The 283,284-nt window shown below is 31.1% G+C and overlaps 34 protein-coding genes, 2 long non-coding RNA genes, 1 other non-coding gene and 1 pseudogene across 82 annotated transcripts in view; 19 read left to right on the top strand and 19 right to left on the bottom strand.

Annotated features, from left to right (window-relative positions):
• The window catches only part of LOC137834676 (histone-lysine N-methyltransferase, H3 lysine-9 specific SUVH1), a 3,675-nt gene extending 1,862 nt beyond the window's left edge, over positions 1–1,813 (top strand). For both annotated transcript variants that reach the window (XM_068642801.2, XM_068642800.2), the window contains exons 2-3: positions 1–738; positions 1,590–1,813. The exon at positions 1–738 is cut by the window's left edge. In XM_068642801.2, the coding sequence (XP_068498902.2) occupies positions 1–718 (718 nt within the window). In that variant the 3' untranslated portion in view covers positions 719–738; positions 1,590–1,813. The remainder of the gene's footprint in view (positions 739–1,589) is intronic.
• A 3,980-nt stretch (positions 1,814–5,793) lies between these two features.
• On the top strand, positions 5,794–9,023 carry LOC137834675 (uncharacterized). The gene is made up of 2 exons (XM_068642799.2): positions 5,794–6,398; positions 7,000–9,023. The coding sequence occupies exons 1-2, from the start codon at positions 5,909–5,911 to the stop codon at positions 8,892–8,894; spliced, it is 2,385 nt and encodes a 794-aa protein (XP_068498900.2). The 5' UTR covers positions 5,794–5,908; the 3' UTR covers positions 8,895–9,023.
• A 1,236-nt stretch (positions 9,024–10,259) lies between these two features.
• LOC137834674 (protein ZINC INDUCED FACILITATOR-LIKE 1) lies at positions 10,260–15,542 on the bottom strand. 3 transcript variants are annotated; one of them, XM_068642797.2, is made up of 17 exons: positions 15,250–15,542; positions 14,799–14,839; positions 14,288–14,348; positions 14,102–14,204; positions 13,897–13,999; positions 13,761–13,814; positions 13,610–13,672; positions 13,458–13,507; positions 13,044–13,119; positions 12,588–12,776; positions 12,421–12,508; positions 12,119–12,204; positions 11,920–12,027; positions 11,637–11,681; positions 11,447–11,535; positions 10,791–10,834; positions 10,260–10,496 (listed from the first exon to the last, which is right to left on the bottom strand). In XM_068642797.2, exons 1-17 carry the CDS (start codon positions 15,398–15,400, stop codon positions 10,408–10,410), a joined length of 1,440 nt encoding a protein of 479 aa, XP_068498898.2. In that variant the 5' UTR covers positions 15,401–15,542; the 3' UTR covers positions 10,260–10,407. The 3 variants fall into 3 exon arrangements, 2 of the variants coding, with proteins under 2 accessions (XP_068498898.2, XP_068498899.2); XM_068642798.2 differs by lacking the exon at positions 11,920–12,027 and having other exon boundaries at positions 15,250–15,523; XR_016521135.1 differs by lacking the exons at positions 11,920–12,027; positions 12,119–12,204 and having other exon boundaries at positions 15,250–15,524.
• A 2,327-nt stretch (positions 15,543–17,869) lies between these two features.
• On the top strand, positions 17,870–18,096 carry LOC150027408 (RNase MRP). The gene has a single exon (XR_016521289.1).
• A 1,047-nt stretch (positions 18,097–19,143) lies between these two features.
• On the top strand, positions 19,144–21,141 carry LOC137834673 (transmembrane protein, putative (DUF1191)). Its single transcript, XM_068642796.2, has one exon. It carries the CDS (start codon positions 19,891–19,893, stop codon positions 20,821–20,823), a length of 933 nt encoding a protein of 310 aa, XP_068498897.2. The 5' UTR covers positions 19,144–19,890; the 3' UTR covers positions 20,824–21,141.
• Positions 21,142–24,405: 3,264 nt separating this feature from the next.
• Positions 24,406–27,577, bottom strand: LOC137836117 (ETHYLENE INSENSITIVE 3-like 1 protein). The gene is made up of 2 exons (XM_068644976.2): positions 27,407–27,577; positions 24,406–25,747 (listed from the first exon to the last, which is right to left on the bottom strand). Exons 1-2 carry the CDS (start codon positions 27,559–27,561, stop codon positions 24,406–24,408), a joined length of 1,497 nt encoding a protein of 498 aa, XP_068501077.2. The 5' UTR covers positions 27,562–27,577.
• Positions 27,578–34,158: 6,581 nt separating this feature from the next.
• On the top strand, positions 34,159–36,724 carry RPL3P (ribosomal protein L3 plastid). 2 transcript variants are annotated; one of them, XM_068642795.2, is made up of 6 exons: positions 34,159–34,305; positions 34,378–34,678; positions 35,197–35,406; positions 35,642–35,740; positions 35,978–36,091; positions 36,331–36,724. In XM_068642795.2, exons 2-6 carry the CDS (start codon positions 34,385–34,387, stop codon positions 36,502–36,504), a joined length of 891 nt encoding a protein of 296 aa, XP_068498896.1. In that variant the 5' UTR covers positions 34,159–34,305; positions 34,378–34,384; the 3' UTR covers positions 36,505–36,724. The 2 variants fall into 2 exon arrangements, with proteins under 2 accessions (XP_068498896.1, XP_090158240.1); XM_090302114.1 differs by having other exon boundaries at positions 34,190–34,305; positions 35,193–35,406.
• A 1,599-nt stretch (positions 36,725–38,323) lies between these two features.
• Positions 38,324–40,999, top strand: LOC137834671 (putative pectinesterase/pectinesterase inhibitor 46). The gene is made up of 3 exons (XM_068642794.2): positions 38,324–38,982; positions 39,166–39,666; positions 40,052–40,999. The coding sequence occupies exons 1-3, from the start codon at positions 38,448–38,450 to the stop codon at positions 40,726–40,728; spliced, it is 1,713 nt and encodes a 570-aa protein (XP_068498895.2). The 5' UTR covers positions 38,324–38,447; the 3' UTR covers positions 40,729–40,999.
• A 146-nt stretch (positions 41,000–41,145) lies between these two features.
• On the bottom strand, positions 41,146–45,619 carry LOC137834670 (putative pectinesterase/pectinesterase inhibitor 47). Its single transcript, XM_068642793.2, has 3 exons — positions 44,896–45,619; positions 42,603–42,957; positions 41,146–42,062 (listed from the first exon to the last, which is right to left on the bottom strand). The coding sequence occupies exons 1-3, from the start codon at positions 45,616–45,618 to the stop codon at positions 41,368–41,370; spliced, it is 1,773 nt and encodes a 590-aa protein (XP_068498894.2). The 5' UTR covers position 45,619; the 3' UTR covers positions 41,146–41,367.
• Positions 45,620–58,937: 13,318 nt separating this feature from the next.
• On the top strand, positions 58,938–67,070 carry LOC137834669 (protein FAR-RED ELONGATED HYPOCOTYL 3). Its single transcript, XM_068642791.2, has 9 exons — positions 58,938–59,169; positions 63,355–65,557; positions 65,666–65,722; positions 65,957–66,028; positions 66,119–66,181; positions 66,267–66,335; positions 66,423–66,467; positions 66,547–66,629; positions 66,733–67,070. The coding sequence occupies exons 2-8, from the start codon at positions 63,389–63,391 to the stop codon at positions 66,601–66,603; spliced, it is 2,532 nt and encodes an 843-aa protein (XP_068498892.2). The 5' UTR covers positions 58,938–59,169; positions 63,355–63,388; the 3' UTR covers positions 66,604–66,629; positions 66,733–67,070.
• Positions 67,071–71,160: 4,090 nt separating this feature from the next.
• Positions 71,161–74,512, bottom strand: LOC137836190 (ABSCISIC ACID-INSENSITIVE 5-like protein 3). The gene is made up of 4 exons (XM_068645042.2): positions 74,438–74,512; positions 72,259–73,099; positions 72,107–72,178; positions 71,161–71,398 (listed from the first exon to the last, which is right to left on the bottom strand). The coding sequence occupies exons 2-4, from the start codon at positions 72,973–72,975 to the stop codon at positions 71,318–71,320; spliced, it is 870 nt and encodes a 289-aa protein (XP_068501143.2). The 5' UTR covers positions 72,976–73,099; positions 74,438–74,512; the 3' UTR covers positions 71,161–71,317.
• A 4,169-nt stretch (positions 74,513–78,681) lies between these two features.
• LOC137834668 (histone acetyltransferase of the MYST family 1) lies at positions 78,682–84,887 on the top strand. Its single transcript, XM_068642790.2, has 9 exons — positions 78,682–78,983; positions 80,037–80,125; positions 80,625–80,687; positions 81,692–81,901; positions 82,510–82,578; positions 83,092–83,253; positions 83,919–84,012; positions 84,122–84,264; positions 84,342–84,887. Exons 1-9 carry the CDS (start codon positions 78,725–78,727, stop codon positions 84,543–84,545), a joined length of 1,293 nt encoding a protein of 430 aa, XP_068498891.1. The 5' UTR covers positions 78,682–78,724; the 3' UTR covers positions 84,546–84,887.
• A 1,537-nt stretch (positions 84,888–86,424) lies between these two features.
• LOC137834667 (large ribosomal subunit protein uL5) lies at positions 86,425–88,287 on the top strand. The gene is made up of 5 exons (XM_068642788.2): positions 86,425–86,559; positions 86,660–86,767; positions 86,860–86,902; positions 86,985–87,180; positions 87,944–88,287. The coding sequence occupies exons 1-5, from the start codon at positions 86,557–86,559 to the stop codon at positions 88,137–88,139; spliced, it is 546 nt and encodes a 181-aa protein (XP_068498889.1). The 5' UTR covers positions 86,425–86,556; the 3' UTR covers positions 88,140–88,287.
• Positions 88,288–89,566: 1,279 nt separating this feature from the next.
• LOC137834666 (uncharacterized) lies at positions 89,567–91,747 on the top strand. The gene is made up of 2 exons (XM_068642787.2): positions 89,567–89,799; positions 90,615–91,747. The coding sequence occupies exons 1-2, from the start codon at positions 89,664–89,666 to the stop codon at positions 91,613–91,615; spliced, it is 1,137 nt and encodes a 378-aa protein (XP_068498888.2). The 5' UTR covers positions 89,567–89,663; the 3' UTR covers positions 91,616–91,747.
• Positions 91,748–92,660: 913 nt separating this feature from the next.
• Positions 92,661–96,548, bottom strand: LOC137834665 (G-type lectin S-receptor-like serine/threonine-protein kinase At4g27290). 2 transcript variants are annotated; one of them, XM_068642785.2, is made up of 7 exons: positions 95,101–96,548; positions 94,899–95,027; positions 94,198–94,364; positions 93,876–94,086; positions 93,533–93,770; positions 93,144–93,294; positions 92,661–93,070 (listed from the first exon to the last, which is right to left on the bottom strand). In XM_068642785.2, the coding sequence occupies exons 1-7, from the start codon at positions 96,494–96,496 to the stop codon at positions 92,762–92,764; spliced, it is 2,601 nt and encodes an 866-aa protein (XP_068498886.2). In that variant the 5' UTR covers positions 96,497–96,548; the 3' UTR covers positions 92,661–92,761. The 2 variants fall into 2 exon arrangements, with proteins under 2 accessions (XP_068498886.2, XP_068498887.2); XM_068642786.2 differs by having other exon boundaries at positions 94,899–95,021.
• A 3,448-nt stretch (positions 96,549–99,996) lies between these two features.
• Positions 99,997–106,126, bottom strand: LOC137834664 (phospholipid-transporting ATPase 1). The gene is made up of 7 exons (XM_068642784.2): positions 104,162–106,126; positions 103,739–104,045; positions 102,616–103,318; positions 102,409–102,532; positions 102,056–102,275; positions 101,284–101,742; positions 99,997–100,465 (listed from the first exon to the last, which is right to left on the bottom strand). The coding sequence occupies exons 1-7, from the start codon at positions 105,774–105,776 to the stop codon at positions 100,243–100,245; spliced, it is 3,651 nt and encodes a 1,216-aa protein (XP_068498885.2). The 5' UTR covers positions 105,777–106,126; the 3' UTR covers positions 99,997–100,242.
• Positions 106,127–110,187: 4,061 nt separating this feature from the next.
• Positions 110,188–115,903, top strand: LOC137834663 (putative pentatricopeptide repeat-containing protein At3g23330). 10 transcript variants are annotated; one of them, XM_068642777.2, is made up of 6 exons: positions 110,188–110,284; positions 111,589–111,800; positions 112,217–113,837; positions 114,135–114,267; positions 115,470–115,564; positions 115,679–115,903. In XM_068642777.2, coding segments are annotated over exons 2-3 (1,488 nt in total). In that variant the 5' UTR covers positions 110,188–110,284; positions 111,589–111,798; the 3' UTR covers positions 113,703–113,837; positions 114,135–114,267; positions 115,470–115,564; positions 115,679–115,903. The 10 variants fall into 10 exon arrangements, with proteins under 10 accessions (XP_068498878.2, XP_068498877.2, XP_068498873.2 ...); XM_068642776.2 differs by having other exon boundaries at positions 115,674–115,903; XM_068642778.2 differs by having other exon boundaries at positions 110,190–110,284; positions 112,217–113,758.
• LOC150027407 (U2 spliceosomal RNA) lies at positions 111,512–111,613 on the top strand (annotated as a pseudogene).
• A 1,629-nt stretch (positions 115,904–117,532) lies between the features above and the next one.
• LOC137834660 (serrate RNA effector molecule) lies at positions 117,533–126,777 on the top strand. Its single transcript, XM_068642770.2, has 12 exons — positions 117,533–118,022; positions 119,796–119,920; positions 121,076–121,127; positions 124,267–124,341; positions 124,428–124,502; positions 124,616–124,663; positions 124,796–124,864; positions 124,950–125,750; positions 125,849–125,894; positions 125,976–126,205; positions 126,293–126,481; positions 126,569–126,777. The coding sequence occupies exons 1-12, from the start codon at positions 117,691–117,693 to the stop codon at positions 126,627–126,629; spliced, it is 2,103 nt and encodes a 700-aa protein (XP_068498871.2). The 5' UTR covers positions 117,533–117,690; the 3' UTR covers positions 126,630–126,777.
• Positions 126,778–127,039: 262 nt separating this feature from the next.
• On the bottom strand, positions 127,040–132,718 carry LOC137834662 (histone acetyltransferase of the MYST family 1). Its single transcript, XM_068642771.2, has 9 exons — positions 132,432–132,718; positions 131,658–131,746; positions 131,105–131,167; positions 129,891–130,100; positions 129,214–129,282; positions 128,539–128,700; positions 127,780–127,873; positions 127,528–127,670; positions 127,040–127,450 (listed from the first exon to the last, which is right to left on the bottom strand). The coding sequence occupies exons 1-9, from the start codon at positions 132,661–132,663 to the stop codon at positions 127,247–127,249; spliced, it is 1,266 nt and encodes a 421-aa protein (XP_068498872.2). The 5' UTR covers positions 132,664–132,718; the 3' UTR covers positions 127,040–127,246.
• A 9,830-nt stretch (positions 132,719–142,548) lies between these two features.
• Positions 142,549–148,226, bottom strand: GEX3 (gamete-expressed 3). Its single transcript, XM_068645041.2, has 9 exons — positions 147,924–148,226; positions 146,964–147,293; positions 145,907–146,153; positions 144,773–145,057; positions 144,581–144,667; positions 144,183–144,218; positions 143,848–143,907; positions 143,625–143,767; positions 142,549–143,083 (listed from the first exon to the last, which is right to left on the bottom strand). Exons 1-9 carry the CDS (start codon positions 148,158–148,160, stop codon positions 142,688–142,690), a joined length of 1,821 nt encoding a protein of 606 aa, XP_068501142.2. The 5' UTR covers positions 148,161–148,226; the 3' UTR covers positions 142,549–142,687.
• Positions 148,227–150,694: 2,468 nt separating this feature from the next.
• On the bottom strand, positions 150,695–156,247 carry BIOF (biotin F). 7 transcript variants are annotated; one of them, XR_016521129.1, is made up of 11 exons: positions 155,843–156,247; positions 154,907–155,049; positions 154,665–154,772; positions 154,204–154,442; positions 154,066–154,107; positions 153,178–153,265; positions 152,756–152,889; positions 152,516–152,641; positions 151,647–151,797; positions 151,370–151,438; positions 150,695–151,058 (listed from the first exon to the last, which is right to left on the bottom strand). XR_016521129.1 is itself a non-coding variant. In XM_068642768.2 (11 exons), exons 1-11 carry the CDS (start codon positions 156,084–156,086, stop codon positions 150,932–150,934), a joined length of 1,434 nt encoding a protein of 477 aa, XP_068498869.2. In that variant the 5' UTR covers positions 156,087–156,247; the 3' UTR covers positions 150,695–150,931. The 7 variants fall into 7 exon arrangements, 4 of the variants coding, with proteins under 4 accessions (XP_068498869.2, XP_090158790.1, XP_090158789.1 ...); XM_068642768.2 differs by having other exon boundaries at positions 152,553–152,641; XM_090302664.1 differs by having other exon boundaries at positions 152,553–152,641; positions 154,204–154,420; positions 154,665–154,768.
• Positions 156,248–159,309: 3,062 nt separating this feature from the next.
• On the top strand, positions 159,310–167,668 carry LOC137834658 (putative cellulose synthase A catalytic subunit 3 [UDP-forming]). The gene is made up of 13 exons (XM_068642766.2): positions 159,310–159,482; positions 160,668–160,863; positions 160,927–161,039; positions 161,751–162,010; positions 162,765–163,031; positions 163,243–163,588; positions 163,742–163,879; positions 164,090–164,215; positions 164,341–164,544; positions 164,632–164,881; positions 165,151–165,347; positions 165,890–166,240; positions 166,855–167,668. The coding sequence occupies exons 1-13, from the start codon at positions 159,408–159,410 to the stop codon at positions 167,437–167,439; spliced, it is 3,108 nt and encodes a 1,035-aa protein (XP_068498867.2). The 5' UTR covers positions 159,310–159,407; the 3' UTR covers positions 167,440–167,668.
• An 848-nt stretch (positions 167,669–168,516) lies between these two features.
• Positions 168,517–175,133, bottom strand: RIN2 (RPM1 interacting protein 2). Of its 7 annotated transcripts, none has more exons than XR_016521148.1 (13): positions 175,007–175,121; positions 173,966–174,411; positions 173,316–173,393; positions 172,681–172,767; positions 172,448–172,569; positions 171,926–172,022; positions 171,726–171,831; positions 171,325–171,482; positions 171,084–171,221; positions 170,925–170,992; positions 170,610–170,840; positions 169,292–169,662; positions 168,517–168,972 (listed from the first exon to the last, which is right to left on the bottom strand). XR_016521148.1 is itself a non-coding variant. In XM_090302719.1 (13 exons), exons 2-13 carry the CDS (start codon positions 174,203–174,205, stop codon positions 168,916–168,918), a joined length of 1,761 nt encoding a protein of 586 aa, XP_090158845.1. In that variant the 5' UTR covers positions 174,206–174,411; positions 174,957–175,133; the 3' UTR covers positions 168,517–168,915. The 7 variants fall into 7 exon arrangements, 4 of the variants coding, with proteins under 4 accessions (XP_090158845.1, XP_090158844.1, XP_090158843.1 ...); XR_016521147.1 differs by having other exon boundaries at positions 174,952–175,093; XR_016521149.1 differs by having other exon boundaries at positions 174,957–175,092.
• A 1,603-nt stretch (positions 175,134–176,736) lies between these two features.
• LOC137836188 (eugenol synthase 1) lies at positions 176,737–181,422 on the bottom strand. Its single transcript, XM_068645040.2, has 5 exons — positions 181,219–181,422; positions 180,408–180,539; positions 179,406–179,634; positions 178,332–178,535; positions 176,737–177,131 (listed from the first exon to the last, which is right to left on the bottom strand). The coding sequence occupies exons 1-5, from the start codon at positions 181,405–181,407 to the stop codon at positions 176,932–176,934; spliced, it is 954 nt and encodes a 317-aa protein (XP_068501141.2). The 5' UTR covers positions 181,408–181,422; the 3' UTR covers positions 176,737–176,931.
• A 5,162-nt stretch (positions 181,423–186,584) lies between these two features.
• MEE50 (ARM repeat superfamily protein) lies at positions 186,585–189,930 on the bottom strand. 6 transcript variants are annotated; one of them, XM_090302716.1, is made up of 5 exons: positions 189,825–189,896; positions 189,639–189,683; positions 188,756–188,775; positions 188,087–188,668; positions 186,585–187,732 (listed from the first exon to the last, which is right to left on the bottom strand). In XM_090302716.1, exons 4-5 carry the CDS (start codon positions 188,190–188,192, stop codon positions 186,855–186,857), a joined length of 984 nt encoding a protein of 327 aa, XP_090158842.1. In that variant the 5' UTR covers positions 188,193–188,668; positions 188,756–188,775; positions 189,639–189,683; positions 189,825–189,896; the 3' UTR covers positions 186,585–186,854. The 6 variants fall into 6 exon arrangements, with proteins under 6 accessions (XP_090158842.1, XP_090158840.1, XP_090158841.1 ...); XM_090302714.1 differs by lacking the exon at positions 189,639–189,683 and having other exon boundaries at positions 189,825–189,930; XM_090302715.1 differs by lacking the exon at positions 189,639–189,683 and having other exon boundaries at positions 189,694–189,835.
• A 2,717-nt stretch (positions 189,931–192,647) lies between these two features.
• On the bottom strand, positions 192,648–193,376 carry LOC137834085 (uncharacterized). Its single transcript, XR_011084882.2, has 2 exons — positions 193,262–193,376; positions 192,648–192,921 (listed from the first exon to the last, which is right to left on the bottom strand). It is a non-coding gene; the product is annotated as an uncharacterized LOC137834085 (long non-coding RNA).
• A 3,879-nt stretch (positions 193,377–197,255) lies between these two features.
• On the bottom strand, positions 197,256–197,942 carry LOC137836186 (uncharacterized). Its single transcript, XR_011085201.2, has 2 exons — positions 197,823–197,942; positions 197,256–197,531 (listed from the first exon to the last, which is right to left on the bottom strand). It is a non-coding gene; the product is annotated as an uncharacterized LOC137836186 (long non-coding RNA).
• Positions 197,943–203,252: 5,310 nt separating this feature from the next.
• On the top strand, positions 203,253–207,580 carry LOC137836185 (eugenol synthase 1). Its single transcript, XM_068645038.2, has 5 exons — positions 203,253–203,470; positions 204,061–204,192; positions 206,062–206,290; positions 206,411–206,614; positions 207,193–207,580. The coding sequence occupies exons 1-5, from the start codon at positions 203,285–203,287 to the stop codon at positions 207,390–207,392; spliced, it is 951 nt and encodes a 316-aa protein (XP_068501139.2). The 5' UTR covers positions 203,253–203,284; the 3' UTR covers positions 207,393–207,580.
• A 2,238-nt stretch (positions 207,581–209,818) lies between these two features.
• LOC137834653 (isoeugenol synthase 1) lies at positions 209,819–213,307 on the bottom strand. Of its 2 annotated transcripts, none has more exons than XM_068642752.2 (5): positions 213,025–213,307; positions 212,354–212,485; positions 211,562–211,790; positions 210,214–210,417; positions 209,819–210,130 (listed from the first exon to the last, which is right to left on the bottom strand). In XM_068642752.2, exons 1-5 carry the CDS (start codon positions 213,208–213,210, stop codon positions 209,928–209,930), a joined length of 954 nt encoding a protein of 317 aa, XP_068498853.1. In that variant the 5' UTR covers positions 213,211–213,307; the 3' UTR covers positions 209,819–209,927. The 2 variants fall into 2 exon arrangements, with proteins under 2 accessions (XP_068498853.1, XP_090158086.1); XM_090301960.1 differs by having other exon boundaries at positions 212,354–212,505; positions 213,025–213,234.
• A 3,784-nt stretch (positions 213,308–217,091) lies between these two features.
• LOC137836184 (eugenol synthase 1) lies at positions 217,092–220,964 on the bottom strand. Its single transcript, XM_090302443.1, has 5 exons — positions 220,487–220,964; positions 219,847–219,978; positions 219,148–219,376; positions 217,865–218,068; positions 217,092–217,666 (listed from the first exon to the last, which is right to left on the bottom strand). Exons 1-5 carry the CDS (start codon positions 220,670–220,672, stop codon positions 217,464–217,466), a joined length of 954 nt encoding a protein of 317 aa, XP_090158569.1. The 5' UTR covers positions 220,673–220,964; the 3' UTR covers positions 217,092–217,463.
• Positions 220,965–225,104: 4,140 nt separating this feature from the next.
• Positions 225,105–227,871, top strand: LOC137834652 (hexose carrier protein HEX6). Its single transcript, XM_068642751.2, has 3 exons — positions 225,105–225,268; positions 225,950–226,272; positions 226,743–227,871. The coding sequence occupies exons 1-3, from the start codon at positions 225,139–225,141 to the stop codon at positions 227,793–227,795; spliced, it is 1,506 nt and encodes a 501-aa protein (XP_068498852.2). The 5' UTR covers positions 225,105–225,138; the 3' UTR covers positions 227,796–227,871.
• Positions 227,872–229,443: 1,572 nt separating this feature from the next.
• LOC137834651 (hexose carrier protein HEX6) lies at positions 229,444–231,589 on the top strand. Its single transcript, XM_068642750.2, has 2 exons — positions 229,444–229,893; positions 230,181–231,589. Exons 1-2 carry the CDS (start codon positions 229,444–229,446, stop codon positions 231,243–231,245), a joined length of 1,515 nt encoding a protein of 504 aa, XP_068498851.2. The 3' UTR covers positions 231,246–231,589.
• A 2,029-nt stretch (positions 231,590–233,618) lies between these two features.
• LOC137834648 (hexose carrier protein HEX6) lies at positions 233,619–236,151 on the top strand. Its single transcript, XM_068642745.2, has 2 exons — positions 233,619–234,173; positions 234,955–236,151. Exons 1-2 carry the CDS (start codon positions 233,724–233,726, stop codon positions 236,053–236,055), a joined length of 1,551 nt encoding a protein of 516 aa, XP_068498846.2. The 5' UTR covers positions 233,619–233,723; the 3' UTR covers positions 236,056–236,151.
• Positions 236,073–239,353, bottom strand: LOC137834650 (N-terminal nucleophile aminohydrolases (Ntn hydrolases) superfamily protein). Of its 4 annotated transcripts, none has more exons than XM_068642748.2 (7): positions 239,148–239,353; positions 238,843–239,014; positions 238,043–238,107; positions 237,538–237,941; positions 237,406–237,464; positions 237,025–237,129; positions 236,073–236,565 (listed from the first exon to the last, which is right to left on the bottom strand). In XM_068642748.2, exons 4-7 carry the CDS (start codon positions 237,922–237,924, stop codon positions 236,340–236,342), a joined length of 777 nt encoding a protein of 258 aa, XP_068498849.1. In that variant the 5' UTR covers positions 237,925–237,941; positions 238,043–238,107; positions 238,843–239,014; positions 239,148–239,353; the 3' UTR covers positions 236,073–236,339. The 4 variants fall into 4 exon arrangements, with proteins under 4 accessions (XP_068498849.1, XP_068498847.1, XP_068498848.1 ...); XM_068642746.2 differs by having other exon boundaries at positions 237,538–237,930; XM_068642747.2 differs by having other exon boundaries at positions 237,538–237,930; positions 238,857–239,014; positions 239,148–239,343.
• A 15,279-nt stretch (positions 239,354–254,632) lies between these two features.
• LOC137834647 (prohibitin-3, mitochondrial) lies at positions 254,633–257,718 on the bottom strand. Its single transcript, XM_068642744.1, has 2 exons — positions 256,761–257,718; positions 254,633–254,820 (listed from the first exon to the last, which is right to left on the bottom strand). The coding sequence occupies exon 1, from the start codon at positions 257,606–257,608 to the stop codon at positions 256,772–256,774; it is 837 nt and encodes a 278-aa protein (XP_068498845.1). The 5' UTR covers positions 257,609–257,718; the 3' UTR covers positions 254,633–254,820; positions 256,761–256,771.
• Positions 257,719–260,599: 2,881 nt separating this feature from the next.
• Positions 260,600–273,212, top strand: ACD5 (Diacylglycerol kinase family protein). Of its 10 annotated transcripts, none has more exons than XM_068642739.2 (13): positions 260,600–261,054; positions 261,551–261,607; positions 263,816–263,974; positions 264,058–264,225; positions 264,324–264,416; positions 265,563–265,655; positions 267,636–267,861; positions 268,430–268,523; positions 269,930–270,079; positions 270,853–270,954; positions 271,595–271,975; positions 272,618–272,684; positions 272,760–273,212. In XM_068642739.2, exons 1-13 carry the CDS (start codon positions 260,881–260,883, stop codon positions 272,895–272,897), a joined length of 1,902 nt encoding a protein of 633 aa, XP_068498840.2. In that variant the 5' UTR covers positions 260,600–260,880; the 3' UTR covers positions 272,898–273,212. The 10 variants fall into 10 exon arrangements, with proteins under 10 accessions (XP_068498840.2, XP_090158346.1, XP_068498839.2 ...); XM_090302220.1 differs by having other exon boundaries at positions 260,679–261,054; positions 268,439–268,523; XM_068642738.2 differs by having other exon boundaries at positions 260,679–261,054; positions 261,551–261,652; positions 268,439–268,523.
• An 875-nt stretch (positions 273,213–274,087) lies between these two features.
• LOC137834645 (U-box domain-containing protein kinase family protein) lies at positions 274,088–282,653 on the bottom strand. 2 transcript variants are annotated; one of them, XM_090302276.1, is made up of 11 exons: positions 282,565–282,653; positions 282,160–282,401; positions 280,926–281,136; positions 279,978–280,057; positions 279,777–279,898; positions 279,359–279,549; positions 278,493–278,815; positions 277,994–278,095; positions 277,316–277,744; positions 275,299–276,051; positions 274,088–274,520 (listed from the first exon to the last, which is right to left on the bottom strand). In XM_090302276.1, exons 3-11 carry the CDS (start codon positions 281,125–281,127, stop codon positions 274,338–274,340), a joined length of 2,385 nt encoding a protein of 794 aa, XP_090158402.1. In that variant the 5' UTR covers positions 281,128–281,136; positions 282,160–282,401; positions 282,565–282,653; the 3' UTR covers positions 274,088–274,337. The 2 variants fall into 2 exon arrangements, with proteins under 2 accessions (XP_090158402.1, XP_068498835.2); XM_068642734.2 differs by having other exon boundaries at positions 279,978–280,099; positions 282,160–282,609.
• Between the last annotated feature and the right edge of the window lie 631 nt (positions 282,654–283,284).

The raw sequence follows: 283,284 nt of genomic DNA, 5'->3' as shown, positions 1-283,284 counted from the left end.
CACTTGTACTAAAGCTTGTGTCCCAGGTGATTTGAACTGTGCTTGCATTAGGAGAAATGAAGGTGATTTCCCATATACTGGAAATGGTGTTCTGGTGAACCGGATGCAATTGGTTCATGAATGTGGTCCCACATGTCAGTGTTTTCCTAACTGCAAAAATAGAGTATCCCAAACCGGTTTGAAGCACCAAATGGAAGTGTTCAAAACTAAGGATAGAGGGTGGGGTCTTCGGTCTCTGGATCCTATTCGTGCAGGCACTTTCATTTGTGAATATGCTGGAGAAGTTGTTGATAGAGCCAAGGTAAGTGAGCTTGTGAGGGAAGGAAATGAGTATGTTTTTGATACAACTCGGATTTATGGTCAATTCAAATGGAATTATGAGCCTAGGCTTTTGGAAGAAGTCAATCCAAATGAATCCAGTGAGGATTATGCCATGCCGTATCCTTTAGTTATAAGTGCCAAGAGTTTTGGGAATGTGGCTAGATTCATGAATCATAGTTGCTCCCCAAATGTTTTCTGGCAGCCTGTGGTATATGAAGAAAACAACCAATCGTACCTGCATGTTGCCTTTTTTGCACTCAGACACATTCCACCAATGACGGAGTTAACATATGATTATGGAGTTTCCCGATCTGATCATGCTGAGGGTATCAGTGCAGCCAAAGGGAGAAAGAAATGCTTATGCCAATCATTAAAATGCTGTGGTTTTTATGGTTAAAGTTGCTCAAGAACAGCGTGGTAACCTGCAATGCTTTCATGTTTCTAGATCTCTTTCATTTCAAATCACTTAGTCACTCTGATTCAACCTTGTGATAAACATTGTGTGCCTCTCTTTGTTGCCCTATATATATATATATATTTTTTTTTTTTAAAAACCACTTTGAAATTTACCCTTGTTTTGTTTCTTTCTCTTGCTATCCTAAATTTGGTGTAAGCAAGAATTTTATGGTTTCTCAACAGCTAATGTATGTTTTATAGATTAGATCTCTTAGCTTCCAATTTTGCCAATACACTTGAGTTCTAAAACAAAACATATATTGGAAGAAATGAAATGTGGTAATAAACAAATTCATGCATCATGGTTCATTGTCAATTTTTGTTCCTCCTATTTTCTCGAAATATTGCATAAGAACTGATTCCAAGGTACTATTACTTCAATTTTTTGTTCTGCTTCTCTGGGTTTGTTGGCATGCTATCATTTCCTGATTGACTTCAAATTCAATAGGCATGTAAGTTAATAATCCCTTGAATTCTCTTTAGGTGCTATGGGGTTTCTTTATATAATATATGCATGATAAATGTTGATTAAGAGTGTTATCATTGTTTCCCCTCGTCTATTTACATGTGCATGTGAATTTGTGCTTTAATTGAAGTTTTCTCATTTGTCTTCATCTCAAATTTTCAATTTTGGTTTAGCAAGATTTTCAAGGATTTTGCATGTGTTACTGAAAATATGCTGGCAACTTGCACTTGTTCTGATTTTTATCTATGGATCTTACATTTTTATAGAAAATGATAATACTTACATCATCTCACCAAGGAAAGCTAAATAGCTAATATATTTCCATCTTTCTTATTTTTTCAAACAGAGGATGATCTTATGTTGAGAGCCAGTTTAGGAGTTCAAGTTTAGTGGATGTTTGGTTCCAAATCAAGTGTAAGTGTGTTTGACTATAAATAGTATGACTCTCTGGACCTGACCATTTTGTGGATCCTATTATATCATAAATTATCGGTTATGTGTAATATTTAAGTTAGAAATGACCATGATGCACCAGAGAAGTATATAACTAGCTACGCATTCTCTTGTTTATACCTGCCTTTTTCTTCTCATGTGGATATGTTGTGCTGTTAGTTATGTAGCTAAGAAGGCTAGAATTTTCTTTTGCATTTTTTATTGCAAAAGTCATGGCATGGATCATATCCTATGCTAATTGCATTGGTCTGAATTCATCTTCCAGGGTCCTTTCACTTCAGCTGCAGCCACCATGGCTCATGATTGAGTGAACTTGGTTCTAGATGTGTTGTTTATTATACCTAGCATATTTGAATATCAATAGGCCAAAAATAATTATGAGCAGTTACATCTTAATCCATGATAAGTATGTCTAAATGTATCATCAATCACATTTGTTCATTGTCTCACTATTGCTTTTCGAATAAAGCCATTGGATTTGTAAATTGTTTCTCATTGCATTATGAAACTTCAAAACTTTGAATAAAAGAGTAAGCCATTATCTCCTCTAAAACAATTGAAACAGAACATGTTCTAGTCATACCTGTTTGGTTGGACTCATATCTAAAAAGTCCAAACTTGTCAAGCCTATTTTGTCTCACTTAACCCAATTGGAGGTGGGTCTTCTAGGTCAAGAGAGTGTTAATTTCTCAACATTTGGGAGAGAGAAGAGAGAAAGAGAGCACAAGAATTGGTTCGCATATTCACCAAGCACTTTCTGTAAAGTTGTGATTCCCACTTTTATTTGGATTAGGTGAAAATTGGACAACAGGTTTGCGTCATATTGTTCTTTGTTTCGACAGTTGGGATTGCGGATTGGACATATGTGATTGGAGGAATAAGTTTCACACAGTTCTTCTGGTTTCTTCTTCCTTCTTCAAATTTGAGAGTGGTAGTGCATTGATGCATTGGCTGGTTGTAAGCACTTGGTTGCCGTGAACCTACTGTCCAATTTTCAGCCTCATCCAACTTTGAACGAAATGAGAATCACAATTTGTTTGAAGCTGCTTGGTAAATATGCAAACTAGTTTTTCCACTGTCTTTCTTACTCCCCAAAGGCTATGAAATTAGCACTCTCTCTTTTGTGTTAAGGAAGATGAAATAGACTAGACAAGTTTAGGTTGGGACCCCTACCCAAGAATACCATCTTGTGAAAGAAGGGACCATAAACCCTAAAGGCTAAAGCTCTCTAATCTTGTGTCTTAATAATTGTCTAATTTAGAACTCATGAATATGATGTGTGTAGGACTATGTTAGAACACATCAATTGCTCTCACTCATGCTTTGAGTATTTTGTTTTGTCCTACCACAGGTTTTTCCAAGTTCACTATGTTTGAGACTGATCCCACTTGAATATGTGACTATAATTGACTTAACTTAGATAGTCTCCTTAACCTGGGAGTGCAGGGTGGCCAACAACCATGCTATCCCATCATGTCATACTTAGAGTATTTTGATTACTCCTCTATTGCCCCTTGCATGGTATTGGGTAGGTTGGTTGATGAAACTAATAAGGTTTTGTGTGTTTGAGTTAGATTGGGAAGATTCTGTTATGTTCCAATATGTCTAATAGTCTCACAGTTTATATACACCTTCCTCACCCACTGAGACATCGACATCTTTTAATGATAAAACTGTGACGGAATTCCAAGCTTTAAAACAGACAATACTTTGGATGCGGTGATTAACCTAGTAATGCTATCTCAACCGACATGAGGTTGGAACAAATTTTATTTACATCCAATTTATTTTTTTTATCTTTCCTTTCCTTCATTTGTGGATTTTTTTTTACACAAAATTATGCTTTCTTAAAACTAGTTTCTGCAATGTTATACTTTTTGGAAACTAGTTAGTTTGCAGTACATTTGCAAACAGCAAAAATATAGTGAAACTCCACAAGAACAGAAGAATATTGTGCTGGTGAAGAAGACTGGTATGCAAAAAGGAAAAAAAGATGACAAGTTTTATCATGTAGGTACATGATATTATAATATTCATTCCTTTTTAATTTAATTTTTCCTTTTATTATTAATGAATATTATATTTAATTATAATAATGAAAGCCATTATAACAAGTTTTTTTCTGATCAAATTCATCAATCAAGTAAAAATATAAGTTTCTGTTTACAAATTTCATGGATCATTTTGTATAATTAGGGATGGTATTGATTTGAACATTGGAATCTTTCTTTTCTAAACAAGAGTTTTATAAAAAAGATAATCTAGTGAACCAGCAAGTCCTGCAACAATTTCTTTCTGGTGCCTAAAATAATTGAAAAGTATGAAAATTACTAATCACAGTACTTTTTTAGTTTATTTTATCATTCAATTAATTTTGCTTTGTTTTTGCAGTTTTTTTTTTTCATTTTCTTTTTCTAACACTTGATTTCTTCCATGCAAAATGAGAAGGAAAGAAATGAAGAATCAAATGAGAGGAATATAAAGCTATTCATCTATTTGTTGGAAGAGGAAGTAGAAGACAAACTTTCTTTCACTGTTTGAGTTTTAGGAATTATGTTAATATCTTTGTTTTCATTGTCTCAACATGAGTTTTTGTTACATGTTTAGCAAGTGTACCAAAATGTGTAATAGGTTTTCTTTAATGTAATGTAAATTCTAGCTTATTCATTCTAATAGAATATTTTTTTTTTCAAATTTCTTCTTAATATTTTGGAATTTAACATTTAAGTTTGAAGTATTTGTTTTTTAATATTTTGAATTTAAAACTTTCTATTATGATATTTTAAGCATGTATAAGTGTAAGATAATATTATAATATTTTCTATTTTTTATCATTTTTAATTCTTGGCAACAAAGAATAAGTAATGAATAATATTCTAAGTCAGAATAAATTCTTAACATATTAATGAACATTCAAAAGACAAAATGACACAGGTATAGTACAAAATTTAATATAAATATAATAAAATTTAAGCAATACATTATTTTTAGCCAATAAAAAAAATTATCACTTGCTTTTTTTTATATTGAAATAGAAAGATATAGTAAAAAAACAATATTTTACACTCATCAATTTATCTTAATGTTGACAATGAAAAATTTTAAATTTTTATCATTTTTTTCATATAAGTAGAGATGGCATAAAATGAGTACAACAAACTTTAAAAAAATGATTTAAGTTGAAATAATTACTTTTTACTTTCACTTTTTAATTCTGTAAAAAGGTCTTTTAGTTTTTAATAAATAAAATAATTAAAAAAGGTATTACAGATTATCAAATTTTATTACCATTAAACATAAAAAAATGAAGCCTTAAAAATTGAAAATAAAATGTCTATATTTACATATTTCCTCTTTTAACTATTTTAAATTTGTTTCTATTTTATTTTTATATCAATATTTAATTTTATTATTATAATATAGATATTACATCATTTTCTATTTTTTCTAAAATATATTAAAAGAGTTATTTTTCTAAAATATATTAAAAGAGTTATTATAAACCGTTTTAGATGTATAGCAGTTTTTATTTATTTAATTTTTTGAAATATATTTATTTCTTCAATTTTCACAAATGTTTGCTGCTTTCTAATTTGAATTTTTGAACTTTTTGAAATTTTATCACACTTTTTACTTCCTTCATTATTTCTTACTTTATTTCTCTTCTTTAAATCTCTTAAAATTCAATTATACTGACTCTATGTGTTTCTCGTACATATCAATACACATAAATCTATATTTAATTTAAATAAATATAAATATACATATAATAATAGTAAAAATAAAAAATAAAAAAAATGTGTGTGTTTTGCTAGTATTTAAGAATGAAGGAGATATAATATGCGACTTTTTGTTACTTTCTAATAACTTTACAATGTTAAAGAAAGAGAAAAATCACAAATTTAGAAGACAAAAATAATAAATTTTTTTGACTAGTTTCATAATTTATTCAATGAATATCTTTATTTGTGGAAATTTTAGTTAATAAAAAATATTTTGGATAGTCCTACAAAATTTACACTCTGATTAATCAAAATTATTGAAAAAAGGGATAAATAATCAATTTTGGGAGTTGAAAAGACCTGTTTTTTATGGCGGGAAAATTCCGTAGTATTCAGAGGCATAACCTAAAAGCTGGTTTATCGCAGAGATAATGATCATTTGAAGCTTTTTGCATGATTCCTAAGGAAGAAGAAGAAGAAGAAGAAGAAGATGAAGAAGAAGAAAGGAGACATGGTGTGGGTCAGATTCCACCTCTTCCCTCACAAATGCCTTCCGGCACTCGTTCTCTCTTCCGACAACCTCGGCGTCAATGTCACCTTCTCCTTCACCCAAAACGACGCCGTTTCCCCCTCCTCCTACTTCCTCCACTCCCAGGTCCTCCCCTTCGAGCAAGCTTTCCCCTTTCTCGCTAAGCGCGACGAAGCTGACTTGCCGCAGCTCCATTCTGCGCTCCGCTTCTTCGGCCGGAGGATCGTTTCCGGGCTGCACTGTCGCTGTCCGACGGGCTTTAACGGGCCGGTATCTTCTTCCGGGTTCGACCCGGCTGGGGTTTTGGGCTTTGTTTTGGACGCCGCCGTTTCGCCGTGGGTCGAACTCCCCTCTTTCGCCCGTGCTGTTAGAGTCGTTGCTCAGGTTCACGCTTTTCGGAGCTGTTGTTCTATGAAGCACAAGAAACTTTACAAACAAACTAAAGTCTCAGGTAGTTCTATTTAGGTTAATAGCTTTTTTGTTTCAATTTCGTCTCAGCATTTTAACAGTTCTCAATTTGGTCTAATTATACTTTAAAGGGGTGCATGTAAAAAAAAAACGATTTTTATGATAAAGAAGAAAACCAAGACTTTAGTTAGTTTTCTCTTCTAATTTTGTAATTTTCAACACATTTTATTGATTGTGTTAAGGGTTTGTTTCAATATTGGTCTATTTTATTATTGAAAAATTTAGAGTTGTTGATTTCAGCTCCTATTTCTGTGTTATTCTGTTGTATTTTGGACTAAGCTTTGGATGCATGAGCCAGGTTTCTGGCTGTAAATTGACTGTTGTTGTGATTTGAGAAGAAAGTATTGTAATATGCATACGCCTTCTAATTTCATGGCAAAACTAAGCTGATGGTCCCATAGGGTGAGTAGCATCTTGGATTTAGAAACTTCTGTTGAGATAACTATGTTGGGTTTTCCTGTGTTGTTGTTATCTGGTTCTATGATACCATATTTCTGACTTTTGTATACATTTTCCTGAATATAAAGGCTGTGTATTGATTTTATCTCGTCATTTTATAATGTTTTTCAATGTGCTTTTCATAGGTGATAATGTGAAGCTGATTCCAAGTTCAGTTTTGGGTCAAAAGATGCATTTAGTTACTCAAGAATCTGTTGATTTGGAATCCCGGGATAAATGTCAGATCGTATCCAAACATCAACAGTCGAAGAAAGTTATTGGTGCTATAGAGAGATTGAACTCAACGGTTCCAGTTTGGGAGGGAAATTCTGCACACTTGTTTAAGAATGGATATCTGAATATTTCAGAGAGTTTTATGGACTGTCCTTCTTTAGATCCACTTTACATGGTGCTAGAAAGCCTAAAATCTTCAAGGCATAGCCTTCTGGGATTCAAGAAGATATCAGACCGGGGCGTAGTTGATATCTGCTTTGAAATTTTTTCCACTATGAGTAAAACTCACATCTTAGTTCCTTCCAATTTTATGATTCATTTGAGAAACTTCATTGATAAAATAGAAGACAATGTCCAGGAGCTTTGCTGGAGATTGCCTGACAAAGAAATCATTATATCCCTTAACAGGAAAAGAAGGCGACTGGATAAATCAGCTTCATGTCATGTTTTTCCTCAAATTAGTGGAGTTCAAGAAAGTGAAAGTGATGCATATATTCCAAAACATACCAGACCAAGGATCTCTGACATTAAGATGCTTGAACCAGAAGGAAGTATCCAGAAAGGCAACGAGGCCTCAACATACGTTTGTGAAGATGATATGAACCTCACCGGCAATGACAAGGTTCAGAAAGTGGATTCTAAAAGAAGTCAAAACTGTGAATTATTGTCTAACTTGGTGTTTGACTTCCATTCTGTTAAGTGTGAGGTTGATGCTAGTGAAAGTGATGCATATATTCCAAAACATACCAGACCAAGGATCTCTAACATTACGGTGCTTGAACCAGAAGGAAGTATCCAGAAAGGCAATGAGGCCTCAACATACGTTTGTGGAACTAATATGAACTTCACTGACAATGACAAGGTCCAGAAAGTGGATTCTAAAAGAAGTCAAAACTGTGAAGTATTGGCTAACTTGGTGTTTGACTTCCATTCTGTTAAGTGTGAGGTTGATGCTAGTGAAAGTGATGCATATATTTCAAAACATACCAGACCAAGGATCTCAGACATTAAGATGCCTGAACCAGAAGGAAGTATCCAGAAAGGCAATGAGGCCTCAACATATGTTTGTAAAGATACTAGGAACTTCACTGGCAATGACAAGGTTCAGAAAGTGGATTCTAAAAGAACTCAAAACTGTGAATTATTGTCTAACTTGGTGTTTGGCTTCCGTTCTGATAAGTGTGAGGTTGATGCTAGTGCAGCTAAAGGTAAAGGTATGCTAGGATCTGACTCATCTGTTTACCAAGAAAGTCAGCAAATGAGTTGCATTAGTGTTACAACAACTCCCAACTCAGAAAAGTTTGCAGGAACGGAATTATTTTCTGAGGGTTGTTTGGTAGAGGGTAAGGATCGCTTCCAAGGTGTTGCTTCTTGTTCAATATTCAATTCAAAAGTTGGAAAGTCATCAAAAACGCATGTCCCCTCTAAATCTCTTCACATGAAGTTCCCCAGGAATTTCAACCTTCCATCCAAGGAACAGTTAGTAAAAAAGTTTAGTGTATTTGGTTCAGTAGATTCCTCTAGAACAAGAGTCTTTTGCTACGGTGCCTCAGCTCAGGTGTGCTTTTTACAAGAAGCTGACACAGTTGTTGCATATAAATACGCCAAAAGGAAGTCCTTGTTTGGTACTGCTAAAGTCCGGTTTTGGCTTGACCCTTTTGAGCACAAAAGAAGAGGATTCGAATGTTCTCCATTAGCTAGTAAACAAACAGGACCACCACTGAAATCATGTCTGAAAAAAGCCAATACCTCGAGAAAGGAAAACAAAAAGAAAAAACGTAGAGTAAGATTCACCATAGAAACTTAGTTGACATGAATTTACTGAATGAAGAATGTCATACTAACTTCTGTTTAGCTCATCTTTGTTCCTACATGGCATTTCCTCATGCAAGTAATGAAAAAATCAAGTAAAGCCTATGTGATAGATGTTACATTTTATATTTTTCAGATTAGATGTAATATCTTAGCTTTTTTAACGTTTGCAGTTAGCTTTATGCATTAGTTGGTTAAAATAAATGTTTTATATTAATTCTAAAATAGAAATTATATAAGAAATCCAATTTTTTTGTTTGGATTCAACAATCATCACAGAAAGTCCAGTTCTTTATCAGATTTATATCAAATGAACTGTGTCAATAATAAGTGATGGTATGTGATTTACACTTTTCTTAAATAGTGTATTTGTGTCGGATAAATGTTTTGGACATCGATATTCATTTCTCGTATGATATGTATCGGTCAAGTGTTAAAAATATTTATTAGATTATGATAATTCTAATATAGTTTTAGCATAATTTAAAAAAAAATGCATTAATTTTCTAAAAATTTAAATTTATTGTATAATTTTTTATTATGATTATAAAAATAAGGAATAATTTTTTTTAAATTAACTATGAAAAATATTTTTTTCTAAAAGATAATTTTGAAAGACACTCCATATAAATTTTTAGTCAATTTATATAATTTATAATGATATAATATATAATTTTATTTTAGGGTTGTGATTCAGATAAATAAATTAGAACGGTTTGTCTATTTTTTCTTCTTCTAATATATAGAAACAATGAATATAATAATAAATAGCTTGCCGATAAAAAAAATAAAAATAAAAATAAATAAATAAATAACTTTTTTCATTTCCATACAAAATATTAATTATTTTACTTAAATTATATTTTTAAATATTAGGTAACATTCATGATAAGAAAACAATCGCGCACACCTTGTTAAGATAGTAAGAATTGAGATAACAAATATTTAAAGATCGGCTTTGAAATTTTTATGTAAAAACTGAAATTTTATGTTTTTTTAATAATTTCAATATTATTTTTCTTTGTATTTTTGAAATAAAATTGATCGATAATTCTTTTTACTTAAGATTCTTTAAAAATCATTTTCATTTGAAATAAGACTAAAATCATTTAATCTAAATTTTAACAATTTTAATAGAAATAAGAGTAAAATTATTTAATCCACCCCATTTCAATTGATTTTTAGTTTTGTTTTGAATCAATATTACACCAATCTTTTGTTATATAATCATTTAGTATTTTGTCCAATAAAAGAGCATATAAAAATATCTACAACACTCATAAATGTCCCTACTTTAATTAATTAATTTCAATACACATTAATCCATCCATACTAAAATCTCAATAATCATTGTCCAAACTTAGATGTTAACACACAATCATTCATAATCATTTCATCATCCATAGTGGCTATTATGATCTCAAAAATCAATCAATACAATTTATCCCCAAAATGTTTCACCCCTTATAGAAAGTTTATTAATATTAGGGTTACTCCTCTAATGGTATTTAATTCTTCACCCTCAAGAATGGTTTGAACATTAAGAGTACCCCAAGTCCTTCAACAACATTCAGGGCCAGGAACACTATATGGGTGCCTGTAGTTAAATGTAGAAAGTGAGTTTCTAGCAAAATACCAAGCAAAAGAAAACATTTTTCCATGCATTGCCAAAAAACACTAAACACAAATGAAAAGGTTAGAGTAGAGTTCAAATTCTCTTCTAAACTTGCATTTTCATTCTTGTAAGAAATACTCTATGTTGTAAGAGAAATGACATATTATATTATTATTTTTTGTTAAGGAAAAATAAGTGAAACAAAGATAACTAAGGATTTCATATTTAACATATGAAATAAATAAAAAAATTCAACAAATTAGTTAAGAAATGTACCTGGAAGTGAATAATCATTAATATGCTTTTGTGACCAAGATAATCTACATTGACCAAAATAAAAATTAGAAATCTAGATAAAATTTACAAAATTTAATCATAGTTATACGTTATATGAGATATTTGAGAGACTGATGTTTGATGATTTTTGTTTAACGATTTGTTCAGATTTATAAGACGTGGTGTGTTTTGTGTAGGTTTTTTTGGCTTCTATATCTTCATCGCAGAGTCAGTTTGATGGGTTCAGCGCTTGGGTGTTTGGTTTACTTCTGTTTGCTGACAAAGACTGAGTTTAGTTGTTGGACACAAAAGAATGTGTTCCTTTGGATGGTTGATGTAATTGTATATTGATGTGCTCTGGTATCTTATTATGGTATGTTAATGTAGCTGGTGTGTTGTAATGTCTGTTGGATCTCAACTGGTTAGGAGATAAGAAGCTTGTGTTGGAATTATTTGTATGAGGATTATTTATTTTATTTATTAATAAAAAAAAAATATTTAATCATAGTTAAAAAGTGGTGTTGATGAATGTTATATGACCTACTCTTGGCACAAAATATTTTAGGCTACATAGCACTTTTGGTTATTCTTTAATTCTAGAAATCATAGTGTAATGGATAAATCTCAAATGCTGAAGATATAAAATGGACACTCACAAGGCACCAGCACAAGCAGGACCAATTGCTTTGAATGCTGACATACCAGTCATGGCAATACTATTAGCTGTCCCTCTTTGATGTTGTTCCTGTTTTCAAATCACCATAGCATATATGTTTCACATCTCCATAAAGAATAATCTTAACTTTTGTTGGAAATAATTGAAAGCAAAGAGAACCAAAGATTTACCACTGCTTTATTTTGCAGAAGGAATAAACTAGTTGCAATTGTCTCCTAAATCCAGAAAAAACAATACAATCAGGAAAGTTTACAATGAAATAACCTTATTTTTTAACAGAAGTGATTTATTCACAACTTGCACCAGTCTACAACCCCATTTCTTTGCCTAAAATTTCAGTTTTTTCATGAAATGACGAAAGAAAAGTGATATATTGACAACTTGCCCCAGTGTGATTTTTGGGTTTGGTGAAACCAATGCAATTCACTTGCATCATGATTGAGTTGCACTTACAATCATTACATTATTGAGAATGGAGACAACATTGATCACTAGTTGTAGTGTGAAACCAGACAACATTGTCATGAAAGGATAACATTGCAAGAGAGGTATGGATAAAACCTACACATAATGCAAAATTACAAACATATTTAAAGCAATCAAACAATACAATGGTAAATCAAATTACTTGACACAGAAGTTGGAAACTAACCCCTGTTATCTGTACTAGAGTAACAGTTCCACAAGTTTTTTGCATCAATCTATAAAGGCTAAGCTGGTATATTGTAATAGCAACACCTAATCAAGTTAAAAGATGTTAGAAATTATCAAGAAGTGGACTTTAAGTCTAATTCAACTGTATAAAATTGATTTATAAGGTGAAGTTTGCACCCACTTATAAATTATGAAATGACCTGATCTTTAGTTGATGTGAGATTTTCAACATTTTGTATGTTAAGTGATGCACAAGCTAAATGATGTTAGTAACACACATTTATGAGAAAAACAATGTACCTGAAATAGCAAGAACATTACCAACATTATCACTTGTAAAGTTCAAACCACCTAATCTTGTAGGACTGAGAGCCCACAGTGAGAAAACCTAGAACAGTGATGAGTAGTAGGTTAGTGGCATCATGAGAGAAAGTCAAAATAGTGAAATGTTTTAGTGGGAATAGTACCTCTTGATAAGCAACATCATGCAGTGAAAAAACACAGTATACAATTATAGATGACATTAAGGGCCAATTTTGAAAGATGCTTTTATCTTTCTGCATCATCTTATCTTTGTCCTTCCCACAACTTTCTATTTCCAAAGCTTCAACATTGTTGCTGGACTCAATGCTATCACTGTGATTATGAAGGGTCTCCTGCAATGATGCAAACATTTCAAAATAAATAAGAAATTCTTACTTAATATAATACATATCCTCATACCATATGAAGAAACCTTATAAAAATGGTTTATAAAGTGAATTTTACGTCAATGTATATATTATGATGTTCTTATCTGTAGTCGATGTGAAATCAACATACTCACTCGAATAAATATATATTTATAAAAACACATTCATTTTATAAGAAATAAAATATTTAAGTGATTGATGAACTTATATGGCATTATTTGGAAAACTTACTGGCAGCCAAATGCAAGCAATTGCTGATGCAAACGCAAAAGCTGATATTACTAAGCACGGCAAGAAGTATGGAAACCTGCAAAAAAAAATCACGTTTTGACAAAAGAAACTCACCACAAAAGCAAAGTGATTCGACACCAATGAACTATGAATATTTTATATAAAAAAGTTACGACAAGATTTATTGGATTTGTTGTTAAAATATCGGTATTAAACACGAAACTTCCGACAGATAACCAGAAACCCAAACAAAAGAAAGAATCGGTTATATTTTTCATATGATCACATCATTACTTTTCACTTAATTTTAAAACAGTTAATAAGTGAATCTTCTTTCTTATATACTACTCTATTCCTACTCAATATATATGAAAAAATGGTAACAGAGTTACACAGCAACAAAAATGAACATACCTATCCCAAAATGAATCCTCTGGAAATATATGTGGGTATTTCAACACTGGCTGCAATAAAATATACACTTCATTTTAACTTTTCATACTTTCAATAATCATGTAACAATGTTTTACTCTTTGCATACCAAAGCATTCAAAAATAACAATTACCTGAGCCAAATAACCTCCCAATGCTGGACCAACGACTAACCCTACACCCCAAGCAGCAACCACCTGAAATCATATTACACTGAATAATTGCTCATTCAAAATCAATCATTTCTTCAAAAATATTCTAGAAAAATTGGTGAGACTTAATTACTGTTGAGAGTCCTAGAGCTTGTTCTTCTTCTCTGAAAATTTCAGTAGCATAAGCCTATACACAGAAAATGTTATATACATTAGTATAAGATATACTTTGATACAATGTACTACTTATTATATATAGAAAACAACACCTTTATTGGTCCAAGTAAGCCATTTAAACTTCCAAGAAGAAATCTCATGCTCATAGCCATCCAAAAACTGGTGCTGAGACCGAATAGAGTGTTGAAAATGACACTGAAATGAAGCAATGAATATCAGAATTGTTAGCAGAGAACATAATTGTATAATAACAGTACAATGAAAGAAAGCATCAACCTCAGTGAAATGCATACTTACACAGTGATGATCCCAATAACGATGACAGGTTTTCTACCATAGCGATCAGAAATCATACCCCACAATATGGATGTCAGAGCCCTACCTAACATCATTGATGATCCTACAATGTTTTCACCATCATGTATAGCCACCAAGAACATGTAAATAATTCATCAAATAATTGAACCACAAACAAAATCTTACCCACATAACCAGCATAGGTACTTATATCTTCTTCTGTTTCTGCAATATTAAAATCTTTCACCTGAAATTAAGATTTGCTGCTGTTTGAGGATGTATATCACACCAACAGGAATATGTTTTGATTCTTCTACTCAAACCATATAATGAAAAATTATTTTTCTGTGAATTGAGGGTAACATTTATTTTTGAAATGGGAAAAAGATCAACCTGAAGTTAGATATAGCAAATCAAAAAGTGATGCACAATGCATAAGCTTATTTGCTGCATTTTTAGTAAGTTCAAATAATCAAGAAGCTGAAATTGAACAGATTCAAACAAAAACATTACCCTGCATGTATAATCAGAGCAACTTCCATGAAATACCAATAGCACAAAAATCAGACTTTCATCCATCATATGGGAGGAGGTACCAATAATACTAATACCCTAGTCTTGGATTCAAATCACCACTTACAAAAACTAACATATTATAATAAATCAAGATTAACCAGTTGTAGAAATTTAAACTTACCATGAAATAAACATAGGGAAAGAGTGATGCAACTGGCAAAGCTGTACTTGATAAAAAAAGAGAGAGATCAGTGAGAAACTGAGGAATATAATCACTCATTTTTTAACTAAGCCACACAATTTCAGATTTTCAAGAGAATGATCAAAAACCATATCATAGAGTTCAACCAGTCACCACCACTAAGGAGGGTTTTCATCAAGAGAATGATTAACTTGGATTGCTTTGTCATCATGCAGCACAGAATACAACATGAAAAACAGTAACTCAAGTTTAAACTTCTGATGTTTTGGATTGAAAATCTCAGTTGTTGCAGAGTAGTTGAGTTTTGACAAACTTTGCAACCATTTTACAGCAAAGCTTAAAATGGTAGAAAAATATATGAAGCATGAGCAAGCACTCAAAAAGAAAACCACCCCAGATGAGAATTTTGGAAGAGAATTGAAGTGCTTACTGCCACTCAACACAGCCAACCATATAAAGGAAATATTTAGGAAGGAAACACCCTTTTTCATCTCCCTCCCTTGATCCACCTTACAACCAGGACAGTTCTCATAGTACTTTTTCTTCAACAACAATGGAGTTTCAACTGTCTCCTCTTCCATCTTTGTATTACAACCTCACTTCTTCTTACACACAGGTAACTCCTACCACCCCAAATGATGTATATATCATGCTAAGAACATGATGATCCTAAAGGCAATCATTTGCTCATTTGCTATCTGTATCAACCTGTCTTAACAACCTATCAAACTTTGACATATTCATAATTTTTTATTTCATCATCACTTTCTACTGTACTGAAAATAGACAAAAAAATAATGAATACATGAGAAAAGATTTTTGCTCCCTTTCGTCTATAATGAAGTTAAAAGCACGTCAACAAATCCCAATGATACTGCTGAAGTCATCAAGAAATTTTAACCTACTCATGTGACAACAAAAGAAAGCAAAATAAAAATATTGTACAATAATGTTTAGAATTTGACTTTCAGTATGTTTTAATCAATTAAAAATTATCGTCATTTTTAAAATACCAAACAGTTTATCATAAATGAAATTATATGATTAAGATAATATTGTAAAAAAAAAAATTACACTATAAATACATCTTAATTGTGTTCTGATTTTATTATTAAATGAATTATTATTCATATATATTTAATGTATTTACTTGTTGTCAGAAAATAAATGGATTTTAGAGATAAATGTAAAAATGGATCACTTTCAACTTTACCACAATCACGTTGTTTATTAAAAATTAAATATTGAGTTTGGGAAAATTACATGATGTATAGTTTATAAATATATCTGTCTTGATAATTTAAAACTTAATGTAACATAAATTCATGGAAAAACTTATTTTATACTATTTTTCTATAAATAGATTAGATTGGTAATTTTTTTTTAATAGAAATTTAAATCTGCAAATTTCACACAAGTGTCTTTTATTTGTAAAGTTAGGTTAACCTATTGAAAGAATAGAAAAAAAATAAACAATTTAAGAATCTAAACCTTAACATATAAATAAATATTGAACCATAATTAGTATTTAGGAACTTAATTAAAATTTCTCATGCTTATATTAATAAAATAATTTAATTAAAATATACAAATAACTTAATCAAGGAATTAAAAGATTAACTAAAAAGTCAAATATATGTATTTTTCTATAAAACTGAAAGGTTAAACAAATAAGTCAATAAAGAGTCACAATAGATAATCCAAGACTTGATGAGGTAACAATTTTCAAGTGAAAAATATTTTCAAGCATAAATGAAATAATAAGGTCAAATTAGTTAAAAAAAAGTTATTAGTTAACTTATCACTACTAGAAAATAAAAACACCAATTTTAGATGGTAAAAATAGTTTATTGTTATATTGACTAAATTAGATATTATTTTGAAGACTAAAAAAATTATTGATATTTAAGTTTTAGCTTTCTATTTTTAAATTTGTATCTAATAGCTACCAAAGTTTTAGATACCAATTTTAGAATCAAAACAATTAGTAGGTAAAACTAGATTTTTATTTAAAAAAGTTTAAAATATTTGAAAAATATCTTATAATTAATATTTTTATTTTTATTATATTAAAACTAGATTTATAATTATAATATATATTATAGTAAATTTAAAATGTTATAGATCCATCTCGGGATTAGTAGTGCAACAACGGGACAACTTCAAGAACATCATACAATTAATTCAATTCCATATAGATCTTGCAATCACAATATAGATTTTGCGTTCTTTCTTATTTATGAGTTTTCATTAGTTTCGGTACTTATTTTTGTTTTTTTAATAATATTTTTGTACGTAATGGTAGTAATATTTAACATGAAGTTTATAAAAATTAATAAAAGAAAAGTTCGTAAATGAGACGTGGAGAATTCAACTAGATGCTTCGTGTAGCTATCTATGTAGCATAGATATAGATACGAACACTGATACGACACGATACGGACACAAAAATATGTATAATTTCTAAAATGTAGGATACGGGGACACGGGTCTATATATTATATAATTTTGAATTATATAAATTGAAAATAAATATTTATGTGCAAAAGTATGTTCCAGATTCTTTTGGGAGCATGAAGATATTTTTTATGACTGATTCAAAAGAATGTTTTTATTTTTATAATCATAATAAAAATTTATACAATAAATTTGAGTTTTTAGAAAGTTATTGTATTTATACCTTTTAAAATTGTGTTAGAACCGTGCTAGAATTTTGAAAAATCCAACAAATATTTTTTTTGAATTGAACACTTCACCAATAAATATCCTAGGAGTGTCGACACAGATACACCATTTAAGAAGAAGTAAAGGTGAAAAATAATTGAACAAACACAAAAAAAAAAAACTAACATTTTAAAGAATCCTTGTATTAGATCACAATCATACAAGGAACTGAAAGGTTGCATTAGATAATGTAATATCTCTTATATGTATTACTAAGTAATTCTATGATTTTATCTTCAGAAGTGCATTGAAAAAGTCCCACATCGATAGATAGTGATAGTCTATACAACTTTATATACCATTAGACTTCAGTAATAGTTACCACTGGATTATGAGGCGATGTGATTGGGCCCATGCTAATTGCTGGGCTCAGGAAAGTCCCCGGGCCTCCTCTGCAGAAATGCAGGCCCTGTAATGGGTATCTTTGAGTTGGAATTTGCGGCTGAGACACGTGTGGAGCCTATGCAATTCCCACCTGAGAATTTGGCCGATCACACAGTCATTCACATGGTCAACTCTTGACTAACCGAACGGGGCTTACGCCCTTGTAATCCTCCTTTTTTTTTTAAATATATATGTCTTGAGAATTTATAATTTCATGGAAAAACTTATTTTATACTATTCTTTATAAATAAATTAGATTGGTAATGTTTTTTTTTATAGAAATTTAAATTCTATTTAATGTAAATTTTACACAAGTGTGTTTTATTTGTAAATTTAGGTTAACTTATTGAAAAAATAGAAATAAACGTGTGGAGCCTATGCAATTCCCACCTGAGAATTTGGCCGATTCACAGTCATTCACATGGTCAACTTGACTAACCGAACGGGGCTTACGCCCTCGTAATCCTCCTTTTTTTATTAATTAACAATTTTAAAAACTTTACAACAAAACTGAAGCCATCTTAATCATATGATAAATTGTATATTAAATCAAAATTATATTAAAAAGAAAATATTCATTAATGATATTAATTATTTTTTATACAAGATAAATTTTAATGAGCTCAATTCAGATCAAATCATTCGGACATTATTCAATTTAAATCTTTCTTAAAAACAGCTATTGACCTGACGTATTTACCAAGATAAATTAGTATAAGGCCATGACACATTTGAAATTATATATATATATTAAAAACCTCATTTTCTTAAATGTGATCTTGTTGATACTAATCAAGTGTTCTGAGTCTGTAATGATGGGACGAGAAAAGTAATGGTCTGTATCAGTAATGCAGGAATCAGTGATGGCTGAATTGCTCCTCCAAATCATGGTTTGATTAAATTAACTTGTTAATCATCCAATCATATAATATTTTGTATTGAAAATCTCACGTGAATTACGAATAAAAAATACTTTATATATAATTAGATACAAACCTTAGTTTTATAACTATTAATACTAGTTTTGAAAAGATTGAGCCTTTTTAATATGGTTTCGAAATTTAAAGATAAAAATGGAAAAGGGGTTTGGATTTTTGAGTTTGGAAAGGTGATGTTCATGTGTGTGCTAAGCCTAACATTAGAGGCATTGAGTGCAACAAGTGGGGAACATGGCATGTTACAGCCAACACAATCAGTGTTATTGGACCCCATGCACAACAACGATGCTTTAGTTTCATTTCTCAGCACGCTTAAACCCCTCTCCCCAACCCCTTCATTTCTTTTCCCATTTTTCTTATTTCACCATGAACTGTCATCATCATTCCACGCCCAAGAATCATTTCTTCTTACCCTTTTCTTTCTTCTCAATGCCACATTCATACATGGATCTCCAACACCACTTTTCTCCCATTCTTCTTTGCCTTCAATAAATCTCTACATTTTTATTCTCATTCAATTTCACTGTGCCACTTACATCACTTCAACAACACCATGTCTGAGTTCTGTTGAGGGAACATCTCCAAGAACAAGTACTTTTCTGCTTTACCCTTTTCCATTTCCTTCATCTGGTGTCTACTACTGCTACTACCCTTATTATCCTTCTCATCTATCACCACTCCACAATCTTTATTCTTTGGAACTCATTCCACAGGAAAAAAAAAACATGGTCTTTCCTTAGGAGAAAAACAAATATCAGTGCTTTTTACTTTTGGTGTTGTAGCTAGAGAATACCAGCCAAAAGGGGTTCACCTAGACACATTGTTAGTGTTATAATAATCGAGTTTTTCAAAATAATTTCAAGGTTTTAGGATCTGGTCACAACAGTTGTGATAGCAGCACCACATTTGTCTGCAATTTCATGCAATAGCAAAGATTGTGACCAAACTGACCACAATTTCAAGGATTGCAACAGAACAAGGACTGTTGTTACCTTGGGAACAATATTCTAGGATTTTTTTCTCTCATGGACTCTGCTTTTGGTCTGTTTTTGATGACATTTTCCTGGGTGTCTTTTACATTTTCGGGATCTGATGGTCAGAGTGTGAAATCAGCTCATGTTCTTGACCTCATCATAAGAGATCACACGTTCAAGGTACTATTGGACAAGAACTTGAGGACAGCAATACCACAGTCAGTGGACTTACCTGCAAATCTTTCAGGCATTGGAGTTGATGCTGTGAGGTTTAGATGTGGAAGTTTGAGAAGGTATGGTGCAGAGTTGAAGGAATTCCATCTTGGTACTGGTGTAACTGTTCATCCATGTATTGAGAGGGTGATGTTGATCAGACAAAACATGGGCCACAATTGGTCTTCTATCTATTATGCTAACTATGATCTATCAGGGTACCAGCTTGTGTCTCCAATTGTGGGGCTTCTGGCCTACAATGCTGATGATGATGCAAACTCAAGCAACCCTTTCCAACTTGGGATTGTGGCTGGAGAAAGAGCAATGACAATTGACTTCACAAACACCACAAAGTTGAGCAAGGAAGATGGGATGAAGCCCTTGTGTGCTAGCTTTGAAGGTGATGGAAGAATGACACTAGCAAAGGGCAACCCTTCAACACCACTTGTTTGTGTTGCAAAGAGGCATGGCCATTTTGGTTTGGTTGTGGAGTCCCCACCAGATGAGTTCAGGAACAGGCCTATAAGTAGGTGGAAAGTGGCTGTTGGGAGTACCATTGGTGCTGCTTTGGGGGCTTTTCTCTTAGGCCTTCTTCTTGTGGCAATGCTTGTTAGGGTGAAGAAGAGATCAAGAATGGTGGAGATGGAGAGAAGGGCCTATGAAGAAGAAGCCCTTCAGGTGTCAATGGTTGGACATGTGAGAGCTCCTACTGCACATGGCACTCGAACCACACCCATAATTGAGCATGACTACAGACCTCACCCTTGTTGAATGGTTTCATATCAATTTTGTAACATCAAGATCACTTTCAATCAATTTCATTCTGTTCACTTTGGTAGCATTGAAATGACATCTAGTACAATTTTACCATTAGCCAACACTATAATTGAATCTCTAGTTCCTACAAGAACCCTTCTGGTATCTATCTTTTCAATTCATAGGAATTTAGCAGAGATATCAGAAGATTCACACAAATTTACATGCACTTATCCTCCCTTCAGTCCATAACTTTGTAAACAGAGAACTTTTTTTATTCCTTCATTCTTCTGATTCACTTTGTATTAGCAGACAAAATTTGGTATATGCCTCCATATGGTGTTGTTATTGAATATCTCACACTACCATTCACATTTTTTATGTATTTAACAGTTCTATACTAATTCTATCAGAAAACAAGTTGATTTTTTTTATCAACAAAAAATAAATAAAATAAAATGAGACACTTTAGGGTGTCTCAACCCTTATACAAATACTTTAGAGATGTTCAATTCTTATTCAGAAAATAACCAAGGTCAACTTGCCCACCTGACACACAAACATACTTTAGACCATGCAAACCACCAAACCAATCCTCAATTGAAAGTCAAATCAACAAAAATCATCATCTACCCTATCAGAATTCTTATAACCGGTCTTTAGTCAAAACAATACACACAAACCATCTCCTAACACAACCAAAATTCCACAAACACATTACAAAACACTCAACAATTACATGATAATTAGTTTCTATTCCATTGAGAATTATCCATAACAGTCTGACAGTTTGACTAGAGGAATTAGACTATATGATGCATTGAATTGGAAAATAGCAGTCATAGAAGAAGAAAAACAGTGCTACAGGAGAAATGTTGAAAAGAAGTAAGAGTAAAAAGCTAGTAAAACTTTTTGTCCCTTGCAGTGTGAGAAGTAGTTGTGCATGAGAGTTGGTTGAAGGCAGAGACATGAAGTATTATTATGTTGTTGGAAAAGAAACCAATCTATGAGGCTAGCTTCTCTGGCAGAACAGCATGAAGATTTCTTATACGCGAAGTCTGCGGTGCAGTTTTGACCATTCAACAACAATGACTTTTGGCTACAGTTGATCAAAATATATACTATTTATGAGCTTGTTTGGTGAAGAAAATTTCTTCAACAAGTATGAACCAAACAGTAAAAGAAAAAGTAGATTGATCTAGTGTATCTTCGAAAAGACACAATTTTCAACATCCATAATCAACACTTATAAAAAACTGTTGTTTTTCTTTTTTATTCACCATTTTTTAAATCTTAAGACTTCATTGTCCTCTTGCAAATTGCTTTGAATCTTATGAGTTAAGAAAAAACTGTGATTGTAGTAAGTTTTGCCTTATACGAGCTTGTGCAATGGATCTTCAAGCTTAAGCTTATTACAAAGAGTGTCAGATGTAATTACTTCGTTGTTACGTGACAACAAACAACGTTTCAAGAAAATTGTTATTCTTTTAATGAAAAACAAGATTCACTATGGAAGAAATAACATATTTACTTTTAGTATTAAAAAGTGGATTTTAAATCTAACTCAACCTCATAAAACCAGTTCAGGTTGAGGTTTGCACTCATTTATATATAATAAAATACTTTAATTTCTAGTTCGACGTGGGATCTCCGACATTTGATTTTCGTCTTTATTGAGATGAAAATGTTGAAAAATTAGTGTCACATTATTGAAATTACTCTTTTTTCCAACTTTGACAACTTCCACTACACATATCTTTGTTTCAAATCTATTTTAATATCATATGTGCACTTCAATTTTTCTCTTCAATTCTTGTTTCTCGTGTTTTAGGTTTTGATATATTAACCATTTTTACACTTTTTTTTTTACCCATATAGTAAAACTAATGTAAAAGTGACACATTCTACATAAATTGTGTTCTACATGTAAAAACTCAATTTCTATATACTTATCAACCAATATCCTCACCTTATATATGGATAATATCTACACCAATTTATTAATTATTATAAAATATAAAATAACTTATGTAAAATGTTTATATTAAAACAATATATATATATATATATATATATATATAAACTAGTTCACTTAAAATGAGATAAAACTTTTAAAAAAATGAAAAAAACATATTTAGTTTTAAAAGGTCAAATATTTATTATTTTTAATGGTTATACATTTATTATCTTTCTTACAGATTAAGGAGGTTAACTCAAATATAAAATTAAAATATTATATTTATTTATTTTATTACAAAATAGGTTTTTAATAAGTAATTCAGTATGTTATACATAATTATAATGTATACAATACATATATATTACATGAGCTGTTATAAAAAATAATATATAGTAAATAATCATAAAAAACAAAAATATATAAGGCAGAAATAAAAATCATCGCAAAAACTTTAAAACATCACTGTTTATAATAATTAGAATCATATCAAATTATGTGAGGTCCAAGCATTCATAACTTAAAAAAAATAATTTTTATAAGTAACATCCATAAAATAAATTAAATGATAAATATTGTCATAGTTATTGTCGTCAATATTTTAAATTATATCTAATAGATAAAAGTAAAAAATATAAGTTATATGAACAAAAGAAATTTTAATTTTAAATATATTTATTTGATGTAAAAATTATAATGTGTATATTTTTAATAAAATATATATATTTTTTAAATTTATAAACCTACACACTTTTTTAGTGGAGAAAATATGATATTAAGAATTTACATCCCTTCAAATAAATTTCCTCCTACCCTTGGAAATAGGCAAAAGAGTAATTAAATAACACCCATGCATGCATGCTGATAAAAGAACACACACACAAAAATAAGAGTTCATCACATTCATACTTTGAATTAAGCATAATTACATGTTTTTTTGACACTGACCAAGAAAACTCCACTAATAGACACATTAACCTTTGTTCTTCATCCTTAAAACAACCCTATTTCTCTAAAATCCACAAATTCAAAACCTACCATCTCCACACATACTTCTAAACAACAAACCATTTTTAACAGTTGCTCTTTTAACCTCAAAACCTTTGAGAAATAGACTCTCAGAGTTTTAGTTTTTGCAACTATATTATTAAAAATGCAAAATAATCAACCAGTAAGTAATAGTTTCATTGATTTGGAGACATAGGAATAATTATAATTTTTAAACCTAGAATGATTGATATTTTTAAATTTTCTCTTAACACAATTAAAAGTTTAGTCTTTGATCACATCAAAGTTGTCTTCTATAAGTTTTTCCTTCTCGGATTGGTGTCTATAACTCCTTAATGTATATGCATTCGATTAAAAACTTATGTAAAGTTTAGGTTGATTGGATTTTTTTAATTTTTTTTTATCATGACAGCTAACTCTTGTGGTAGCCTTCTATGTTAAGTTGGACCAAAATCTGAGATGACAAGATATTTAAAGCAATTTGCCACACCTTTTGCCAAAATTAAGATCATGGGAACCATTTAGCACACATAATTGAAGTTTAACTAGACAAGGGCAAAGGAGGATATTTACACAAGAGTGAAAGTTAAAGAGAAGTAATTTACTATTCTTTTGACCTGTTTTCCCTTAAGTTATGGCCAAAGAATATCCTTATCCGGTGTTGTCAACAAAGGAGATTCCAAAAATTCAGCTTGGGAATTGTTTGCATCCCATGCAATGGGAGAATCTACTATTATCGATGTTGACAAATTCCCATTCAAACTGTGAACATTTTGCACCTGCTGCTCTGGTTTGCTTGCTAAAGAAGGCACACACATGTTGCTGCCAAACATATCCTTCTCCAAACAAAACCTTCCATCAAACAAACCATTCTCCTCAGTCTGAACTCTTTGCACATTCTGGTTTTGGCCTGCAAGAGGAGCAACATTCATGCTACTTCCAACACCTGTGGATTGCTTCTGCTCAACATTCATGTTGTTCATCACACCACACCCCATGTCAGTGAAACTCTGATTTTGATTAGTAACTGATGCACCAATGTTCCTGTCACTTCCAACCACTTGCAGAGGATTTCTGCTTCTGTATTGGCATGTCAGCTGATGATTGTTCCTCGTGTTCCTGTCACTGAACCCAAAGCCACACTCGATGTTATGGCAAGAATAAGCCTGATGAGGAATTGTAATACCTTGAACATCTCCACCCTTTCTCTTTTCAGCAGCATGGTCTAGTGGCATGACAGTGCCTCTGTTCATCATTGTAAGCATGTTATTGTTATTGTTATTGCCATTAGCAATTGCAACATTGGTTGTTGGTGGTGGTGGATTGAACTGGCCCACAAAGAAATTTCTTGCTCCACCATTAGCAACATTGTTGTTGGGTTGTGGTTTGTTATTGAGTCCTCCAAGAAGATTCATTGCAGCACCAAGGTTGTTGCTTTGTTGCCCCCCAAGAAAATTTGTAAATTTTTTATCATAGGGAATTGGTGGTGGTCTTAGAGGGAGGGTATGGTGGAAGAAATGAGGGTATGATCTCCTAGCGAAGGACTCTTCACGCTTCACAATGGCATTCCAAATGGCAGTTTCTTTAGCAGTGAGCTTGTCCTGAAGGGTCCTAGAGTGAAGCACAATGTTTCTGATCTTTGCTATGTCTGGGGATATGTGTTTGATGACTGCAATGAGCACACAGATCTTCCACACCTTTTTGAGGTCATGGGGCTTCTTGTAGGGAGGTGGGCCTGGGTCCATGGAAAAGCCCATCTGGGCCCACCACCATTCCTGCCCAGTGGGCCACCAGGGAGGGGCAGTGCCCTTGTCCAAAGGGTACCTCCTCTGGGGAGGGTCACAGTTCTGCATTAGAGATGACAAGAGTGAGCCAAGAGTTGTGTCTGGGAGATCACTCAGAGTGTATGTTGTTGGTGACTCTCCATCGAATGCATCACCAACAATGTCATCAAACCCACTTTCTTCCTCATACCTGGTACACAGGTTTATGAAACATCAAACATCAATATTATAAACAAATACTGAACATTTCAATGTAATGTTTTTTCTTTCTTATCACAAAAAAATAAAATGAAAACCACTTTAAAAATAATTAACCCTTATACAAATTATAAAAACCCTCCAAAATATTCTTAAAAAATACAATCAAAGTCTTACTAATAGTAAAAATATACTTTTCATATTTTAATAAATTAATATTTTTTTATTTAAAATATTATTATAAGTGTTTGTGAATGTTTTTTCACTATTCATAATGTTAAAGAAACATTTTCCTTTTCCCAAACTAAACATTCCAATGTAGGGTTTTGCATCAACCATTTTTAACCAATGAGAAAAAATAAGTCTAAAAGAGTGTGTTAATACTGGTAGCATTTCAAGAAAAAGATTTATTTGACACCACACACTAAAAACATATACTTCACACCATATTATAATAATATTTAAAATAAAAAATAAATTAAATATGATTAAAATATGATTTTATTGGTTTATAAAATGAATGTATTTTCCTATTTGTGGTGTTAACATATCACCATTCATTCCTAAATTTCTTTAAAGCTATTTTTCCTCAATTATTAATAATTTTAAATCATGAAAAGAGTATGTATTTTTATATGTAAGTTTTGCAGTAATGGAAGCAGTATAAAGACATTTTTAACCATTTTATTTATTATACTGACAATAATATTATGTTAATATTGTAATTTTATATTTGGTTTTATGATGATTTCAGTTCTTACAGTTCATTAAGAACATTGTGGTCACTACCTATTTCACTATATTGTCTTTTCAGAACAAAAAAAAATTACTTTTCATTTTCAAATTCGCTTTTTTTAATAAGAAAACTTCTGCAAAATCACTTGAATTTGCATTTTTTTCCTAAGGGTTTTCTTGAAATATTTTAATTAATTTTTAATCCTCCCGTGAATTTTCGTACAAAAAAGTTCTGCAAAATTTACTGTAATTTAAAAAAAAATTATTAATTTCTCAAATTTGATGTGAAATCAATAATTTTTTACACAGGTTTTAACAAAATATGTTTTGTATAATATTTAATATTTCTAACATTTTTTTTTTCACAAACATGTTTACAAAGAAATTTTCTAATTTTTTACTAATAGTAAACACATACAAAAAAATCTTTAAAGTAAAAGTAATAACCTAAAGATAACATGCACAAATAAAAGACATAAAACAATATATTAAAAATGTAGTTAATATTTTTTTTATAAAATAAAAATAAATATGAACCACTTAAAGGATAATCCAACTCATATACATACCAATTACACTACTCAAAAGAAAAACTCAATCAATCAACAAACAAAAATAAATCAACAAACAAAAATGCCTAAACATAACACTGCCACCAAACATTCAAACAAAAATTAACAGAGACTTTAAATTAACATCAAACATCAAATACGTAAATCAAGACAACAATCAGAAAATAAAAAAAACTGAAGTAAAATAAGAAGTAATCCAAAACAAAACTTTTAATACTTTTAATTGAGATAGAGAAAATATTTTAGAATCACTATTAAACAATTCCAAATTAATTAGATTTTTTTTTCACTATATAATCATATATTAATGAATAAGATATATGAAAGTGTAAGAAAAGTTTGACCTTTGTATAGCAGCAGGACCATTATGATCAAACTTGACCCTTTCTTTCCACCAAGCTCTGAGGTTATCAGAAGCTCCACTCACTGGTTTTCCCTTCTCAGGAATGATGCCATAGACGAAGCCACGAGCACCACAAATCTCCATCATCTTCACCATGTTCTTCAGCACTGTGTCTTGTGCACGAATCAATGCCTTCTTCTTCATCATCTCCATTGTTTCTCCTTTCTCCTTTTCCCTCTTCTCCTCCTTAAGCTTCCTCAACATCATGCGATCCCTCCACATCCTTCTCTCCAGTTCCTCCACTGTCACCACTTCTTCTCCTTCTTCTTCACTCTCTTCTTCATCGTTTCTCCTTGAAGGGTCATCGGAGAAAATAACAGCATCCATAGAATCCATTGCTTGTGGATCTTCTTGTTTCACTCTTCTGTCAAACAAAATCTGTACAAAAAAAAAAGCTTAATCAATGTATCATCAACCATACCATGTTTGTTTCTTTGTGTTATGTATAAGAATTAGATCATTTCTAAAGTGATTTTTTTTTTTTTTTTTACGGATAAAAAAGTCGATGTATTATGTAAAAACATTGGTCGACAAACATCACCACCCAGACAAATACAAGAATATTATCATGTAAAGAAAAACATTTTTCTTAGTTCATTCTATTATTGTAAAATATAATTTAGAAATTGTAGCTGTTTTTTTATCAGCAAAAAATAAATAAAATAAAATTAGACATTTAAGAAGTATCTTAACCTTATACAGACACTTTGCTCAATATCTGACTTACAAACATTCTTGAGACTCTACAGACTACTAAACTAGTCCTCAAATGAAAAAAAAATGATAAATCACATCAAAAGAGCATTACATAAAAACATCCTCTAATACAACCAAAAATAATTAAACAATTGACTCTAATGTAATAGTTAAAACAATTAAACAATTGACTCTAATGTAATAGTACTTGGTTTGATGAGGTGTGAACATGTATATGATTGTACTAGGTTAGAGTTTGGATAAAGATTTAAGGTAACAGGGTTTAGTTAATAGCATTCATCTTTTAATTTTTGAAAAATTTGGAGAATAAAATTAAAAAAAAAGTGAAACCTATATATATATATAGTGTATGATTTAATTGTTTGATTTTCGAATTATGAAACTGAAAATTAAAAGAAGTTGGAAGTGGTGCTATATGTAATTTTCAACCACTGATAAATTAGACAACAAAAATTACATTAAAAGTTTAATATTAATGAGCTGTCACTGAAAATTTTTTAATTAACTAATTAAAAATGGTAATAAATCTGATTATGTAGGTAATTGTTGTAAAAATTGATAACATTTATTACATACCAAAATGTTATTAAAGTTGTTATATAATTTTATTATATGAATCTAGAGTTTGTGTAAACAATGTATTTGTACATAATTAGACACTAAATTCCTTTTATTTCTTTACACATAAAACATATCTGACTTGTTTATATTTTTTTTTAAATGAAGGGAGTAAGAAAATTAAACCTAGACAGAAAGCTCTAAAATATAAATAAATAAAACGATCAATTTTTTGAAAAATCTGAGTATTTTTTTATGGATATTTCAGTTTTAAAGAGTGTTTGTATATATATTTTTTCTTTGAAAAAATAGTATAATTTTCACATATCAAACACAATGCTTTACTTTTCAACAGATTTTTAAACAGTGATTTTAGAGTATATATGCAAAACTTGTAAAATTGGATGTTACAATAAAATAACTGTGTTTTGTGATTAAATACTTCGAAAAAAATGAAAAATAAACAAAAAAGAAACGAAAAATCCAGGGAAAAAAATATAGTAAAATCTCTATATAATTTTGTAGTAAATCAAAGTAAAAATATATAAATGAAAAATGAGTGAAATGAAGCAGAAAATAATTGGCAATAGGAAAACAATTTTGTGATTCTTCTTCCTATTGAATTTGAAATTAATCAAGCAAGAAAAAAAACACTAAATATGAAACATGGAATAGATATGCAATAAATTAAGCAAAGTAATGAAAAACATATATAGATTGAATCATACCAAAAGTTCTTGTAGGACAAAGGTTGAAGGTTGAGTTGAAATGGAATCAAGAAAGTGTAACAAAGGAAAGTGACATAAGAGAGAAAGAAAATAAAATACAAAATAGATAAATTTTCACAATATAACACTTAATCTTATATAGACAAAGCAAAACAATATATATGGAAACTTAATTTATTTATTTTTAATAAAAAAAATTATGTTAGGTATCATTATACAATTTGACATGGCTAACACCTCAAGTAACAATCATCATAAAAATCAGATTATTTGATATTATCTGTTTTAGAGATTATGGAAACTTAAGCTTTAACCATTATTAAAATAAATTGTGTTAATGGTATTGTGCAATTTTCATTATTATAAAAAATTGATGAAAACTTGAGTTTTGATGATGAAAGGCTTCCACAAAACAAATTAAATATGTTTTCTAGCAAATTACTAAGGATATATGAGTAATATTTTGACCATATATAACCAAATTGAAACAAAATATTAACTCTATTTTAGTTTAAAAAAATCAAAATTAAATAAAGGATTATGTTATTAAAGTTGTTTGTTTAAGTTATTTCCGAGAGATTCTTTGTTTTTTTTATGAATTTAGTTTAATCTTATATTTATTTATTTATTTTATGAGTTTAGTTTAGTCTCATTTATTTATTTATTTTATGTTTTTTTTCATGAAATATACTACATGAATTTTATAAAAAAAAATGTTAGAAAAAAAACTTATAACTTTCTTCTTTTCATGTTATCGTTTCATTTACAATAACACAATTCAACTTAATTATTTACATTTTTACAACTAAAGAAATATTGAATATACCTTTTATATTTGTTCAATCAGTAACCATTTTTAAACAACTAACAATCGTTATTTCCTTTTTTTAGTGCCTGCATTCTTAGCATTAATTATTTTATGATGTCAATCTATTTATTAAAATACACAATAAATTAAAACATACTTTAGTTTGTAAATTGAATTAATACATAAGATTGAGAAGATTTGAGTTTCTCAACTTTTTTCAAGTAGATCTGCTGATCAATTTGTTTCTCCTTTTGGGAACTTGTATTTCACACATACCTCTACAACTAGTAAAATAAAATTAAGAAAAAAATATTCTTTATAAAATAAAATATTCTTAACAACTTTTTCATATTAAGTAATACAATTAAAATATTCTTAAAGTGTTTCATATTTATTTATTTATTAATAAAAAAAATATAACTAATACAATGTTGTATTAGTTATGAAGGATGTGTTATGTTTTGGAGATGTTTTAATAGTGTAGGTTTTACTATCTCTATAAGGTTGTGTTTGGATTGAAAAGTGAATGTGTAAGAATTTAATAACAAAGTGTAAAGAAACTGAGGATGTTTGGATTCAGGTATAATAGAGTGAATTTGTGAGGAAAATTACTGAAGTTGGTAAGCAATGTGATAGTTGTGATGATTTTTTTTAATTTTTTTAAAAGATGTAAAATGTTAGTTTACAAATTTATCTTTTTCAAAAAAATATTTGAATAATAACATATGAAGTATTTGTTTGTAGATTTGAGTTAAAAACATAAAATTTAATTAAGTTTATTTTTTTAATATTTACAAAAGTTAATGTAACATATAAGTGCATGTGTATTAATTAAAAATATATAAGTGTAAGAAACAAGAAAAAGTATAAAATGAAATTTGATAAAATTGAAAACAAATAATTATAATTTAGTGAGAACAATAGAAGCGGTGAGATTTGATGTACATTTGGACCTACAAACATTGTGCCCACGTTCATGCATTTACAAAAACTAGGGTAAAATGGGAATAACACCAATGTTGATGTGTCTTTTCGCACCGTTCTCGGTATGGGAGGGGGTGGTTTTCACTATTCACGTTGATCTTCTCCCCTCCCTCACACTTTTGCATACATCCATGGATCCAAATGAGGGATATCAATGTTTATCCGTATCCATAAACAGTATTTCCATTGAAGCAAACAGGCTTTAAGGGATGAATGCTCTTTAACAATTGTAACAGATTTTTGTTTTCATCAAATTTAGCTGTCACATGTTTTTTTGTTAATTGTTATAGGAAAATTTGTTAGTTGGAGTTGATTTGTTACTAAGAGAGACACATGTCCATGTTGCTTCTTCTTTCTTTGTATACAGGTTGGAGTATTCCTTAAATGTTTCAATTAATTTATTCACTTTTTATCGATAAAAAAAACACATCAATGAGACATTTCCTTTTGTTTCATCTCTTTCATTTAAGTAAAAAACATAATCACATAATCTTGTGTGGAAAGGTTTGTGAATTGAAATTGTATGGATCATTTGTGATTATAGGAATAAAGTAGTCCCTAAATAAGGGATGATGAATGTTGATGAGATATTTCATATGACCTAGGTCAAAGCATTGACTTGGATGAAACATAAATTGCCTAGCTTTAGTTATTCTATTTCATATTGATCCTTGTGTCTTATTCAATGTTTGAGACGTATTATGTGATATCACTTGTGAAGTGATTGACGATAGTTATTTGAATGTGCTTACTTATGTGTGTTTATATATAAAAATGATAAATGATAATCACTTTTGTCGGTTTATATATTGTGAAAAAGACAATTGGTATTGTTAGTAAAAAAATAATATTATTATCATAAAACTTTATATACAATAATTAATAAGAAGAAGATACATAATAAATATTTGTATATCACAAATACTGTATTCAAACTAATCTTCATAGTATTTAGTTAATTTTTTTATCAACAATAAAAAAGTTAATAAATAAAAGTATATTTTCATCTTTATAAAAAAAACCTACATAAAAATTTGAACTAATTTAATTGATTTGGTTTGGATTTTTAAGTTGGTTGAATTAATCAAACTGATTAACACTTTTAATATTTTTTGTCAATTAAAATTAATGAATTAATATTTAAAATTTTAAGAATATATAAATTTAGTTTCTCCTCAATTTTGTGGTGGACGAAGGTTGTCCTAAATGTTACAATATTTAATTTTCTATCGTAAATTATTGGGCTTTGTTTCTTTGGCCCAACTTTCCTTTTCTATTTTAGTTAGGTCTTAATCTTTCTCTTATATATACACCATGTATTTTACTCTTTAATATACAAGTGAATAAAAGTTTCTTTTATATTTATTTTTCTGTACAATTAGGGTTCATCGCTACATTAAAGCATCACATCAGACAAACAATATTCATCTTCATTTACTGTAATACTAAATGTTAAATTTATGCTCAATGAAAGATTAACTTTAAATATTTCATAAAATTAAAAAATATAGAGACTAAAATAAAATTTATCATGAATATAAGAACTAAAAATATATTTTTGTCAAAATCTCAAAATCAATCCACTGTGTGATAAGATTTGATAAGATTGATTCATATTTGTTTTAAGAATGTGGTGTAGAAAATTCAGCTTTTTCCTTTTATTTTCTTCATTTTTTTTTGTTACTGATATAATTATTAATTTATTACTATATATACCATTCTTATCATCATAATATGTATTATTAATTAAATACTATTATATAACAATCATTTCCTATCTGCAAGAAGAACCCCACACGAGTGATTTAGATCATTTTTGGAGGGAAATTAAAAGTGTTGTTTAAAATTAAATAATTTTATAATATAAAAAGTACAAAGATAATATTGATAAATCTTTTTTAAGATAATAAAGAAATATAAATTAAAAAAATTATTAAATATTTTTTATAATTTTTTTATTTATTTTCATTTCTTAAAATTCCCACATGTTTTTTTTTTTACATTTTATCATTCAAATTTTGTACACATTTTGGAACCATTTTTTTAAATTTCTTACATTTTATATATATATATATATATATATATATATATATATATATATATATATATATATATATATATAAACCATTAAACATGTAGTAAAAAGGTTGGGAATTTTATAATATTATTCGCTTGAAAATATAACATGAAATTCAACTGTGACTATTTTCAAAAGCTTATAATTTTCACCCTTTGAAATACTATTTATATAACATATAATAATTAATAACATAAAGTATAATTTTGCATTTGAAATTTCCGAATAAAAACAATAGGAATTTTAAGAAATGTTTTTATGAGTATTAGATGCGAGAGTTTTAAAGTGGATAAAAATTGATAATTATAATTTCAAGTTAAATTATTATTTTTTTAAAGTTATAAATAAAAATTTAAATCCTTTCATTTGTTTTTTTAAATATTATCTTTAAAATTTTAATTTCGCTTTAGTTTTTGACAATTTTTTTTTTCTTTTTTATCGTTCAAGAAAATAATTGGGATGAGGTCCAATTTAGTTAAAGAAAACTTTATTTGGAATATTCTCTTATAATTTTAAGCTCTTAAATCTTAACAGTATAAAAAAATTATTAAATAATAACTAAATTTAGAAACAAAATAATTAATCAATATATTAATTAAATTAAATAATATTTAGAGACTAAATAATTATTCATATTTGAAATGATTTCTATTATTAATAAAATTCAACCTTATTACTGAAATAGTATCTGATATGTTACTTACTGATTCAATACTAACGAGAAGAAAATTGCATAGCGAAAAGGGAAAGGGGTGCAGAAAGTAAATAACTAGGATCTGATAGCAAGGAAAATAGGGGGCCCAATATGGCCCAGTTCTCCTGAACAAATGCACTTCACCAAAACCCTAAACCCCCGAATCTTCTTCTTCTTCTTCTTCTTCCCGTTGCACGTGCGAGCGACCCTTCTTCTTCTTCCCGTTGCACGTGTGAGCGACCCTTCTTCATCTTCGCCATCTTCACCTCACTGGGTAAGCGCAACGCAATTCTTCGCATGCTCATGTTTTCGATTCACTTTGTTTTACGCGGATCCGTTTGTGTAGCTCGGCCATGCTCGCATTTTCGAGAGGCTTCGTTTCTCGTCTGCAACGTTTCGCCGTCGATTCACCCTCGCCGCTCCGATTTCTTTGCTCCGATGCAGCCATTCAGAATCGGATTATCGATCTAAAACCCGGTTTGATGAGCCCTAATTCCAAGCGAACTGGGCTTATAGCGGTAAAGTGTGGAATGAGCGCGCTTTGGGATAAATGGGGTGCTAGAATTCCAATCACCGTGCTATGGGTGGATGATAACATTGTCTCTCAGGTTAAAACGCCAGAGAAAGAAGGTTTTTGTTCTCTCCAGGTACACCTCTCTTCTCTTCTAGTTACCCTATCTAAAACCTCTATTTTTCTTCTACTGTACTTGTTGGTCGCATAATCTCAAAGAAATAAGAGGAAAATTAATAGCATGTCTAAGTCTGAATTGTTTAGATAGTGTGCATTCTTGGTGGAGTTCAATGAAACGATGTACATTAACAACTGCATTTGAATGCATTTGGAAGGAAAGAAATGAGAATTGAAATAAGGCAATATTCAAGTTGGTGCAGTCATTACTAACAGTTGCACTAGTTTTCATTAACGATATTTAGATTCTTTTGGGTTTGATTGCAGCTTAGAACCAAATAAACAAATTCGATTGAAAATTGGCTCAATTTACTTAACTGGTTTAAGAAAATAGGTTTGGGTTGTTAAACTGAACAGTTTGGATATTTTGTGGTGTGGTTCAATTTGGCTGTGCCTTGGTTTTTACAGTGGTGTTACGCTTTTGAGCGTTTGTGTGTATCTAATTATAGACTTTTTCAATGTTTTGTTTCTAGTTAGATTGGTTGTGGACAGAAGAAGGATAAACATTTGACCAAGCCTGAAGTGGGTCATTTCAGAGCGCAAGGAGTTCCACTGAAGCGGAAGCTTAAGGAGTTTCCAGTAACAGAGGATGCACTACTTCCTGTTGGAACATCACTTAATGTTCGCCACTTTGTTCCCGGCCAGTATGTTGATATTGCGGGAATAACCAAAGGAAAAGGTTTTCAGGTGTTTTTCTCCTTCCTTCATGTTAAATATTGCATTTACCTTTTTTAGAAAAAAAACTCAATTACTTTATGTATGTATGGAAGTTTATACATGTATATACTGTATTTCTATACATTATCATGCTGTTTTCCTTTTATTTATATTTTCTGTACGCCTGTGGGGAATCCTTCAGTTTTGTGGATTTAAGTCTCTTCAAATCATGGGTGCCAATTTCAAATATCTTTTTTGTTTCCAGGGTGCGATGAAGCGGCATGGATTTAAGGGAATGCCAGCATCCCATGGTGCTTCATTGTCCCATAGAAGCATTGGTGGTACAGGAAATAGAACTGGAAGGGTAAGTTGTGCTCTTTTAGATTGGTATGTCTGTTTAGTTCCATGCAAGGTTATCAAACTCGAGAGTCTACGTAGACTTGTGATGTCAGAGCTCCATAAACTCAACTTGTAGACTCAACTCGTAGACTAGGAACCTAAACTCGCGAGCTTGACCATGGTTTCCTTGAATAATTTCTAATTTGCTTACAATAATATTTGCTCGCTTATTGTTTTAAACATGTTTTCTATTACCCTTCAGGTTTTTAAAGGTAAAAAGATGCCTGGGCGAATGGGTGGAGATCAAAGAACAGTTAAAAATGTATGGGTCTACAAAATTGATCCAGCAAGGAATTTGATGTGGGTGAAAGGCCAGGTAAATCCTTTTTCTATTTCAGATTGGAGCCAAAGGGTAAGAAATATCTGCTCATAACATCAGACTAGGCGTGGATGCTTTAATTTTATTTTTTTTAAGTTCAAATCTGAATCATTTCACATTGCAATACTGCTACAGAAATTTCAATTTGATGTTTTGCCCAAATTACTTAAGCAAATTTTCTGGTTGATTTGCAACTTAGAGATGGCTAATTTTCCTTTGTATGATTTGCACAACAGGTCCCAGGAGCTACAGGGAACTTTGTTTTTATAAAAGATGCTGTGTACGAAAAACCTGACATATCTCTACTTCCTTTCCCAACTTACATTGCCCCAGAAGACGAAGATACTGATAATTTGAAGCCATTGGTTGCTGAGCTTGGGGATGTGGATCCATTTATGGTTACTGATTAAAGATCACTTCTGCATTCATGTTTTCTTTGAGTATAGATGGCAAAATGAGATTTTTAAGGAACCGTCCGAGGATGATTTTTTACTTGTCTTTTACGGCAGCTTTAGGGTCATTTACGACATTGGCCAAATCTAAATTAAGATTGGGTAAATCATGGTTGTCTTGCAATGCTACAAATAAGTGTGGAGATTTGGAATTAATGAGTCATATGATTTATTCTAATTGAATCGTTTCCATTTTTAGGCAATATAATGGACATTGTTCATGCAGCGAACACAACTTTTAACCAATTTTTCTGCTTGTGATTACTTTGAAGGGACTGTCTTTTATTTCATTAATATACAAATAGCTATATTGACTATACACATAGGTTATATGCCAAAGTAGCTACTGAAGTCCAAGCAGTCTTATGAGCAAGAAAATGAGTACATTTCTGGATATTGGCAACATTGAAAGAAAGGGGAAGAGTAAGCTATGCAACTGGTCTGGTTATAGCTAATCAAAAAATTCAGAGACATTCAATGTATGCATAATGTTTGCAATGTTCATAAGTGTATTGTGGGCAATCAGCAATTTACAGTTAATCGACAGATGAGATATTACAGAAGTCAGAGATTACCAACCTGATCATGTTAACTAGTTTTGAACGTGAAATCTTAAATCTTCTATAGTTTTGAATGATTTTGTTCTGCACACTACACAAAATCAGTAAAGTCTAACTGGAAAATCTTATGTGAAGTTGAGCCCAGTTCAATACTGCACATCGATGGCACTCAAATATTTACTATTACAATCACAACTATTCCTTGTTCTGATAATTAGATATTTATCTAGAAAAGTAAATTGCAGAGAGCATTATGTGTAATAATATTACCTTAACCAAGGTTGACATGAGAAATTCAACCCAACAATTATCTGTGCACCCTGTTTTCTGAATATGTTCCGGATTTTTTTTCCAGAATAATTTTTTTTGTATTACGAACTTTTTTATCTGAAATGAAATTTTGATTTTTGTTTTTGGATTTGGATTTTTATTTCTAGAATAAAGGAAATTTTTGAAAATTTAAAATTGTGTAGGGTGCAGGTTGAAAATGATTGGGTGTAGGAAGAATTTGCCAATGGTAAATAAAACTAAGAACTAATGCAAATAAGAAAAAATACTCCAGATCATGTTTATAAACTTAACTTGCAATCTAGTAGCCACTAAAATTAAATACAACTACAGAGTTCACATTTGTTAATATTGTTTTCTTTACAGATTTGACTATTTTTTTCTTTTTACACATGATTTGATCCATTGTAAGAATAATCTCCTCTTGTACATGTCTTTTAATTAAGGTTATTGTGTACGAATAACATAAATATAATATTTTTTTAATTCTGATAAAATAATAGTACAGTTTCTATCTACTCATTTTTCTCTTATTTAATATAATAAATGTACGTGCGAATTATTTTAAATTATTGTAAGAGCTCAGGTATATGTATAATTCTTCAAGGATTGTGTAGGTTTGACTTTGTGTTTTTCTTAGTTGAAGTTTTTCACCAAAATTATTTCAATATTCTATTTTTAAAGTCAATTGTTTCAACATTGGAAAATAAAACCAAAATAATAATAATAATAACAACAACAAAACTAATTAATTAGTTAATCAATAATGTAACACTCTCTAACATGCCATGCACTCCATTTAAAGATGCAGATACAAAATATAAGGTTTTTAGTGCCTTGCACGTATTAATAGTGTGGCGTGCTACTACACTGCTCCTCACACTAATATACTTCACAGATTATCTTAAACAACTCTTGAAAATTCAAACAATTTTGTTTCAACAATAGAGTATATAAGATAGAAGTAGTGTTGGAGAATGTGATTATACTTTTTAAAGATTTCACATAATCTACCTCAACAATATTCTTGAGAGCACAACACAAGTCTTCAGCATGTCATCCTTCAAATCCTATGGGAAAGTTGATGAGCATGAGCAAAGGGTGTTGGAGACAAGGAGGAAAACCAGGAAGAGAATCACAATCATAGGGTTGTCCTCAATAGTTCTAGCAGGTGTTGTTTTTGCTGCTGTATTTGGCATTCTTGGCAGCACCAACTCCTCAGAAGGTGCCAATGATGCTCACACTGTGACAAATTCAGTGAAGGCTGTTTGTGATGTGACATTGTACAAGGACTCGTGCTATAGCAGCCTTGGTTCTGCTGTGGACTCAAGACAGCTTCAGCCTCAGGAGCTGTTCATGTTGTCAATGAAGGTGGCCTTATCTGAAGTGTCCAAAGCTGCTGATTATCTCAGTGATCATGGAGTTTTCAATGGGGTGGTGAAGGACAACAGGACTAAGGAGGCTTTCAAAAATTGCAGGGAGCTTTTGGATCTTGCGGTTGACCATCTGAATAGCTCTTTGACATCAGGGGAAAAGTTTTCTCTTCTTGAAGTTTTTGATGATCTAGAAACATGGTTAAGTGCTGCAGGTACTATATATTAATTATAAGTATATATATATATGCTAGCATAGTCAGATGTTATAGACATGCATCCAAGGATGTTTCTTGGCAAGTAACTATGATGTTTTCACTTGACCAACTTTCTTATTTTGTGTCCCTTTTGCTTGATAACAACAACTGTAGAATTTGTTTTGTTGTGTGTTGAAATAGGTACATACCAGCAGACTTGTATTGAAGGATTTGAAGATGGAAAAGAAGCAATTAAGACAAGTGTAGTGAGCTATCTTAAAAATTCTACACAGTTCACCAGTAACAGTCTTGCCATCATTACATGGATCAACAAGGCTGCAACCACACTGAACCTTAGGCGCTTACTGAGTTTACCTCATCAGAATGAGGCACCAGAGTGGCTTCCTTCAAAAGATAGGAGGCTCCTTCTGACAGAGGATTTGAGGAAGAAAGCTGACATTGTTGTGGCCAAAGATGGCAGTGGGAAATATAAGAAAATTTCTGATGCACTTAAACATGTTCCTAATGAGAGTAACAAGAGGACTGTGATCTATGTGAAGAGAGGGGTTTACTATGAAAATGTGAGGGTTGAGAAGACCAAATGGAATGTGATGATCATTGGTGATGGAATGACTTCTACTATTGTATCTGCTAGCCTTAACTTTGTGGATGGCACACCAACATTTTCAACAGCAACATTTGGTCAGTGAAAATTATACTCATTCCTTTTAGGCTTAAAATCTATTTTCTAAAGTCTATCTTCTAAGACCTTTATAGAAAAGAAAACTAAAATTGACAAAAAAGAACAGAAAAAGGTATTATTCAACTAAGAATTTCATTATAATACACTAACCTTGCAAAGATTTCACACTGTCAATAAGTCCAGATTGCATGCAGAATACTTACTTTTTCATGACTATTTTTGAAGTCCTACCTAAGATGATTTTTCATTGGTTAGTTGTGTAAAGACCTTTACATTATTTGTGCATGAAATTGAATTAGGCTTCAAATTTAATGTGTATCAATTCATAAACACAGTTGGGATAACTAGGAAAAATATTGTTTGTGATTTGTTGGGTGCAATCAGCTGTATTTGGAAGGAATTTCATAGCTAGGGATATTGGTTTTCGGAACACTGCTGGTCCACAGAAGCATCAAGCAGTAGCACTAATGACAAGTGCTGATCAAGCAGTTTACTATAGGTGCCACATTGATGCATTTCAGGATACTCTCTATGCTCATTCCAACCGCCAATTCTACAGAGAATGCAACATCTATGGCACTGTTGATTTCATTTTTGGAAATTCTGCTGTTGTGATCCAAAACTGCAATATTAGGCCAAAGTTGCCAATGCATGGCCAGCAAATTACAATCACAGCTCAGGGAAAAACTGACCCTAACATGAACACTGGGATCTCCATTCAGAATTGCAGCATTTCACCCTTTGGTAACTTGAGTTCTGTCCAGACATATCTTGGAAGACCCTGGAAGAACTACTCAACCACAGTTTACATGAAATCCAGAATGGATGGTTTTGTGAGCCCCAAAGGCTGGTTACCATGGACAGGGAACTCTGCTCCAAACACCATTTTCTATGCAGAATTTCAGAATGTTGGATCAGGTGCTTCAACAAAGAATAGGGTGAAGTGGAAGGGTTTGAGAACCATTACCAGTGAACAAGCCAGAAAGTTTACCATCAAGGGTTTTCTACATGGAGATAAATGGATTTCTGCAGCAGGTGCCCCATTTAAGTCTGATCTATGACAACAGCCATATTATGCAATTTGCAAAACTCCCTTTGTCAAAATTGTTTGCCCTTTTGGAATATTTTCCCTTTCCCTTGATCTTCATGATTTGTTTTATTAATTTGAAAGTGTATAATGATTCTTTTCATTTGACTTTTTTTTTGTTCATACATAGTTTGCACCTATCTCTGTCCCTTTCTCTCAATTTTGTTTCACTTGGAGACAAGCATGGATTGTAAAAGTGATCTTATGGTGAACAATATTATGAGATTTTTCTTTTCTTTTTAACTAAGTCCAATGATGTGATAGCCTTCCAATCCATGTAGCCAACTTCATGTAGTGGAATAGGACTATCACTGTTGCTGTTGTTGGTGGTGAGTGGAGACAAGCATGCAACTCTACTCACATCTAGAAGTAAAAGAAAGGCACATGGGGATATAAAGAATCATTGTGGACCAACTTTCCTAGTTTCTTTCAAGTACATTATTTCTACAAACTTGTATATATTCTTATTAATACTTGAGAATTTCATAAGAACATCAATGACTCTCTCATCATCCCTTTTGGATGCTCTTCCTTTACAAGGAAGTCATAGAGCTACATTGCATCTAACAAATAATGAAGCAAAATTATCTTTTCAATATAAACATTCAGCTGTCTATATTAGCAGTCCTTCAATGTAAGGTATATCTGTGTCAGGAAGCCATGTATTTCCCAAAGTAAAGTTCAGGACTGTGAAGTTCCAAGCTTGAGTAGCATTCAACAGAAAGTAACCAGGCCATTGTACTCTACTGCTAGTGTTAGAACCAGGTCCATAGTTGTTAAACTCACCATAAAAGAGGGTGTCTAACCCAACTGTGCCATTCCACTCTAACCACCCCGCAGGTTGAATAACATTTCCAATATATGACTGCAGGTAGACGGTCCTTGAATACACCTTCCATGGCCGGCCTAAGTAACTTGCTGTAGAATTCAAGTCCATAGCTAAGTCTGGTGCAGCATCAATGGTGCAGTTTTGGATTGAAATGCCAGTGTTCTGATTAGGATCATTTCTTCCTTGTGCTGTCACAGCATTCTTCTGGGTTGGCAATGGTTTTCTGGCATAGATCTTACTGTTTTGGAAGACCACGGCTGCATTGCCGAAAATGAAGTCCACAGTGCCATAGATTTCACATTCCCTGTAGAATTGCCTCAAAGAGTGAACATAGAGAGTGTCTTGATATCCTTCAAAACTGCAACGGTAGAATGTAGAGAGGTCAGCATTGTTCCTCACTGCCACTGCTTGGTGTTTTTCAGGTCCAGCTGTGTTTCTAAATGTAACATCCACTGCTATAAACCTTTCTCCAGAAACAGCTGCATTCAACACAAGCAAATATTCTATTGATTAGTATTAAGAAGTGGACTTTAAGCCTAACTCAAACTCATAAAACCGGCTTACAATGTAAAACTATATATTACGGGTGGTTTGATAGCAGGTGTTCTGATAAGTCTAACAAACAATCGCTAGAATAGGTTCGAAATGGTTCTGATACCATATTAAGAAGTGGACTTTAAGCCTAACTCAACCTCATAAAACCGGCTTATAAGGCAAGGTTTGCACCCACTTGTATACTATAAAATATCCTAATTTCTAGTCGATGAGATCTCCAACAATTAGGCTAAATTTTAACAAAAAGGACAGTGATTAACGTTAATGGATTTTTCAGCTGAAGATTCCACCATATAATTGATGCTAAAGCATTCATGATACTAATTCAAAAGCTGATGGTGTTAACTGTTAAGTGAATCTCAGTAAAAGAAAAATTCCTGATGACACTTGACTTGCTATTATATTATGACAAGTAAAAACTAGTCTTTGCAAATGAGAAGAGCTAGAAAGAATAAAGGAGTTACCAAATGTGGAAGAATTGAAAGTTGTCCAACCATCTATGACACTATGGTTCCCTGTGATGATAGTCTTGTTAATACCATCTCCAACAAGCAATATATTCTTCTTTTCTTTGGGAATTACTACATATTCTTCATAGATTCCCTCCCTAACATACACAAGGAAATATCCATCTTCAGGCTTTGTGTTATTGGGTGCAGCAGCAATAGCCTCTCCAATGGAAGTGTAATTGTCTATTCCATGAGAACTCACAAACACAAAATCATGTAATAAAATTCCTTGGCTTCCGCTTTCTTTAAGATTCCTTCCAGCTCTGCTGCAATTGGATAACTTGGTGCAACTATACTTTGTGCGAAGAAGCTGCAACAATATAACATTCACTATTTAGGCTTTCACTTGACACTTTATGCTTTCAATATACATGGTGGAATAACTAATTTTAACCATGCATAATTAAGTGATGTTTCTGACTAGAGATAAGTAAATTTTATAGTATATAAGTAGGTGCAAATTTCACATTGTAAATTGGTTGATTTTAGAAGGTTGAGTTAAACTTAAAGTCCAATATGATATTAGAGTCATTTAAAGTCTAAGAGTATTTCGAACTATTTGATTTGGTTGCAAGTGATACACAATAATTCAAAATAATCTTATATGTTTATGGTTGTAAAAAGGGCCAGTAAGTATGAAGAAATTTTCTCTTATGAACTGTGGTAAGAACTAAGAATCTTTGTTGATGAATTGATCTGCAAAATCTAAACAACTTGACACTAATATAAGGTATACACAATGAGATGTAGCAAAAAATGCAGATTTCACGTGCATGGAGTGGTGCAAATGGTGGAAACAAGAAAGACTTCACGTGAACGATCATGAAATTGTTAAATTATGTCAAAGCATTCATGTCAAAAACAGAGGAAAACAGAGCCTACTTCTTTGACCTATAGTCAACACATTAAAGCATCATGCATGTGGTTGACTTGACCCATCATTGCTTTTTATCATCAAGCTGTTCATCTTAGAAGTTGAAATTAGCCAAGTCAGGAAATATATATATATATATATATATATATATATATGCATGCATGTATCTAATATAATAAAGGATTATTTGATTTGAGAAACCCAAAAATAATAAAAATGAAGAAATATAAGTTGAGTTTGATTCAATGAGTTAAAAATTACTATATTTTTTAACTAGACAAAAAATAATGTTAAACATAGTTTGAATGTTTGAATAAAGATTAAAAACATTCATATTTGCTTAATTTTCAAGTAATACCAAAAAGTAAAAAAGTAGTAAAGATTTGATTCTGCTAGAAGCAAGCTTTACTGTGTTTGGTTCAGATGATGCAATGAACCAAAAGTTGGCACCAGCCATAGATCATAAATGCTTCTCCTTGCAGATAAAAATAAACCTAACTTGGACAAAACTAATATACACTTACCTATCATGAAAAAAGACAAAAAAACATAGTTTGAAGTTTAGATGTGTCGGTGATACAAATGGTACACAAACAAACCACTTTAAAGTACTTCTGTCTCAAAAATTTACACTCACCTCTATATTGTAATCATCTCCAACAAAATCAGAAAAAATCAGTTAAATGCACTATGATTTACTTGGAAGTGTAACTTTTTTCTCCAACCCAAACTAAGTGGTAACATAAAGTAGAACAAGTTAAGATAAATTTTAATATCACATTAGAAAATGAGTTTAAATTAACTTTATCAAATCCTAGTAAGTTGAGATTTGTCTCACTTCCATAATATACCATGTATTAAAATTTGTATTAAAATTGGACTTGCGTGATTTATAAGTTTATAAGAGTGGTTTATAAAATGAGGTTTACACTCACTTATATACTATTAAATATTATTTTTAGTTGTTTTTTTATTTATTGTGTCTATAAATTATACATAATTTAGAGTAATAATTTGAAAATTTTCTCTAAAAATTAAAAAATGATAACAGTGACGAGTTCAACAAATTCTTATTAAGATAGGTTATAAATGACTCTAACACTTATTAAGAAGTAATATAATATGAAATGTCTTTTATCTCTAGTCAAGATAGGATTTTCAACACCATGAGATCACAAAATTAAAGTTGAGTGTGCAGAAGTATTCATTGGAAGACACAACAACACAGAAATACTTCCAAACTCATATTTTACACTATACTTATTATATTTTATGTTCTTATATTTTATGTTGTTACTGACTTGAGTGTCGGAGTATCTTTTGCAGTGGAACCAAAAAAGAAGAAGAAATATAGTGAAGAGAAAGAAGGATTACCTTGATGAGCTTCTCGAGTGGTTGCCTAACCTTGAAGGTGGGGGTGGGGAGTCCATGTTTGCGGGTCTTGCTTCTTCTGAGATTCTTGTCGAGAGCCTGAGTGACCAACCCAAGTGAGACACTGTACAACTGGGTGGCACCCTTGAGTGGCAGGGCAAGGGCATTGGCAATGCTGCTTTTGGTCACCACCAACCCATCATAGCAGGTGTACTGGTTGGTGGCCACAGCACTCAGATAGCTCTCCATTTTCTGAACCAGCTCAGAGTCTGAGTCTGAGGACCCTGCAGATTTCAGCTCCTCTGATATGGAGGCCAAGTACTCCACGTTCAGGTTGTTCAGGTCTCTGCAGTCAGCAAGGGATGCAACTTCTGCATGGTTCAGGGAAGAAGATGCTTGGTGGCGTTGCAGAAAGTCCTCAAACACCTTGGCCAGTTTCTGTGCTTGTTTGAGGCTTTGCTTGATGGAGAACTTGCCATAGCCATAAGGGTCAGAAGGGGATGCACGAATGGCTGTGAGAATGGAACGGCATAGTTTTGGATATAGTGTGGCTTTGCAAGCAGAAGAAGAAGAAGAAGAAGAAGAAGAAGAAGAAGGTGGAGATTGAGCTGAGAGTGATGGAGCTAAGAGAAAGAAGAGAAAGAGAAGGAAAAAAGATGGTGAAGACATTGTAATCTCCAAGGTTTTAATGTTGTTGCTTGTGTCTGCGAATATATGTTTTGGCATGTGATGATGAGCATTTATATAGGCAATGAGAAATTATTGACTGCTTTCAATTGTTATGGGAAATGATAGTTTGAAAATATTGTGAGTTGTATGATTTTATTAATTTAAAAATAAATGTTATTAATAAAAAGTAAATTTGTAATTAAATTATATGAAAAATATTAAAATAATAATTTAAGAGTCATAATGTAGTTGCATAAAAAAAAAGAGTAGAAATTGAAGTTGTCAATTAGAAAATTAGAAATTGAAGATGTCAATGTATTTTTCTCTTAGATTAATTTTTGGAGTGATATTTTTAAGATGAGATTTCTTATCTTACTAAATTCAATCATATTATTATAAAATGGATTTATATATCATATAAATATAATTATTATGAAATTTTGTAACTTTAATATAAGTTAGGTATGTTGGTGAAAGAAAAGTTATAATTTCACAATTTAGGGAGTTGTAAGAACGCTCATGTGACACTTTTAACATATATATATATATATATATATATAATGAAAAGTAAATTAATGATTAAAAGAAAAGTTATAGAGTGAGTGTAGAAAAAAATTGGATTATTGGTTCAATGTAAAAATAGGAATTGAAATTATAAACTTAATTAATAAATTGTTAAAATTGTTGGATTTTTCATATGAATTGAGAACGTCTCTTTTTTTTTCAATTTCTCTATTAGTTGGGTCTAATATATATTGATTATAGTTTATTTTATAAGAGTGAAAGAATATATGCAAAACATCTTCCAAATGATTAAATTAGTGTTCGAAATTCATTAATGGTAGATAATAAATATTATTTAATACCACTACAAGAAAATCAGGAAATAGAAACCAATTTTTAGAGACCAAAATAATTAGTTACAATAGGAACTAAAATAGAGACCATTTTAGAAACTAAAAAAAAAATTGGTTTCTAAATTAGTTTCTATTATTTTTTATTATTGTTAAATAGTTTCTAAATTGGTATCTAATTAACAACTAAGGTTTTAACTACCAATTATTTAGTTTCTAAATTTGGTAGCAAAAACCTTGGTTGCTAATTAGATACCAATTTAAAAACTATTTAACAATAATAGAAAATAATAGAAACAAATTTAGAAACTAAATTTCTTTTTAGTTTATAAAATGGTCTCTAATTTAGTTACTATTGTAACTAATTATTTTGGTTTCTACAAATTGGTTTCTATTTCATGATTTTCTTGTAGTGTACATAATCTTAATCTGGAATGTGTATTTGTAGGATCAAATCGATTTTTGCGTTGTAGATCAGGTTTAACACAAACTATCTAATTAATCTTAGTATCGAGTTCAGTAAACATAAATTATACAAATTAAACAACTTTAAATAACAATTTAACTTAATATTTCAAAATGAACTCGAATAATTTTCTGCGCATGAGAGTCTGTCATGTGTACGACAGTTTAGGATTTAGAGTTTAGGTTTTTAGTTATAAAAACATGAGATAGAAGATAGAAGATACAGTGTTATGGGTTTGAGAAAGGAAACGTAAATGCGCGTGAGGAATTATTAAAGTTAGGAAGAAAGAGTGTCGGTGATGAGAGAAGAAAGGAACGTGCAAGGAAAGTCTTTAAGCTTAATTGCAGACACAGACATTGTTGATTTTGGCTTAATCCCAAGTCCCACATCGGTGGGTTCATTGTTTGGGAAGGAGGTTTGAGGGTTATATATTAACATCCCCTCCTTCACTGTTATATATCCCAATTTGTAATATCTTCTCTCATAGTAATAAAAGTGAGCTGTTTTTGCTGTGCTCGGAGATTAGGCTAAACAGGCCGAACTCCGTTAACAATTTTAGGGTGTGTTCTTTCCTCTTTATCTCTTTTATTATTCCGCTTTATTTATTCAATATTATTTGTCGGGTAGCTCTGTTAGGGTTTTGTTTTAGTGGGAAAATTACCCGTTTTTCCCAACAAGTGGTATCAGAGCCGAAGGTTCGCCTTGGGTTGTTTGAAATTATTTGTAATATTGAATATTATATTGTGAGTCTGTAATGGCAAATTCGGATCAAGAAGGGAAGGCTCTGCAAGATGCAAATGTTGCAGAAAGCAAAAGTGATGTGTTGATTGTCTCGCTTTCAGCATCATTGCATCCAGATGAGTGGATATTGGATTCAGGTTGTACCTATCATATGTGTCCCATTCGGGAATGGTTCTTTGATTTTCAAGAACTGGATGGCGGGGTTGTTTACATGGGTAATGATAATCCATGTAAGACAGTCGGGATAGGTTCAATCAAGTTGCGGAATCACGATGGATCCACCAGAATTTTGCGGGATGTACGGTACGTGCCAAAGTTGAAGAAGAATCTCATCTCATTGGGGGCTTTAGAATCTAAAGGCCTAGTTGTGACGATGCGAGATGGAATTCTTAAAGCAACTTCAGGAGCACTGGTGATGTTGAAAGGCGTGAGGAAGAACAATTTGTATTACTACCAAGGTAGTACAGTGGTGGGGACAGTAGCGGCAACAACTTCTAGCACTAAGAAGGATGCTGAGGCAACGAAGTTGTGGCATATGAGGTTGGGACATGCTGGAGAGAAATCCTTGCAAATTCTTACCAAGCAAGGATTGTTGAAAGGTACGAAGGCTTGCAAACTTGAATTTTGTGAGCATTGTGTTCTGGGAAAACAACGAAGAGTGAAGTTTGGCACTGCAATTCACAATACCAAGGGTATTCTGGATTATGTGCATTCAGATGTGTGGGGACCTGCCAAGACTCCGTCAATCGGAGGTAGGCATTATTTTGTCACTTTTGTTGATGATTTTTCCAGGAGAGTTTGGGTGTTTACTATGAAGAACAAAAATGATGTGCTTGGAATTTTCCTTAAGTGGAAAGCTCAAGTTGAAAACCAGACAGGAAGGAAGATTAAGGTTCTCCGAACAGATAATGGAGGAGAATACAAGAGTGATCCGTTCCTGAAGGTATGCCAAGATTGTGGCATAGTTCGGCACTTCACTGTTAGAAAAACACCACAGCAGAATGGGGTGTCGGAGCGTATGAACAAGATACTTGTGGAGAAAGTTCGTTGTATGTTGTCTAATGCTGAGTTAGGCAGAGAGTTTTGGGCTGAGGCTGTGACATACGCTCAACATCTCGTCAATCGTTTGCCATCATCTGCTATAGATGGCAAAACCCCGTTAGAGGTATGGTCTGGAAAACCTACAACTGATTATGATTCTTTGCATATTTTTGGTTCTATTGCATATTATCATGTGATTGAATCAAAGTTGGATCCACGGGCAAAGAAGGCTCTTTTCATGGGCTTTAGTCCTGGAGTGAAGGGATACCGTTTGTGGTGTCTAGAGGCAAAGAAGACGATTATCAGCAGGGATGTTACCTTTGATGAATCTGCCATGTTAAAGAAGGTAAATCCAAAAGGAGCTGATAGTACTCCACAACAGGTGGAGTGTGCCCGGAAGCAGGTGGAGTTTGAGCCGACAGTGGTGATCCCAACACGAAATACCACAAGTGACTCTCCTATGGTAGAAGAAGAGTCGGATGAGGAAGAGGTTCCTACCCAAGAATCTCAACAACAATCAACGCCAATTGCAGTTAGAAGACAGAGACGAGACATTCAGAAGCCTACTCGTTTCATGGATATGGTTGCCTATGCACTTCCAGTTGTTGATGACATTCCATCCACTTACCCAAAAGCCATTCTGAGTTCAGAGAGTGGTAATTGGGCGGGTGCGATGGAAGAGGAGATGCAGTCTTTGAAGAAGAACAAGACGTGGAAGTTGGCACAATTACCAAGAGGTAAGAAGGCAATTGGGTGCAAATGGGTATTTGCAAAGAAAGAAGAATTTTCTAATAAAGAAGATGTTCGCTACAAGGCAAGGTGGTTACAAGGGCCAAGTTTGAATATTGTTTAGACTTGGTTAATATTTTGCACATTTGAAGTTGGCGTCCGGAGGCGCAAATTTGAAGCACTGTAAAGTTTGTTTTTTTGTTATGTTTTGAGAAGATTTGTTTTAGGTGGGACTTGAAATTAAGCCAAGGTGGAGATTTGTTGATTTTGGCTTAATCCCAAGTCCCACATCGGTGGGTTCATTGTTTGGGAAGGAGGTTTGAGGGTTATATATTAACATTCCCTCCTTCACTGTTATATATCCCAATTTGTAATATCTTCTCTCATAGTAATAAAAGTGAGCTGTTTTTGCTGTGCTCGGAGATTAGGCTAAACAGGCCGAACTCCGTTAACAATTTTAGGGTGTGTTCTTTCCTCTTTATCTCTTTTATTATTCCGCTTTATTTATTCAATATTATTTGTCGGGTAGCTCTGTTAGGGTTTTGTTTTAGTGGGAAAATTACCCGTTTTTCCCAACAGACATTGCATAGGTTGCTACTTCTAACCACATATGAAGGTACTTACATCTTTCTTCCATTTCTTCTGCACTTCCAATTATTACCATTTGGTACAACAACAAATACATTAACCAATTTCTTTACAATCACTTCATACAAAGCACATTGAACTTCATTTTTTATACCTTTTTTTCTTATCAACAAACATCCTTATCAATTTACCAAATAAAGGTATTAAGTATGTTTTAAAATAATTTATATGCACTTTTTAAATAAAAATAAATTTCATAAATTAAAATTAGTTTATTTATCGTCAGAGGATCGAACGTTTCATGTACGAGTCGATATCTGATACTGAACGAACAACGCAAGTTCAGACATATTTATGGTAATTAAATCGTACGAAAATTAGGTTGCGACGTAGGCTTTAATCAAGATTCAATAGTGAAAAGGTTCATCAGATACTGTAAATAGACACTACAATCAAAACAAAAGTACGTTATTATATCTATCGCACCCGAATGTCGAGTATTCACTTGAACATTAAAGAACTTTTTTTAGAAGTCTTTTTAACTGAAAGTCGAGCTCGAATGACCGAAGAAAAGAGGATGAGAGAGACCAATGAAAGAGATATATTTGTTCAACTGATAGATATTAGTATCTTAACCCTTTTTACATGAACAATTTATAGTATAGTTTGTAAAAAAAAATCATTTTTTTTTAATTATGCATGAGTTAAGTTAATTTTAATATATGGAGAAATTTTTTAATAGTTTCTACTTCAATTTTGTACTTTTTATTACCAAATATTTCTTCATATATTTTCAAAATGTTTATTTTAATAACATTTATGTATAAAACAACATTTGAAAAGATTAGAGAAAGTTTATTTTTAAAGTCAAAGAAACTAAAAAATAAAATTTAAATTTAAGAATTAAAAAAGAAAGCTAGTGAAACTTTGAAGATTTAAAATTTTTGTTTTACTCCCTGTTGTTTTGTTTTTGTTCCAAGCTTCGATGATGAATATAATAATAATAATAATAATATTACTATTATTACAACATTAACTTGAAAAACGTGTAGTGAAATATAGAATATTTGAGTTTGATATCTCTCACAAACATAGAGATTAATTTACTTGCTCCCTTTAATTTAAATTGAGTGATATTCGAGGGTTTTAATATAGTTTAAAAACAATAACAACTTCAAGACAATATTAATTCTATTTTAAATTGCTTAGTGTTTTAGTATTCATAAAAAATCGTGCTAACTTAGATTTTTTATTTTTAATAAAACTGTAAAGAAGTTATTCTAACTTTGACATCTAATACATCTTATTATATAAATAGAAACTAAAAAAAAAAATATTTTAGTAAGACATTTATTTATTTTAATCTATTTGTTGCTAAATAAAGTCAATTTCCTCAAAACATTTTTACTTCAATTTATATACAAACATTAGTTGTTGTCCTAAGATGATAATTGTATGTATTAAAGAAAACTTGAATGAAAAATTTAATATTTTATTAAAAATAAAAAGTCTCATTAATGTGATTTTTTTAATGCTCCTAACTCAAGTAAATTAAATAATATCTCTTATATTTTGTTCAAATTTTTTTTATACGATTGGAGATCTTACATCGATTATAAATAAAAACATTTTATATTATATGAGTAGGTGTAAATCTTACTTTATAAATCAATTATATAAGATTAAATTAGGTTTAAAGATCAATTCTTAATATGATATCAGAGTCATTAGAATTTATCTCAATGAGAATTTATTAAACTGATCAGGTCAATAGTTATCTAACCATTATCAAACATGACTTTTTAATATGATATCAGAGTCATTAAAATCTATCTCAACGAGAATTTATTAGACTGATCAGGTCAATAGCTATCTAACCATTATCAAACATGATTTCTTAATATGATATCAGAGTCATTAGAATCTATCTCAACGAGAATTTATTGGACTGATCAGGTCAATAGCTATCTAACCATTATCAAACATGACTTCTTAATATGATATCAGAGTCATTAGAATCTATCTCAACGAGAATTTATTAGACTGATCAGGTCAATCGCTATCTAACCATTATCAAACATGTACGAGTTGACCGTCTCGATCGCTAGGCGTTCACTTCCTAATATACATGTTTTAATTATTTTTGCAATTTTAATATAAAAAGTATGTCAATATAATGTTTTTGAAACGAATAAAAAGTTAGTGTAAAATTTAAAACATATAGGTCAACTTTGCAAATCTCAATTGAACAAGAGATAAGATGGGATTAAATTAAAGGTAATTAATGATTATGTGGATATATACATATATAGGTCCTAGAGAGCAAACAAAATAGAAAGTTGTTATACCATGCGCACTAAAAAGCACTTTTAGAAGTAAAAAAGTGCTTATTAGACAGATTAAAAACTTTATCTATCAATCATTTATATAGGTTTGAATCAATATGACGTCAGAGATAGTTCAGCTTCTTCCTCAACTTTTCTATTGCAAACTTAAGTGCTTTTTTACTTCATTACTTTTTTATTTCTTCTATTTTAAGGAAGAACTTCTACCTTAACTACATTTATGCATTACCCTAAAGAAAGTATAAACACAAAGATAGAAAATTTCAAAGGCATGTAAAAGAGAATATAAAAAATATTAATATTCAACCATCATTAAATAATAACTAAATTTAGAAAAAAAATAATTTATTGTTATATTAACTAAATTAAAAATTATTTTATAAATTAAAAAATTATTGATATATAAAGAATTTTTATTATTAATAAAAAATTTAAATTGATATTTAATTATTAAAGATATAATCAAACTCTTCTTCTACAGTACAATAATCAACAAAAATATTACAATTCCACCTACTTATATTGTTATTTTCAAATAGTTCTTATTGTACCAATTTGAATTGTACCAATTTGAATTGAGGCAAGTAGCAAGAGTTACAACACTTTCTGGTTCTGTAAAATTAAATAAAAACATAAATTGAAAAAAAAAAAAACTTATTTAGTGGTTAAAACCTCTAGAGAATGCAAACCAAACAAAAAAAAATTATTTTAGAAAGATTGAAACTCACAATTATTCTATTCATACTTATATCAGTCTTATCAGGTATATATTACTCTGGTTGATATTGTGTAGAATATGTTTGAACCTCAGTTAGTTAGATATTAAAAAATTTATTTTATTTTATTTTTAATAAAAATTAAGACATTCCTAAAATATCTCATTTTATATTATTTATTTTTTGTTGATTAAAAAAAAAAGTCACTCTTATATACATACATGGTAACAATAATTTTGTTTAACTATTTGTATAAATTTAGAAAGCATTAATTGTAGATTTATTGGCACATGTGTTTGTGTAAAAATGGTTGAATAGTAAGGTAGTGGCATTCCCCATATGCCAGCCCAATTTCCACAAACTCCTAATATGGTCAAAAAGACAATCATAAAAACTTTGAAAAAGTCAAAATGTGTGTGTGCTAGTGTCTCTAGGCATAGTACTTCTCTTTTTCCATATGAAAGCAATGTTGCAATATCATACACTAAGAATCTTCTTATGTTCACATTACTACACATATTCACATCATTGCATGCTTCAATATTACATTCAAAATCAAATACTAACATCATTTTTATTCACTAAATTTGAAATGCATGCTTTCTTTGTTATGTAAATAGATCATGTTCTTGTTACATGAAATGTCATTTTGAAAATTTTAACTTAGGGTTAAATATATTTTTTGTCATATAATTTCATATGAAATTAGTTTTCGTCTTTTGTCTAAATTTGATATCTTTGAGTACTTGCAGTAAATGAACTATTGGAATGAGTTTTTGTCAGTTTTTTCTTTACGTGAAACATTCAAATATTTCATGTTGACTCATTGCTGACGTAGATGCTATAATATACATAATACAGTACATGTTGAAAATTCATTTGTTATGTCAGAAAAAACATTAGTAAAGACTCATTTAAATAGTTTTCTTACTGTACGTGTTTAAGATATTCAAAGTTTGGACTAGAAAAAAAATCAATTTTATGTTAAAATATAACAAAAATATATATTTAACTTTTATTTTTTTTAGTATTTAGAGAGTAAAGTTTAAAAAGAAAAAGACATATTTTTTTTGTTAAAGTTGCATGGTGCAGTTTGAAAATGGATTGGATTCAGCAAGAAACTAGCTGTAATCCATCTCCCAAAGTCAACGTTCTAATGTTTTTTTTTATTTGAGTTCTCTATAAACGACATGCATGAATAAATAAACATATATTTGAATTAAACCCATTAAGAATAAGAAAAAAAATAGATTATTGAAGTTACTATTTGGATTAAGAAATTAAGTTTTAAGTTTAAGTTGTTGTCAACATCGAAGGAATAAAGACATTGGTGTTTGGCATTATACAGAAAAGCACGTTTTGTTGGACGCAAACGACAAAATAAACACTCTTCAAAAACTTTTTCAAATTATTTTATTTTTTCTAAATTTCCAAACGCGCTTTCGCTCTAAGTCCTAACTATTTTAGATTATAAGTTAGTTATAATATTATATAAAAAAAAGTTAGTTTATGTATATTTTAAAGTTTTTAGGGTTGTTTAAATACATATATGAGTATAATTTTTTTTATTTTTTATTATGAAAAAATTTGACATTAATAATCATCAGTCATTCCATAAAAAAAACATTAAAAAAAATAAAATATAATGTATATGTTTATAAACTTGTTAATTTAAGTTTTCATTATATAATAAATTTCTATCTAATATTTTTTAAAATTAGTTATTAATAAGTATATATTACCAATGCATATTTTTATTAATATGTGATATAGGTAAAATTTGAATAATATTTATATTATACAATAAATAAATAACTCCCATTAAACATTTTCAAAATCCATTTTTTTAAAGTAAAATAACTCAAAATTAATTTAAGAAAGACAATACGAGATTTGGAACTAATAAGCTATGTAACACAGACACGGATATGGATACTGACACGACACGGATACGGATACGGAGATACGTATAATCTCTAAAATATAGGATACGAGGACACAGATCTATATAGTGTAAAATTATGAATTATATAAGTTGACAATAAATATTTATGTGCACAAGTATGTTTCAGATTTTTTTGGGAACAGGAAGATGTTTTTCATTACTGATTCAAAAGAATTTGTTCCTTATTTTTATAATCATAATAAAAATTTATAGAATAAATTTGAATTTTTAAAAAATTATTGTATTTATCATTTTTAAAATTGTGTTAGAACCGTGTTAGAATTGTCAGAAATCTAACAAATATATTTTGAATTGAACACTTCGTCGATAAGATAAGTGTTCTACGAGTGTCACTGATACGTGTGTTTGACACGAATACGTCATTTAAGAGAAGTGTCCAAGTCTCATAGCTAATAAGTAATGAACAAAGTTATATAAATAGTTATGACATTCCTTTTTATCTTCAATTTTAAAACAATGAATTTATAAATCTTCTTCTTTATATTTTATTTAATTTTTTATTTTTAGTTAATATAAAACTTAAAGTTTCTAACCAATAATTGATATGTGGAAAGAGAAAAAAAAAAAAAAAGTCTTGAAACATGTCTTTTACATTAGTGGGAGAAATTTAATTGTTTTTTTTAAATAGTTATGTTATTTATTGGTACGAAAAAATCAAGTATGACTTGATGTACTAACCTAAATCACGACATATAACAATTTAAATTAAAAAATAAAGTAAAAAATAGAAAATACTTTCATATTTACTTTTTTTTAATTTACTTCCACCAACATTTTTCATATGTTTTTCTACTAAAAAAAAATATAGGATCCTCAACTTATTTATCTTGATAACTATTTATTAATAATACTTAATTAATATCTATTGCGGCACGTAACTATAAATTGATTTTCGAAAACAGTTATTTAATAAACTGTTATCAATACATTAATCCTTAAAGAATTTAAACCGTGAACGTATTAGATTTAAACAAAAAAATTCTGTAGGATATATGAATATTTTTTTCCATAAAAAAAATAGAAAAAAATAATTCCATTATAAATCAAAGTTAATTTATTTCTCATATAAATTTTCTATTTTTTTAACAAATATATAAATTAACGTTCACTTATTAAAAACTTTAATTTATTTATTTTTAATGAATTTGTTGAAATACACCATATTTGATTTGCATTGACGTGAAAAAACAAGTTAATAGTTATTGTCATAAAGATAATTAGTAACATAACTCAGTGTAATTTGATATATTATATAATATATTTTAAATTTTATAATCTGAAAATATTATGAATTATATCATACACAATATATTCTTTTATTGATTTTAAATTATATAATAATGAAATACATCTCTAGATTACTTAATTTAAATATGAATTATAAATTATGTAATATAAAAATTTGAAATATATTTTCATATCCATAAATGTCTTATAGATTATGTGATGTGGAATACATTTTTGAATTATAAAACTAATATATTTTCAAATTAAATAATTAAAATTTATTTTTTAATCTAAAAATATATTTTAAATTATATAATTTAAAATATATTTATGCATTCTGGAATCTATAAATATAAAGTATGGACATTTAAACTTTTTATCCAACACCCCTCACGAAGGTGCATGAAGAAATCGTGAGGGTTCAAAAAGTAATTAGCTTATAAGGAACTTTGAGAGCTAAACACAGGCCCAATTTAGCATATTGTTTTCGGGTGAAAAAAAATCTAAGACAATTATTATTTACACACCCTCATTTATTAATAAACCCTTTTCTTTCTTTCTTTTTTATCAATTATTCTCACTCCCTTTTTTTTATCTATTTTTTTTTTTTGTATTTTATTCCATAACGTTAAACATCAATAATAATCTTAAAGGTACTTATAAGTAAATCATGGTTTCGAATAAAAGGTACTAAAATAAAATGGGTATAAAAAATATTAATGTTTCATAGTAATATATTTTGAAATATATTTTTAACTGTATAATCTAAAATATTTATAATACATAATCTATAACATTCAAATTATTATTTAATTTCAAAACATAGTTACCTCTGAATATAGTTATAATTAAGTAATCTGAAATATATTTATTTTTGAATTATGTAATTCAAAATATTTTTAAATTTAAATTGTATAATCTAAAAATATGTACGAGTTATGTATTCTGAAATTACGCCAAGATGTTATATTTTATAATGAAAATTTTCTCCTGATAATATTTTTACAATTTATCAATATATGAAACTCAAAAACATATTACATTTAATGAAATAATAATATTATGAAAATTTAATAAATACAGCAATTAATAAATATTAAATTCATAATACTAAAATTACATTAATGGTTGTTTTTATTATATATAACATAGCACAAACTTGAACAATTTTATCAAATAGATGTTATATTTTATAATGATAATTTTCTTCTAATAATATTTTTACAATTTATCAATATATGAAACTCAAAAACATATTCTATTTAATGAAATAATAATATTATGAAAACTTAATAAATACAGCAATTAATAATTTCTAAATTCATAATACTAAAATTACATTAATGGTTGTTTTTATTATATACAACTTAGGACAAACTTTAACAATTTTATCAAATATTACATTTGTTAAGTTTAACTATACATTAAACATGCATATTATTAAAGCATATGCTTCTTTTACAGCACATTATTCTCAAGAATTTCTATATATTAAAAATGAGTTTAATGACTAAACATTTACCTAATTAACAGCAAATGCCAGTATAAATTTTGAGATAATTATTATAAAAATTACCAAACTCGGTATAACTTCAAAATTATTTCACAATAATCAATTTATGCTCTAACATAAAAAAAAAAAATTATACTAACACCTCTCAAAATATTTGTTTGTTTTATACAAAGTTTTTTTTTTTTTATTTCTTACCATTTATAACATACATAATTATAAGAATACACATTGTAATTAAATAAATAACTAATACAAGGAGTGTAATGTTTTCACATATTCTTATATGTTTTTAAAAAAATATAAAATTTGAGATAAAATACATTCAAGACATAAGTGGATTGGGTCCATCGGACGGACCGTTAACCTATCAGTTTGTATTGGTTTACCTCGCCTAACAAGTCAATTTGGTGGGTTGGAGCGGACTAACTCGTCAGTTTGTCCTTTTTTTAAAGAGAAATATCGTGCTTTTAGAATTAAAAATGGTGGTGATTAATGTTTTATATATAACTTATTTACATTAATTTATTTATACATCATTTCATTAATTGAAGTATTGTTGATATCTACTTTATTTTGTTACACATTAAATCTTCTTTGATCATAATATTAAAGTTTGATTCAATTTGATTGGTCTTCCCTACGTTTTACATTTTTATTATCCAAAAGTGATATCAATAAATACAACTAAATAAATAGATCAAAAACAAAAAAATTATCAAAAAATAAAAAAATTTGAAAAGGGACAGACAGTCACTAACTCACCTATGACAGGTCAAATTATCAAATTTTAGTCCATATAACCTTAACTGTGTCAGCTTGTCCCACTTTTACCAGACAAGTGATGCATCAGATCAAAATGAACCACAAACCTGTTCTATCACCCCTAATAAGACAATGTAATTTATTTTATAAAAAATAATAAAATTCTATTTTGTCCTTTCATCCTTATGAACAACTTTTTTTTATTTTAAATAATGCATATTATTTTTTTAAAATTGTTTAATTTATTGGTGTGAGGTGAGCTTAATTTGCACGCGCCTTGCTATTGTGATTGGTGTTTTGAAAGGAAGAAAGCTTGAGCGGGAAATAATAGTATATTAATTTTGATAATTATTATTATTAGTAGTAATTATGTATTTTTATTATGGTATGATTAATTAATAATATTAATTAATAGGGTGTGGTAAGTAGAAGGTACGCGACACGTGCTCGGGTCTGGGAGAGTCGGATTGGGAAACGAAGAGAACAGAGTGGCTTCGGAAACCCTAAGCTTCACGCATTTGGGGAACCTCCTTCCTCCACTCGCTCATGCTCCTCGCGTGACCTTCTTCTTCTTCTCTCTCTCTTCTCCTCTCTCTCTCTCCTCTTCACTCTCAACACACATCGATCATCATCAAAACCGTCGTCAATCTCTCCTTTCAGGTACTCTCTCGCCGTGATTTTCTCTCTTTTAATCTTTTCTTCATTCATTCGTTCGTGATCATTAATCAAATACTACGTGCTTATGTATTTGGTGTGTGTGTGCGTGCGCGAGAGATAGTATTGTTTGGATTGGAATTGGAAGTTTTGTGTGTTTTGTTGCTAGTTGGTTAGGTGCTTTTATTGTCACGCGAGGTGCCAGTGTTTGTCTCTGTGACTTAGACTTACTGTGTTTGATTTATTGAACTGTGAAATTGAGGAACAGAAATGGCGTTACCTACATGAATGGAGGAGTGAGTTGCAGTGTTAAAATTTCTGGTTTGGCATTTCCAGTTTGTTGACTTGTGTTTTTTCTGTGTTTTTTTTACTTTTGCGGTTTGAGAGATAAATGATACTGTGGTTTTGGAGGTTAGAGTTAAACCCTGCTTGGCTGAATTGTGTTGATACTGTTGTTCTTTTATTTTATTTTTTTGAAAGAAGTTGAATTTGAAATGATTTAAGAGTTTTTAGTTATTGTAAGTGGTTTTGGAAGTTTTTGAGGTTTTTCTAATGTATGGTCAGCCATTGGAAAGGATATTCATTATTTGAATTGAATTGAATTGCGTGAGCAATGTTTCAATTTTTTGTTGGACGTATACCATTATATTAATCTTGATGTTTCTTGAGGTTTAGATTAAACCCTCGTGAGGTTTCTGAAGTGATTGTTTGCCACTGGACAAGGTTACAGTTGCTGAATGCGGAAGCCCAAAATTCTGTTGTGGCCTTTGGTGCTGCCATAGCAGTGCTCCTTCCACAAATTGCCTATGGTGTATTTGTCAAAAAACACCATGTTATAGCATTATGGTGTAATGGTTATTTCATAACATTACATTAGAAAGAATAATTTGCAATTTGAATTAAATTTGTACCCTAATCTTTTGGTTGATACCATTATATTAATGTTGATGGTTCTCTAGGTTGTTTTATGAGCCCTATAAACTTCCACCCTGAAATTCAATGGATTGGAGTGGAAAGATGGGAGAGATATGAAGAAAAGCAAAAGTAGGTGGAAGAGAAATGGTAGATGTGATGCAAGTGATGCAATGGTAAAGAAAGAGAGAGATAGGAAGAAAATTGGGGTGAAATGAGATGGAAGAGAAAGTAGGTGGTGAATGAGTATAGTTTTTCTTGTATTATTGGAGTCACAACTGTGTTTGGAATGATTTTGTATTCGGAGCAAATTATTTGCTTGGATTGAACAGTTGGATTTATATGCTTCTTTCCTTGAGTTTTTTTGCATTTTATTGAAATACTTGGCTGTGGAACTTAAGCGGCATTTTGTCTATCTGTAATACCTTCCTGTTGTCTGTCACTGCTTGTTGTTTTACTTAAATCTGTTCCACTAGGTTTAATCACGATGATAATTGATAACCATGTCTGCTGCAACTTCTATCTACTTGGGAGGTATGCATTATTTTCTCTAGAAATCTTAGAATGAGGAACTTAGGCTAACATTAGTCAATAACTCAAACCCATATTTAATTTTTTGCCCTTATGTTCTTTGATTATCCGTTTCTCATAGGGAGGGGTTCAGAAACTGTGATGATCAAATTCTTTTTTTTTTAAAGGAAATGATTGCATAGTTACTGTAAGAGAAGATCAGTCAGAAGGAAGGGGGTCATTGATGTGAAGGGTCCAAAAATTCTGGTCAATTTCCTGTACCAAATCCTATAATGTAGATATTAGTTGTTTTCTTTCTTTCTTTTATACGGTAGCCTTCTTGTTTTACTGCTAGTAATATTATAGGAAAATAAAGTGGAGTTATGTTCTACTTTGGGGTTGAGTGTCACTTTGATATACTCCATGGGGGAGTTAAGTGGAAATACAATTTTTCCATTCTATTTTAGCTGGTGTTTTGGTTGTTGTAGGATCCTGATTATGGTTGCTTCATTCTTTTCTGAATGGTCATTTACTATTATGGGAAAAATAATGTGGTTTGTATGGATCATAGTTGTATATGGTCCTTTAATATGAGAAATTTCGTACTTTGAAAATATTATTTTCTAATGGGTTTTAAGCCTAACTCAACATTACCAAACCAACTTGTAAGGTGGGGTTTGTATCCATCTATATACTATAATTTGGCTATATCTCTAGTCGATATGAGATTTCTCATATACTCCCTCACGTCAAGGATTGGACATCTCAAGTGTGGAAAAAGAGGGGATCCCATAGTCGGTGACACGATAGGACTAACAACCCTTGTTAGGATAAGCTCTAGTACCATCTTAGACAGTGGATTTTAAGCTTAATTCAACCTCACAAAATCAGGTTGTAAGGTGAAGTTTGCAATCACTTAATTACTATAATTTGACCATATCTCATGTGAGATTTCCAACAATTTAGAACTTTACGCTTTTGGTGAATGTGACATTGTCCTCCTGCTAGCTTAGAACATTTTATATATTAATCTAACATTTTAAGCTTTGGTACGAGTAAGTAGGGCTAAGCTTCAAGTATCAGCTTGTGAGAGAAACCCCAACGTTTTCAATAATAAATCCTTTGTGTGGTATAAAACTGTCTTCTTTGCCTCTTTGTGGCATTCAGCTTATGAGGTTTTAAAAGGTCTTTTTGGTAAATGAAAACAGTTTGACAAATTTACTCTTCTAAGATGAGCTTTTTATAGTTCATTCTTTCATCCTCTTAAGGATTTCTTGGTCTTCTAAATTGTCTTTTTTCTTCTTCTAATATAGTCATTTTTATCATTAGAAAAGCATAAAACAATGCCCTCCCCCAAAAATTAAATTTGGCTGTTGTGAAACTTAGCCATTGTGAGTTCTAAAAGAGGTTGAAAAATTGTAAAGCTAGACTTTGATGACAAAAAATTGTAAGATAACACACTCCATTGAGCATCTCGTATTATTCTATGTGGGACTTGGGCATCCCATAATAGACAAGTATCTGTCAATAGCAGTAGTGTTATTGGGGATTTGATGTGTTGATAACTTTCACTCTACGGCACTTTACCCATTGACTCTTCACTCAACTTAATCATGGTCAACACCCTTCGAAGGTAGCCATTTCCAAAAACATTGACAACCAATTCTGATACAGATTTGATAAGCACCCTAGCACTGGAGGAACCACCCTCAAAATATAGCTATTAAGGGGGGAGAACAAACACTTAAATACCTTATCGGACATCTCATTACTTTGATGTGGGACTTAGGTACTCCATAATAATACCCAAGTTCTCATAATATGATCACTGCACACTCACTATAACCCTTTAGTGGCATTCAAACCACTTGTACACACATCTAGGTACATGGTACTACCCTCTGATCTTCCTAGCCTCACCTCTACTTACACTGTAGAGCAATTGGTGTAATTTGGTTTATCAATTTGGGTGGGATTTAAGAACACTGTATGTCCTTCCTCCATTTTTTTTTCTCCAGGCAAAGGGTTCTATATCAACTAAATGTTGTTTCCAGGTACAATGTACAATGATTTAAGGATTTCCAAAATGGTTTACAGGGAGTGGGTAGCTCTTCTCCTTTCACTTTCCCCCTCCCCATTTTCTTTATTTGGAGAACCTCGTATCATCAAATAAGAGTGCTAGAAACACACTCTTTTCAATACATACTCCCCATTGGTTGAAATTGATGTTGGTGCCCTTGGGTTGAGAATGGAACCCACCAAATGAGGGTTGTGGTTGACATAATTAGTGTGATCCACATAAATTTCACACAATGAAAGTGAGTGTGCTCCTAGCATTTCTCATCCTCAATTCAGGTCGCTATTTATTTAGTCTTTGCTTTGTGCCATATAAAATTGTTCAGAGAAAATGTCTTAATTTCTGTGGCAGCCTTCATGTGCTCTTCTCAAGATCCTATGGAGAATTTAGGCCCTCTATAAATTGTTATGCAACTCTCTCCTAAATTGGAGCATTGATTGGTTACTGATTGATGTTTCAAAATCTGTACATATGCTTACTATCTATGACTGTTTTCTGGCTATGATAAGGTTACTGATTTAACTGTCTTGTTCCTTTAACTAGCAGAATTTATTTTCCTTTTAAGTTAAAATTCCTTGTCATGATCTATATTGCTTTCTTTTGTTCCTAGAAAATGCATAATCACATAGGGAGGCATTTAATGGGGTGAACTACTTGATCACTTGACATGCCTTTTCTTTTATAATTTTCAGTACCCTTGAAACCACTGAGCCGAAAGCTCTCATCATGGATATAGATCTCCGGTTACCTTCTGGTGAACATGATAAGGAGGATGAAGAAACAACTACAATTGATAACATGTTGGACAGTGAAGAAAAATTGCATAATGGAGGTATAGATGGCAGAAATATAGTTGAAGCTGGTATTGAGGTACATGCTCTAAATGGTGGAGATTTGAATTCACCCACAGTTGATATTGTAATGTTTAAGGAAGATACAAATCTTGAGCCACTTTCTGGCATGGAATTTGAGTCTCACGGGGAAGCTTATTCTTTTTACCAAGAATATGCTCGGTCAATGGGATTCAACACTGCTATACAAAATAGTCGTCGTTCAAAAACATCAAGAGAATTTATAGATGCGAAATTTGCTTGCTCCAGATATGGAACAAAACGAGAGTATGATAAATCATTTAATCGACCACGTGCTCGACAGAACAAACAAGATTCTGAAAATTCAACTGGTCGAAGATCTTGCTCTAAGACTGATTGTAAAGCAAGCATGCATGTAAAAAGAAGGGCAGATGGAAAATGGGTTATACATAGCTTCGTGAAAGAGCATAATCATGAGCTTTTACCAGCTCAAGCAGTCAGTGAACAAACAAGAAGAATGTATGCTGCAATGGCTAGGCAGTTTGCTGAATACAAAACTGTGGTTGGTCTCAAGAATGAGAAGAATCCATTTGATAAAGGCCGGAATTTGGGCCTGGAGTCAGGGGAGGCTAAAATCATGCTTGATTTTTTCATACAGATGCAAAATATGAATTCTAACTTCTTTTATGCAGTAGATCTTGGTGAAGATCAACGTCTGAGAAATCTTTTATGGATTGATGCTAAAAGTAGGAATGACTATATCAACTTTTGTGATGTAGTGTCATTTGATACCACATATGTTAGAAACAAATATAAAATGCCTCTTGCACTTTTTGTTGGAGTGAACCAGCACTACCAATTTACACTACTTGGATGTGCCTTGATATCAGATGAAAGTGCTGCCACTTTTTCTTGGCTATTTCAGACATGGCTGAAAGGAGTTGGTGGTCAAGTTCCGAAAGTGATCATTACTGACCATGACAAGACATTGAAGTCAGTTATTTCAGACATCTTTCCTAATTCTAGTCATTGTGTTTGCTTATGGCATGTATTAGGGAAGGTATCTGAAAATTTAGCTCCTGTAATTAAAAAGCATGAGAATTTTATGGCAAAATTTGAAAAATGCATTTATAGGTCCCTGACCAGTGATGATTTTGAGAAGAGATGGTGGAAAATTGTTGATAAGTGTGAACTTCGAGAGGATGAATGCATGCAGTCATTGTATGAAGATCGAAAGTTATGGGCACCAACATTCATGAAAGATGTTTTCTTAGGTGGTATGTCTACTGTCCAGCGATCTGAAAGTGTAAATTCCTTCTTTGACAAATATGTGCATAAGAAGACCTCTGTCCAAGATTTTGTCAAACAGTATGAATCAATCTTGCAAGACAGGTATGAAGAGGAAGCAAAAGCAGATTCTGATACTTGGAATAAATTGGCTACCTTAAAAACTCCTTCACCTTTGGAGAAGAGTGTTGCAGGGATTTTCACGCATGCTGTATTCAAGAAAATTCAAGCTGAGGTTGTAGGTGCAGTTGCCTGTCATCCTAAAGCTGACAGGCAGGATGAAACAACCACTGTTCACAGGGTTCATGACATGGAAACAAATAAAGACTTCTTTGTTGTGGTGAATCAAGTGAAGTTCGAGTTGTCTTGTATATGTAGGTTATTTGAATACAGAGGTTATCTTTGTAGACATGCATTGATTGTTCTTCAATATTCTGGACAGTCAGTGTTCCCGTCTCAATATATTTTGAAGCGGTGGACAAAAGATGCAAAGCTTAGGAATATAATTGGAGAGGAATCTGAACACATGCTGAGTAGGGTGCAACGGTACAATGATTTATGTCAGCGATCACTAAAGCTCAGTGAAGAGGGATCATTGTCTCAAGAGAGTTATAGTATTGCATTCCATGCGCTACATGAAGCACACAAAAGTTGTGTGAGTGTTAACAATTCTAGTAAAAGTCCTACAGAAGCTGGTACATCAGGGGCTCATGGTCAGCTTTCCACTGAAGAAGATACACAAAGTAGAAATATGAGTAAGTCAAACAAAAAGAAGAATCCAACTAAAAAGAAAAAGGTTTGTTGTTTATAAGAACTTGAATTCTACACTTTCATGTTTCTGCTTTTTTTTTATCAGCAAAGACTTTCATGTTTCTGCTATCATGACCTCCTATTTGACTTGCAGGTGAACTCTGAAGCGGAAGTGATGACAGTTGGGGCACTAGACAACTTACAACAAATGGTTTGTCCTCCTACAATTAGTTAATCCTTAAATGTGTGTTTGGTCTTATATTCTTGGGGATAGAAAACTTGTAGATGAAATTCAGGATTGATGTCAGGATGTGGGTATTTATGTGAACCAAGAGGGAAAAAGTTATGAAACATTACATGTGAATTTCAACTTATTTATATGAATACATGTGTCTGCTTGCTTGAATTACGCTGCAGTTCAGTTTAAAGGAACCTTCTTTTGTAGGAAAAATTCAGCACAAGAGCTGCAGTAACCCTTGAAGGTTATTATGGCACACAGCAGAGCGTGCAAGGAATGGTATGAATAAGACATACTGAAATTCTAATATTTTATAATATATATTTAATGAGTAAACTTTATACATTTTTTTATTTGATGATGGTGTAGTTGAACTTAATGGGACCAACCCGTGATGATTACTATGGGAATCAACAGACTCTTCAGGGGCTGGTAAGAAATTGGAATAATTGGGATAATCTCTTTGTTAAATATATTTTACAGTAGAATAATATGAAAACCGTGTTTACATGTGTAGGGGCCAATAAGTTCGATACCAACCAGTCACGATGGTTATTATGGTGGACATCAGGGTATTCCTGGTCTGGTATGGTTCTCACTAAAGCCAAGGATAATTTTCTTTCCCTCATAATGTTTGATGAATTCTTATTTCTTATGCGTTCCAAACGTGCAGGCACAACTAGATTTTTTGCGAACTGGTTTCACATATAGCATTCGGGTTAGTATGGTTCTTCAAACCTTTTTAGTTAGTATTTTCTTTCTGAAGAGCACTTCTATAAATTGCTTCATTGTGGCAGGATGATCCTAACGTGAGAGCAACACAGTTGCATGAGGATCCATCAAGACATGCATGATTGTCATCATTATCCTTTGGAACAAGGTAGTTTATATTTTGAGTCACCCCAATATTTTGTTGTGATTAGATGAGTAATTTCATTGAAGACGAATGTTTGAAGTTGTGCTTCAAATTGTTCCTATTATAGGCTGATGAAGCAAGAGCTACTAGATGATTTTCTGGCGTTGAGAATGGGAATACCTCTTGGCCATTTGAGGTTATAGTGGAAAAAACCTCCAAATCCAGTATTTGTAATATAATACTGTTATATTAATAATATAATATAGGATAACTGCAGTTAACATCTATTATAAATATTAATAGATATTGTAAGGCTTTAGCGATCAACCTCATTTGGAGATTGTTGTATTATATACTTATTCTTTAGGCTACTTGAGAAATTGTAATTATCAAATATTTGTTAGGAATGAAGTATTTCGCATGCTTATTTCCTTTAATGCAAATGGTACAATCTTACACTTCTAATTTTTTTTTCTCCTTTTGTCCATATCTTCTGTATGTACAAGTGTCAAATTACAACTTTTTCCCATTGAAACATCTTTGTGCGGATGAATATTGGAAAATAGTATTGGAAAAGATGATATAATAGACTTTTCTCATTCTAATGCATAAAAAGTAAAAGTAACAGTAATATTAGACAGTTTTGGATATGTAAATCTGCAACAGAGATCATATCCTGCAACAAGGAATGTCTTATTTATGATAAAATCTGAAATTTTTTTTTTTTCTCATTTCGGATGTGAAAATCCAGAAAAGTTGACAAGGACAATTTAGGTTTTTTTTTAAAAAAAAAGGTGCACGTCACAATTGATTTGGTGCAGGGAGAATTAGCCTTCACTTTGTCACAATTGATTTGGTGCAGGAAGAATTAGTCTTCACTTTGTCACAATTGATTTGGTGCAGGGAGAATTAGTCTTCACTCTGTCTAGGAAACATGCACAAACATGAAAGTGAAGCAAAGAAAATAAGGCCACAATGCACATAAACTAAATGACGCCTTAGATTTTGAGGTTTTTTAGAAAATACTGTAATTTTTGTCTAATTTATAGATTTGGCTATGCTTTTAAAAAAATATTATAGTTTCTTAGATAGGTTGTCATTAACAACTTTATTATAAAAATAGTCATGAAAATTTTGATTTTTTTTTCTTAAAATTGAACGGATTTCAGCTTTTAGAAAATAATTAAAGGAATCACTTTTTTTAATTTTTTACTTTTGTATTTTTTTATTATTTATGTATTTAGAAACTATTTTTTTTATGTAATTGACTCAAAATTTATTATTTTTTTAATTATAATACTGTTATTTTATATTTTTTAAAATTCTATTTAGTTTTTTTATCTCAATATACGGTTATTCTAGAGTTTGTGGTTATTCTAGGAGTTTGTGCAATTCAAAAGATTAAATAAAAATTGAAATAAATTGTCATAAATATTTAAAATTATATATTTGTTTAAATAACGTTAAAGCGTAGATGGTAGTTTAAAATATTTAATTGAAAATATTGGATAAATTAATTACTAATATTTATAAATTAAAATTATTTAAATCATTAATTAAATTATGGACTTAACTTAGTACATTTGATTGATTTAATTATTGATATAAAATTATTTGAACTATATATTTATTATTCTGTCATGTAAATTAAATGTGGAAAAAAATTAAAATAAATTATGGTAGAATGTTATTTGTTAAATAAATTCAAATATTACAATATATACATAATCTATTATTTATATGAATAATTACTATAATTATAACTTTTATTTTTATATAGTAAATACTTGTTCGGTTTGTTTAGAATAAATTTATTCATTTTATTGTGAAGGAAAGTTACTTAACTCTCCTTTCTTGTTATATTTGGATATTAAGATTGATAATGAAATTTGAAATTGTATATGAAGATTAATAATTCTAATTTAGAAGTGCATAAATTAAACTTCATAAGCTTTAAAAATGGTTTTGAGCTTTAGATAAAGTCAACAAATGTGACAATTTGTAAATGGCAAGAGAAAGAAACAAATGTAAATGTAATACGAGAGTAAAGAAGTTAAAGTGCTTGAGATTTCTTACAAACCAATCCTTTTACTTTAGTGTATAATTCAATGTTCGTCAATCTTGTTGGAGATTTGATAGCTCTTGAGCATTAAACTTAAAATTTTCTCTATCATAACTTTTGGATGTGACATGCTCATTCATTGTTGGTTTTGTTTGAGTAAGATGCTTATTTATTTAGCATACTCATTACATGCTCTTAACATACACTTTGTTTTGATGCATCTCTGAACAAATTATATAGTTTGGTTCTTTCAAATGTTGTTTTGACAATGGTAGCAATGAGTAATACTCTTAGTCCCTTCAAAAAATAATTCATGCACTCTGTAAGATTGATTGTCATTTATTCATATCTTCTACCTTTGTCATAAGCTTGAGTTCACTTTTTCAATGACATTTGATCTAACCAAACAACTTGTCTAAACTCTGACTATATAACACTTAATTTAGCTTGAACCATGGGTTGCTTTTTTTTTAGTATATGTAATAAAAAAGTAAATTATTTTATAAAATGTGATGAAATTATGTTAAAAAGTTTATGGAGGTGGAAATTTATAAATACCTATGTTAATTACTTGTCTCTTCTACTCTACATTTTTAATGTTTTGTTGAAGTTTAAATCAATTTGTCTAATGTAAGATACACTTCTAAGTGTCATAAAAGCCACGAGTCATCTAAGGGAACATGTTAACAACAACCACAACCTAACATATGAACAACCTTAGGTTTATATGCCAACAAGACATAAGCGTATTCAACTTCAATACTCCACAACTATTCCAATTCAACATGTCCAACAAGAAGACAAAGCCATTCAACACCTAGTCATGAAGAGGAAACATCACCCATCAAGTGTCCAGTTGAGACAACAACTTCTAGCTAGAGCACCTTTGTAATTCCAAATTTCAACCAAACACATAGATACCCGCCAACCTCAAAATAATTTGATACCTTTACCCATACCTATAATCACAAATCAAGATGAAGTACAAAGTCATCTCACTATACCCATTTATAACTTCATCATATTCCTTCCACTCCACTTGAAACAATCACCTAAAATATGAAATAGAATATCAATCCCAAATCTGTGAGGAAGAGAAAGGGTATAAGAAGACACAACACACTCACACTAGGAGGGGGCTCGAGACCTAGCGTTGTCGTCTTTCTTTTTATGTTTCTACTCTTCTTCTTTGTATTTTTTTTTCATGCCATTCACATGGAACACTGAAATTTTTTGGGTTAATTAATTTGTGATTTCACATTGAATTCTAAGGTTTTTTTGTAATTTAGTTTTGTTCTTCAATTTCTGTAACAGATTGTGCTAGATGATCTAGTCTTTTGAATTCTATTGGAATTATTTTTGAACGTTTATTGATAATTCAATTATGTTATCTAGTTTGAATTCTTATTTAGCTTGCTTTATTTTGAACAATCTCTTGTTTGCTTAATTCAAGAGGTGTGGAGACAAGTGAGGAACTAATGGACGCTTGTTTTGTTAATTAGACTTTGTTGAATATTATTAATGCTTGTTTGGTTAAATTAAACCTTTTTTGAAAATTGGATGGATGATAATCATATGACAACTGATGAAGAATTCAATGATGAATGAACTCGAGAATCTATCAGCTTTCTAATTTATTTTATTCTTATTCCTTTTAACTGCTCAACATCAACAACCCATTTTTATTCACTACTTTTTCTAATTAACATTTTCTATAGACGATATATGAATTATGTTTAACTGAGATTATAATTGAATTCGTTGGAAGATGACTTGGGTTGGCTAATTCTATTTATACTTAATTATGTTGACTTTTCATGTAGTAGACGATATACATTGTGTACTAGACAATCCAAAAATATTGCTAAATGGTGTACTTCCACACTTTTTTATTTGATTGAAAATAACATTGATGAGATGCCAAAGCAAAAATAGAAATGCAAATGAAGGAAGGTCACTTGAGATACAACAAACTCAAGATAATAAGTCAAACTAGAAAAAGTTTCACACTCTTAACAAAAACTTATTAGGTTTTCATTTATTCTAAATGTCTTGTTTATATGGCATTTGGTTGAGAGTTATCTAAGTACTTCATTATTCTTCTACACTACAAACAAGGTTGGTTATCCTAAACTTAACCTAATCGAGAGCCAAACAAAGAATTTCAGCTCGAAGTTAAACTAAAACACTTTTAAACTAGGATTTTGTTACATGTTAGGTTATGATTATAAGTCATAATCAACTGTCTAGCCTTGTTGAGTTCTTCCTCCAAATCTTTAGCTTGAGTTCGAGCCATGGCTTCTACTGAAAGTCCCCCTTAAAACTTAGATTATTTCTTTTCTAGCCTTAGACTTCTCTTGGCCCTATTGAGTAAGGTCATTTTATTGATTATTTTTATGATTTATATATCATATAAACTGAACTACTTTGGAAAGGCTATATAATGAAGGACATAAAACTATAATGTTTCTCAAAAAGTTTTTACTACTGAGATTTCACTGAGGTATTATAATTAGGAAACCTAATAACAAGAAAAATGGTTCCTTGTATGAAAATGTATCAAAATAGCTAACATTACTAAAATAGAGTAACTAAAAGAAGCATCCATTAATGCTCATATCTACAAATTTGTCCTTACAGGTACAAAATGTCAAAATGAAGCTGATGCACTTCGATGAATACGATATCTTGGTTTTTGAGGTGGCACACTTGATAATATGTTCTCTACCTCCTGAAAATCAAAGAGAAAAATTACTAAATCAATCCAACAAAGAATGAAAAAATGATAGATGACTAAAATATAAATGACAAGATTGTGATAATTCTTCTAAGTTCATTGATTAATGTAATAATACTTGTCTTTGATCTTTACTAAAAAAAACAAACTTAATAACCTTCTTCCTTGTTGCCAAAGGAATATTTTTTTTATAGTTTTATCAAGATACAAATACTCATTGAAACAATATATACTATTTAGAAAGTTATTAAAATTGGAAAAAAAGTGGAAAGAAAACAACTTGATGAATAGAGAAAGAAACTTACCAAAGTCATAAAATCACAATATAATTTCTTTCTAAACATGATCAAGACTAAGAATAACAAACTAAAGGAAAAAAAAAATCCATCCATTATTTGATTGCTTCATCTTCACCATTAAGAACATCAACATATCAATTTTGAAAATAATAATGACATCCAACATCAAATAAGAGTTTTATTCAATATTTAAAATATTGACCATTGTAGTTTAATCAGAAGAGGTGACTGTAAAAATTGTTTCGAAAGGATTTTTTGTTCCAACTAAGATTATCCAAATTTATTTGGTAAATGTTTTAACTCAATAAAAAAGAGACAATACACTCAATATACTACAAGTTATATTCATCACTTTGGATTAATATAAGTAAAAAAAAAAAGAACTTTGAAGCAGAAATCAAACCTTTTGTCTCCTCAGCTTTTCATTTTCTTCTTCTAGACGCAATACTTTATGCTCTAATTCAATTGTGTAAGCCTGCTTATTATTATTATGACTTAGGTTAGAAAATTTCACTAAAATACTATAACATAGCATTAGAAAAAGAGAACACTCACTTGTTTCCTTGCTCTAGAACGTGCAGCAGATTCTCGATTCTTGATCATCCTTTTTTGTCTCCTATCAAAGGTCTTGTCTACAATATCTTCTGATGTGCCTCGTTTTCGACCATGTCTCCTAGTATTTGTCAAGCTTCCCATAACATGTGAAGACAGTGCCACCTCACCATCTGATGTAACATTACCTTGTGTGTGTAATGACTGTGTTATGTTCTGACTAGTCATGTAAATTCCCATTAAACCTTGTTGTGAAAGTTGGTATTGTGCTTGTGGATACTGCATCCAAGGACCATGTTGAGGAAACTGTGGTGTCACCACATTTGGATCAACAACTGCAGTAGAAGATGGTTCAACAACAACTCCTGCTTTCACCAAGAAATCCTCCAATGTCATCTCTCCCAATGTAGGTTGTGTTTCTTGACACTTATTCTGCTTACTGTCTTTGCTTCCTTGTATGTCTCTCCAAACCTCATCAACTGTTTTCTTACTTAGAGAACTAGTTAAGGAAAAACTAGCCACAATAGTAGATTGGTTTGCTTCAGCAGTGTTCACAATTTTTAGAAGCTCATCAATGTTCATGCTACTCAGTGGTTTTCCTGTGTCACCTAATTGATTCTGAACTTCATTGAGTGTGAGACCATACAAGGAATTTTGTCGCACCAAAGAGTGGTGTAGTGAATGTTTTTCATTATTATCACCACCACCTTGAGACCCCATAATTTGGATCTCAAAAACCAATTGTCAAAGTTAATATTTCACTCCTAATTTAACAGCTTTCACCATTAGAAGGGTAAGGGCAACAAATACAAATCTTCAATCATGAGCACCTTATAAACTTAACCTGACAAACACAAAATATAAAATCACCATCTTTATGTTGACCAACTTAAAAGTTCATATTTTATCATACAAATATCAAAATTCCCTAAAGAATAAAAAATCTTGATCTAAATGCTCTTCAATTCCTTTAAAAATCTAGCATATATGTTTGAATTGATTCACTATAAACTTTCAATCTTCATAACATATGGAATAAAAAAATAACACTTTTGTCACTTTTGCTTTTTCTTGGAAAGAAGTTGAAATTGTTTTGCAGAACATACATTCAAACAATGCTTCAAACCATGTGTTGTGTTGAGACATCAATCTATTCAAACATCAATATGTAACTTTCATGTAGTAGTAGGTTTTTACATTTTGTAAGATTTTTCCATGAAATTTTACGAAGTTCATTTAAAAGTTTACAAAAGATTTATTTCTTATAGATCTTTGTGAGACGTATTAAGAAATATAAAATTTCTATTGTGAGTAAACATCAAAAAACAATGAGATCATACATCAAATGATAAAAGACTTTTGTTATCACTGTTGTAGCAATTGGTTTTTAATTTGGGGACAAAATAACAAAATCCACACGGATGAAAAGATTGAGCAGTAATGTTGTTTCATCCCAATGATTCTGAAATTTAAAGGGTTCAAACCAATTCAAGAAAAATGAAACCCATAATTTAACAATATTTTCAATAAAAAAAATGAAAACATTGATATGATATCAAAATGAACACTATTATCAAAGAATATGATGAAATTATGATCACAATCTCATTTTTTAATACAATCCAAATTATACATCTTCTTTGTTAATGTTTAATCAAACCACATTTTCAAACCTCATCCCCTTACATAAACACTTAGAAATTTAATCAAAATTCTCACATAAGAAAAACAAAAACATCTTTTGTTTCTCTCCCTATTCCTATAAACATAAAAGAAGCATTAAGAGCATTGATTCTTTAAATCCATGTTCAAATACATATACTTCAAATAAATTCCCATTGAAACCCTAAACCCCACATTCAAAATGATAAAGGCCCTTTGAAAAATCCACTCCAAAACCCTCTACACTCATCTCCTTCTTAAAATAAAAAGTGAAAAATAAATAAGAATAAATAGGCAAGGAAAGATTAAACAAGAAACAAAAAAGGGTTATAGAATTAAAAACAAAAACATACAAAGAAGAATGATTTGCATGCAACCAATTCAATGGCAGAATGAGATCAAACCCAACCCAAATCATTTATCAGTGACAAGTTCCAATTTTAACATCACAGGAGAAGAACACCATTGAAGGGTGTTGAGAAAAAGGAAGAAAAATAAAAAAGTAGAATGAAAAGTTTACCTTCTGCATAAGAGAGATCTGATGAATGGAGAAGCAAATGAATTTGAGATTTGAGAGTTTCTGAGAAACACAAAGCTCAACAATGCAATGTGTGTTGTGAGTGTATCTATACATTTATATTTATATATAACATTGTTGATGTTCTAATGTGGTCGGAAAAAGACAATGACAATAGCAGTTAAATGTGAGTGGAGATTTTTCTTCTGTTCACACTTTACGTAAAACAATGTTCTGTTTCATTATTACTTGTTTGTCTGGCACAAAATTGCATGCATCTACCTTCCTCTAATAAACCATGAACTTTGATTATTTATCTTTAGAAATACATATTAATATATTTGTATTAATTATATGTGTATTAGTTATTAGTATATTATTAATGTTAATAAATATGCATGTATTTTTAAACTAAGAAAACAAAACTTAGAGATTATTTAATAAAAATATTTATTATATTAAAACTCGTTTTTATGCAATAAAAAATATTATATAGTTTTAAACTTGTTCATATTAATATAAAGAAAAAGTCATAAATTTAGTAAATTAAATATCTTTTTTCTATTTTCTTAAAATGAATTGAAATTATAAAGTTGTGTGGTTATATATTCTATTTTTTTTTCTCATATTCCTTCAATCAGTGAGCACATTCTACCCTTAAGACCTTCAATTATATTTGATCTCTTAAATTGTTTTTTCTCAATTGATAGTGATAATTTTTTTTTCTCAATTAACATCGGTTAATATTGTTTTCATTTTATGTTAACCTAACTATTTAGGCTAACATATTCGTTAATAACAAATTCTTACACTTATAACAAAATATTCATAATAATGTAAATAAAAAATAATTCCTATTAACATCAATAAAAATTTAAGTCGACATAAATAAAAAAGTAGTCCTTCAAACATTTGTCAGAAAATTCTAACTAATGTTAATCGAGAAATAATCTCAACTTAGGTTGTAAAAAAAAACTCTAATTCGCATTGATTACAAAACATAACTCACATTAAAAATAACGTTGGTTGAGATAAATTGAAACAAAATGTTTAATATAAATCAAAACCGTCATTAATATTGACTTGAAAACTTTGATTAACATTGATTGGAAAATAACTATGACTTAATTTAATTTTGGAAAGTGTCTAGATTGCGGTAGTAAGTGATATTTGGAAACATAAGAATAAACACATTTTTAAAGGTAGAGTGATTAATCATAATGAATTTTTCTCTATGACTCAATTAAAGGTTGATCCTCGGTAAGCTCTAAAGTCTCTTTTGCTTGTTTTTCCTTTTTTGTCAGGTGTCTGAATCCTCTGATTTGTATGTATTCGATCAAATATAAGTGATTTATTTAGGTTGGTCATACTGTGTTCTAGTAGAGGCAAGCTTCTAGAAGGAAGAATTGTTCGTTTCTGTGCGATTTTGTACATTAATTGGATCACCCTTAAAGTGATTCTTAATTATTTATTTTTATTGTTGATAAAAAAAATTATAACTTAATATCACCAATAAAATAACTTTGATGGTATCGACCGTAAAATAAACCACCTTGATCGATATTTATTAAAAAATAGTATTAAGATGATAAGAAACAAGTCTCAACCAAGCCAACAATGTATTGATTTTAGTAAAGTTAAAGACACATAGACAGAAAATTAAGTTGATAAGGAAATAGAGAAGAAAAAACATAAATTTAAGAATATGAAAAATTTCAAATTCTTACTTATAGGTAAATTTTAAAATTTTCTAATTTTAAGTAATTTAATTACTGATAAAAATTTAAAATTTCAACTAATTTCAATTTTATGTAAGAATGAATTACCCTCTTATAATTTTTTTTTTAAATAGACTATTAAAGTTCTATATCTTACGTGAAACCATTTTATTAAAATTGTCTAATTTTTTAAATAAATATATTATTTTGACCCAAAAAAAAAGTAATTAATTTGAAGGTAAATTAAAAAATTATAATTAATGCTTCACTGCAAGATAAAATTATCAATCAATTTGGATTTTTTTTATATATATTAAAACTACAATTATTAGATGACTTATGAAGTATGGTTTTCTTCAATAAATTTTAATAAATAGAAAATGGAGTTTTAGAAGAAAAAATTGTATTAGTAGCCTTATCCTTGATATTAACATTATATTTGTATTAGTTGATTTATTATTTAAAAAAAATAAAAATGAGATCAATTAATAACAAAGTGGAAAGAATAAATTGACAGCCAATTTTTCCAAAACAGTCAAATAACAACTAACTTTTAATAATAAAATGTTAATAGAAGAAATTTAATTAAAATATATAAATAAAGTTATTGAATAAAGAGTAATGAAAATAATTATAGGATGCATAAAAAATATTAAATAAAAACTAATTTTAGAGACTAATATGACTAAATTTTATATTTTAAAGATGGTAACCAAGAAAATGATTATAGTAGTACTTATGTGACTTGTTTTATTGACAAAAGAAAACATTTAGTTGATACCATATATTGTAAATAATGTGGGGTAGGTCATGAGGATTGATTCACAATAAAAAAAAATGCAGAGCGGACTCCCTATTTTAGTCTATGGATCGGTTTAGGCTCATCCGACATAATCTATAACTCATGCGAGCTAAGAATGAGACAGGACAAATCAAATGAGTCCATAAACCCGCATAATAATAAAAAACGGTATTGTTTCTACACTCCATCAGTTTCAGAAATGGAATTCCAAAAGCCAAAATAGTTGTTTTAGATTTTGGAATGTAAAATAGTAGTTTTGGAAATGATATTTTGATTTTTTTTTCTCTCCTAAATTTTCATTTCTAGAATTGACTTTTATGTTATGGAAATTAAATTTTGAAAATTGATGAGGTGCAGGAAGAAACATTATAATAAAAAAAATACAAATCACATTTTGCGGGCGAATGTTGGATAGTAAGTCCTAGTAGCCACCCAAGTTTCATTAACACAATCTACTGAATTGTCTAATCGGTAAACGAAATTTCAGAAATCGTGAATGAGAACATAAAATAGGGTAGAAAAGAGTACAAAATAAACATAACATAAATTTACGTGGTTTGATTATAATATGTCTACCTCCATGACAAAGTTCATATTGATAATTTTTTAAAATTGTAACTCTCAACTCTTACATTATAATAACTGTCAAATTCAAGTTCCTAAGTACAAGACAAAAAATAACTGCCTTACAACTTTTCACTAGTGAGTGTTTCTTATACAAACCAAACCACATGTACAAAACAATTCAATTCCAAAATAACACGAGACGCCAACAATTATAAGAAAATTAAATAGATGGATAGATAATCTAATAAAAGTGATTTTTCACCAATGCAAATATCCATCAAACAATCTCGAACCCCTTTAGAATCAAATACCCTAAACCCTAAATCTTAAATCCTAAATGTTGGAGATCTCACATCGACTAGAGATTAAGACATTTCATCGTATATAAGTGGGTGCAACCCTCACCCTATGAACCGGTTTTATGAGGTTGAGTTAGGCTTAAAGCCCACTTTTTAACATGGTATTAGAGCCATTTCGAACCTATCCTAACAAGTATTTGTTAGGTTTATCAGGTCACTCGCTATCGGACAATCCATAACATATATCTCCACGTACGAGTTGGTAGCCTCGGCGTGAGGGGGGTGTGTTGGAGATCCCATATCGACTAGATATTAAAACATTTAATCTTGAGTTAGACTTAAAGTCCACTTCTTAACACTAAACTTAAATTTTATCTAAAACAATTTTCACATATATTCGATTTGGAAGAGCTTATTTATAACTTATTTTAACTTTTTTTATATAACATGAATACTTTTTTTATATAACTTTTTTTAGAAGAGGTTGTGTACACTTTATTTGAACTTATTTTTCTCATGGCTACATGATATGCATAGGTGATGCAAACATTTCCTACCAAATATCAAATTCTTCCACCAAATAATTTTTATGAAAGATTATAGAAGCTTGATAATTTTTTTCTATTGACTTCACAATTTATGTATTTGTCATTATTTATGATTTCACATATAGTTGTGTATTAACTCAATATTTCATATGTTGTTGTTAAGAGGACAAAATATTTATTTTTATAATTTTTTCTATATTAATTCTTTTAGAACTTTAATATAAATTTCAATATTATTTTACTTTTTTTTCTTATTTATTTTCACTCTACTTAATTTACTTAATATTATGGAGCTATTTTTATGAAATGCACAAAAAGCCTTTTTGTTTATTTGACATTGGCAATTTTTCTCTTTCATGGGTTCGCTCGAAACCCCAACCGGTTCCGGTCCTTCCGCCGGCAACGGCAAATCCACCTCCGTCGACGCCGCGGAGGCGCCGCCGGAGCCCGACATGTCGAAGCGGCGGAGATCATCGGTGCTCCCCCTGGAAGTCGGCACTCGTGTCATGTGCCGGTGGAGGGACAGCAAGTACCATCCCGTTAAGGTCATCGAACGCCGCAAGGTTTCCAACGCTATCCCCGGCGATTACGAGTATTACGTCCATTACACCGAGTGTAGGACACTTTGTCCTTCGATCTTTGTTCTTTATCTCAATTTTGATGAATAGAGTGAACGGTTATGGTTTCGGTTTCGAGGGTTGATTGCTTGGTTGGGCTGTGTGTTGATTTAGGGTTTTTATGGATTCAATTTGATTTGATTTCGCGTTTTTTTGTTAACGATGACTGTATTGTCGTGGCTTTGATTGTAATTGATGTCTTATTACTAACACGGTTCATTGCGAGTGATGTAAATACTGGTGAAGCTTTCACTGAACCTGGGTTGTTATGAAGTATTATTTATGAATTTGTTAGCGGCGAGAGTTAGGATTATTTGTTATTTGAGGTTTTTGTTTTACAGAACGAACAGTTGCAAGTTGATGAGAAAGGAATCATTTGTGTGTGTGTGTGTGGTTTTTTTCACAATCAGGGGTGAGCAGGTAAGCCATAACTGGTTTTTGGGAAACGAAGTGTGATCAAATTAGGATGTTAATAGCTCTGCTATAGTAGCGTAGTGTTGTGGAGCGGGCCCACCAACTGTAGGGTTTCCCGTAGCGGAGTGGTTTGGTGTAGTTGCTGTAGTAGACTAAATAGCGGGCTGAATGGTGGCAGAAGCGCCACTATGTGTTGATTCCTAAAACATGCTATGAAGAGAGGCATTGGGACATTTTGGTTCATAATTTTGGACTTTCAATTTCAATTATACAAATGAAATCTACAACTGTAATAGCAGTGAAAATGGTAAAAGAAGGAAATTAAATTTTGAAGAAGATGATTGATAATTGAGGGTTCCTATCTAGGAAACTTGTATTTAACTTTGGTTGGTACTTGTTTGTTTTGTTTAGGACACCTATGGATTGTCATTAATCTTGATTGATTTTTATCATTCTTGAGAATTGAAGATACGTGCTATATAAAGTTTCAAAATAGCAGCTATCCTATAATAGTGTTTTTTGGGGCTGGTTGCTATATGCTGCTACCTGAAATTTAAAACAACGCTAGGCAGGGATGATGATATGATGGTCACTGCTTAGTCTTATTGTAATTTTATTTTACTTTTTTCTTTGGCAGTCAATAGAAGGCTTGACGAGTGGGTTAAGCTTGATCAGCTAGATCTTGATTCAGTGGAGGCGGTTGTCGATGAGAAAGTGGAGGAGAAGGTAATGAATATTTACTCCAATCTGTATAGGAAGCATTTGTTAGACCTCGTCAATTTATTTTTTTGAAGAAGGTTATGGGGATTTCCTGAGGAAAAAGTGATAATGTAGTGGAGAAATCTGTTTATTGTATACAAATACAAACACAAATTCATCTTTTCCTACTTGATGGGATTAGTAACAAGGAACAAATGATGCCATTGAATTATATTTAAATTCATGGTTTTACAATATTTGAAACAGACATTTTCTTTTCTGTGGATCTCCTTTTGTTGGGACCTGGTGGTAGCAGAAGAATAGATCTGGTATCATCATAACAAGTTGTAGTCATGTTTATTTTGGTTTCTGGAATTTAATATACATTTGTTGTCACTTGTACTGGCCATTCTTCAATTTAATATCTTGAATGGTGTTTGCTTTCTTGGTTATGTCCACCTCTTATTTCAAAATTTGGTCTCTTGTGACTGAATTCATTTAAAAACTTGCAAATATGGTTTTTTAGGGGGCGTCTGGCTTGAAGATGACACGCCATCAAAAGAGGAAGATTGACGAGACACATGTAGAGGTAGAGTTATTACTTTTTCAGTTAGAATTTCAAAATAAGCTGTTAGACACAAATACACACCACAAAACGCATGTTATACTTTTTCTCCTTTTCATGCATATGCTTCAACAGTAAGTAGGTGCTATTTTGGCATAAAATAAATTGAATGCTTTAAGTTGTTAATTTTTCACTGGCACAACTCTTTGTTCATACTGTTCTTATTGAATATCTTATCAATATTTGAGTGTTATTCAAAATGATGTATAACAGTGTGTTTGGATTAGCTGTAAAAAGTATATTAAATATACAATTAATTATTGTTATGATTGATTATATAGAATCAGTTTTTTTGAGGATATGTAAGGTGAACAATGATTTTAGATTCTATTTTGTTTGGATTGTATAAAAGAATGACTTTTTCTGTAGTAACATTACAATAAGGGTATTGAATTGTTTGGTTGTATTGTATTTGAGATTATAAATTCTTGGGGATAAAGTGAAAAAACAGAAATTAGCTGCCTAGAAAATAAGCTGGTATAGGTTTTTAATCATAAGCTCCAATTCTTTTTCTTTTCTTTTTTTTACTTATTTTGAAAAAGCTATTTCCTTTGTAAAAAAATTGAACATCATAAGCTCAATTTCTAACAACTTTCAAACATGTATATGATGTATGGGTATTGGATAATGGATCTAAGTTTACTAATTTTTTTTCATGAAAAAGCCTGTTTGTCAAAAAAATTTAGAGCTGCCCCTAAATTGCAAACACTCTTAGACACCTCGTGCATAGGTGCTTCAAAAACACTATCCTTGTTTGCATGAGTAGCTTTAACAGTAAGATTGAAGTTGCATGAAACATGTAATCGTGAATTTGTGATATTATTATGTTGGAGCTGGATGTTGATCATTGCTTTTTTGTGCGTTTTAGTTGAAACCAGTATATTCTGCTGGCTGGTCAGTTTGTTCCAGCTTCAACTCTCAATTTGTTATTTGTATTTTAAATTTATATACATGTTATTAAATTATAGGGACATGAGGAACTTGATGCTGCCAGTTTGCGAGAACACGAGGAATTTACAAAAGTGAAAAATATAGCTACTATTGAACTTGGAAGATATGAGATTGAGACATGGTACTTCTCCCCATTCCCACCAGAATACAATGACTGTTTGAGGCTGTACTTTTGTGAGTTTTGCCTCAATTTCATGAAGCGCAAAGAACAGCTTCAGAGGCATATGGTGAGCTGTGTCTTAAAAGTCCTTTCACTTTATATTTCTTTGTTTTGTGTATGCGGTCTTTTTTATTTGAGGGAAGAATAAATACTAGCAGATAGCTATTTATAAACAAACTAAGGCATTGAACTTATCTATGGGGAAAGTTTGTTCTCCAAAAAAATCATGTTACCACTCTTTATTGCAGTAATTGTACAAAAACAGCTTAGTTTTTAGTTCTGATATATCTGCACCTATTATACTTATTCTTCATTGAAGTTCTATTTGTTGTAGCTTTCTATGGGATTCCAACCAATCTGTGGTTTTGTAGTGTTTGCCATTTGAAATTTATTCATACTCAGGATTGTGTTTTAATCATTTAGTCATCTTTAAAATTTACTTCTTCTTTCTACTTATTTGAAAAGAAACCTTTTTTTATTGAAATTAATGTTTTTAGTTTCTTTACCACTTGAAGATTGATAAAAGAGTATTATATGAAAGTCTATAAAAAGCATCTGTTTATTCTTCGCTCTCCCTAGGACCCCCAAAAAGTTGAAAAAAATGTCAGTTTTATATTCCCAATGCAGATCACTTAAGCACCATTTTCTGTGCTAACTGGCTTCATGTTCATGCAGAGGAAATGCGATCTGAAGCATCCCCCTGGTGATGAGATATACAGAAGTGGCACACTTTCAATGTTTGAGGTACATTTTTAACACCAATGTTCTCAATATCAAATTCCTCCTTTTTTGTCATCAGTACCCCCTTCCATTATGTTCAATTTTTTGAGTTCAAAATTAATTTTTTTTGTCACTTATCTTTGAGTCATTGTACAATGAATATTCACAATTTGTTTATGAAAATTCATACCCTCCTTTGATTCTGGTAGAGTTCTTTTTTAAGAGGTCGGTTGCCCAAATTCCTGAAGCTCCCTAGCATTACCTGATGGGCACCAGCTCTCCAATAATTTTATTTAATTCCTCATCTCATTAAAAGAAAATGGGCGATTGTTTTTAAATAGTTAAATGATATGTATTTCAAATTAAAAATCTCAAATATTGGAATTTATTTTTATTTAAAAAATGAGTTGTTTTTATTTTGCTGGCAGTTGCAAGTTGAAATAGTTATCTACACATTTTTTATTATTAGTCCTTCATTGTTATTGAAGTTTGAATTTTTTTGATTATTTTAATTATTATTTTTATATCTGGGAACAGGTTGATGGAAAGAAGAACAAGGTTTATGGGCAGAATCTTTGTTATCTGGCGAAGTTATTTCTTGATCACAAGACCCTCTATTATGATGTTGATCTGTTTCTGTTCTATGTTTTGTGTGAATGTGATGATCGAGGTTGTCACATGGTTGGCTATTTCTCCAAGGTAAAATTTTACAATGCTGTCATTATTTTGCTCTTAATAAGATATTTCAGAATTTTATATTTTACTGCTAATAGCCCGTTTAAATTTTGTCTCGTAACTAAAGGGCCTACACAAACGCCCTTTCAAGTTGCAGGCCAATCATATTTCAGGCAGTTCTATGGGTTAAATACGTTTTTATTCTTGCAAATAGAGTGATATTTGCTTTTAGTCAGTGTTTTAAAACTATGACCATTGATTGTCTCTGTTAGGGCACTGGTTCATTGGTCGAACTAGTGAGTCACGGGTTGAACTCCAGGAATTGAGTTTATATTTACACCTGTACATATCTTTTACAAACTTGCCTTGTGGTGCAGTGGTTCGTCCTTTGTCATTTCCACGATGTGTTTCGAGCTTGATCCTTTTGATTTTAACCTTTTACTTGGTTATACGAATTTCATTTGAAGTTCCTTCAATGTAGTAGTCTCTTTGAAACTGATAATGGTTTTCATGGCTGCAACCAGTGGTTCTCCTGCTTGCTGATTTACTCAGTTGTGCATTGTGAAAATTGTGAAAAAAAGAACTTGGTTCTAATTTAATATATTTAATCTTCAAATATTTTATTTGTTTATTATTTTCTTCACGTTATGGTTAATCTTGTTGATATTGTTTACTTTTTTCTTTTGTAGGAAAAACATTCTGAGGAATCTTACAATTTGGCATGTATCCTCACCCTTCCACCTTACCAAAGGAAAGGCTATGGCAAATTTCTAATTGCTTTCTGTAAGCTCCGTTTTTTCTATGAAAAAAAGGCCTCTTTTTATTTACCAGTGCCTGGAGTATATGTGATAAAGTGTGACTGAAATTGGTTGAAATTTGAATGATTGAATAGCATATGAACTGTCGAAGAAAGAGGGGAAAGTTGGGACACCTGAAAGACCCCTTTCAGACCTTGGACTGCTAAGCTACAGAGGATATTGGACAAGGGTTCTCTTGGACATTCTGAAGAAGCACAAGGGGAACATTTCTATCAAGGTGAACATTTCTACCTTATTGTGAATGTTTGTAGGGGAATGAGAGTGGTAATGAGTTATGTTTGGTTTTTTGAACAGGAACTGAGTGATATGACTGCCATAAAAGCTGAAGATATATTAACGACACTGCAGAGCCTAGAATTGATTCAATACAGGAAAGGTCAACATGTGATATGCGCTGATCCCAAAGTGTTGGATCGCCATCTTAAAGCTGCTGGCAGGGGAGGCTTGGATGTTGATGTTTCCAAATTGATCTGGACTCCTTACAAAGAACAAAGTTAACTTCATCCATCCAAACATCTATCTAACTTGTACCATTTTGTATAGTCACAATCAGAATCAGAATAGCTGTAGCTGTAATGTAACTGTAGTAGCCTAGGTACCTCTATTTCATATCTTCCATGATGTTATCCTCTAGGGTTAGTGATTGCATGATGTTTTAGGTGTGAGCTTAGACACTTGTACAAAATCCTCTGCTTGCTATATCTGCAGCTGTCACTGTAATGTTTCTAAATTAGGTTACACTTCGGACCAAAATGGATCAATGCAGACACCCTTCAGCTGAATCAAATTGTATTCAATTAAGTTCAATAATTCAGCTTTCTCAATTTAAGTTCAATGAAATTCGATTCTATATCTAAGTTGTGTTTTGATCACAAAATTTTACGAATTTTAATTATTTTGATTTAAATTTCTTTTATTTTTAGAGACTGTTGTTTTGATTAATCAGTTAAAGTTTATTAAATTTTAAACTTTCTATTTTATAAGAATAATTTAGTGATTTTTACTCAAAGTAACCTTTTTTTTAAATATTAAAAAGTAAAACCTTTATGAAGCTCTAAAATAAATATTAGTCAATTAAAGAATTCAATGTTAAGGTAAAGTGAACTTGTTTAAATGACGTTGAGACTCCTTTTAATATAAGCATACCCTTCTTTTCTTGTATCTTAAATAAAATGTTACCAACTTTCTTTCATTTTTAAATAAACATTTATTTCTCTTATGTTTCTAATAGGTAAATTGATTTTCTATATTTTTAAATAAGTTGATACTCTTTTTTTATTTAAAAATAAGATCCTTAATAAAACTTATAAATAAAAGTTGTGCATATTAAATTTTAAAATATAAAATTTAAAGTTTGTTCTTATCTTTTCTAAAGTTATATTATAACATACTCACTTTATGGTGAAGATGAGAATTTTGTGCTCGATTATTACATGTACAAATTAAGTAAATTTAATTAAGTATTTTTTAGCTAGTTGTTTATTGTATATGGAAAAAAAATCATAAACATTACTTATAAAGACAATTTATTATTAAGTGTAACTTTTATGATATATTTAATATATAATAATTAAACCATTAAACTTTTTTTAAAAATCTTTATTTTTTTGGTATTTAAAACTTAATTTTTAATTAACATCAATTTTTAATAAGATAAAAGAGGTCACTTTATAAAAATAGAACAAGGTCAAGGTGATTATTAAAAACATAAAGTAAATGAATGTTTATTCAAAAATTAATTTTATTAAAAATAAAATAAATTAGTACCTATTTAAAAATTATAGAGAGTTCTTTATCATAATCGGAAAGAAAATAAGTGTAATTTTTGCTTAATATTATAAATATCTAATAATTTTAAAATGACATTTTTTATTAATAGGGACACACAAAAAAAGAGAGAAGGGAGAGAAAGATGAACAATTTGGTATTTTATGGGCTTTATTGTCTTAATATGGCGGCAATTGCTTCCTGCACCATATCACTGCACCCGATTTCAGTGGAAAAGACGAAACTATCCTTAAATTTTTTTTTCGAAATATGTGTTTCGGATTTTTTTTTCTGGAACGAAATTTTATATTACGGATTTTTTTATCCGGAATGAGTTTTTCATTTTTGTTTCCAGATTTTTATTTCCGAAATACAATAATCTCTTTTCCGGATTTTTTTTCCAGAATGTATTATTTATCAATTTCGAATTTTTTTGTCTGGAATTGAATTTTAAATTTTGTTTCCGGATTTTTATTTCCGGAATAAAGGGCATTTTTGAAATTTTAAAAATTGTGTTGGGTGCAGGTTAAAATGTGTTGGGTGCAGGAAGCATTTGCCTAATATGGCATGCCATTGGGCCATTGGGCCTTTGGGCCTCTACTGCAAAACGGGCTGAACGAGTCCATGAAAGAAAAACCCTAGTCACCTTCTTCCTATTCCTTCGCATATTAGTCTCATTCCTTCACTCTGCCGCTGCAAAAACACCACTCTCTGCGCCGGATTCCACACCATTTCCTCACAAATGGTAAACTCAATAGCTCTTCTCTTTTCTTCCATTGCAATTCTTTGTTCCTATCTTCTCAAACCAATTCAACAACTCTCTCATTTTCCTATCGTTTTCGCAGGCCGCCGAAAAGAAACTGTCGAATCCCATGCGCGAAATCAAAGTGCAGAAACTCGTCCTCAACATCTCCGTCGGCGAGAGCGGTGATCGTCTCACTCGCGCTGCCAAGGCACCGATTCTTCATTTTATTTTTATTATAATTTTTCGCCATTTTTTAATTTTATCATCTTCTCTTATCCTCTCGTGTCTTCACTCTCTTAGGTGCTCGAGCAACTCAGTGGCCAAACCCCTGTTTTCTCCAAAGGTATTATCGCTGTTCTTATTTTTGCAATTGTTGAATCTCTCGTTTCTAGATTTTTAATGAATTTGTCGATTGGCCATTGCAGCTAGGTACACTGTACGTTCCTTTGGAATTAGAAGAAACGAGAAGATCGCGTGCTATGTGACTGTGAGAGGTGACAAGGCGATGCAGCTTTTGGAAAGTGGCTTGAAGGTGAAGGAGTACGAGCTGCTAAGGAGAAACTTCAGCGACACTGGCTGCTTCGGCTTCGGCATTCAGGAGCACATTGATTTGGGAATCAAGTAATTTTCTCACTGTGCATGACATAATTGCTTATTATATTCAAACACCAATTCAGTTTTGAGTTCATGTAGTGTGTTGGAAGTAATTTCTTGCAATTCAAATTGTTGAATGTTTTTTCTTGTATGAGCTCATCGTATGCAAAACTGAAATAGGGAGAGGAAGAGAAATATAGAACATTACGAAGTTAGGAATTATAGAACAAAAGAAATAGGATAGAAGAGTTGGTTTGTTTAGATGAATAACATTGGGAATTAGGAAGAACTTAAGAAAGAAGTGGGGGAATTTCTGAGTTTTTTATTTTAAAGAAGGAAAAGAGAGGTGGAACAGAAAAATTAAGTTTATCACAATGATTTTTTTTGTATCCGTATATTTTTTTGCAGTTAATTAGAATGCAAGTAGTGTAAAATATCATTCAATCAGGCATTGTTATATATGGCTAATTTTTTAAGTCTATGATAGTTATTTTGAAAGTTATTTTAGTCAGCATAGAAATCTTTACCATTATTTCTTTTCTATTTCTATTTGGTTTGTAACATAATTGAAACTTTTCTCTTTTACCATACTGAAATCTGATTCATGTAGTTGACTTCAGAATCTATTATTTCTCTTCAATTGAAAACTTGATAGTTCTAGCTTCCTAGCTTCTTTTCCTTGCTATGTAACATAATGTTCGTAGCATTATCTTGTATTGAAAATTTGATATTTGCCTTTGAATTTCTGTGGAAGCAGTTAGTGTTTATAACATCTGTGTGCATGAATCAGGTATGATCCATCTACTGGTATTTATGGAATGGATTTCTTTGTTGTTCTGGAGCGCCCTGGGTATCGTGTGGGACGCCGTCGTCGTTGCAAGTCTCGTGTTGGAATCCAGCACCGTGTGACAAAGGAGGATTCCATGAAGTGGTTCCAAGTTAAATACGAAGGTGTCATCCTAAACAAGTCCCAGGCAATTGTTTAGTTTTATATCAGACCCTTCTGTTGTTCATTACCGTTTCTTGTTTCTTTTCTTCCATTATTAGTACCGGATGTTATTTTTACAGGTCTCTCTAGCTGTTTGACATTTTTTTTTTAATATTATTAAATTTTGACATCCTTATTTATCATAACATGTATTTCTGCCATTTATCTACTTAACATCAGGGTCAAATTGAATTGTATGTGTAATATTTTAATGTTTTAGCTTCATTTCATCATATGCCATTTTAGTTTGAAACTCCCTGTCACTATTTGGCAGTGGAATCTTCACACTTAGCTTCGGCTATTCACTTTCAAATGAAATATTAGGACTACCAAAATTTAATTTTTCCTTCATATTTGTTATATCTTACTAACTTCGAAATATGATTTTTTTTTCTTTTGATCACTTTATCTTCTGTTACACATTATACAATCAAAATATTTACCCTCAGACTCTTGTTCTAAACAAATTAAAACAATATTTACAATCATCTAATCAGAGACAATATGCACTAAATTTATTGTCTCTAGTTAAAGTGATTTATGTTAAACTGATTTATGATTAGATGATAGTGTAAAAGTTCTTACACTAATAGTGACATCTAATATGTGAATTTCATTTATTTTTTTAAAACCTTTTTATTTTGGTTCTCTAATATTGTAAATTAGTATATTTTTTATTGTGATACTTGTTTTGTAGAGAAAAAAAATTCAAGTAATTACTTAAAATAACGAACACTAATGTTATGTTTTAATGTAGCTCGTAAAATAAATTTTATTTGTTCATCTTGAAATAAATATACAAGACAAATGCAACAACTTCAAATTTTTTGAAGGTAAAAATTAAAGAAGTTTTTTTGAAAGGGAATTAAAAATTAAAATTCTAATTTTTTAGAACTAAAACACTTTTTCCAATTTATTGAAAATCTAAATAAAACATGTTATAGGGATAAAAATTAAGAGTTTCTTATTTTGAAGGTATTAAAATATGTTTGATCCTAAATTATAATTGGAAATGGTTTACTGAATAGAAAGAAGGAAACATATAGTTAAGAAAAATAGAAGACAAAAATGGGGCTAAGAATAAAACCTTGTTTTGGAGTACTTTGAAGGTATAGTTTAGGTAGAAAACTTGACATGAAAGAAAGAAGGAAGAGAAGCATATAGAGGAGAAAGAAAGATAAAAAGACGTAGGTGTTTTCTTCATGTGAACAAGCCACAGAAGTTGGCAGAATTGGGTTAAAATACCTAAAATCATAAGCAAAAGACTTATGATTTTTGATATTCTGACATTGTTCTGTAAGTGTAGATGAAAAACAAAGAACAATTGCTTTATTTGGCAAAGAAGTTATGCTTGAACTTCCCTAACCAGGGAAGGGAGGGAAAATCCAACCCTAATACATTAACAAACCAAAGTTCAGAAAAGGAATAGTCTCTTGAACAAGAAAACCAAGGCTACATCTATATAAATCCAATTCCATAACCTACACATGTAGAACCCTATCTAAAACATTAAACCTAAGTCATGGCTTCTGGAAGAACACCAAGATCAAGATCAACAAGACCACAAGCTTCCATTCGTCCTCTGTATGAAACCTTTGAGCCCAAGTCAGAGATGAAGGAAGATAAAGCTGCATATTTTCTTCACATTCATCTTCCTGGTTAGTACATTTATGAATATTAATTAATTATATCTGCCTTTCTTCAAACCTGTTATTTTTGTTATTGTTTGTATCTATATATTAACAAAATTGCCTCTGATCTGAGTGTAAATAAGTAGTTGCGTTATGTATTTCATCTAATCTCATTATTTAAAAAAACATAATTTTCTAATTATTTTAAAAAGAAAATTCTATCCATTTTTAAAAAATTAGTGTTTTTTTTTAAAAAACAAAAAATATACTTGCTCCTTATAACAGTCATTATATAACTAAATTGTTTTCTATCACAAAAAAAAATATTATTAAATAAAAATCAATTTTAGAGATCAACAATAATTAGTTGTTATATTGATAAAATTGGATATTATTTTAGAGACTAAAAAAATTAATAATATTTAAATTAGTTTCTATTATTGATAAATAATTTTTAAATTGATATCAAAGTTTTAGATATAATAATTAGTAATTAATTAAATACTAATTTATAAATTATTTATCAATAATGAAAACTAATTTAGATATCAATAATTTTTGTCACTCAAATAGTATCTAATTTAATCAGTATATAAATTAATAATTTTTTATCTTTAAAATTATTTTTTATTTATTTAATGATTTTTTTAGTAATGTATCTTATCAACAAATAATGGAATTTACTGAGATAATTATAAACATAGAAGATTTTTCCAAATTAAAGTGACATGATAAGCAATCATATTCCAACAAAATTCTCACATAATTAAAGTGACATGCATGCAATTTTGAAGATTCGTACGTGAAATTAATGCATCATTATGTTCTGCATTGTTCTACAGGTTTCGTAAAGGAGAAGATAAAGATTAATTTTGTGAGATCTTCTCGAGTGGTGAGGGTTTCTGGAGAACGATCATTGGGAGGCAATAGAATAAGCAATTTCGAGCAAACATACTCTGTTCCACAAGATTGCGAAGTGGAGAAACTTCAGGGCAAGTATGAACTTGGAACTCTCGTTGTTACAATGCCAAAGAACCCTAATATTTCACCCAAATTGCAATCCAAAACACCACACAAAATTCCTCCATCTCCACTTGTTAGTTCTTCTGAAAAACCTGTGCTTGATCAACCAAAGCTTAAAGAAGTAGTCATGCCTCCAAAATCTCCAATCCCAAGAATGGAACAGGGAGAAAAACATGTTGGAGACATGTCACCAAGGCCTAGAAGTGTTCAAGAGGAACCCATGCTGAAATCCTCACCACTTTTTGCTTCAACCCCACTAAAGGAAACAGGGAAATCTCAAAAGGGTCATGAGGAAATTGAGCCAAAACCCACATCAACAATCATGGGTCATGACAGAAAAACAGAACAACATGAGAAGGAGGAGGAGGAAAATAAACAGAATGACATTGCAACATATATAGAAAAAGTGAAGAAGAGAATCCATGAGAAGGAAGATAAAGTTGATTGGAATAACCTTGACCAGAGAATAAAATCAGGTCAGAGATACATCAATCACAATGAGGTTTGGAAAGGAGCAGAGATATTGAAGACAAGACCAAAAGAAGGTGCAGGTTCCATTGGTGCAACAGAGAAGGTAAAAGAAAGCACTGAGAGTAACATTGAGAAAGGAAAGAGAAAAGAGGATGATGAGATGTTCACAATAGGGAAAGGAATGAGAGAAGTGGTTGCTTCAGCTGCAGAGGTAGTCACCAAGATTGGAGAAGGAAAGTTGAATGAAGAAGAAAAGCCTTTGGTTGCAAACATGGGTGCTGCCATTCTTGTGATCATGGCCTTGGGAGCTTATGTGACCTACAAGATCACCTCTTCTACCAAAGCATGATGAAACTGGTTTGTGCTCATCAAATGCCTTATAAGAAGATCCTTTCCACCATTTTCTTTGGAATCTTGAAAAGTGTAATTGAAATGATGCTATAATGGTGAATATATGAGAATGATATGTGATTTCACACCATTTAGTTTATTTGTTTTAAGAAAAATGACTACATTTATTTGGACATTGGGAAAGAAGAATATAAAAAGTAATTTTTAACGTTAAAAAAATCCTTCAAAAGGATTAGATAGAGATCATTTTAAGAAAATGATTGTTACATTTGACGTGATGTACGAAAAGTATCCTTAATCAAGGTAAAACATTTAATCAATAGATACTAACAAATGGAAAATAATTCTTTTCAATTTCATCGATGTTTACGCATAACTCTCCCATTAATATAAAAATAATTATTTGTTATATTGAGTAAATTAAATATTATTTTAAATATTAAAAAATTATTAGTATTTAAATTAATTTTTATTATTGATAAATATTTTTTAAATTGATATCTAATTAACTTTTAAAATTTTAGTTATCAATTATTTAGATTTTAAAGTTAGTAACTAAAACCTTGATAGTTAATTAGATTAAAAACTATTTATCAATAATTGTTTGTTATTTGCACATGATTAATATACAATCTAGTCCTAGAATCAACTGTATAGTTAAGACTACCATTGTAAAAAAACTTGCAATTATTGCAAACAAAAATTGATATAGTTTTGTCCTTAAGGGAGTTTTTCTTTGTGAGCGAAGAAACAATTTAGATTAAATAACCATTAAATAACCAATGTCAGGTGTTCTACTTAGGAGCTAAAAGTATTAAATGAGGTTATTAATTAGGATCCTATGAATTGAGGTTATTTTTTTGTTGTGTTAAGATGATTTTCTCTTGTTGTTCATGTATGAAATATGTTGTTGTTTAGTTGTCTACATCCAACATCTTATCTATATGTACTCTATCGTTTATAATATTCTTTTTGCCTATTAAAAAAAACAGAGAGTCTATTATTGGATGAAAAAGTCTTATAACTTAACTATTGGAATAAACATTTTGTTCTCCTGAGACTTATAAAATCAATATACCTCATTAGGATAAGAGTCAAACATATATTGGCATTAGGTTCATACATAGTGTAAGAAATAAAAACATTATCTAGCATCCAATAGTGAAATAGACATTTCATTAACTGAAACAAATATTTCTTTTCCAGTAGAAGATTCTACTTCACTAGGAATCGCTTTTCCAATAAAAAAACCAGGCTCCTTTGGTTGAGCTAAAATGGTTTCATTGGTCAACATAACAACCACAGATGCCATGTTCGGTCTATCATTTGGATGAAGTTGCAGACATAACAGACCAACTTGAATGCAACGTAAGACTTCAGATACAACATATGACTCTTCTAAACAAATATCAATCAATTTTGTTGGATCATCATCTTTCCACAATCTCCATGCCTGTCACAATTCAAATCTAATTGTTAAATACATTTCATTAAATTAAATGCATATAATTGATTTTTTTACCCACATGTCCAATGAGATTATAAGTATCGCTTGTACTTGTAACTCCTCTATTTTTCTTTCCACTCACAATCTCCAACAATAATACGCCAAAGCTGAATACATCAGATTTTATGGAGAATAAACCATCAATGGCGTATTCTGGTGCCATATAACCACTGAAAAAAGAATCACAAAAAATTAAGTTGAAGTTATTTTTTTTTATAGAGTAGTGATAATTTGACACCCAATACTCCAAATTACATCTATCTTATGCCTATTATTTTACAAAAATACCCCTATCACATAAGAAATCTAACACTTAAAGAAGGTGTAATTTGGAACAAAGGAAAAATAGGGTGTCAAAAAATCATTTTTCTTTTTTATAATAGTTACAGTGTAGGAAAATATACTTACTATGTTCCAACCACTCTATTTGTATTCCCTTCAATTTGATCATCTCCACAAAGTCTTGCTAAACCAAAATCTGAAATTTTTGGATTCATATCATCATCTAGCAAAATATTACTTGCTTTTAGATCTCTGTGTATAATCCTTAGTCTAGAATCTTGATGCAGATAAAGAAGTCCACGAGCAATTGCACATATGATGTTGAAGCGCTTAGACCAGTCTAGAAGTTTAGATTGTGTTGAATCTGTTGATGATATCATTTGATTGATTAGTATTTCCTTTTCAAAATAACATGTAAAGTAAATCAAACTTTTGCAATATAATTAGCAAACTTCATAAAGATACCAACCAAAAAGAAATGAATCTAGGCTTTTGTTCGGCATATATTCATATAGTAACATTTTCTCTTCTTCTTGAACACAACAACCAAGGACCTTAACAAGATTTCGATGTTGAAGTTTTGCACACAATATAACTTCATTCTTGAATTCTTTCACTCCTTGTGTTGAACTCCTTGAGAGTCTTTTGATGGCAACATCTCTTCCATCTGGGAGTGTACCCTGAATTTTATAATTAATATATATATATATATATATATATATATAATTTGTTGATTAATTAATAAAAGAGTTTGTCTTAATCACTATAATTAACAAGCATTCCATGAGTACCTTATATACTGGTCCAAAACCACCTTCTCCAAGTTTGTTGTCTTCAGAGAAGCCATTGGTGGCATTAAATATTAAAGCAAGATCAAAGAAAGGAAGCTCAAAATCTTGGTTTTCTTCCTCATCTTTCTTTTCAGTTGATACCATGTTCTTTGCATCACTTTCTTTTCCTATATACATATAGAAACAAAATCATTAAAAAAAAAGAAAAAAAGTCAAAAGCTTTGATTAAGAGTTTTATTATTTGGGACCTATTTTGAATAAGTTTTTCACACAAAAAATAGAAGAAGAAAAAACGAAGACAAATAAAATTGACTTTTTTTCTAATTTAAAACTAGTTTATTCATACATTAAAAATAAAAGTTTGGAGAACTTAATTAATATGAAAGAAATTTTAAAAGTTAGTAAAGGTAAGCTAGGAAAAAGTCAATTTTAATTTTTTCTTCTCAACAAGTTTTTTTAGGAAAAAAAATAGAAAGAACGAAGTAAAGTTTTTTTTCTAAAAAGTTAAAATAAACTTATAAACATATTCATTCACTAATAGTTAAATGAAATAAACTGCACATCTTTTCAAAAGGAAAACAGAGTTCAATACTTTCTCCTTCAATTTCATGGTGTCAAATAATAATTTAGTGAAAAAAAGAGATAAACTTTTACATCTATTTTCATGTGACACACATAGTTTAGGTTAATAAGAAACTTACCTTTATGCTTTCTTTTTCCCATGTAAATATATAAGAAGACAACAAGTAGCAAAATAGTGATGACAGACACAAGTGGGATCGTAATTACTAAAGCCTTTTTTCTTGTATCTTCTTCATCTGAACCTGCATCTGTCAAATTTCATGCATATGATATGATAAAGCAGATACAATAATTCTAAAACTTAGAACAAATCATAGTTACCTGAAATAGCCATTCGAATATATAGATCTTGTTGGCTTGCTTGAACCAATTTCAAATCAATAAGATCACCAAACCAAATGGAACAACCACTGCCACCTTCCCTTATGTCCAAGTTTGAATAAGCCATGCAAGAACAGTTTTTCAAGCATTTCATCCTACAATCTTCAAGTGCCATATTTCCATAAGTCCAAGAACTTCTCGTGTCGGGAACTTTCATTGAAGCAAATCTACGAAAACCATCTTCATTTTTCACCCCACAACTCCAAGGTTCTCTATGCACACATCCTTGTGTCCACTCAAACGTGTTCCAATTCTGGGGAGATTTGGGTTCAAACCCTTCTAAACACTGGCAAATGGGTGTCTCATTAACCATGCAATTTCCATTTGGGCCACATGGGTTATAGGGATCACATTCATCTCTAGGAACAGACTCATAAACCCTCCAAGTTTTGTTTTCAGGAATCCATGTGATGCGTTTGCGATGAACAAGAGTTTGGTTCAAGTAAGTTATTGAGATCACAGACTTGTTCCTAAGCGTGTATGAGTAATAAACCTGGTTTGAATCATTGACAAATTTGGTGTCAACAATTGGAGTGATTCTCAACACAGGTTGGCCACTGAACCCTGCTCCATTCCAAGGTCCACTCCTATGATACTCATCTGAACCTTTCCTCAGAACCAATTCAGGGTTACTACTAAGGAGCATACCCCAAGTTAAGTTCCCTGAAGATGGATCATCCCAGCTCTTCCATGCTCTTAGCTTCCTTTCAATACCCTTTTTAAGGTCCCACCCAAGCTTCATTCCTGGCAAGAGAGTATCACAAGGGTGGTCAAAGCTTTGCCACAAAAAACTCTCTTCATTGCTGTTGTTCTTGTTGCCTTCTTTAAGCACCAAGTTTGCAGTGTCTAAGAGCTGCACCAAAGGGTGAGTTGTGAGTGAGGTGATGTTTGTTGACCAAATAGTTTGATTGTTGCTGTCGAGAAGCACCATGTTTCCATCATTGGCGATGGTTAACATGTTGGATTTGATGTTGCTGCTGTTCCCTTTGATTGGACTGTCACGGTTGGCAACCCAAACAATGGTTTTGACTGGGATGATTTTGTACCATATTCCTATGTAGCGGTTTGTGGAGCTACCGGGACTGAAGAACCCTAACTCAAAGGTTCCATCATTGGAAACTAAGGTGCTGCCATCATCATGAAGTGGCTGAGATTGAGTGATGGAGTCTAATGCTGTGGAAGATTGAGAGAAGAAGATTAGTAGTAGGTTGGAAATGGTGATGGCAAGCATGAATGGATGAGTGAATGCCATTTTTGTGTTGATTGGAAGTGCATACAGAAAGCAGAGATGATGAAGTATGTGAAAGGTGGATTGAGGAGAAGATGTGGTGGTCATTGGAAGTTTCCATGCATGGCGGTCAATGGACGGCACCAGATCTGAGTGGCAGTAAATGATTTGTCTGTGAACAGGAAATTGATGAAACAAATGGCTTATCAAGAACAATTCCAAGCAATCTTTGTTGATCAAGTCAAATATTAGGTCAAATCACAAAATAATCTGTTTTTTTTTTTTTATAAAAGTAGTGTTTTTTTTTTTAAATTACCATTTTAGATAAAAAAAAATTATATGAAAGATGGGTAAGTCGTATTCACGAATTTAGAGTAATTTTTTTTCAAGTGAATCATAACTTTTTTTACTCAAAATCTATTCAGAAGTGGACTTTAAGCTTTATTTAACCTCCTACGTACTTTCTCACATCGAGAATAAAAACTCGTGCGTGAGACAACAACATATTACAATGGTCTGATAACGGTCCGATAGCGGATGACTTGATAAATCCACATCAAACACTCGTTAGGATAAACTTCAAATAGTTCTGATACTATATTAAAAAGTGGACTTTAAGACTATCTCAACCTTATAAAACTGACTTATAAGATGAGATTTGCGTCCACTTATATACAATGAAATGTTTTCATCTAGTCGTGGTGAAATTTTCAAACAAATCATAATTTCCATAAAAACAGAACACTACTTTGTGCAGAAACCATTAACAACATGTTCAGTTGTTTTCCAAACATCGTTGTACAATTATGATACGTTGATAATTCTATACGATTAGTTAAAAATTCAAGAATGTAATTTGCTATATGTGTGTTTTTTCAAATGATATAATCAAACATTAAATGCACACATTTCTCTCAATTCAAGATTTTAGTTTATGATGTTTGATATTAACCCATTCCATCGAAGCAAATCCATTAGTTTAATTTTTTTCTTCTTCTAAATTTGGTGACGTTTAGTTGGAATTCATTGCATTGATTTGTCTACTGGTGCATTCTTCTCATTTGTTTCTCGTCGATTTTTTGTTAGTAAATGTCTATTATATATAAAAAATGAGAAGCACATTCATTTTAATAAACATTTTTTAAAATGAAAGTCGTAGTTAAGTCGTTTTCAACAACAAATTAGTAATATGAACATCTTCGACTTAAATTGTAGTTAAGTCGTAGAAGCATCACACCCGATGAAATGTTAAAGGTACTTGTTTATTCTAATTCCTTAATATTTACTAGAACTTTTTTCTCTTCTTTCATGTTTATACTAGGTTGTCCTTTGTTTACTGAGATTTCATTACATTTTAATGAAGAAATTAGTAATATGAACATCCTCGATTATCCTTTTGTGTAGCTATGAGATTTGGTAGTATTTACTCGGCCTTCATTACATTTTAATGAAGAAATTAGTAGTCTGAATATCCTCGATTATCCTTTTGTGCAGTTATGGGATTTGGATAGCATACTACCAGATACAAGAAATACACAACGACAATGATGTGCAGCTATGGAATTTGGATAACATACTACAAGATACAAGAAAGACACAACGATGTGTATGGAATTTGGATATAGCATACTACAAGATACAAGAAACACACAACGATGATGAAATGAAATATTTTTTAATGTGTTGAGACGATCCTCATTTACAACACCCTTAAATATTGTGTTACATTTGGCTAATTTCTAACGAGATATATGTCTACTCACGTTTTTTTGCATTATTTGCATTATAATGTTTGAACCTAGTTATATTTTTATTGTTAATCATTGAATTGTATGCAATGAAGGCGAAGACTTAGAGCGGCGGGAAGACGAATAGTTGCCCATGGAAATGAAGAGTAGCTCCCTGCCCTGCTCTTATATATAATTGCGTACAATACAATAATTGCGTATAATTTGATAATTATTATTTCCTTAATAGAAAACCTTTGCAATCCTACTATAAGAGGAGTGATCTTCTGTTTTTTTTTTTTAATTTTTTTTGTAAAGCTTGTAGTATGAATACACTTTTACTAAAAAATCTATAACAATTCTTGTATTATGAATACACTTTAACTAAAAAAAATTATATAGAAAAGAAAGAATTAACATTGAATGGCTTGCTGAACCTAATCGGATGGTGGACGCGAAATGTCAAAGATTCTTGGATATCATACTGGGGTTGATTTGAAGCCCAAGTCTGGAATTTCTGACGTAGACGCGTCCCAAACGAGGTTGATAACAATGGAGGTACGCTAGGTATGGGAAGTGGAACCTGTGGGATTGGATCTATGGGCCCCCTTGGAGAGTGATCAAATATGGCTATCTCAATGGACTTGGGAGGGACGAAGACTCCGACGTTGGAGAAGGAGACCCCGACGTTGGCGATGAAAACGATGACTCAAAGACGGTTAGACGAATAATTGCCCATGGAAATGAAGAGTAGCCCCTGTGCTCTGCTCCCTGCTCTTATATAGCTAGAAATATTATTATTATTCAACAATTCAATCTATGCATAGTTAAGGAGATGCAAGAGTTAGTCTCTGCATACAGAAGCTGAAACAATGTAGGATTGCAAAGATTTTCTATTAAGGAAATAATAATTATCAAATTATATGCAATTATTATACGTAATTAGTGGATTCCTAACTAATTACCTTGTATTTGGAATGAGAAAGTCTAGTATATATTTACTATACATGTCAGATAATAAAAAACTTTTTCTTTCTTCTTACCATCTTCTTGCATACAATTTTCTTATATTTTCAAATCTAACATGCACATGGCAACATGGAATGTCTTATGAACTGGACATGGTTTTCTCCATGATTAGTTTGTCCCATTAGTTGAGGTCGGTTACATGGATCAATTGTCATTTAAAAACCAAATACAAAGCATTGCATTTAGATATGTTAAAATAGTAAGCTTTTTGTCAGATTTTTTTGTGTGGAAAAACGGCGAATGATTCGGTACCAGTGAGCCATGAACATTTCATATGAGACAGTAATTAATCTCATGATTAGTAGATCTACCCAATTAACTTTAGTTTGGAGAGACTTTCTATACAAGTGTAAGGACACTTTCTCTCTCCAAATACAAGTAATTAGGTAGGACTCGGGCTTTAAATCAACACCGTTACGATATCCAGGAATCTTTGGCATCGTTCTTTCGCGCCCCACCATCCGATTAGGGTTTAGGAAGCCATTCAATGTTAATTCTTTCTTTTTCTGTCTGATTTTTTTTTCTAGTCAAAGTGTATTCATACTATAAGACTTGCATAGATTTTCTAGTCAAAGTGTATTCATACTACAAGACTTGCATAGATTGTGATATAAAGAAGAAAAAAAATTGACAGATAATAAAGTGAAATTTCAGATTGTTGACTGGAAGATCAAATGGTGTTTGATATACCACTTTTTCTTCATCAAACAAACAATAAACAACATGATCCAAATTCAATACTCTAATTACTCTTTGTGATTTTCCAATTTGAACCAAAACAGAAAATAAACTGAGGGAGGGATAAATTCAACATCATCAAGCAGGTAAGGAATTCAACCTTTCATGCAAATATTAATACAGGCAACATGTAAACTATTTCCTTTTCTGCTTTATTCAATGTTAATTTACAACATGCTAAATTTTATGATACAAAAGAATGAAGATTCCACAAACCTCTGAAGTGATAACAAAACCTCTGTCCTTAGGACGGATAGCAACCAATCAAATCCGGCAACAGACAGAAATACTCTAAAGTAGACTAAAGAATATGCAGCTTTACAAAAAAATTTAAAGAAAAAAAACAGAAGATCACTTCTCTTATCTTGTTGGAATGTTTGAGATAGGAAGCATCTCTATGGATTCCCTTTCAACAACAACTCTCTCATACTCAATCCTTTCAGCTTCTCTACAAATCTGAATATCATTGGGAAAATAATACTCATACACAAATTTTACAACCAAACGTGGAAGCAATGCTGCTATTATGATTCCAAGCAACAATAACCAGAACAATCCAGTTCCTGCAACATTAAAGAAGGCCCTGCATAGTTAAGGAGATGCAAGGGTTAGTCTCTGCATACAGAAGCTGAAACAATGTAGGATTGCAAAGGTTTTCAAATCTAACATGCACATGGTGGCAACATAGAATATCTCATGAACTGGACATGGTTTTCTCCATGATTAGTTTGTCCCATTAGTTGAGGTCGGTTACATGGATCAATTGTCATTTAGAAACCAAATACAAAGATTTGCATTTAGATCAAGATATGTTAAAATGGTTTCTCATCAAGCTTTCTCATTCCTACTTAATGTTGAAATCCTAATAATCACTAGTTATAAACATTTCATATAAAAAAGTCACTTCCAACCCAAAATCTTAAGAAAGTATGTGAATTTTTTTCTTATATATTACTCTTGAGTTACATTCGAGGAAAACCTCATACTTGGAATCCTAACACTTTCTTTAGTCTTTATCAAATTCTGAAGTTTAAAAAGCAAAATAAATATCAAGCATTTTTAGTCAGGAAGACTAAGACATAAATATGCTGTGAGTAAATGATTTAGAAGCATGAATTGTTGTTTCCACTCACAGGACTAACAATTAGAATGCAATATGTATCTTATTATGTTTAGCACTAGACGTTGGTGGTAAATATATGTATATTCCTTGGGAAGGTATGCAGGCAAATCTAGGAAGAACAACAGTTATTAATAATATATTAAGCAAAATTGCAGAAGAAGCATAATAGTTGCATCTGAAGTGTTCCAAACAGAAAAATATGGATAACCTTTCTATGAATGCCAGGATATTAGTTTTATGGTATAAAATTAAGAAAGGAAGCAAAAGATAATGCATACCAGTAGCCAGGAAGATTGGGGAAAGCATCAATGATCATGACACTAATGAAAGTTGCTGCAATAGAACCCCAAATGGCAACATGGGTCACCCAATACCACCTTACAACGTCCATGGCCAAGTGCAAATTCACCAAAATTACAACCCCAAAAGTCCAAAGGTCTCCAATGCTAGCCACATCAACTGTGCTACTCCAATATGCAAAGAGGGGTGCCCAGAAGATGACCATGCTTTGCCACAAAGTATCTAACATTGTCAAGGCAAACAATTTCTTGTTGTAGGCCTCATGTCTCTGTCCTGCCCCATAAAGTTGAGGGTACTTTAGGAGAGTCCTTTTACCGAGATCCTTGTCTAGAATAGCAACAACTATAGTTGGCAATGAACTGTAGATTATTGAGTATAAGGTCGTGCTCCATTCATTTATAGCAGTTGTCAAAGTGAAGGCAGTGTAGAGCACATACCTACAAACACACATAACAAATTTACTAACATGTTCAAATCTGGAGGAATACTTCTACCAGCCAAAAGGACAAAAATTCAATTGTTATCATACTTTAGGAGAAAATTGAAGAAGACAAAAGTCAACATAGAAACCATGTTCTTCTCTCTTTTTCAATTACAGTGTTGGATCATATTTGAATGAATACAGGGTTCAAAGCACCATCACCCAATAACAACTTTTGAAGGTGAAGTTGGTGGGATAATATGGAGTTGTATGAGTATGATCAAACCAGTTACACACATATTTATACACATTATTGAATTATAACTTACCAAAATAAGACCAGAACAAGGACAGCATTTCTGTAAAAATTGTATAGCATCATGTAACCAAGCCGTTGGTAATTCCAGTGCCCATGTATCAATAAGAGAGGAACCAAAAACTTAAACTGCCCCATTGCAAAATCAGATGCCATTACAGCTTGCCGACCCTCTTGTCCACTGATGCCAACTCCAACATCAGCCATTTGGATCATTGAGACATCATTAGCACCTGCAATGTAACACATGCATAATGAATTTATTACACAACTCAATAAAAATCAAACTGGTAAAATACCACTAAATGTTTTCTAACGTTATCAAACTTTAAAAAGGGGAATGACAAGTTCTAACAAATGAATTACCATCTCCAATGGCTAGAGTCATGTTTGATGTCCTCTTCTTCACAAGGGCAACAATGCCAGCCTTTTGCAGTGGAGCAACTCGGCAACATAGAACAACAGAACATCTACTTGCAAGTTGAAATAGCTGAATAAACAGAAGTAGACCAAATCAGCATGAAGTAAAGTAGATTGAAAACATTATCAAAGATTGAATGGGACTAAACTAACCTGTTCTTCAAGTTCACTGTCAAGAATATGCACAAGGCTGGTACCATCAATGATCAAGGCTATTTGAGTTGCCTCTGAACTTCCTCCAGCATTGTTGGCAACCCCAGATGTGGACATGAGCTTTGTAGACATGACAAGGGCATCTTGCAAACTTTTTCTGCATGCTTCTCTGTTGTTTTTGTTGATTATAATCTGATTCATTTTGCTTGTTAGGAGCTTTGAGGAGTAGCCAATGGATATGGCAGTTTCTTGTTTGTCTCCAGTCAGAACCCACACTTTAATCCCAGCAATCCTTAGAGACTCAATGGATTCAGGTACACCTTGTTGCAGTTTATCTTCAATGGCAGATGCTCCTAATATGATGAGACTGTTCTCTACAATGCTAGAAACCTTGCGGAGCATCGCTGCCCTGCCAAACACAGCAGTGCTTGCCATCTCGAAGGATGTATGCCATTGCTCAAATTCTGAAGCATTCAAGTCTCTCATCCCAATAACAAGTGTCCTCAAACCTATGGAAGAGTAAGAGTGAAGATGTGCTTCTGTGTCTCTAACTAAGTCCATGCTGAATGACTTGTCTATCACATTAAGCATGGATGTGTCTGCTCCTTTTACAAACACTTTCACAGAATTGTCAGGGTACCCCAATATAACGGACATCCTCTTCCTGTCACTATCAAACTCATGCATACCCAAGACATTGAACCTGCAATGCTCATAATAGGAAGATTCATCAGAAAAAGAAAAAGGGTAATCAGATTAAAGAGGGTTTCGTCTCATGTTTATTACCTAACCATCATGATAAGTAAACTTAAAGTCACCAAAATAAAAAGATAAGTAGAATTTTTATGTGTTTTCCTGTATCATAATATAAATACTGCAAAGACAGAACATAAACTGCATGCAGCACACTCTCCAATCAAGACTTCTTAACAACTAAAACAGACATGAAAATCAAACAAAAATATTTAGACATGATTTCCTATCTGCTTAAACAACACCAATATAGAACTATGAATGAACTACAAATTGTTTCATCATTTCCATTGTAAAAAATATGAAGTTTGTCAGTAATCATTTGTGGAGAAAGAGAGAGAGAAATTTGTAAAAAAAAAATTCAACTTACTTTTGTCTTTGTCCATGAATATCGATGACTATATGGCCGGAGGTTCGTTCTATTAGCATAAAACCATAGGCTGCAGCAGCATAAGCTAATGCTTGTTCATCTGGTGATTCTCCTTGGTAATCTATCAGTTTGACATCAGGGTCAGGCGAGTCAACAACAAGAGGTACAATAGTGTTGCAGGTTGCCAGTGCTACAAAGAAATCATGAATCCGTTTTCCCTCCAAATTGAGAAATCCACTTCTTGCTAGCTGCAAAAGCTCTGGATTAACTTTCACCTTCATCTTTGGTCTGAAGACCTTTCCATCCACTGAACGCATAATAACACACAAAAAACATTTTGTATTACTAGCTATTTCACCAGTATGCAAAACCATGATGCATTAAAGGCAATGCTAAAAAAGTGTGTACTAGAATAAATCTCACCTTCCACAGAATGTTCAACTCGATCACCCTCCATGCTGTTCTCTGTAGAACTGTAATCAACCCCCCAGATGCTTGCACATTGAAACTCCATCTTGTTCTGAGTTAGTGTGCCCGTTTTGTCCGAGAAAACATACTTAATCTGCCCCAAATCTTCATTAATGTTCAAAGCCCTGCACTGAAACCTTGACTTTGTTTCCTCATCATACATTCCATTGTCTCGGATCATGAAGAAGGCCTGACCAACCCTCACAAGCTCCATGGAAATGTACAAGGAAATGGGAATCATGACCTGAAAAACTATAACTGACATGAGAAATGTGAAGAGAATTTCCAACCCCCATCCATAGTACTCGTAGCTTTCCACTTTCCCCTCTTCTGAAAAGTCTAGTTTCCTATAATATGGCAATATATCCAACTCATCCTTGTGGCGCTTCAACCACACAGCAGCACAAACTGAGGTGATTGTGCACAATACCACGAGGAAGAAAGAGAGCCAAATGATCTCAAAATTCATGCGTGTCTCCAATCTGCTCCTCTTAGAAGGAGCTCCTGAGCTATTCAGCATAGCCTTGGTCTCACTTCCACAATACGCAGCAACACCAATGGCCCATTTAGTATTCTTGAGTTCACATCCACGAAGCACAATGTTGGAGGATCCAAGTGACAACTTCTTGCCATCAACTTCCATGTTAGCCAGAAATCCATATATGTTCCTATTGGGTTTCTCACACTTAATCACCCCACCTAACCCCTCCTTACCATGAGTCTCTTGCTTTGCATACCTTGTCTTCAAATTGGACTCCCCATCTAGATTAATAGTCTGAACATATGCAACCCCAGTTGGATCACTAGTCGAGAGCAACACAATATCACAAGGGATGGGTTCATTTGCCTTGATCCTAATCACCTCACCAACTCTTACATCCCTCCACCTCTTCTCCACAAAGTTCCCATCAACCAAAACTGATACCAACCTATTGTTCTCAACTTTATCACTCCCGTGCCTTCTCCAATCCTCATACGCATCCTTCACAGCTGTTACAAACAGAACAAAGGACAGGGGCAAGATAGAAACAGCTCTTCCGAAAACTGCAAGCTGAGGAAGCTGATTGAGAATGGCAATTATGAGAAAGTACACGTAAGCAATCCTGTGGAACTGTTCAAAAAGGTTCCTGGGAATGAAACTGAGGAGGGAGTATTTGCTTGTGCGGATAGAGTTTCCAGAAAACACAAAGCTCTCATTCGTTTTCAAAGGGTCGTTTATGTACACTAACCTCGCATCCTCATCTCTGAGTTCCTTCTGAGACAAGCTTAGTCCTTCAGAATCTGCACCCTTTGAGCCATACCTAACGGGTGTAGATTTGGACACTGAACGGCTCAAACTCACTTCATGGATAGAGTTGTTGCTCTTGCTCCCAGAAGAGCGATTGGACATGGAACTTCTGCGTGATGATGAGTTAACAAGAGTGTTCTCAAAAGGGTGGAACACGTTGCTGGAACTTGAATTTGATGTTGGAAGTTCAGAAATATCAACAGAGGGAGGGTGGTGTTGTTGGTAGTTATCTGCTGTTGTTGTTGATGGTGTCGTGATCACAGGTGGTCTCTTAGAACCCATGATTCATGAGTCAGCGACAATGAAAACATGTGAAGGCTTGGAGAAACAACAAAACTGCAACAACGTTGGAAAATTTAAGGAACTAACTAACTAATAATGTTGTGGTTGTGCAACAACTATGTATATAAAATATATGTGTATGTTTATATGCAGCAGTTGAACATGAACACAGTTTGAGAAGGGTGGTTGAAAAGAGAGAAAAGGGTATATAAGAAAGAGGGTGTTGGGGAGGGAGAGGTTTAAGGTCAAAGGCATTGTAGAGGAAGATGAAGAAGAAGAAACTTTGATTCTTTGAAAGAAAATTGCGACCAAAAAATAATTTTGAAGAATAAGTCGTAATGGGTGGCGACAGCATGTTCCTCTAGAAACACGTAATAATAACCTTTGTTAATTACATTCTGTTACTTCTAAAGTAGATGATTAGAGTTAATTAAGAAAGTTAATTAATTTCTTTGCATTAGTAGAAAGACTAAATAGCTATTGTAGTCTCATTCACACCACCTTTTCTCTCTGTTATATCTAGAAACAATTTATTAATGAGCTTAATAAAAAATCTATGGAAAATTACATAATTTATATGTGAAAATAAATTTTTGTTCTTTAAAAAAAAATATTTCTGGATTACATATTTCAGATATATTCTTGAATTTCGAATTATGAAATTTGAAATGTATTTTTTCAAAATTTATAAAAAGTTTTTAGATTATGTAATTTAGAATGTATTTTTTTTTAAAAATTACTTTCAAATTTTACCAATTTGATAAGAATTCTAAATTATAAATTAGTTTATGGTTTAAATAATCTGAAATATAACTTAAAAAAAACACGTTACAAATTACATAATTCAGAATATAAATTTGTAAAATAAATTAATTAATCCATAATATTTTACTGATTAAAAAAAATTGAATTACGTAATTAAAAAAGTACACAAATATATTAATTAATTATATGAGATTACACAATCCAAAAATATAAAAAAAACATTTTCCTAACTAAACTTTCAAAAAAAAAATTTAAAAAAATATTTTTAGAATTATAAAACTTATGGAAGATGAAATAGTCTTTCATGCATGATTAATATTTATTAGGTATCCTTGTTAACTCAAATTAAAAATTTGCTTGAAAGAATTGATGTTGTTTTAAAGTTTTAAAGAACACATAATTGAAAAGTAATTCTTTGGAGAAAGAGGAAGAGAGAGAGAAATTGAAGATAATAAACGTTTCTTTGGTATCTTTGACTTGTACTAATTAATAATTAATAATTAATAATTAATAATAATATAATTGCATTGTGTTTATCTATGGAAATGGTAGAAAAAGTATTGAGAAAGAAGAATGAAGAGATATGTATAAAGGGTCAATTACCAATTTAAATATGTTCAATTTTGGCATAAATGTTATTATTTTTTGGTGAATGATGTTCTAGAAAGTCAACTAAAAGTATTTTTTATTATTATTAATATTATTATTCATTGTTTAGGGGTGTCACAATTTGACTGAAAAAGAGCCTTTGACGTAAGCTTATTTTATATTTTACATTCAGAATCCTATTTATTAACCTTTCCTCATATTTTTATTATTAAGATATACATTATTAAAATTTTAAATATGAATTTGTATAAAAGTTGAACAAACATATACAAATCATAAAAGTTTATATTAGTTTGTTCCTAATAAAAGAAATTTATTTATACTTGATACTAAATTTTCCATGATAAGAACTCAATATTATTAAGGATTTTTTATTTGTTTTTTTATAATCCATAATAATAATAAATAAATATAAATTCTACCTGTCTTAATTTCTAAATTAATTTTTATTATTAATAAATAGTTTATAAATTAGTATCTAATTAGCTATAAAAAATTCCGTTACCAAATTTAGAATCTAAATAATTGGTAGTTAAAGACTTGATAGCTAATTAGATACCATCCAATAATAAAAAATAATTTAAAAATTAATAATTTTTTTAAGTCTTTTAAATAGTAATTATAGTAACTAATTATTTTTAATCTCTAAAATTGGTTTCTAGATTTTTTTTATAGTGTAATATGGATTAATATTTTTTTATATACATTAAAATAGCATACATATTATTTATCGAAATAAATTTGCTAAAAATAATCGTATTTTTAATAAATATATCACTTTTAAGTGTTATAAACATGGATAACATTTATTAGAATAAACTAATAATCAAAATAATGTTTCATCAAAAAAAATAAATTAAGTTTTCAAGACTTAATTCACTGCAATCCTGGTACATAAAAATAAGAAACTAATTGATTTATTACATTATTAGAAGAGTTAAAAAGTCAAAAGTAGCATTTTTTATATAAAGAAAAACAGATAGGAAGAGACACATAGTGACAGTAATAATGATAATAACAATTATTATTATTATTTTATTTGCAGCAGCCTGCTTGTCACAATCTGGTGATTGACCAAACAAAGAGGCCTATATCTATGCCCCTTCATGAATCGAATGGTCCTTCGACCCCTTCATTTGATTCCGACGGCCGGCATAGATCTCATGAGACCCGCCCACTATTACTACGAAAAAAGCCCTCAAATTAGAATTGTTACTTTATTTTTTAATAATTTGGATTAATTGTATTTTAGATTAATGCTTTCAGAAACGACAAAAACAAGGCTGCTTCCTAATTATTAAGGACGAATATCCCTATAATTTTTTGTTTTTTAATTTTTTTAATCTTAATTGTACCAAATTTTTGTTTAGTTCCCAACATAATTTTTTAATAAATTTTGTTTGAGACTGTCAATAATAAAAATAATTACTTTACAACTATTTTTTAAAATAAAATATTATATTATAATAAAATAATAATTTATTTAAGTGTCAAATGAATGTATCATTATCCTTCTCTGGTAGATATGAGTTTTTTTTACTGGATTAGGTTAAAATTAATATTAATGATCGTCTTATCTTTATTTTTCGTAAGCGTATATGGGAGTTTATTAGTGGTTTCTCTGTTGATATTCATAATGTTGAGTTTTATAAAGTTATACATGTTATTTAAGAAACTAAAAAGATTGATCTTACTAGTTTATGACTTGAATTTGATTCCGTCTTTGTGTTATATATATATATATATATATATATATATATATACTAAATTAATTTAATGAATTTTTAATAATTTTAAATTTTATAAAATTTGTAGCTTTTGTATACTCAATAATTAATATTTAACTTCTATATTTTATATTGGAACACTATATTAATAATTAAACTACCTTTAACAATATTTTTTTTTCTTTTTTTACTTCAAGCACATAAATCTCAAAATCTCTCTCATTGTTAAGATACCAATAATGGAATTTTCAAAAACAAGTTACTATATCTAAATAGAAAAATAAAATTTTATTTATCAGCAAAATGCATGTGATGATTTATGACAGCCAAACAAACCCTTTGTTTTTACGGCTTTGACTCTTCAGTCTTTTTGGTTTACTTATTTCTAACCATTCATTTTTTTAAATGGAACTAAATATTCCTAAGTAGTTTAAACTAATGAGAAAAAATTAAATATGTTTTTGATCTTCTAAATTGTTTTTTTTCTTCTAATTTTTAATTAAAACTTTTTTATTTTTAATCTTTATAAAATGTTGGTTTTAGTTTGAGATAAAGTAAATGTGAGAAATTTGTCATGTAAGTTTTAATAAGTGATATATAATTTTAAAATTTATAATTTTTTTTTATAAAAGTGGAGTGGATAACACAAAAAAATAAAAAAAATCATTCCTCAATAAATATGTAGTAATCAAGGATAAAAAAACTAAACACAAAATGATCATATTTAGAACAAATTTATGAAAATGTGTACTCATTACAATAAAATATTTCAACAGTGAAATATTTTAATAGTTTTTGAAAGAAAATTAGATCAAATTCAGAAATAATGAGTTTGCCAATATAAACATTTTTGTCATGTTTTCCATTCATTAAATATTATCTATTAGAAAATATAGTCTGCGTCATAAAAAAAAGTCTTAAATATTTTATTCAACACTTTTTAAAAATTATACGTAACTTTAGTTTTCACGAAAAGAAGTATTAAAAATCATAAGTTTAACATTAAACTACCATTTTATATCAATATTGGCATAATTAATTAACTAACAATTATATATTTAACTTAAGCATAAATATTTGAAACAAACCTTTTTGGTTATATTTTGAATTGTCAATTTTAATTTAGTAAATACAAGAATACAGATTTTGACAAAGGATTTGCTTCAGAAATGCGAACAGTGTTTCAATTTTTTTTATTAATTGTTAGTATAACGATATTTAGTTATTAATTACAAGAAATAAATTTATATATGAATTTTTACGTGATTATTAGAAATAATAAATTTTAAATATAAAGCAATTTGAATAGTATTATGAATTTTTGCTCTGAACCTTTCCAAATCACTGTCTTGCTCAATTCGAAATCCCTCTCTCCTCAATCTCTCAAATTTTCTCCAGCACTTCTAGGTAACCGTTTTCCCTCTGTTCCTCCATTAATGTCTTGCATATTTTGGTTGTTGGGTTTCTGCAAAGGTTTCTACTTTGCATGTGACCACCTCTGCATTACCCTCAATCCCTTTCTTTAATGTTTTGGTGAATTTTACATATTCTAGTTTGTGAATTTACCCTATTCTATTGCTTGAAGTGTTTGATATTCTAGAATAGGTGCCTGTGGGAAGGAAGCAAAAGGGCTGGTTTGAGAGGTTATCTTTAAAAATTTGATCTTGTTCTCTGTGTGAAGTAATTAGTTCTCTTGAATAGGTGCCCAATAGGGGCAAGTGCAGAGTAAGGTAGTTGTCTCGAGGGACTATCAATGGAGCTATTAGTTTTTTGAAGTAGTCAAGTGGGGTTATAAAGAGGGGTGTTTGCAAGTGAGTAACTGGACTGGTAGCAATCTGTGGTTTGGAATCCAGTTATATGTAGTTGTCTGAGGAATGTGAGTAAGAGGCGTGTGGTTGCTTTCGAAGGGAGGAAAACAAGTATCTGAGCAAAACATGTGGCAAAAATTAAGTAACAGATCCATATTGATGTAGTGAAAGTGGCAGGAAAGTTGGATATGCAATGCAAATGTTTCAGAGATGTTGCTGCATTTATTGTCAGATATCATCAGAGTTCGAAAAAGTACAACTAGTCAGACATTTTTGGTACCAGACTCATATACCCACAATGTGGAAATGGCAGGGAGAGTTAATCATGAATTTGCAACTGTTGGAGGGGTGCTTGCATTGTTATGGTGTACTGTCATGTGAGGGGGATTTGGGCTTAAAGCACAACTAAATTATGTGTTTATGTCTTGGTTGGAATATGATTTTTGGGATTGTTGTCAATACTGCCTTAAGTTGTTTATGTCCTGTTGTTGCAATTTAGCATCCTTATATGATATGGTCATCCTTAGACGTAGGTAGGTGATGTTTTGCTACTGCTCTTTTCTTTGTTTGATACTATGGTACTACTTGTAACGTATAATTGAGTGTCTTATTTGCTGAAAAAAAAAAACACTACCATCTTATTGCTAACTTAGTAAAACCTTAGTAATCCCATTCCATGCAGTAACCAGGTCTATAAGTTCTAACCATTGGTGATGGTTAGCAAGGCTTTAGGAGAAGAATCAGCATGGTAGGTGATAGTAACATATCCAAGTAAAAAGACCTTTGGAAATATTATAATGTGTTTGAACTCAATTAGTTTTATAGCATACCTTTCTTGCTCTTTTGGCTAAGATTAAGTGTAGTATTTGTTCTTATGAGTTTAATATTTGACTACTGAATCAGCTCCGAACAGGTACATAAACTCAACCAGGGAGATGAAGCAGGCTATTCAATTTAGAAATTGAGAAAGGCCTAAACCAAGTTTAAGAAGCACCACAGTTGCCTAGCAGCTGGACTACCTCTTATCAGCACCTTAACCACACCATAGCAGCAATTATGCAGACAGCAGTTGTGCTTGCTTCCCAGCTACACCTTCCTCTCAGTTAGATTGTTATGTATGACAAGATAATTCCGTTTTCCTAACAATTACTTTAGAAGTTAGATTTAATGTGATTTCTTACAAGTTAAAATTCATACTTGATGGAAAATTAAACTATTTTTTCTTCTTATTAAATGGTACCAAAGCTTTTAGTGTCACTATTAATTTATTCTTCTTCCTTTGCTTTGTGAAACAACCTTTGCGTTTGTCTCGACGAGTTACCTTGAACATAAATTTTGTACTAGTGTTTTCTTTTTTTTCATGTTTTCATAAAAGAAACTGAAAAAACTAGCCATATTATTAAGAAGGAAAACTAGCCCAAACTGACCTTTGACTATAGGGTACTCTTGATAATAATATTGGATTATTATTTTGATATGATTTCTATAATTCAATCATTTAAACCTCGAATTGAACCTTATTGGAAACCAGGAAAGCATTGTCATTCCTGCTTCGAAGTTGCACAGCACATTCTGCAGCTTTGCAATGCCATGCACAAAGCTTCATCCAAGGTTTGCTTCCCAACAGCATTATCCAAACTGACCTCTTGTTGCTGTACTCTAAACTGGGCCTTCTCCATGAAGCTCGCAAGGTGTTTGATAAAATGCTCGACAGAAAGAACATGTACTCATGGAATGTCATGATTGCCTCCTATGCCCAGAATTGCATGTATGCCGATGCCTTGGTGGTTTTTCGTGAGTTCAAGTTCTGTGGCCTTAGGCCGGATCACTATACCCTGCCCCCATTGTTCAAGGCTTCTGTAGGAGTGGATGATGCTTCCATTGGTAGTACGTGTCATGGTTTGGTTATAAGGCTTGGGTATGAAGGATATGTTGTTGTGGCAAATTCTGTACTTGAGTTTTATGTTAAGTATGGGGCTGTGTCTCAGGCTTGTTGTGTGTTTTCCAACATGTTATGTACGGATTCTGTGACGTGGAATTTGATGATCTTGGGGTTTGGAAGGGCCGGTTTGTGTTCAAATGCAATGCATTGTTTTAGGGAGATGCTAAGCTTGGGTGGGATGAGGGTGGATTTCATGACTCTTCCTAGCGTTTTGAATGCATGTGGAAAGGAAGGAGACTTGTTGAAGGTGAGAGAAGTCCATGGGCATGTAGTGAGAAGCTTTGGTTTTGATGTGGATGCTGCCATCGGGAATGCATTGATTGATGTGTATGGCAAGTGTGGATGCTTGAAAGATTCAGAAAAGGTTTTTAGGACAATGCACTTCCTGAATTTAGTCACGTGGACCACCATGATCTCTTGTTATGGGGCACATGGAAAGGGGGAGGAATCTCTTTTGCTATTTAAGAAAATGGTAGATGAAGGTTTTAGGCCAAACCCTGTCACCCTCACAGCAATCTTGACCAGTTGTAGCCGTTCAGGTCTGATAGATCAAGGCAAGCACATTTTCAGTTCAATTTGTTCAGATTATGGATTTGAGCCTACTGTTGAGCATTATGCTTGTATGGTGGATCTTCTGAGCCGCTGTGGGTATCTTTTTGAAGCACTTGAGTTGTTACAAAGTGTTAAATCATCAGAAACAGGAAGCATGTGGGGTGCCCTTCTTGCTGGTTGTGTAATGCATAAAAATGTTGAAGTTGGAGAAATTGCAGCTCATCGACTATTCCAATTAGAACCAAATAATGCTAGCAACTACATAGCTTTGAGTGGTATCTATCAATCTCTTGGTATGGTAGATAGCTTATCAATTATTAGAGCAAAAATGAGGGACTTGGGTTTGGTTAAAATTCCTGCCTGTAGCTGGATCAATATTGCTGGAAGAATCCACATTCGATCAAGCGGACCTGTCTCATCCACTAGCTCAGATGATTTGCAAAATACTAATTATTTGACTAATGATCAGGGAGTAGAAAATCTTCTACATGATCATGATGATACCTTGATCAAGGGTTTCTAATAGTGGAGCATTAGAGTCGGTTCACCTAATTATGGGCAGGAGGGCTCAGTAGAAGAGTAATGCATTCTTGTCTTAAACTAGTGAAAGAAACAAAAAATATATGATGGTCTACTTGAGTACTGATTTAATACTTATGTAAGTGTGATAGTGTCAATTACTTAGTGATCGATTATTTGAAACTTGGGACTCAAATCAATTGATTATATCTGTTGTATTTTGACATGGTTCTCTGAAGTATTTTCCCCGTTGAATTATATAGTTTCATCCTTTATTTTTACAATCATCTAGAACCTTGTAACAAGAATTCCTGCCAAAATTTATAACAATTAATTGGTTCTGGGTTAACTGTTTATAGAAGAAATTTTCTTTAAGTCGGTTAGTCATAACTTTTTTACTTTTGTGATTATATCAGTAATAATTGTTGTATATCAGGAAGAAGATTTGGATTCAAGAAGAAAGTTTCAATAAAGGAGATGATGGAGGTTGATCCACCCACCCAAATTGTGCTTTACGATTTCCTCACAATTCAACAACGCAGGGCCGAAGCATATTCCAAGCTCAAAAGGTTAATTAATTACTTACAGAGCATTTTGGATTCCGTCAAAACTAAATGTCATATCAGTTTTTTCTAAGAGTTATTTGAATCCATGGATCTGTGGAAGTAACTTATAGTGATATTTTAGGGTTCATAATTTGAGCTATAGGGAAAATGGTTTTATTTTATTTATTTGTTTATTTGCTGATAGAAAAGGGTTCCATACTATGTATTTGAAGTCCAGAAATAATATAAGTATTATTTCCTGTTTCCATTTTCATTTTCTCTTTTGAATTACACACCCATCACCTGTTCTCAGATTTGTACAGAAAACAGAGAAAACAATAAAATGTTTCTTTCACATTCCTGCACAAATCTTTGAAAATGGAAAATATATCAAAATAAGGTGATAATTTTGAAACTAAAAAGTGGAAGTAGAAATAAAAAAGGAAAATAGAAGTATAAGTAAATGCACCTTAGAGTTTTTTTTTTCATTTAATTTGTTTTTTCTATGACTGAAGTAGAATGTGTCTTCCAATCATAGTGTAAGCATGTATGGAAGGATTGCCATTTGTTAACTATTGTAGTAATAATTACTTTAAAAGTAATAAATCTAATTTAGATGTAGTGGTTTACACACTCATCATATTAGAGATTGACATGTCTGATAAGTTTGTTGAATTTTACAATAACTGCTTTAAATTTGGTTACCCGGCACGGACACGCCTCTTAAATGGCGTGTCTGTGTCGGACACACGACTAATACTCGTACGACACTCGTAGGACACGTATCGATGAAGTGTCAAATTCAAAAAATATTTGTTGGATTTCTAACAATTCTAATACAGTTCTAACACAATTTTTAAAAGGAGAAATACATTAATTTTCTAAAAACTCAAACTTATTATATAAAGTTTTATTATAATTATAAAAATAAGGAATAAATCCTTTTGAACCAGCCATGAAAAACATCTTTTTGCTACAAAAAAAAAATTGAAACATACTTGTGCATATAATTCATAATTTTATAATATATAGATTCGTGTTCCCATGTCGGATCAGTGTCGTGTGAGTATTTGTGCTTCGTAGATTTGGTAGCTAGAATGAGTTTTGATAAATTGACAATGTTACTTTTCCATGACAAGTTTAATAGTTAGAGTTTGTCATTATAGTGTTTACTGAGGCTAATTGCACTGGAATTTTACACTTTGTTTCAATGTCTAACTTGTCAGGGGATTTTCTGACTACATGGCTAAATGGAGGGGAATTGGCTTATAAGCAGCTTTGCAGTGAAATGACAATAGAGTTCATTGATTGCTTGAAAAAAGTGTGACCATGATCCCCACATTATTAGTTTTTCTTGACTTAACAAAAAAATGGGGTTTTGTTTAATTTTACTACATTTGTTTAACCTTTTTTTTCTTTTTCTGATATAGCATAGGTCCTTGAAATGGAGGCATTGTTTAGGAGCTGTGATTACTGCCGAATCGATCTAGCATAGCTCCTTAGAACAGCTGTTCAAGATCAAGAAAAGCAGAATCTGTTTCTGGCATATGTAACTGGTTAATTTTATGAATAGAATAGTTCCTTTATTGAAACTGAATTCAGTGTTTGTAATTGTTTTTGTTGTTTTAAAAATCTATCTTCTTGTACTTTGTTTTTTTTATGTCTTGTCTCTTTCTGGAATTGATTATTAGACTAAAACTAATATCAAAGTCAAAATAATTATCTAGGTTAAAAACTTTCTGGTTCAGACATTCCAAAGGACTTTAATTGGTTTTTCTCTCCAAATGCTGCAATTCCATTTGGTATTTCCTAAAATGGGAATAAAAAAATTGATTCTAGAATGGGACCAGTTGTATATGTGGACTTTAGTATGACATGTATGTTTTGTCCAATCTTAGGATAATTTTTTTGTCAATTTAAAGAAATATCAAATGAAATTATAGTATTTTTGAAGAAAAAAAACACTTTAATTAGGATGTATGAAGAAGATTAACAAGATTATTAGAAAATTTGAAAAATGTTGTTAATGTTAAATGTGGAAGAGATGAGAGGAAAAAAAATTAGGGTGACAATGCGGTTTTGTCTACTCCACATTTAGCTTGTAAAATGCGTGCGGACCGAATACTCTTACGTAAGGAGCGTGTATTCATTTCACTGACCTATTTTACATAAGAGGTAATTTGCAGGCCTGCGACCCAGCTTGCATAAGAAAAATATTTCTTTTTTAAATTAAAATTTTATTAATTATAAAAAATATATTTATGTTACTAAAAAATTAAAATTTCATTCATGTTTCAGTTCATTTAATTAAGAAGATAAAAACATATAAAAAAATTCAATATAAAGATTGTTAGAAGAATTGATTCAAAATAATTAAAGTTTTGTTAATCTATTTTTTTATATGTAAATGTATCAGACAATTTTATCAAAGTTTTGATACAAAATATTATAATAACTTTTTTTTATATTTTTTTATTAACAAAACTTTAAATATAAGATTTTACTTAAAATTAAATATTTTTAATATTAATTTTTTTACATGATTAAGATATGTTAATTTATCTTATTCTATTTTAATGTAATATTTGTTGGAATATCATGGTATATTTATCCATGAAGTCTTTCACACCTATTTATTAGTGTATTTTTTTTTTAAATCTAAGGAGAGTAACCATGTTAAAAATAAAGAAGATATGATAAAAAAATTATCTTTATTTAATCCACTAATATAAAAGGGGATTTTTCTCAATAACGATTTCTAAGTATATATATATATATATATATATTTTATTTTTATTTTTTTTTTCCTTTTTTCTTTTACCCTTATATTAATATTTATTTTAGTTATTCTGTTATTTTGTAATTAATAGAGTAGTAGTCAGTTTACTTTTGCGAGTATTTATAATTGACATGTTCAAATATATCTATTAGAGATTTTTATTAAAATAATTTTATCTCTTAATTATTAAAATAAATAACTTATAATGATTTTATTAAAAATTTAATTATACTTAAATCGTGTTATAACTTTTGTTCAAATACAATAGCGCCATATGACATTTTAATAATCTTTTAAAATTTTAATATATTTATAATGTTTCTATAACTATTATAAAAAATAGTGTTTTCACTTCTTCATTGTGGAGTATATATTAAACATTTGATACGATTAAATTTCACAATATTCTTAATTTATCTTATTCTTGTTTAATCAAACATTATTATATTTCAATTTCTGAAAAATAACCTTTGAAAAAAATATAAACCCTAATTAATTACTAAATGGTTTGATTTGTATGTGAACCACAAATTGAGTGCATATTGAGATTGTTGAGGCAAGAAGAAGTAAAAAGTTAAATCCAGAGAACACACTCACCTCAATCTCATTCACATCTTCATTCAATTCGGATTAGGTTTTACTCTCAATCGATTCCTCTTCTCTCTGCCATGGCCGAAGTCATCAACATGCCTCCCGAATCTCTCGATCAATCTCCCTCTGCTTCAGCTCCTCCTCCTCCCCCTCCGCCACCCACTTCTGCCGCCGAAGAAGATCCACCTCCGCCGCGCCGCCGGGACCGCCGTGAAGATCGGGAATTAGACCGCCACCCCAACCGTAGCCGCGATTACTACGACCGCGACAGGGACTTCAAGCGCCGCCGCAGCCCCAGCCCCGGCTACCGCGACCGCCGCTACTCTCCCCAGCCGCCGTCGCGCCGCTCACCTCCCCCGTACAAGCGGTCTCGGAGGGGCAGCCCCCGTGGTTATGGACCTGAGGACAGGTGATACCAGCTTTTGCCCTAATTTTGAAGTAGATGGAGTTTTGGTTTTTAATATTTGGAATTAGGTCCTTTTTTTTGTATGAAGAAGATTTAATTGATAATGACATTGTTTGGGTTGAGCACATGTTAAGTCCAGCTGCAAACTGGCAACACTAAAATAGCACTGGAATTAGGTCATGTATGTTAGTGTAGTTTATTTTAATTTAGGATTTTGATGTAAAATGTTGTTTTTCTTTTGCGTTGTGGTGGAAACTGTTGGTTGAATTGATTGTTTATGTTGCTGACAAAGTAGAAACCCTCATGGATGGGGAGTTTATATGTTTTTTCTTCAATTACATTTAGTTGGATGGAAAATGAACTCTCTAATTCTCAAGGGAGTTCACCTGGAGTTTTAGTGTATGATTGGGAATTTGGTGTTTAATGGGCACAGGGCTCATGGGGATTTTTTTTTTTCGCTTTGAATTTGTCTCTTTGAATTTCTTTTTTTTTTTTCTTTATTGTTGTCTGTTTGTTTCGCTTCTGCTTGTAGTTTTTTTTTATCGATTCGTTTTATGAATCCAAAGAAATAAAATATGAGAATTTGGATGTTAAACTGTTTTGACAGCATATATTTTGGAAACGTTTGTACAAATTATTTTTCTACCGTGGATTGCTATTATAAGAAGGAAAAGAGCACCAGCTCTTGTTGTCAAGGGCTTAGACATATGGCAAATTGTCATATTTATTTGCATTTTATTTGTTAGGGTCGAGGTGGGAAATATTGCCTTTTCTTTTTCCTTCTCCTTTCGCTTGGCTTGATGTTTGGGGTTTTCCTGTTATGATATCCTTCTGTTTTTCTTTTTGATATCAATCTCACTCTATTTAGAAGCCCACAAGATCCACTAGTTAGAAGAGTAAATAATATGACCTTAGTTATGTGAAAAAGAGAAGAGAGAGACTAAAAAGAACGTTGGGAGATCTCAGGGTAAATATATTTCTGAACCTTTGGTTTTTTAACTATGGTGAATGACAGCATATGATCTTTCTAACCGATCTCACGTAATGGGATAAGGCTTTGCTGCTGCTGTTGTATCGATCACACCATGTTTATTTTCTAAACTGATGTGATGTCTCTATCATACACTTGTTGAATTTTGATCTTCTTACCCGAGAAAGTTCTAATCCTTTGATGTTTGCTATCATTTTTGACTTTCAACCAAATTGCAGTATTCTTAACTATATACTGTTTTAATTATAAATCCTATACTTATCTTGTCCTATACTTATCTTGTATTCTGGAAAATAAAAAGGCCTAGAAAGAATCTTGGAATTATTCAAATTGTGCTTTAGTGGTTCTGTTTTCTTTTTTACTTATTGCAATTGCAAAGACAAAATATTAGCTACATGTATTTATGGAACTGTGTTATTTCAAATTTATCTATTTTCTGATTTCTTTCAAATTTCACCTATTGTAGCATGACTACTCAAAGATGAATGGTTTTATGTTGACTAGATGTGTTGATATATTCATGCTATCCTGTGATTATATAAATTGTTTATGTTTATAGGACACAATATACTCAGAGATGACTGGTTACGTGTTAACTGAGTAAAGTGATTTCATACTGTCATGAAATTATTCAAATTGTTTATAGGAAATACATTAGAAGTATTTTCTCTTACATTTGAATTTATTGCTTTACTTCTTTTCACCCTAGGCCATGTGTCACATTTTATGCTGATAGTTTCTTTATTAATTTACTTAATTAATTGAATTGAATGTGATTAAAGCAGATTTGGCTATGAGTATTTTGGTGGCTATGAACGGGGAGTGGGTGGAAGAACTGGTTATGCAGATGAGAAGTCTTATGGCAGGCTTGCACATCGATCTGTTGGGGGATATCATAATGGGATGTCTGGTACGTTAATAATTGTTAATTGCCTTGGGTTTTCCTTACGTAGTATAGATGCCATTTATAACTTTAATTCCAATTTTATTCTCTAATTGAGCTAAGTTAAACACATGACTTCCCACTTTGCATACTGAAAATATGTACACATAATAAAATAGTTTTTTTTCACTCTCTTCAATTTCATTTGTTTCTATGTTGCATGTGATGGGAGTTAAATAGATAATATCATGCTTCGTGTAAATTTACTGATAGTCAACTAACTGGATTTTATGTTGCTGTGTGGTAAAGTTGTAACATTTACCGTCCTTTTTACAATTTGTGACAAATTATTGATAGTATTTTGAGAATTAATTCCATGGATTAATAAATTAATAACTTCTTTACATGTATAAATTCAATTATGCTTTGTTCTTGGTGAGAATTCGCGACCGCACTCCTTTTGACCTTAACATTTGTTGAAATATAAAATTAGACATTTCAGTTTTATCTCGATTTAGGAATAACATGGGTATGAGTCAATATATGTAACCAATCTCTTTCACAATTACAATGTCCTTTGAAATTTTGTACATTCATCGTGTTTCAAAAATTGTACTAAGAATCTCTTGTTTGCCTTAGTGGGATAATGCTATTGTTTCTGTTACTTTTGTTATATTAAAAAGTTATTAATTGGGAATATCTTGTTTATTTCCCCCCTCATGCCATTCAATTTTTTCTTTCTAACTAAGCATTTTCCTTTAGCATGTGATTGTGTTATTCAATGACTTCATTATGACTTTTCAGTTGTCAAGCAAAGAAAATAGAACTTGGATTTTTTAAGAAGTTTTTCTTGTTATTTTGTTAGCTTAAAGGGTACCCTTTTTCTTGTATGCCCTACTAAAATGAACCTATTTTTGACACGATAATTTTTTACACCTTTTCTTCTTATCCTCCTTTTTTTTTTTGGAGGGTGTGTGTGTGTCTTGCTTGGTGTCCTTGTTTGGTATATATTCATATTTCATGTTTACCTTTTTCCTTTCTAAATTTTGTTTATTTTTCTTTTTAAAGGTTTGTTGTAGATCGACACTTTTATGCTATAAAGTACATACATTCCTCTGTTTTTTCCCCAGATGAAGTCAGCTTACTGTCAGTATGTTCCTGTATTGTGCATTCATTTTGCAGATGTTGATATTAACCGTGGTTATGCAGATTTGTCAAGTGGAGGTGCACAAAGGTCAGTTTTTTTTTTCTTTAATTTAAACCATGATTGAATAATTATACCTGTCTTGTTTCATCTATTGTGCTACATCTGCAAGAAATTCTGTCAGGGGGATGGTAGTTGAGAAAGGAAATATGGTGAAGCAGTCAATATACTCTTAGAACATTGCAGGATTGAAACATAAGCTTTATAGGTTATTGAGAGTTTTTCATATCATCTGAGATGAAATGTTTACTTTAAATTGATATATAAGGCCAACACAACACCAGATCTCTGCTACTATTTGTGGAGCAATTTGGGAGATGCGATTATTAAAGGAATGAGGTGTGTTACAAGGATCTGTATATTATGCACCTCAGTTCTCCTTTGTCCATAAATAGACATCTGAAATGCAGATTCAAATGCACCCTGCAAAGACTGAAGTACTGTGAGTGAAATGGCATTCAATACAAAGATACCTTTTGCCAAAGGAAAGTTTAGGGAGAAGCTATTCTGTCATGGCAAGTAAATTTCTGGAAAGTAACAGGGAGAATTGTTGTCTGAGAACACTAAGGGTCTCTTTGGGAGAAGTGGTAAAGAGGGGAAAGCTTACAATAAGTAGGTTTCCCTCCCTTTTTCCTTTTCCACTTCTTTCAAACAGGCCCTGAGTCTTCTTTGATAGTTGGGGCTTTATCACATTGCCTGTGTTCTTTGGTGAAGATTGTTTTCTGCCGGACTCTTGCTTATATTTTCATTATGAACTTAATAAGCAAAACTAATTCAGACAAATAATCAGTCCAGACAGGATAATGGTTAAAAGAAAATCAGTGAGTAAAAAGTCAAAGAGGGTAGCCAATCCATAGTAAGAAAACAAAATGCCTTCATTGATTATATTTTCTGGAAGTTTTGATCACACACACACATGGATAGATATATAGAGGAATCAAATTATACTACTATAAATTACAATTTACATCAACTTTCAAAATCAATAACTTCATATAAAAATGTGATTTTTATTATTCCAACCATTGATTATAACTGTATATTAGCTTAATTGTATCAATTTTTGTCAAAGTTGAATAATTATTAGAATATAGTAAAAAAAAATTCTATTTTTATGTTTTAAAAGTTTATATTACATTTTTTTGGAAGATATCAATTGAATATTAATTGTGGATTAATATATAAGATATTGTAGATATTATTTATTTGATAAGAACATTAATATAATGATAAATGTTTTAGATAAAGTTATTGAATAGTCTAATAATTGATGTAACTTGTAGTGATGTAATTTGATTCTACAGCCCTATTTATGAAATCTTGAAATGTAGTTCTAATTCTCTTTTTGAATACCTTTATTAAAATACTTGTGTGTATAGTACAGTGGTACTCCTTCCTGCTGTATTCTACCAAGAGCTTTACAATTAAAGAAAGGTTTAATTTACTCCTTTGATTCCTATAGAAACTACACACTTATTCCTTTAGTTCCTATACTTAAAAACATCCCTTTTTAGTCTCTACACATGTCATTTTTAATCCCTTTTAGTCCTTACTATAGGGATTTAAATTATGTGTAGGGACTAAAAGAGAAAAAATTGCATGTTCCTAAACCAGATAAAAAAATGGTATGCATAGGGGATGATTTTAAGTATAGGAACATGGTTATCAGTATAACACAATTTGCCATATGATGAAAATAAGTGTGATTTGATATGATGTGTGCAATTGACGATAGAAATTGATGAACAAATAAATTTTGCATATATTCTATTTGGCTTTTGCATTCTAGAGAAGACAAATAACCTAACTCTCCATCTCCCAACCCTAAATGACATTATGTTGTGTTTTTTTTTTTCTCTAGCAACTTTTGTGTTTCAGTTGCAAGATGAAACATATTTCAACTTTGGACCTTCAGCTTTAACTTTTAAGTTCGACCTGATATTTAAGTATTGTCTGTCTAGTATCAACAGAAAATATTTACTTGATGAGATGATTTTTTTATTTTAATTATTGTTTAATATCTTTTGACCATAAATAAAATCTATTATAAAACATAGTAAAATCTGTTTTAGTTTTTCAAACAATAAATTTAATAGTAGAATATTCATTATAAGTTTTAATAAATAATAATTTTGCATATGCTGTGTTTATTATAGATATCGAATCTTGCTATTCAATTCGTGATCCGGGTGTGTTTTATATATACCATGTACAAGAATGCTTGAAGGGGATATTTTTCTAAATATTGAGATCAAATTAGTAATTAATCTTAAAAAATTATGGCAGTTTGTCAAACAAGTTTGTGACAATCTTAATTTCTGAACCACTCATTGTACTTTAATTTCTTGCATTTAGTTCATATCCAACAATATTCTTCAAGATTTTGTAAATTGCAAACTAATTCTAATTCACATAATCATTACTTTTTGGTTTTATTTATACTCAATGCTGTTTCATTGATTTGCAGTTGTTTACTACTACCTATATCAAGGCATCTGTGTCCCTAGATAGGACATACCGAAATTGTCATAAATTATGCTCTTATTTCATCAGTTGATCTTTATTTCTGCATCTTTTTTGGAATTCCCATTCAGTTTTGCTTTAATTTTTTTTTTCCTTTGGATCTGTAGTAATGTGTTTGTTAGCAAATCATCATCTCATTCTTTGGAGTAAATCAGGTGGTTAAAAAAAGTTCGATGTTGTTCTATGCTTCAACTTTGTAGGAAGAATTTCTAATGAGATAGATGTTCTGCTAGCATTTGGTTCGTATCTCATGCCTGCAAACAATAGCAGCAATGTTGCTTTCACATCCCACCCCATTTCCATGCTTGAGATGTCTAGTCCTTGGTGTGCGGGGTTGTGTTGGAGATCCTGCAGTTTTGAGCTTTTATGCTTGAGATCGTGCTGTTTGTGCTTCAACTTTTGCAAAATCTATATACTCCAGTGTATCTCACAGTACTGAGGTTTTATCAGTAAATAGAAAAAGTAACATATTAAATTTATTATTTATTTAAATTCTTTTTCTTGAAGGATAATTATAGCAGTTTCTACTTGAAGTGTTGATTATGATACGATTCATGGGATGTGTGTTGCCCTTATCTTTGTCTATTTGAGAATATTTGTTGCAGGGGAAGTCTGCTAACAGTTTAGATGCTTTCAATTATTTCAGAGAGGGGTTGATGTCCTATAAACAATTCATTCAGGAGCTTGAAGATGACGTACTGCCAGCTGAAGCTGAGCGTAGGTAAGTGTTGGAAAATAATATCCTTTTCATTGGACGTAATTATTGAATGCTTGTTGACTAGTTATATGCTTAATTTATTTTTCTAGGTATCAAGAATACAAATCAGAGTATATTTCTACCCAAAAACGTGCTTATTTTAATGCTCATAAGGATGAGGAGTGGTATGGATTTTCTTTGTCCACTGTTAACATTTTATTTTGATTATTGGGTTATCATCCTGCTTCAGTGACATGCAATCTTCTGATGTTTCCTTTTTTTGATTCCTTTTGTGTAGGTTAAAAGATAAATATCATCCAACAAATTTACTTACAGTAATTGAAAGGTGAGTGAAGCACCCTCTTTATGTTGATGGATCATATAATAGAATTTTTAATTGGGTAGTTACTATATTAGATGGTAAATTAATATTTGGAAATACTTTTTTATTAATCCTCTCTGCCACATCATCTTTTAGGAGGAATGAAAATGCTCGACGGCTTGCAAAGGATTTTTTGCTTGATTTGCAGAGTGGAACATTAGACCTGTATGTTCTTGCTTTTTCTCACAATCTGTTTTTGACTGCTCTTCCTCAAATATTGTTTGTCTCATGATAATTTTGAAAAATGCAGAAATCCTGGTTTGAGTTCCTCTTCATCGAGTAAATCAGGGCAAGCCAGTGAACCTAATTCAGAGGAAGAAACAGATGGTGGCATTAAGCGAAGAAGACATGGTAGGGGACCTAATAAAGATAATGATTTCTCAGCTGCACCAAAGGCTCACCCTATCAGCTCTGAGCCTAGACGGATACAAACAGATATTGTAAAAGCTCAGGCTGTTGTTCGTAAGCTCGACACGGAGAAGGGTATTGAAGATAATATTTTATGTACCAGTGACCACAACAGGAGTGATGATAAGTCTCACAGTGGGTCTGTGGGCCCCATAATAATTATCCGAGGCTTAACATCTGTGAAGGGCTTAGAGGGTGTTGAGCTATTGGACACACTTATTACATATCTTTGGCGCATTCATGGTATTGATTACTATGGAATGATTGAGGTTAATGAGGCCAAGGGTTTTAGACATGTGAGACCAGAAGGAGCAGGGCATGAGGAAACAAGTAAATCAGGTTCGGAATGGGAGAAGAAACTTGATCAATTTTGGCAGGGGAGGTTGAATGGTCAGGATCCATTGGAATTGATGAGTGCGAAGGAGAAGATAGATGCTGCTGCAGCTGATGTGTTGGATCCATATGTTAGAAAAATTAGGGATGAGAAATATGGGTGGAAGTATGGTTGTGGAGCTAAGGGCTGCACAAAGCTTTTTCATGCGGCTGAATTTGTATACAAACATTTGAAGCTAAAGCATCCTGAGCTTGTGATGGAACTCACATCAAAATTGCGTGAGGATCTTTATTTTCAAAATTACATGAAGTAAGTATTAATTAAGGGTTCTTTTACTTGGTGCGTAGCATTGCTATTTCTGGTGTTGGTGGACACACACACTTATAGCCCCCTTTCTCCCATTGTAGTGATCCTGATGCTCCTGGTGGAACACCTGTGATGCAGCAACCTCAGGTAGAGTCCAGTAGTTACACTTGTATGCCTCAGAAAATATTACATTTTGAAATGCTGAGTTTGGTTTTGTTGTGTTTGTAGAAGGACAGGGGTCTAAAGAGAAGATTAGGAGGTTTGGAAGGGCGATTGAAGGATGATCGTGGTAACAGGAATGAGAAAATGAATGGAGATAGGGATAGGGACAGGGATAGGGGTGATAGATCCCTATCCCCATCCAATGAGGAAGCAATGTATGAAGCATATGGAGTACCTCCATTTACCTCGGATATGCCCCCTCCTCCACCACTTTTGATGCCTGTACCTGGTGCTGGGTTGGTTTCCCTTTCTTCTCATTCCAATCCAATGCACTTTATTTATTCCCTTCATATCTTTATTTCCCTTGAATTCTTTTTCTACAGGCCTTTGGGACCCTTTGTCCCTGCTCCACCAGAAGTTGCAATGCAGATGTTAAGGGAGCAAGGAGGAGGAGGTGCATCTTACGATCCCTCAGGAAGGAAGATGCGATCTGGTCCTCATATGGGTGGTGGACCAGGGCCTATTATTGCTGTCCCTCCATCCTTTAGACCAGATCCTCGACAGATGAGAAGGTAGCTCACAAGAATCCCAAATCATGTCTTTTTTTATTTTTTATTGTATCAAAGATTTAGTAATTGATTCTCTAAATGCTGGTGCAGCTACGAAGATCTGGATGCCCCAGAAGACGAAGTAACTGTGATAGACTATCGGAGCTTGTAGGAGTTGCTTCAATTCATAATTTTAATGAGATAGTGAGCTTAGGTTTCATATTTATTTTGCGCATTTGTTTGAGAATCTAATTTTCTAATGTGCTCAAATTTGAAAGGATAATTTCAAAATAATAGTACCCGATTTGTTATTTACTGCATCATGGAGTCAACAGTTACTTATTAAATCAAAAGTTCCACTCTAATTTATCTAAACTATATAATATATTCTTTAATGAGTTGGGCTAGCTAAATCATGTTTAGGAATAGGCTTTTTCTTCGGACTTACAAATTTTAAAAATTATGCTTGTCCTTTATTTTTTTAAAGTATCATTCTGGGTTGCGTATTTTAGAACTCTAGAAATGTTTCATCCAAAATTTAATAATTGAAAAAATAAGGTTCCTACTGAAGTATTATGCGAATTATCAAAAGATACAAATTTAACAGAAAAAGTAGTAACTCGCATAGTTGAATTATCAAAAATAGATATTTGGCAGCGACATTGCTGATTGGAGGAAGAAAGAAATAATAGAACTAGCTAGGCTACTACAATTACATTACAGCTACAGCTATTCTGATTGTGACTGTACAAAATGGTACAAGTTAGATAGATGTTTGGATGGATGAAGTTAACTTTGTTCTTTGTAAGGAGTCCAGATCAATTTGGAAACATCAACATCCAAGCCTCCCCTGCCAGCAGCTTTAAGATGGCGATCCAACACTTTGGGATCAGCGCATATCACATGTTGACCTTTCCTGTATTGAATCAATTCTAGGCTCTGCAGTGTCGTTAATATATCTTCAGCTTTTATGGCAGTCATATCACTCAGTTCCTGTTCAAAAAACCAAACATAACTCATTACCACTCTCATTCCCCTACAAACATTCACAATAAGGTAGAAATGTTCACCTTGATAGAAATGTTCCCCTTGTGCTTCTTCAGAATGTCCAAGAGAACCCTTGTCCAATATCCTCTGTAGCTTAGCAGTCCAAGGTCTGAAAGGGGTCTTTCAGGTGTCCCAACTTTCCCCTCTTTCTTCGACAGTTCATATGCTATTCAATCATTCAAATTTCAACCAATTTCAGTCACACTTTATCACATATACTCCAGGCACTGGTAAATAAAAAGAGGCCTTTTTTTCATAGAAAAAACGGAGCTTACAGAAAGCAATTAGAAATTTGCCATAGCCTTTCCTTTGGTAAGGTGGAAGGGTGAGGATACATGCCAAATTGTAAGATTCCTCAGAATGTTTTTCCTACAAAAGAAAAAAGTAAACAATATCAACAAGATTAACCATAACGTGAAGAAAATAATAAACAAATAAAATATTTGAAGATTAAATATATTAAATTAGAACCAAGTTCTTTTTTTCACAATTTTCACAATGCACAACTGAGTAAATCAGCAAGCAGGAGAACCACTGGTTGCAGCCATGAAAACCATTATCAGTTTCAAAGAGACTACTACATTGAAGGAACTTCAAATGAAATTCGTATAACCAAGTAAAAGGTTAAAATCAAAAGGATCAAGCTCGAAACACATCGTGGAAATGACAAAGGACGAACCACTGCACCACAAGGCAAGTTTGTAAAAGATATGTACAGGTGTAAATATAAACTCAATTCCTGGAGTTCAACCCGTGACTCACTAGTTCGACCAATGAACCAGTGCCCTAACAGAGACAATCAATGGTCATAGTTTTAAAACACTGACTAAAAGCAAATATCACTCTATTTGCAAGAATAAAAACGTATTTAACCCATAGAACTGCCTGAAATATGATTGGCCTGCAACTTGAAAGGGCGTTTGTGTAGGCCCTTTAGTTACGAGACAAAATTTAAACGGGCTATTAGCAGTAAAATATAAAATTCTGAAATATCTTATTAAGAGCAAAATAATGACAGCATTGTAAAATTTTACCTTGGAGAAATAGCCAACCATGTGACAACCTCGATCATCACATTCACACAAAACATAGAACAGAAACAGATCAACATCATAATAGAGGGTCTTGTGATCAAGAAATAACTTCGCCAGATAACAAAGATTCTGCCCATAAACCTTGTTCTTCTTTCCATCAACCTGTTCCCAGATATAAAAATAATAATTAAAATAATCAAAAAAATTCAAACTTCAATAACAATGAAGGACTAATAATAAAAAATGTGTAGATAACTATTTCAACTTGCAACTGCCAGCAAAATAAAAACAACTCATTTTTTAAATAAAAATAAATTCCAATATTTGAGATTTTTAATTTGAAATACATATCATTTAACTATTTAAAAACAATCGCCCATTTTCTTTTAATGAGATGAGGAATTAAATAAAATTATTGGAGAGCTGGTGCCCATCAGGTAATGCTAGGGAGCTTCAGGAATTTGGGCAACCGACCTCTTAAAAAAGAACTCTACCAGAATCAAAGGAGGGTATGAATTTTCATAAACAAATTGTGAATATTCATTGTACAATGACTCAAAGATAAGTGACAAAAAAAATTAATTTTGAACTCAAAAAATTGAACATAATGGAAGGGGGTACTGATGACAAAAAAGGAGGAATTTGATATTGAGAACATTGGTGTTCAAAATGTACCTCAAACATTGAAAGTGTGCCACTTCTGTATATCTCATCACCAGGGGGATGCTTCAGATCGCATTTCCTCTGCATGAACATGAAGCCAGTTAGCACAGAAAATGGTGCTTAAGTGATCTGCATTGGGAATATAAAACTGACATTTTTTTCAACTTTTTGGGGGTCCTAGGGAGAGCGAAGAATAAACAGATGCTTTTTATAGACTTTCATATAATACTCTTTTATCAATCTTCAAGTGGTAAAGAAACTAAAAACATTAATTTCAATAAAAAAAGGTTTCTTTTCAAATAAGTAGAAAGAAGAAGTAAATTTTAAAGATGACTAAATGATTAAAACACAATCCTGAGTATGAGTAAATTTCAAATGGCAAACACTACAAAACCACAGATTGGTTGGAATCCCATAGAAAGCTACAACAAATAGAACTTCAATGAAGAATAAGTATAATAGGTGCAGATATATCAGAACTAAAAACTAAGCTGTTTTTGTACAATTACTGCAATAAAGAGTGGTAACATGATTTTTTTGGAGAACAAACTTTCCCCATAGATAAGTTCAATGCCTTAGTTTGTTTATAAATAGCTATCTGCTAGTATTTATTCTTCCCTCAAATAAAAAAGACCGCATACACAAAACAAAGAAATATAAAGTGAAAGGACTTTTAAGTCACAGCTCACCATATGCCTCTGAAGCTGTTCTTTGCGCTTCATGAAATTGAGGCAAAACTCACAAAAGTACAGCCTCAAACAGTCATTGTATTCTGGTGGGAATGGGGAGAAGTACCATGTCTCAATCTCATATCTTCCAAGTTCAATAGTAGCTATATTTTTCACTTTTGTAAATTCCTCGTGTTCTCGCAAACTGGCAGCATCAAGTTCCTCATGTCCCTATAATTTAATAACATGTATATAAATTTAAAATACAAATAACAAATTGAGAGTTGAAGCTGGAACAAACTGACCAGCCAGCAGAATATACTGGTTTCAACTAAAACGCACAAAAAAGCAATGATCAACATCCAGCTCCAACATAATAATATCACAAATTCACGATTACATGTTTCATGCAACTTCAATCTTACTGTTAAAGCTACTCATGCAAACAAGGATAGTGTTTTTGAAGCACCTATGCACGAGGTGTCTAAGAGTGTTTGCAATTTAGGGGCAGCTCTAAATTTTTTTGACAAACAGGCTTTTTCATGAAAAAAAATTAGTAAACTTAGATCCATTATCCAATACCCATACATCATATACATGTTTGAAAGTTGTTAGAAATTGAGCTTATGATGTTCAATTTTTTTACAAAGGAAATAGCTTTTTCAAAATAAGTAAAAAAAAGAAAAGAAAAAGAATTGGAGCTTATGATTAAAAACCTATACCAGCTTATTTTCTAGGCAGCTAATTTCTGTTTTTTCACTTTATCCCCAAGAATTTATAATCTCAAATACAATACAACCAAACAATTCAATACCCTTATTGTAATGTTACTACAGAAAAAGTCATTCTTTTATACAATCCAAACAAAATAGAATCTAAAATCATTGTTCACCTTACATATCCTCAAAAAAACTGATTCTATATAATCAATCATAACAATAATTAATTGTATATTTAATATACTTTTTACAGCTAATCCAAACACACTGTTATACATCATTTTGAATAACACTCAAATATTGATAAGATATTCAATAAGAACAGTATGAACAAAGAGTTGTGCCAGTGAAAAATTAACAACTTAAAGCATTCAATTTATTTTATGCCAAAATAGCACCTACTCACTGTTGAAGCATATGCATGAAAAGGAGTAAAAGTATAGCATGCGTTTTGTGGTGTGTATTTGTGTCTAACAGCTTATGTTGAAATTCTAACTGAAAAAGTAATAACTCTACCTCTACATGTGTCTCGTCAATCTTCCTCTTTTGATGGCGTGTCATCTTCAAGCCAGACGCCCCCTAAAAAACCATATTTGCAAGTTTTTAAATGAATTCAGTCACAAGAGACCAAATTTTGAAATAAGAGGTGGACATAACCAAGAAAGCAAACACCATTCAAGATATTAAATTGAAGAATGGCCAGTACAAGTGACAACAAATGTATATTAAATTCCAGAAACCAAAATGAACACGACTACAACTCGTTATGATACCAGATCTATTCTTCTGCTACCACCAGGTCCCACCAAAAGGAGATTCCATAGAAAAGAAAATGTCTTTCAAATTTTATAAAACCATGGATTTAAATATAATTCAATGGCATCCTTTGTTCCATGTAACCAATCCCATCCAGCAGGAAAAGAAGAATTTGTGTTTGTATACAATAAACAGATGTCTCCACTACATTATCACTTTTTCCTCAGGAAATCCCCACAACCTTCTTCAAAAAATAAATTGACGAGGTCTCTAACAAATGTTGCCTATACAGGTTGGAGTAAATAGTCATTACCTTCTCCTCCACTTTCTCATCAACAACCGCCTCCACTGAATCAAGATCAAGCTGATCAAGCTTAACCCACTCGTCAAGCCTTCTATTGACTGCCAAAGAAAAAAGAAAAAAGAAAAAATTACAATAAGACTAAGCAGTGACCATCTTATCATCATCCCTGCCTAGCGGTGTTTTAAATTTCAGGTAGCGGCATATAGCAACCAGCCCCAAAAAACACTATAATAGGATAGCTGCTAGTTTGAAACTTTACATATAGCACGTATCTTCAATTCTCGAGAATGATAAAAATCAATCAAGATTAATGACATTACTAATTAATAATAAAAATCCATAGGTGTCCTAAACAAAACAAACAAGCAAGTACCAACCAAAGTCAAATACAAGTTGTCAATCATCAATCATCATCTTCTAAATTCAATTTCCTTCTTTTACCATTTTCACTACTATTACAGTTGTATATTTCATTTGTATAACTGAGATCTCCTAAAATTATGAACCAAAATATCCTAATGCCTCTCTGTCATGGCATGTTTTAGCAAATCAACACGTAATGCCACTACTCAGCCCGCTATTTAGTCTGCTACAGCAACTACACTAAACCACTCCACTACTATAATTCTGGCCAAGCTTCACTAGTATTCGCAGTGAACCTTATTCGTAATAAGACACCAATTACAACCAAACAAACCCAAAATCAACCCCCGAAATCGAAACCCTAACCGTTCATTCTATTCAATCAAATCGAGAAACAGAACGAAGGACTGAGGGTCTTACACTCGGTGTAATGGACGTAATACTCGTAATCGGCGCCGGGAACCTTCCGGCGTTCGATGACCTTCACGGGATGGTACTTGCTGTCCCTCCACCGGCACATGACGCGCGTGCCGACCTCCAGGGGGAGCACCGACGATCTCCACCGCTTGGACGTGTTGGACTCCGGTGGCGCCTCCGCGCTGTCGAAGGACGGAGATTTTCCGTTGCCGTTTGGCATTTCGATGGAACCCATGGGAGTGAAGATGAGCTGAAAAGCGCAGGAAGAGATGCTGAAAGATGAACTCAAAAAACTAGATTTTAAGCTCTCTCTCATTATATATAATACTAATATAACTTAAATTAAAATAAACAATTATAATAAATTATTTTAAAAAGATAAAAGTTTTGTATGTTTTTTCTTACTGGGTTTCAAATATTGTTTTAAATTAAGGACACATATGTTTAGTTTCTAAAATGTTAAAATGTGATATATCAGTATATATTATATAAATGAGAATAAAGATTGATACTAATTCAAAAGTTATTTTTATTGTTATAATAAAAAATTTATATAATAAATTTAAGTTTTTAAAAAATTAATGCATTTTTTTTTTAAATTATATTACCATGTTAGAATTGTTTAGAATTTAATAAATATTTTTTGAAGTAAACATTTCATTAATGAATGTCCTACACGTATAGTAGTACGGAGTGTCCCTGACACAAATACATCATTTAAAAGACATTTCAAGCTTCATTGAAATAATAAAAAAACATACTTTTATTATTATTATTATTATTATTATTATTATTATTATTTTTATTTTTATGACTATAATTATTATTATGATTTCGTTGATATTATATGTGCAAGTGGTAGTTGATATTAGTATTGTCACCAACATAAAAATATACTTTCAACAATTTTAACACAACTGAAAATTTGTTAATTAAATATTTAAAAATGGTTATAAATTTTAAATATTTGCAAACTTATAATATCAACTATCACTTTATTGCTATAGATAATAGTCCATGAAATCATAATAATAATTACAACGAACTAAAGTTATATTATTGATAAATTTGATTTTTTTTAACTTGGTTGAAATCTTTTATCATATAAAGCATGAGTTCTTTAATTATATATTTATAATTATTGTAATTGTCTAAATTTAAGAGAAATAATTAGGAATAGTTACAACAGGTAATATGAAAGGAAATTTTATATTCTTAATTATCCGAATTAAATATATAATTATATATTGAGTCATATTTACTAATAATATTTGTGAAATATTTTAAAGTATCTAAGATAATCAAACTATAATAATGATGATAACTAACTATAAGAAACACACAATTGTTGGAGTATTCAGTCACATAGTCATATTGTGTCTATTAGTATTAAGACTAGTTAGACCATCTAGGGTGTCTTGTTGTAATTATATATATTGTTTTCCTATAATGCTTTTTTTGTTGTTGTTTCGGACCTTAAGTTCTATATATAAAGACCATTATGTATATAAATAGTACATTGATAGTTTTGGTTTTCAATAAAAATTTTGAAAAATTATCCCAAAATATTTTTTTTTTCTGAAATTATATGTAACAATCTCGATTGAATTTGGGAAAAAACACAACAAATTTTAGGTCAAACGGATGATATTCACCTAGAAAACAAATCAAACAGTTTCACACATAAACGAACATTTCTTTCAGTGATGAATAAAAAATTTATTGCAAATCCTGTGGGACGAATTTGGGGCACAAATCTCAGCCACAACTCAATAGACACAATGAGGAATGTCTGGTAAAAATTTCAGACCAAAATACCCAAAGAATAAGACGTAGTAAGTCCCAGACCGAGAGTGAACAAAAATGGTTTTCCAAAAACAAAACGTCCTGGTTTTTCTTCCTCGTATCTTCTTTTTGTGATTTATTTATGGACATGTCTCCTAACCTGGGTGCAAACAACATATGAAAGTACTTGTGTGATTTTTTTCAACGCAATACGGACCCATAATAAAATTGCAGAAAGTAGGGCGAAAATTCACAAGTTTCGGTAGAGGATAACCTTGGTTTGAACAAAATTTCAGAAAAATTCGCCCAAAATAGTTTTTTCCTGAAATTCCACGTAAAAATCTAGGCTGAATTTGGGACAAAACGCGACAAATTTCAGGTACGAATGAGTATTCACCTAGGAAAGAAATCAAATAGTTTCACACACGAAACGAACCTTCCTTTCAGCCATGGCAGTGATCAATAAAATTTTTATTGCCAATCTTGTGGGACGAATCTAGGGCTCAAATCTCAGCCAAAACTCAATAGACACAGTGACGAACGTTTGGTAAAAATTTCAGACCAAAACACCCAAGGAGTAAGGCGTAGTAAGTCCCAGACCGAGAGTGAACAAAACTGGTTTTCCGAAAACAAAACGTCCTGACTTTTCTTCCCCGTATCTTCTTTTTGTGATTCGTTTATGGACGTGCCTCCTTACCTAAGTGCAAACAACATATGAAAGTACTTGTGTGAATTTTTTCAGCGCAATACGAACGCAGAATAAAAATTGCAAAAAGTAGGGAGAAATTTCACAAGTTTTGGTAGAGGATACCCTTGGTTTGAGCAAAAATTTCTGAAAAATTCTCCCGAAATAGTTTTTCCTGAAATTCCACAAAAGAATCTCCATTGAATTCTGGACAAAACCCGACAAATTTCAGGTCAAAAGGATGAGTGTTGACCCACGAAAAAAATCAAACAGTTTCACACACGACCGAACCTTCCTTTCACCCCTGGCAGTGATCAATACAAAATTTATTGCCAATCTTGTGGGACGAATCTGAGGCTCAAATCTAAGCCAAAACTCAATAGACACAGTGACGAACGTCTGGTAAAAATTTCAGACCAAAACACCCAAGGAGTAAGGCGTAGTAAGTCCCAGACCGAGAGTGAACAAAACTGCTTTTCCGAAAACAAAACGTCCTGGCTTTTATTCCCCGTATCTTCTTCTTGTGATTCGTTTATGGATGTGCCTCCTTACCTGGGTGCAAAAAACATATGAAAGTACTTGTGTGAATTTTTTCAGCGCAATACGGACGCAGAATAAACATTGCAGAAAGTTGGGCGAAATTTCACAAGTTTTGGTAGAGGATAGCCTTGGTTTGAGCAAAAATTTCTGAAAAATTCTCCCAAAATAGTTTTGTCCTGAAATTCCACGTAAGAATCTTCACTGAATTCGGGACAAAACGCGACAAATTTCAGGTCAAACGGAGGAGTGTTGACCCACGAAAAAAATCAAACAGTTTCACACACGAACGAACCTTCCTTTCAGCCCTGGCAGTGATCATTAAAAATTTTATTGCCAATCTTGTGGGACGAATATAGGGCTCAAATCTCAGCCAAACCTCAAAAGACACAGTGACGAACGTCTGGTAAAAATTTCAGACCAAAACACCAAAGGAGTAAGGCGTAGGAAGTCCTAGACCGAGAGTGAACAAAACTGGTTTTCCGAAAACAAAACGTCCTGGCTTTTCTTCCCCGTATCTTCTTTTTGTGATTCGTTTATGGACGTGCCTCCTTACCTGGGCGCAAGCAACATATGAAAGTACTTGTGTGAATTTTTTCAGCGCAATACGGACGCAGAATAAAATATGCAGAAAGTAGGGCGAAATTTCACAAGTTTGGTAGAGGATACCCTTGGTTTGAGCGAAAATTTCTGAAAAATTCTCCCGAAATAGTTTTTTCCTGAAATTCCATGTAAGAACCTCCACTGCATTCGGGACAAATCTCGATAAATTTCAGGTCAAACGGATGAGTGTTGACCGACGAAAGAAATCAAACAGTTTCCCACACGAACGAACCTTCCTTTCAGCCCTGGCAGTGATCGATAAAAAATTTATTGCCAATCTTGTGGGACGAATCTTGGGCTCAAATCTGAGTCAAAACTCAATAGACACAGCGACGAACGTCTGGTAAAAATTTCAGACCAAAACAACCAAGGAGTAAGGCGTAGTAAGTCCCAGACCGAGAGTGAACAAAACTGGTTTTCCGAAAACAAAACTTCCTTGGCTTTTCTTCCCCGTATCTTCTTTTTCTGTTTCGTTTATGGACATGCCTTTTTATCTGGGTGCAAAAACCATATGAAAGTACATGTGTGAATTTTTTTCAGCGCAATACGGATGCAGAATAAAAATTGCAGAAAGTAGGGCGAAATTTCACAAGTTTGGTAGAGGATACCCTTGGTTTGAGCGAAAATATCTCCCGAAATAGTTTTTTCCTGAAATTCAAAGTAAGAATGTCCAATGAATTCGGGACAAAACACGACAAATTTCAGGTCAAACGGATGAGTGTTGACCCACGAAAAAAGTCAAACAGTTTCACACACGAACGAACCTTCCTTTCAGCTCTGGCAGTGATCAATAAAAAATTTATTGCCAATCTTGTGGGACAAATCTGGGACTCAAATCTCAGCCAAAACTCAATAGACACAATGACGAACGTCTGGTAGAAATTTCAGACCAAAACACCCATGGAGTAAGGCGTAGTAAGTCCCAGACCGAGAGTGAACAAAACTGGTTTTCCGAAAACAAAACGTCATGGCTTTTCTTCCCCGTATCTTCTTTTTGTGATTCGTTTAGGGACGTGCCTCCTTACCTGGGTGCAAACAACATTTGAAAGTACTTGTGTGAATTTTTTTCAGTGCCATACGGACGCAGAATAAAATTGCAGAAAGTAGGTGGAAATTTCACAAGTTTTGGTAGAGGATACCCTTGGTTTGAGCGAAAATTTCTGAAAAATTCTCTTGAAATAGTTTTTTCCTGAAATTTCACGTCAGAACCTCCATTGAGTTCGCGACAAAACGCGACAAATTTCAGGTCAAACGGATGAGTGTTGACCCACGAAAAAAATCGAACAGTTTCAGACACGAACGAACCTTCCTTTCAGCCTTGGCACGGATCAATAAAAAATTTATTCCCAATTTTGTGGGACGAATCTGAGGCTCAAATCGTAGCCAAAACTCAATAGAAACAGTGGCGAACGTCTGGTAAAAATTTCAGACCAAAACATTCATGGAGTAAGGCGTAGTAAGTCCCAGACCGAGAGTGAACAAAACTGGTTTTCCGAAAACAAAAAGTTATGGCTTTTCTTCCCCGTATCTTCTTTTTGTGATTCGTTTATGGACGTGCCTCCTTACTTGGGTGCAAACAACATATGAAAGTACTTGTGTGAATTTTTTCAACACAATACCGACGCAGAATAAAAATTGCAGAAAGTAGGGCAAAATTTCACACGTTTTAGTAGAGGATAGCCTTGGTTTGAACAAAAATTTCTGAAAACTTCTCCCGAAATAGTTTTTTCCTGAAATTCCACGTATGAACCTCCACTGAATTTGGGACAAAACGCGACAAATTTCAGGTCAAACGGATGAGTGTTGACCCATGAAAAAAATCAAACAGTTTCACTCACGAACGAGCCTTCCTTTCAGCCCTGGCAGTGATCAATAAAAAATTTATTGCCTATCTTGTGCGACGAATCTGGGGCTCAAATCTCAGCCAAAACTCAATAGACACAGTGACGAACGTCTGGTAAAAGTTTCAGACTAAAACACCCAAGGAGTAAGGCGTAGTAAGTTCCAGACCGAGAGTGAACAAAACTGTTTTTCCGAAAACAAAACGTCCTGGCCTTTCTTCCCCGTATCTTCTTTTTGTGATTCGTTTATTGACGTGCCTCCTTACCTGGGTGCAAACAACATATGAAAGTACTTTTGTGAATTTTTTCAGCACAATACGGATGCATAATAGAAATTGCAGAAAGTAGGAAGTAATTTCACAAGTTTTGGTAGAGGATAGCCTTGGTTTGAACGAAAATTTCTGAAAAATTCTCCCAAAATAGTTTTTTCCTGAAATTCCACGTAAGAATCTCCACTGAATTCTGGACAAAACACGACAAATTTCAGGTCAAACGGATGAGTGTTGACCCACGAAAAAAATCAAACAGTTTCACACACGAACGAACCTTCCTTTCAGCCCTGGAAGTGATGAATAAAAAATTTATTCTGAATCTTGTTGGGCGAATCTGAGGCTCAAATTTCAGCCAAAACTCAATAGACACAGTGACGAACGTTTGGTAAAAATTTCAGACTGAAACACCCAAGGGGTAAGGCGTAGTAAGTCCCAGACCGAGAGTGAACAAAACTGGTTTTCCAAAAATAAAACGTCCTGACTTTTCTTCCCCGTATCTTCTTTTTGTGATTCGTTTATGGATGTGCTTCCTTACCTGGGTGCAAACAACATATGAAAGTACTTGTGTGAATTTTTTCAACGCAATACATTCGCAGAATAAAAATTGCAGAAAGTAGAGCAAAATTTCACAAGTTTTGGTATAGGATAGCCTTGCTTTGAGCGAAAATTTCTGAATAATTCTCCCGAAATAGTTTTTTCCTGAAATTCTACGTAAGAACCTTCACTGAATTCGGAACAAAACGAGACAAATTTCAGGTCAAACAGATGAGTGTTGACCCACGAACGAACCTTCCTTTCAGCCCTGACAGTGATCAATAAAAATTTTATTGCCAATTTGTGAGACGAATCTTGGGCTCAAATCTCAGCCAAAACACAATAGACACAGTGACGAACGTCTTGTAAAAATTTCAGACCAAAATACCCAAGGATTAAGGCGTACTAAGTCCGAGACCGAGAATGAACAAAACTGGTTCTCCGAAAACAAAACGTCTTGCCTTTTCTTTCCCGTATCTTCTTTTTGTGATTCGTTTATGGACGTGCCTCCTTACCTGGGTGCAAACAACGTATGAAAGTACATGTGTGAATTTTTTCAGCGCAATACGGACACAGAATAAAAATTGCAAAAAGTAGAGCGAAATTTTACAAATTTCAGGTCAAACGGATGAGTGTTGCCCACGAAAAAAATCAATCAGTTTCACATACGAACGAACCTTCCTTTCAGCCCTGGCAGTGATCAATACAAAATTCATTGCCAATCTTGTCGGACGAATATGGGGCTCTAATCTCAGCCAAAACTCAATAGACACAGTGACGAACGTCTGGTAAAAATTTCAGACCAAAACACCCAAGGAGTAAGGCGTGGTATGTCCCAGACCGAGAGTGAACGAAACTGGTTTTCCGAAAACAAAACGTCCTGGCTTTTCTTCCCCATATCTTCTTTTTGTGATTCGTTCATTGACGTGTCTCCTTATCTGGTTGCAAACAACATATGAAAGTACTTGTGTGAATTTTCTCAGCGCAATACGGACGCAGAATAAAAATTGCAGAAAGTAGGGCGAAATTTCACAAGTTTTGGTAGAGGATAGCCTTGGTTTGAACGAAAAATTCTGAAAAATTCTCCCAAAATAGTTTTTTCCTGAAATTCCACGTAAGAATCTCCACTAAAACGCGACAAATTTCAGGTCAAACGAATGAGTGTTGACGCACGAAAAAAATCAAACAGTTTCACACACGAACGAACCTTCCTTTCAGCCCTAACAGTGATTAATAAAAATTTATTGCCAATCTTGTGGGACGAATCTGGGGCTCAAATCTCAGCCAAAACTCAATAGACACAGTGACGAACGTCTGGTAAAAATTTCATACCAAAACTCCCAAGGAGTAAGGCGTAGTAAGTCCCAGACCGAGAGTCAACAAAACTTGTTTTTCGAAAACAAAACATCCTGGCTTTTCTTCCCCGTATCTTCTTTTTGTGATTCGTTTATGGACGTGCCTCCTTACTTGGGTGAAAACAACATATGAAAGTACTTGTGTGAATTTTTTCAGCGCAATACGGACGCAGAATAAAAATTGCAGAATGTAAGGCCAAATTTCACAAGTTTTGGTAGAGGATAGCCTTGGTTTGAGCGAAAATTTCTGAAAAAATCTCTTGAAATAGTTTTTTCCTGAAATTCCACGTAAGAATATCCACTGAATTCGGGACAAAACGCAACAAATTTCAGGTCAAACGAATGAGTGTTGACCCACGAAAAAAATCAAACAGTTTCACACACGAACGAACCTTCCTTTCAGCCCTGGCAGTGATCAATAAAAATTTATTGCCAATCTTGTGGGACGAATCTGGGGCTCAAATCGCAGCGAAAACTGAATAGACACAGTGACGAACGTATGGTAAAAATTTCATACCAAAACTCCCAAGGAGTAAGGCGTAGTAAGTACCAGACCGAGAGTGAACAAAACTGGTTTTCCGAAAACAAAACGTCCTGGCTTTTCTTCCCCGTATCTTCTTTTTGTGATTCGTTTATGGACGTGCCTCCTTACTTGGGTGCAAACAACATATGAAAGTACTTGTGTGAATTTTTTCAGCGCAATACGGACGCAGAATAAAAGTTGCAGACTGTAGGGCGAAATTTCACAAGTTTTGGTAGAGGAGAGCCTTGGTTTGAGCGAAAATTTCTGAAAAAATCACTTGAAATAGTTTTTTCCTGAAATTCCACGTAAGAATATCCACTGAATTCGGGACAAAACGCGACAAATTTAAGGTCAAACGGATGAGTATTAACCCACGAAAAAATCAAACAGTTTCACACAAGAACGTACTTTTCTTTCAGCCCTGACAATATCAATAAATAAATTATTTCCAATCTTGTGGGAGGAATCTGGGGCTCAAATCTCAGCCTAAACTCAATAGAGACAGTGACAAACGTCTCGTACAAATTTCAAACCAAAACACCAAAGGAGTACGGCATAGTAAAACCAGACCGAGAGTAAACAAACCTGGTTTTCTGGAAACAAAACGTACTGCCTTTTCTTCCTTGTATCTTCTTTTTGTTATTTGTTTATAGATGTGCCTCCTTACCTGGGTGCAAACAACATATGAAAGTTCTGGTGTGAAGTTTTTCAACGCAATACGCACCCAGATTAAAATTACATAAAGTATGGGAAAATTTAACAAGTTTCGGTAAAGGATAGCTTTGTTTTCAATAAAATTTCTGAAAAATGCTCCTGAAATACTTTTTCCTGAAAATCCACATAAGAATCTCGACTGAATTTCGGACAAAACGCGACAAATTTTAGGTCAATCAGATGAGTATTCACCTAGGTAAGAAATCAAACAGTTTCACATACAAAGGAACCTTCCTTTAAGCCCTGGCAATGACGAATAAAAAATTTATTGCAAATCCTGTGGGACGAATTTGAGGCTCAAATCTCAGCCAAAACTCAATAGACACAATGACAAATGTCTGGTAAAAAATTCATACCAAAATACCCAAGGAGTAAGGCGTAGTAGGTCCCAGTCCGAAAGTGAACAAAACTGTTTTTCCGAAAACATAACGTCCTGGCTTTTTTTCCCTGTATCTTCTTTTTGTGATTTGTTTATGGACATGCCTCCTTACCTGAGTGCAAACAACGTACGGAAGTACTTGTGTGAATTTTTTCAACGTAATACCGACCCAGAATAAAATTGTAGAAAATAGGGCGAAATTTCACAAGTTTCGGTAGAGGATATATCCTATGAGATTCTCTATGTATAGACCCCTTTGACTTTAAAATTTTATTTTCTTTCAATTTTTCTCAACTGTTTTCTTATTTATTATTGTGACAAATCTAACAATTGCCATCACCTATAGAGATAAGAAAAAAGAAAGTCAAGAAGTTAAAAACATGACAACTAAGTTTGACATCAAAAAGTTTTTCGGGAAGAATAACTTTGGATTGTGAAGAATCAAGATAGAGATCATCTTCGTATAACAAGATTGTGTTGATACTTTAATGGGGGAGGCGAATATGCCACCATCTATGTCATGAAAGGAAAAGGTGACATGATCAACAAAGCTAGGAGTGCCATAATTCTATGTTTTGGTGGTAAGGCACTAAGGGAAGTTGCTAAAGAAAAAATTGTTGGTCGATCTAGGAGAAACTTGATAATGACTTAGTCTTTGCCATACAAACTTTATTTGAAGTAACAACTTTATTCGTTCTGGATGATTGAGTCAAGAACAATGGTGGAGCAACTAGCGGATTTCAACTTCAAGGAAGTTGGATGATGAGAATAAAATTTTACTTCTTCTTAACATCTTGTTCTTCTTAACATCTTGTTTAAGACGTATCAACATTTTAAAGATGCTTTATTATTTTAGAAAGAGCAGATTATTTTACACAATAAAAACAACAATGGTGTAAAATAGTTTATATTTGAATGATTGTTTTCTCTAGTTACATACTAGTTGCTTTGATCATAGTTTAAGAACAACAAATATTACTACAACACAAGACAAGTGCTAGTGTTCCTTTTCTAAAGCCTCTCCAATGACACTATTCACTGCTTGAAGTATCCAAATCCACCCTAGGTGTCTTTGCCTTGGCATCCATGTCTTCAAGCATGCAAGTCTCTCCTTCATTGCTGCTTTCACTAGAAGCTGTATCACTCAGCGTGTGCAATATTGTCACTTTTTTTTGAGTTGCATCTTGAAATGAGTAGCTTTTTTTTCTTCCCACATGATGTAAAGGAAGCATAGGTTTTGGTTGTGAGCCAGTCTTGTCCCTTCCCAAACTATAGGTGGTTGAGAGCTTCCTCTCTATACACTCCCTTTCTCTTGCTATATCACCCAACTCCTCAAAAATTTCACTGTCCATTGTTTCCTCTGCAGCTTTTTGCTCAAGCTCTGTGATTGTCCTGTCCAAAGCTTTCTTTTTCAGCTGAAGAGAGCACTAAAAGATACCCAAAGAATAACAATAAGTGAATTATGATATAAGGAAGGTACCATTCTTCTTTGGTGAAAGTAATATGACTGTCCTTAAGAACATGTTTGGTAGAGAGAAATAAAAAATAAGTAAAGTGGAAAGAAGAGAAATAAGGAGAAAATTAAAGTTGTTTGGTTTAAAATTATTTCTCATCCTTACTAGTTCACTATTTATTGGTGTAACAGTAATTAAACCATGGTTGAATAAGAAGCATTCAAACTTATATCTTAAGTAATAAAATAATATAAAGAATAAAAGAATAATTCAAAATGTTTTCTACATGGGTTTTGGACTAGTTAGACAAATCAAACCAGCTTGTAAAGTGAGGTTTGCACTCACTTATATACTATGAAATGTTTTAATCTTTAGTCGATATGAGATCTCCAACAGGACTAGTTAGACAAATCAAACCAGGGTACTTGTTTTTAAAAAAAGAAGCTATTGCATGAGGCAGAAGAAGAGGGGAAAGGAAGAAAAATAAGATCAAACAACACAATTTCAGACTAACTCTCTTGTCAAGGAAGCTCCCAAGGCCTTGATCTTTGAGCTTCTCTTTTGCCCAAAATGTGCAGCAGAATCTTACAACTCCAACTAGTACCAACATGAGAGCAGACTCAAAGAACAGAAACAATACTATGGACCTTTCGTTGCCTGCAAAAAAAAACACTTAATACTAAGCTCACTTCTTAATATGATGCCACATTCTCTTAATTTACAAAGTTGCACATTACCTGTGTATATGCTGACAAGCTTGGTTCTTTCTTGAGAGCAGCTTGATGCAAGCTTCTGACCTGTGAAGTGATGAGAGAAATTGCATGACCAGAAATTGTTATCACCTTTTATAGAAAGAAATTTGAAGTTGTACTTTTTTACACACTAAACTAAAACCAAGACACTGTAGTTTTGTGTGTTTAGAAACACTCAACTAAAACACTCTTTACGTAACAAATAAAAAAAGTTGATGAAAAAAAAATAATTCAGTGATTACTTTCTACAGATTTAAAAAATGGAAACTAATTTACATTTATCTGAAGGTAGGTGAAGAAAAGATAGAAAAGATCTGTACCTGTAGTACGGCATTGCAGTGGGGTGCCAATCTCTGCTGTGAAGATTAGGATCAATCCATTATTAGTTCATTCAAACAAACAACTTCATATAAAAAAATAATTCCCAAAGGTAAATATTCCATGGAATTTTTTGCTTTCCAGTTTGTAATCAAATGAATGATCAACATTCTGCAGAAAGGCCACCAAGTGTTCAATTTCTTATCTGTTGATTTAATAGGAGCAACCTTAATGAAGTGGAAAAAGTTATTTAGTACCCTTATTCAATCTCATCAAGAATACTAACAAATTTGTCATGATTGATCCATGTTTACTATATTGATGAGTTTTACCTTGGCTATCATTTATTGAATAATACCAAAAGAAAAAAGAATGATTAGTTAAGAGAGTACACTCATACTTGAGGCAGCAAGGAAAGCAAGAAGTGTCTCCTCATTCATGACAAAATGACTTAGATCACTCTCAGAAAATAAGGTAGAAACATGACCTGATTGAATCAACCACGCAGAAAAATAGTTAGTTTGTTGCTGCTAAGGAAACTTCATTTTCAGTGTATGTGTGTTATGAGGAATGAGAACTGAGAAATTTGTACCAGGATATCTTTCAGACCAATAGATTGATCCTGTAGCAGGAACCAACATAGTGAATAATGCCCCTTTTGGTCGAATTGCTGAAACAAGAGTGTATTCACCAAATGTGTGGCTAACTTTCCCTTCCATCTCTATCTGTGAACTGTACACTGCAAATCCAGAGCAATCAAGAAATGGTCCAACTTGAATCATAGAGTTCTTTGCATTCATTCTTGAGAATTTCTTAAGAACCCCATTTGGAGAAAATGAGTATAGGAATCCATCCAATGAACCAATAGATATCCATCCTGTTACACCAAGTGTACTCCAGTAAAGTAAGTTCATATACCACAAACAAATGGTTGTACTTGTAAGGAATGCAAGCAACACTCTATTACTGATTTTTTTTAATTACCAAATTTAGGAGTGAGGTGGGACTCATTAAACATGAAGTGGACTCACAATTGGAGTATTTTTCAATAAATTCCAACTAATAATAAATAATAGCTGTAGTGATATTTCAGGTTAATGCAGAATATACATATACATGATACACACTTAAAATAACGGGGCAAGTATGAAGATAGATAAAATTCAAATTTGAAATCAATTTTTTGAATGTAAAGGTGATAAAAGTAGATCCTTCACGCAGTTCCATTGCACATAGTGTGCCTCACAAAAATTATTATAGTAAAAAGAGTGAGAACTAGGAAACAGAAGGTAACTGGGAGAAAAGAAAAAGTATGGGCAGTATGAACATATATAAAACTTTAGGTTAGATATCAATTTTTGCATGTAAAGGTGATAAGGGTAGATTGTTCATGCAGTTCCGTTGCATGTTGCCTCAAACAAAAAGGATTATTGCAAAAAGAGAACTAGGAAACAAAAGGTAACTGGGAAAGAAGAAAAATGATCATAAGAAATAGTTTTATGGTTAGGCAGTGACAATATAAAACAGTTTTATAATGTCGTTCAATATCAAAACCACTATGTATGGTAAAATTTATTACACTTTGTATAACCATGTTTATCACAAAGGAATGTTAAGTTCTCTATATAACATTAGTTTAATTGGGAGACCCCATATACAGGTTTAAATCAATGAAGTTTGATTTTGTAGGGTAAGGCTTAAAATAATCTAACAGCAAAGGACTTACCATTAGAGTCCACTACAGGTGCAGAGTCAACTTTGCTTAATGGCCCTATACTTCTCTGCCACAAAACATTACCTGAAAAGACATCTAGAGCCAGAACAAGAGCCATGGTTGGAACTGTTACATACAGATGACCATTGTTTCCAGGAGTTATAGTGAAATTTTTGCTTAGTGAACTGAAATCCTGAATCCATCTAAAGTAACGGCTTCGAATCGACAAACAATAGAGTTCCCCTTCTGTGTTTGAGATCTGCAAAGGCAAAAAACAAATGTACTTTCAAAGAAGTCATATTAATCCAGGGAAATGAACATTTCTCAGCATGATGAAAGTATACAACACACACACACTAAGACAGCACTAAAGGGCTTGTTTGTTTCAACTTTTGGAAACTCATCAGTTTTTAGAAATGAAAAAAAAAAATAGTCGTTTGATATAACTAGTTTTCAAAAAAATGTTGTCAAAAGTAGTTTCACTTTTTAAAATAAATGAAAATAGATATCTTCCCAGCTGTTTTGATTTTCTACTTCTAGTTTTCTGTTATTCAAATTCTTCCTTGACTACCTTCTTTTCTCACTCAGATTGTCTAAAAATTAGTTTATAAAAACTGTTTTACACGACAATTTTCAATAACTAAGAAACAAACACACCCTAAATTACCACCAAAATCCATTTCGTGAGATTGTTGGTATCAAGTACATTTTTAATTGAGCAAATAGTGTGTGAACTAACAATGCAATAACAATTTTACATCATCATCTAATCATAAATCGTTATATATGCTAAGTTAAGTTAGTTGACTTCTACAACAACTTTAAAATCACAGATGATTTATGATTGGTTAAAAAGATATGTATATGCTTTTAGTGAATTTTTTTAAACCCTTTTTAATTACTATTAAGGAACTATAACTTACACCCTTTCCACATTGCCCGAGCCTACATATAGCTTCAGTTCGAATGTGAAAAATGGATCTACTTTTGACTTAACCCAATATCAGTGCTAAACTCAAAGTAGAGAATAAATATGTATGACAGTAAACCAAGGATGAGTAAACCTTACATATATACTAGCCTCACATTGATCAAGCACAGGAGCTGAATTAAAGTAACAATCTGTAATATTTTTCCTGCATCCTTGACGGTAGCCAAATTGGTAAAGCACAGGTCCCACACTCCAAAGCAAATGTCCTTGTGAGTGATATGCAAAGAGTCCTCTATTATTGACATTGATGTAAAGAGTTGAGCCTGATGTGCTCACTGAGAGCCCTATAATTTCAGCCTCTGCTGGTTGCCCTGGTCCTGGACCAAAGAAAACTTCTGCTTCTGGCTCAGAAGCTCCAATGCTTCCATATTTAATCACCAATATTCTGTTATCAGCTACCAAGTATATCTGCAATTGCCATGCAAAAATCAGCAACCACCATCACCCCACCACAAGCAAAAGCCTCCCCTTTCTCCCATCAAGCATGAAGGATTACATTGGTCAATAAAAGCCCCTTGAGTGAGTAAAAAGTGTATGTATACTAGCGATGTAAAAGACTTTATCCCTTCACTTTTATTGAGTCACAAATTGTCATGTATAGAAAGTTCATTGAGCTTTACACTATACTTAAAAGTTACACCATAATAATCTATGATTTTTGTATTGTTTGGGTGTATACAAACATTCAAGCAAGGAAAATTATTTCTCGCCCATTTCTTCACACTATTTTGTTGATTTCCCTTTTAAGTTGGTGTTGCTATTATCGTGAGTGCATGATTCAACCATGATAAAAGAAATTAAATTTAATTATTCATTACATGTCTGTAGTCACAAAAAGTTTCTCTTTGAGTTCTTGTATTAAAAGATATCTCCTTTAGTCTCAGCACACACATTTCTTAATCCTAGCCAACAAGAAATACCCCAGTAGTGCAGAAAACAAGAAAAACCTCAACTTGGCAATAGACATTTATACATGAAAAAAATGATAACTGTAAATTCAAAGCAATGCAACATGAAATAAAAGTGGTTTTAGATCACCTTGCCATGACCTCCACGAACTGGGGCAGTACCAAGGTTGCATTTGTAGTCCAAATGCAAGGTCCATGCAATGGTTCCGTTGCTTTCAAATGCAAAAAAGTTGGTACGAGAACAAGCATAGATCCTTCCATCATCGTCTCCAAGAAGAGGTTTGGAAAGCCAGTGATATGAAGAGACAGAAAGAGAAGAGATGGTAGCAAGCAAAACCAATACGAGGAAGAAAAGCAAAAGGGTCATTGCACATTGCAGAACCACGCAAGTTACTGTTGTTGTCGTAACCGTTATTGCTTCATGACAGTTACCATTTTTTTTTTCGCTTTGAATTTCTGTTTTTTTTTTACCGATTCGTTTTATGAATCCAAAGAAATAAAAGATGAGAATTTGGATGTTAAACTGTTTTGACAGCATATATCCTTAACATTTGTAGAAATATAAAATTAGACATTTCAGTTTTATACGTAACCAATCTCTTTCACAATTACAATGTCCTTTGAAATTTTGTACATTCATCGTGTTTCAAAAATTGTCTGAGAATTTCTTGTTTGCCTTAGTGGGATAAGGCTATATTGTTTCTGTTAATCTGTTATATTAAAAAGTTATTAATTGGGAATATCTTGTTTATTTATTTTCCCTCTCATGCCATTCAAATTTTTCTTTCTAACTAAGCATTTTCCTTTAGCATGTGATTGTGTTATTCAATGACTTCATTATGACTTTTCAGTTGTCAAGCAAAGAAAATAGAACTTGGATTTTTTAAGAAGTTTTTCTAGTTATTTCGTTAGCTTAAAGGGTACCCTTTCTCTCGTATGCCCTACTAAAATGAATATTGGCCTATTTTTGAGAGGATAATTTTTTACACCTTTTCTTCTTATCCTCCATTTTTTTGGAGGGGTGTGTGTGTCTTGCTTGGTGTCCTTGTTTGGTATACATATTTCAGGACCTCCATACCTTCTTCTCTCACCTCCATATATTTTCAAATTTTTAAAAATGCCCCTCTATACTATTTCAGATTATGTAATCTGGAAGTCATTTTTCAAATTTGTAATTAGCTTCCGGATTAAATAATCTGGAAGCCTTTTTTCATATGCATGATTAATTTCTGGATTACATAATCCGGAAGTCTTATTTAGCTTCCGGATTATGTAATCCGGAAGTTTTTTTTCAAATGAGTTTCCAGATTACATAATCCAGAAACTACTCTATGAAAATGACATAAGAAGATAAAAATGTATTTTCATGTTGTGTATGGAGGTGGCAGAAGAAGATATGGAGTTGCAGGAAGAAACAGTCATATTTTATGTTTACCTTTTTCCTTTCCTTTCTAAATTTTGTTTATTTTTCTTTTTAAAGGTTTGTTGTAGATCGACACTTTTATGCTATAAAGTGATTGGTGTTGTTGTGATAGTGGGGGTGGTGGTTGTTGTGGTGTTGACTGTGGTTGTTTTGTGCAATTTTCAAAATTTTCCTGCTCCACAAGTAGGGCCCACATTCTAATAAAATAATAATTCTTTTAATCCACATCAGCAGTTATAAATTGGCACATGAACTTTGCAATTGTCAATATATGGGAATTCTATAATTAATCCCTATGTAAACAGTTGTGGAAATTCATGCATTTCTAAGGAATTTTGTTTTCATCTTGGTCAAACATTAGGATTTAAAATGGATTCCTTTATATATTTATATTCTCAGTGAATTTAGGCGAAAAAACCATTTGCATGACAAATGTAATAGTTGTGGTTGAACAAAAACTCTCTTCCAGTTTAATTATTCAATAACTTTTTTAACACTTGGAACAAGATAGAGTCACTTCCAATTCTAATAAGAAGCTCTTGCAACAAGGAAAAGAAAAGAAAAGTTGTATTAGGCTGATCATTTCATTAATGTGTCATCCAATTTTTATTTGGTAGTAATACAATTATATTAGACCAAATTCAAATTCAAGGATTTAGAAATGGTAAGAAAGAGGTATAGAAAGAAGGCTTCTTCTTCCTGCACCCCTACATTTTTCTTCTTGCACCCCCACAATTTTCTAAATCCCGAAACTAGTCTTAATCTTTAATTTGAAAAAGGACACCATGATTACCGAAAATAGGGATCTGGAAATGTGTTATGGATTCATCAATCTGGAACTGAGTTTTTTTTTTTTCCGGATGAGGGGGTGTTTTGGAAGCAATTTTTGCATAAATTATTGATTTCCGGATTACCGAATCCGGAAGCCTAATTCTGTTACGGATTCATGGATCCAGAATGTCTTTTTTTAATTACGGATTTGAATCTGGAATGCATATTTTTGTTACGGATTGGTGGATCCGGAATGCTTTTTTTGAATGATGAATTTTTGAATGTGAAATGCATATTTTGAATTACGGATTGGTGGATCCAAAATTTTACCGGAAGTGCCAATCCGAAATTTTTCCGGATTCCATAATCCATAATGCAAAAAAATAAATACAGTTTAAGTGCATTTTAGGGTTTTTAAAAAATAATAGGGACAATTTGGTCTTTGCATAACATTGTGGGGGTGCAGGAAGAAAAATGTAGGGGTGCAGGAAGAAACTGCCTAGAAAGAAATGGCAGGAGAGGATCCAAATCCTCTTTCAGAGAGCTGGAAAACTCCCCGAAACAGGCTAGTGTTGTATTGTTCTTGAGGCTATCGTGGAATCATGCAATAAAAAGATACTCTCCAAATACCACTCTATTCATGATAAACTCATTTAATAATGATGTGATTATGCATGACTATATGATTGTATTAAAAAGAGAGATCCTACACCAAACATTGATCCAAATTAATTACATCCAAATATCAGCATTATTTAACAATATTCATCTAGATGTTGATAAAAATAGCTTGTCATTTTGACATAACATGAGGAGATGAACTACCACTCCAAAAAGAAATGTAATTAAATTGAACTGCCAAGGGAGACACCAGGGGTGTACTTGTTTCTAATATAGTCACAATCAATGACCATGAAATTCATCCACAAAGAATCAAAAGATAGCTATAATCTTGCATAGCCATTGCAACCATATATGCGGGTGTCTTGAAAATTGATGCAACGTGAGAGTGCACCTGCGAGGTTTTCCAGATCTTGCCTTGTGTGGACTGCACTTAGGGCCACTCGCAGCCTAAAAATAAATAACATAATCAGTTTTTGAGATTGTAATTAATGTAAATATACCATGTTAATCCTTGAAATAATATCATGTCAGGCATTTGAGTCCTTGAGATTTTAAAACTTTGCAAAACACTTTTCACTTTAATAATAATTCTTAGTGCAGAATGATACTAAGGTAAAGAAAATGACTAAAATGAAGGACTTTTTGTAAAGTTAGGGCTAAGCTAAGATTTTTAAAATCTTAGGGACTAAACATCCAACCCAAACAATGTGGATGACAAATCTGGAGGTTTACTCATAATCAAATAAAAAGATACAAACCTGCATGAATTTGGAGGCACCGTAGGTGGTCTGATAGCAGTCACATGGAAGCCAGATTGCAATAAATACCTGTTCCATAAAGACCGAAAATGCTTAGCATTACAATGTCTTCATGATCAGCTTGTGAAGCTGAGTTTCAGTTTGCTGAAGAAAAATATCATAATTAATCTTTTCCAAACATGGTGGAAGAGGTTCATTGATACAATAATAAATTATAAATAGTTTGAATGCATAGAAAGAATAATGCTTAAGGGTTTACTGATGGAAGGAAATCTACCTGCTTGCTTGAAGTGCTTTGTCTTCACTTCCTACTATTAGGGATATAATGTGACTTGTAACAGGGATTCCTGTAAGTAAATGGAAGTCTTTCACCCGGTTCCAAATAGCCTCTCTACGCCATGTCTCAAGTTTTGCCACTTTAACCGCAGCTGGAAAATTGCATCATGCTTTTAACAAATAAATAATTTCCACAAGACATGGAGAGCAATAGCAAAAGAAGTGACAACATTTTTAATCTCTAGGCAAATATTCCAAGAAAGGTAGAAGACCAATTTAACCATGGATATATCAAACAATTCTTCCTGAGCATCGAAATTCTAGTTTAAATTACTCGTGTTCACAAGTATGCACAACTGTATTGATTGCTCCATCCGAAGTCCTAATTTAACATTTTCTACTAGAATGTAACAATCTATAGCAGAGCATTGTTGTAAGTGCAATATTCAAACAAATGGCGCTAACGGTATGAACAACATGACCTTTTCTGGCTTTTAAGAAAAACAGTAAATAACGTTATTCCACTAAATTATTGGATGATGTTAGAAGTGAAAATGATAGATAAGAATTGTATCACAGGACTACACCATATAAGGATATAACTTGACAAAAGAAAATCCAGAAATTTAGTCTCTAATAAACTATTATAAACACATTTTTTTATTATCGATAAAAAAATCATTGTGAATCACAAAGTTGAGTCTCATTCCTTATAGTTTTAAAACACTTTTAATTAACAAATAAAGAGCGTATAAAAAGTTGTCTAACAAAATGTGTTGCTAGCACTTATCAACTTGATAAATATGAATGATGAGAGCAAGAAGTAAAGACATAGAAATAGGAACTAATAACAAAAGCACAAAGTGCAACCTGAGTTTATCAATTTATGTAGAACACTGGAGCATACCATAAGCAGCGGCAGCAACCGGGACTGGCGCAGATGTTGAAAATATAAATGAACGACCCCTTGACTGTATTAACAGTTTCCACTTTTTGCTATAAGAATTCATAGAATGGAAAAAGTCATTGGTGAACTATTGACTAAACATATGTTTTGTGCCAGTGTTGTGCAGAAACTAATTTCACGAGCAAGTGAACTAAAATAGTAACCTGCATGCTATAAATCCTCCATGGCAGCCAGCAGCTTTACTTAGTGTACCAATGCATATGTCCACATCCTTCTCACAGTTGAACTCCTCGGCAACACCGCCACCATTTTTGCCACAAACAAATGTTCCATGAGCCTGGACATACACATATTTTTATTTTGAGTTCATAATTAAGACTTTGTTTGTAGCAAGGAGAAGCCACTTGCATCACATAAATATTCAATCAGGAAAACAACATATGAGAGTGGGTGATTGCTTTCTACAACAGATAATGTAATGCCATAACTGTATTGTGATTATTATTCTAACCTCCCAATAAGTCTTAATCCAAAGATCAAATTCAGAACCATGTACATAATAGCCTATAATAAATAGTCTTCATAAACAAAAAGACATTTGCTGAAACATATCAAGAGGTTTTACATCATCAATGACTAACAAAAAGCCATGTTTCTTGCGAAGGTCAGCAAGCTCAATCATAGGTGCATAGTCTCCATCCATGCTAAACAAGCTGCAAAAAATGGGATGAACTATAATGCATATGGAAAATTATTTGCAGAGTATTGCCAAAGTTCATTGTCATCAGAAATATAAATAAACAACTAGAAATCGGATAGCATAGCATCTCAATCAACATCCACAAGTAATTCTCAGGTCTAGAAATTGAAATTATTTCCAAATGAACAATTATGCCTCTCTTTAACAAGGAGGAGGATGTAAGTTATGGTGAAGGATGAAATGCTCAAGAAAAACCAAATACGCATTCTTTAATCACAATGACATTAGAATTTTCCAATAAAGCACTTGAATCATTGCTTCATTATATTGTTTAGGTAGAAATAAACATAGTGATATATGAACTATGTGTGTATCTAAGACAGAGAGATGAACAGCGTAAAATCTCATGCTTTACTTCCTCAATATTGAAAGTTACCCTGAAGAATTATCAGGGACCAACACCAAACGACTTCTTACGAAACTCTAATCATATAATATAAAGGTATCCTCCTAATCAAAGATATTTTCAAGAAAAATAATCAACACTAATCATTAAGAACTAACCCCTGTCAACAACAAGTATATAAAGCAAATTTGGAGAAAATTCAATCATAAAAACCATAAAAAAATTATTCATTAAATACACTTTTATAAATTTGCCAACACCAAAGACTGCATAAGAAGGACAAATTTATTAAGTCGATTCCACGACATGAAAATATTGTTTAGGCTGTTTGAGAAAATATATGAATATAACAATGTGAATGTTTAACCTTGGAAATTTTCTATTTTCCTAGTAGCACAAAGACTAACCTGTCAGTCACCACAACTTTCTTCCTCATTCTGCAATTAGATCTGTTAAAATCATCAATGACGATGTCAACACATTGAGTGACTACCAGAAGGGAAAAAATAGGCAAGCATGAAAATTTCAGTAAAGGTAAAACCTACAATAGCATATTGAGGTGGGACATGTCACAATGTCTATATACATAAACCTTTACACTCTTTTGTCGCTCAACAAGACGGATGCCATCAATTATTGATGCATGATTTAATGCATCAGAAAAGACAGCGATCTTTTCATCCTCTGAAGGTATGCTATTCCCAGCTAAGAGAGTACCAATACTTCCTATTGCCGTCATCACGGCCATATTGGCAGCAAACCCTGTGGGACAAAGAAGGCAATCCTATAGCATAGATTTTAAACCAAAATTGAGTCAGCATTTCATATAATCCAGACTTATTATCATCATTTGGGTCCTTCCTTCAATTCATTTGACAATAGGTGGGTCTGAGAGGCCAGAAAATTTGATCATAGCAATCAATTAATTGTTCTTTAGTTAGGATACAAAACAGAGCAAGTAACAAAACCAGAACAGTTTAAGTAGTTCTTGCAAGGCAGTCATTACCTCTTTCTTCTTCAAGTCTGCCAGGCTCGACTCAAGTAGCCTATGATAATTGGTATAACCACAAATAAGAGCAGAACCCCTTGGTCCCATACCATGTTCCTGGGCTGCCTGATTCACAAGAAGGAATTATGGCAACGAATTCAAGCTAAGGCTAAGAAAACAGAAGAAACAAAGACTCATAGACCATAACCCAGAAAGAAGAAACAAGACCACTAAAACTCATTCAAAATTCACAAGCACACCTTTGCAACAGCCTCTCCAATAGTCGGATGGGAACTCAGGCCTAGATAATCATTTCCAGAAAACAAAATTAATTTTTTAAACTTCTCATAAGATGCCCCTGCTTCGTCATCACCACCAGCCGCACTACAAACAATCTCATCACCTACCCAAGAGAATTTCAGTAGTACTGTCAGCAATCGAAACTAAACACATGCTCAATATACTCGATGACATCAGTGAAACTGCAGTTATGCAGAAGAGCAAAATTTAGTGGAATCTAAAGCTCCTTTAATTGAAGAAATATTTTTTTGAGTTCAATTTCCATGAATTTACTGATGTAAAATATAGTGGTCAACCAATAGGAACCATAGTTGAAAGGATTTTTAAAATACTTATTATAAAAGTACACGAATGTTCTGTGATGTAATATAATAATACTGTAAAAACTCTTTATTCTGTGAATGCATACAATATTTACTCTACTTTCTTTCTGTTTCCCCTTAAATTACTACATCCTATGTTTCATTTTAATTGTAAATGTTTAAATTTTTTAAAAAAATAACCTTTTAGTCTTTATTTTCGCAAGTTTACCAGTACAACCGTTTAATAATCTCAGGAGGAGCTTAAAATTTATGTTAATTAATTTTTAAGAAATAAATTGAGGGTGTAACTTCAATTCTACCTTCACGTACGAGTGAAACCATAAAAAATAGAGTAGCAAAATGTGTTTTTTTAGTGCATGAACTTTTAGACAAACTTGGTTTTGGTTCTTATGCTTTTAAATCCATGTATTAATTCGAAAACTCTAGAAAATACGTGGACTTGGTCGTTTTTGAACTTCAAGTTTCACAAAAGGAGGACTGAAAAAAACCAAGTTTCACAAAAGGTTGAGGTATTTAATAAAAACACATTTTTTTTCTGCTTTTTAAAAAAATGGTAGAAATATTGAAGGGTACCAGCACTTGGGGTGTCATGCATCCATCTACTGAACGTGGACTCCGCAATTTCCACTTCAACAGAGGAGCGGTCCCAGTGCTGCATTTCATCGAACACTTGGAATGCTTCATGATGGAGACCAAAGTGGAGAGAACTGCTGCGGAGGCAAATGGGTCTGAGAGATCGGAGGACTTTGAGGGAGTGAAGGGTGTTGATAGCCTCTTCAACCCAGGAGTCCCACCATGCAGTTGGATTCTCCGCCATGGTGGTGATTGGTGTGAGAAACAGAGAAGAGAATTGGGTTGGTTGGTTGGGTTGTTGAGTTTGAGTCACGTGTTGTGTTATGCTGCATCATCTCTCAAACACATTCTACTAACTTCCAAATGTACCTTTCAACCTTCATTATTCTTTTTCTTAAATTTCACAAAAATAACTAACATGTACCTTTCATCTTAAGAACTTACCTAAGGAATCTTACTTCTCTCTTTACCTACTCATTAAACAAATAATAACCTAATATCAATCAAATTATTTTAAGAGATAATATAAATAAATAAATATATAGTGTGAAATTAAATAATTTTAAATTTTTATACATTTAAATTTGAATATTTTTAATTGAGTTTTTATTAAAAAATTATTTTTGCTAATTTTTTTATATTTTTCAAGTGAGTCATTTCCATTTGATTTTCCAAGTTGAAAACCTTATCTTGCATAGTTATTACTTACATATATTCAGATAAAAAAATATAATTTATTTTTAAGTCCTTTGTAAACTTTAGGTACTTTTAACGGAGTTTCTATTGAAATTTTATTTTTATTGAATATCAAAAAAATTATATTTTTCAATTAAATTTTTGTAAATTTTATCATCAACTAATGTTACTTTGATTTGAGTTTGAAGTCCAAACAACAATATAATCTTGGATAATAATAGAAACAAATATCTAAGCTTTAATTATTTTTTTGTCAAAAGAAGAGATTGTTTCGTTTTTTTGTTTCAAAGTATGACGAAATTATCATTTTACAAGTTGAGTATTGTAGAATTAACCAGTTAAACATAAATTCAAATACTAAGATAGTATTAGAGCGATTCAAAGTCTATATGTTTATTTATCAACATAAGGATATGCATTAGAGATCTTACATCGATTTTACACAAGATTATAATATATAAATAGTATTTAAGTCATTTAAAACATATACTAATCAACTTTTACACTAGTAAACTCCTATTAAATTGGTTATGTTTATTATAATATAAGTGAAGTGATAATTTTCACTAATATGTAGAAGTATAAAAAAAAATTAATTACAAAATATACAATTAAGTTAACATATTTATCCATTTTATTGTTATTGAAAAACTAACTTTTTCCATCTCCAATACCCGTTTAGACTAAGCCTAGGATAATGTGGTTGAGGCATTCAAATATAACGGTTTAAAATGTTTACTAACTAATATAGTAGCACTATTACCAAATTCCCATTTTAATATTTTTTTAATTTCAAAAATATTTTTTAAAATTTAAACAAATAAGTAGTTTTAAACAATTTTATTTTTTAAAATAACAAAAATTATAGTTCATTTATAATAATGCAATATAAAAGTTGTTAATATTTGTATTTTATTATTAATATATATTTTATAATGAGATCATGTGTCACATTTAGGATTTTTAGGTTTTGTGACTTTATTTCTTTGTTCTTCTTAAACATGTTTATAGTACTAGAGCATCATGAACATAATAAGTTTTTTTCCTCTCATTCCTTAACATCCAAATAGTTAATTCACAAAGACATGTAAGAAAAATGTAAATATTTAAGATAATGTAGTAAAAACATTTTAATTAAATAAAATTACACTTAGACCTTTTAAAAAATACTACATTAGTTAGAAAATAAAAAAATAATTATAAAATGTTATTTTATTAATAATTGCATCATAAACTAAAGTTAATGTATCATTTGATATGTTACATAATTAAGTCAATAAATTTACTACAATTATTACAACATTTAATAAGTTTGTAAAATTTTATTGGAACCATGCTACTTAAAAAAAATCATCAAATTTTTATCATGAACAACAAACAAGGCTATATATTAGATAAATACTATTAATAGCATGTCATATATGAAAAAAAAATTATTGGAACCGTGCTACTTTAAACAAAATTTCTTCTTTAGTTATTTCCATGTAGAAATAAAAAAAATATATGAATAAAAAATAATTAGTCTATATTGACTAAATTAAATAATATTTTAAAATCTAAAAAGTTATTGATATAATAGTGATTTATATTATTAATAAAAAATTATAAAATAATTTCTAAATTGGTATTTACGTTAGCTATCAAGATTTTAACTTTACTAATATTTTATATTCTAAATTATTCTTTAAAAAATTAATAGAAATCAATTTAAAATATAAAATAGTTAGCAATAATTATATACCAATTTATAAACTATTTATAACATTTTTATTAATAACATAAATTATTTTAAATATTAATAATTAATAACTAATATTTGTTTGAATGAGATTCTGCTTTGGTTTGTGTTGCATTTACTGCTAGGACTACTATTTCGTGGATACTTCGTAATCGATGAAATACTTGTCTTAATTAGTGCGAAAAAAATAGGTTTGAGGTTACTCATATTTTTCGTATACGGATAAGTTGGCTAATTTAAGATTTGTTCATAGAGAATCATTTCATTGGTATAATAAGTTTTCATTTAGTCTGTTATTAGAATTCTGTATGAATAAGTATAGTCTACCTATGTATTGTTTTTGTTAATATATAGGTTTTGGTCTAGCTTTCCCATTTTTGTGTATTTTCTTTCATTTTTTTTAATAATATTTTTTTTATGTGATGACATATGATTGATTTTACTTGAGGTGTTAGCCTAACTCAGATGTCAAGTTGTATAGTGATCTCTAACCTAAAAAGTAATTAATAACTAATTATTTTAGTTGTTAAAATTAATTTTTATTTAATACATTAAAAATAAAAACTAAAAATTTTACTTGGTGATCAACAAAATCAACAAGACCAATAACACATGTTGAATGAAACCTCTTTTTGTTATGAACATGTCTTCACGTTACAAGCAAATGCATGGACTGTGTTGTTTTTGTGTATGGATTGGAATTGTTGTACACAGAGAAAATGACACGTTGATGAAGGTGGCTAGCTCTTCAAGGAGACATGTGGAAAGACCCTTTCATTTTGTTTTTCTTTTTGTCAGATGATGACGCAAAAGCTTTGCTGGCGGAATTATAGATGAAAAAAACAAGTGATGGCGGAGAAAAAGAGAGTGAGATCAAAAGAGAAGAAAAGAATAATGTTTGTTATCTTTTTTGTCTGTTTTGGCTGAAAAGGAATAACCAAAGGGTGCTTCTCTCTTGATCAAGTAAAGTGGATTTTGTGTCTTCCTTGAGTTGAAAGGCAAAGGGGTTAATCAGAACATAAATGGTGATCAATAGAAGAAATTTCACTGTGCTATAGTGTGATCACAGATATGGTAAGGTAGAGAAAGAGAGAGTTATAGATATATAGTGTCTGCATCATCTGTCACTAAATGGAAACCAATTTGGGGTTGGTTGCAGGCTCTCACAACAGCAATGAATTCATTATCATACCTCAGGATGGAGTGGTAAGTAGCTTTATGCTCAACTCATCAGATACAGAAAATCCACTTATGACATAAAATTTGAAATTCAGTTGTTATATATTATAATTTCATCATATTTATATAAAGTTTTGTTATATAGAATCAGAAATTTGCTTTTTTCTTTTGTTCAATAATATTTTTTTCATGTGATGGTAAATGATTGTTGTAATTTGAGGTGTCAGCCTAGCTGAGATCTTAAGTTGCATAGTGATACCCACCATGAAAGCTTTTATTTAAAAAAAAAAATCAGAAATTTGCTTTGAAAGTTGTGTCATATTGACTAATATCGACTCAGCAAACTTTATTTTATAAGTTGGTTTTATAAAGTTGAGTTAGACTTAAAGTTTCCTTCTTAATATGATATCAGAGTTATTTGAAGTCTATTATAACAAAAGTTTGTTGGACTTTTCAGACCATTCGTTGTCGGTTTTTTAAAGTTGAGTTAAGCTTAAAGTTCATTTCTTAGTATATTATTATCAAAGTCATTTAAAATTTATCCTAAGAAGAGTTTCTTTGATTTATCAGACCATCCGTTATCGGATTACTATCGGACTATTCATAAATATACTGTTACAAGCACTAACTGTGAGATTAGAACCTTCCATAATAACAAATAGTGCAAACCTCAACTTATAAGCGAAATCACTTGCTGTTTTGTAAGGCAAGCTAGGATGGTTTTTTGTAAGGCAAGCTACTACGGGGTACTTGCTGTTTTTTTTTACTGTTAATGAGGTATCCTTAGGATCTCATTTAAGGGTTGGATCATAAGCTAAGAGCACCCTCCTCATGGTTGCATGGAGGATGGGCTAGTGGGTTTGTAAGCTCAATCCTGCTGCTATGATTCTGTTTTGCAGGGTTTATCTTTGTATCTATCGCTGCAGGTATAGCCACTTTATGGTTGCTCAGTGGTATAACCAATTTGTGGTTTGTAAACGGGTTGGGATACCCCTAAAGTATCCCTCTTAATTTAATTCATTCATTGCTGATAAAAAAAAAAAAAAAATAAGCGAAATCACTTAGAAGTCACCTTTTCTGAACTTTGGAAATACTGACTGATTAAAACTTTTCTTTAGTACTGTAAGACATGTGTGTTTTGTGAAGAAAAGTTGCATTGATGTTGTAACATTTGGTTGTGCATATGAACTTAACTATGATGGTGTGGTGCAGCAAAGAAGGTTAAAAGAAATAGATGGAAGAAGGTGTGAACTGTGTGGAGATGATATAGGGGTTAATGCAGAGGGTGAGGTGTTTGTGGCCTGCAACGAGTGTGGCTTTCCTGTTTGTAAAAGCTGTTATGAGTATGAACGGAGGGAGGGAAACCATGTCTGCCCTCAATGCAAAACAAGATTCAAGCGTCTCAAAGGTAATAACTGTGATCATTTAGGGCATCTTTAGACCATGTTCTCCACTGATGTCAGTGTTGCAGGCTGTGCTAGAGTTGAGGGGGATGAAGAAGACGATGATATTGATGAGTTGGAGAATGCAGAAGATATTGATGGAGGAAATAAACAAGATTTTAACACAACCATGTCTCATGAGGTAATGGTGTTGGTTTTGTTCAAACATTTACATGACATTACTATAAAAAAAAATCATTAAACAATAATTAAATTTAAATAATAAAAATAATTAGTCACTATATTTTTTTTATCGAAAATAAACTATTAAATTAAATCGGTTCCCTATATTAAATTAGCCACTATATTAATTAAATTAGATATTAATTTAGTCATAAAAACTTATAAAATAGTTTCTAAATTTGTATATAAACTAGCTATCTAAATTTTAGCTACTAATATTTTAAATTCTAAATTAGTCTCTAAAAAAATTAATAGAAATTAATTTAAAATATAAAGTAAAAAATGCTAAAATCTTAATAACTAATGGTTGAATATCAATTTAAAAATCATTTTATAAATTTTATTAATAATAGAAACTATTCTAACTATTAATAATTTTTTTTAATTTATAAAATAGCAATCTAATTAAATAATAACTAATTATTTTAATATTTAAATTAGTTGTTATTGTGTATATTCAGATAAAAAAAATATTGACTATGTGCGTCTTTTAAAGTATTTAATATAAAATCAATAAATGTAAAATATTAGTATGAAACATTTTATGGTTAATGTGTATACCTTAGCTATACTAACAGTTAGATAAAATAAAAATATAAGCAATTAAGACATCATTTGCTCTAAATTCTTACTTTGACATCTTTTGCATGCATGCAACGTGCTTATTAAGGAACAGGATGAAGAAACTTGTGAAGAACATGATGCTTTGGTTCCTTCAAGTTCAACCACATTGAGCAAAGAGATGGTTCCATTGCAAGCAAGATCCATGGATCCTTCCAAGGACCTGGCTGCTTATGGCTATGGAAGTGTTGCATGGAAGGAAAGAATGAAGATATGGAAGCAAAGACAAATGGAACTTGGTAATGTCAGAAAACAAAATGACGAGGAAGATCCAAACAACCTTGTAGATGATGACACTGAATTCCTTATGTAAGTGTTTTTCTAGAATTCCTTCAGCATTAAAATAAGATTAAACCGTTTTTTTCATTCCTCTAAGAATAAGACACTGTAGTATTTAGAAGTAAAAAAAATAAAAAACAAGTCTATACATTATGTATCAGTTTAGTCCTTCAATTTAACTATTCTTAAAATCATGTTACTGTTTTCACTTAAAGTCATAGAATGTTTTGAATTTTCAACTAGGTTGCACTTTCCAGAGACATTTTTATAATTTTATTACTTTCAAGAACTAAAGTGATAGAACCCTCAACAGATAACAGGCTTATTAGTACATTAAAGTGTTCTATCTAAGATCTAAGATTTTGATGATTTATTGCCTCTAACTTGATTAGTCTTTAACTTTGATACAGGTTTTTTTACCAGCATGAGATCATTATTTTTCCTTTTTAAGAAAATGGAGTTATTTTTACAAGGTTCTAAAAATCGTGTAAACATAACAAGATATTATTGTAAGAAAGAAAAAGTTATGTCAAAGTAATACGATTTTTTTATAATCATTTGGAACTAAAGTTGTGTCGCTTTCACATGACAAAATCGTATTATATACGACTTTTTTACCGTGTTACTTTGATACGACTTTCCAACTTTATAATATTTTGAAAAACAGGACAAAAAATTGCTCCATAATGGTAAAAAAAAACTTATACACACACAAAATGATATATTATATATACATATATATGATTACTTTATAATGAGATTATATGTTTCTTATTTTGATCAGAATGGATGAAGGAAGACAGCCATTATCAAGAAAGTTATCTGTTCCATCAAGTAAAATTAACCCTTACCGAATGGTCATACTAATGAGGCTAGTTGTTCTTGGATTCTTCTTCCATTACCGAATTGTGCACCCTGTAGAACATGCCTATGCTTTGTGGCTAGTCTCAATAATTTGTGAAATTTGGTTCACTCTTTCATGGATTCTAGACCAGTTCCCAAAGTGGCTTCCAGTCATCAGACAAACTTATCTGGACAGGCTTTCCTTGAGGCAAGTAATCTACAAAATATATTTACAAATTAATTTATGTATAAAAAAGTTCTACAAGTATACGTCTGTAATGTTTGTAGCTTTTACTAACACTTCAAATTTTCTCCAAACAAAGTCTATGCCATAAATGATTAATCATTGGTATATAATTTTATGTGATGTTTCTTTGCAAGTTTATTAACAAATGTTTATGTACTTGTTGTACATATAGGTATGAAAAGGAAGGGAAACCTTCTCAACTTTCTCCAATTGATATATTTGTGATCACAGTGGATCCACTAAAAGAGCCTCCTCTTGTGACTGCAAACACAGTTCTTTCCATTCTAGCCATGGATTACCCTGCTGAAAAGGTGTCATGTTATGTATCTGATGATGGGGCAGCAATGTTAACATTTGAGGCTTTATCTGAAACTTGTGAATTTGCAAAGAAATGGGTTCCTTTTTGTAAGAAGTTTAGCATTGAGCCAAGAGCTCCTGAATGGTACTTTGCTGAGAAGATAAACTACCTTAATGACAAGGTGCACCCATCATTTGTCAAAGAGAGAAGAGCAATGAAGGTAAAAATCTCAGCATGTCTTAGATACTTTATTCAATGAATCTTGAAGTTATATGATAAGTAGTTATGAAATGTATAAGGGTTGGTTCAGGTTCATTTTTATTTTTTCTTGTTGATAAAAAAATGATAAGTAGCTATGTTCATTATATTACAGAGAGAATATGAAGAGTTCAGAGTTGGAATTAACTCTCTAGTTGCAAAGTCTAGGAAGGTCCCAGAAGAAGGGTGGACAATGCAAGATGGAACTCCATGGCCAGGAAATAATGTTGGTGATCATCCAGGAATGATACAGGTTAGTAATAAATTAAGAACAGATTCTTATGTGAGTTTATTTATGGCTTATTTGGTACTGAATCTTCCATCTATTTTCTTACCAAGATCCCAACAGTTTCAGATTGGTCAATATAAACTTTTTAACACTAACACACACTGCATATCTTATGTGTTTATGTTCACTTTTGAGTAATTAACTTTGGGATTGTCAATGCCAATTCTTTCTCAGGTTTTTCTTGGAGAAAATGGAGGATATGACATGGATGGCAAGGAATTACCTCGCTTGATATATGTTTCTAGAGAAAAGAGGCCAAAATTCAATCACCAGAAAAAAGCAGGAGCATTGAATGCATTGGTAAGCAGCACAAAAAATAATGAAGGAGAAAAGAAGCTTGATAAAGCTCTACAATGTTATGCAATTATTCAGTTGACATCAATGAAAATCTAATATATTTCTATTTTGGTGATTCCATCAAACAGGTTAGAGTGTCTGCAGTGCTTTCCAATGCACCTTTTGTGTTGAACTTGGACTATGATCATTACATCAACAATAGCAAGGTTGTAAGAGAGGCAATGTGCTTCATGATGGACCCAGTAGTAGGAAAAAGGGTCTCCTATGTGCAGTTCTCACAGAGATTTGATGGTATTGAGCAACATGCCAATCAAACAAATGGATTCTTTGATGTATGAATGCTCTAAGAAAAACTGAATTGTTTCTTTGAACTTCCCTTATAAATGGACTTGTAATATACTATCTCTCTTCTCTTTTAGATTAACATGAAAGGCTTGGATGGTATACAAGGACCTACATATGTTGGAACAGGATGTGTCTTTAGAAGGAAAGCACTTTATGGTTTTGATTCTCCAAGAAAAAAGAAGCCTCCAACCAAGACATGCAATTGTTGGCCAAAGTGGTGTTGTTGTATGGGGAAGAAGAAGAAGAAGAAGTTAAAGAAACCAAAGTTTGAGATAATGGAAAACAGTCACAGTAAAGTACATTCTGAAGCATCAATAGTTGAAGGTGCTCTGAAATATATTGAACATAGTACTGAAGATAAACATTGCACATTTAGTATTTGCCATAATATTATATTTAATTCTCTTATAAGCCTTGTCATACAAATCATCATGATAATGGTTATGCCAAGATGCAAATCTGATTAGGAACACTTTACTTTTCAATTGTTCTTTGGAAGAAAATATAAGGTTCAGTGAAGAAGCTTATGAAATAGGAACCAAATGATTTTGTAAATCATTGTCTAATATAAACAAGTAAAACCTTGAATGTAGGCACAGAAGATGAAACATTGGCTCACATTTCAAATCCAAAGTTTGCCAAGAAATTTGGACAATCTCCTATCTTTATTGCATCTACTCAACTGGTGGAAGGTGAGACACTCAAACATGGAAACCTTGCTTCTCAACTTACAGAAGCAATACATGTCATTAGTTGTGGCTATGAAGAGAAAACAGAATGGGGAAAAGAGGTAAGGAAACCATTTCATTACTGTGATCTTCTAAGGTTATGTTTGGACCAACTTCTGCATAAGCACTTTTGGAAAGAAAACAAGGCAAAAAAAGAAGAAGAAATGAACTTCTCCATAAAGCAAAATTAACTTATGTAGAGTAAAAAATAAAAAGTTAAGAGAAGGTAATGAGAGAGCTTCTCCTAATTATAAAAGTTTTCATGTTAGGCATCACTATGCAACTTGACATTTTAGCTAGGATGACACCTCAAGTAACAACAATCATATGCCATCACACATGAAAAAAGTATTATTAAAAAAATACAAAAAAATATGGGAGGACTAGACCAAAACATATATGTTAACAAAAACGATACATAAGTAGACTATACCTATTCATAAAGAATTCTAAGAACAGACTAGATGGAAGCCTATTAGAGTTTCTCTTAATGAATATGCTAATTTTAGCTTATGAAGAAGTTAAGTCTAATTTTTCTTTCGAAGTGCTTATAAAAAAATTGTTATTGAAGTTGCAACTTGTAGCCATTTTTTGAATTTCTCAGGTTGGGTGGATCTATGGTTCAGTTACAGAAGATATATTGACAGGTTTTAAAATGCACTGTCATGGATGGAGATCTATATATAGTATTCCTGAAAGACCAGGATTTAAAGTATCTTCCCCAAGAAACCTTTCTAATGGATTGCAACAAGTGTTTCAATGGGCCCTTGGATCAATGGAAATATTCATGAGTAAACATTGCCCTCTTTGGTATGGATATGGAGGAGGACTAAAGTGGTTACAACGCATTTCTTATATAAATGCCATAGTATATCCATGGACATCAATACCTTTGGTGGTATATTGTACCCTACCTGCTGTTTGCTTGCTCACTGGCAAATTTATCATTCCTGAGGTATGAAGCTTCTTATTAGCCAAAAGATCTGCTCAATTTTCTAATTTCACCTTATAATTGAAATAAAGGACATGATTAGTTAGTTAATTACACATGGTTGGTGCAATAAACTCTAGAAAAAGGACCATGTGTAAATCTATTTGATAATATTTTTTAGAAAAAATGTTAGTTTGACAACTGCACAATGGAAAGACACCATATGTTGCAAGTGCAAGGTTATCAACATATCAGCACTCTATTTTTTATTGTCATTATTAAGAAGTGGGCTTTAAGCCTAACTCAACTTCATAAAACCAACTTATAAGGTGAGGCTTGCACTCACTTATATACTATGAAATGTCATAATCTATAGTCGATGTGAGATCTCCAACACACACCCCTCACACCGAGACTACCAACTTATGCGTGGGACTATATATGGATGATCCGATAACGGTTCGTGGGTGGTTTGATAAGTCCAACAAACAGCAATAGAAGAAATATTCATTTTCATATCCTTTACCTTCCTTTTTTTCTCCTTTGTTTTATCTCAGTTCTTTATTTATAACAGTCATAATATTGCAAAATAAAATCAATGTGGTAGCTTATTATCAATATTGTTGTTGGCATTGCAGCTCAGCAATACAGCTGGAATGTGGTTTGTGTCTCTTTTCTTCTGCATTTTCACCACAAGTGTGTTGGAGATGAGATGGAGTGGTGTCACAGTTGATGAATGGTGGAGAAATGAGCAGTTTTGGGTGATTGGAGGTGTGTCAGCACATTTTCTTGCAGTGTTCTTGGGGATGTTCAAGGTCTTAGCAGGTGTAAACACAAACTTCATAGTGACATCAAGAGAAGATGATGAGAAGCAGCATTCTGACATGTTTGCATTGAATTGGACCACTTTACTGATCATACCAACAACATTGCTGATACTGAACATAATTGCTGTGGTTGCTGGAATCTCAAATGCAATAAACATTGGCTTTGAGGCTTGGGGACCTCTGCTTGGTAAACTCATGTTTTCTTTGTGGGTGATTCTTCATTTGTATCCATTCCTCAAAGGCATGGTAGGTAGGCATAACAGGACTCCTACCATTGTTGTTGTTTGGGCAATCCTTCTTGCCACTTTCTTTTCTGTCTTGTGGGTCAAAATTGATCCATTTTTACCCAAGTCAAGTGGGCCAATTCTAGAGGAATGTGGATTGGATTGCACTTAGCTACAATTTTTTCCAACCAAAATGCTACCATGCATGATGCATGGATGCACACTACAAATTGTTTGGCTTGTTGCCACTTTTAACTTGTAATCATTTCTATGTTTTATTCAAATATTGACTCTAGTTTAGGGAGATAATTAGTTGAAAGAATTTTTGGGACACAAGATAAGAGTGCCCACATGATTGTAATCTTGTACTGTAATTTTATGTTTATGAAACATTTATGCATAGCACAATCAGAGACGAATATATATATATATATATATATATATATATATATATATATATATATATATATATGTGTGTGTGAGAGAGAGAGAGAGAGAGAGAATAATTAATTCTACCTTTCAACAAAATTTATATTCTTTTATAGATAATTGTATTTTGTATAACTTCTAGATCAATTGAAGTATAATTTATTCGTCTTTCTGATAGATTTTCTTTTATGATGTTAATAATAGTTTTTATATTGATTTGATAATTAAGGGTTATTTATTAATCTTACTACTGGATAGAATTTACAAATTCTATGAACATATATTTTATCTTCCTCTCTCTTTATTGTCTTGTAACGCCTTTGTTCTTGCAGTTGTGAATTTTACAACACTTTTAGTCTCAAGTGCAAATTTAAATCCACGAGAATTATGTAAATATCACAAAAGCAAATTAATATAAGATGATTACCATAATTTGTTTCTGGGTTGCAGCCTTCTATGATGCAATTTTTTTCTATTTTACAATTCTCTTAAAATAAATTATTTTCAAATCGTTGTTGGCTACTATTTCTCAAAAGATTTGTCAATGAATAATACATCTTTTCTAAAAATATGGAAATATATATGTATTAAATTTAGCATCTGTTTGGACAACATAAACACTGAAAAAATGAAATAAATAAATAATTTTTTCCATTCATGTTACTCCCACTAAGTCTAATGTATAGAGTATTTTTAAAGAAGCCATAGAAAATACAATATTTAATGCACTATTAGTTTTGAAAACCAAAAACTAATTTAGAATAAATTTTGTAGAACAGCATGTAAAGTAGAAAGGAGAGAGAATATTATCCAGTATTAATTGAGTGACTTGAAGATAATTGATATGTATATTATCCCTGTCTCTCTCTGCCAACCCCACAAAATGGAGTGGGGAGTGGAAAGAAAATTACATGATAATTTTGAGGTAGCAGCATATTCAAAATTACAATTCAAACGAAACAATGACAGATAGGAACTTGCCCAACTTCGGGAACATACCCCACATTTATTTTACTACTGATTCAAGTAGAAGAGAGAGAAAGAGAAAGAAAATGGCTATATATTTTCTGCTATCTTTCTTCAGTACAACAGATTCAATGTGCTGACTCTATATACATAAAATGAAGCCTATGCCTTTTCCAAGGACATAAAATGTAGTGGCTCTACATCCTTCATTCTTCATAATATTCCTTGAAGAGTAAAATAATAGCTTAATAAGTCACATTTGGAGAAGATTATTCACAGTAACCATAACTGAATTTGTTCTTTGCAAGTCCTGCAATATCAAAGTTTGATTAACCCATCAGTACATTGTTATCCAAGTATCATAAAATGCAAATGACACTGTATTACCAATAATAGACTAGACTGCTTTATCAAATCAATCATTTTCAAATAGCATACTGTGGTGACATTGAATAAACACGAAGTGAAGAAATCAAGAATAACAGAGCATCTATCTGAGGTGTTATTACAGCATCTTAAAGTAGACAGTTACATTATAAACTGCTTTTATCGGTCATCAACCATCATGCATGCTTATTATTAAAAGCTCGGACAAAAGTAGTCTGAACAAATTGAATTAATTAACACACCTGGAATATCATGTCATCTGGAATATGAGGTAGAACCTCCCGAACAGTCTCAGCCATGGCAAGTATATTAGCGACATTATCATTTGAAGACTGTGAGGCAGTCCTTAAATGTAAACTACCAGTTCGTGCCGGTGATCTTCCACTGGGGGGTGGGATGGTTGAAGCACTTGCAGAAGCCTGAGAGGGATTAATGGGCCAAAGGTTCCAAGAAGAATCTTCAAAGGCAGTCTGAGCATAGGTTTCTCCAACAGATGCAAGATGCCTCATCATCATTTGAACTCTTCCCAATCCAACTGTTCTGATAGCAGTAGAAGGACCGGCCCCGTCAACACCTTGATTTGGCCAAGAATGCAACCAACCTGAGTCCAGCCCTGCACCCCTAGATAAGAAAAAGTAAAATCAGTAAAAAATAATGCATCAGATATGATGAGGTTAGGTAACATTTCCTTACAACAGTTAGGAAATACATGCAATATAACAAATCTATATATTTTGACTGCAGCAGATAACTACTAAATTTGTCAATAAATTGTAGAGAAAAAAGGGCTAATCAACAATTCTTTTCTTGCAATAAATCAAATATGAGGAAGTTTGGTAATATTTCCTTACAACAGTTCTTGAGATAATTTAATGTAGAGTGGGTATCCTTTTCTCTCAATTCTTGATCATAGTTTGTTCACAGGGTCCAATAGATGGATTCGATTTCTTAATAAAAAAAAAACAGGGAAGCTACTGTACGTAGAAAAAACATCCTTTGGAGAGCTAACACAAGATCTTTAAGAATTTGATTCTAGGCTTTCTACGGAATTTGATTTGAAACTCAACAGATAATAAACTTCTCTTCCAAATCTTTTTCCAAAGGTAAAAAGTCAGTGAACGAAAAACTTGTTTCCTTCCCCTACTAAAAATATCTTGTAAAGAGTAGTAGGCCTAAACAGTTGCATCCTCTAATACCCATATCACGTGCATTCAAAGCTAGCCAGACATTTTTTACCACGTAGAGAGGTGACTAGGCAAAAGCAGAATTGCCACCAGTTCATTTTCTTGTCCAGCCTCAAATCAAAATGGAATACAAGGACATGCCGTAGCATCCTCCTTTTCAGGGTTGTGGTGTTTATGGTTGAAGGAAGCATAGCAGAGATTCTGTTGAGTTGATTTCTTTCCTTTTATTATTTGTTAGGCAGTTATGCTTGGTAGATTTTATATCACCTCAGTTGTGATTAATAACTTTTCAAAATAAAAAAATTTAACAGATAGATAACAGTTAAATTCTAAAGAGAGACAGAAGGTCATGTAGCATTGAGTATGAAGATTGAACCTCCAAGTAACACCTTCAGGAGTGTTTAGTGTCTGATTTGGATATAATCCGGTAGGCATGGTATGTCTAGAAGGGTTTTGCCGATCCAATCCAGCACTAATTTGGCGTGCAAGCTGTTCATCACTAGATATAGTTCCCGCGTCAGAGCTTGCTTCATTTTGAGGCACACCCTCAAAAAGTGGCTTTCGGCAAGTTGGACAAGTATATATATCAGTCAGGCCTTGATCCAACCTGAAATCGGTAAAGTAACCAATAGCATCGTACAAAAATTAACCCAAAGAGTAAAAGATACAGATGTCCAAAAAATAACCATACCAAGATCTCAAACATGCAAGATGGAAGAGATGATTGCAGTTTAGCTTTTTAGCCTTAGCCATTGGTTCCTGTCATAAACACATTCATTATATTGTTCAAAAAATACATTTAACCAATACCAAGATCAATCAGAATGACAGAGGGCAGAAACTAGCATACTCTACAAATAGCACATTCATCATCATACGCTCTTAGCTCCTCAGTTGTTGCATCAGGAAGAGCTGCATGAAGTGTTCCTAGAGCTATCCTTAGCTTGATAAAGCCTTTTATGCGATTTACTATTGCACTAAGCAATGCCTGTTCAAAACAACACCAATGATTACAAGTAGTTAATAAATAAATGTCAGCTAAATTTCCGTGGATGGTAAAATTCACAAAGAATTGAGAACGAAGTAACTACACGTATATTTAGAAATAGCACTGCATCTACAAGATGGAAAGCCATTCCATGAAGCCTCCATATATACAAGTAATGGCCAAGTGCCATAAAAAATGTAGCCATGTCTAGGAAAAACCCCAAGTTCCGAATAAGAATTCCCTTCCATTCCAACAATGAACCTGCAGCCACACCACTTAATCAGGAAAGCTAGAATTAAGTTCCTCCAAACAAACAAACAGTAAATATTTTTAGTGATTTTTTATTTCAAAACAACAGACTTATATTTCAAAAAGATAAAAAAAATTATTAGTATTGGAAACCAACAATGTAAAGAGAACATCCAAAGGAAAAAGTTGTTCATAATATCCAATCATATTTTTGAGTTATTAAAAGTTTAAAAAACAGACTTTTAGCCAAACTACCTGCAGTTAATGAGTTAAGCAGTTTAGGTGTTCGGAAATCACTGCTATTGCAAGCTGAATGATGCAGCCATATGTCAAGCAGCTGAAATCCATGTACCAAAATGGCCTACAATTCATATGACACAAAAGATTAAACCAGGCATCACTTCCCCACTGGAACCTGAACAGGTGATAAAAATGTATCTCAGCAGTCTAAATACCTGTAGGGTCTCAAAAGCAATACTGAAAGGCTCAAAGAACAATAGCAGATACATGGAGGACCCGTGTGTTCTATATATTGTCAGACAAAGCCTTATCCTACGAGCATAAAAATAGTTATGCATCAGAAGCATGCTAAAGCTATCAAATTACAATAATAACAAGGATTCTTTCAGCTGTCATGAAATTAAATATAATCTTCAAAGTGGATTAATCATACTATAAAATCAAAAGGGAAAAGCATAAATTCTACACCCTTAGCTCCCCAAAAGAACACTTGAGACTACAACTGGTGATAGTCATGGCATTGCCACTATTGATAACTAAGTGGTTCATTTATCAAACTGAGCTCCATATTGGCTTACATACAGAGCAGGATATGAATCCCATTGGAAGCATTGTGTCCAGGACAAAAGCTATGCCCAAGCAGGGAATAGAAGAATATCAAGTATCATAATAATGGTAATTGCAATGGCAATAATATGAACAATAATATTGCTATAGAAAAACAGAGAATTTAGTACCAGAAAACATCAGCCATGAAAACAAATAATAATGCTGAATATACACGAAGATACGTCCAGGGTGTAGCAGATGGAGATGCATTCAGCCGTTCCAAACGATCTCTAGCTAAAGCTTGAAACATCTATGCAATATGTTGAGCATATCAGAACAAGTTACTAAACACTGTCTTTGTTTGTATATACCAAATCTCAAAAGAATTATCTCCATTTGTTCTTTTTAGGGTAATATCTACCTTCAGAGAGCAAAGCACAGTCAACCAAGTAGACCAAAGACCAGCTTGATAAATTGTTGGTGGCACAATCAGTGGAAGAAATGTCCCCTGTCCATCCACCATTAAATTTAAATATAAATAACAATTATGTATTGTCAATTTATGACTGATAAACATCACACAGTTCTTAATGTCCATAAACTACTCCGTTACACAATGTTTTCAAAAGTAAAATAAAAAATGAAGTGGATAATTCAAATAATAATGATGATGATAAAGATGTTTTCCTAGGCATCCTAGCAAATCAAACTGGCTAGTAAAAGAAAGACATCATAGCACCTATTCACTGTCACTCGTGGTTAGATATGCACAGATTATTTGTTTATCCAGAAACTCCACAATTTACATATCTAAGAAACACGGGAAATGATCATGTGAATTAGATAATCAACTCTTGCTTAAACAAGAGTCTTAGGAGCAACTTCTAAACACCAGACCAGACATCAAGAATAAGTTCTGTATTGTATTCAACAAAATAAAACTATTAAATGGTTTTAAAAAAAAACATATAATTTAGTAATATACATTGTCAATAATAATCAGAATAAAGTCACAGTGACATGTTTGATAAACCAGTGAAACAAAAAAACACTAACCTTGTAAATGACATAATTAACAAGACGCTCAATCAGTTTACGAGTCTCAGAAGCATATAACTCTGAGAAAAACACAGCCTGCAAGTGATAAGAGGGTTCATTAACAGTAATAACTTAATAAGTATATTAACTGATATAAAATATTAACAGGACTTATACTATCATGGACAAAAAACATGGGCACCTTAGCCTGAAAGATTGCTTAGAAAGAAAAAAAGAAAGAAAAAGCAGCATAAACGGAACAATGTGTAAACTGTTACCCTTCTGTAAGGAAGAAAGTATGTCCAAATCTCTGGCAGTAAACAAATTAATGATAATTGAATATGCCATTTTTTTCCAGAAACTATATTAGATTAGATTATCTTATTCATGAAACAACTCACTAGCGCAAAATACGAAAAAACACCACAAACAAATTACACCAATGCACGTGGCCATTCTACTTCAGAGCTACTTATATCTCCCTCTATCTTAGTTTGTAACGAGGCAAGTGAGACTCATGATATATAGTTAAGCACGCAGCTATATTGAATGATATTATTATACACAATCTCAACCCAGGCTGAACATACAGGCCCCCACAAATCAACATCATACGTTGGCATAATACATGAATTCTTAGTAACCAATACTCAATACAACAGACTCACCTTGATACAAAGATTGAGAAGGACAAATAAATTGATCATGCAATTCAGCAGTAGCCCTATGGTGGTGTACAAACCCGAAGGCAACTCAATGTCTTGGCTGGCATCGTCCAAGTGAATTAAATTCCAGCCTATTAGTCCATCTGATCTAAGTTTCTCCAAAGACAGGTCTGTGCAAAACTGAAGACCCACAAAGCTCAAAAATGTAGAAACCGCCGAAACTGCTATAACCCTCAAAGCCATTAGTAATAATAACTTCAGTCTCTTTGCCCACAAAAATTAGCTGAATTTTCATCTGACATTAAAAATTATAGCCATCCTTTGCCCATCATAAAAATGGTTCAAAATCAAATGGAACCAGAGGGCAAAGTCAATAAATCAGCTTAAAAGAACACCATCATTCTGCTACAGCTTTTATCATGTCAGGTCTCCAGATAAAATAGGATACCCTGAAAGAGAAAGAATTAACAAAGTCATCAGTTAAAATGCACCAAAAACAAGTAAAAAAGGATGCATAACAACCCATTTGCCATCAAGGGAATTTACACAGCCAAAAGGAAAAAAGGTAATATTCAAATTTGCAATTTCAAGCACTAAATGAGTTGCAATTTGGACAAAAAAACGTGCGAATTTCGAATTTTTCCTGGGGAGCTATCAATACCCAAACTTCAAAAGCGTTTCCCTTCCATTTCAAATTCAACACCCACAAAACATAACGGAAATTAATAGAATCCCATTTCTATCAATCACAAAATCCTCCCACCGATCAACGAAAAAAATCTACCAATCAAGCTCAAAATCGTTGAAAACCCTAGAATCATGGTTCGCAGATGATGCAGAACTTGCAACAAACCCAAATCAATCATAAAATTCAAATGGTAATTGATGCGAAAGTTAATAAAGAAAACAATTTAATTGTGTCTGAAAATGGATAAATGCAAAAACAAAATTGGGAAAAAAAAGGAATGAAAACGAAACACGCAAAGAACCTGACTCGATCTAGGAGAATGGAGAGGAAGGGAGCGTTAGGGTTTCTGCAATTACCATTCGCATCGGAATCAAGACAAAGACAGGAGAGAGAGAGAGAGAGAGAGAATTTAGGTGGAAAGAGAAAGAGAAAGAGAAAGAGATAGAAAAAGAAAAAGAAAAAAAAGTGTCAATAATTTTGGGGAATTTTTAATTTAATTACTTGTTAAAATTAAACGAAAAATTGTTACAAAAAAAATATTTATTCTAGTAGTAGAATATTTCTTTATAAAAGTTGTATTATTAAATTCACTTAAATAAAATTATATAACTCAAGTGATTAGAACAAAGTTAAAAAAAATGATGAAATTTGTTTGAGAAAAAAAAAATCACAAACCAAAAATACGAAATTAGATTATATTTATTTATTGATCGGTTCCAAGTTTGTTTTAAATTTTAAAACTTAATAAAATTGAATTTAAAAAATGTAATTTAATCAAATATATAATTTGTAAAATGTAATACAATAATATTTGGTTTAATTGATTAGTCATTTTAATTTTTATAGTTACGATACTCTCTACTAACTTATATGAATTAAATCTTAGATAAATCATATTAAGAGAGAAATAAACATATAATTTACGTTTTAGTAATTATTTTTAACAATAAATGGAAGAATAGAGATTTTTTAAATGCAAAAATAGTTGATAGTTTAAACTTTTTTAAAAAATATTTATAGAATTAATTAAATTATAGTAACCATATAAACGTTCTATTATTATTTCATTTGGTAATGTATTTTTATGTAATTAAAAGTTATTATTTACTAGCAGAAATACATACTACACTTTCATGTATTTAATAACTTAAAATAGTAATGAAAATATTCTTAATAAAATAATAAAATAAAATATTATTAATATAAAGATAAAATAAAAAAATAATTGTGTAAAAAAAAGTGGTTATAAAATATAAAAAATTATTTATCTTTCAACTACTCTGTAATTATTTTATTTAAATTTAAAAAGTTGTTTGATAACTACTTGTTAACTGTTTTTTTAATTATTTTATTTAAATAAAAAATTGTTCAGTAACTACTCTATTAAAAAATTTTATAATTATTTTAGTTAAATTAAAAAACCGAACTACTCTATTAATTTTAGATAAAATAATTACAGAGTAGTTCAATGATAACTACGTATGAACTATTTTTATAATTATTTTATTTAAATCCAAAAAAATGTTCTGTAACTACTTTATTAATTATTTTTTATAATTATTTTATTTAAATTTAAAAGGTGAATAATTACTTATTAATTATAAAATAAAATAATAATCAAATTAAATATTGATATAAGAATAAAATAGAAAAAAATTGTATATTCTTATAAAGATAGGTATAGAGTATAGATTATTTCATTTGGTAATGTATTTTTATGTAAATGAAGAAAACCAAACTATGACTTTATTTAATGTTGCATTGCTTTGAATTTTGCATTTGTCATTTTTTTCATGCATAAATGTTTATTTGGAAATTGATAATTCTCTTGTTTTATACCAGTATTTTTTGGCTTATTAATTCCTTTGAAAGTGTTATTTACAAGTAAAATTAGATATTTTTTATTTTATACCCACATTTTCACCACATTAATTCAATCCTAAAGTGTTTAAACACAACATAAATTAAAATAAACAATTGTAAATTTATTGTATATATTATAATTGAGTTATATGTGAAATTTTCACAGTAAAAAAAACACAAACACACTTAAATTTTACACTTTATGGTAAGGTTGGAAAGAGTTAAGTGAAAAATATTTTTTTTTTAATAAAAATTCTTATAAATCACCAATATCAAACTTGATATCTTAGCAGATTGACACATCAAATAACAACAATTATCTGTCATCAACAATCATCAGTTGACATTGACAGATGAATGGTGACAGATGAAAAATAATATTATTAAAAATAAAAAATAAAAAATACATTGCAAATGTTCATTCAAAAGCAGCTGATGCAGGAGGCAAAGGATGAAGAAGAAAGATATTAAGAAGTTGATCAATGGAGGTATATTCATAATCTGGATATAGTTGTGAAGCTTCAAGGTCATCTTCTCCAATCTCAAAGTTCATTAGGTCTCCTCTAACAAATACACTGTGGAGAATGGAAACTGGAATATTCTGTGGAGAAGGTAAAGCTGCAACAATATAGTAAACAAGTTTAATATTTTTTAATTTTAACTTTAAGCAACAAGAAAATAAAATTTAATTGTAATAAAAATATTAATAAGTGAATTTTAAGACTAATTCAACCTCATAAAATCAGACTTATTAGGTAAGGTTTACACTCGGTTATATACTATAAAATGTCATCATTTTTAGTGGATGTAGGATCTCCAACGTACACCCTTCTGATACCATATTAAGAAGTGAACTTTAAATCTAACTTAATCTTACAAAACCGGTTTATAAAGTAAGGTTCGCACAAACTTATATATTATTATGAAATGTCTTATTTTCTAGTCAAGTAAGTTTTTGCTTTTAGACACCATTCTATTGCATTTTTAATTCCTTTTAGGTGTATCTTAATTGCATAATGTTGATTTCTCATAATTAAGTGTATAAAGGTAATATATTAGGAAAGTGTATTTTAAGTTTAACTCATATATTTTATTTTATTTATAATTAAGTGCTATTTTTGACAAATTCAATATTAAAATGTCATGTATTTATTTCTCTTAAATTCAAATAACAATGAAAACAATTATAATTATATAAATTTTCAAACAAAACATTAAATAAATAAAGAGTGTTTTAACTACTTTAAAACATTTGTAGCTAATTAGATACTAATTTAGAAACTAATTTATAAATTTTATTAATAATATAAATTACTTTATATACTAATAATTTGTGTAGTCTCTAAAATAATATTTAATTTAGTAAATATAGTAATTAATTATTTTTTGTCTTTAAAATTATTTTTTATTTAATGGTTTTCTTGTATTCTAATAATTTAGAATGTGATAAATATGTATATAATCATATTTGTTCTGATGAGATATATTTAATCAATTTTTCTTATGAACATGAAGACAATGTTTTAATTATAAGTTATTTTTCATTTTTAATTATTTATTGAATTTTATTTAAGTGTAACCAAACAATGACATGTTGATTTGTTACTATGCTAAGATGACTTATTTACATTTTTATATCACAATTGGAAAAAGAAAAAAAAATGTAAATCATCATGATGTAATATGCTTAACTACAACATAATTATGTAGTTAAATGATTTAATTTACAGAATAACTAATTATTGAAAAATAAGATATGCAATTAAACCTAATTATAAAGTTGATATGAAGGAAAAAAAAGTTAATAAAATGTCTTACTCTGTGATAGTTTGATAATCTCTTCCTCTGAAACAAAATCCTTGAGAAAATTCTTGCCACTTTTTTGTTCCCACAATGAAATCAAATCATTTTGTGATATAATGTTCTTTGAGGGTCGATAAATAACAACACGATTGCATGTTCTTGGATCATTTGCTGCTTTAATGGAGTACATGGCAATGTCTTCTTCATAGTTTAGCACAGCTGATGAATAATGCAATTTTTACATGAGATTTTTCTTCATTATCCAAAGGCAATGTAGAGAAAATGAATTAAAAATTCAAAAAAATAATAATTAAATATAAATTATTTTTTTAAATAAAATAATTAATTATTATATTAACTAAATTATATACATTTTAGAAACTAAAAACATTATTAATATTTTAATTAGTTTTTAATTTTAATAAATAATGTCAAAACTAATGTATAATTAGTTACCAATGTTTTAACTATCAACTTTAGAGTTTACTATTTAAAATTTAAATAATTGATAACTAAAATTTTGGTAACTAATTACACTTCAAGAAATCCATTAAATAGTAACAAAAAGTAGAACAAAAAATAATTAGTCATTATATTAAGTAAATTATGTACTATTTTAGAGACTAAAAAATTATTTGTATAAAGAGTGATTTTTATTATTAATAAAAATTTATAAAATTGTTTCTAGATTGGTATCTAATATATTAGTGGCTAAAATCTTGATAGTTAATGGTTAGATATTAAATTAAAAACTACTTTATAATTCTTTATTAATAATAAAAATAAATTTACATACCAATAATTTTTTTAGTCTGTAAAATAGTTTCGAAAATGATCTCTAATTTAGTCCAATAGTAACTAATTATTTTGATTTCTAAAATTAGTTGTAATTTGATTATTTTCTTGTAATGTTAGCTACCAAGTTAAAAACTATTTATCAATGACAGAAACTAGTTTAGATATTAATAATTTTTTTAATTTTTAAAATAGTATCTAATTTAGTTATTATATATTAATTAATTAATTTTTGTTTAATAATTTTTCAGTATTAATTGTTAAATAAAATAAATAAATAAATAAAATGTGTACCTTTGGCATCACCAGTGCCATAAACCATAGTATGGTTGCTTTTGTCATAAGGACGAACCAGATAATTAACAAAGTATGCACCAAAGCAATTGGCAGAGACAAAGGTATAAGGAATCTCAGATGCTTCAATTTCTCTCCTAATTTTTCTTTTCTTATCAAGAAAAGCTTGGAATGGAGGAAGAGGCTTCACTCTATCTTCTTCCACTCCAAAATCTGATGGAAGAAATCTCTGCAACAACACCAGTTAATGTAAAAAAAAAAAAATCTATCAATAATTTTCTAATATAAATTTGTATAAATGATAAGAAAAACCTTAAGTTTAGTACACAAAACTAATTTTTTTCTTATTTATAACTATTTGAAAATTTCCTTGCAATCTAACTAAAATGTTTGGTTAATATGTCATATATTATAATAGTGTCTATACCTTTTTAATTGATGTTTGGTTAAGATGTGAGATTTCATAATAATGTTTATATCGTCTTAACTAATGTTTGATTGATATATCAAATTTCATAGTAATGTTTATACTTCTTAACTGATGTCTAGTTAAGGTGTCAGATTTCATAATAATGTTTATATCTTTTTAACTGATGTCGGATTAATATATCATATTTCATAATAATGTTTATACCTTCTTAACTGATGTCTGGTTATGATGTCATATTTAATAGTAATGTTTATATATCTTCTTAACCGATGTCTGATTAATATATCAGATTTCATAGTAATGTCTATATCTTCTTAATTGATGTCTAGTATGTCAGATTTCATAGTAATGTCTATATACATTCTTAACTGATGTCTGATTATGATGTCAAATTTTATAGTAATGTCTATACATTCTTAATTGTTGTCTGATTATGATGTCAGATTTCATAGTAATGTCTATACCTTCTTAACTAATGTCAAATTTCATAATAATGTTTATACTTTCTTAACTTTTAACTGGAACAAAACCAAAATATTGTTAATAAGCATGAAAAATATTTTGATTGATACCTTAATATTACCAGCAACTTTGATAGCTTCTATGATTTTGAGTTGCTCCATGACTTGAGGGTATGGAAGTGCACATATCACAATGTCTACTTCTTTAATCACTGCCAAAATCTGTTCATGCTCAAACTCTCCCTGCTCATGCAACCATACTCATATTCAGATAAAAGTTAAGTTCTTTCACATTTAAGTTTGGATAACTTTTATCAACTAACTTAATTTATAAAATTTAACTTTCACAACATAGAGAAGACAAATTTGTATTTTTTTTTTATTAGGTTATCTTTTCCTACACCTCATAAAAGTTGTTCCTGCATCTCAACAATTTTGAAATTTAATTTTCATAACATAAAATTCAAAAAAAATAAAAATTCAAAGTAATCTTGCCAGAACAACTATTTTACCTTTCGGAATCTAGAACAATTATTTTGATTTTTGGAATTCGACTTTTAGAAGTAATGGAGTGGAGGAAGAATTTCGGGGAAATACATGAAAAAACACCATTTTTATTATTATGCGGCCTACCCCACCCGTACTTGATTCACATGGTTTATGGGTTATGTAAGACAAACTTAAACAGAGCCAAAATAACGAGTCTCTCTCACGTTTTCATAACAGATTGTAAGTTGACGGACCGTCCCACATTGTCATCCCTAACTAATTTTTTTTAATAATAATACATAAATAAAATGCAAACTTTTACATATAAGTATGAGATCGAGTTAAAGATGAACTCATTTACTAGCCAAATGAATTTTATTATTTTTTAAAAGGCCAAAATAAAAAAAAGAGGAAAAGAAGATAATATACTAACTTGAACAAGTGTGACTCCCATGTGATTGAACTCCTTGCAAAGTTGTGCCTTAGAAGATGAAGTTTGTGCATTAAGAGGACGAGTATAAACAAAAGTTGGATGACCTAAAGACACACTTGCCTTAACCAAGTACTTCCCAATGTAACCACTTCCTCCAAATATAACAATCTTACTCTTTCTTCCCTCCATTTTTAAGCAAATGCTTACTATGAGGATTCACCATCACACACCCTCTTTTATAGCTTTTTTCCAAGTTCAAAACCACACTATTATTTTCACCAACTTGCAACAAAATATTCAGTTAATGCAACCACAATTCAAATTTGAATTCTTTTCTTAAAAAGTTATTAAATTATAATATATATACATAAAAAAATGGGACTTAAAACTTTGAATCTGTGTGTTCTGGACTCTATGGGGGCAGCCATTGGAGAAAGATCTATGCAGCATGTGGGGCTCAACAGTTATATATAATTATAGTTAATAAGTAGTTCTTTTAAAGGTATATATGTGATTAGAATTTAACTTTTTAGTTGAATAAATGAAAATATTTATTAATTAGTTAAGATTAATTAAAATCTTGATTCACGAGATTAATTGGTGTTTCACTACTAACTACTAAAAAATTATTATAAAAACAAATTTTAAAGAATAAAAATAATTAATTGTTATTTAACTGAAGATTAAAAAAATTATTAATTTTTAAATTAGTTTTATTATTAATAAATAATTTTTAAATTGATATCTAATTAGTTACCAAAGTTTTAACTACCGATTATTTAGATTCTAAATTTGGTAGCAAATTATATATTAATTTAAAAAATATTTATTAATAATAGAAACTAATTTAGAAACTAATAATTTTTTTTTCTAAAATAGTATTTTAGTTAATATAATAAATATTTATTTTTTATTTAAAATTAATTTCTATTTAATAATTTTCTCATTTATTCAAAGAAAGTGGCCTAACTTTTTGACAAAATTGGTACTGTACATTTATGATAAATAGTTAGTAAGTTTTGGTTGCTACCAAAAGTAATGATGAAAGCAACACCACCATAGTAATTTCAACAAGTGTTGACTATAAAAAAAATAAATATCTCATTTAACAATTCAATAAATTAATATTTAAAATATATTTATTTTATTTATTAATTTAAAATATTATTTTATTAGTATAAGGGATTGTGAAATGAATGTGTCAAATCATCTTTTTCCAACAAGTCAATCTTCATCTATTGTGAATTCAAGTTGCCTTTGCCAAATTGTACAAGTAAAGAGTATCTACAATTTTTATTTTTAAGAAGTTTTTATAGAATAATCTTCATTGAAGTGATTTACTTTGCTATCATATATTAGTAGAGTCTATAGTGAATAAATTAAATATCATTTTAGAGACTAAAAAAATTTGATTTCTAAATTAGTTTATATTATTGTTAAATGGTTTTTAAATTGGCGTCTTTGCTACCAATTATTTAGATTCTAAATTTGGTAACAAAAACTTTGGTTGTTAATTAGACACCAATTTAGAAACCATTTAACAATAATAGAAACTAATTTAGAAACCAAAATTTTGTTAGTCTCTAAAGTGGTATCTAATTTAGTCACTATAGTAACTAATTATTTTTTGTCTCTAAAAATTGATTTTTATTTCATGATTTTCTTATAGTGTAGAAATAGGTCGGTTGATCGGTGTCAACATTAGCGTATGATAGGTGAAGTAGTAAAGTTTTAAGAATATTTACTAATCTTATCATTAAATAAAATAATAGAGATTGTTTTAAATACAAAATAGTTGATAGTTTATTTTTAAAAAATATTTATAGAATTTAATTAAATTATAGTAACCATCTAAACTTTTTTTTTCATTTGGTAATGTATTTTTATGCAATTGAAAATTACTAATTTCAAATAATATTTTAAAATTATACATCAAACAATTTTTTGTTAATTAATAACACTGTAGATTTTGATCAAATTATTTTATGAAGAAAAATCAATTCTATTTTTTTTTAATTTTACAACATAATTTTGAATTTTTTATTGATTTAAAATAAATAAAAAACTTATATAATTAAGTTCATCTATTTCTATAATCATTAATAACAACTTTCTTAATTTACACAATTACTTATCCATATTACCTTTATCTATTAGAATTAATCATTAACTATTAGGCTTTCCCCTCTGACCATTTTTATTTAGTATACCCAATTGGTAATTGATTTTGCTTTTATTTGTATAATTTATTTTATTATTTTAGGAAAAAACTACCTATAAAATATAATTATTATAACATTAAAAAATTCAATAAAAAATTATTTATATGTTATTATTATAGAAAAATAATATTTCCATTTATGTATAAGGAATCTATTTTTTATAACCACGAATTTAGTAAAAAAGAGTTTAACAATTATTGAAGAAATATTTATTTGACACTATTGTAAGATTGAGTTAAACATTTGTCACAAGACAGATGATGAAACTTGTTTTAAGTTGTAGATGGTATAATCAGTTAAACGATCTCGTAACACAAGGAGTTTATATATTTTGATGATAACAAACATTATAGAATATGTTAAGATTTCTAATAAAACTACTAATTTAGTTAGATACTTCATTCAAATTGTCTAGACAAATGCTACTATCAGAACATCTATTGCGTGTAAAGATTAAATTGTCTAGTCAAACTGTTTACTTCAATTAAAAACACAAAATTAGCATAAATAATAGTTAAGATCAAAATAAATTTAATTACACAAATCTCATATACGATTTTGGATTTATTCATGATTACTGTCCAAAAGTTTATGAACAAAGTTATGTTCGGGTTGTCCCTTGTAACAACTTGGAATGCATATATGTTGAGTTGTTTGACTGCTGGGAGGACTAATCTGGCTTGGACATTGTATGAACATATGACAGAATCCGGTGTTGTTGCTAGCATTAATGTGAAAACTTTTGGATTTCTGATAATGGCATTTTTGTGAAGAAAACAAAGTTTTGAAAGGGTATGAACTTCTTAGGGAACTTCTGGAAAATGGCTTATATCCAGACAATGTTGTTTTCAATGCACTTATTAGGGAGTTATGTAAGGAGAGACAATATGCTCGAGTATCTGAGATCCTTCATATTATGATTGTCAAGCAATGCAATTCTGATATCTTTACTTATCAAAAAATCATAAATGGACTCCTGAAGAGGAAGAATTCTGAGGGCTTCCAGGTTTTTAATGATAAGGACAGAGGAAGATCTTTGTGGTTTCATTTTCCTGACTTATGGTTGGAGAATATCATAGAAAGAAATTGATATAACTGATTTTGTTGTTTGTATCTTCTATTTACTATCTATGACCAATGAAATAGAGAATTTTTTGAGCTTCTCTTGTAAACATGAAGCTACAATTTCTTTGTGTACGTTTCTTTTGAAGTTTGTTTTCATTGTTAAAGCTTCCGATTGTACATGTTGAAACTGCAGCTTGTCAGCTGGTGTTTTTTCAGTTTGTAAATTTAAATTTGTGGTTCTTTTTTAAGCAAAGGGGTTATTTGCCTTATATAAAACTGCAGAGTTTATCTATTTCTATTAATTGTCTTCTCTAGTTCTCCTTCACAAGAGCAATGAAACCTGCTTCTTAAGTGTAGAAATTGAACTAAATGCTCATACATGAAGAAACTCTGAATTGAGTGTCTAGATATGTGTGGAGTTTGATTGCAAAAACAGAGATTTGATGTTGTAAGCCTAACAGGAGAACTATTCAAGAATTACTGTCTTTTACTTATGAACAGACTATGTATTTACTTGTCAAATTCATTATTTTCTGAGTTTAGAAGTTATTGCACTTGATGGAGTGTATAACTCACGTTCTTCAACTTTTTCTTTCAATGCTTAGTGATATCTGTTCCCAATTTCTAGTGAACTTTTGTGAAGTTCTTTTGCATATTCTTTCACTGCTCAACAAACTATTCCTTCTGAGTTTTTAGTTGATAAGCTAGAGAAATTAGGATTTGGTGTGCAACTTGGTAATGCCTTTATGTGTCATGAGATTGATTCGATTGTGGAAGATTGAAGAGTTTACTTAGAGGTTGTGAAAGATGCTCTAACTTGGTTGTGAATGACAAAATATTCTGTTACACTCGAGATTTTTGTTGTAAGCTGATGCTGGCTGAAAATTTGTCAGCTGTTGTTTTCAGTCAACTATGGATGAATTCTTGGTTAATGAATGGATTGTTTCACAAATGGGGAATACTTGGGGATGCTTGAGTGCCCAAATTCTCTAAGATACTGACATTTCCCATTAAGGGATGCATAGAAGAATGCATTTCAAGTAAGTTTTTAAATTTATTTTAGGAAGCTTCGCAGTTAGTCTTATGGCAGTTTTCTGATAAAAGCTTTTAGAATAAGTACTTAATTAAGCTGTTTACCTAAATGCCCCATTAATCTTTGTTTCTGGAAAGTTTGAATGGATGAAACTTGATGAACTATTATCTGGTAGTGCCAATGTGAGTGGGTATAATAAGTGATTGATGAAATTCTAATGAAACTTTCAAGCTATGTACCTAACATTCCTTGACAAGTATCCTTCTGCAGAAAAGGCATGGGAAGTAAAAGTGATCTTATCTTTGTACTTTACTTTAGCACAGGTGGCTCACATGTTTAAATGAGCATGTCCATGTTCATTGTTGGATTCTCAGTCACTTGGTATTTTTTATCTGAAAGCAGTTGTTCATTTTTGAAGTTACTAAGTTCACAAGCTTCATGAGTGTGCCAGGGATACAAAATATATCATGTTTGCTACACCTTACAATTATGTGGTGCATGAAGATGTCAGTAATCATGCTATGACCATCTTAATCAGTTTTCTTTTCTGCAAATCTGCTTACAGCTACATTCTTGTCTATTTTGATTTTTTTTTGTTTCTAGCAGGTGGTCTTGAGAAACCTTTGCCATCATGGTGGACTTCTTCTATGCTGGTGAAAAACAATTTCTGGTTTGAACCAATTTGTGTTGGTATCTTGATCATGCACACTTGTGTTCATAATCTACGAAAAAGTTGAATCTACATCTCTTTAAATAGACATTTACCCGTTCTACATCTACTTAAACTCTGCTTTTACAAAAATTCACTGCAGGTTATATGCCTCTGCCAAATCAGGTAGTGATATACTTAACATTTGCCTATTATATCAGGCGTCTTAACAGGTTTCTGATAGAACTATGTTAGAAATCATGAATTGAAATAAGAAATAAGAAAGAAAAGAATGTTTTTATTGAATAAAATGAAAACAATAAGAAATAGGAGAACATGGAAGCAAGAAGCCTAAAAGTTTAATAAGTAAGGAATCAAGAGAAAATGGAAGCAGATCTTGCAACACTGAAAAATGACAGGGATGGAGTGTAGTGCAGATAAATATTTTTCCTCCCCCATTCAACATAGCTTCATAAATTGTCATGAGTATTGAAGGGAATTCATCAAAATTGCTCACACATCTATAATTTTCTATTCTAATGATTTTTTCTTAAGCTTCCATTGACAATGGCAGCAGCAGTTAAAGGGAAAATAATCCCAACCTAAATTCAATAACAAGATCGTATAAACATTCTAGAAAAGACCAGGATTTATAGATACAACTGAACTATAGTGATTTTTCACAGGAGGGGATGTTAACAAGCTTAGGACGTCTAGTTCTCTGATCAACTTCCACCTGTAGACCGAGTGCATTAATTTCAGGCACATCAGCAGATCCTTGAATCTCCAATTCAGCAACTAACTTTTGGTTTTCATCATTGCCCTCCAACATATTCCTCACAGACCAAATCCCCCATTCCCTCAGGAAAGGATTGTCTTCATCAGTCACACACTGCTGCAATAGCAGTAGAATTCCATTCCTATCCCTTATTTCATCTTGTGCATGCTTCCTTCTATAAACACAATTGCCAATTAGCGCAACTATGTCGCGTCTGAAGCCCTTGTAAGGGCATGGTTTTGAGTAACAACTAGCAGTTTCCTGATTCTCAATTTGTTTGAGCCCTTTTCTGATTATTGCTGGAGGTTCAAGGGCACCAAGCAAAGACAAAAGAAATTCTATGAGGCCATATGACAATAGCACATCAACAACATCTTTTGTATTGCCTCTCATACCATCTTGAGCACAAATGTCCCTCAATATGGTAAGAGAGTAGCCAAGAACATCAACCCCAGTAAAGCCACTAGGAAGACCAGACTTCCCTCTCATTGCATGTTCAAGAACCCCAATGGACTTCTTGAATATTCCAAAAACAAACAACGCAACATCCTTTGAAACAGTAACATCTCCGAGCCGCTCATTCAAGATTTCTGATAGAATTTGCAGAAGAAATGCTTGTTCAAATGAAAACTGACCATTTTTTGATTCAATAACTTCACCCTCTGGAACATCCACAGATTGCAATTTGGAAAACAGCACAGGCAATTGAGATTCTTCAAGGAAAATTCTTGAAAGGAGCAACTTCAACCAATCCTCATCAAAACTAGCTGGCTCAGGAGAAACCAATGGATAAGGAAAAAGATCAATTTTACAACTAAAAAACATCACAATCCCCATATGACACTCATGACAGCATAGAAAAAACAGAAACAGTATACTAGCAACAAGTTTCAGCCACAGCAAAAGCAATGCCCAACAAAATGAAGTCCTCAACTACACAGATTATACAACGCCATTGTGTTTTTGTCAAAAAGACTATTCAGATCAATGAAAAGAATTATAAGCAAAAAAAGGAATGATCAATTGAAAAAGGATCATAAAAATTAAACAAAATCAGTGCTACAACTTACACACACTCACAACACAACCCCAGATGACAGAACAGCATACAACTAACTTACCAGAAGAAGCTGTTCTCACTATTTCTGCCACAACAGGCCAGCCATCATCACTGGACAACTTTTTAAACCATTCAGGATTTCCATCACAACATGTATAAATCACCATACACAATGGGTCACAAATCTCCTTAGTGCCAACTCTAGCAAGTGAAGCAAACCCAATAGGATAAAGTTCTTCCCAAATAGCACGTTGATGTTGTTTCCCCCCCAAAGAAACATTGGCCAGAACCTGCAGACCCCACCGAACCAATCTATGATCAGGGCCTAATGAGCCAGCCTCTGATCTCAGAACACTCCAAACAACTGCTACGCCATTAAGCTCAATGAATGAGACCTGGTTTGCAGCCTCTCCAGCACACAAGTTTCTGAGGAGCTTAAAACATAGGGAAAAGGTTTGATTATGATGATGGTGATGTGAAGCTTGAGCAAGTGACTGGACTATGTTAAGAACTGCAGGGAGAATCCTTTTAGAAGCCAGTTCCAAACGCCCAGAATCGGATTTGGCATTCTGAATGAGAATCTCTAAGGACTTTTCCAAGTTGGAAGAATTGGAAGCTTGAAAGAGTAACTGAAGTGTATCCTCTGATATGGGGTGCTCCAAAAATGTTGTATCAATCATTGCTTGATTGAAAAAAAAAAAAAAAAAAGCAAAAGTAAAATGTAACCAACCTGAGTCCAGCCCTGCACCCCTAGATAAGAAAAAGTAAAATCAGTAAAAAATAATGCATCAGATATGATGAGGTTAGGTAATATTTCCTTACAACAGTTAGGTAATACATGCAATATAACAAATCTATATATTTCGACTGCAGCAGATAACTACTAAATTTGTCAATAAATTGTAGAGAAAAAAGGGCTAATCAACAATTATTTTCTTGCAATAAATCAAATATGAGGAAGTTAGGTAATATTTCCTTACAACAGTTCTTGAGATAAATTAATGTAGAGTGGGTATCTTTTCTTTCAATTCTTGATCATAGTTTGTTCACAGATTCCAATAGATGGATTCGATTTCTTAATAAAAAAAAACAGGGAAGCTACTATACGTAGAAAAAACATCCTTTGGAGAGCTAACAGGCAGTTATGCTTGGTAGATTTTATATCACTTCAGTCAAAAGGAAAAAAGGTAATATTCAAATTTGCAATTTCAAGCACTAAATGAGTTGCAATTTGGACAAAAAAACGTGCGAATTTCGAATTTTTCCTGGGGAGCTATCAATACCCAAACTTCAAAAGCGTTTCCCTTCCATTTCAAATTCAACACCCACAAAACATGACGGAAATTAATAGAATCCCATTTCTATCAATCACAAAATCCTCCCACCGATCAACGAAAAAAATCTACCAATCAAGCTCAAAATCGTTGAAAACCCTAGAATCATGGTTCGCAGATGATGCAGAACTTGCAACAAACCCAAATCAATCATAAAATTCAAATGGTAATTGATGCGAAAGTTAATAAAGAAAACAATTTAATTGTGTCTGAAAAATGGATAAATGCAAAAACAAAATTGGGAAAAAAAAAGGAATGAAAACGAAACACGCAAAGAACCTGACTCGATCTAGGAGAATGGAGAGGAAGGGAGCGTTAGGGTTTCTGCAATTACCATTCGCATCGGAATCAAGACAAAGACACGAGAGAGAGAAAAAAAATTCAACCACCCCAGAATCTAATTGGTTCAAGTTGACACAAAATTGCAAGAAAAAGAAAAAAATAGTAATTGATGAAACATGGTACCTGAAGAACACAACACGAACTGCAACAGTGGGTTAGGGTTTAACTTACTTTCCTCTGCTCTTTACAGACACAGTTTAAGGTTTAAAGTGTATAAAAAATATTATTAATATAGGTATATGTTTTATATTAATAATTATATCAGTGCTTTAGTTTTTATACTGTCGATAATTAACATTTATTTTATATAACTAAATTTCCAATAAAAAAATTAGTGTATAAATGGTGATTTATTTGTCTCATTAGTTTTTTTATAGATAAAAAATAGTGAATAAAGTTAACTTTATTTATATACATTACTTTAAGGGATAATTTTATTCTCAGGTTAGTTAATACAAAAAAAAGTCTATACATATATTTTTTTTCTTTCTTTTTTCTTTTTTTTCATTCTTTTACTCCTTTTTTCTTATTTTATTTATTTATTGTTCCTCATATTCCTCTTGTTCTTTAATTTTTCTATTTTTTATTTATTTTTCTCCATTTTTAATGGTAGTGATTATATAGATTATTAGGGACAAAAAGAAAATTAAATTTATTGAAGTGGTGTAGTTGGGGAGAAGAAAGAAAACGTGGAAAGTCAAATATAGGCACTTTTTAGTTTTGAATATAAACTCGTTTCATTTTTCATTTAAATGTAATAAACATAAAAAAAAAATCAAATATAATTTATAAGCCAATATATAGCTAATAATAATATAACTATTCAAATAAATATTAGTAAAAATCAAGTAATCCTTTTTTATAGTGAATTTTTAAGAGAATGCAAAATGAACGTTACACATATATGGACAATTGTTACCCAATGTAAATATTTGATGGATGACTATAGAATGTTAAATTTAAATAAATGAAAAATCAATAAAAAGTAAAAACTTTACAAATATTATAACTTAATAATAGTGACATTAATTACATTGACAAAGTTATATTTGATTGAAAATAATAATTATTTATTATTGAATTTAGATAAATTGTTTATTGTTTATTTTTTATTTTGATTTTGATTTAATATTTTATTAGATAATAGTGGCATTATTACACTAATTTTTTTTTCTTTCCTTTACTTGTATTCTTAAATTAATTAGAGTATGTGTATTTATGTTCTTCTACAATTGATTATTAATTTAGTCTTTTTCTACGTATTCTTTCTAAAAATAATTCTAAGAATGATAAACCCAAACAAATAACATAACTTGTTATACACTCCACCCTCGCATAAATTCATAAAGAGAAGGAAGAAGAGTCTCTCAAAAGTTTGAGAAAGTAAAATTATTTAAAATAAAATATTTATTGTTTTTATTAAATTATATAAAAGAATCATAATCTTATTGTGAAAACAAAAATAAGAAAAATTGTTTCATTATATTAGTAATTTATGTATTTAACAATGATTAACTCTAATCTTTAAAATTTAAAATTAAAATTTAATTAAAGATTGTTTCGACCTTAAATTCTGTCATATAGACTTTTGAATGGTGTATTAAATTCGTACCTAAATAAAAAAATTCATAAATAATATTTATTATTTTTTTATTCAATATATTAAAGTTAATATTATCATTTTTACTACAAGAGCAAATTGAACATAAGTGAAGAACAAGGGAGAAGATGTAATCACTAACCATATGACAATTTAGTGATCATAATATTATTTATATTATGTTATTATTATTAATACTATTATTATTAATAATACTATTATCATTAATAATATACTATTTTTAATAATAATATTATTATTATTATTACTTTTATTATTATTATTAATATTATTCTTATTAAAATTAATAATAGTATTATTGCTATTAATATCATTATTATTAAATTTAATAATATTTTTATTATCTATAACAATATATAAAAGTGATTTTTTTTACACATTTTGTTTTCTAATTTTATCCTTTGTGATATTAAAATCTAATAAACTTGACAGTTATTTATTTTAAACTGAAAATTTGAATTTTAAAATACATAGAACAATTTGAATTTGAAAAAATAACAAATTTATTTTTTAACAATTTTATCCTTTGAATAACTATTTTTTTTAAATTCAAATCATTCTTTCCAATAAAAGATCATCTACATAATAAAAAAAATACATACAAAAAAAAATTTATAATAAATTTTAATAAAAATATATTTTTATTTCAATAGTTATTATAATAATAGAAATTTTTTGTCAAAAGAAAAAAAGAGTACAGTATTTACATTATTCATCTTTTAATATAAAAATAATTTATATATTTGTTTAATAAAATAAATAATTGAATGTTATTTTTATTTTAAAATACTTAATTAATTTATCTTTTTAAAAATATCGGTTACATATATATATATATATAATAATTTATCTTTTTTTAATATATATATATATATATATTATTCTCTAAAACAAAATACTCAAATTTTTATAATTTAATAAATTATTTACTTTTAAAAAAAATTATCAGGAACCACCCTTCTACCAAATCCATTAGTATGTGAATTCAATAAGCTAACCTTATCAATTTATTATATCCTATAACTCTCAATAGTTTGTAATCTAGCATCACATTGTGTCTCATTTCTAAAAATTATGATTTTGAGAATTTGGTCTTCTGAATTGAACTTAGATAACAGCTCAATTTTTACAATTTTCTTCAATTGCTAGTAATTTGCATTTTGTCTTCTTATAATTAATTTCAAATTGAACCATCTTCTTGTAATTAAGACTTAAAATCAAAGTTTAATTAGAGATTGTTTCGACCTAAAATCCGATAAATTGTCAATTGATATCGATTTCTGAATGATGTGAGACTATATTAAACGTACTGGAACATAAATATATAAATGAATTAAGAAAGTTTATTGATATTTCCAAAGTTGGCTTACATATATAGAGTGAAAAATGTTATTATAAAAGAATAACATAAGAGAAACACTCTTCATTTGGTGCAACAACACCTTTCACCACCAGGAGGAATACAATAACCACCATTTTTGTGTCCAAAAAATTTGCAATAAGATACACATTTTTCATGGTTGGGACATATTCCTCCTAATACTTTTGGTATTTGACAAACCATTCCAGCAGGTGTTGGTGTATACTCTCCTGAAATTTCTGCAAAATATTATTACAAGTTATATCCAAATCAAGCTTTTTCTTAACTTTTATCAAATCATATTTAACAGGTCGAGTTAATACTATATCTCATTTTATTCCGTACAAAGTGTTAATGAAAATTATTAAGAAATGGACTTTAAGTCTAACTCAACTTTATAAAATCGGTTTAAGGTGAGGTTTGCATGACCCAGCAAATTTTGCTAGGATAGATTCGAAATGACACTTATATAATATGAAATGCTCTAATTTCTAATCGATGTGGGATTTCCAATAAAAATAGGAAAACAAAAATTACAACTAAAAACCATACTAAACAAAACATATATGAGTTTATTACCTGAAACCAAGAAAAAAGCAATGCAAACAATTTGGAAGAACCACATCAAAGTTTTGATCTTCATACTCATTCTTTGAAGAAGGTCTGAGTTTTTTTTTTTAACTTTTGAAACTTATATGGATATGTATGCAAGAGAAGATATCGTATGTATAGATATCGTACGTATATATATAGATAGATGGATGAAAGTTAAACCCTATAATATTTTTATTGTGCACAAACTTAAAGTAGAAAATACTATATTTAATAAATGTATACTGTGATTTTAAAATTAAAAATTCATCACACTCAATAATATTATTAAACTCAATTATATATTACCTTTAAAAAAGGCTTACATATATAAGTATTGTATTATTATTGGTCTAAAAATATATTTTAAGATAATCAACATTTTAAAAAAATAGTTATTAATTTTAAAGAAGGAGACATTTAGATTATAAATTTAGTTTTTTATATCAATGAGATTATAAATTTAAATACCATATTAATAAAATACATTACTAATTATTAATTATTGATGAAACCAATTAATTATAAAATAAAAGCATTTGCAAACATAAGTATTATGTAATAATTTCGGAAATATTTAAAACAAGTACTTTAAAAAAAATAAATGAAGATAAAACTATGAAAGGAATCTTTTATTATACTTAATCAGTATATAAGTTGAATAGTTGTTTGAGTACTAATAAATTTTATTCTTAAAAGAGTAACAGAAATTTGTACCTAAATAAATAAAATTAAATAAATAATATTAATTAATTTTTTATTAAATATATTCAAGTTAATATTATCATTTTTACTACAAGAGAAAATTGAACATTGGCGAAAAACAAGGGAGAAAATGTAATTACTAACTGTATGACAATTTAGTGATCTATTATGTTATTATTATTAATATTATTAATACTATTATTTTTAATAATACTATTATCATTAATAATATACCATTTTTAATATTAATATTAATATTACTATTAATATTATTACTTTTATTATTATTATAATTAATATTATTCTTATTAAAAATATATTATTAATAATAGTATTATTGTTATTAATATCATTATTATTAATATTGATATTATTATTTAATTTAATAATAATATTATTATATATTATTAAAGAAGGAAACATTAAGATTTAGATTATAAATTTAAATGCCACATTTATAAAATACATTATATATTATTAATTATTGTTGAAACCAATTAATAATAAAATAAAAGCATTTGCAAACATAAGTATTATGTAATAATTTAGGAAATATTTAAAATAAGTACCTTTAAAAAATTAAATGAAGATAAAAAACTGAAAGCTATCTTTTATTATATTTAATCAGTATACAAGTTAAATACTTGTTTGAGTACTAGTAAATTTTATTCTTAAAAGATTAACAGAAATTTGTACCTAAATAAATAAAGTTAAATAATTAATATTTATCACTTCTTTTATTAAATATATTAAAGTTAATATTGTCATTTTTACTACCAGAGAAAACTGAACATAGGTATTATTACTATTAATATCGTTATTATTTTTATTATTATTAAATTTAATATTATTATTATTATAAATTTTTGTTGTTATCTATAATAATATATAAAAGGAATTTCTTTTACACATTTTTCCCCCCTAATTTTATCCTTTATAATATTAAAACATAATAAATTTGACAGTTATTTATTTAAAACTGAAAATTTTGAATTTTAAGATACATAGAAAATTTTGAATTTGAAAAAAATAACAAATCTAATTTTTTACATTTATCCTTTAAATAACTACTTTTTTTTAAAAAAATTCAAATAATTCTTTCCAATAAAAAACCATCTACAAAATAAAAAATTACATACAATAATATTTTAAAAATATTTATTTTTATATTAATAAAAATTAATAATATATTTTTTATTTCAATAGTTATTATAATAATAGTAATTTTTTATCAAAAGAAAAAAACTGTACAGTATTTAATAAATATTTATATATACATATATTTACATATTCTATATATATATATTATTTATAAAAAAAAAAAGAATTTAGTCATTGTTGTTCTAATTTAATATATGAATTACTTAACAAAGTTTCATCATAACCACCTTGAAAATAGAAATCAATTGAGTGACAAAAAATAGTTAGTTGTTATAGTGACTAAATTAGAGACCATTTTAGAGACTATAGAAAATTTTCGTTTCTAAATTAGTTCCTATTATTGTTAAATAGTTTCTAAATTGGATCTAATTAGCTATCAAGTATTTAACTACCAATTATTTAAATTATAAATTTGGTAGCAAAAATATTGGTAGCTAATTAGATACCAATTTATAAACCATTTAACAAAAATATAAACTAATTTAGAAACCAAAAGTTTTTTTAGTTTATAAAATGGTATCTAATTTAGTCATTATAACAACCAATTGTTTTTTTTTCTAAAATTGATTTCTATTTCATGATTTTTTTGTAGTATTTCTACCAAATCTACATAGGAATGTCAATCCAAAAGGTTTTGAGTTCTTTGCTAACCTTTCCAATATATTCCTTGAACATTTTGAACAACACATCCAAAAACAATTTTTACAATTACTATCAAATTAAGAACCTTGTTTTCTAAAATATCAAAAGAAACCACAAATAAAAAGAAATAATTGAATATCTTCATCATATAGTCATACATGTTAACTATGTCTTCTTCCATTCACTTATTTAAATGAAAAAAAACTTTAAATTTAACTCAATCTTATAAAATTAACTTATAAGATGAGGTTTACGTTAACTTATATATCTTTCATCCTGGTAAAGTATTTCAATCAAATCTTTATTCACGAAATTCTTCAACGTGAGATACCTATCTAACAAAGCTTCCAATAACTCCTTTGCTTCAGAGTTGTTCTCCACCAAGTAAATCATTGAACAACAAAGTGTACAAGGATTCTTTGAGGCCATATATACTCAAAGTTATCTCAAATAATTCACATCACTACACTTGCAAAGGGCTTTAATCAATATTTTGAAGGAAGATATATTAGGGATATACCATTAAATCAAGGGATGGTGGTCCATTATGCACCTAATTATGTCAATTTAGTCTTGGAGAATGTCTGGATTGTGATGGTTAGTGAAATTTGACATGTTAGGAACAAGGTCATCTTTAAAGGTAGAGTAGTGGATCATTTAGAGGCTTTCTCTTTGGTTCAATTGAAGGTTTGGTCTTGGATCTTCTCTAAAATTTCATCTGTTAGTTTTTTACATTCAGATTGATGTCTTTAACCTTTGGTTTGCCCACACTCGATTTAATTTTAGTTTTAGCTGGTTCGTTTATGGTTTTGGAGAATCTTGATAGAGTAGTTTGATTGAAAAAGTTACATTGACAAAGTTATATTTGATTGAAAATAATAATTATTTATTATTGAATTTAGATAAATTGTTTATTTTATTTATTATTTTGTTATTGATTTAATATTTTATTAGATAATAGTGTCATTATTACACTAAAATATTTGTTTTCTTTCCTTTACTTGTATTTCTAAATTAATTAGACTATGTGTACCTTTTATGTTCTTCTACCATTGATTATTAATTTAGTATTTTTCTACATATTCTTTCCAAAAAGACTCTTAAGAATGATGGACCAAACAAATAAGTCACTTGTTAGACACTCCATCCTTACATAAATTTTCATAAGAAGGAGGAGGAAGAAAAGTCTGAAAAGCTTGGGAAAGTAAAATTGTTTAAAATGAAATATTTGTTGTTTTTATTAAATTATATAAAAGAATCATAATCTTACTGTAAAAATAAGATGTGAAAAATTGTTTCATTATATTAGCAATCTATGTATTTAATCATCTCAGATAAAATGACTAACTCTAGTTTTTAAGACTTAAAATCAAAGTTTAATTAGAGATTCTTTCGACCTCAAGTCGGATAAACTGTTATTGATATTAACTTTTGAATGATGTGAGACTATATTAAGCGTACTGGAACATAAATATATAAAAAAATTAAGAAAGTTTATTGATGTTTCCAAAGTTGGCTTACATATATAGAGTGAAAAATGTTATTATAAAATAATAACATAAGAGAAACACTCTTCATTTGGTGCAACAACACCTTTCACCACCAGGAGGAATACAATAACCACCATTTTTGTGTCCAAAGAATTTACAATAAGATACACATTTTTCATGGTTGGGACATATTCCTCCTAATACTTTTGGTATTTGGCAAACCATTCCAGCAGGTGTTGGTGTATACTCTCCTGAAATTTCTGCAAAATAAATATTATTACAAATTATATCCAAATCAAGCTTTTTCTTAACTTTTATCAAATCATATTTAACATGCCTAGTTAATTCTATATCTCATTTTATTCAGTACAAAATGTTAATGAAAATTATTAAGAAATGAACTTTAAGTCTAACTCAACCTCATAAAATCGGTTTAAGGTAAGGTTTGCATGACCCAACAAATTTTGCTATGATAGGATCTCTAATAAAAATAGGAAAACAAAAATTACAACTAAAAATCATACTAAACAAAACATATATGAGTTTATTACCTGAAGCCAAGAAAAAAACAATGCAAACAATTTGGAAGAACCACATCAAAGTTTTGATCTTCATACTCATTCTTTGAAGAAGGTCTCTGTTATTTTTTTAACTTTTGAAACTTATATGGATATGTATGCAAGAGAAGATATCATATGTATAGATATCGCATGTATATATATAGATAGATGGATGGATGTTAAACCCTATAATATTTTTATTGTGCACAAAATTAAAGTAGAAAATACTATATTTAATAAATGTATACTGTGATTTTAAAATTAGAAATAATTATATATTACCTTTAATGAATTGTTTAAATATATAAGTATTGTATTATTATTGGGCTAAAAATATATTTTAAGATAATCAACTTTTAAAAAAATAGGTATTAATTTTAAAGAAGGAAACATTTAAATTTAGATTATAAATTTAAATGCCACATTAATAAAATACATTATTTATTATTAATTATTGTTGAAACCAGTTAATTAGAAAATAAAAGCATTTGAAAACATAAGTATTATGTAATAATTTAGGACATGTTTAAAATAATTACTTTAAAAAAAAATAAGTGAAGATAAAAAAATGAAAGAAATCTTTTATTATATTTAATCAGTATAGAAGTTAAATAGTTGTTTGAGTACTAATAAATTTTATTCTTAAAAGAGTAACAGAAATTTGTACCTAAATAAATAATATTTATTAATTTTTTTTATTAAATATACTAAAGTTAATATTATCATTTTTACTACAAGAGGAAATTGAACATAGGCGAAGAAAAGGGAGAAGATGTAATCACTAACCATATAAATTTCGTGATCATAATATTATTTATACTATGTTATTATTATTAATATTATTAATACTGTTATTATTAATAATACTATTATCATTAATAATATACTATTTTAAATATTAATATTATTACCTTTATTATTATTATTAATATTATTCTTATTTTAAAAATATTATTAATAATAGTATTATTGATATTAATATCATTATTGTTAATATTAATATTATTATTAAATTTAATAATAAATTATAAATATATATATTATCTATGACAATATATATAAAAGGGATTTTTTTTACACATTTTGTTTTCTAATTTTATCCTTTATAATATTAAAATATAATAAATTTGATAGTTATTTATTTTAAACTGAAAATTTTAATTTTAAAATACGAACAATTTGAATTTGAAAAAAATAACAAATTTAAGTTTTTACAATTTTATCCTTTAAATAACTACTTTTTTTTAAAATTCAAATTATTTTTTCCAATAAAAAATCATCTACATAGTTTAAAAAATTACATACAATAAAATTAAAAAAAAACTATAATTAATTTTAATAATAACAAAAAAAATTAATAATATATTTTTATTTGAATAGTTATTAAAATAATAGTATTTTTTTTCAAAAGAAAAAAAAGTGTACAGTATTTACATTATTAATATTTTAATATAAAATTAATTAATTAATTAATTTAATAAAATAAAAATTAAATATTATTTTTATTTTAAAATAATTAAATATTTTATCTTTTCAAAAATAACAGTCACATATATATAATAATTTTTTTTAATATATATATTTTTTTATTCTTTAAAAAAATTATTCAATTGTTTATAATTTAATAAATGATTTACTTAAAAAAAATTATCAGGAACCACCTTCAAATAAGCTAACCTTTTCAATTTATTCTATCCTATGATTTTGCATAGTATTGTGTCAATTGTCAATAGTTTGTATTCTAGCATGTGTCTTCTTCAACTCACTCAATACCACAAAATTCATCACATTATCTTCTCCAACACATCCAAAAACAATTTTCACTCCTACTATCAAATCAAGAACCTTGTTTTCCAAATATGAACAAAAACCAAAAACAAAAAGGAATAATTGATTGTCTTCATCATCATCAATATCATTCACTTCCTCCATTGTTATATAGTTTTTCAGAAATGAAAAAGCGGATTTGAAGCTTAATTCATCTTTATAAAAATCAGTTTATGAAATGGTGTTTGTATTTACTTATATACTATAATCAGTTTATGAAATGGTGTTTGTATTTACTTATATACTATGAAATGTTATCCGGAATGAGAAAAAAGCTTTCAGATCTTAGTGTCAGAAAGACATTCCTGTGCTACCGATGATCATATCCGAAAAACACATCTCAATTTTGAATTTGCATATGCAATTATGTATTATATATATATATATATATATTTATATATTTATTCAAAATAGTATTAGAATATTTGTGTTTATGATGTTATACGAAATAAGATAATTTGTAAAAGTTGTGTTGAGATTTAATTGGATGAATGTTAGATAGACATAAAAATGGACCACACATACAATGAGAACTAGGGTTCATGCTAAAATAATCATTATAAGTGGTCGAGAAATTGTAAGATTGAAATAAAGTACAAATCACGATCCAAGATGAAACTTTCGCTTTCACATTTATGTATTTGACGTTTATGATCATAATTCTTAATGATAGTTTTAAACTGCTATTTCTTTAACAACACTTATATTAATAATGATTAATTCTAAACTCGTTTTTAAAAAATATTTTAATTGGTATTAAATTTTTTAGCACAGTTATAATTATATAATATACGTATCTTATACTGGTTAGCTTCTATATGTACTATAATATATACGATCCCTCATCTGGATATGTATATATTATTTTTTACTCATAAAAAAATTGAACTAGTTTGAAGAGTTGGAGGATGGATTTTGAACTGGTTCATGTCAAGGAAGTTAAAATTGGCTTTTTAATAAGTGATTACTAAAAAAAATTATTAAATAAAAAATAATTTTAAAAATTAAAATAATTAGTTATTATTTGACTAAATTATTAAAAAAATTATTGATATTTAAAGTAGTTTTTATTATTTATAAAATAGATTTTAAATTGATATCTAACCTGGACTTTAAGTCTAACTCAACTTCATAAAACCAACTCATAAAGTTCAGGTTTGCATCCACTTATATACAATAGATTGTCCTCATCTGTAATCGATGTGGGATCTCCAACATAACCTTTAGTTACCAAAATTTTAACTACTTACTACCTTATATTTTAAATTAGTTTCTATTAGTCTTTTAGAGACTAATTTACAATCTAAAATACTAGTAACTAAAATTTAGATAACTTATTTAAATACTAATTTAAAAATTATTTTATAAAATTTTATTAATAATATGAATAAGTGTTGGAGCAATGAACCTTCGTCTGTGGAAGAAGAAGATCGAGAGTTACGTGTGGAAAGAAATCATTTAAGTTTATGAAGTTGTTGGTTTTTAATTGGAAGAAGTGAAATGTTGAAGTTGAAGTTCCCAAGAAGTATGGTTCTTCTGATAAGAGTGGCTGCTGTTTATTTTATTAGGTAGCTGATGAATGTTGTGCCAAGGGCTCTGCATCGCCACCATGCTTCTACTATGTCATTCAATCACCAATCTGCACCCTCATCAAAAGAGGTGCTATTTTTTTTTCAGAGATGATAAGATCATTTTTTTAATCAATAACAAAATAATAATAATAATAAATATATCTTGTATAATAGCTCATATATGCAATCTAAAATGACATTTTTATTGATATCTATCAAATTTATAGGAAAATAGTTGATATGCTGTAGAGAAAATTGAGAACGAATCAAATTAGATGATTCTATTTTTTATTCTTAATGTTTTCGATTTCGGTTACGTAGGAACAAGTCATAGAGATTGAGAAAAACAATATTTATAATGTTGCAGACCAAATTTTCTCCCATTGATTTAGCTATCGAAATTTTGGTTGTTAATTTGGTTTCTGATTTTGGTGACTAAATTTATCTGCGACGAATTTAACGTTTCTAAATTTTGGTGACCAAATTTTCTACGATCGATTTAGTTACTGAAATTTCGTTGCAAATTAACGACCACTTTATAATTCAATAGCTAAAGGATTTGTGACTAAGGTTTTCACTTCCATCTTTATTTGGTGAATGCTTTGGTCGCAGATGTGTTTAGCGACCGATTATAGTGCTTTTAGCAACCGAATTTGGTGCTCGCTAAAAGTGTTTTTTTTTAGTGATCATATTAAAAAGTGAATTTTAAGTTTAATTCAACTTTACAAAACTGAATCATAAAGTAAAATTAATTATATACTATAAAATATATTTATTTCAAGTTGATATAAAATTTTTAACATTCTAAATTACAAAAAATTTAAAAAAAATCTACAAATTCAAATTAAAATAATATTTATTGCTCTAAGAATATGTTTCTAGAAACAACTTTAGAGAAGAAATATACGAAAACATAAAATGAATTTTCTCATGAACTAAAATTAGTTTATTTGTTAGGAAATTAGATATATTGTCTGTAAATGATTTTGACTTGAGGAAATTGTTATAAAAATATAGTTTTTATCTTACAACTCTATGTGGCAAAATGTTATAAAAATAGATAAATAAATATGTTATACATTGTATACCATACCTTTTGCCGAACCCTAATCCAAATAGTTCCACCATGCAAGTGCTACCACTAATTTTGATTTCTTCTTTATTGATGTTCAGTGATTGGTTGGTGGGTGTCAATCACATGTGACACAAAATGTACATGTTATGTACCTCAGATCCACTTCTTTTGCTTTATTTTTAACTACTAAAATCATTAAATAACAATAAATTTTAAAGATAAAAAATAATTAGTCACTATATTAACTAAATTAGATAGATTAAAAAATTATTAGTATCTAAAGTAATTTTTATTATTAATACAAATTTATACAATAGTTTTTAAATTGGTATCTAATAACCATTATCTACTAACTTTTAGATAATAATTTAAAATCTAAAACATTGGTAGTTAAATATTAGTAATTACACTACAAGAAAATCATGACATAGAAAACAATTTTAGAGACAAAAAATAATTAGTTGCTATAGTGACTAAATTAAATACCATTTTAGAGACTAAAAAATTTAGAATCTAAATGATTGGTAGTCAAAACCTTGGTAGCTAATTAGATACCAATTTACAAACTATTTAATAATATTAGAAACTAATATAGAAACCAATTTTTTTTAGTTTCTAAAATGGTCTCTAATTTAGTTACTATTGTAACTAATTATTTTGGTCTCTAAAAATTAGTTTCTATTTGATGATTTTCTTGTAGTGTTAATTTCGATATTAGTAGTTAAAACATTGGTACTTAATTTAGATATCAATTTAGAAACTATTTTTTAAAATTTTTATTTGTGATAGAAACTACTCTAGATACCAATTAATTTTTATTTCACATTTGTCTTGTAGTGTATTATTGAGTGATTAAAAAATTGGTAGAAAAGACATGTGATACATATGAGTGATTAAAAAAGCATGTGATAAATAATGTAGAATGTTATTTAAAGGGTGAAGCTAAGCTTGGATTTGGAATAGAAGAGAAGAGTTGAAAAATGGAGAGAAAGAATAAAATAGTTGTATTTGGAGGAAGTGGTTACATAGGGAAGCATTTGGTGAAGGCAAGTATCTCTTTAGGTCATCCAACTTTTCTCTACACTCGTCCTCTCACTTCACAAACTCTTCCTTCAAAGACTCAACTTTACAAGGATTTCATCTCCATGGGAGTCACACTTGTCCAGGTTATCTTCATTCTCTCTTAAAAAGAACTTTTTTTATCAGTAAAAAAAATTAATAAATTGAAATATTTAAGGAATGTTACAACTCGTATAATTTCTATTCTGTTGGAGATCCCACATCGACTAGAGATTAGAGCCTTTCATTGTATATAAGTGGGTGCAAACCTCACCCCATTGAGCCGGTTTTATGGGATTGAGTTAGGCTTAAAGTCCACTTCGTAATATGGTATCAGAGTCATTTCGAGTCTATCCTAGCGAGTGTTTGTGTTGGGCTTATCGTGCCACCCCCAGTCTATATAAGTGGGTGCAAACCTCAGTTTATGGGGTTGAGTTAGGCTTAGCTACTCAGATAAACCAATTTAAAGATATGACTAAATTATGATATATTTAAAAAATAAAAATAAAAAGAATATTTTAGGATTACTCCAATCTTATTATAAAATAGGTTATCTATCTATATATAATAATTTTTATTTTAATAAATTGGTTGGAAGAAATTAAATTAAATTTAAAATTTATTTTTTTAATAATTTTTTTTAAGAATATTATGTAGTTTATCTCATTTTCCTAATGAGTGTTAATTGGTGGAGCAGGGAGAACTTGAGCATGAGCAAATTTTGGGTGTGATTAAAGAAGTAGACATTGTGATTTGTGCACTTCCACTCCCTCTACTTATGGAACAACTCAAAATCATAGAAGCTATCAAAGTTGCTGGTAATATAAAGGTATAAGAACATTTTCATTAATATTTTTTTTATTGACAAAGAATATTGTTAATCACTTCACAAATCTTTATTTATTTGGATTATTATGTTAATCCAAGAGTGATATTTTTTATCAAAAGTATAAAAATTACTTAAATTTATTTTTCTTATTGATGTCTTATCCGTTTTTGAGTTTAGTTATGATTATAAGTTTATGATAGTTTATAATTTGTGTAAATAGATTTATTGGTATTGTTTTTTTGTGTGTGTATTTGTTGGTAGGTTTTAACAAAATTATTGGATTTTTCTTTTAAATGGAATAGGTGACATGTATTATTATTATTCTTTTCTGGTAAGAAAAATGTGCTCAAATTTGTGAACTAATTCGAGTAACCATTAACAACTTTTTAATTTTTTTTTAATATTTTTAATTCTAATTATTTATTTTAAATTATGTAAGTAAATATTTTTTGTTTTTTTGAAATTAAAGTTTTCCAACACTATTTATTTATTTTTATAAATAATGAATGAATGAATGAATATATTAAAATATTTATGGGATAAGTACAAACAATAAAGTCTCCCAACCCAACCCATGCTGTTATAACTCACAGCATCTATACCCTGTTCCCTCCCATAAGTACATTACATTAAATAATTACTTATTTTATTTTATTTAAAAGTAACATATTAATTAAGCTTAAAAAAAATAAAGTTCGAAATAAAAAATTAAATATTTTTGCTTATAAAATTCAAAAAGAATAATTATTATATTCTAACAATATCTAAAAGAGTTTATACTACTGCTTAATTCAAAATTGTCTTACAACAATATACAAAAGTACACTTTTTAGAAGACATTGCTTTAATATAAAATAAAAAATTGTAACAATATATATAATTAAATTTATAAACTCTCTATTATATTTAAATATGATTTAATAAAAAATATAAATATTTTATAAAAAATTACAAATATAGATAAAAATAAAATAAGGAGTACATGTTTATTCTAAATTGGAAAAAAGTATAAATGTGAGAAAAAGTACCTTAAAGTTGGTGTGGGTTTAATTTTCTATAAATAAATCATGTTATTTTTTATTTAAAAACTTTATTGCTTCATATTTCCCTTTTTAATTAAATTTTAAGATGTATTATTTTAAGTAAAATACAGAAAGTGAGTGATATATTTTTTGAAAATATAAAAGAATGAATATTATTTTATTAAAATTATAAGAAAGAGATTAAAAAAATTTAAAAATTAGAAATTATGCAATTTTTATATTATTAAAAATTTAATAAATATTACTATCTATTTTAAACCTAAAGAAAATGTAACTTTGTTTAGAAAAAACAATTGCTTATCTAATCTAACCAATAATATTTCATTAATTTCATCACCTACCAAGGACACCTCAACTATGAAATAAACTTTAAACTTTTATTATGTATATCATTACAAGAAAATTATCAAATAGAAACCAATTTTAAAAATAAAATAAAATAATTAGTTGTTATATTGACTAAATTAGAAACTAAAAAAAATTTGGTTTCTAAATTAGCGTTAAATGGTTTCTAAATTGGTATCTAATTAGCAACCAATATTTTTGTTACCAAATTTAGAATCTAAATAATTGGTTGTTAAAACTTTGGTAGCTAATTAGATATCAATTTAGAAACTGTTTAAAAATAATAGAAACTAATTTAGAAACTAAATTTCTTTTAGTCTCTAATTTAGTCAATATAACAACTAATTATTTTTTATTTTTAAAAATTAGTTTCTATTTCATAATTTTCTTATACTATATAAATTAATATATAATTAACATGTCTAATTATCCAGAATTTGATATATATCCCCAAAATAATATTTCAAATTCTGTGTTGCAGAGATTCATTCCAACAGGGTTTGGTGCAGAAGAAGATAGAATAAATCCTCTTCCTCCATTCCAAGCTGTTCTTGATGAGAAAAGAAAAGTTAGAAAGCAGATTGAAAGTGCTGGAATCCCTTACACTGCTATCTATGCAAATTGTTTTGCTGCATACTTCATTAACTATTTGCTTCATCCACATCAGAATCTCAACAATATTAATGTTTATGGCAATGGTGAAGCCAAAGGTAATAAAATCTCATAAACTACCCATATAACACTTTTCATTTATTCAAATTAATCAACAAAATTTGCATGATGTGTTTTTCTTTTTGTAATATTAATTTGATTAAATTTGAGTTTATTAGCTGTGCTAAATTATGAAGAAGACATTGCCATGCTGACTGTTAAAGCTGCAAATGATCCAAGAACACTTAATAGAGTGCTTACTTGTCGTCCTCCAAAGAATATCATATCACAAAATGAGTTGATATCATTTTGGGAGCAAAAGTGTTCTCAAACTTTTACCAAAACTTTCATTGCTGAGGAACAACTTGTCAATCTCTCACAGAGTAAGTCAATTTATTTGTCAATCTCTTTCTGACACGGACAATGATATGACACAGATATAGATACGAAAATACGTATAATTTATAAAATGTAGGAGGGACACAAATCTACATATCTTATATAATTATGAATTATAAATTGACAATAAAGATTTATGTGCACAAGTATGTTTCAGTTTTTTTTAGCAAAAGATATTTCTCGTGGATGGTTCAAAAGGATTTGTTCTTTATTTTCATAATAAAATTTTATACAATAAATTTTAGTTTTTAGAAAATTAATGTATTTCTCCTTTCTAAAATTGTGTTAGAACCGTGCTAGAATGGTCAGAAATCTAACAAATATTTTTTGAATTTGACACTTCACCGATACATATCTTACAAGTGTAATACGAGAGTCGGTGTCCGAACTTACATGTAAATACCTTCTTTATCTTATATTATGGCTATGTTTTGCATCACAATTTTTTTAGAAAATTGATTTGACTTTATGCATAGTATTTAGCAAATAAAAGTTTTGATGTTTGAATGGTTTGATCTTTTGTAATGGTAAAGTTTTTTTTTTCATATGATCCATCTTGCAGGTTTGCCCTCTCCCCATAATATTCCAGTTTCCATAATTCATAGTGTCTTTGTGAGAGGAGACCTTGTGAGCTTTGACATTGGAGAAGATGAACTTGAAGCTTCATTGCTATATCCTGATTATAATTATACTTCCATTGATGAAGTTCTTGACATATTTCTTGTTGACCCTCCAACCCCTGCATCTGCTTCTTTTGGATGAACTTATTTCAAATTCCATAAACTAAACATATAAATAATATGGAACTTTTGGATGTATCTTGTGATTACTTAAGAACAATAATTTTAGAAGATGTATCCAAAGTATATGAATTACAATTAATTTGGTCACTTTATGTATAAGTTTTCATAGGTCAAAATTATGTTATGTGTTTGCGGTTTTGTTGGATTTGTCGTTTTTTTTTTACTTGTAATTTCTGGTCCATTATATCAATTTTGTGTATTGTTAAGGTTGGAGTTTGAAAGGTGCTATGTTGTAGTATATGTTCTTTCTTTTTGACCTACTAAGTGGTAAAGTTTTGAACTTATTTATAAGGGTTGAAACAATTCTAAAATGTTTCATTTTATTTTTTTTATTTATTGTTGAGAAAAAAATATTCAAATTATTTGATTGGAAACGGGAGGACTTAAACCAAATGAAATTCATTTTTTATTCTGGTATAAAATTTATGGGTTAGTGGTTGTGATCTTATGTGTAGAAGCATGAAGTTTAAGGACTGTTTTTTTTTTCTTGTATTTTAAGATGGGAGTAACTCATTTTTTTTATACGATTAAACATTTCCTTAAATAATTATTTTAATTTATTTATTTATTTCTAATAAAAAAATCTATTAAATAAATAAATATAGATTACTTAAGGGTTACTCAATCTTTATACAAAAATAAATAAAAAAATAAGATAGGATCTCGCACTCCAACCTATTTCAAGTTCTCAACTAACTTTTATCTTAAAAACAACACATCCCTAGAAGTTTTCCATTGGCAAGAACCAGAGTGCAACACGTCAAACTCATGAAAAACGTAAAATATAAAAAAACCACTAAGTATAAACCGCCAACAATTAGGAGAACTTATAAAAATCCCATTTACAAATAACGCATCAACTGAATATACCACGATCTCAACAAAAACCATAGATATTGCTTTCCTAATCACTAAAATTCCTCCTTAGAGTCTCTTTATTCTAAAATAAGAGATAAATGCTCCTTATGTAAACCAACTCCTTACTCCACTTAGGAGGACAAACAACTTAAGATCATTTGGTAAAACACACAACTTCTTTCTTCCTAAAACAAAGAGTTAAAGAGACATGCCAAAATAAAGGAAACAAATCTATTTCACAATTTTTATACATACCAGAAGTTTCAGGTAGTGAACTATGCATCTTTTTCTTTACTAGTAATCTAACTCCAAACTTTTCTTTGAACCACTTTAAAAAAATCTTTTTTTTAGTTTGCCTTTGACTTTTCTTTTTGTTTTCATTATTTTTGTTTTGTACTTTTTTTTAACCTATATCAGTCTAACTTAATTAATTGTTATTTTATTTTTTCTTTCTTTTCTCACCTTTTTATATTGGGTAACCTTGGTTACTACGAAAAAGAAAAGAAAAATGGCACAAAGTCTCATAGGTTTTATAAAAAAATATAAGTCCAAGAATAAAACAAATATAAAAATGACAAGAGTCATGCTCTTTTTTTAAACATGGTTTTGATACAAATTATTCATTGAAATAAATGCATTTAATTCAATCAATTTTTTTTTTTATATTTTTGTAGTGAATGAATTGGGTAAATTTACTTGTAAGTGAACAAGATGAATATCAGATAATGGATTCTCTTTTAACCTCTAAAAAAAATATACACATCTAGAATAAATTTACAGCTATAGAGTTATATGGTATAAATGACATAAAATATCCTTCACATTTCCAATATCATAAGAGTCTAGTTGATGTGTTCTTTCTTATATTCTACACCATTAAGTATTTTTAACAGACTCTTGATTGTTTTAGTCTTATTAGAACCTTACCATTGTTTTATGGATTAAATATGTTCTTTTGTATTTGTATTATAACGCAAAATTGATCTTTATTTTTAGTCTAAATTTTAGACCATTGAAATGTATGTAGTATGAAAACAATTGGAATGAATATTTGACAGCAGGTTACATTAACTTTTTTTTACGTGCATTATATTATAATATTATAATATCAACACTAGATAATTGTTATGCACATCAGCATGAAAGTTTATTGTTGACGTGAATGTTATAATATTATAATATAATCTATATTGGAACTTCATTCATCACATAAAAAAAAATTTAATATCGTCTTGTATTAAGAATGCATTTCAATCGTTTTCTTGCTACAAACATTTCAATGATCTAAAGTTTAAATCAAATACAAAAACCAATTTCGTGTTATAATGCAATAAGAAAAACTATATTTAACCCTCATTTCACATGTTGTGAGTGGAATTCGAGATAAACATCTTCAATTGATCTCAAAACTTTATTCTCCATGGTGGTGTGACATAAATATCTTCAATTGATCTCAAAACTTTATTCTTCATGGTGGTGTGACCTAAGTCCATGCCATCAAAAGATAAAAACACCATCTTTATTACATGATTTAAAAACTCGACCAAATCTTATTTAGACAACATTTCTTGAATAGTTTACATGAAATTTGAAGCTTAAACTTTATGTATATATATTATACAAATACAAAGGAAGTTCATTCAAAAGCAGCATATGGAGGAGGAGGTAAAGGATGAACCCTAAAAATATGAAGAAGTTCATCAATGGAGGTATAGTTATAATCAGGATATAACTGTGAAGCTTCAAGCTCATCTTCTCCAATCTCAAACTTCATCAGATCCCCTCTTGCAAATACACTGTGAAGGATAGAAACTGGAATATTGTGTGGAGGAGGTAAACCTGCACATTATATGCACACACAAAAAAAACTTTACCATTAGGAATCTCACAAAAGCTAAGTACAAGTTAATAAATTTTCTTACTCTCTGATTGTTTCACTAGTTCTTCCTCCAAAAGAAAAGTCTTGGTAAAAGTGTGACCACATTTTTGCTCCCACAGTGATATCAACTCATTCTGTGATATGATATTCTTTGGAGGACGACAAATAAGCACTTTATTGAGTGTTCTTGGATCATTTGCAGCTTTAACAGTGAACATAGCAATGTCTTCTTCGTAATTTAGTACAGCTATTCAACACAAATTTTAATCAGAGTATAAACAAATTTATATTAACAAAAGAAAAAGACTGTTATATTAATTGTTATATTAACAAAGAGACTAAAAAAATTATTAATATCTAAATTAATTTTTATTATTGATAAATAATTTTTAAATTGGTATATAATTAGATATCAAGATTTTAAATACTAACTTTATGATCTAAATAATTAGTAACTAAAATTCAGGTAACTAATTAGATACTAATTTAGAAATTATTTATCAAAACTAAAAATTAATTTAAATATTAATAATTTTTTTAATTTTTAAAATAATATATAATTTTATCAATATAACAACTAATTATTATTTATTTTTAAAATTGATTTGAATTTAAAGATTTTTTTACTAGTTGCATGCAATTAATATTGCTAATAGTAATATACAGAATAGTATCATTGCATGCTACCACTTAATATTTTTGCAACAAAATAAAGTAGGGTTTGCTCATATTTTATTATTATTTTCTGAGATTTTATTTTACTATTCATTTTACCATCAAAATTTCAATTTTCACACATTTTATTCGTTTTTTTTTAATTTTTACACATTTTTCTATTTGGGTTAATAACAAAAAAAGTCCATTTTCAAAATCTAGTAATAATGTTTTTTAAGAAACATATCATTACTTTGTTATACATTTAACATATCAGTAAGGTACAAATATTAAAAAATATGATATATATAATGTTGTTAGAATTCTTTAAGAATAGATATAATCTACCTATGTATTATTTTTTATTAATATATAAGTTTTGGTATAAACTTTAATTTTTATATTTTATTTTTATTTTTTAATAATATTTTTTTTATGTGATGAAAAATGATTGTTGTTACTTAACAAAATTTATTAAAAAAAACTGAGTAAAATATAGAAAAACAATGATAGTGAAGTAGAAAAAAATATAACATTAGGTCAAACCAAAAGCAATTACATTTTTGTGAATGCATGCATGTGCCCATTAGTCAACTTAAATACAAACTAAAATGAATAATATTTTTAAATTTATTGATTTTGAGGTGATAATTAATATATATTGCAAAAAGAAAATAAGATCTGTATATTTGTATTAATGGTAATAATTTAAATAGTTAATTTGTGAGATTTGATACCTTTGGCTTCACCATTACCATAGACTACAATATCCTTGACATCTTCATATGGACGAAGCAAATAATTGACAAAATATGCAGCAAAACAATTTCCATTAATAGAAGTGTAAGGAATTCCAGCAGCTTCAATTTCTCTTCTAATTTTCATTTTCTTTTCCAATAAAACTTCAAATGGAGGAAGAGGCTTTGTTCTTTCTTCTTCTGCTCCAAATCCTGATGGAACAAATCTCTGCAATACCAATGCACAAAACTAACTCAAATACTCAAATAAACAAATATTTAATTACTGGGAAATCAGGTTTAGGATTATCCATATTTTTCATGAAATGAATGTGTGTGCTGATAAGTTGGCTAATTTAAAATTTATTTATATAGAAAATCTTTTCTTTGATATAATAGGTTGTCATTTAATCTGTTCTTAGAATTCTTTATGAATAGGTATATATAATCTACCTATGTATCGTTTTTGTTAATATATGAGTTTTGGTATAGTTCCTCCATATTTTTGTATTTTCTTGATTTTTTTTTTTAATAATACTTTTTTCATCCGATGACAAATGATTGTTGTTACTTGAGATGTCAGCATAACTAAGATGTTAAGTTGCATAAAGATACCTAACATAAAAGTTTTTATTTAAAAAACAAATATTTATTTAGACGAGTGTTTCTTTTAATTAGATTTTGTACTGAAAATGGAATTCTCAAACTTTATATTTAGATTATTTTATTATAATTAGATTTTGAAAGAGGTATATAATTTGGATTTTGTAATGATTAATGAGGAAAATGTACCTTTATATTTCCAGCAACTTTGATGGCATCTATAATTTTGAGTTGGTCCATGACTTGAGGGTATGCCAATGCACTTATCACAATGTCTGCTTCTTTAATCACTTCCAGAATCTGTTCATACTCAAGTTCTCCCTGTGCTTGCACTTTACACTCTTTTAGAAAATCACCATATCAAAAATCTATTTTTCAAAGAAAAAATATACTAACAATACACTTTCACCACATTATTTAAATGCATTATTAAGAAGTGGACTTTAAGCTTAACTCAACCTTATAGTTGATGTGGGATCTCCAACACACCACCTCACGCTTATAGTGACAGTTCGTGTGTGGGACAAGGCTCTGATACCATATTACAACGTGAACTTTAAGCCTAATTTAACCCCATAAAACCGACTCATGGGGTGAGGTTTGCACCCACTTATATACAATGAAATATTCTTATCTCAAGTCGAGGTGAGATCTCCACTTATTATTATTACTATTTTTTTATCAGTAATAAAAAGAATCACTTTAAAGTGATTCAACGTAGGTACAAAATTGCATAGAAACGAAGAACTTCTTTTCCTAAAAACTTATTACTAACTTTTTACTAGAACAAATATCGTCTCATAAACTTAAATAAATCATTTATTTTTAATTGAATACGTACAAATAAGTATATATATTACCTGTATAAGTGTGACTCCCATGGAAGTGAAATCCTTGTAAAGTTGTGTCTTTGAAGGAAGAGTTTGTGAAGTGAGAGGACGAGTGTAGACAATTGTTGGATGACCTAAAGAGATACTTGCCTTCACCAAATGCTTCCCTATGTAACCACTTCCTCCAAATACAACTATTCTATTCTTTCTCTCCATTTTTCAACTCTTCTCTTCTCTTCCAAATCAATGCTTAGCTTATCCCTTTAAATAACATTCTATATTTTCTATCAAATGTTTTCTTTTATTAGCATATATATCATATGTCTTTTTTACATGCTATTAATATTGATACCAACCCAATGAATACCAATTAAGAATAAAGCAAAACAAGTGGTCTCATATGCATAATATTGTATTGTATCATCACATGCATTAATTGATACCTACTTATCAACCACTGAATATTAATTAAGAAAACAAGTGGTGCCATATGGCACTTAATGTGTGGGGATGTATAACACGTGGTGCCATATGGCACTTAATGTGTGGGGAGGTATAAGTACATGTTTCAAGTTCAATAGTTTTTTTTTTTTTAAAGTTTTCATATTAGGCATCACTATGCAACTTGACATCTCAGCTAGGCTAACACCTCAAGTAACAACAATCATTTGTCATCACATGAAAAAAAATATTATTAACAAAAAAAAAATACAAAAATATGGGGGGACTAGACCATATTGGACGAATGATGTTTATAAATATATACTCTTCTTCACTTATTGTATGGTGAAATAAGCATTAATACTACCAAAAATTTATTTAGTCTCTAAAATGGTCTCTAATTTAGTCACTATACCAACTAATTATTTTTTGTCTCTAAAATTGGTTTCTATTTCATGATTTTCTTGTAGTGTAATTACTAATATTTAGCTACCAATGTTTTAGATTCTAAATTAGTATCTAAAAGTTAGATACCAATTTAGAAACTATTTTATAAATTTGTATTAATAATAGAAACTCCTTTAGATATTAATAATTTTTTAATTTATCTAATTTAGTTAATATAGTAACTAATTATTTTTTATGTCTAAAATTTATTGTTATTTAATAATTTTTTAGTTAAAAATAAAGCAGAAGAAGTGGGTCTCACGTACATAACATGTACATTGTGTCACATGTCATTGATACCAACCAATCACTGAACATCAATAAAGAAGAAATCAAAATTAATGGTACCACTTTGCATGGAACTATTTGGATTAGGGTTTAGCAAAAGGTATGGTATACAATGTATAAGATATTTATTTATCTATTTTTATAACATTTTTCCACAGAGAGTTGTAAGAAAAACTATATTTTTATAAATTACAATAACAATTTCCTCAAGTCAAAATCATTCATTTATAGACAATATATCTAATTTCCTACCAAATAAACTAATTTTAGTTCATGAGAAAATTCCTTTTATGTTTTCGTATTTTTCTTCTCTAAAGTTGTTTCTAGAAACATATTCTTAGAGTAATAAATATTATTTTAAGTCGAGTTTGTAGATTTTTTTAAAAATTTCTGTAATTTAGAATGTTAAAAATTTTATATATGACTTGAAATAAATATATTTTATAGTATATAACTAATTTTACTTTATGATTTAGTTTTGTAAGGTTGAATTAAAATTAAAATTCATTTTTTAATATAATCACTAAAAAAAATCACTTTTAGCAAGCACCAAATTCGGTCGCTAAAATCACTATAATCGGTCGCTAAACACATTTATGACCAAAGTATTCACGAAATAAAGATGGAAGTGAAAACCTTAGTCACAAATCCTTTAGTGACCGAATTATAAAGTGGTTGCTAATTTGCATCCGAAATTTCGATGGTTAAATCGATCGTAAAAATTTGGTCACCAAAATTTAGAAACGTTAAATTCGTCGCAGATAAATTTAGTCACCAAAATTAAAAAACCAAATGAAATTTCGATGACTAAATCGGTCCTAGAAGCAACATTATGTGATTATTGTTTGTTTCCTTTCAACATATCAACTATTTTCATGTAAATTTGATAGATATATAAAATGTCCCGCAATAAATATATATATATATATATAATATAATATAAAATTCCAATAATAACATCAACCATATATTAAGTTGATAGACAAATAATATAGGATGAAGATTTGGTACCATCTCTGTTTTCAATATAATGGTAAAAAGACCATTTTAGATTGCATCTATGAGCTATGTTGTGGTATATGTTCTTTGCTTTTGACCTACTAAGTGGTAGAGTTTTTAGTCTTATGTATAAGGGTTGAAACACTTCTAAAGTGTTCCATTTTTTTATTTTTTTTATTGTTCAGAAAAAAAAATATTCAAATTATTTGATTGGAAAGGGAAGGACTTAAACCAAATGAAATTCATTTTTTATTCTGGTATAAAATTTATGGGTTAGTGGTTGTGATCTTATGTGTAGAAGCATGAAGTTTAAGGACTGTTTTTTTTTTCTTGTATTTTAAGATGGGAGTAACTCATTTTTTTTATACGATTAAACATTTCCTTAAATAATTATTTTAATTTATTTATTTATTTCTAATAAAAAAATATATTAAATAAATAAATATAGATTACTTAAGGGTTACTCAATCTTTATACAAAAATAAATAAAAAAATAAGATAGGATCTTACACTCCAACCTATTCCAAGTTCTCAACTAACTTTTATCTCAAAAACAGCACATCCAAAGAAGTTTACCATTGGCAAGAACTAGAGTGCAACACGTCAAACTCATGAAAAACGTAAAATATAAACAAACCACTAAGTATAAACCGCCAACAATTAGGGGAACTTATAAAAATCCCATTTACAAATAACGCATCAACTTAATATACCACGATCTCAACAAAAACCATAGATATTGCTTTCCTAATCACTAAAATTCCTCCTTAGAGTCTCTTTATTCTAAAATAAGAGATAAATGCTCCTTATGTAAACCAACTTCTTACTCCACTTAGGAGGACAAACAACTTAAGATCATTTTGTAAAACACACAACTTCTTTCTTCCTAAAACAAAGAGTTAGAGAGACATGCCAAAATAAAGGAAACAAATCTATTTCACAATTTTTACATACCAGAAGTTTCAGGTAGTGAACTATGCATCTTTTACTTTACTAGTAATCTAACTCCAAACTTTTCTTTGAACCACTTTAAAAAAATCTTTTTTTTAGTTTGCCTTTGACTTTTCTTTTTGTTTTCATTATTTTTGTTTTGTACTTTTTTTTTAACCTATATCAGTCTAACTTAATTTAATTGTTATTTTATTTTTTTCTTTCTTTTCTCACCTTTTTATATTGGGTAACCTTGGTTACTACGAAAAAGAAAAGAAAAATGGCACAAAGTCTCATAGGTTTTATAAAAAAATATAAGTCGAAGAATAAAACAAATATAAAAATGACAAGAGTCATGCTCTTTTTTTAATCATGGTTTTGATACAAATTATTCATTGAAATAAATGCATTTAATTCAATCAATTTTATTTTTTTTATATTTTTGTAGTGAATGAATTGGGTAAATTTACTTGTAAGTGAACAAGATGAATATCAGATAATGGATTCTCTTTTAACCTCTAAAAAAAATATACACATCTAGAATAAATTTACAGCTATAGAGTTATATGGTATAAAGGACATAAAATATCCTTCACATTTCGAATATCATAAGAGTCTAATTGATGTGTTCTTTCTTATATTCTACACCATTAAGTATGTTTAACAGACTCTTGATTGTTTCAGTCTTATTAGAACCTTACCATTGTTTTATGGATTAAATATGTTCTTTTGTATTTGTATTATAACGCAAAATTGATCTTTATTTTTAGTCTAAATTTTAGACCATTGAAGTGTATGTAGTATAAAAACAATTGGAATAAATATTTGACAACAAGTTACATTACGTGCATTATATTATAATATTATAATATCAACACTAGATAATCGTTATTCACATCAGCATGAAAGTTTAGGTTAACATTACTTTATTGTTGACGTGAATGTTATAATATTATAATATAATCTATACTGGAACTTCATTCATCACATAAAAAAAATTTAATATGGTCTCGTATTAAGAATGCATTTCAATCGTTTTCTTGCTACAAACATTTCGATGATCTAAAGTTTAAATCAAATACCAAAACCAATTTCGTGTTATAATGCAATAAGAAAAACTATATTTAACCCTCATTTCACATGTTGTGAGTGGAATTCGATATAAACATCTTCAATTGATCTCAAAACTTTATTCTCCATGGTGGTGTGACCTAAGTCCATGCGATCAAAAGATAAAAACACCATCTTTATTACATGATTTAAAAACTCGACCAAATCTTATTTAGACAACATTTCTTGAATAGTTTAGATGAAATTTGAAGTTTAAACTTTATTTATATATATTGTACAAATACAAAAGAAGTTCATTCAAAAGCAGCATATGGAGGAGGAGGTAAAGGATGAACCCTAAATATATGAAGAAGTTGATCAATGGAGGTATAGTTATAATCAGGATATAACTGTGAAGCTTCAAGCTCATCTTCTCCAATCTCAAACTTCATCAGATCCCCTCTACCAAATATACTGTGAAGGATAGAAGCTCGAATATTGTGTGGAAGAGGTAAAGCTGCACATTATATATATGAAAAAAAAAAAAAAACTTTATCATTAGAAATCTAAAAAAAAACTAACAGTAAAAAAAAATTACTATATTAACTAAATTAAATATTATTTTAAAATTTTTTTAGTCTTTAATTTATAAAATAGTTTTTATTTTATTAAAAAATTTGTTAGTGTAAAATACAAAGTTAATAAATTTTCTTACTCTCTGATTGTTTCACTAGTTCTTCCTCCAAAAGAAAAGTCTTGGTAAAAGTATGGCCACATTTTTGCTCCCACAGTGATATCAACTCATTCTGTGATATGATATTCTTTGGAGGACGACAAATAAGCACTCTATTGAGTGTTCTTGGATCATTTGCAGCTTTAATAGTGAACATAGCAATGTCTTCTTCGTAATTTAGTACAGCTATTCAACACAAATTTTAATCAGAGTATAAACAAATTTATATTATAAAAAGAAAAGCACACATTACAAGAAAATTAAAAACCGAGTTTAGAAATAAAAATAATTAATTACTATATTAACAAGAGACTACAAAAATTATTAGTATCTAAATTAATTTTTATTATTGATAAATAATTTTTAAATTGGTATCTAATTAGATATCAAGATTTTAAATACTAATTTTATAATCTAAATAATTAATAACTAAAGCTTAGATAACAAATTAGATACTAATTTAGAAATTATTTATCAAAACTAAAAATTAATTTAAATATTAATAATTTTTTTAATTTCTAAAATAATATATAATTTTATTAATATAACAATTAATTATTATTTTTCTTTAAAATTGATTCATATTTAAAGATTGTTTTACTAGTTACATGCAATTAATATTGCTAATAGTAATATACAGAATAGTATCATTGCATGCTACCACTTTAATATTTTTGCAACAAAATAAAGTAGGGTTTTCTCATATTTTATTATTATTTTCTAAGATTTTATTTTACTATTCATTTTACCATCAAAATTTCAAATTTTCACACATTTTATTATCGCGTTGTTTAATTTCTACACATTTTCCTATAAATGGGTTAATAACAAAAAAGAGAGTCCATTTTCAAAAACTAGTAATAATGTTTTATAAGAGACATATCATTACTCTGTTATACATTTAAAGATCAGTAAGGTACAAATATTAAAAAATATGACAATAATATATATATGTCAATAATATAAATATGACAATAATATATATATATATATATATATATATATATATATGAAAAGGTGAGTAAAATATAGAAAAACGATGATAGTGAAGTAGAAAAAATATAACATTAAGTCAAACCAAAACCAATTACATTTTTGTGAATGCATGTACCCATTAGACAACTTAATTAATACAAACGAAAATGAATAATATTTATAAATTTATGGATTTTGAGGTGAATAATTAATATATATTGCAAAAAAAAAAGATCTAATATTTGTATTAATGGTAATAATTTAAGTAGGTAATTTGTGAGATTTGATACCTTTGGCTTCACCATTACCATAGACTACAATATCCTTGACATCTTCATATGGACGAAGCAAATAATTGACAAAATATGCAGCAAAACAATTTCCATTAATAGAAGTGTAAGGAATTCCAGCAGCTTCAATTTCTCTTCTAATTTTCATTTTCTTTTCCAATAAAACTTCAAATGGAGGAAGAGGCTTTGTTCTTTCTTCTTCTGCTCCAAATCCTGATGGAACAAATCTCTGCAATACCAATGCACAAAACTAAGTCAAATACTCAAATAAACAAATATTTAATTACTGAAAAAATCAGGTTTAGGGTTACCCATATTTTTCATGAAAGGAATGTGTGTGCTAATAAGTTGGCTAATTTAGAATTTATTTATATAAAGAATCTTTTCTTTAATATAATAGACTGTCATCTAGTCTGTGGTTAGAATTCTTTATGAATAGGTATATATAGTCTACCTATGTATCGTTTTTGTTAATATATGGGTTTTGGTCTAGTTACTCCATATTTTTGTATTTTCTTTTTTAATAATACTTTTCCATGCGATGACAAATGATTGTTATTACTTGAAGTGTTAGCATAGCTGAGATGTCAAGTTGCATAATGATACCTAACATGAAAGTTTTTATTTAAAAAATAAATATTTATTTAGACGAGTGTTTCTTTTAATTAGATTTTGTACTGATTAATGAAGAAAATGTACCTTTATATTTCCAGCAACTTTGATGGCATCTATAATTTTGAGTTGGTCCATGACTTGAGGGTATGCCAATGCACTTATCACAATGTCTGCTTCTTTAATCACTTCCAGAATCTGTTCATACTCAAGTTCTCCCTGTGCTTGCAGTTCACACTCTTTTAGAAAACCACCATATCAAATAATAATCTATTTTTCAAAGAAAAAATATACTAACAATACACTTTCACTACATTATTTAAATGCATTATTAAGAAGTGGATTTTAAGTCTAAATCAACCTTATAGTCGATATGGGATCTCCAACACACCACCTCACGCTTATAGTGACAGTTCGTGTGTGGGACAAGGCTCTGATACCATATTACAACGTGAACTTTAAGCCTAATTTAATCCCACAAAACCGACTCATGGGGTGAGGTTTGCACCCACTTATATACAATGAAATATTCTAATCTCAAATCGATGTGGGATCTCCATTTATTATTATTACTATTTTTTTATCAGCAATAAAAAAAATTACTTTAAAGTAATTCAACACAGGTACAAAATTGCATATAAATGAAGAACTTCTTTTCATAAAAACTTGTTACTAACTTTTTACTAGAACAAATATCGTCTCATACAAAAAAGTATATATATATGACCTGCATAAGTGTGACTCCCATGAAAGTGAAATCCTTGTAAAGTTGTGTCTTTGAAGGAAGAGTTTGTGAACTCAGAGGACGAGTGTAGAGAATTGTTGGATGACCTAAAGAGATACTTGCCTTCACCAAATGTTTGCCTATGTAACCACTTCCTCCAAATACAACTATTCTATTCTTTCTCTCCATTCTTCAACTCTTCTCTTCTATTCCAAATCAATGCCTAGCTTAACCCTTTAAATAACATTCTATATATATATAAAAGATATGGATACAATACTTTAAAAAAAATTAATATCAATTATATTTTTTTAATTCTTAGTTATTTTACTTTGTATATATGTTTAACGTTTATTTTGAATCTATAATGGTGTACTGGTCTACTTTTTATATATACTATGACACCTTGCTTTGATTTCAATAGAAAAAACAGAAAACAAATATTTCTTCTTAAAAAATATGTTTTGAATTCTCTCTTCCCTTCCAAATCAATCTTAACCCTTTAAATAATATTAACATTTTTTATAAAATGTTTTTTTATCAATTTTTTTATTAGTATATATAAATGTCACTGCTAAAAAAAATCATTCAATAGAAATCAGTTTTAAAGAAAAATAATAATTAATTATTATATTGACTAAATTAAATACTATTTTAGAGATTAATTATTTTTTGTTTTTAAAATTAAATTTTATTTAATAATTTTCTCTTAGTATGATATTGATACCAACCTAATTACTAAACACTAATTAAGATTAAAGCAAAAGAAGTGGTCTCAAATGCATAATTAAGATTAAAGCAAAAGAAGTGGTGTGAGATATAAGTAGTTTTTGGAAGTTCAATAGTTTAAATAGAAAATGATTAGTGGCAATAATGGGGAATACATATATAGTATTTCCTAACTTCACTTTTTGTTATGCCCAAAACCAATGTGTTTTGGAAGGCACTAAGTTGGTTTACATTCTCATCTCCAATTCATTGCAACACCAAATAATAATGGTTCTTCAAAAGGGTTTAGGGAATTTACTTTTATTAGGGAGGTGTGATATTACAACATATCTAAATAGTTCTTACATATATTATATTTTTTTTAGATAAATAAAAAATTAATAAATAAAATATTTAAGAAATCTTTCAATAATTTAAAAAATTAAAAAATTAACACAAAAAAAATCATAAAATTATAATTAATTTTAGAGACCAAAATATTAGTTACTATTGGACTAAATTAAAAATCACTTTTGAGATAAAATAATTATTGATATTTAGAATAGTTTCTATTATTAATAAAAATTTATAAAATAATTTTTAAATTATATCTAAATTAGTTACAATAATTTTAGTTACTAATATTTTATGTTTTAAATTGAACTTTAAAAGATTAATTGAAATCAATTTAGAATTAAAATATTATTATAACTAATTTAGAAATTATTTTATAAGTTTTTATTAATAATAAAAATCATTTCAAATATAAATAATTTTTTAATTTCTAAAATAATATCTAATTTAATTAATATAATAACTAATTATTTTTTCTCTAGTTATTTATAGTAGTGTTGGCGAAATAACCATAAAAATTCTTTATATGTATTATGCTATAAGGAAGCACTTTGGGTAGCGAGTAATTTCATATCAGAATCTTATTAATAATATAGCATTTATCATATTTTAAAAACATACATTAAAAAAATTAAATTTAGAAATAAAAAATAATTAATCATTATATTTATTAAATTAAATATTATTTTAAAATTAAAAAATTATTTATGTTTAAAGTGATTGTTGTCATTAATAAAAATTTATAAATTAGTATCTAAACTAATTATCAACTTAGTTACTAATACTTTATATTATAAATTAATTTTTAAAAAAATTATATAAATTAATTTAGAATATAAAATAATAAGTAATTAAAATCTTAATAATTAATAATTAAATACTAATTTATAAATTTTTATTAATAATAAAAGTTATTTTAACATTAATAATTTTTTTAGTTTATAAAATATTTTCTAATTTAATTTTAGTGATTAATAATTATATACTAAAAAATAATTTTATATATTTTTATTAATAATAAAAATTATTTTAATACTAATAATTATTAACAAAAATCATTTTTAATATTAATAATATTTTTAGTTTATAAAATAATTTTTAATTTAATAAAAAGACAAGTAGTTTATAAGTAACTATTTCAGATACTTAAACAGAGTTTTAACATTACACTAAAATTAACTTATTAAATTTTAGTAATTTAATCAAATCAATCACCCCTACCAATCAAGTTCTCTATTTTTATTAAACTAAATTACCTCACTTTTTCTTCACATCACTGTAAATTACTTATATTTTTCAATGACAAAACAAAAATACCAGACCTCGGTTTTCTATACATTATTGCCATGGAAAAATTGGTTAAAGAATGAACACAAGAGATAGTTTTTCTCATATCTTAATTATTATCAAAATTTTAATTATTTATTATTTTATATTTTATATTTTAAACTAATTTTTATAATCTTTTAAAAACTAATTTATAATATAAAATATTACTAAATAAAATTTAGGCAATACCAATTTAAAAATTATTTTATAAATTTTTATTAATAATAGAAATCACTTTAAATACGAATAATATTTTATTCTCTAAACTATTTATTTTTTATTTTTAAAATTAATTTTTATTTAGTGATTTTATTGTAATGTTCAAGTAATAAAAAAATAAACAAAGTTTTATTTTTATAACTCAAAATCATAATTCTCTCTTTTAAATAAAAAAGAAAGAACATTGCTATAATTATACTACTTGCAAAATTGTAAAAATTTCACATATACAATATAGAAAGAGTTACATATGGACATCACATTTTGTAAATTCAAAAGAATCTTAAATATGACGAAATAATTCTCAGAATCTTTTATTACTTTTCTAATCATTACAACTATGAATTACATGGATATCACTTATTATATCCTTAATATCTTAGAGGATATCAAGTACCATCCCTTTTCAATTAATTTAATGCAAACTAGAGATAACATTTTGAAGTCATTAGTAACCATTATAAAAAAATTATTCCATAAAAAGACTAAAATAATTAGTCATTATATTAACTGAATTAAAGACCATTTTATAAACTAAAAAATTGTTAGTATCTAAAGTAGTTTTTATTATTAATAAAAATTTATAAAGTAATTTTTAAATTGACATCTAAGTATTAGTTACCAAGGTTTTAATTACTAATTACTTATGTTATCTATTAGTCTTTTAGAGGCTAATTTAGAATCTAAGAGATTAGTAGTTAAAACTTGGATAGATAATTTAAATACCAATTTACAAACCATTTTATAATATTTTTTAATAATAGAAACCGATTAAATACTAATAATTTTTTAGTTTCTAAGTTAGTATCTAACTTAGTCAATAGAGTGACTAATTATTTTTTATCTTTAAATTTGATTATCATTTAACAAATTTTTTATTGTATAAAATTTGATTACTATTTAATAAAAAATTTATTGTGGACAAAAGTTGTATGCTTAATTGATACTCATGCTTTTATTTATTTTGTTTGAGTTAAGAAAGCAACAATTGTGTATTAGAGAGTGCCCACACGTGTGTACACAGCTCATGTGCAACTTCAACATTCTACGCACGTGAGAGAACAAAGAAAGTGACATTCAAAATTAGTGGCAGCATTGACTCGTAATAGTGAAGACAAAGACTATGTTTAAATAAACTTTTGAATAAATATTTATAAAAAAAATAAACTTGAATAAGCTTTTGGTTTAATTGTATTTTTTTTACTCTTAACTTTTCATTTTCTTGCTTCATTTATAACTATTTTTTACACATTGTTGTTTTCAACGCTTTCTAATGTTGTCAAAATTTTCTTTCTGTTATACTCATGTTAAATTCCAAATGAAATTAACATAATATAAATATTTATTTTTAATGTAATGAGAAATTTTAACTATCATGATTAATAAATCTTATTTTAAATTTGTATCTTTATTGCAATTTTTCTGTGCTAAAAATTGAGGTGTGAATGGTTAATAAATAAAATAAAATAAAATTTACTAATAGCAGTTAAAAACTGTCACTATATTAAACAGAATATTTTAAATCCACATTTTTATTGACGGTTCAAAAGTTATAAAGTGTTAATACAACTTGAAATGTAATATATAAACATTAAATCAAGATCAATGTAAAATGTGTTAAAAGTAAAAATTGTGACATAATTGGCAAGAAATTCATAAAATATTTTTCCTTTATCTTCTTCAAAATCCATTCTTATCTTCAAATAAAAACTCAATTCATTCTAACTTTTTTTTTATAAAAGCTTCAAATAAAAACTCAATTCATTCTAATTTTTCTTTTATAAAAACTTTTATGTTAGGTATTATGATGTAACTTGACATCTCAGCTAAGCTGACATCTGACACCTAACACTTCAAGAAATTCATTCTTGCTTTTCTCTTTCAAATATTTATCCAAATGGCCAAAAAATTTAAGTGTATTGATGTATACAGAATTAGTCAAGAAAGACTGCACTTAGTCTAAGTCCTTCACTAAATTTGAATTGACTCACACTATATATGCACATTCCAACACTCTGCAGAAGAAACAAATTGCAGGAACAGCTATGGCAGTGGAGGTGCCAATTGCAAATGATGAAAGAGGTTACAATGGGAAGATCACTTGTATTGTGATTCTATCTTGTATGGTGGCTGCCACAGGAGGCATTATCTTTGGTTATGATATAGGAATTTCAGGCATGAATATATACCTAAATTTCATTCTATTGATGCTTTTAGTTACTTTCTTACTGTGGAAATATGTGCTAGATTGTAAGATCTTGGTGTTGTTCCTTTCTTGTTTTTACTTCCAAGACCACACACACTTATTGAAAAGCTTAGTGAAGGGAAAATAGAACTAGGAAGGAAAAATAGATGGATTAAACTGATATTTTGTTTAACTTTTGTGTTTAATTTATCTCATATCAGTTCTTTGTATTAGAATACTCTCTTGAAACTATCTTAAGAACTAGACAAAATCTTCTTAAGTAAAATATCATATTCAAGTATTGTGGATGAGAAAAACATAGTTTTTTTTTAAAGCTTAAACATCATTATAAAACTTGTCATTTCAACTAAGCTGACATCTCAAATAACAACAATCATATGTTATCACATGAAAAACATATGTTATCACATGAAAAACAAGAAAAACGTAAACATGAAAAACAAGAAAAACGTAGTTAAAGATCATTCAGATTTTTCAACAAAGATTATTAGACAAAATGTTTAACCTTGTTAGTATTGTACTTGTACTTCATTAATATTTGTTTTACTCTGTAATCCATTCATTCAAATCATGTCCTCAACTTTTCTCCTTCATTTTGATCAGTGAGACATATGCTTTGATGAACTTTCACTAATTTGCTAGAAGTGCAGGTGGAGTAACATCTATGGTGCCATTTCTGGAGAAATTTTTCCCAGAAGTATACATCAAGATGAAGCAAGACACCAAGATTAGCAACTACTGCAAGTTTGATAGCCAGCTCCTAACAACATTCACTTCATCACTTTACATAGCAGGTCTTATAGCATCCTTCTTTGCCTCATCAGTCACAAGAGCCTTTGGCAGAAAACCATCAATCCTCATAGGTGGTGCTGCATTTCTCATTGGAGCAGCTCTTGGTGGTGCAGCTCTCAACATATACATGCTTATACTTGGTCGAGTTATGCTTGGAGTTGGGATTGGCTTTGCCAATCAGGTACCATTTTCCTTACAACTTCCTTATATATATTGGTTTTACCATGTACACCAAATGAGAAATTATTATATGATCTTGAATAGTACATGCCTATGATTTGTGACCAACTTTCATGTCCCATATAATCAAGATTTTATATTTAAAACAAAGAGTTAATAGAATTTGGTTGTTATGTGGGAATTAGTCTACATTATAACTATTAAGAAGTGCACTTTTAAGTCTAACTCAATCTCATAAAACCGGTTTTGCACCTTCTCATAAAAAAAATGAAATATCTTTATTCTCTAGTTATGTGACAATCTTGTACTCATGTAATAATCTTCTCACTTGCCAGATTTATAAGGTATTTATGGTCACATTTGTCTGCAACTTTCTGTGACATCAAGAATAGTAACGAAATCAACACTGTGACAGCAATTTAGAACCTTTACTATAATGTTATATGGAAGTAAAATTTCACTGTTTTGCAGTCAGTTCCTTTATATCTCTCTGAAATGGCACCTCCAAGGTACAGAGGAGCAATCAACATTGGTTTCCAGCTTTGTGTTGGCATTGGTGTTCTATCAGCTAATCTGATAAACTTTGGAACAGAAAAGATCAAAGATGGGTGGGGTTGGCGTATTTCTTTAGTTATGGCAGCAGTTCCAGCCTCAATGCTCAGTTTGGGGTCACTTTTCCTCCCAGAAACACCCAACAGCATAATCCAACACAGCAAGGATCGTCACAAGGCTAAGCTAATGCTGCAACGCATCCGTGGGACCAATGATGTCCAACAAGAACTTGAAGACCTCTTTGAAGCAAGTGATATTTCAAACTCCATCAAACACCCTTTTAAGAACATCCTGCATAGGAAGTATAGGCCTCAACTTGTCATGGCTATAGCCATACCCTTCTTCCAACAATTCACAGGAATCAATGTCATTTCCTTTTATGCTCCAATCCTCTTCCTAACCATTGGATTAGGCGAAAGTGCTTCACTTCTTCTGTCAGCAATTGTAACTGGGGTTGTAGGCACTACTTCAACATTCATCTCAATGCTCATGGTTGATAAACTTGGGAGAAGAGTGTTGTTCATATCTGGGGGCATCCAAATGTTCTTGTCACAAGTTATTGTAGGGAGCATCATGGCAACTCAGCTTGGTGACCATGGTGAAATAAGCAAAATATATGCATATTTGATTCTAGTTTTGATATGCATATATGTTGCAGGGTTTGCATGGTCTTGGGGGCCACTAGGATGGTTGGTTCCTAGTGAGATTTTCCAACTGGAGATTAGATCAGCAGCACAAAGTATCACTGTTTCTGTGAATTTTCTCTTTACCTTCATAGTTGCTCAAACTTTTCTTAGCATGCTGTGCCATTTCAAGTCTGGCACATTCTTCTTCTTTGGGGGGTGGGTTGTGGTGATGACAGTGTTTGTATACTTGTTGTTGCCAGAGACCAGGAATGTGCCAATTGAGCAAATGGATAGGGTGTGGAGAGAACATTTTTTTTGGAAAACAATTGTGGGAGAAAAGAGTTGATATATATTTATATATATTTTGTTAGAAAAATCTGAACTAATTCTCTCTCTTTGTTCACGTTACGGTGGATATCAACTCTTTCTTTTATTCTGTATGTTGTTCTTCTCACTTGTTTGAATTTTTCTTCCTCAGAAGTTCCCTTTTATATATAGGATGAGAAGAAGACTTCTTCATAAAGAGATTTTCGGAATGACCATCGTTGAATATATTCAATAAATCAGACATCAAGATTCATTCGTCATGGTTCATTAGAATAAAAAGAAATTCCATATATATATACTATTATGAAGAATTTGCTTACCAACTTTACTTGTTCCAATTTGGAAGGATGGGGAAGAACATGAAAAAGAATAACATAAAAAATATTCATACAGATACAGAAAAAATAAAAAATAAAAAAAATATATATATATATCCATTGTTGAATTCACAAGTTAACGAAACACTTTAAAATTGAAAGTTGAGATTATATTTGTGGGTCATAAAGTAAGAAGGGAAGATCTTTTTTCACATCTTCAAGATCAATTATTGTTTGAGAGTTACTATTTAGCTGTGGTCCTAACTAGTACTTATACAACATGTGGACAATATAAAAAGGCTTTATCTTTTAATAGAATTATAGAAAATGAAAGACATGATCATCTTCTGTTTGAATCAAATCTTACAGAAATTAATTTTCAAAATTAGTTTAAGATTTCTAAAAGCAACTGTTCCATGATCATCTTCTACCATGAAAATGGCAACAATAATGATCATAGTGATAATGTTATATAGATTATCTATAAATTATTATTAAAAATGCAAGTGACTGTTGTTATTGTTGAAAATTTGTCATGGTAAAAATTATATTTTTTTCATTTTAAAGATTACTATTTTATTTCAGTTCTTACAACATTTCTTTAATTTTTAGTTCCTATGATTCTTTTAAGTAGTCCCTTTGAAAAGCAAAACGGTAGGTACATAAAATTTTCACATATTATGAGAACTAAAATGAAAAAGTGAGTATTATAAAGACTAGAACAAACTAGTAAGTTCCAAAAAAAATTAAAATCCATTTTATAATGATAAAAATGTATCTAAACATACAAAAAATGTGCCCAGTTGAACTATTATGTTCAGCAAAGTAAAGCAACCAGATACTTATCAGTATTTAAAAACTTCATATTCATGGCAATTTTTTTAACAGATGAGATACTACTTGTGAGATATTTTCAGTCAGAGATTCCACTCTAGGTTAGAATTTCAACATCATGTGCAATGTTCCTAAGAACTTGCCAATATGTGTCAACTCCTTGGTCCTATTGGTCCCCCATGCACTTCCCTCTACAAGCTTGACTTAGTCAAATTACACAATCATTACATTAAAGAAAAAAGTCATCATTTATGTTGTTGATCTTTTTTCTATCAAAGTTAACAGTTAACAGGTTTAGTCACTTTAGACAATTTTCTTAGCAAATTTCTAAAAGAAAACACAATTTTATCTAACAAAACTTTAGCAGTGACAGTCATGATGAAAATGACTACAATGGTTGGTTGGCTACAATGGTCACGAAGTAATAATTGCTTATCAGTTATCATGAACCATATATGAAACCTCAATCAATATCCTCTCTTAAGTTTTTTTCTGTGTATAAAGAAAAGGCTATTAATGGCTGTTGGGTTTGCTATAGCAAGTGAAAATGACCAAAGCAATGGTAAGATAACCCTGTATGTTGTGCTGTCTTGTATGATGGCTGGCATGGGAGGTGTCATCTTTGGCTATGACATTGGAACAGCAGGAGGGGTGACCTCAATGGACTCATTTCTGAAGAAGTTCTTCCACAAAGTGTACCTTAAGAAAGAAGATGCCAAGGTCAGCAACTACTGTGTATTTGACAGCCAACTATTGACCTCTTTTACATCCTCTCTCTATATTGCTGGTCTTGTTACTACCTTCTTTGCTTCTCATGTCACCAAAGCCTTTGGCCGCAAACCATCCATAGTAGCCGGCGGCGCCGCCTTTCTGGCTGGTACAGCTCTTGGAGGTGCAGCTTTTAATGTGTACATGCTCATAGTTGGTAGACTTTTGCTTGGAGTTGGAGTTGGATTTGCAAACCAGGTAGCTGCCTTTTCCTTCATTTTTCTACACTGAAACAAGCATTTCAAATATTGAGTAAAATTAGTTAATTTATCATTTCTTACTTTAGAGGAGCCAAGTAATCAAGTTGTAATGTCTGCTGGATCCAACTGGTTACCTGATAAGAAGCTTGTGTTGAGATTATTTGTATAAGAGTTTGGACACTCTAAATCCTAAAGTGACTTCTTTTATTTTATTTATTCTTTGTTGAGGAGCCAAAACAAAACACAAGACACTAATTTCTTTCAAATTGTGTACTGCTTCTGTAGGCTGTTCCATTGTATCTATCTGAAATGGCGCTACCAAGACTAAGAGGAGCAATTAGCAATGGCTTCCAATTAAGCATTTGCATTGGTATTGTGTGTGCTAATCTAATCAACTATGGAGCAGAGAAGATTGAAGGTGGCTGGGGATGGCGTGTGTCGCTAGCCCTGGCAGCAGTACCAGCCTCATTCCTAACACTAGGTGCACTTTTCCTCCCTGAAACTCCCAACAGCTTAATCCAGCGCAGCCATGACCATCAAAAGGCCAAGTTACTTCTTCAGAGAATTCGAGGCACAGAAGATGTGGAAGCAGAACTTGAAGATCTTATCAAAGCAAGTTCTTCAAAAACCAACAACAAACAATCACTTAAGATCATTTTGAAACCAAGGTATAGGCCTCAGCTTGTGATGGCAGTAGTTATACCATTTTTCCAGCAATTTACAGGGATCAATGTCATTGGTTTCTATGCCCCTTTACTCTTTAGGACAATTGGGTTAGGAGAAAGTGCATCCCTGTTGTCAGCTGTGGTGACAGGAGTTGTAGGTACTGGCTCAACATTCATATCAATGTTCATAGTTGATAAACTTGGAAGGAGAACCTTGTTTATGATTGGGGGCATTCAAATGTTTGCATCACAGTGTATAGTTGGTGGCATAATGGCCTTTCATCTGAGAGATCATGGTGGATTAAGCCAAGGTTATGCTTGTGTTGTTTTGGTTATGATACTCATATATGTTGCTGGGTTTGGGTGGTCATGGGGGCCACTAGGTTGGTTAGTACCAAGTGAGATTTTTCCTCTGGAAATTAGATCAGTGGGGCAAAGCATCACAGTGGCAGTGAGCTTTATCTTCACTTTCACTGTTGCACAGACTTTTCTGTCCATGCTTTGCCACTTCAAGTATGGGATTTTCTTCTTCTTTGGAGGATGGGTGGTGGTGATGACTATATTTGTGTACTATTTCCTGCCAGAGACCAAAAGTGTGCCACTTGAACAGATGGAGAAAGTGTGGCAAGATCATTGGTTTTGGAAGAGAATAGTGAGTGAAATAAGTGATAGAGATGAGAAATGAATATGATACTTCAAGAAAGTTCTAAATCAATTTCTACCTATGTTAGCATAAACATTTGTCTGTATGACATTACCTTGACTGTAAAAGCAGTAAAATGGTTTTCAGTTTGAAAAGCTAGATTCTAAACATACAAACTGATTAGCAATATTTGGAAGAGACAGAAAAAATCAACCATCAGAAAACTAGAGTCCATGGATAAACTGCCAAAGAGCAAGATGTAGAACTTGAATGCATCTAGACTTAGCCATATTACTTGAGAGAAAAGCTTAGTTTCTTGTACCTTTTTACTTGAAAGGATGGCACATGCAATTCAAATTATTTAAAGAGTTTTCTCCCATCTTAAACTATACCTCTTATTGTTGAAATATAAGGTGTCAGGTGTCAACTAGCTAGCTGAGATTTCAATTTTTATGGTAATGTCTAATGAAATTTATAACAAGAAAAAATAACTATACCTCTTACTTGACTGAAGAAGCTATGGCGAGTGGAATGAATTGAAGATCAATTTCAAACATGAAAGTATCAAATGTCGATAGAATCAAGGTGGTTTAAAAATTCTCACTATTTTTCTTATTTGTGTCTGGATTGGAAAGGAGATTTTTCTTATGTGTGTTTAGATTGGAGAGGGGATGTGCGGGAATTTGAGAAAGTGGCTGTGTAAGGATTTGAGTGAAAAATGTGAAAAAAGTGGAAGTGTTTAGATTAGAATATGTAAAACTGGATAACGTTCATGTGGATATCTTTTCTCACACTTTCACACAGATCACTTGATCCAATAATGGATATCATTGTACATCATCTCTTGTAATAGTATTTTCATTGAAACAAACAAAGACTAAGAGTAGTTTATGACAAAAACAATAATTTTTACCTAATCTTGCATCTTAGAGGATATGAAGCAGTACCATCCTTTTACAAATAATTTGATGCTAACTAGAGAGAAGATTTTGAAGTCATTATGCAGAATTGAAACACTTGACAGAAGCTTTATGCTTAACTGATACTCATGCTTTTATTTATTTACTTTGCTTCTGAGTTGCCTAGTGGAAATGTTTAAGCAATTAACTTTCTGTAACAAGCAATGTTTGCATCACTTCCTGAAGAAATGGAGATGATGACAAGAAAATCAGTTGCAGAAAAAGAGTTGTTTAAGAAAGCAACAATTCTGTATTAGAAAGTGCCCACACGTGTGTACACAGCTCATGTGCAACTTCAACATTATACGCACGTGAGAGACCAAAGAAAGTGACATTCAAAATTAGTGGCAGCAATTTGACTCATAGTACTAAAGACAAAGACTATGGTTAAATAAACTTTTGAATAAATATTTATTAAAAAGTACACTTGAATAAATTATTTGTTTACTTGTATTTTTTTTACTCTTAACTTTTTTTCTTGCTTTATTTATAACTTCTATTTTTGACCCATTTTTGTTTTCATAATGTTGTGAAAATTTTCTTTTTATTAGACTTATGTTAAGCTCAGAATGAAATTAACATAAATATAAGTGTTTAAAATAATATAACGAGGAACTTTAAATATCATTATTAATAAATCTTATTTTAAATTTGTATATTTATTGCGACTGTGTTAAAGATTCAGGTGTGGATGGTTAATAAATAAAATAAAATTTACTAATAGTAACAGTTAAAAACTGTCACTATATTAAAAACAATTTTTTTATGTAATATATAAGAAAAGAACATTGAAACAAGTTGAATGTAAAATGTGTTAAAAATTGATGACAATTGCCAAGAAATTCATAAAAAAAATCCTTTACCTTCTTCAAAATCTAATCTTATCTTCTGAGAAAATCTTATTTCACTCTTATTTTTCTCCTCCAAATATTTATCCAAAAACATTATACAAAGTGGCCAAAAAATTTAACTGTATTGATGTATACAGAATTAGTCAAGAAAAGCTGCACTTGGTCAAGTCCTTCACTAAATTTGAATTGACTCACACTATATATGCACATTCCAACACCATATGTTATCTCATATCAGTTCTTTGTATTAAAATTTTGTATTTTATATTTACTTTAAGGAAAAAAGTCACCATTTATGCTGTTGATTTTGTCATTAAGCATATGGTTACATTTCTCTCACAGCACATAAAAGCTTATCCTATCATAAAGGCAATCCAAGTTTGACATTTCTTACTGGTGTTAGAAGACTAGAAATAAGATCAAATTTGTGAACTTGAACTGGGTTTAATTTTCACTTCCTAATAGTTAAAAAAGTTGTTTTATACAATTTTCTTCCTATATTTCTAGAAGAAAAAAAACATAATTTTATCCAACCAAATTTAAGCAGTGACAGCTATGTTGTTGAAAATTCAAACCAGTGTACTGTACTTTAGTTTGGTTGACTACACAAGTCAAGAAGCACTACTTGCTTCTCAATTATCATGAACCATATATGAAACCTCAATCAATCTCTCTTAAGTTTTTTTCTGTGCATAAAGAAAAGGCTACTAATGGCTGTTGGGTTTGCTATAGCAAGTGAAAATGACCAAAGCAATGGTAAGATAACCCTGTATGTTGTGCTTTCTTGTATGATGGCTGGCATGGGAGGTGTCATCTTTGGCTATGACATTGGAACAGCAGGAGGGGTGACCTCAATGGACTCATTTCTGAAGAAGTTCTTCCACAAAGTGTACCTTAAGAAAGAAGATGCCAAGGTCAGCAACTACTGTGTATTTGACAGCCAACTATTGACCTCTTTTACATCCTCTCTCTATATTGCTGGTCTTGTTACTTCCTTCTTTGCTTCTTATATCACCAAAGCCTTTGGCCGCAAACCATCTATGGTGGCCGGCGGCGCCGCCTTTCTGGCTGGTACAGCTCTTGGAGGTGCAGCTTTTAATGTGTACATGCTCATAGTTGGTAGACTTTTGCTTGGAGTTGGAGTTGGTTTTGCAAACCAGGTAGCTACCTTTTCCTTCATTTTTCTACACTGTAACAAGCATTTCAAATATTGAGTAGAACTTAAGATTCAATTGGAAACTAGACAATGCTTGTCTAGCCAACCAAAAGGAGAACAAAAGTTTTATCTTACAAGGTCAGATCGGTTACATGGACCATCCGATATCATTTGTGTTGATTAAAAGCCAAATCTTATCCTAACAACTTAGGATGTCTTTCTTGGCCTCCCTCTCCCCTTTTTAGAAGATTAAAACTATGTAATTTACTTTCCTGAAATTTAGGATCTAGTTTCTTTTATGCAAAGTTCATTTATCTTGTTGAAGACAAAATGAAAATAAAGAATACCAAAGAATACTGCAAGATCCAAATTATATGTTCAGGACTTTTGTCATGCTTTCTAGAATGAGTTGAGCATGGCTGATGTCTACTATGCTGCAAACTTGGACATGTTTTTTTAGTAGTTTTAGCAAATACTAACAAGTGAAATAAGCGTATTGTTTAAGAAGAAGAAAATTAAAGCATTTCATAAGAAAAAACAGTACTTTTTAATGCTCTTTGACCAATGTTTTTTTGGTTAACAATAATAAGGATTGGAAATCTAACATGTTACTTTTGAGAAAGCTTAAAATATTAGTCATTGACCAGAAAATATGAATGTATTGGAGTGTCAATTTTTTTCTTATCAACGATTAAGATTAGTTACTCTATCATTTGTTACTTTAGAGGAGCCAAATCAAAACGATAAGACACTAATTTCTTTCAAATTTTGTACTGCTTCTGCAGGCTGTTCCTTTGTATCTATCTGAAATGGCACTACCACGACTAAGAGGAGCAACTAGCAATGGCTTCCAATTAAGCATTGGCATTGGTGCTTTGTCTGCTAACTTAATCAACTATGGAACAGAGAAGATTGAAGGTGGCTGGGGTTGGCGTGTGTCACTAGCCATGGCAGCAGTGCCAGCCTCAGTCCTAACACTAGGTGCACTTTTCCTCCCTGAAACTCCCAACAGCTTAATCCAGCGCAGCCATGACCATCAAAAGGCCAAGTTACTGCTTCAGCGAATTCGAGGCATAGAAGATGTGGAAGCAGAACTTGATGATCTTATCAAAGCAAGTTCTTCAAAAACCAACAACAAACAATCATTTAAGATCATTTTGAAACGAAGGTATAGGCCTCAGCTTGTGATGGCAGTAGCTATACCATTTTTCCAGCAAGTGACAGGGATCAATGTCATTGCTTTCTATGCCCCTTTACTTTTTAGGACAATTGGGTTAGGAGAAAGTGCAGCGCTGTTGTCATCTGTGATGACGGGAGTTGTAGGTACTGGCTCAACATTCATATCAATGTTCATGGTTGATAAACTTGGAAGGAGAACCTTGTTTATGATTGGGGGCATTCAAATGTTTGCATCACAGTGTATAGTTGGTGGCATAATGGCCTTTCATCTGAGAGATCATGGTGGATTAAGCAAAGTGTATTCTTGTGTTGTTTTGGTTATGATACTCATATATGTTGCTGGGTTTGGGTGGTCATGGGGGCCACTAGGTTGGTTAGTGCCAAGTGAGATTTTTCCTCTGGAAATTAGATCAGTGGGGCAAAGCATCACAGTGGCAGTGAGCTTTATCTTCACTTTCATTGTTGCTCAGACTTTTCTGTCCATGCTTTGCCACTTCAGGTCTGGGATTTTCTTCTTCTTTGGAGGATGGGTGGTGGTGATGACAATATTTGTGTACTATCTCCTGCCAGAGACCAAAAGTGTGCCACTTGAACAGATGGAGAAAGTTTGGCACGAACATTGGTTTTGGAAGAGAATAGTGGGTGAAATAAGTGATACAGAGAGCACAAACATGAGAAATGAATATGATACTTCAAGGAAGTTGTAAATCAAATTCTACCAGTGTTAGCATAAACTTTTGTATATATATCATTACCTTGTAAGTCACTTTCCTTACTACTTGAGCAGATAACATTGAAACTGTAGTCTGAATCTCATGCAAACATTGTTAAAATTGTAAACAATCTTGCAATCATTGTTAATTGAAATATCAGACGCAAGAATAATATTACAATAAAAGCACATTTATGCGCTATTAATCTTCCTCAGTCAACAAAATCAGCTTGCAGATTTGAATTCCCTTGTTGGGAGATACTCATTTCTTGAATAGTTTCAGTCTGAAGGTAGCACAGTAAAAACTTCAACGTCTTCCATTGAAGGGCTCCTAACTGAGTATTTAAATGTCCAACCATGGCAGGCACCAGCATGCTCTCCCTTTTTATTGAGGGCAACAACGGCTCCCAAAAAATCTGGAAATTTTCTTGCTATCCGTGCCATTGCATCTTTGGCAGCAAGTTTGGGTTCCATTCCCAACCTCATACTTTCCACAACTTGATAGCTGAAATTGAATACAAGTATCATCAATCTAGATATTCCTAATTGAAAACACATAAGAATATTTAATTGAAGTCTAACTAACTATACAAAAAGAGTAAGACTGCTTGAAAGTTGAAACTACCAAGGTAAAGAATATGTTTTTTACAGGTCAATCAATGCACTACAAAAAGAAGTTTAATGCACTGCAAAAAGAAGTTTAATGCACTACAAAAAGAAGTTTAATGCACTATAGTTGCAAAAGGGTTATCATTTAGCTATTAACCAAGAACATTACATGATGGACCAGTTATGCTCAGCCGAAATAGCAGTTGCTTGCCAAAATTAACAAGCAATAGATATGCAATGAAGATAAGACACCATCAAACTGTCTGTGTGTATATGCCAATATGGATAACTTTCTGAAGACAATAAAAAGCAACTCAGTATGTAAACTAGAGAAACTAGAGACTTTCTGTGCTACCATGGAAGGAAGCGCATCATGATGTCACCATCCCCAGTTGCACAACATGCACCAACTTCCTCTACAGCATATGCTGAGGATCCAGCTATGGGACCATCACCTACCCTGTAATCAAAGAAATAAATATAAAGAAAACTTAATCATAAAAATCAGTAAGAGAACAGACTAAGATAACAGTCTAATTGCTAAAGCCATCCCTTCTCATGCAAAGTATAATAGTCATAGGAGTTAATGGGAATTAGTCACAAACACAATCATAAAAAAGGGACTAAAAAAATTCATGTGCCTTCAATAAATCCAGATAATTTAGCTTGAAAAGGAAGAAAGGTGTGGTCATTCAAGAAATGAAAAGATCAGTCCACTTCTAATACACAAGGTTACCTGCCAGGAATCTTGAATGTTGCCCCATTAGTTGATGTGCCAACAGCAATGTGTCCCATCTGTGCCAAAGAAAACTTGTCATTTGCATAGACAAAAATGATGTATAAAAATCAGTTTTACTCTAAACCTTACTCTATCAATAACAGCCATTGATATAGTATCATGGCTGTGAAGACCAACAAGAGGTAATCCAGAATTACTAGTCAGCATATGAGCAGTGCTGGAGCATGTTTCACCAGGATGCCGCAGGTAATGTGTTGGACTATAAGGACCACAACTATTTGCAGGTGACACATTTTTCCTGAAATTTGGTTGACAACTACCATCTTTCCATTTGGTCCACTTCTCCATAGATTCTGGTGAACTCAAGTTTGTTGGTCCCGGAAGACCCATTGAAATAGCAAATTCTGATGCTTTCTCTCCTACCAGCAAGGTATGTTCAGTATGTTGCATTACTAACCTTGCAGCCTTGATTCCATCAGTTACGTATCTCATGGCTGCAACAGCTCCTACTTCCATTGTCAACTGTGTGTCCCCTTAGCAGAACATGAGTCAAAAAATCATGCCAGATCAAGAAAAAGTACAATGCAAAACACAAAATGACTAGCAGATTCAGAAAATGGTGATTGCTAGTTACCGCATCCATTATCAGAGCATCAATTGTAGTTTCCCCATTCTCATCTGGACTTCCACCTGGACCAACTGTTCAGAGTAGGATATTCAAAAGGCATGCATTTGCATAACAGTAATATCATGAAGAAATGAAGAAAAAACTCAGAAAGGAATCTCAAGATGGTTAAGGACTATAAACAGAAAGAACAAAAAACAGAACCAAACTCTGTCTGATTCATTCTTATAGGGGTAAAAGCAGAGAAATTTTCACAACTCTTCCCTTCCCACGAACTATAAGGCTCGGACACTCCCCTTAAATGGTATATCAGTGTCGGACACACAACACGACACTCGTAAGACACATATCAGTGTATCAGTGAATTGTCCAATTCAAAATATATTTATTGGATTTCTAACAATTCTAACACAATTCTAATATAGTTCTTATAGTATAAATTTTTATTATGATTGTAAAAATAAGGAACAAATCTTTTTGAACCAGTCATGAGAAACATCTTTGTGATCGAAAAACTAAATAATACTTTTACATATAAATCTTTATTGTCAATTTATATAATTTATAATTATATAATATATAGATCGTATTTCCGTGTTCTAATACGTATTCCGTTTATTTCTGTGTTCGTGTCATATAAGTGTTTATATTCTAATATGATTCTCGTGTTCGTGTCATATAAGTATCCGTGTTGTAATACATATTTCCGTATTCTAATACGTATATAAGTGTCGTGTGTGCTACATAGCCCACGAAACAAGTTTTATTATAAATTCTCAATGTTATGTTCCAAACATTGAAGTTCCAACCTGTTCCATCACACCTGAGTTCCTCACAGGCAGAGCAACCTTCAACCACGGAATTCACAGCCGAAGAGCCACCATCAACAGCCTTCCATGCAGCTCTGACAGCCTCAACGAAGGGCCACGTGCTCACGACCAAAGGGTACTCTTCCGTTTGCACGGTTTCATGCCCCACCACCTGAATACAAACACACCCATCACATCAAAACTTGCCTAAAGAAGAAAAGATTAAGACTTTGAGTGCTGGGAACTCAAAAAATTGATCAGTTCTACTCTGATTATAGACAGAGCCCAAAAAGATTTGAGAGTACCAAAGAGAGTAAAGGGAGAAGGAAGATAATGATGAAGGAGTTTGCAGGCATGGAGATGAATTGGTGATGGAAGTGTTCTCCAAGGTCTCTGGAATGCATTGAGAGCAAACCAATTTGGAGAATTTGATTGGGTTAAGAGAACACTTCCCTAGACATTCAAGATATTATTGTTTGAAATATTGCAGAAAAAACAGTCAGACGAGAATGTCTTTAGTCTTTTTTTAAAATATTAAATATTAATTTTTTATTTAATAATTTTTTTATTTCAACTATTATAATAATATGAAAAGAAATTAATAATTCTGTTTTAGTTTTTTTTTAATATTAAATGTTATTTTTTTTAATAACTCTTGTTATTTTAACTATTATAATAATATGAAAAGAAAGTAATAAAATTATTATATGGAATGTTTCTTATTTTTTTAAATTATTTTTTTATTGACTTTATTTTTATTTGTAAGAGTGAAAAAAAACTGCTCAAATTCAATTTATAATGAAAAAATAAAATATATTACAATATATAATTTGATTTGAAGAAAAGGAAAAAACTTGATTTAAAGTTATAACATTTCCAAAGAGTATTTTTAATATCATCAATGGAGTCACTTCACTTTTAAGGTTGCTTATGCTTTTTTTACACTAAACATTATTCTTCTTTTCATTTTTAACATGTTTTTCACTCTAAAATCTTTCACATAACCCATCCTACTTCTAGAATATGTTCTATATATATTTTTGTTTATAAAGATTTTCCTTTTGAATCATAGTAGTGTTCTTTTCTTTACATTTTTCAAACTTAAATTTCTTCAAAATTTTATTGACATACTTTTTTTATAAATGAAGACTTGGTAATCTTTTGCTTGAACTTCATTTCAAAAAAACCATGAAACACATGTAACTGTCTTCTTGTTTTCTAGAATGGTTATGTGATAATTAAAGTAATATTTAAAACTTTATTTCCTATTATAAACAAATAACTATAAAAATTGAAAGATTGTTTGTGAAGTTTTTGTAACTTTATCAAATTTTATAATGCAATTTTAATAAAAATATTATAGTGGATATATAACAAAAGATAATTGGGTGAATGAATATTATCTTTAAGTGTGATGGTGAACTTTTGTTTTAATAATAATAATTCATTTGTAAGATAGAGTATATTGAATATAATTAATTTCAAGTTGTTGTAATGATAAGGAGGAATATCATGGACACTTCCCACCTACAACTCCTATGTGTACCACTTTCTATTTTTCTAACATATGATATTTAAATGATTGAAATTAATTAGAAGTGAAAAATAAATTTAATTAGTTAAAATATTAACTTGAATAATAAAGTAATACTGGGATGAGATACAACTAAATACTAAGTTAGAAAGTATATTTTTAATTATAGGAAAATGATGTGAAGACTATAAGTGTTCAATTAAAAGTTTTATTTTCTTTTAATATTTTGTTTCAACTAAATCCTAGGTGGTGAGATTCTGTTTTCTCTCTGTTGGAGATCCCACATCGACTAGAGATTAGAATTTTTCATAGTATATAAGTGGGTGTAAACCTCACATCATTGAGCCGGTTTTATGGGGTTGAGTTAGGCTTAAAGTCCACTTTCGTGGGATCTCCAACACCCCTCACGCCCGAGACCAACACTCTCTAACGATAGCAATAATGGAGTTGAAGAAATGGTGTGAAAAAGAAAAAAAATGATATTATTTTATTATTAATTTTTATATGATACTTATGTCTCAAACTTTTGATTAATTTTTCCTTTACTCAAAGGATAAAATCATGATATTAAGAATAAAATCATGATGAATAATTTCTTACAATGATTTTACATCAATTTTATATTAAGTATAAAATCACTAATACTTTGATTAAGTATAACATCACGAAGTTGTGAGTTTTAAAATAAAGAATATTTTCGATGTAACACAGTTGACTTAGTAATGCTATTTTAATTAACTTCAAATTGGAACACGAAATGATTTTTTTTTATAAAGTTTAAAACAAGAATTTAAAGTATTATATAAATCTTTTTATAAATTAATTTATATTTAAAAGGTTTATTTCAATTTTCTTCTTTCCTTTATAAATGTGTATAAAGAAGTTATTATAAATAAACAAATTATTGTTTGAATGAATTTAAAATAGAATAAGAAAACTTCATTTTATTTTCCCTTTTTAATAGTTTGTTTAGTCAAGAGGGAAAAAATTAAACGGAAGAAATTGTTAAAAATGAAAAAAACGAATATGTAAAAATTCAAAGTATTTAGTATAAGATTTTTTCTTCTAAAAATGTGTGTGGAGAAAGTATTTCGAAGAAACGCATAAAGATTATTTTGAATAACTTTTTAATGAAACAAGAAAAGTCGTCTCGTTTTCACTCTTTAAGACCTGTTTGTTTTTGAGGGTGGAACTGTTTGCGACGATGGAAGTCAGTGTCACCCCGTTTGCTTCCAGTGTTGCATCCGGGTGAGGGAGGAAGTGCATAGAAAGTGGAGGGATGTGAGATCTTCTCCAAAATGAAAAGAAAGTTGAGAGTAGCACAGCAAATGCCAAGTCAGACCTAACAACTTACCCTTCTACCCTTGCTTTTCTCCTCCATGCCACGACAAAGCATTGCACCTGCATGCATGGCACATGAGATTCCTGAGCGTGAGATTCCTAACTTTGGGTCAAGAATCCTTTGACCATTAAAGGCTCTGAATGCAATGAGTGAGATGGATGAGAGTAGGTGTGTGCAATAAGTTGGTGTTTCAATATATAAAAACTAACCAAACAACATATGAAAGTACTTGTGCAAATCTTTTCAATGCAATACGGACCCAAAATAAAATTTCAGAAAGTAGGGCGAAATTTAACGAGTTTCGGTAGAGGATAGCCTTGGTTTGCACAAAATTTCCGAAAAATTCTCCCAAAATAGTTTTTTTCTGAAATTCCACGTAAGAATCTCCACTGAATTTAGGAAAAAACGAGACAAATTTCAGGTCAAACGGATGAGTATTCGCCCACGAAAAAAGTCAAACAGTTTCACACACAAACGAACCTTCCTTTCAGCCCTGACAGTGATCGATAAAAAATTTATTGTCAATCTTGCGGGATGAGTCTGAGCCTCAAATCTCATCCAAAACTAAATAGACACAGTGACGAACGTCTGGTAAAAATTTCATACCAAAACACCAAAAGAGTAAGGCGTAGTAAGTCCCAGACCGAGAGTCAACAAAAATGGTTTTTCGAAAACAAAACGTCCCGGATTTTCTTCCCCGTATCTCCTTTTTGTGATTCTTTTATGGACGTGCCTCCTTACCTGGGTGCAAACAACATATAGAAGTACTTGTGTGAACTTTTTCAGCGCAATACGGACCCAGAATAAAAATTCCGAAAGTAGGGAGAAATTTCACAAGTTTTGGTAGAGGATAGCCTTGGTTTGCACAAAATTTCCGAAAAATACTCCAGAAATAGTTTTTCCTGAAATTCCACGTAAGAATCTCCATTAAATTTGGGACAAAACGCGACAAATTTCAGGTCAAACGGATAAATATTCGCCCACACAAAAAAATCAAACAGTTTCACACACAAACGAAAACCTTCCTTTCAGCCCTGGCAGTGATCAATAAAAATTTTATTGCAAATCTTCTAGGATGAATCTGGGCCTCAAATCTCAGCCAAAACTCAATAGACACAGTGACAAACGTCTGGTAAAAATTTCAGACGAAAACACCCAAGCAGTAAGGCGTAGTAAGTCCCAGACCGAGAGTCAACAAAACTGGTTTTCCGAAAACAAAACGTCCTGGATTTTCTTCCCCGTATCTCCTTTTTGTGATTCTTTTATGGACGTGCCTCCTGACCTGGGTGCAAACAACATATGGAAGTACTTATGTGAACTTTTTCGGCGCAATACGGACCCAGAATAAAAATTGTCGAAAGTATGGCGAAATTTCACAAGTTTTGGTAGAGGATAGCCTTGGTTTGCACAAAATTTCCAAAAATTCTCCCGAAATAGTTTTTTCCTGAAATTCCACCTAAATATCTCCACTGAATTTGGGACAAAACGCGACAAATATCAGGTCAAACGGATGAGTATTCGCCCACGAAAAAAATCAAACAGTTTCACACACAAACGAACCTTCCTTTCAGCCCTGACAGTGATCGATAAAAAATTTATTGCCAATCTTGTGGGACGAATATGGGCCTCAAATCTAACCCAAAACTCAATAGACACAGTGACGAACGTCTGGTAAAAATTTCAGACCAAAACACCCAAGGAGTAAGGCGTAGTAAGTCCCAGACCGAGAGTGAACAAAACTGGTTTTCCGAAAATAAAACGTCCTGCATTTTCTTCCCCGTATCACCTTTTTGTGATTCTTTTATGGACGTGCCTCCTTACCTCACAAGTTTTGGTTTTCCGAAATTGCCTTGATTTGGACAAAATTTCCAAAAAATTCTCCCGAAATAGTTTTTTCCTAAAATTACACGTAAGAATCTCCACTGAATTTGGGACATAACGCGACAAATTTCAGGTCAAACGAATGAGTATTCGCCCACGAAAAAAATAAACAGTTTCACACACAAACGAACCTTCCTTTCAGCCCGGACAGTGATCAATAAAAAATTTATTGTCAATCTTGTGGGACGAATCTGGGCCTCAATTCTAAGCCAAAACTCAATGGACATTGTGACGAACGTCTGGTAAAAATTTCAGGCCAAAACACCCAAGGAGTAAGGCGTAGTAAGTCCCAGACCGAGAGTGAACAAAACTGGTTTTCCGAAAACAAAACGTCCTGCATTTTCTCACCCGTATCTCCTTTTTGTGATTCTTTTATGGACGTGCCTCCTTACCTGGGTGGAAACAACATATGGAAGTACTTGTGTAAACTTTTTCAGCGCAATACGGACCCAGAATAAAAATTGCCGAAAGAAGGGCGAAATTTCACAAGTTTTAGTAGAGGATAGCCTTGGTTTGCACAAAATTTCCAAAAAATTCTCCCGAAATAGTTTTTTCCTGAAATTCCACATAAGAATCTCCACTGAATTTGGGACAAAACGCGACAAATTTCAGGTCAAACGGATGAGTATTCGCCCACGAAAAAAATCAAACAGTTTCTCAAATAAACGAACCTTCCTTTCAGCCCCGGCAGTGATCGATAAAAAATTTATTGTCAATCTTGTTTGACGAATCTGGGCCTCAAATCTCAGCCAAAACTAAATAGACACAGTGACGAACGTCTGGTAAAAATTTCAGACCAAAACACCCAAGGAGTAAGGCGTAGTAAGTCCCAGACCGAGAGTGAACAAAACTGGTTTTCCGAAAACAAAACGTCCTGCATTTTCTTCCCCTTATCTCCTTTTTGTGATTCTTTTATGGACGTGTCTCCTTACCTGGGTGCAAAAAACATATGGAAGTACTTGTGTGAACTTTTTCAGCGCAACACGGACCCAGAATAAAAATTGCCGAAAGAAGGGCTAAATTTCACAAGTTTTGGTAGAGGATAGCCTAGGTTCGGACAAAATTTCTGAAAAATTCTCCCGAAATAGTTTTTTCCTGAAATTCCACATAAGAATCTCCACTGAATTTGGGACAAAATGCGACAAATATCAGGTCAAACGGATGAGTATTCGCCCACGAAAAAAATCAAACAGTTTCACACACAAACGAACCTTCCTTTCAGCCCTGACAGTGATCGATAAAAAATTTATTGCCAATCTTGTGGGACGAATCTGGGCCTCAAATCTAACCCAAAACTCAATAGACACAGTGACGAACGTCTGGTAAAAATTTCAGACCAAAACACCCAAGGAGTAAGGCGTAGTAAGTCCCAGACCGAGAGTCAACAAAACTGGTTTTCCGGAAACAAAACGTCCTGGATTTTCCTCCCCGTATATCCTTTTTGTGATTCTTTTATGGACGTGTCTCCTTACCTGGGTGCAAACAACATATGAAAGTACTTGTGTGACCTTTTTCAGTGCAATACGGACCCAGAATAAAAATTTCCGGAAGTAGGGCGAAATTTCACAAGTTTTGGTAGAGCCTTGGTTTGGACAAAATTTCCAAAAAATTATCCCGAAATAGTTTTTTCCTGAAATTCCACTTAAGAATCTCCACTGAATTTGGGACATAACGCGACAAATTTCAGGTCAAACGGATGAGTATTCGCCCACGAAAAAAATCAAACAGTTTCTTCACACACAAACGAACCTTCCTTTCAGCCCTGACAGTGATCGATAAAAAATTTATTGCCAATCTTGTGGGACGAATCTGGGCCTCAAATCTCAGCCAAAACTCAATAGACACAATGACGAACGTTTGGTAAAAATTTCAGACTAAAACACCCAAGGAGTAAGGCGTAGTAAGTCCCAGACCGAGAGTGAACCAAACTGGTTTTCCGAAAACCAAACGTCCAACATTTTCCTTCCCGTATCTCCTTTTTGTGATTCTTTTATGGACGTGCCTCCTTACCTGGGTGCAAACAACATATGGAAGTACTTGTGTGAACTTTTTCAGCGCAATACGGACCCAGAATAAAAATTGCTGGAAGTAGGGCGAAATTTCACAAGTTTTGGTAGAGGATAGCCTTGGTTTGGACAAAATTTCCGAAAAATTCTCCCGAAATAATTTTTTCCTGAACTTCCACGTAAGAATCTCCACTGAATTTGGGACAAAACGCAACAAATTTCAGGTCAAACGGATTAGTATTCGCCCACGAAAAAAATCATACAGTTTCACACACAAACGAACCTTCCTTTCGGCCCTGGCAGTGATCGATAAAAAATTTATTGCCAATCTTGTGGGACAAATCTGGGCCTCAAATCTCAGCCAAAACTCAGTAGACACAGTGACGAACGTCTGGTAAAAATTTCAGACCAAAATATCCAAGGAGTAAGGCGTAGTAAGTTCCAGACCGAGAGTGAACAACACTGATTTTCCAAAAACAAAACGTCCTGCATTTTCTTCCCCCCTATCTTCTTTTTGTGATTCTTTTATGGACGTGCCTCCTTACCTGGGTGCAAAAAACATATGGAAGTACTTGTGTGAACTTTTTCAGCGCAATACGGACTCAGAATAAAAATTGCCGAAAGTAGGGCGAAATTTCACAAGTTTTTGTAGAGGATAACCTTGGTTTTCAATAAAATTTCTGAAAAATTCTCCGGGAATAGTTTTTTTCTGAAATTCCACGTACGAATCTCGACTGAATTTGGGGCAGAACACGACAATTTTCGAGTCAAACGGATGAGTATTACCCTAGGAAAAAAATAAAACCGTTTCACACACAAATGCACCTTCCTTTCGACCCTGGCAGTGATGAAAAAAAAAATATTGCAAATCCTGTGGAACGAATTTGGGCCTCAAATCTCAGCCTAAATTCAATAGAAAAGTGACGAATGTCTCGTAAAAATTTGAGACTGAAATACCCAAGGAGTATGGCGTAGTAAGTCCCAAACCGAGAGTCAACAAAACTGGTTTTCCAAAAACAAAACGTCCTGGCTTTTCTTCCCTGTATCTTCTTTTTCTGATTTGTTTATAGACGTGCCTCCTTACCTGGGGGCAAAAAACATATGAAAGTACCTGTGCGAATCTTTTTAACACAATACGGACCCAAAATAAAAATTCAGAAAGTATGGCGAAATTTCACGAGTTTAGGTAGCCTTGGTTTTCAATAAAATTTCTGATAAATTCTTTAGGAATAGTTTTTTCCTGAAATTCCACGTAAGAATCTCGACTGAATTTGGGGCAAAACGCGACAAATTTCAGGTTAAACGGATGAGTATTACTCTAGGAAAAAATAAAACAGTTTCACACACAAACGAACCTTCCTTTCGGCTTTGGCAGTGATAAATAAAACAATTATTGCAAATCCTGTGGGACGAATTTTGGCCTCAAATTTCAGCCAAAACTCAATAGACACGGTAACGAATGTCTGGTAAAATTTTGAGACCGAAATACCAAAGGAGTAAGGCGTAGCAAGTCCCAGACCGAGAGTGAACAAAACTGGTTTTCAGAAAACAAAACGTCCTGGTTTTTCTTCCCCGTATCTTTTGGTGATTTGTTTATGCACATGCCTCCTTACCTAGGGGAAAACAACATATGAAAGTACTTGTGTGAATCTTTTCAACCCAATACGCACCCAAAATAAAATTTCAGAAAGTAGGTCGAAATTTCACGAGTTTTGGTAGAGGAGAGCCTTGGTATTCAATAAAATTTGTGAAAAATACTCCCTGAATTGTTTTTTCCTGAAATTCCACGTAACAATATCGAATGAATTTTGGGCAAAAAGCGACAAATTTCAGGTCAAACAGATGAGTATTCATCTAGGAAAAAAATAAAACAGTTTCACACACAAACGAACCTTCCTTTCGGTCGTGGCAGTGATGAATAAAAAATTTATTGCAAATCATGTGGGACGAATTTGGGCCTCAAATCATAGCCAAAAATCAATAGACATAGTGATGAATCTCTGGTAAAATTTTCAGACCAAAATACCAAAGGAGTAAGGCGTAGTAAGTCCCAGACCGAGAGTGAACAAAACTGCTTTTCCGAAAACAAAACGTCCTGGTTTTTCTTTCCCGTATCTTCTTTTGGTAATTTGTTTATGGACGTGCCTCATTACCTAGGGGCAAACAACATATGATAGTACTTGTGCGAATCTTTTCAACGCAATACGGATCCTAAATAAAATTTCAGAAAGTAGGGCGAAATTTCACGAGTTTCGGTATAGGATAGCCTTGGATGTCAATAAAATTTCTGCAATATTCTCCCGGAATAGTTATTTCCTGAACTTCCACGTAAGAATCCCAACGAAATTTGGGGCAAAACGCAACAAATTTCAGGTCAAACGGATGAGTATTCACTTAGGAAAAAAATAAAACAGTTTCACACACAACCGAACCTTCCTTTCGGCCGGGGCAGTGATGAATAAAAAATTTATTGCAAATCCTGTGGGACGAATTTGGGCCTCAAATCTAAACCAAAACTCAAAAGACACAGTGACGAAAGTCTGCTAAAATTTTGAGACCGAAATACCCAAGGAGTTAGGCGTAGTAAGTCCCAGACCAAGAGTGAACAAAACTGGTTTTCCGAAAACAAAACGTCAAGGCTTTTCTTCCCCGTATCTTCTTTTTGTGATTTGTTTATGGACATGCCCCCTTACCTGGGGGCAAACAACATATGAAAGTACTTGTGCGAATCTTTTCAACACAATACGCACCCAAAATAAAATTTCAAAAAGTAGGTCAAAATTTCACGAGTTTCGGTAGAGGATGCCTTGGTTTTCAATAAAATTTCTGAAAAATTCTCCCGGAATTGTTTCTTCCTGAAATTCCACGTATGGATCTCGACTGAGTTTTGGGCAAAACGTGACAAATTTTAGGTCAAACGGATGAGTATTCACCTAGGAAAAAATATAACAGTTTCACACACAACCGAACCTTCCTTTCGGCCCTGGTAGTGATGAATAAAAAATTTATTGCAAATCCTGTGGGACGAATTTGGGCTTCAATTCTTAGCCAAAACTCAATAGACACAGTGACGAATGTCTGCTCAAATTTTGAGACCGAAATACCCAAGGAGTAAGGCGTAGTAAGTCCCAAACCTAGAGTGAACAAAACTGATTTTCCGAAAACAAAACGTCATGGCTTTTCTTCCGCGTATCTTCTTTTTGTGATTTTTTAATGGACGTGCCTCCTTACCTGGAGGCAAACAACATATGAAAGTACTTGTGCGAATCTTTTCAATGCAATACGGATCTAAAATAAAATTTCAAAAAGTAGGTCGAAATTTCACGAGTTTCGGTAGAGGATAGCCTTGGTTTTTAATAAAATTTCTGAAAAATTCTCCCATAATAGTTTTTTCCTGAAATTCCACGTAAGGATCTCGACTGAATTTGGGGCAAAACGTGACAAATTTCAGGTCAAACGGATGACTATTCACCTAGGCAAAAAATAAAACAGTTTCACACACAAACGAACCTTCCTTTCGGCCATGGCAGTAATGAATAAAAAATTTATTGCAAATTCTGTGGAACGAATTTGGGCATCAAATCTCAGCCAAAACTCAATAGACACAGTGACGAATGTCTGGTAAATATTTGAGACCGAAATACCCAAGGAGAAAGGCGTAGTAAGTCCCAAACCGAGAGTGAATAAAACTAATTTTCCGAAAACAAAACATCATGGTTTTTCTTCCGCGTATCTTCTTTTTGTGATTTTTTTATGCACGTGCCTCCTTACCTGGGGGCAAACAACATATGAAAGTACTTGTGCGAATCTTTTCAACGCAATACGGACCTAAAATAAAATTTCAGAAAGTAGGTCGAAATTTCACGAGTTTCGGTAGAGGATAGCCTTGGTTTTTAATAAAATTTCTGAAAAATTCTCCCAGAATAGTTTTTTCCTGAAATTCTACGAAAGAATCTCGACTGAATTTGAGGCAAAACGCGACAAATTTCAGGTCAAACAGATGAGTATTTACCTAGGAAAAAAATAAAACAGTTTCACACACAAACGAACCTTCCTTTCGGCCGTAGCAGTGATGAATAAAAAATTTATTGCAAATCCTGTGGAACGAATTTGGGCCTCAAAACTCAATAGACACAGAGAGGAATGTCTGCTAAAATTTTGAGACCGAAATACCCAAGGAGTAAGCCGTAGTAAGTCCCAGACCGAGAGTGAACAAAACTGGTTTTCCGAAAACAAAACGTCATGGTTTTTCTTCCCCGTATCTTCTTTTTGTGATTTGTTTATGGACGTGCCCCCTTACCTCGGGCCAAACAACATATGAAAGTACTTGTGCGAATCTTTTCAACTCAATACGGACCCAAAACAAAATTTCAGAAAGTAGGTCGAAATTTCACGAGATAGCCTTGGTTTTTAATAAAATTTTTGAAAAATTCTCCCGGAATAATTTTTTTCTGAAATTCTACGTAAGAATCTCGACTGAATTTGAGGCAAAACGCGACAAATTTCAGGTCAAACAGATGAGTTTTCACCTAGGAAAAAAATAAAACAGTTTCACACACAAACGAACCTTCCTTTCGGCCGTAGCAGTGATGAATAAAAAATTTATTGCAAATCCTGTGGAACGAATTTGGGCCTCAAAACTCAATAGACACAGAGAGGAATGTCTGCTAAAATTTTGAGACCGAAATACCCAAGGAGTAAGCCGTAGTAAGTCCCAGACCGAGAGTGAACAAAACTGGTTTTCCGAAAACAAAACGTCATGGTTTTTCTTCCCCGTATCTTCTTTTTGTGATTTGTTTATGGACGTGCCCCCTTACCTCGGGCCAAACAACATATGAAAGTACTTGTGCGAACCTTTTCAACTCAATACGGACCCAAAATAAAATTTCAGAAAGTAGGTCGAAATTTCACGAGATAGCCTTGGTTTTTAATAAAATTTTTGAAAAATTCTCCCGGAATAGTTTTTTTCTGAAATTCTACGTAAGAATCTCGACTGAATTTGAGGCAAAACGCGACAAATTTCAGGTCAAACAGATGAGTTTTCACCTAGGAAAAAAATAAAACAGTTTCACACACAAACGAACCTTCCTTTCTGCCGTAGCAGTGATGAATAAAAAATTTATTGCAAATCCTGTGGGACGAATTTGGGCCCCAAATCTCAGCTAAAACTCAATAGACACAGTGACGAATGTCTGCTAAAATTTTGAGACTGAAATACCCAAGGAGTAAGCCGTAGTAAGTCTCAGACCGAGAGTGAACAAAACTGGTTTTCCGAAAACAAAACGTCATGGTTTTTCTTCCCCGTATCTTCTTTTTGTGATTTGTTTATGGACGTGCCCCCTTACCTCGAGCCAAACAACATATGAAAGTACTTGTGCGAATCTTTTCAACTTAATACGGACCCAAAATAAAATTTCAGAAAGTAGGTCGAAATTTCACTAGTTTCGGTAGAGGATAGTCTTGGTTTTTAATAAAATTTCTGAAAAATTCTCCCGGAATTGTTTCTTCCTGAAATTCCACGTATGGATCTCGACTGAATTTGGGGCAAAACGTGACAAATTTCAGGTCAAACAGATGAGTATTCACCTAGGAAAAAAATAAAACAGTTTCACACACAAACGAACCTTCCTTTCGGCCGTGGCAGTAATGAATAAAAAATTTATTGCAAATCCTGTGGGACGAATTTGGGCATCAAAATCTCAGCCAAAATCAATAGACACAGTGAAAAATGTATGGTAAAAATTTGAAATTGAAATACCCAAGGAGTCAGACGTAGTAAGTCCCAGACGGAGAGTGAACAAAACCGGTTTTCCTAAAACAAAACGTTCTGGTTTTTCTTCCCCGTATCTTCTTTTTGTGATTTGTTTATGGACTTGCCTCCTTACCTGGGGGCAAACGACATATGAAAGTACTTGTTTGAATCTTTTCAACACAATACGGACCCAAAATAAAATTTCAGAAAGTAGGTCGAAATTTCACGAGTTTCGGTAGAGGATAGCCTTGGTTTTCAATAAAATTTCTAAAAAATTCTCCTGAAATAGTTTTTTCATGCAATTCTACGTAAGAATCTCGACTGGATTTGGGGCAAAACGCGACAAATTTCAGGTCAAACAGATGAGTATTCACCTAGGAAAAAAATAAAACAGTTTCACACACAAACGAACCTTCCTTTCGGCCCTGGCAGTGATGAATAAAAAAAATTTTGCGAATTCTGTGGGATGAATTTGGGCCTCAAATCTCAGTCAAAACTCAATAGACACAGTGACGAATGTATGGTAAAAATTTGAGACCGAAATACCCAAGGAGTAAGGCATATTAAGTCCCACACCGAGAGTCAACAAAACTCGTTTTCCGAAAACAAAACGTCCTTGGTGTTCCTCCTCGTATCTTCTTTTTGTGATTTGTTTATGGACGTGCCTCCTTACCTGGGGGCAAACAACATATGAAAGTACTTGTGCGAATCTTTTCAACGCAATACGAACCCAAAATAAAATTTCGGAAAGTAGAGCGACATTTCACGAGTTTCGGTAGAGGATAACCTTGGTTTTCAATAAAATTTCTGAAAAATTCTCCCGGAATAGTTTTTTCCTGCAATTCCACGTAAGAATCTCGACTGAATTTGGGGCAAAACGCGACAAATTTCAGGCCAAACAGATGAGTATTCATCTAGAAAAAAAAAATAAAACAGTTTCACACACAAACGAACCTTCTTTTCGACCCTCGCAGTGATGAATAAAAAATTTATTGCAAATCCTGTGGGACGAATTTGGGCCTCAAATCTCAGCCAAAACTCAATAGACACAGAGATGAATGTCTGGTAAAACATTGAGACCGAAATACCCAAGGAGTAAGGCATAGTAAGTCCCAAACCGAGAGTGAACAAAACTGGTTTTCCAAAAACAAAACGTCCTGGTTTTTCCTCCCCGTATCTTCTTTTTGTGACTTGTTTATGGACGTGCCTCCTTACCTGTGGGCAAACATCATATGAAAGTACTTGTGCGAATCTTTTCAACGCAATACGCACCCAAAATAAAATTTTATAAAGTAGGTCGAAATTTCACGAGTTTCGGTAAAGGATAGCCTTGGTTTTCAATAAAATTTCTGAAAAATTCTCCCGGAATTGTTTTTTCCTGAAATTCCACGTAAGAATCTAGATTGTATTTAGGGTAAAACGCGACAAATTTCAGGTCAAACGGATGAGTATTACCCTAGGAAAAAAATAAAACAGTTTGACACACAAACGAACCTTCTTTTCGGCCCTGGCAGTGATGAATAAAATTTTTTTTACAAATTCTGTGGGACGAATTTGGGCCTCAAATCTCAGCCAAATATCAATAGACACAGTGATGAATATCTGGTAAAAATTTGAGACCGAAATACTCAAGGAGTAAGGCGTAGTAAGTCCCAAACCGAGAGTGAACAAAAGTGGTTTTCCGAAAACAAAACGTCCTGACTTTTCTTCTCCGTATATTCTTTTTGTGATTTGTTTATGAACGTGTCTCCTTATCTAGGGGCAAACAACATATGAAAGTACTTGTGCAAATCTTTTCAACGCAATACGGATCCAAAATAAAATTTCTGAAAGTATGACGAAATTTCACGAGTTTCAATAGAGGATATCGCCTTGGTTTTCAATAAAATTTCTGAAAAATTCTCCCAGAATAGTTTTTTCTTGAAATTCCACGTAAGAATCTCGACTGAATTTGGGGCAAAACGCGACAAATTTCAGGTCAAACAGATGAGTATTCACCTAGGAAAGAAGTAAAACAGTTTCACACACAAACGAACCTTCCTTTCGGACGTGACAGTAATGAATAAAAAATTTATTGAAAATCCTGTGGGACGAATTTGGGCCTCAAATCTCAGCCAAAACTCAATAGACAAAGTGACGAATGTCTGGTAAAAATTTGAGACCGAAATACTCGAGGAGTAAGGCGTAGTAAGTCTCAGACCGAGAGGGAACAAAACTAGTTTTCTGGAAACAAAACGTCCTTGTTTTTCCTCCCCGTATCTTCTTTTTGTGATTTGTTTATGGACGTGCCTCCTTACCTGGGGGCAAACAACATATGAAAGTCTTTGCGCAAATCTTTTCGACATAATACAGACCCAAAATAAAATTTTAAAAAGTAAGGCAAAATTTCACGAGTTTCAATAGAGGTTGTTTCACTTCACTCATCAAAGAAATCTGCTCCTTATATGTACTGACTTCTGAATTGGTGAACTTGGCTTGAAAAGATTCGTAAGGCATCGGAGTGTGGTAGGAGCATGATTTATGTAGTTTAATAGATTGAAATTAAAAAATAACGAAAAAACTAAAAATTACAAATATTTAATATATATATATATATTAAATGAGTACTAATCTATAAGACTCAGATACACCTGTTAAATAGTGTACGTGTCAAACACAGAGCACACATATCAGACACGACACTCGTCATGAAACATCAATTAACAAAAAATATTTGACAATTCTATCATAACTTTAGAAAGAAAACATAAATTAATTTTTTTTTAAATCAAATTTATTGTATAAAATTTTTTATAATTATAAAAATAAAAAACAAATTTTTTGAACCACTGAAAATCTACTACAAAAGAAATTGAAACATAGTTCCACACGTAAATTTTTATTATCAAATTATATTATAATTAATATATATATTTATCTCCCCGTGTTTACATATCTCCGTATCGTATAATGTCTATACTATGTAGGTAACAGTAACATACGCTTACTTTTCAATTCTTTTCTTATTTTTTGAATATACCTTATTTATTTTGACACTCACCCCATCAAGAAAACAACGCATAAGTTACAAGAAAAAGAAACAAACGATCATACATTCAATATGTATAATATTTATTTTTTAATAATTTCATAACTTTCAAATAAGTAATTGTAAAAATTAAAAAAACCATAAAATATAACAAATATTGTCTTTTCATTTCTTAATATTTTATTTAAGTAGAGTGGTCAATTTATTCCTTGAAAGGGGATGAAAATGGGAAAAATGAGAAAGGATGTATTGAAATAGTTTTGGTAAATTGATGATAAAGGTCAGAGAACTTACATTTAAGCAAGCAATGAAGTATTATAGTGAATTGTCCACAAATGAGACAGAGTCTAGAGTAAAAAAACTCAAGAAAACTACTCCCAACAAGGGAAAAAAACAAATCCATCAAAGCATGTCGTGCCACCGCATTATTAGGCCCTGAAATGAAGCAGGAAGTGTTAGGTAAATACTTTCCTGAACCTACAAATAAGTGGGATGTAAAATTTCATGGTCTTTTATTTCTTTTATGTGGAGAGGCAGAAGCAGAAACCTTAACCTCAGAAAGTAACAGCTAATTAATGTCAGTAATTTAAATTTAAAATGAAAATGGCAGTAACTTGATAGAACTGAGTGAACAGTGTTAGCATTCCAGCGAAATTTTCATAACCATCTAGATATCATATCAGAACAAAAATTTAGAAAAGTAAAACCAGGCATGGAAATGGGTTCAAATGTTAATGGGTGAGAGGGGGTGGTAATGTATGCAAAAGTTTGCCCATGTCTGAAAACAATTTAGCACTTAAAGGTTTGTGTTGAATTGAAAGGTTGAAGCTCCCTGAGGATATTATTTAGACAAGATATCTAACTTGCAACCTACCTATATTTGTACGAGAAATCTCATGCTGAAACTACAAAATAAAAAGTCTACTCTGTTGATAAGATCAGCACTGAATTAACCATGTATAAGACGATAATCCCAATAATCTCTGATGAAACTTGAAAAGGTTAATTTGATATAAATTCATTAACTCCATAAGAAACCCGATCACCAACAAAAAATTCTTCACTCAAGGGTTTTCCAATCAAAAGAGAAATTCTAACAAATACCAATACATTCTTTGTTACTTTCTTTAAAGGCCTCTAGACTCTCACTTTCTATTAATAATCAAGTCCACTCTACTATCAAGACCAGCATAAAACTTCACTTAACAAGAAGGTTTTTAGACTGTGATTACATTCATTGTTACAGTTTCGTAGGGATCCTTGCCACTGCAGAACACTATGGGACATGTGCTGACAGACACCACGAAAACCTTGATATTGTGGCCACAATTGTGGTTGTGAACCTTTTCTTTAAAAATTTGCACTGAATACTCAAAGAGTTCAATTTTTTATGCTGTCGGTATAAAGAGCTCTATGCTATTGACCTATTAAAAATCATGTAGGTACAACTTCAAAATACATATGGTAAAAGTCAACAAACTTAACCATAAATAAACAATATGTGATTGAATGACAATATATGTAACGACCACCCTTTACACTGTCAATGCTAAACTATTTACTCCACTAAAAATGCATGTAAAATAGTGAATTGTCAATTATGTGTATAGCATTACACTCCTCCAATTTAGGACACCCAATTAATTAACTCAATCTCAAATGCAAGTAAATTAAACCAAAGCTAACCACGCATTACACACAAAACTTAGACAAAGTCTATTGTGCATTTTCATATTGTTCTCTAATCACAATTTTAAGTGTCAACTCTCATATTGATCTCATAATAAAAGCTTGCATCCAATGTCAAGCATAAAAAACTCCACTTCTAACCATGCAACAACATCAACAAGCATGTAAGAAATTGCGTCTAATTTTAAAGCTAACAACACAATTACCATCATGATGAGCTAAGCGTCATGCCACATTGGTTCAGAACCGACTTTGAATTAAAAACAACTTTGAGCAGCTTTCGTTAGGGTAAAAGGTTTACAATTTAAGTTATACTACAAAGTTGCTTTCAGAATTAAAAAAATCCAAACATAGATTATATAGTCCAAAATCAATTTTGCGCTCAAAGCCATCCACACATTGTGAAGGACAAGTAAAAAAGCGCAATGAACACCTTGTGCATTGCATTACACTGATTCCCCAACCTTAGGGGACACAACTAATCAACTCAAATGCAAACAAAATGAAAGATTGCGATCATTAAGATCATCTCGAGAGACTAGGAGCCATGAGGGTGTGGTCAAGAGTACAATGTGCACCATGAGCATTGCATAACACAATGCACACCAATTACAATGATTCCTCAAAGTTAGGACACACAATTAATCAACTTAAACAAATCAATCTAAAGCCAACAATGCAATTACCATAATGACGATCATCGGGCGTTAAGAGCCATGAGAAGGTTCTGTCCGCCAGGCAAGTACGAAACATTCGGAGACTTAGCCAAGGTGGAGGCTACCTCCCTGGAGGCTTCAATCCTCCTGAGTTCAATCAGCCCCATTCCAGCCGAGGCGGTAGCATCAGAAATCAGCTTCGCCGCATCGCTCTCTCCCTCGGCGCGGATAATCGCGGCCCGCCGCTCCTGCTCGGCCTTCATCACCACAAACTTGGACCGCTCCGCCTCCTGCTGCGCCACCTGCTTCTGCTCCACCGCGCGCGAGAACTCGCTGCCGTAGGAGAGGTGCGTGATGGCGACGTCGTCAAGAACGATGTTGAAGTCCTTGGCGCGGCGAATGAGGCTGTCGCGGACGAGGGCGGAGACCTGGGAACGGTCGGTGAGGAGCTGATCGGCGTTGAACTGAGCGACAACGGCCTTCAGGACCTCGTTGCCGATTGACGGAAGAACCTTCTCATCGTACTCGAGCCCGAGGTTCTGGACGATGACGGGGAGCTTGGCGGTGTCAGGGCGGGAGAGGACACGAAGCGTGAGGTTGACCATTTGGAGGTCCTTGGTGCCGGAGATGGAGGAGAAGGTGTGGGGGCGCGTGCGGATGTCGAAGATGTAGGGTTTCTGGACCCACGGGATGAGGAAATGGGTTCCCTCGCCGACGGTGGAGTCGAGAATCCCTCGGAAACGGTCGAAGAGGACGGCGCGCTGTCCGCCGTCGACGGTGTAAAGGGAGGAGGAGAGGGCGGTGGCCGCCACGCCGAGGCCGAAGGCGGAGCGGGCAAGATTGGTTAGGAAGGATACGGCGGCTTGGCTGCTTCCCATTTCGGAGAGGGGTTTAGGGTTTTGGAGGGTTTCTTCTTTCTTGCTTCCTTTAAGGGTTTTGAACAACCAAATCAAAGGCTTGTTTCTTGCCTTGGGGAGGAGGTTATATTTTATATATATATATATATATATATATATATATATATATATGTTTTTTATGTTTTTATTTTATTTTTTGCATTAAAAATATATTTAACCCTTATTTTTTTACTTAGAGAAAAAATGTTGTAGCTTTATATAAGTATGGTAGGAAATGATTTTATATTGATATACATAAGCATTTCACACATATAATAACAATAAAAAAATTAAACATAAAATAATATAATAAATAGTTCAATTAAACATAAATGCTTCTTAGGATTGTTTCAACACAAAAATTATGAACCAAGAGATATAAAAGTAAAAAAATCTCAAATAGGAAATTAAGAAAGTACATTTTCATGCTAAATTATTAGTTCATGGTGATTAACTAGTAGAAAATGTTCAATAACATTATATTTATATTAAACAAAATAAAATAAGATAAGGTAACTAGATAAAATTGATTGCTTAAGCGAGCAGGGTTCAACTTGGGTATCAATTTGAGTGAGTAGAAAGATAGTTTAATTTTTTCATTTAAACACACCAACACCCACCATGCAAAACTTGTGACTGACTGTCTTTAGTATTTTTTACCACTTAGTTACTTGTGGCTAAAAACCCGAGTATTGTTTAACACACAATTACTCATGGTTAAGACAAATATTATATAGGGTGTGATCAAAAGATCACAAGGTCGCTCATTAGATAGGGGTTACTTTTTTCGATATTTACAAGGTTAAACTCTCTCTACTAGTTTGCACAAATACAATATTGTTCTTACAAAGCTATTAGGACACAGAGATTTTGGCAACACTTTAGCACTAGCAAACAATGACTCAGTTCCTTGTTCTTTTCTTTTCTTTACTCTCTTTGTTTTGTCTTTTAGTTTCGTTCAAATAACGTGCATGAAGAAGAAAATGTGTCGAAGTAAGAGTCACAAGACGAAAGCAAAGAGTGGTGGGCTTTATCATTAAAATGGTCAAACTAAAGCAACACATGTAAGAAACCTAGAGGCACATTCTCAGGGTTGCATGAAAAAACATAAATCAAATATTGTAAATTGAGGGTTAGATGTGTAAGTCAAACACTCACTTCAACCTAGATAGTTATTCCACTAGACACTGAGATTATATGAGAGATCATACCATAAGTGTTAAGTTATGAATGATTATGCATGTTGTTGTTAGAGGTTGATAGAGTTAGCTAACTCGTGTAATTCTTTTTATCCTTTATAGGAAGGTCTATTATTCAGTTAATTGTTTTTACTTGATTTTTAATATTTATTTTGAATATGATAGTTTGATTCGTGATTATATATTTTCAACTTGGAAAACCTTTGTTTTAATTAGGATCTAGGTAAAAACACAAATAACACTTATTTTTAAGAATGAGTAAGATTTATCAGTCAATTTTTAAGTCTTCATCCTTAATGTTGATTGTTCAACAAAATTACTAAAGAATTGAGATAATTTTTAATGAATTAGGTTTAAAATAAACAAAAGAATTGTTGAATTGATTGATTAATTGGAAATATTGAATAAGGATTTATAGTAAATTGTGTACAAAATAGTAGTGAGATCAATCTCCAACACATTTCATATATTTGAATTACCTTCTATCTTAATTATTTTCTTTTTACTTATATATTCTTTATCTTCATCTATCTTTCATTATTAAAATAAAGTATTTTTTTTATTTTGTACCTTTGTTTTAAATTACAAATGTTAAATATCTCAATTATTAATTATAGAGAACACAAGTTGATGTGATGTATAATTGATTTTTTTTTCTATTTACTACTTTGCCAAAAAATTATATTCTTGTTAAGAAATCAATAAAAATGAAGTTTTGAAGCACATTTATTCATTCCTCAATAGTGTTAATTATTTAAAAGTTTTTTATGACAAAATACCCTCTAACATCTACTTATATGAACAATGCTTTCATATTGTCTTTAAGTGCAAATTTTTGTAGAAAAGATAAAGAGAACTCCATGCATAAATGGTATTGGTGGAGCACCCAAGTAGTTAATTTTGATTATTTGCTCATTCCTTTTGACGAAAATCCCTTGTATGTATTATCATCAAATTGGTTATTGTGCACTCTTTCGTGGACTATATGAAAAAATTGCAATATCTCAAGGTTTGAAAACGTGGCTACTCCTTTGAGACGTGTTATATACACTATTACATCTTTAAATCACATAGTCTCTTTAAACAACAATTTTCAACGACAAGATTTCTAAATTCTTAAATATCCCTCTCATTCATTATTCCATCGATAACTCCTAAAATTTTGAATGTCATTGACATTTATCTATAGTTAGTTATATTAATGCAACAATGATAATGCTTTGAGTAATAATTTCTTATAAGAATCCAAATAATTTTAATTCTACTTTTAGTGAAAAGGAAAAACTTGAGCAACATATATTGAAAATGTTGTACGATTTTAGATTAAAAGTGCGGTAATCTTCTATATGGGTTGACTCATGAATCATTGGTACTAAATCTCCTTAATGTATTTCTTCAAACGATTCAACAATTTCAATCTCGTATATCTCGTATCTTGTGATGATATTCCTCGTAATAAATTCATGTTTTTTTAATACATATCATCTTGGTTGTTAGAAATACATATCATCTTGAATAATATTAAAACAATTCTTATTTATTTATTGTTAGAATGATCTTTTAATGGCAAAATAATTCCACAAAACTATTTTTAAAACCCAAGACAAATATGCTTTTTCTAGGACTATATTAACATGGTTTCAAATGTTAAAGGATCAAATTGGTTAAATTATTTTACTTAAATATTAAATTTGAATTTGACACAAAAAAAAATTGTATGAAAAAAAAATAATAACCATTCACTCTTTTGGTATGCAATCTTTGGAAAATGAATATTCTGTTCAATTTTGGTATCAAAATTTGTGGTGAATGGCATGCTTGCGCTAAATAGAGTCAATGGTTTTGCCCCTCACAAGTTGCGTTGGAAGAAAACAGAACACCAAACGAAACCATAATAAAAGATTTTCCTTTCAACTTTCCTTCCACTTTCCAAACGCTACAAACTCGAGCCTTTTTCACCTGGTTGAAACTTTTCAACCTTTTCCACAACTTTTTAATTTTAATTTTCGGGTAAACAAACATCAACTCGTTTCCTTGACTCTTCTTCCCTTGTGAATGGAGAGAGAAGGAAACGATTGTCATGTGGGGGACACGTCTCTCACAGCTTCACTTTTTGATGATGAAGCTTCCGTTTTGAGCTCCACCTTTTTGTTGGATCACGTTGGGGAGGTCACCCTCACCTTCCACGAGGACCGCTTGTCTTGGAAATTGGTGGGACCGTTGGATAATGTAAGCCCATTTCATTGCCTTCAACGTGTTTGTCAAAATGTCTGATTTTTGGGAAATGGGGTGGATCATTGATCTCACCCTTGTTTTAGATTATGCTGAATCATAGTTATTGAATTCTTTCAATAATTCGGGGTATTATTGAATTCGGGGTACCACATACCAGGTTTTCTTTGAAAACTCTTGTGATAATTATGAAAAAAATGACGAACCATGTGTACCTATAGGTACCTTGTACCAGCACCCGACCACATGTTGGGTTGAATATTGGTTTTGATCCTGATTTTTTCTGACTGTGTATGATGTAGTTGGTGTGTTTTATAAAATGTATTAATTGAATGGGGTCTGAGTTTTTTGATGGTAGAGCTTGAGTGAGGAGCCAAATTTGTGGGTAAGGGATGGATTTGTTGGCTGTTTTAATGGAACGCAAGTTTGAGTTTAAGCTCCCATGAAGTTTGTGGAACCACTAAGGGAGTCATTTCATCGTTTCATGCTACAGGATGATACTAGGAGGGGCGAAGCGCAGCATTCAAGATTTGTTTTGAGAACAGTCAGTGTAAGATCACCTATTTTCAAGACAACACATAAACCGCTTTTCATGGTCAGATTTCTTACTGCTCTTATGCAAGACAGAATGTGATAGGTTTCCAATTTCTAATGAATCAGGACAATCAGTATGGGCTACTAGCAGGCCCAAATGTCCATGGTCCACTATAGTTACCTTAGGTGGAAAGCAGGGAGGGAGGAAAAATTTAGTTATAGAGAAAGAAGGGGAGAAATGAGGTTATATATAGAGGAGCTAGAGAGGTATTTAGGGAATAATTTTAGGTTGTTGTTTGTTATTAGGCAGATAAATAGTTTCTCTGAGTAGTTAGTTCTCTGGGATTATAGGGGGTTTTCTTCAGCAATAGATTTATTTTTCAGTCTATAATACAAATTTACCAATATTTTGTCCCAATAAATTGGTTCAATGTGTTGGATTGCTCAAGAGAGACCCAGTGTATCTGGAGATGGAGAACACATGAATGTTGGAGCAGCCAGACTTTGTGGGAATGAATTCTATTGAGTGGATCGTTAGAGCTGAAAGGTTCTTTGAGGAGCAAGAAATTCAATTATGTGATAAACTGCAATGGGAATTCACGAGCATGAAGGGTGAGATGAAGCCATGCTTTGGTTTCAGTCATGGTGCCAAAAGGATCTCGATGCAGATTGGGAGTCATTTTCTGTTGCTTTCTATGATTAGAAGATGCAGAGAGAATGCCAGTTGTAGTTTTGCTGAGGGATTGACCATAGAGGAGGGTGAGATCAACTTACACGCTCCTGGTGAAATGAAGAGGAAGAAAACCCAAATGGTAATGGGTTTGGGGTCAAAATGACAAGTCCCATTCTTGTGCAAAGGAGAGTGGTGGTGAGACTAGTCCATTGGGTAGATTGTTAGAAAACAAAAAATGAAGGTAAGCTTGCATCGACAAGAGGAGACATTTGTGAATTGCTTCTAATGGTGGTCAGTGGGTGGTCATCAAGCTCATCTCAACTTACAGTCTAGTTGCTTGGTATTTTTGACAACTTGAACCTACCAATAGATACATGAAATTGTGGTGTTGATATTTTGGAAGACACTACTTGGTGATGGAGGGGAAGGAGAAGATACATGCTATTGTGGCGTTACATGGTAGCAACACATTTTTGGAAAAAGCAAGGGTTGGGGCTGAATTGGGACAAATCAGGTTAGACCAAATACAAAGGGGGGCACAACTGGTATTTTGTAAAGTGGGTAAGTTTCTCAATCTAAACGAAGTCCCATAATTATAGGATACTTTTGCAAAAGGGTTGATCCAATTCCAACCAAGTGTATCAACGTTTATGGTTTTGGACAAGTGGGTGAGTTGCGAAAGGCTGAAAGGAATTTTGTGGTTCATGAGACCCCATCTGTGAAGCTTGAACAGATGGTGGGTATTACTTGGCAGTGGGTCAAGACCTGGAGAGAGGGATCTGTTCATCTGACTTTGGCAATTATTAACCAGATACATCCAAACATAGCTGTGTGTATATGACAATATTGGCAACTTAATTGAGTCATGTGTCTTGGTTCATTTCTTTAGTCATTTGAGTGGTTTTGCTATGTGAAATAGAGCTGCCTACAACCAACAATCCAATATCTTGGAAGGCTGTTACATGGACAATCAAATTGCTATAGTGCATCTAATAGTTGTAGAGGAACTGGCATATATAAAACATATACTCACAAAGATTCATACGTAGTTTTAAACAAATTATAATGTGTAATTCTCATAAAATTGAACAACTGCCATAGAGTTTGGCATATAATATAAAATAGGGCAGCTTTATAGTCACATTGTATTAGATTTGATCGTGTGTAAATTTTTAATATAGCCAAATGCCATACTCTTTGCTGCAGAACCGAATGAAATACTATCATTGTCAAGTAACAACAATATGTTTTCTTATAAAAAGATTTTTTTCAAGCATTTTTCATATCCAAATTAATAATGGCAGAGCTTCCCTTGTGTTTAAATTTCTTCTAGCATTTCATCCCTGTCATGGCTTGTTTATGTTTTCATTTTTCATTTTTACTCTAAAATACATATATATATACATATATGTATGTATATAATATTTATAATTAGTTGCAATAATATGACCTGATATGAGCAATGTGTAGTTTTTAAACTGGTAATTACTAAATTGAGCATGTAGTTTGGGTTCTTCTAATACTATTTTTCTTAAATGTTCAATGGATCAGGATGTTTCAACTTGTTTACGTGTTAAATATTTTCCTAAGGTTGCTACTGAGATCAAACTTTCTGAGATATATGCTGTTGACTTAAATGATCATGGTTCAATTTACATATCGAGTCTCCCTCCTGCTACTGAATGTCTACTTTTGGGTGAAGACATACTGGTTTGCTCTTGTTGTTTACAATTATGCAATTTTTTTCCTTAAGGTTTGTTTTGTTTCTCTCTATTTAGCTTACAATTATGCAGATGTACCGCTTTACTGTGCATGGTTTTATAAGGAGCAAGAATCAACCTTCTCAGTGTATCCTGGCTGATTATACTTTTGGTCATACAAATTTGCAAATGTGTCGGAAGTGGGTTAATCAACTTAATGCTTCTTTGAAACGGGAAGTTGGAAGACCAAAGAATCTTTTGGTATGCTCTATTATTGGTCAAACATTTACAATTTTGCATTTTACTTTTATTGATTAATTAAAATGAACTTTTCCCAGATATAATTTCTGATTCACTAGGTTTTTGTTCATCCAAGGAGCGGTAAAGGTAATGGCTGTAGAACCTGGGAAGCTGTAGCTCCTATATTCTCTCGCGCTAAAGTAGAAACAAAGGTGAAACTTTAGAATCTCTGACAATATCCTAAATGAATAGCTCTTGATAAACTTTCAATGTTATGTTTATGTATGCTTAACTCCTATCCAAGTCTTTGGCCATCAACTCCTTGCTCAATAGCTTTTAAAATATTATTTTTGGACTGTGCCCAGCTGTTGTAACAGGAATAAATGATTCCATTTCCATTAATTTCATGCTGTTAACTTATGAATTTTAGTAAATATTTCTTTTAATAATTCTTTTAGTAAATATTTTAATTTTAGATTCATTTTTAAAATAATATGTTTTGTGCTTGCCTTGGCCAGTCAATCTACAGCTTAGACTAGTGAAATGAACAAATAAAACCACCAGAGATCTAGTTGAGCTTGTCCTGTTAAAAGTTGAGTTATAATTGCACTTTATAAATGTTTAAAAAATAATTATATGTATATGGTAGATCTTGATTGAGAACATGGTCAGTTTCGATGCTTGATTAAATAGAGTCCGATCTATTATGTATATTTAATAATTAATAATGTAAATAACATAAAGACAAAACTTATGTACTGTACTAGAGGTACAATTAGTGTTTTTGTCCAATTAAATTCGGAATTTCATTTTTGAAATATATAATGCATTTAATAAAATGTAAATTCCCAAGGTGAAACCCCAAATTTATGTACCTAAAAAAGTACAATATGTAAGATTTGTCCATAACAAAAAATGACATTATTTTGTCAATGATCAACAAAAATAAATTTATTAAATGAAAATATGTAATAATATATTGGAGGTGAGGGGAGAATGAAGTAATGACCAATTTTGTGTGCATTTGTTTCTTCAAATAACCTTACTGACTTGTGCTCTGTCTGTTTAAGCTCATGATTGATATCTTATGTGAGATTTTGCTCAAGATTGATATATTTTGATTGAATTAGCTTGAGGTGATTGTCTTTTAATTTTGCTCAGCTTATTTACCGCCATACCTTTAGATCTCAAGTATAGGTGTCTAACATAAATCTATTAACATCACAACTGTTATTATTTGCTCTGGATGCAACTTAGAGAAGGAGAACTTAACTTTGTGATAATATTATGTGGTAACAGATAATCAAATGAAATTATTGATCTCTATCCTAGTAATAAGATTTGCTTTTCTTTGCTAGGTGATCGTGACAGAGAGAGCAGGAGAGGCATTTGGTGTGATGTCTTCTATAACAAATATGGAGCTTAACTCATATGATGGTGTTGTAGCCGTTGTAAGAACTTATCTCCCTTCTTTACATTCAAATAGAACTAGACCAGAAGTAACTGAGTTTTGATGCTGATAACCCTCATTATGATATAGTTAAGACTAGAGGAAATGATTGAAAAAAACATGTATATTTATGATTGATTAAACCTTACAAAGGACATGAATGGAGGTAAATCTAGAGAGACACGATGATACAGGAAATATGATCATAATTACCTTAGGTACAAATCTCCTAAAAATGTTATTTACATAAATACAACTAAAAGCTGATATAAATTAGAACAAAGTCATTTAAATCAAACTTGTCATATTTTTTAATACATCTCTATAATCTACATAATATTTTTCAACACTTCCCCTCAATCTGGAGCGTATTAGCTGGATGCATCAAGCTTGCAACATATGTTTGCTATTCTCAGTCCTTGAAGAGACTGGTGAAAATGTCTGTTGACTGCTCTGAGAACTACAAATGAACTCGTAATTTCTCCAGACATAACCTTCTCATAATAAAATGGAAATAAATCTCAATATGCTTAGTCTGCTCATTAAAGATTGCATTGGAGGCAATGTGCAGGGTTGCTTGGTTTATTACAAATGAGATTCATTAAGTGTACTTCACAGAAACGCAATTCTTGGAGTTGATGTTTTAGCCATATTAGCTCACATGTAGTGAGAGCTGTACCTTGTTACTCAGTCTCTGCATTGGATCTGGCAATAAAATTTTGTTTCTTCCTTTTTCCATGAAATCATATTCCTCCAATGAGGAGACACATTCTTGATTGTTAGCTACACATTCCTCCATTAAGTCAAGAATACAAAATATGTAAACAAAATAAAGAGGAATAAGGGATACAAATACAATCCTTAATCGTTAGTGAGGCATATTTCCCTATTTACAGAGGATCTATCCATATCTGTAACCCTAGAGCATATATATCACGAGTCGAACTTATTACAAATGTTATCAACATTGAGAGAATTAGTGAACAAGTCGGCCAATTGGTTTGGAGCTGACAAAATCAATAATGATTTTTTTGAGAGCACTTTCTCTTTCACAAAATTGAAATAAATTAATTTTCTTATAGAATGAATGAATTAGAGAATGTGTTAGAGCTCACAAAGGATTCTCTATTATAATGATCAAGAATACAAAATATGGAAACAAATTAAAGAGTAATAAGGGATGCAATCCTTGATTGTTAGCTGTATATATTTCCCTATTCACAGAGGATCTAATCTCTGATGTTTGAAGTTTCTTTTTTGTTAGGGGTCTGATAGTTAATCTGTTAGTTATTAAAATTTATTTGTTATTGGGCGGAGATTGAGAAGAGTTAAGCCATATTACCTATAAATAAGATGAGAGGTTTACAAACAAATATATCTTGTCATTTGAAAGGATTGGATTGAACTCGTAAAAAGTGGGAAGAGTCAGGGTCACTCAAATACCCTAAGTACTACAGTACCTCATGTCTGGCTCTATTATGAGAGTTATGCTAGAGAATAGTACACATTTCATCACTTCTCTTCTCTTCATTTATTTTCTCCACTTGTTTCTGTCTTGATCCAGTTCTATCACTTTTCTGTTTTCGCCTTTCCTCAACAATTGAATAAAACTTGTCTAAACTCTGGAACCATAAATGAATGTGAAAAACTTAGCTTTCTGATCTAATATACTCTATCAAATGATACAGTGTCACAAGATTTCTTTGATATGATGAGCTTGTGCAATATCAAGATTGGCATTTGGATTTGATATTTATCATAATGCCTTGCACAACATTGCAATTTCCAAGAACCTTATGTGCATATTCTTGTTATGATCTAATTCCTCAATCATTCTTTTGAATGTTTATGAGATTTTTTGTTTATCAAGTTTCAAACCTTTATATTTTAGATGCATCTGTTTATTCATTTTTCAACTTGTTGCTTTCAAATGGTTTTCCTCAGTTTTTAAATTATATTGTTCTAACTGTGGTGGTTCCAGGGTGGTGATGGATTTTTCAATGAAATCCTAAATGGGTTTCTTTCTCCCAGGTTTAAAGCTCCATACCCACCAACGCCTTCAGATTTTGTGCATGTGGTTAAAGATAATGGTTATTCCTTAGATCATGATGACGATGAAATAGTTGCTGAGACTTCAAGTAAAAAGGAAGACCAGTTTCCTCTGATTTCAAGTCCAAAACAATTTGGATCTAGAATCTCAAATCTGAGTGAGTTTAATTTATCTGTACACCATTACTTCCCAAACAAATGCTTTGTACTTGTGATAAGTTATTGACTCGTTCAGTACATATTGTTTTAGTTATTGGATGCCTTTGAAACTGGAATGAGTTGGGAAACATGAAAATAGATACTAGAGACACGAGGATAAATTAAGAGAGTAATTTGTGAATTGCTTGACTGATTTGGCCATAGCATATTTGTATTTATATACAGGAAAAAGTAAATACAACTTATATTTACAAAGACAGTGAATAAGCATTGAGCTACTTTCTAAGACCTTAATGTTTCCAATGCTACAACAACTCCCGATAATGTCAGTTCTGCATTAATTACGGTCATCATTCCGACCCTTCATAATTGCATTGTATCATTTCTATCATTTAACATGTTAGTTTTTTCCATACTTCAGTGACTACTGTGAAATGTTAGTTTCTGCAACCACCATTTCTCCTCCTTTACATCTCTACTTTACTTTATAGAAGCACAAAGCCACTATTAACAGAAAGGAAAAAAAGAAATGACATTTAATGCTTGGTTATTGTGTTGCTTTTGAAGATTCTGCAGATAAGGCTGCTGAATTTCCTGTTCCCAATGAATGGTTTAGATTTGGGATTATTCCTGCAGGTTCAACTGATGCCATTGTAATCTGGTAACCTTTTTCTTTCGTACTTTCCATTCCGCACTAGAGATGATATATATGTCATATCTAATATCAATTTATAGAATATATTTATGAAGAATCATGTGCTTTGATTTTTATGCATCAAGAACCAAACCAATTTGCAATATCTTCTATCCAAATTTCATTTTGCCTTGTTCTGCATAAATTACATTTAGTTGTTACTATTGTACTTTCTAGCAGTTGGATTCGGAAATTAAGGGTCACAATCACACACAGGGAGATGAACATATATATTAGTCATATAGTAAATACAATCTTTAATCAAGGAGGCTTAATTATGGTCACTAAATGAAAGGGTTGCCTATGGACTACATGCATTGAAACTGGACATAATTTTTTTATTAGAGGATGATGGATCTATGGGTATCCGTGTTTTTCTTTCATTTTGGGTTACCTCTCTAAAGCACTAGTTACCATGTTGAAAGAGAAAAAATGGAGACAATTGCAAAACTAGTGCCCTCAGTCAGTCTCAGGAGCTGCATATATCTCAATATATACCAGCTTAATCAAGGAAGCCTAACCATGATAACCAAATCTTAGGAATTGACTACTCACTACATAGTTCATACATTGAATGTAGACATTAAATTAACCTAACTATATACTTATTTCCATCTGTACTATCTTTCACTGATTTGCTAGAAAATAAAAATGCCTCCATAACTATTCATGATGCCTGTAAGAGCATATTGATGTTATATCTATAATAAAAGTTGCATACTGTATAAAATTTAGTGATGTTAGATTGATATGGTGCTGTATCAATACTATACTAGTCACTAAATCTTGTCCTAGTAATTGTGGTCATTTATATTATAATATGATAATTAGATTGAGTTGATAGAACCTAGATCAGATTGTAGATGGAAATTATCTTTATTAATGGGAAACCGTGTAACACTCCTTGTATTTGAGAGACCTGGTTCTGTCCCAAAGAATTCCCAAGACGACCTTCTCCCTCATAGCCCCTCTTATTTATAGGCAACTCCTATATAACTAATGGGTAACTACTGCTACATAACACAAGTACTAGAGTAGTATTACTCTTACAAGCTTAAGCCTATCATTACAATAAACTAGTAATCCTGAATAAAGGAGGTAAATCAGGTAATAAAAAATTAGGAAACAATTTTATGCATTAATTAGATAACTAGTTTATTTCTCAATATATTCTAAAGATCTTTGATACATTCTAAAATAGTCTAAGGTACACTAAAAATATTCTAGATTTTTTATAAACATTTTAATATATACTTTTGAAAATTATATGCACTTAAGATTTCTGTAGCCAATATTTTTTTGTAATTTTAGAGTTTTCTGATACAATTCACATGGGTTATGTGAAATTCTGAATAAAACTCTGTATTTTGTAGTACAACTGGAACTCGAGATCCTATTACTTCTGCATTGCAGATTGTCCTTGGTAAGAGGGTGCACCTTGACATAGCTCAAGTTGTACGGTGGAAAACGACTCCTAGATCTGAGGTTGAACCTAATGTGCGCTATGCAGCTTCCTTTTCAGGGTAATTCCTCTGTTATGTGTTCTTTAAATATAAAAAGAAGACAATCCTAACTCTTGCTTTAAGCTTACTTTAGTTGCAAATGTTTATCTTTCAAGCATATTTCTGGCTTCATATTCAAAGGAACCAAGTGCTGTATGGCAGTTGAGGGAATTAAATTAGCAAGCTTTTGTTAGTTTGATTCATGAAAATTGTAGAAATTTAGCTTGCTAACTATACTGAGTTTTGGTCCTTAGTAAACCTATTTTGAAGTCCTAAGCTCTCCTCTCAAGTGATTAGGTTTTACATAGTGTAGAGCTTATGGTATTTAAGGGGTTTCCCTTTTCAGATATCTTAAAAGGTGTACTTTAAACGTAAGTCAATTTCACAAAACTAGCTTTTAAGGTAAGGTTTGTATCAATTTATATACTAAATTTGGTTATATCTCTAGTCAATGTGAGATCTCCAACAAATATGTTCAATGTGTGGGTAATACTGAATTTTCTTTTTCAAATAAGAGGATATTTTATGCTCCAATATATTTTTAATCTTCTCTCTTTTTATCTCAATCAATTTATAGATATAATTTTGGGTTGGATCTTGAATTTACTTGCACATGACCACTAGCTGTGAGAATAGACCGGATTGAATTGAAATTTTTCTTGACCCATCAAGAAACCGGTTTTCAATTTATTACCCATTGAGGCATGTACTGCTAGTCATCTTGCATATACTACAAATTAATTCTAATAGTTATAAAGATTTAGTAATACCATATCCTACATTATTGATCTCAGGTATGGATTTTATGGTGATGTCATCACAGAGAGTGAGAAGTATCGTTGGATGGGTCCCAAACGTTATGATTATGCCGGAACAATGGTATTTTTAAAGCACAGGTAATCTCTAAGTAATTCGCTTTCTTGAATTCCATACTTTTCTTATTTTACTCTCTTATTCTGTCTGTTATATTGGGACTATGTAATGTGTATTCTTTCTTTGTTTTGAACCACAACCAGAGATTCCATTTTCATAAAACATATGTTGTTTTTCTCATAGGTTCCATTAGTTGGGATACTTGAAAAATATCTGATAATATCTTGATTGTATTTTAGAATAATTTAGAGAGTCTTTGGTTGTCTCTTTGGATTACTTTCCTTATTTCCTTACGCACTCTCAGGAGTCTTGAATGAAGTGTGCACAGTCCTTATCTCTTAGGATATAAGATTGTAACCATGAATTCGGTTTTTGTTGATGTATCATGAGGGATTATTTTTGCTATTGTTTCCTTTGATTTGGATCATAAAATTTTCTTGAATTAGTTTTCAACTCCATGGACGAATTGAAGAATCGCTCCTTGTTGGTTCTTATGAAGAGAATGAATCTTTTTATTCAATTATCATAAAAAAAATGGTTAAAGACCTCCTGGGGGAATAGTTGACATTTTTTATGCATAAACTAATAGGGTTGTTGCTTTTTTCTATTATTGACACTTAACATCTTGCTTATTTAACTTGGCCTTTGCATGCATATCTTCAGGTCGTATGAGGCAGAAATAGCATACCTAGATGTTGAATCAGATGAAATCAATTTGACTTCCAAAAGAGATCATCAGGGTAATTTGATACGGGCAGTAAGGTCTTCACACATATCAGAAAAACGTATCTGCCGAACTAATTGCAATGTTTGTAATGAAAAGCCAAATCATGCATCCGTTGGAGTTTGCAGCCTCACACCTCATCTGAATTCAGAAGAAACCAGATGGGCAAGATCCAAAGGACACTTTCTTAGTGTAGGAGCTGCTGTAATCTCTTGCAGAAATGAAAAAGCACCGGATGGATTGGTGGCTGATGCACACCTGTCTGATGGTTTTCTTCATCTAATATTGATTAGAGACTGTCCTCATGCATCTTATTTATGGTGAACACCACCTGTCTTCTTTCTACATTGTGCATGTGAAATTATGAAAGTCAATAAGTCTCTTTGTAAATTTTGAATCTGTTCTTTGCTATGAAGAAAGAAACCTTTATCTAGCTTATGTTTGGAAGTATTGCGTTGCAATGCCATTTCATATCATTCTTTTGAATCCTTGGAATTTTTTACATGTAGGATCTGCTTAATTGAGTTGATGGAATTTTCGAATTGAAAATTAACTTTTACATTAAATGTATGCTATTCATTGGCCATTTAATATAATGGCTTGCACCTGGTTTTGTAGTGGGATATTTTGCTCTTGGTAAAAGTGTAATACATACTATTGCTTAAAAAATCCTCTGGAAAGCTGGCACTGCCAGTCTTACATTACAATAAATAGAATAATAATCTTTTACACAGCCATGTGGCCAGTTTGTGAAGACTGAATCATGAAAAAGTTTAGTGATGCTCTTTTCTGTGGAACCTTAATTTGTTATTTTTAAAATTTATATGCTCTGCTCCCATATATGTTATATAGTTTAATTGACTGTATTTTATATGTTTGTCTCATTATTTCTGCAGAAATCAAATATATCTTACACATTCAGTAACAATATTCTTTTTTCTTTGCTTTACAAAATGATGCAGGCATCTGACTCAACTTACAAGAAGAGGGGGAAACCCCTTGAATTTTAAGTTTGTTGAACATCATAAGGTTAGTTTTACCCTAATCCACACCACCTCCAAGTATGACCATGGACAATATATTAATTTTATCTAGCTTTTGCAGACCCCTGCATTTTCTTTTACTTCTTCTGGCGATGAGAGTGTATGGAATGTGGATGGAGAGATTTTTCAGGCACACCAACTTTCAGCCCAAGTGTTTAGAGGTCTTGTATCCATGTTTGCATCTGGTCCCGAAGTTTAATTGTGGAAGTAGCTACTTGCTCTAACAGGAACCAGGATGAAAGGATAATTAACACCAAGGTTTTGTGTATAATATATATCTATTTACCAATGTAACTGCATCATTAAGTTGAAAGTTTGGAACTTGTAACCATGGAGGGAAATTTTTGTAATAGGAATATATATATTTTTGTGTGCTTTGTTCATGATTTTCTATTGGCGATCGCAATAAATGGAAGAAGGCTTGATTATTTTGTACATCACAATTTTCTATGTACATCATTACTCTTATACCATGAACATCTAATACAAGTTTGTTCAACATTTTCATTCTTAAGTAAGATTTTGCTTGTGTAGTTATTTAATTTATTATGTAGAGCAAAGTCATTAAATGTCGTGGTTGTATTTTTAACATATTTTAAAGGGTTAATTTATGCTGTCTTCCAAATTTTCGGATAACCTTTAAATTTTAGATATCCTTTTTAGTCTTTCATATATTTTTTAAAAAGTATAGTTTTAGTCACTCAAATTTACTGTTTAAGAATTAAAAATGGTTCTATAAAGTCCTTTTAATATATGGAACTTAGTATATAAGAAATCTCTTGCAAATTTTTATCTTTTGGAATGGTCAGTTTGGAACATAAAATTTTCCGAATGTAAAATTGCATTCTGGACGTGTGTTTATTATAGTTTATACACATTTTTACAATTTTCCTTTATAAGAAAATATCATAGGAAAAATGTATGTCTATATTATGCTATTTTCTGCAAATAAAAAAAAATACCCTTTAAAGTGTTTTAACACTTGCATCCATACAAACACTCTTGTTTTATATTATAAATTTTCAAAAACTGTTAAGAGGATATATATATATATATATATATATAATATAAACATAAATTCAATTTCTATAGAGCTCTGAATTAAGCACGCAAAAATACTTTTAAAAACACGACTTATTCATTGACTATTTTCTACTTGTGTGATAAGAAGTATTGGATAATTATGTGGATTTATCTAGCTTTAAAGTGGTTCTTATAAATCATCCAACATGGAAGAACCACCAAGGGGTTATTCCAGCTTAAACAATACTTGAGTTGAATCCTAAACATGCAACTACATTCAATACTTGAAAGGAGAGTTTTATGGCTTATAATACTCTTATCCAACTCAAACAAGATTGTTTATCCCTTAGTACCTTGTGTATACAAAAAAATACATTCTTGTTTTATTTATTTATAGTAAGAACAAGATTAACATTTGTAAGTACAGAATCAGACAATAGAATCACATTTATCTACACCTGAAAATCAATCTACCTAAATTAATCAAAAGGCATTCTTAGGTGGTACAGCTACAAAAAATATCTATATCCAACACACTGCTACATTGTTTTAAGAACCCTAAATCAGAGAAATATTGGGCTTGATATCAACTTCGAGAAAGGAACTGCTGCTGATATCATGATTCTCTGGACTTCCACTCCAAAATTGCTGACAAAAGTGTGTAATTAGGAATTAAATGCTTGTGAGGTAAGGCCATGTTTGTCATTGGTGAATTGTCATTCTCTTGAAGCCACTTTTCAATTGCTTTGCGATCATATGTATATCCATCAGCAGCAACACAAGGATCATCCATCACATCCTGCATCACATAAAGTACAACAGACACCTTCAAGGACATTGACAAGACAGTTGGATGACAAAGTTTAGCTCAAGCTACTGTGCTAACTAGTTAACATGCACAGAATGTTCCTTATGTTTTTATGAAAGCTGTTATCAGAATCTACAGGTGAAATCATTAAAAAGGTTGTATATAAGTTGATATTTTACTATCCAACATGATTTACAATGGTGGTCCAAATACTTATACGGTTTTTACATTTAGTCTCTACTTAGAAACTTGACCTTTCAGTCTCTGCATATGAACATTTAATTCTGTTTTGGTCCTTCCATTTCATAAAACCGTCACAAATCAATATTAACAGTGTAGAGTTGCTACAATTTTTTTTTGGAAGCTATTAAACTATCACAAATTTGTTGCTAAAGTGACAATTTTGGGGGTTTAACATGCGCTATACAATTTGTCATGGTTTTAGCTGAAGGGCTTAGGACACACTTAACAGCAGAGATCAAAACATAATTCTAACTTCTAAGAGTATATGTACAAACCAAAACATTCAGGTTTTAGGTATAAAGGCAAAAATGTAAAAGTAATAAGTATAAGAACCAAATAAGTAACTAAAACTTAAAATAACATTATGACATTTTTTTTATCAAGGTATCCAACCTCATCATGAGGAAAAAGGTTGGGTTTGTTGCTACTAGAATTTAAAATATGTTCACCCAAAGGCTTAGGTAACACATTTTATTTTTGTGGCATAGAAAATGGATAGTATTATCACTATGGAGTATTGAATTACCTGAAGAATTGGACAGATAAAGTGATTAGGAGGTTTGGATTTAATAGTAACAGTTGAAGCAGAATGTTGGGCCCTATCAGCAACTTCTTTCAATCTCTCAAGTGTTGGAAGCACTTGATCTTTTAAATCAGGCCGGTCTCTACGCCGAAGTTCTGCACAGCTCAATCCTAACACGGCCAAATCTAGTGTCTCTTTAAACGGCCAAGCCCCTGCCTCTGGATCCAATATATCTGTCAAATTCCCACCTTCAATTGCAATTTCAACTTTATGAGCTAGTGCTATTGCTGGTTTTGCTGTCAATAACTGTAAGATCACCATTCCAAAAGCATAAACATCAGACTTTGGAGATATTAACCCTGTCCTTTGGTACTCAGGATCAATGTAGCAGAGTGTTCCAACAGGTGCTGTGTCCTTGAACATGGTAGATAAATTATCGGAATGGAGTACTGTAGAAAGTCCAATGTCACCAATCTTGCTGACAAGGTTACGACCAAGCAAGATGTTTGCTGGTTTTAAGTCACGATGAATAATAGGTTCCGGGTTTGAGCTGTGAAGGAAGGCGAGAGCCGATGCAATTTCCCAAGCTATTCGAAATCTATCAAACCATGTGATTGGGGAAGTGTTGTTTTTCCTCAGCAGTCTGTCTTCCAGGTTACCATTCTCCATATATTCATATACAAGACATCCATGATCATGACATGCACCAAGAAGAAGAAGCAAGTTTGGATGACGAATTCTGCTCAATATCTCTAACTAGAAGAAAAGAAAAGATATAAATCAATATTATTGTCTGGTTCAGTTCCTGTCTTATAATTATTTGCAACAATCTTCATTAAATTTTGTTCAAGTAAAGTGTGCTGGAAATTAGAAAAAGCATAAAAACTTGCAATGCCAGATAGAGAAAATAGAATCTTGTTTTGGATGCCACCCAGACCAATGACCTGTTTTTTGGTTGTATGTTTTAAATTTACTCTACTTAACCTCTGATAAAAATAATTGTTTAACTTGATACATTTCAAACATAGATGATTTCATATATTGCAGTTCTTTAGCTATTTTTGGTGTTTTTTTCTATCAGAAGTAGAGTTTAATATTGATAATCCATGTAATATATTTTCATTAGAAGTCAACTAGACTACCGAGGTGAAACTCTAATTTTGATTGAAAAACTGTATAAAAGACACTTAAGGAACTATATCTAAGTTTTGTCCACATACTCTCTTAATAGATAAAGGGGAAATCAAAGTCCCATATCGATTAGAAATAGTGTCAAAATAGAATATACAAATGGAGGTAATTGTCATATTATAAACCAGTTTTGTACAATGGAGTTAGGCCTAAACCCCTTCCAAAAATGATAGTGCTTTGACACTAAATCAAAATGAGTTCAGATCCATTTTCACGAGATCAAATTAAATTTAAAATCTAATTTAAATTTGATTAATCTAGTTTACATGATTTTTCCAACTTAAATTTGAAGCCAGACCAGCCTAGCTCAACTTGACTTTTGAGTGGCTTGGTTCGACTTGTCTTGGGCCCAACCCAACCTTGCATGACTTGGACCCTAGTCAACTCGACTTTACATGAGATAGGCTGGTCTGGCTTCAAATTTACTCAGCTTATCTTGGCCTAACATATTCATAACTTGAACTAACTCATACTTGCATTGATTTTGGATTTTCAAAATCCAAAAATTATCCAATCCAAATCCACTTAAATGGATTGGACTTAAAATCCTAAAATATGGATTTAGATTTGAGATAAATCCATTAAAATAGACTTAAAGTAATATGGATTTGGATAATTATGGATTAGATTTGAAGATTTGGATTGTTTGCCCATCCTAACCATTATATTTGAATTAGGATTATAAACTTTGATATATCAATGAGAAAATCCAAACTTGCCACTCAAAATGCTAGAAACATCTGCAGCAATGAAGCGCTATATACTTATTCTTTTATCTCATTATGGAACATTTTTTTGCTTTACCATTTTATTTATAAATTTTTCATACCTCCTGTTGGAATTGCTTGCTTTCACGATTTCTATTAGTGTTGAGAACTTTAACAGCAACAGTTGTGTGATACAAATTGCACTTGTACACTGTTCCATATGCTCCCATTCCAATTCTCAGATCTTCAGAAAAAGATGAAGTAGCTGAGACTATTTCATCCCATGTAAACTTCCGGTACTGCAACATTGTACCACTTAGAGCATCCACCAATTTTTCTTTCTCTTTTGTAGCACGGATGACTCTCAACTCTGTTTCTTTCCTTTCTGCAGCCTCTCTTTCAGCACATTCTTTCAAATATACAGCTTCTCTGGATGCATCCTGATATTTCTCACTTTCTAGTTTTGCTAATTCCTCTGCCTTCTCCTCCTTAGCAACAATCTCCTTCATTTTCATGGTTTCTTCTGACCGTCTCTTGCTAAGGTCATTCAGCTGTTCCAAGCAATAAAGGATGTTAATCCATTTGACAATACTAGCAAAGATTTTAGTTGCAGGCATATGGAAGGTGCATTCATCTTCCAATTGCAATAATAAGGTAATGCATCTTTATGGGTGCTAAAGCAAAGAAAGAGAACCTAACAAGGAAACAACTTAGGTATGCCAGGGTGCAGGGTTCCCATTAAATTATTGCACTTATTAGGTAGAAGAAATTGTTTCTGGCGATAAGAAAATAGATATTACCTTCCGGCATGCTTCAGTTTTCTCACTTTGAGCTACTGCATGCAGTCCTTGGGCATGTCTTAGTTCAATTCTCAACTTTTCCAGCTCAAGGTTAAATTTTGCCTGATAAAATAAAGAACCACAAAGAAAGTTCACTTGCAAATTGGAGTTGTATTTAACTGGAATTTGCTGAAGCAATAGCTGTTTGACAAGCAACATATAGTTTTCTATGAAGGATTGCATATGAATAAAATTTTGGATTGTGCACAACATATTTGTAGTTTTGCATTTGCATGAAACACTATTGTTCTAGTGAAGATAAATTTTTTGTGTTGCTGGAGACTTGTCAAATATACGGTACAACGAAAATAAAAAAAGGTATTAATACTTTACCCTCCAATGTTAAATCATGTCACAAGTATACATATGTCTACGTTTTCCAAGAAGGTGCCATCACCTGATGAATGAGTCGGACATAAGAACTATTTCATCAAGCCAGATGAAAGAAAATTCAAATTACCTGCATATTAGGTGATGGAAATGTAGTTGCTAGTGCTACATCCTTGATAGAATTTTGATCATACATCCAAGATTCAGTATCTGAAATAAAGCTTTTGCAACTAGAGACTCGGCTTAAGGCATGATCAATGTCTGAGTTTCTTGCAGAGCTGGTAGCAGTGTTTTCTCTCCCAAGATCTAGAGATTGGCCCCTAGAATGGCTAGTGTCAGATAAACTTGGATTTGTGCTTAGAAGGACACTATTTATACTTGAAAGAGCTTGAAATCGTTGTGTTGCTAGGGAAGACGAGTGTAAACCAGCATATGATGAAACTGAGGTAGATTCTGTACACATCCAAAAAGGATAATAATTATACTATACAGGGGATAGTCAATTTTGATGTTTTCCATTATGCAACACGTATCTTTGAAACCAAGCACCCCACTGTGTTACCTTTATTTGCAATCTAATGTGAACATTAAATATCAAAGTAGAACTCGTAAAATATAGAGTCATAGTTTAAGTGTAGATGGTTTCTTATTATATTTTTCTATTTCTAATAACCCACATGGGAGTCATTGGGAAATTATGATTTGAAGAATAATGTGAATTTCTACCATTTACTGGAGTATATATGAGCAGGTGCCTATCTGTGTACTATCAATGCTGCAACACAAGTATGTTAAATTAGAAAATTTCAGGTATTGGATATGTACTTATACTGACATGATGCTAGCAATTTAAGAATTTAAATATGCTGTCAACACTTCTTTTATATATAAAAGTTTTCATGTTAGGCATCACTGTGTAACTTGACATACTGACACCTAAATTAACACTTATTTAGGATTTACATAGTTTTGAAGAAGTTACTAGTAGTAGTATACCTGTCTGAGAGGTGGAAGTGTAGTTAGATGAGCTGCTGGAAGAAAAACTGGTTTCACTAGCATCATCCATGATGCTTACATCAATCGGCATGTCGGACTGTCGTATGGACAATTTTCCCTTCGAAATAGCATAAACTGTGCAAAATCTTGGAGTGCTTACTGATATTTTCATAGACATACCCTTCTGTTTACTGAAAACAATACATTAGTAAAGGGGAGATATAATCAGATAGAGACCAAAAAGAGAAAACCAAAAAAAAATGAAGTACAATTTATGATAAGCCAACAAGTAGTAATTAATGGTAAAAAAAACAATGGTATTTAAGTGTTTGGTTCTCTCCCCTTATTAGTTAGCTTTTGAGATCATTTGTTATCAGAACTGGCTTATTGAACTATACATCAACATATCAATAAATACCTTTTAAATATGCCACTAGATGAAGCTCCAACAACAAGTTTGGTTATAGCACCCTTAGCCACTTCCTCTGCTACTGCAATAGCCACATCATCTGATTCAATCACTACAACATCCACATGCACCTGCACCAACAATATCAGAATACAAATCCTACATTGCACTAATTATTCTGGTTAATCTGCATGATCTATCATATCTGACCTTTCTTTGCTCACACAATCTCTTGAAAGGTAGCATCATTTGGTTTTTTTCCCACTCCACTTCCTTTCTGAATGCAGTTGCTACATCATTACGCACTTGTGAAAGAGGGATCACATTTCCCACTGGAAATACAAAAATGTTATATTATCCTAATGAAATAATTTTCTGCTAGTTCATAACCATCTTCTACCCGTTGTCACTTGTGTATTATCAGATTAATTGTTATATAGAAAAACTTAAGTAACCCACATAATTACTAATCTTCTCTGGCTGAAAACTCTTAAACATTCACTACAAGAAAATTATTAAATAGTGACCAAAACAAAAAAATATTTAGTCATTGTAAGACTAAATTAAATACTATTTTGGAGACTAAAAAATTATTAGTATCTACAATAGTTTCTATTATTAATAAAAATTTATAAAATAGTTTCTAAATTTATATCTAAATTAACTACAAAAGTTTTAACTACTAATATTTTAGATTATAAATTAGTCTTTCAAAGACTAATTTAGAATATAAAGTAGTAAGTAGTTAAAATCTTGGTAGTTAATGTTTATATAACAATTTATAAACTATTTTATAAATTTTTATTATTAATAGAAACTACATTAGATACTACTAATTTTTTTAGTTTATAAGATTGTCTCTATTTAGTTAATAACGTCTCTAAAATTAGTTTCTATTTAATGATTTTCCTGTAATGATTAAAATGAAAACAGCAGAAGAAACATGGCCCGAAATCGCGTTCTAAAGTTTTGTCATGTTGACAAAAGTAATGCAAATAAGAAAACTCCCTAACTTTGAGGCACAAAGAAAGACTGCTAAACAAATTTCTTCAGAATACAGCAACTGATGCAGTTAGCATTACATCTAGAAGTTTGCAAATGTAACATATGCATAAAGTTCATACTTTATTGAAGATATTAAACATAAAAATGCATTACTTGGCGTTGGAACTCCTTGTATACTAGCATGGACATGTATCAGCTTGAAGACAATCATTCCCTCAGGAACAAACTTATTAAGTGCCCACTGTACCACATATTTGCTTTTCTTGTTACCCTTGATTGCCAGAGCAACAACTGAAGAAGAAGATGAGGAACGCTGAGATACAATGTTTCCATCTGCATCCACAATCCTCTCCATCTCTCTTCCCTACAAAGAAGCAAGTAAGTTATCTGTAACAGCCCAAAAGAAACAACAACAAAATGAATGTTCCATCAGAATATCAAGTTACTTGCAGGCTCTATAAATAACAAAGCTCCAGCTGTGTAATAACAACTCCATATTAAACACTTGCAACACAAATTTCTCAAGCCAAATTAAGGACTTACTAGGGTAAACTTCTTCATAAGTACTTTTAAGAGAAGAAAGTAAGATAGGAAAATGAAATAAATTGCTCTATTAAGTGAATATATATAAGTGGAGATCTCACATCAACTAGAACTTCACCTTATAACTTCATCTTATAAGCCGGTTTTATAAGGTTAAATTAGGTTTTAAAGTTTTTATAGAGCCTTCTTCGTAAAAACAAGTTTTTAGATAATCATACTTCTATAAATTAACTTATGCATAAGCTAATTTTTATCTATTCAAAGTACTTTTTTTTTTTTTTTCTTGTTTTACTTCTCTTTTGAAGCATTTATACAGAAGTTTATCTAAATATATCTTATCCTAGCCTTATGTACATCATAACTAAGTAGGGGTAGGGTGTCATATTTCATCTTAAAATCAATTAACATTAAGCGAAATTGTCTATCAATATATAACTCAATAAAATTTACCTATGCAGTGAAATCTCAGAAACATACAAAAGAAAAGAGTGTTGTTTTTTTAAAGAGAAAGCAAATCTCCATTATTTTGACAAAGAACCTGACAAATCAAAGGGTTTCAAGCATCAAATTCAAACAATTGAATTTCTGAATTTCACAAGGGTACACTTTTTCTCTCAATGCATGAGTCAAAAAACCTAATCCCTAAATCCCCAATTTTGGAAACAATCCCCAGAAAGAACCCAGTGAGCAATTATCAACTTTAAATGATAAAAAAGGGAAATTTCAAAGATCCAACTACATTCACAAAGGGACAGAGAGTGTGATAAAAATTCAGAAACCCATTTACTCAAACAAACAAAACAAAACAAAAAAAAGAACAATCATAGAAGGTTTTTCAACTAACCAGTCAAACCCCAGCTTAGTTCAATGTTGAAACTGTGAAAAGCTTCAAATCCTTGCTGGTAAAGAAGCTTCTCCCACAACTCTTCTCCAATATGAAACCCTTCCCAAGTCTCAAACAAGAACACCACCTCAGCACCCCAAAATTCATCACATGTTTGTCTCAGACATAAAAGAACAAATAACGTGAATCACACATTTTCTATTAACTGCATCAACCTAACCATGCCTTCAGACAATGTCCACCTTATAATAACAAAATGTCACTGTCATGATGAGGCTTTTGTTCATGCAATTTAACAGTTCAGCAATGTCCAATAATGCAAAAGGGGTTCATCTACTTTCAATTTTCAAGACCATTTTCATTCAATTTTCAACTCAAATCACTCAGAAGGAGATTAGTCAAAACCTGTAGCCGCCTCAGACATGTTGTTTTAGTTCACACCAAGAAATTGAGATGTAATAGTAACACTTTGTTTTAATAATGATTTTTTTCTTGTCTTTTGCTAACTTCCAAAACTATTAGAAGATGAATCATTAAAATTCTAAGTCAACTCATTTAGTCTATAATTTAGACATCATTCTCAGAGTAAAAAAACAAATAAAAAACTTATATACCTTTTAAGGTTTTATGCATTGATTAAATTATATACTTTTTACTAATATATTCAGAATAATAAATAAATATTTGTTGTGTATACGATTTTATTAAAACATATTTAATTTTAATGAATATATTGTGTTTATTCTAATCATCAAGATTCAGATCATTTATGAGAGCAAATTAAAAAATAATAATGGTGCATCTAGAATTTATAACCATTAACAAAAAGATGAATTTTTATATTTATTTTTTAATAAATATTTTCTTACTATTTCATCTTTAAAATTGTGATAATTGTTTTTATTGTGTTACATGTTTGGAGAAAAATGAAAAAAAAAAAGAGTAGTTATTGTATAGGAAATGTGATAAAAAAAAGCATTAACCATTTTGATAACTTTTTAGGGTGTTTATTTTTTATTAATATAAAAAAGAAAAACACACAAGTTTACCCTAGTTATAAATAAAGAAAATAAATTATTTTTAAAAAATTACAAATGTTAAAATTATAGATAATTTGAGATGATT

Source organism: Phaseolus vulgaris, chromosome 5 (assembly GCF_051622355.1).
Source record: "Phaseolus vulgaris cultivar YP4 chromosome 5, ASM5162235v1, whole genome shotgun sequence".
Taxonomy (NCBI): Eukaryota; Viridiplantae; Streptophyta; class Magnoliopsida; order Fabales; family Fabaceae; genus Phaseolus; species Phaseolus vulgaris.
Note: the sequence above shows the minus strand (reverse complement) of the source record. Positions and strands in the feature narration are given on the sequence as shown.

Bases quoted from the DNA above. Each gene is read 5' to 3' on its own strand.
- LOC137834675 (XM_068642799.2), top strand. From the start codon at position 5,909: ATGAAGAAGAAGAAAGGAGACATGGTGTGGGTCAGATTCCACCTCTTC. The intron at 6,399-6,999 runs GTAGTTCTATTT...TGCTTTTCATAG, and splicing joins CAAACAAACTAAAGTCTCAG to GTGATAATGTGAAGCTGATT.
- LOC137834674 (XM_068642797.2), bottom strand. From the start codon at position 15,400: ATGGAAGAGGAGACAGTTGAAACTCCATTGTTGTTGAAGAAAAAGTAC. The intron at 14,840-15,249 runs GTAAGCACTTCA...TATCAAGTACAG, and splicing joins GTTGGCTGTGTTGAGTGGCA to CTTTGCCAGTTGCATCACTC. The intron at 13,815-13,896 runs GTGTTGTTTTCT...TTCTGTGTATAG, and splicing joins GCTTACTTGGACCAATAAAG to GCTTATGCTACTGAAATTTT.
- LOC137834673 (XM_068642796.2), top strand. From the start codon at position 19,891: ATGGACTCTGCTTTTGGTCTGTTTTTGATGACATTTTCCTGGGTGTCT.
- LOC137836117 (XM_068644976.2), bottom strand. From the start codon at position 27,561: ATGGTGAAGATGATGGAGATTTGTGGTGCTCGTGGCTTCGTCTATGGC. The intron at 25,748-27,406 runs GTCAAACTTTTC...CCTGTGTACCAG, and splicing joins GGTCCTGCTGCTATACAAAG to GTATGAGGAAGAAAGTGGGT.
- RPL3P (XM_068642795.2), top strand. From the start codon at position 34,385: ATGCTCGCATTTTCGAGAGGCTTCGTTTCTCGTCTGCAACGTTTCGCC. The intron at 35,741-35,977 runs GTAAGTTGTGCT...ATTACCCTTCAG, and splicing joins CAGGAAATAGAACTGGAAGG to GTTTTTAAAGGTAAAAAGAT. The intron at 36,092-36,330 runs GTAAATCCTTTT...TTTGCACAACAG, and splicing joins TGATGTGGGTGAAAGGCCAG to GTCCCAGGAGCTACAGGGAA.
- LOC137834671 (XM_068642794.2), top strand. From the start codon at position 38,448: ATGTCATCCTTCAAATCCTATGGGAAAGTTGATGAGCATGAGCAAAGG. The intron at 38,983-39,165 runs GTACTATATATT...GTGTTGAAATAG, and splicing joins AACATGGTTAAGTGCTGCAG to GTACATACCAGCAGACTTGT. The intron at 39,667-40,051 runs GTCAGTGAAAAT...GGGTGCAATCAG, and splicing joins ATTTTCAACAGCAACATTTG to CTGTATTTGGAAGGAATTTC.
- LOC137834670 (XM_068642793.2), bottom strand. From the start codon at position 45,618: ATGCCAAAACATATATTCGCAGACACAAGCAACAACATTAAAACCTTG. The intron at 42,958-44,895 runs GTAATCCTTCTT...ATATTGTTGCAG, and splicing joins CACTCGAGAAGCTCATCAAG to CTTCTTCGCACAAAGTATAG. The intron at 42,063-42,602 runs GTAACTCCTTTA...TGTTGAATGCAG, and splicing joins TTTCAATTCTTCCACATTTG to CTGTTTCTGGAGAAAGGTTT.
- LOC137834669 (XM_068642791.2), top strand. From the start codon at position 63,389: ATGGATATAGATCTCCGGTTACCTTCTGGTGAACATGATAAGGAGGAT. The intron at 65,558-65,665 runs GTTTGTTGTTTA...TTTGACTTGCAG, and splicing joins ATCCAACTAAAAAGAAAAAG to GTGAACTCTGAAGCGGAAGT. The intron at 66,029-66,118 runs GTATGAATAAGA...ATGATGGTGTAG, and splicing joins AGCAGAGCGTGCAAGGAATG to TTGAACTTAATGGGACCAAC.
- LOC137836190 (XM_068645042.2), bottom strand. From the start codon at position 72,975: ATGGGGTCTCAAGGTGGTGGTGATAATAATGAAAAACATTCACTACAC. The intron at 72,179-72,258 runs GTGAGTGTTCTC...AATAATAAGCAG, and splicing joins GTTCTAGAGCAAGGAAACAA to GCTTACACAATTGAATTAGA. The intron at 71,399-72,106 runs GTTTGATTTCTG...TTTGATTTTCAG, and splicing joins AAAAGCTGAGGAGACAAAAG to GAGGTAGAGAACATATTATC.
- LOC137834668 (XM_068642790.2), top strand. From the start codon at position 78,725: ATGGGTTCGCTCGAAACCCCAACCGGTTCCGGTCCTTCCGCCGGCAAC. The intron at 81,902-82,509 runs GTGAGCTGTGTC...ATGTTCATGCAG, and splicing joins AACAGCTTCAGAGGCATATG to AGGAAATGCGATCTGAAGCA. The intron at 84,265-84,341 runs GTGAACATTTCT...TTTTTTGAACAG, and splicing joins AGGGGAACATTTCTATCAAG to GAACTGAGTGATATGACTGC.
- LOC137834667 (XM_068642788.2), top strand. The intron at 86,903-86,984 runs GTATTATCGCTG...TGGCCATTGCAG, and splicing joins AACCCCTGTTTTCTCCAAAG to CTAGGTACACTGTACGTTCC. The intron at 87,181-87,943 runs GTAATTTTCTCA...TGCATGAATCAG, and splicing joins CACATTGATTTGGGAATCAA to GTATGATCCATCTACTGGTA.
- LOC137834666 (XM_068642787.2), top strand. From the start codon at position 89,664: ATGGCTTCTGGAAGAACACCAAGATCAAGATCAACAAGACCACAAGCT. The intron at 89,800-90,614 runs GTTAGTACATTT...ATTGTTCTACAG, and splicing joins TCTTCACATTCATCTTCCTG to GTTTCGTAAAGGAGAAGATA.
- LOC137834665 (XM_068642785.2), bottom strand. From the start codon at position 96,496: ATGACCACCACATCTTCTCCTCAATCCACCTTTCACATACTTCATCAT. The intron at 94,087-94,197 runs GTACTCATGGAA...TATAAAATTCAG, and splicing joins GTTTTGGACCAGTATATAAG to GGTACACTCCCAGATGGAAG. The intron at 93,771-93,875 runs GTTGGTATCTTT...TATCATCAACAG, and splicing joins CCTAGATTCATTTCTTTTTG to ATTCAACACAATCTAAACTT.
- LOC137834664 (XM_068642784.2), bottom strand. From the start codon at position 105,776: ATGGGTTCTAAGAGACCACCTGTGATCACGACACCATCAACAACAACA. The intron at 103,319-103,738 runs GTAAGTTGAATT...TGAGCATTGCAG, and splicing joins ATTCATGGACAAAGACAAAA to GTTCAATGTCTTGGGTATGC. The intron at 102,276-102,408 runs GTAATTCATTTG...GTTACATTGCAG, and splicing joins GACTCTAGCCATTGGAGATG to GTGCTAATGATGTCTCAATG.
- LOC137834660 (XM_068642770.2), top strand. From the start codon at position 117,691: ATGGCCGAAGTCATCAACATGCCTCCCGAATCTCTCGATCAATCTCCC. The intron at 118,023-119,795 runs GTGATACCAGCT...TGATTAAAGCAG, and splicing joins GGTTATGGACCTGAGGACAG to ATTTGGCTATGAGTATTTTG. The intron at 124,503-124,615 runs GTATGGATTTTC...CCTTTTGTGTAG, and splicing joins GCTCATAAGGATGAGGAGTG to GTTAAAAGATAAATATCATC.
- LOC137834662 (XM_068642771.2), bottom strand. From the start codon at position 132,663: ATGGGTTCCATCGAAATGCCAAACGGCAACGGAAAATCTCCGTCCTTC. The intron at 130,101-131,104 runs GTAGAGTTATTA...ATTAAATTATAG, and splicing joins TTGACGAGACACATGTAGAG to GGACATGAGGAACTTGATGC. The intron at 128,701-129,213 runs GTACATTTTGAA...ATCTGGGAACAG, and splicing joins GCACACTTTCAATGTTTGAG to GTTGATGGAAAGAAGAACAA.
- GEX3 (XM_068645041.2), bottom strand. From the start codon at position 148,160: ATGACCCTTTTGCTTTTCTTCCTCGTATTGGTTTTGCTTGCTACCATC. The intron at 145,058-145,906 runs GTAAGTCCTTTG...TTGGTGTAACAG, and splicing joins ACCTGTAGTGGACTCTAATG to GATGGATATCTATTGGTTCA. The intron at 143,084-143,624 runs GTTAGTCTGAAA...GGTATCTTTTAG, and splicing joins GGAGCTTCCTTGACAAGAGA to TGCTCTCTTCAGCTGAAAAA.
- BIOF (XM_068642768.2), bottom strand. From the start codon at position 156,086: ATGGCGGAGAATCCAACTGCATGGTGGGACTCCTGGGTTGAAGAGGCT. The intron at 152,890-153,177 runs GTAAAACCTCTT...GTGTATGTCCAG, and splicing joins TTTTGTTAGTCATTGATGAT to GCTCATGGAACATTTGTTTG. The intron at 151,798-152,552 runs GTATGCTCCAGT...GCAATTTTCCAG, and splicing joins GGTTGCTGCCGCTGCTTATG to CTGCGGTTAAAGTGGCAAAA.
- LOC137834658 (XM_068642766.2), top strand. From the start codon at position 159,408: ATGGAAACCAATTTGGGGTTGGTTGCAGGCTCTCACAACAGCAATGAA. The intron at 162,011-162,764 runs GTAAGTGTTTTT...TATTTTGATCAG, and splicing joins GATGACACTGAATTCCTTAT to AATGGATGAAGGAAGACAGC. The intron at 163,589-163,741 runs GTAAAAATCTCA...ATTATATTACAG, and splicing joins AAGAGAGAAGAGCAATGAAG to AGAGAATATGAAGAGTTCAG.
- RIN2 (XM_090302719.1), bottom strand. From the start codon at position 174,205: ATGGCTTTGAGGGTTATAGCAGTTTCGGCGGTTTCTACATTTTTGAGC. The intron at 172,023-172,447 runs GTACTAAATTCT...TTATGCTCGTAG, and splicing joins TTCATGGCTGATGTTTTCTG to GATAAGGCTTTGTCTGACAA. The intron at 170,993-171,083 runs GTATGCTAGTTT...TGTTTATGACAG, and splicing joins ATGAATGTGCTATTTGTAGA to GAACCAATGGCTAAGGCTAA.
- LOC137836188 (XM_068645040.2), bottom strand. From the start codon at position 181,407: ATGGAGGGAAGAAAGAGTAAGATTGTTATATTTGGAGGAAGTGGTTAC. The intron at 179,635-180,407 runs GTATCAATCAAA...GTGTTGTTGCAG, and splicing joins AAGTTGCTGGTAATATTAAG to AGATTTCTTCCATCAGATTT. The intron at 178,536-179,405 runs GTACACATTTTA...ATTATTCATCAG, and splicing joins TGGCACTGGTGATGCCAAAG to CTGTGCTAAACTATGAAGAA.
- MEE50 (XM_090302711.1), bottom strand. From the start codon at position 188,705: ATGATTGATACAACATTTTTGGAGCACCCCATATCAGAGGATACACTT. The intron at 187,733-188,086 runs GTAAGTTAGTTG...CTCCTGAGCCAG, and splicing joins AGTGAGAACAGCTTCTTCTG to CTAGTTTTGATGAGGATTGG.
- LOC137836185 (XM_068645038.2), top strand. From the start codon at position 203,285: ATGGAGAGAAAGAATAAAATAGTTGTATTTGGAGGAAGTGGTTACATA. The intron at 203,471-204,060 runs GTTATCTTCATT...TTGGTGGAGCAG, and splicing joins TGGGAGTCACACTTGTCCAG to GGAGAACTTGAGCATGAGCA. The intron at 206,291-206,410 runs GTAATAAAATCT...TGAGTTTATTAG, and splicing joins TGGCAATGGTGAAGCCAAAG to CTGTGCTAAATTATGAAGAA.
- LOC137834653 (XM_068642752.2), bottom strand. From the start codon at position 213,210: ATGGAGAGAAAGAATAGAATAGTTGTATTTGGAGGAAGTGGTTACATA. The intron at 212,486-213,024 runs GTAATATATATA...GTGCAAGCACAG, and splicing joins TGGGAGTCACACTTATACAG to GGAGAACTTGAGTATGAACA. The intron at 211,791-212,353 runs GTACATTTTCCT...TTGGTATTGCAG, and splicing joins AAGTTGCTGGAAATATAAAG to AGATTTGTTCCATCAGGATT.
- LOC137836184 (XM_090302443.1), bottom strand. From the start codon at position 220,672: ATGGAGAGAAAGAATAGAATAGTTGTATTTGGAGGAAGTGGTTACATA. The intron at 219,979-220,486 runs GTCATATATATA...CTGCAAGCACAG, and splicing joins TGGGAGTCACACTTATGCAG to GGAGAACTTGAGTATGAACA. The intron at 219,377-219,846 runs GTACATTTTCTT...TTGGTATTGCAG, and splicing joins AAGTTGCTGGAAATATAAAG to AGATTTGTTCCATCAGGATT.
- LOC137834652 (XM_068642751.2), top strand. From the start codon at position 225,139: ATGGCAGTGGAGGTGCCAATTGCAAATGATGAAAGAGGTTACAATGGG. The intron at 225,269-225,949 runs GCATGAATATAT...CTAGAAGTGCAG, and splicing joins TTATGATATAGGAATTTCAG to GTGGAGTAACATCTATGGTG. The intron at 226,273-226,742 runs GTACCATTTTCC...ACTGTTTTGCAG, and splicing joins GGATTGGCTTTGCCAATCAG to TCAGTTCCTTTATATCTCTC.
- LOC137834651 (XM_068642750.2), top strand. From the start codon at position 229,444: ATGGCTGTTGGGTTTGCTATAGCAAGTGAAAATGACCAAAGCAATGGT. The intron at 229,894-230,180 runs GTAGCTGCCTTT...CTGCTTCTGTAG, and splicing joins GAGTTGGATTTGCAAACCAG to GCTGTTCCATTGTATCTATC.
- LOC137834648 (XM_068642745.2), top strand. From the start codon at position 233,724: ATGGCTGTTGGGTTTGCTATAGCAAGTGAAAATGACCAAAGCAATGGT. The intron at 234,174-234,954 runs GTAGCTACCTTT...CTGCTTCTGCAG, and splicing joins GAGTTGGTTTTGCAAACCAG to GCTGTTCCTTTGTATCTATC.
- LOC137834650 (XM_068642746.2), bottom strand. From the start codon at position 239,246: ATGCATTCCAGAGACCTTGGAGAACACTTCCATCACCAATTCATCTCC. The intron at 239,015-239,147 runs GTACTCTCAAAT...GTTTGTATTCAG, and splicing joins TTCTCCCTTTACTCTCTTTG to GTGGTGGGGCATGAAACCGT. The intron at 237,465-237,537 runs GTAAGGTTTAGA...TCTTTGGCACAG, and splicing joins CAATGGCTGTTATTGATAGA to ATGGGACACATTGCTGTTGG.
- LOC137834647 (XM_068642744.1), bottom strand. From the start codon at position 257,608: ATGGGAAGCAGCCAAGCCGCCGTATCCTTCCTAACCAATCTTGCCCGC.
- ACD5 (XM_068642737.2), top strand. From the start codon at position 260,881: ATGGAGAGAGAAGGAAACGATTGTCATGTGGGGGACACGTCTCTCACA. The intron at 261,055-261,550 runs GTAAGCCCATTT...TTCATGCTACAG, and splicing joins TGGTGGGACCGTTGGATAAT to GATGATACTAGGAGGGGCGA. The intron at 268,524-269,929 runs GTAACCTTTTTC...TGTATTTTGTAG, and splicing joins ACTGATGCCATTGTAATCTG to TACAACTGGAACTCGAGATC.
- LOC137834645 (XM_068642734.2), bottom strand. From the start codon at position 281,127: ATGGAGAGGATTGTGGATGCAGATGGAAACATTGTATCTCAGCGTTCC. The intron at 278,816-279,358 runs GTATACTACTAC...GGATGTGTACAG, and splicing joins CACTTCCACCTCTCAGACAG to AATCTACCTCAGTTTCATCA. The intron at 276,052-277,315 runs GTATGAAAAATT...CTTTTCTTCTAG, and splicing joins GCAAGCAATTCCAACAGGAG to TTAGAGATATTGAGCAGAAT.